This window comes from Pelobates fuscus, chromosome 3 (assembly GCF_036172605.1).
Source record: "Pelobates fuscus isolate aPelFus1 chromosome 3, aPelFus1.pri, whole genome shotgun sequence".
NCBI classification, from domain to species: Eukaryota; Metazoa; Chordata; class Amphibia; order Anura; family Pelobatidae; genus Pelobates; species Pelobates fuscus.
This window is the reverse complement of record NC_086319.1, coordinates 371,541,473-371,829,830: the sequence shown is the minus strand read 5'-3', so window position 1 is coordinate 371,829,830 and position 288,358 is coordinate 371,541,473. Positions and strand designations below refer to the sequence as shown.

The 288,358-nt window shown below is 42.2% G+C and overlaps 2 protein-coding genes across 3 annotated transcripts; one reads left to right on the top strand and one right to left on the bottom strand.

The window, feature by feature from the left end:
* Positions 1-58,205: 58,205 nt before the first annotated feature.
* ALPK3 (alpha kinase 3) lies at positions 58,206-179,940 on the top strand. 2 transcript variants are annotated; one of them, XM_063449426.1, is made up of 16 exons: positions 58,206-58,325; positions 74,066-74,312; positions 92,607-92,651; positions 96,259-96,380; positions 104,691-104,808; positions 111,185-112,676; positions 151,579-151,704; positions 153,758-155,897; positions 162,224-162,371; positions 164,271-164,398; positions 165,542-165,577; positions 166,540-166,814; positions 168,752-168,840; positions 170,834-171,051; positions 172,682-172,730; positions 177,379-179,940. In XM_063449426.1, the coding sequence occupies exons 2-16, from the start codon at positions 74,140-74,142 to the stop codon at positions 177,731-177,733; spliced, it is 5,514 nt and encodes a 1,837-aa protein (XP_063305496.1). In that variant the 5' UTR covers positions 58,206-58,325; positions 74,066-74,139; the 3' UTR covers positions 177,734-179,940. The 2 variants fall into 2 exon arrangements, with proteins under 2 accessions (XP_063305496.1, XP_063305497.1); XM_063449427.1 differs by lacking the exon at positions 92,607-92,651.
* Positions 179,941-192,700: 12,760 nt separating this feature from the next.
* On the bottom strand, positions 192,701-287,225 carry LOC134601427 (sodium/nucleoside cotransporter 2-like). The gene is made up of 19 exons (XM_063445912.1): positions 287,149-287,225; positions 282,448-282,525; positions 227,854-227,927; positions 220,873-220,955; positions 220,017-220,108; positions 218,527-218,716; positions 217,527-217,668; positions 215,403-215,516; positions 214,405-214,482; positions 208,847-208,927; positions 208,337-208,417; positions 207,537-207,662; positions 205,945-206,075; positions 203,962-204,130; positions 203,511-203,708; positions 202,127-202,208; positions 197,988-198,086; positions 196,605-196,713; positions 192,701-193,537 (listed from the first exon to the last, which is right to left on the bottom strand). The coding sequence occupies exons 2-19, from the start codon at positions 282,473-282,475 to the stop codon at positions 193,417-193,419; spliced, it is 1,998 nt and encodes a 665-aa protein (XP_063301982.1). The 5' UTR covers positions 282,476-282,525; positions 287,149-287,225; the 3' UTR covers positions 192,701-193,416.
* Positions 287,226-288,358: the final 1,133 nt, after the last annotated feature.

The window sequence follows — 288,358 nt, the reverse complement described above, 5'->3', positions numbered from 1 at the left end:
ATCTGTGTGTGCCAGTGTGTGTGTATGTGTGTCTCTCTGTATGTGCCAGTGTATGTGTCTGTGAAGCTATATGTTTGTATCTGTGTGTATGTGTCGGATTAGGTATATGTTTGTATCTGTGTGTGTCAGTCTTGGTACTTGTGTGTATCTGTGTGTTAGTGTGTTTCTGTGTCACTGTGTGATGAGCTAGAGTGGCGAAAGGAACGTCAAGGGATCTGACAGGAACATACTATAGCCACTGTATCAGGAGTGAGCTTGTATTCAGACTGTAACGGCTTTATTACATGTGTGTCAGTATCCTTCCTTCCATCTTGGAGGAAGGATAACGGTACAGATTATTTTGGTTAAGACTATTACCATCTCTAGATCCAGCGTTTTTAGCGATTGTATATTAGGATATACAGGGGGGAGGCATCCCCCTACCTTTATTTAGGAGCTCAGTTTTTTTGGGTTAAGGGGTTCCCTCGAAGGCACAGATTCAGTATAGACTATTACCTTTCCCTACCCATACCCTTTCTATTTCTCCCTGCTCCTATACCTATCTCTACATATTATGTACTGGATACTTTGTCTAGCTGTGATTAGAAGCTAAGCTACTGTATCCCTTTCTTTCTTTTCTTCACACTGCTGGAGTTAGGGGTTTACCATTTTTAGGGTAATATTTATAGAGTTCACTATTCTGCCCAGAAATTGTAGGCATCAATGACTATCCTACCAAGACCCATAGAGATGGCCCACTTTCTCCCGAATTTACGTGATAGATGAGACACTTCCACACTGCCTCAACCCTCTAGGTTTCTACTGCATCTCTTTTTGTAAAAGCGGAGTTATCTGATCACTGCTCCCTAGCATGCAATCACGCCCTCCACCCCAACACACACAAAAAGCCAACACACGCACCGCGACACTCAGATACACTGAAAGATACACACACTGACACTCAGATACACACAGTGACACATACACACAGATACACAAACTGGCACACACACTGACACATAGATACATACACACCTTAACACACAGATACACACACTGACACTAAGATACACACAGTGACACATACACACAGATACACAGTGGCACATACACACACTCAGATACACACACTGGCACATACACATTGACACACAGATACACACATACACTCACACACACTGAAATATACACACACTGACCCTCAGATACACACACTGGCGCATACACTCAGATACACACTGACACAGATACTTACTGTGACACATACACACAGATACACAATGGCACATACACGCACTCAGATACACACAGTGACACATACACAGACTGACACACAGATACACACACACTACTAGATACGCACGCACACTGTCAAATTCAAACACACATCCTTTTTAATATTTGCAGTCATATCCTATTAGCATACCTGTTGTCTGCAAGAGGGTGACTTGCTGGCTGAGGCTGGTGTGTGGGGGGAGCTGCTCACTCCCGGGTGCAGCCTCTCTCCCTCTATAGCGTGGCGTTTTCTATATGCAGCCAGGAGGAAGTGACCATCCGTCATTTCCTTTCAGTATCCCATACTACGGGGGCCCAGTCACGCTACTAATTGGCAGCGCCGCTGACTGGGTCCCTGTGCACAATGCCCACCAGGTGGTCCTACGTGCATGGGTCACCCGATGGGCAAATCACCACGGAACCCCAATTTTGTTCTCGCTGTAACTCCCGCGGAACACCAATTGGAAAACCCTGCTATAGTCACCAGAACTACTACGTTAAATTGTGGTGGTTCTGGCAACTATAGTGTCCCTTGAATATTCCTGCGTACATAAGTTAAACAGTAGATTTTATTAGCAGGGATCAGTATTTCTAAATCTACATGGCTCACTTCTTAACCCCTTCAGGACCGCTGACGGTTAAGGACCGTCAGCGGTAAAACGTGCGTTTGTCCCGCTAACGGTCCTGAACCGTCATAGCAAAAAACGGGCTGTGGGAAGCGATCAAAGATTGCTCCCGCCGGTATAACACTGTAACTATCTGCCAGAGATCCCAGGCAGATAGTAACAGCCAATTGCGGCGTGTGAGCGATTCACGATCGCTCACAATTGGCTGCTGTCAAAGTGGGTGTTACAAACTCACTTTGACAGTGATCTCTGCCCCTCTCTCCTCTGTAGCGTTTTGTGAGGCGAGAGAGACAGAGATCGTGATAGTTTGTTGCAGCAGTGTTCAGTGACCATCAGAAAGTATCAGTATTTTATTAAAAAAAAATAATCACCTTTTAACCGCTTCCCTGCCAGATCTGTTACAGCAGTGCATTTGTTTTAAAAATCTGTGTCTTGGTCTGTTTTGGTCTGTCTTGGTCTGTTTTTGGTCTGTTTTGGTCTGTCTTGGTCTGTCTTAGTCAGTCAGTTTCCTTCCCCCAAATCTCCATTAGATTTTTGTGACAGGAGTTAGTTTAGGGATTGCTGTTTAGTCTGTTTTAGTAAAAAAAAGAAAAGAAAAAAAAAAGTATCATTATTTTTTTGTGTGTTTGTAATTCGTTTTAGTCGTGTGTAAAACATGCAGCGTATATATAACTTGCAGGAGGCATATGCCTTCTTGGCGTCAGACTCTGACGCCATTAACACTGCGTCAGATTTTGACCCAGGTCAGTTTTCTGACACGTCTAGTCAAGACGACATGTCCTCTGTGTGTGACCCGGCTGAAGAAAGAAGCTGTGCTTCCTCTGCTACGCCAAATGTGGAGGAGGACTGGGTACCTCCACAGTTAGCCGAGCCCAACGTCCCCCTTTCAGTGCCAACGCAGGCATTAATGTTAATGTGGATGGCTTCTCCCCAATGCAGTATGTAGAACTATTTTTAGGGGATACCATCTGGGAGGAGATTGCTTCCCAGACTAACTTGTATGCTACCCAATTTATGGATAACAATCCAGGTAGCTATACAGTCAGGGAGCATGACTGGCATCCCACAGATGTCCCAGAGCTTAAAAAATTCTGGGCTCTTACAATGCTCCAGGCGGTTATAAAGAAGTCATCGATTCGCTCATACTGGAGCACCAACCCAATAATGTCTAGTCCAGTATTCTCCCAAACCATGCCTAGAGCCAGATACGAGTTACTGCTGAGATTTTTACATTTCAGTGACAATACCCTCTGTCACCCTAGAGAACACCCCCAATACGATAGGCTTCATAAAATACGCCCACTGCTAGACCATTTTCAGGACAAATTTTCAGATGTTTATACCCCCCAACAAAATGTATCCATAGATGAATCTCTAATGAAATACAAAGGGAGATTAGGGTTCAGACAATACATCCCCTCAAAGCGCTCTAGGTATGGCATTAAACTGTACAAACTGTGCGAGAGCGAAAGTGGATACACGTTTGCCTTTCGTGTATATGAGGGGAAAGATGGTCAACTGGACCCTCCTGGCTGTCCTGACTCCCTGGGGACAAGTGGGAAACTTGTATGGGACCTACTAAACCCCTTGTTTAATGAAGGTTACCACCTTTATGTGGATAATTTTTATAGTAGTGTCCGTCTGTTTAAAACACTTTATGGTTTACAGACACTGGCCTGCGGCACTGCCAGAAAAAATTCCAAAGACTTTCCATGATCTCTCATAGATGCAAAATTAAAAAAAGGCGAATGTAAAGCATTTCGCAAAGCTGAAGTGCTTGCACTTAAATTTAGGGACAGGAAGGATGTCAACATGCTAACCACCATCCATGACGAACGCATGTCAGACGTCTCTGTCCGGGGCAGAGTAGAGTCCAAACCGGTTTGCATCAGGGCGTATAATAAGTACATGGGGGGTGTTGATTTGGCTGATCAGCTGATGCAGCCATATCTTATTTTACGAAAAACCAAAGCATGGTATAAAAAGGTGGCTATCTATCTGATGCAAATAGCAACCCACAACTCATTTTTGCTTTTTAAAAAAAATAATCCAGGGAAAACCACCTTTCTCCAATTTCAGTTGAAAATAATTTCTTTAACAATTTATGGAGATGGACAAGTTCCAACAAGGGTGCTAACTGAGTCCAGGCATTTTATTTTTAAGTTACCGCCAACTGCTAGAAAAAACAACAACCCAGAAACGTTGCCGGGTCTGTTTTAAAAACGGGAAAAGGACAGACACCCCTTTTCACTGTCCTGATTGCCCTTCGAAACCGGGACTGTGTGTAGGAACATGTTTCAAGCTGTACCACACAGAACAGTTGTAAGAAGTGTTCCTGAATTTTTATTTTATTTTCTGTTTCTTTGGAAAGCAGCCATTTTTCTTCCCCCCAAATCTCCAGTTAGATTCTATTTGCAGGAGTCAGTTTAAAGATTGCTGCTAAATGTACATTTGCTACCTGCACATTTGGCCTAACAAGTTTTCTGGCAGTAACACATAACCAGCTGGCCAAAACCAGATGACGTGTGCATAAAAAACAGAATTTAAAAATGACCACTACACTTTCTCTGTTTTTCGGGGGGGCAAAATTGTTGGGGGAAAGAAGTCAAAACACCCCATCTTCTATAACCTTTGATGCCTACTTTATAAAAATATATACTATATATACTTTCATGATGGTAACATTAACTGGGGGGGTACAAAAATATGTCAAACTGAAGATAGACCAAGCATACCTATATATCAAGTTGAAAAACTGACATGTACAAGTTCTGACTGTTGCCTTTTGGCCCCCAAACAACCCAGCAACCCTATACATGGGGGGTATCACTGTACTCGGGAGATGTTGCTGAACATATTGGGGTGTTGTTTGGCAGTGACACATAACAGGATCTGTTAATTCATGCCTAAAGTACAATGTGTGTGACAAAAAAACAAAAAAAAGATTACTTCCCAAAAGTTTGACAAAGGCTGGTGGTAGAATTCAGTGCATGAAAAGTGTTAAAATACCACCATTTAAAATACCCTGGGTTGTCAACTTTTCAAAAATATATGGTTTGATGGGGGTAAAATACATTGGCCGGCTTCAAAAATGTCCCAAATAGGACATGCATGCAGGTTGACTACAAGTCAAAATTCCAAGCTGGGAATCTGATATGCGCACCTGCAAAATGTGGCCTTTTAGCCCCCAAACAACCCAACACACCTATACATGGGGGTATCCCTGTACTCGGGAGATGTTGCTGAACACATATTGGGGTGTTGTTTGGCAGTGAAACATAACAGGATCTGTTAATTCATGCCTAAAGTACAATGTGTGTGGAAAAAAACTGAAAAGATTTGACTAACTCAATGTTTGGCAAAGCCTGGTGGTAGAATTAGTGTATGGAAAGTGTTAAAATACCACCATGTGAAATACCCTAGGGTGTCTACTTTTCAAAAATATATGGTGTGATGGGGGTAAAATACATTGTCCGGCTTCAAAAATGTCCCAAATAGGACATGCATGCAGGTTGACTACATGTCAAAATTCCAAGCTGGGAAACTGATATGCGCACCTGCAAAATGTGGCCTTTTAGCCCCCCGACAACCCGACACTCCTATACATGGGGGGTATCCCTGTACTCGGGAGATGTTGCTGAACACATATTGGGGTGTTGTTTGGCAGTGACACCTAACAGAATCTGTGAATTTATACCTGAATTGCAATGTATGTGAAAAAAATAAAAATAAATAAACGACCTATGCAAAGTTTGGCAAAGGTTTGTGGTAAAATGGCTGCATCTAAAGTATCAAAATATTCTTAGATGAATACCCTGGGTTATCTAGTTTAAGAAAAATATATACATGTGGGGTGTTTTTTGGAGATTTATGACATAACAGTGTTACAATGTCACTATTGATACATTTGAAAAATGTACATTTTGAAACAGCAATTTCCTACTTGTACTTATAGCCCTATAACTTGCAAATAAAAGCAAAAAAAAAAAAAAAACATAAACATTGGGTGTTTTTAAACTCAGGCCAAAATTTTGAATCTATTTAGCAGTTTATTTCATTCGATTTTGTAGATTAGTAAAAGATTTTTTAAGTAGAAGTAAAAAAATGTGTTTGTTTTTTAAAATTTTTCACCATATTTTATTATTTTTTTAAAAATTAAATTATTTGACATGATAAAAATAATAGTATGTAAAGAAAGCCCTTTTTGTCCTGAAAAAAAACAATTTATGATTTGTATCGGAACAGTAAATGAGAGAGCGGAAAATTACAGCTAAACACAAACACCACAAAAGTGTTAAAATAGCTCTGGTCCTTAACGTACAAACATCGCAAAAACAGTCCGGTCCTGAAGGGGTTAAACAAAAAAGAAAAAGCTGCTAAACAAATGTCACGTGAGAAAATCCTTAAAATGATGGTGCTTAGGGGGGAAAAAAAGCAGCACAAATGTATGAAATAAAATGGCTGTATTCTAGAAATAAAAAAAATTCAAAAAATAAGCACATGTATTTTGCAGATTACTTTTTATAAATATATATATTTTTTTAAAAAAGCACAGATTGTACTGTACTAAACCCCCACCCCCTCCAACCAGCACAAAAATGAGCACAGATGTATTAAATAAAATGGCTGTATCATCAAAATGAAAAATAAAACTAAGCACATTCCTAGCTTGATATTTATCACAACTTCTGACATTAAAATGTTGTATTTTCCAGTTTACATTTTTTTTAATGTGCAGATTGTACTGTACTAACCCTCCAGCCCTACCCCTCTCCAACCACCCACTCACTCAAACAAGTAATAGCTCCCCTTATTCCAGTTAATAGGACATTAATACTTACAGTTTTGAAGACACCAGCAGGCTCAGGTATCAGGGCAGGAGGCGAGTGAGGTGATGCTCTGCTGTTCTGCCGTTCTGCTCTATGAGCCCAGAGCAGCTGCCCCTTTTGCCCCGCGTTAAAAACGGCCCTGCCACCCAAACAGGAGGCTAATGATTTACTTACCTTTCTCGCTCTGTTATTGCCTGTGTGTGCTATATGTTTGTATCTGTGTGTGCTATTGTATGTATGTAGGTATGTGTATGTGCAGGGCCGGTGCAATGGTTTTTGCCGCTCTAGGCAAACAAAAACTTGCTGCCCTCCCCCCCATCACAATGGCCCCACACATATGATCTGCCATATGAGCCAATGCCAGTGCCTCCCACAGTGTCTTTTCTCTGAAAAGGCAGTGTGTTTACATTAAAAAGCCTGCAGGGACACCAGAACCACTACAGTTTAAGGTGCTATAGTGTCCCTTTAATGTGAGGTAAATTAGAGATTAGTGCCACTAATAATATACTTTATTGCCTACTTACCACCAGATGAGGACAAGAAGATGATAATGGGCTCAAGCTGCAGTCTGGCTCCACTGGTCTGGTGTTAAAACAGGTTCTCTGGAGGCAGTAAAAAAGGGGGAAGAATGGAACAGCGCTATGATACTGATCAACAGCACGGGGGGAAAGGCTGCACACCTGAGGGGAAGGGTAACCCTCAAACCCTTCAGAGGACTGAACAGACAGAAAACAACAAATACAGTGTGCACCAAGAACCAAATAATAAAATAAATAAATAAATTAAAAAAGAGGTAAAACTACCAGAAAAACAAGCAAACAAAGTCTCTAGTTCACAGGTATTTTCTTCAACAATTCGCAAGACGTCTTGGGTAAAATCCTCATCCGTATATGAAAGAGAAGAGACACAGAGGGGTCCAATGGTTCAATAACTATGGAAATGTGGCCACAAACAACACTGAGGATAAAAATTGCCAACTCGGATATAGAGGAGCTATAACCAGCTCAGGTTAAAACAGCATACAGTGGTATTTAAACTCCCCACATGTAGGATATTCCTCTGACGATATGTTCAGTGCAGATCATATGAAATAAACACACAAAAGAAGGGCCATAGAGCTCTCTATAAATAACTGGATAAAAGGAAATGTACTTACAATTTACAGAGCAGACAAACCGCTCCGTGTAATGCGCCTGGGTGGGACAATCCCGACTTGGGATTCCTTGGAGCTTCAGAAGTTGAAATATGCCAGGTAAAAATATATAAAAGTATATCAAATCAAAAGGACTAACTGGATGTATTGGTAGTTACAAATAATGCTTTTATTAAAGGGAAACTCCAGTGCCAGGAAAACGATCCGTTTTCCTGGCACTGGAGGGTCCCTCTCCCTCCCACGCCCCAATACCCAGTTGCTGAAGGGGTGAAAACCCCTTCAGTGACTTACCAGAGGCAGCGACAGGTCCCACGTCGCTGCTTCCTCCTCCCCCGCCGCTCCTCCTTCTGCTTACGTCGGCCGGTGGGCGAGACTGATCTGCGCATGCGCTTTAGCGCACCCCATAGGAAAGCATTGGAAATGAATTTCAATGCTTCCCTATGGGGAATAGAGTGACGCTGGAGGTCCTCACACAGCGTGAGGACGTCCAGCGACGCTCTAGCACAGAAAACCTGTGCTATAGAGCAGGAAGTGTCCTCTAGTGGCTGTCTAATAGACAGCCACTAGGGGAGGACTTAACCCTGCAAAGTAATTATTGCAGTTTAAAAAAAACTGCAATAATTACACTTGCAGGGTTAAGGGTAGTGGGAGTTGGCACCCAGACCACTCCAATGAGCAGTGGTCTGGGTGCCTGGAGTGTCCCTTTAAATAGTAGATTAAAACACAAGGCGTTTCGCCCCAAAATAGGCTTTTTCAAGTCTACACTTGAATGCATTGGAATTTGTATATGTAAGGGATGCAAGGTGTGTTTCTGTGTATGTAATGTAATGCAGTGTGTGTGCCTGTAAGGGGTACATTGAGTGTGTGTAAGAGATGCATTAAGAGAAGCAGTGTGTGTTTGTGTGTGTGTGTGTGTGTGTGTGTGTGTGTGTGTGTGTGTAAGGGATGCATTGTGTGCTTCTGTGTATGTGTGCAAGGGCTGCATTGTGTGTGTTTGTGTTTGTGAGGTTTGCATTGTGTGTGTGTAAGGGATGCATTGTGTGTGTAATTGATGCATTGTGTGTTTCTGTGTGTGTAAGGGAAGAATGGTGTGTTTCTGTGTGAGTGTAGGATGCATTGTATGGTTCAGTGTGTGTGTGAGTATGGATGCATTCTGTGCATGTGTGTTTCTATGTATGTGTAAGGATGCATTGTGTATTTGTGTAGTGTGAATGAGAGGGTTTGTGGGGTAGGATAGGAGCTGAGAGGGGAGCAGCTCTTTATTTTTATTATTATTATTTATTTTGTTAATATATATTGTTTTGTATATTTTTGTCTTTAAGTTTTGTGTCTTACACTCCCCTTTAGTGTATCTCTTACAAACCCCTTGTGTGTCTCTTATCCCCCTCTTTGAATGTCTCCTACATCCTCCCAACCCCTTTGTGTGTCTTACTTCCCCAAGCCCCTTTGTGTTTTACTCTTCCCAGCTCCTTGGTGTTTCTCATCCCCCCCCAGGCCCCTCTGTGTGTCTCCCTCACAAGCAACTCTGTGTGTCTCTCATCTGAGCCCCTCTGTGTGTCTCTGTCTCCTATACCATCCTTTATCTTTCACCCCTTCCTCAGCCTTTCTGTGTGTCTTACACTCCGCCCGTCCCTTAATGATCTCGTCCCTTAGAACTAACCCCTCCCCTCCTGTCCCTTAGGGTTCTCCCATACCCTCCTGTCCCTTAGTGCTCTCCCATCCCCTCCTGTCCCTTAGTGATCTCCCATCCCCTCCTGTCCCTTAGTGATCTCCCATCCCCTCCTATCCCTTAATGATCTCCCCTTCCCACCTGTCCCTTAGTGATCTCACCTGCCCCCCTGACCCTTAGTGCTCTTCCCTCCCCTCCTGTCCCTTAGTGATCTCCCCTCCCCTCCTATCCCTTAGTGCTCTCCCCTGCCCCCCTTCCCATAGTGCTTTCCCTTAGAGTTCTCCCCCAACCCCATCTTTCACTTAGTGGTCTCTACCCCCCCCCCATCTTCCCCTTAGTAGTCTCTACCCCCCCCCCCCCATCTTTCCCTTAGTGGTCTCTCTCCCCCCCTCCCCCCAGTGTCCCTTAGTGGGTGTCCCTTAGTGTATGTATGTGCCTGTGTAGGTATGTGTGTATCTGTGTGTGTGCCAGTGTATGTGAAGGTGTATGTTTGTATCTGTGTGTATGTGTCTGATTAGATATATGTTTGTATATGTGTGTTTCAGTCTTGATACATGTGTGTATCTGTGTGTTAGTGTGTTTCTGTGTAACTATGTGAAGCCACATATGTGTATATGTGCATACATCCCAGCATTAAATCATCAAAACTACATACAAACAGCATACACTATGCACAAATAGACCACTTCATTTCACACACACATACTTGCGAGGCATCTCGTGTCTGACCCTGGACCTCTAGCAGTCATCTGCGGAGTGGCCAGTGGAGGTATCACTATGCAAAAAGCCTGAAGGTAATGATTTTACTCACCAGAACAAGTACTATAAGCTGTAGTTGTTCTGGTGACTATAGTGTCACTTTAACCTTCACAGATGGTTAACAACTCCAAAATATGTCATGCAAACATGGCGTCTTTGGAGGGATCTTATCTGTTATTTACTGACACATGTAACTTTTCAAGGAATGCAGTGTGGTTATTATACTGGGAGTATTGCCAAACATGTCCAGTCTACATAGCACGGAATAAGTGAGCTATTGATAAGCCTTAAAGGAATGCAGGATGTTTAGTGGTTTGAAAAGTCTGTATTCCTGAATTGTTATCAGACTAATGTCGACAAACAATGAGCAGCAGATCACAAGGCCTTATACATGGAAAGAAAAGCTACAATGAATGGAATTATACTCAGTGCCAGAGGACAGAAAAAAATGTCCTCTCCCGTCTTTTACATATCACGATTTTGCCAATTCATTTCCCCATTTCTTTATTAATATACACTGCAGGCACTATAACCACTGCAGCCCTCTGTAGTAATTATGGTGCCAGGCGTGCTAAGCAACACTCCTAATGTAAGTAATTAAACTGTCTAATAACAGTTTGACAACTTTCCTAGTATCCACTGTGCACCCGGCACCTCCGAATAACTAGCCAGAAACTCCTGCAAGGAACTTTCATTAGCTCCTCTGTACTAATTCCTGCCGTTCAGGGTTGCACCCTAAGTTGACTGCAAACTAATCTCAAATGGTTTCACTACTTATTCTATGAGAGCGCTAGGGCACTCCTGGTACCATAATCACTACAGTAGGCCGTAATAGTTATGGTGGTTACAGTATCCCAAAAAGTGGAACTGTTACGGGGGCGCGTCTGAGCACAGATCCTAAAGCGACTTCCGAAGCCACTATCGATTCTAGTAGAAAGGACAAGAGAGGATTACTCTCAGGGAACATCTCTATGTCCCCGTCAAAATTAAAAGTGGAACCATCACTTCTATGGAAGTGCAATCCAATGAAATGGAAAAGGCACCGCAGTGTCAAGATAGTAAAATTACGGTTTATTATTTAACCGTGCATACACCGCACAGCTGTCACAATACAGCTTTAATAGACAATTACAGTTGTCATGGGTATTGGTTATGTGATGGGAATTAGGAAACTCCTTGCTTATGAAGATTGCTAAGCAACTGTATACAAAACAACTACAAATATAATAGAGGGGGAATTGTAGAAGTCATATAGTATCCACCATACTCTATTATTCCTAGTACCTGTTTTTGGATATTTGCCTGAATAGCTTAGTTATGCCTGGTGTAACATTCTCTTCCTGGTATCATATCTGTCAAATATAGTTTGCGTGTTTCGTGAAATACCTGCAATATCCAATCTGTTTCTAACTTGGAAAATTAATAAAACATTAAATATTGAAAGAAATAAGAAAAAAAAAAACTACAAATATATTGCTTAAAGGGACACTCCAGGCACCCAGACCACTTCTGCCCATTGGAGACTCCCACTACTCTTAACCCTCCAAGTGTAATTATTGCAGTTTTTCATAAACTGCAATAATTACATTGCAGGGTTAACTCCACCTCTAGTGGCTGTCTTGTAGACAGCCACTAGAGGTCACTTCCTGCTCTATAGCACAGGAAACCTGTGCTAGAGCGTCGCTGGACGTCCTCACGCTGTGTGAGGACCTCCAGCGTCGCTCAAATCCCCATAGGAAAGCATTGAAATGATTTTTCAATGCTTTCCTATGGGGAGCGATAATGCGCATTAGGTCTCCTTGGCCGGTGGGCGGGATCAGTCTCGCCCACCGGCCGACACAATGGAGAGGAGGAGCGTTGCGGAGGAGGAGGCAGCGACGAGGGACATCGCCGCTGCCTCAGGTAAGTGACTGAAGGGGTTTTCACCCATTCAGTACCTGGGGATTGGTGGGTGGGAGGGAGAGGGACCCTCCAGTGCCAGGAAAACTGATCGTTTTCCTGGCACTGGAGATTCCCTTTAACAAGTGCAGAATGAGTTCAATGAATTTCCCATGCTTACCTTTTTACAAAGCAAAGGTCAGTGCTGTTAAAAAAAATATTTAAAATTAAATAAAAGATTATTAAGCCCCATCCACTGTCTGAAAAGTAAGGCACAATTAAAACTGTAGAATAACATGCAAAAAATAATAATATTATTAGACCGTTCCCTAAAAAAGCAACAAAACAAAAAGACCAAAACTGAGACAATTTTATAAATTTTCTTCATTTTCTACCCCTATCCCATGCATTAAAGTAATACTTTAGTTATATACATACATACACTTGTTTTTCCTTTTAGTTTGATGTGTTCCTGTAATTTGTTTCAAAATAAGAACAAGAACTCTTTAAAACACCATTAAACCTCTAACTAAAATAAACAACATATTTATAAAACATGAATGAAGGAATTTTTTTTTTAAAAAAATAGGTCTAATCAAATGCTTCTTCTAGGACAGGCATAGGCAACCTTCGGCACTTCAGGTGTTTTGGACTACACCCCCCATGATGCTTTGCCAGCATTATGGGTGTAAGAGCATTATGGGCGATGTAGTCCACAACATCTGAAGAGCCAAAGGTTGCCTATCCCTGTTCTAGGACACGGCCTAGCTGCAGCAGTATCGTCAGCATACTTGGCATGTTGTTGATGGATGTGAATTCAATTTAGCCATTAAACTAATTTAGTCGGAAGCCCCTTAGTGGCTATCTTTCTGAATGACAGTCACTACAAGTGTGAGAATTTCTAAATTCTAAGCAGCTTTTGTTTCTCAGAAGTAGCCCTGTTTTCGTGTGCAAAGATGCAGGGACAGTACCTATGTCCCCCAATCACTTCGCTGAGATGAGGTGACATTGGTGCATCTCACCTTGTATTTAGGACCTTCAGCCACAAACAGTCTAATTTCTTAATCCACAACATTTGATACTTTTTTTTTTTATTAATGTTTGTCTCCCTCTGTTCTATTTTATTTTTTTTTCTTCTACACACAGTCAATAACGTGCAAACCTTTTCCATGAAATCAGTCTTTCGACCAAAAAGACTGACTAGGTAAGTCAGTCTTTTTGGCCATATAGTCAGCCTATGCTTGGAAACATTCCGTATTTTTTGAATGGTTCTTTAAAAAAAAAAAAAAAAAAGTGTCAAAAAGCTCACATGGATATTTAATTAGATAAACTTTATAAGGGGACTTGCAAGTAAAATACCACATTAATTTTTAAGATTTAGTTGTTGGCCATCTCTAAATTTCCCCTTTGATAACTGAATTACATTAAAAGTAAAAATGCCCCAATTTGGCGATTGTAGACATTTTTTTTTATTATTTTTTTTTATTCTTTCATTTATTGAGGCAAATAAGTACACATTACAGAAAAAAGAAAGGGAGATATTGTGTACAAATAAAGCACAATGTCATCACATAGAAAATCCTAAATCTCCAGGGTGTATCTGCCTCTTTTATATTATTTGAAAGTAAAGATAACGTAACAACGATAAAAGAAACACAAGGAAGCCATTGATCAACAGATTAACCTCGGTATGCCTTTGAACTGACTTGTTGTAGTTATTATTTTTTTTATTTTTTTTTTAATATTTCCTATCTCTGCTCCTTCTAATTTACCTGAAGGTTTAATTACATCAAAATGCAGGTTATGTCAGTTTAATGAAACAACGGGGGGGAAGGGCTGCGCTAAAAAGTAGTAAAATACAGTGTAAACCAGACCGGATGGTCACAATCTGATAATAATGGAAAACGTAAGTCTCTTACACCAGGTAAAGAAATTGTCTTATGGAAAAATATATATATCTTTGAGGAGAGTCTTTGCAGATAAAAAAAGAGTATACAATGAAAAAGTAGTAGTAAAAATGGTAAAAATGAATAAAAAATTGATGAATAAAAAATAGTCTCACTGATATAGCTTGGTGGGATATCTGTACAGTCCTCAGGAGTTGATCCGTCCGGGGAGTAGGATGATCCGTATATGTGGAGACAAAATAGGAGACACGACAAACTGCCAATAGTGAAGAATTGCGGCTCCAAGGGTAAAATGAGAAAATAATATGATAATACACTCACATTTATATGAGCTTTGGACCAGCTCTGGACTTATAGGCGTTGCAGCGGTATGATCCCCGCTACCAGGATATACTGGAGAAGACGTCTGGCGATCCAACCTTGGTACTCCGGAATGTATAGAAAACAACAATAGTGCTCTCAGTAGGTAGGGTATGTGAAGTAACAGTAAATGAAATATACTTACAAATATAGAGCAGGAAATACTGCTCTATTAATAGGGCGCTGGTGGAATAATCCCCACCTGGGATTTCTTTGGATCAGGATCCGAGTATGAGAGGTAAAAATAGTAGTGATAGAATAATATAATAATATTAAATAATAATATATATATAAAAAAATATATAGAAAATATATATATATATATAAAAAGAAAGAAAAAAATAAAAAATAAAATAAATAAAATATAAAACTGCCAGGAATAATAAAATAGTATATCAAATAAAGTAGGAGTTGGTCCTATAAAGAAGGTAACCAAAATCACTTTAATATTAAAATACACAATTTAAAACCATTAACGCGTTTCACCTAAACAGGCTTTTTCAAAATGGTAATATAGCATTAAACCTGGCAAGATACAGTATATATAAGACAATGTAAATTGTTAAAATTTGCGCCAAAAAATGATTGGCCAATCAGAAAAACACTTAGATTAAAACACTGTTATCAATACTAGATTCTGAAATCAATAATCTCAGGGACAAGCTTATGCCATTCACAGAAACCAAAGCATACAACCAAAATTGCATATTAATTCAGAGCAAAATTGAAAAGGTTGAAACAGACACCAAACACATTAAAATCAAGAAGTACATTAGAGATAAGACAGATTATTCAAACAAGTAAGTACGAACATATCATCTAAACAAAAGGCATACCACATACAATCATGTCCAAAAAGACCATTTCCAAACAAACAACCACTATGTAGGGACAGAGAAACCTTCACAAACAACAATCAACAAACACAGTACCACCACTCGTCACTATGATCACCATCCACGACAATACCAAAATTATGCCACCAGACAATCTTCACATTCACCTTATAAACAGCGACCACAGAAATACAAATATTCAGGCCCTTCAACACTACCCTACACACAAGCTAAAACGCTTCATTCTCATAGACAATCCTACCCTTCACCATCCAGACCACATCACCACACCACCTACTCCCATAGAAGACCACTCTCACCAAAACCCCAAAGATCCAGATATATAAATGAACTCAACGAACATCCCATATCACCCACTATCCCCCACCATCACAACCGATACCAATTATTGTCCATCGATTCCGAATTTGAAAATGAGGATCATTTTTTAGAAATCCGTACCCACCCCAGCACATTCGTTCCAACACCTCACCAGTCAAGATCTCAAAAACGAACACTAAGCCTAGAGGACGAAGAAGTGGCAGACGTGAACAAGAGAGAAAGATTAGAAAGACAGTAATTCCCCTAAGTGAGGAATCCAATGGGATTTTTAACCTCTCTCAAAAAACTCTCACTATTGCCCAATTATCGGTTTTAAGAAAAGGACTCAAATTTGCCCCTACCAATCCTTTTAAACCCTTTGAAGCTTTTATTGATGTCAACAAATTTGTTAGGAAGGCCACCCTAAAACGATTTTTTATTGATAAGACTGCATATACTCCTACCTCATGCCCTTCCCCCCCTCAAGACAATCATATCATCAATACACATTTTAAAGAAAAATCAAAATTTTATCCTGCTTTTATGAAATCAGCACCACTCACAGTATTTGAAAAAATGGTCACTAAAGATCTCGATAAAATACAAACAAACAAATTTGACACACACAATTTGACAAATGCAGAAAAAAAAGCACTTAAAGAATTACAAGACGACAATGACATTGTAATAAAACCAGCAGACAAAGGAGGTGGCCTGGTTATTTTATCAAGCACTATGTATATTGAGGAAGCACATAGACAACTCAATGACACTGCTGTTTATGAAAAACTCACATCAGACCCCACTACAACTATTAAAAATATTTTATGTGATTTTTTAAATAAAGGACAGGCTCAAGACATCATAACTAAACAAGAGTACAACTTTTTAAACAAAAAATTTCCAATCATTCCAGTTATTTATTTTCTCCCCAAGATACATAAAGACATGAATAAACCCCCAGGGAGACCAATAGTATCGGGTATAGGTTCTGTCCTTTGCAATCTTTCTCAATACTTAGACACTCTTCTTCAACCTGCTGTCAAACAAATGAAATCCTATTTACAAGATTCTATGTCTCTTTTAAACTTTTTAAGTCATTTTAAATGGGACCCAAATTTTATTCTAGTAACTTGTGATGTGCAATCATTATATACAATCATACCACACAATATAGGTTGTCAAGCGATAAAAAACATTTTAACAAAAGAAAAAAGGATCTCTGAAATACAAATTGATTTTATATTAGATGGTATTAATATTATTTTAAAAAACAACTATTTTTGGTTCCTCGACTCGTTTTATCTCCAAAAAAGAGGAACCGCTATGGGTACCAGGTTTGCCCCTAGCTATGCCAATTTATTTATGGCAGACTGGGAGTCCTCAGCTATATACGATGGAGACAAGCTAAGGGCAAACCTGGTCTCATATTTTAGATATATTGATGACCTGTTTTTTATCTGGAATGGATCCGAAGATAGTCTTATTTCTTTTATTCATGATCTTAACAAAAATGATAGAGGCATAATTTTAACCCATGAATTTAGTAAAGCAAAAATTAACTTTTTAGATTTAAATATATTTGTCAAAAACGGGCAGATCCACACGAAAACTTTCTTCAAAAAAGTCTGCGTAAATACAGCAATTGACAGAAACAGCTGCCATTACAAACCCTGGCTCGACAGTGCTCCTAGAAGCCAATTTTTAAGGCTACGCAGAAACTGTACCGAATTAGATGATTTTAATGAGCAAGCAAATATTTTAAAAGATAAATTCATCGAAAAAAATTACTCAGAGACCGACTTATTAGAAAATATTAATTTGATCAAACACAAAAATAGGAGTGAACTTCTAACATATAAAACAAAAAATACAAACGAATCTATATCCCTCCCTATAACTTTTAACTACAATAACAAAAGCAGTGTAATTAAAAAAATTATTAAAAAACACTGGCATATTTTAAAACAAGACGATAAACTTAACAAAATTATTCCCGAAAAACCAAATATAGTTTTTAGAGGAGCTCCCAATTTTAGATCGATTTTAACCACGAATTTTACCAAAACTATTGCACAGAAAAACCCTGTATCCTTCTTTCCGCAAACTAAAGGGTTCTACAAATGTAAAACATGCATTGTATGCAAAACCACAGATCCCACATTTGCATCTAAGGTGACTCAGTTTGTTTCAAATAAGACTAACACTGTGTATAATATCAAAGAGTTTATTACCTGTAACACCAAAAATGTAATTTATTTGCTCGAATGCCCTTGTGGCTTCCAGTACGTTGGAATGACCACAAGGTGCCTGAAAATCAGGTTGAGCGAACATTGTAGAAACATCAAAAATGGATACTTAAATCATACAGTATCCAAACATTTTATTAACCATAATAAAGACCCTAAATTGTTAAAATGTATGGGGATAAAAAAATGCACTTTACCCTGGAGAGGGGGAGATATTAAAAATGTCTTAGGAAAAACAGAAATGGAGTGGGTCTATAAGTTACAGACCCTCTCACCTCAAGGTTTAAATGCAGACTTTGATCTGCACAATTTTTTATGATTATACAATTTTTTATGACTATACTGTTTTACTTTATATTTCATTTTTATATTTTAGACACCAGTTGGTTATACTTTTATCATTCTTCTATTTTTTCATTGTTACTAATTTTACCCATAGTTTTTTAACTATGGTATTCATTTTCATTTTTATTTTATTTAATGCCCACTCCCTCTCCCCTCCTCTTTGACGGCTATTTTCGCCGTCTAGTATTTTGATCCATATAGGCACCCGTACTGTGCCCTTCAGGAAGCAGCTCGTTGCTAATTTACTCAGCGAGCTGCCTCCCGGTCTCCGCCCCCCCGTGCGTGCGCACATCTGACCGGCACTACTACAAGCCCCATGAGGCTTAGCTCCATAGTAGTGCCGGCGGGTAAAAGTTTCACGGGGAGGGGCGCATACCTCACGCGCATAGCGCTCTGAAACTACATTTCCCATACACCCCAAGTCAGGTCATGTGACACAAGTCCAATAATCTCAATTTTAAGTTATAAGCTTCGTTTTTTATATTTCTGTGTTTCTTTATGTATATATTACCTATGACCATTTGTATGCATATTCGTTTTTAACTTATTTAAGGTTTAACAGTGTTTTAATCTAAGTGTTTTTCTGATTGGCCAATCATTTTTTGGCGCAAATTTTAACAATTTACATTGTCTTATATATACTGTATCTTGCCAGGTTTAATGCTATATTACCATTTTGAAAAAGCCTGTTTAGGTGAAACGCGTTAATGGTTTTAAATTGTGTATTTTAATATTAAAGTGATTTTGGTTACCTTCTTTATAGGACCAACTCCTACTTTATTTGATATACTATTTTATTATTCCTGGCAGTTTTATATTTTATTTATTTTATTTTTTATTTTTTTCTTTCTTTTTATATATATATATATATTTTCTATATATTTTTTTATATATATATTATTATTTAATATTATTATATTATTCTATCACTACTATTTTTACCTCTCATACTCGGATCCTGATCCAAAGAAATCCCAGGTGGGGATTATTCCACCAGCGCCCTATTAATAGAGCAGTATTTCCTGCTCTATATTTGTAAGTATATTTCATTTACTGTTACTTCACATACCCTACCTACTGAGAGCACTATTGTTGTTTTCTATACATTCCGGAGTACCAAGGTTGGATCGCCAGACGTCTTCTCCAGTATATCCTGGTAGCGGGGATCATACCGCTGCAACGCCTATAAGTCCAGAGCTGGTCCAAAGCTCATATAAATGTGAGTGTATTATCATATTATTTTCTCATTTTACCCTTGGAGCCGCAATTCTTCACTATTGGCAGTTTGTCGTGTCTCCTATTTTGTCTCCACATATACGGATCATCCTACTCCCCGGACGGATCAACTCCTGAGGACTGTACAGATATCCCACCAAGCTATATCAGTGAGACTATTTTTTATTCATCAATTTTTTATTCATTTTTACCATTTTTACTACTACTTTTTCATTGTATACTCTTTTTTTATCTGCAAAGACTCTCCTCAAAGATATATATATTTTTCCATAAGACAATTTCTTTACCTGGTGTAAGAGACTTACGTTTTCCATTATTATCAGATTGTGACCATCCGGTCTGGTTTACACTGTATTTTACTACTTTTTAGCGCAGCCCTTCCCCCCCGTTGTTTCATTTCCAGTTTGTTTTTAGGGTTTTGTGGGATTCCCTAATTAGGGTTGCAGCTTTTACTGTTATTGAGCGCAGACTCTTCTCTTTGTTTTTCTATGTCAGTTTAATAATAAAAAAAAAGTTGATATTTTAAGAAAAAACCCCAGCACATAATTAACTTTTATGTTTGAAGATTTTTATTTTTCAGAAGGTCAAAAGGGGGGCGGTGGGTACAGAAGAAAGAAAAGAGGGGGGGGGGGGGACATGGGAGAGAATACATATCCAAAGCGGTGAGGCAAAACACAGTTACAATGTCTATACAACACAGTCTATACAGTTTAATATACCAATGTTTGTTTATAATGCGTCCGGGTTGTTTGTTCTAATTATTACAATCTATAAGGAGAGATCCTGATTTTCATGACATTTAAATGCAATCCAGTGTATTAACATTTATGGAATAAGAGCAATTACAAGTTCTTACCATGAACTCTCCAGGTGGGTATAATTTGTTTAAAAGAGGAAGGGTACAGAAAAGAGAAAGGGATGTGGGGAACAACATTCCAGAATTGTGAATTCAACCTCTTTGGTCACGTGTGGGTCCGTCCCTTTGTTTCAGTCCGCCAATGTATTTTTTTTTATTATTATTATTATTATTATTGTGATATAAAAACTTTTATTGTCAACAAGTAACTTGAAAGAGGGAGAGCTCAGCTTTCAATGAAGGGTGTCAGTTATGTGTGTGAAAGTCCAACCGGGTTCAATAGTGGCATTGTGTTGACAACATCTCCAGTGTAAAACATACGTTGACAACCATCGAACGGGAGGATAGTGTATGTTCTTTGTGGCGTACCCGTAGTGTTGTGCCGTATAAATATTAGGTTGTGTCGGTGGCTTTGCCTTGGCGTTGGGAGGTAAGGCAGCGGTACATGTGTCGGTGTGCGAGTATATGTGTCAACCAGCTAGGCTGCCGTGGTATGATGTGAGTCCCGGATGGTCTGTTGAAGGGCTGATTGTGAGCGTTAGTGAGAGTTTGCGTGTCCTAACGTTGGGGTTTGTTCTGTTGCCATTGGTAGTCTCCCAGGTCTGTGGGGGCCGTTAGGTGTGTAACATCTTACCCTGTAGCGTATCCAGATGTTGTCAAGTCACTTTGGGTTGGTATTGTAGCGTTAGACACTAAAGAGTTGGGATGAGGCTCGGTATATGTGAGGGTTGTGTTATATTGGGTGGGCATGTGGGCTATGGGAAGTTGGGGGCTGCTAGAGTATGAGTGTGAGGTGGCGAACATAATTAACTTTTAGTTACTAATGATGTTCTGCATACATCTTATATGTGACAGGAACACTTTCAGTTTTCTGACAAGTAACAATTCTTTCATTCTTCATACCTATGTTTATTTTCACATGAAATCAACATCATCATCCCACAAAGCACCTGATGCTGTCATGTTAGAAAGGTATGTGTAAGGAAACCAAGTTTAGCCAAACCGCGTTCGGTAGTTTCCTCCCGAAAGGTCAGAGCCTAAGGTAGTGAGAGTTCTGTTCGGTAGTTACAGGAAACGAAATCCATACGAAATATAACAGCTGCATAAGATAATTCCCTTGTTACAGCATACGAATTCCAAATAACAGTCAGAGTCCAGGTTCAGGATACAAGTAGAACTAACGTTTATTCACATACATGGCTTTTTATGCAGGTCCCCATGCAAGGGGACATACCACAGGGAGGAGTAACATTTATCCAATCCTGAACAGTAAAAATATAAAACACACCCAATACAAACAGGCAGTTCCCTCCCCTAGTCCTGGAGATAATCAGGTCTGATATAGTAACAACCTAATTATCTCCAGGCTGAAAATTCACTGTTTTTCCCCATTTCTGGAACACCCCTTTATACCTGGGGTATCCCCACAAATCTTATGTCCCCTGATAGCCCCGATCTGGGTGACCAACATATCCAAATTTCACCCAGATCGGTTCAGGGGTTCGCAAAAACTATGGAAGTCCTTTGTGACCGGTTCACTGTGGGTGGGCTGCCCAAAATAGTTCCAGAGATTCGTGGGGTTTTGCCGGTCACTTTAGAAAAAGGGAAAAAACGAATAAAAGTACCGAATGAATTCCCCTGGCTCCTAGCAGCGATTGTTCCCCTCATTCGTGTGCATATTTGTACCGAATAGCGCTCTTCTAGCTAATCGGTATCACTAGTTCCAGCGTTCGTATGATTGAGACCGGTGTTCGGGAAGTCGAGTGTCCGATTTTAGTTCCAGACACTCGACGACCAAGTCCCGCTGCCTTTGTTTGACGAAAAAAAGATGGCCGCGGTTTTCTCTGCCACGTGGCGTTCGGCAGTACGAACGCTGACCGCACACATAGAGGGTGAAAGTGATGCCGGCTTTGAAGTTAAGTGAGCCAGGGGTGGTCTTTGTTCGGCAGTCCCATCTGCCGAATGAAAATACACAGAAAAAGCAAGAACTATGCAAAAAAAATACCGAACAATATAGTCATTTCTTCACACTGCTCCCCTATAAGTCCATAAGTCGGCATACCCGCCTAGACCCTGTCGGGTTGGCTTGGGGATGTCCGAGAAAAGTAGAGGTTTAGGAGTCCAGTTCGGTCTGGCGTGACAGGCCATCCGCATTACCGTTTTGTTTGCCGGGCCGGTACTGCATAGTAAAATTATAAGGTTGAAGAGCTAGGCTCCACCGTAATAGCCTGGGATTGTCTCCAGCTACCCGGTTAAGCCATACCAGGGGGTTGTGGTCAGTCATAAGTGTAAATGCCCGCCCATACAAATAGGGCTGTAGCTTCTTGAGTGCCCACACGAGGGCCAAGCATTCTTTTTCTACGGTGGCATAGCTGACTTCTCGGGGTAACAGTTTACGGCTGAGGTATGCCACCGGGTGTTCCATGCCGTCTGTTCCCACTTGGCTTAGCACGGCTCCCAGTCCGAACATGGAGGCATCTGTGTGTACAAGAAATTGTTTAGTGTAGTCGGGTGCTGCCAACACAGGAGCCTCACTCAATGCCGCTTTAAGCTTCTGGAAAGCGTCCGTGCACTCTGGGGTCCAGGAAACCTGTTTGGGAAGGGCCTTTTTGGTAAGGTCGGTGAGGGGTTTGGCCAGGGCGCTGTACTCTGGGACAAACTTTCTATAATAACCGGCCGTCCCTAAGAAGGCTAGTACCTGGGTTTTGGTCCGAGGTTGGGGCCAGTTCGCTATGGCCTCTACCTTAGCTGGTTCTGGACGCTGTCTACCGGAGCCCACCCGGTGGCCGAGATACTGTACCTCGGCCAGTCCTACATGACATTTGTCGGGTTTTAACGTGAGCCCTATGAAGTGGATTCGTTTGAGTACCCTGGACACATGACCCAGATGGTCTCCCCATGTGCGGCTGTAGACGGCAATATCATCTAGATACGCGCATGCGAAGTCCTGAAACCCCTCCAGGAGCCTATCGGCCATCCTCTGAAATGTAGCCGGGGCATTCTTCATCCCAAAGGGCATAACCTTGAATTGGTATAGCCCGAAAGGGGTGACGAATGCCGACTTGGGGATGGCCGCAGGCTCCAAGGGGATCTGCCAATAACCTTTGCACAGGTCCAGGGTAGTCAAGTAGTTCCCCCCCGCCATACGGTCTAAGAGCTCATCTATTCTGGGCATGGGGTAGGCGTCTGTTATGGTACGATCGTTAAGCCTCCGATAGTCTACACAGAAGCGCGTGGTGCCGTCACGCTTCGGTACTAGTACTACCGGGGAGGCCCAAGGACTTTGCGAGGGTTCTATTACCCCTAACCGTAACATATCCCTTAACTCGGTGAGCATACTCTCACGCACTGCTTCCGGGATCCGATATGGTTGTTGCCGCAGTGGCGTCTCTCCCTGGGTTTCCACGCGGTGTACCGCAGCGGAGGTATAGCCTGGGGTGGCTGAAAACATCTCTCGGTATCTCTGCAGCAGTTGCGTGGCCTCACCCTTCTCTAGGGGGTTTAAATTTTGACCCAAGCTTACTTGGTCAATAGTACAGGGAGCGGTGTCTAGCAAATCTGGGAGGGGTAGTCCCTCACTATCTTCCGTGGCGGGGGCACACACGGCGCCCACATCCTCTGTTCTCTCAAAATATGGTTTGAGCATATTCACATGGAAGGCTTTGGTCAGCCTTTCATCTGAGCATTTGCTCACGATGTAGGTAGTCTCGCTAATCCGTTCTACTACCTTAAATGGTCCCTGCCATGCTGCTTGCAGCTTATCTTTTTTAACTGGCCTCAAGGCTAATACCTTCTGCCCTAAGTCCAGTACTCTATCTTGGGCTCCCCTATCGTACCATTTCCTCTGGTCCTCCTGGGCCATCTGCAGGTTCTCCCGAACCGATGCGGTGAGCGCCCGCAGACGGTCCCAGAACTCCAGGACATACTGGACGATAGGGACTCCCCCCTCATCTGTATTGCCCTCCCAGTGTTCCCGTACGAGCTCCAGTGGGCCCCGAACTTTTCTCCCGTACAGGAGTTCGAAGGGGGAAAACCCAGTGGAGGCCTGGGGCACCTCACGGTAGGCAAACAGAAGGTGGGGAAGGAATTTTTCCCAATTCTTGTGGGACTCTGTAAAGGTTTTTAGCATCTGTTTTAGAGTGCCATTGAAACGTTCACAGAGCCCGTTAGTCTGGGGATGATACGGGGCGCTGAACAGGGGTTTCACTCCACAGCTCTGCCACAATTGTTGTGTCAGGGTAGCCGTGAACTGAGTTCCCCGATCGGAAAGGATCTCCTGTGGGAAACCTACTCGGGTGAATATTTGAATAAGGGCCTCTGCCACGGTCTCTGCCTCTATATTGGGGAGGGCGACTGCCTCCGGGTATCTAGTGGCGTAGTCGACCACGGTTAGTATGAATTTTTTGCCCGACTGGCTGGGTCGGCTGAGGGGTCCTATTAAATCTACCGCTACTCGGTGAAAGGGCTGTTCTATAATGGGCAATGGGTGAAGTTTGGCCTTCCGAAGGTCTCCCCTTTTCCCTACCCTTTGGCAGACGTCGCACGTCCTGCAATAATACTTGAGGTCCTGGGTGACCCTGGGCCAGAAGAATGTTTGGGTTAACCTGTCCCTTGTCTTTTTAACCCCTAAATGTCCTGCTAGGGTAATGTCATGACTGAGTTTTAACAACTCAGCCCGGAATTTACGGGGTACAATTAACTGTCTTTTGATGACCTGGGTGGCCCCCTGTCCCACCCCCTCGGTCACTCTATACAGCAACCCCTTATACCACTCAAACTTTTCGTGCGGGTTGTTCCCTGGGGTAACGGACGCTGCCTTCCTATAACCCTCTAATGTGGGGTCGGTACGCTGCTCTTGTTCAAACCCCTGGGGGGTATCCCAGAAAGGAAAGGGAGGATCGGGTAAGGGGGGTATTTCGACTCTTACCTGGTTTTCCTCAGAGTGCAGCGGAGCTTCCAGTCTGGCTTGAGCTCGGGTAACCGGGTATGCCTCGGCAGGGGGGTCTCGGGCTAGTTGGGAGGTCAAGCATCCCACATCATTTCCCAACAAAACCTCGGCGGGTAGTTCTTGCATAATCCCAACCTCCAGCTGTTTGGACCCAGAACCCCAATCAACAAGGATATTAGTGGTGGGCAGTTTGTGGATAGCGCCCCCAGCCACCCTCACAGCGACTGTGCGTCCGGTGCGAGCTTGCGCTCTGATCGTGTGAGGTTGCACCACAGTCAAAGTAGCCCCAGAGTCTCTCAAAGCCCGGGCCCCCACGCCATCTACGGTAATCCATTGGCGGTGGTGGTCCCGGTTGTCACCCCCAGCTTGAACTGGGTTGACCTCGTGTAACACACTCCACTGTTCTTCTTGGTTAGGGACACCGGTTGTGCTTTCTTGTTGCACACAATGAGCAGCTGCCCTGGGTTGTTGTGGGGGTTGCCTTTCCCAGCTTCCCCGGTTTAAGCGAGGGCACTGATTCTTATAATGTCCTGGTTGCTTGCAATAATGGCACACTGCAGGGGGTCGAGGTGTGTTTGCTGGGTTCGGTGAGGGGTTACTCATGGAGGGTCTAGGAGGGGTAGGGGTTGTTGGAGCCGTGTAGTTAGGCTTAAAAGGTGGTCTGCTCACCCCTTGCTCCTTCCTCCTGTTATCCTGGTACTCATCCGCTAGCCTGGCGGCTTCCTCCACAGTTTTTGGTTTTCTATCTTTAACCCAGTCTTTTATGTCCTCTGCAGAGTGATTAAAAAATTGCTCCAGTAACATTAGTTGCAAAGCATCCTCCAGAGTGGTTGCTTGGCAGCCCTTCATCCAATTGCGGGCCGCCCGTTGTAGCCGAAAAGCCCATTCCGTATGGGAATCTCTCCCAGTCTTCCTCAGATCTCTAAACTTTTTCCGGTATGCCTCCGGAGTTACAGCATATCTGGCCAACAAAATGTCTTTTATTTTTTCATAATTATGTATGTCCCCCTCAGGTACTGCTCGCAGCGCCTCGGCTGCTCTACCTGACAATTTACTGCTAATGACTGCAGCCCATTTCGTGGAGTCTAATCCCTCCAGTGCACATTGACGTTCAAAGTCTTGCAAGTAACTGTCAATTTCCATCTCATTGTCATTAAACGATTTAAAGGCTGCATAATTTACCTTCTTTGGTATCTCCCCAGTACTTCCCGGGGAGTGCAGTAAATCTCCTTGTGACGGCCTGTCCCGGTCCTCTCGCTCTGTTTGCGCTTGTCTGGCTTGTGCCATGACCTGCAAAAGCGCCTCTGCAGTTGGGCTGGGTCCCAATAGACTGATCATCCATCGGATGTCCTTTTGCATCACGGTTTCTTCCTCTTGATCCATCTCTGTATTACTGGTATTATCGCTCTGTATTAATTCTGCAATTAACGTGGCTTTTGTCTTGTTACTTGCCACTCTGCCTCGAGCTTCCAGTAAATCCTTTAGTGTGGTTCTTTTAAGTAGCTGGTACTGCTGAGCCATTCATTCCCTTGCTTGGTTTGCAATGTCCATTCGGGATTCGAATCCCTCCGCTTGCCACCAGTTGTAAGGAAACCAAGTTTAGCCAAACCGCGTTCGGTAGTTTCCTCCCGAAAGGTCAGAGCCTAAGGTAGTGATAGTTCTGTTCGGTAGTTACAGGAAACGAAATCCATACGAAATATAACAGCTGCATAAGATAATTCCCTTGTTACAGCATACGAATTCCAAATAACAGTCAGAGTCCAGGTTCAGGATACAAGTAGAACTAACGTTTATTCATATACATGGCTTTTTATGCAGGTCCCCATGCAAGGGGACATCCCACAGGGAGGAGTAACATTTATCCAATCCTGAACAGTAAAAATATAAAACACACCCAATACAAACAGGCAGTTCCCTCCCCTAGTCCTGGAGATAATCAGGTCTGATATAGTAACAACCTAATTATCTCCAGGCTGAAAATTCACTGTTTTTCCCCATTTCTGGAACACCCCTTTATACCTGGGGTATCCCCACAAATCTTATGTCCCCTGATAGCCCCGATCTGGGTGACCAACATATCCAAATTTCACCCAGATCGGTTCAGGGGTTCGCAAAAACTATGGAAGTCCTTTGTGACCGGTTCACTGTGGGTGGGCTGCCCAAAATAGTTCCAGAGATTCGTGGGGTTTTGCCGGTCACTTTAGAAAAAGGGAAAAAACGAATAAAAGTACCGAATGAATTCCCCTGGCTCCTAGCAGCGATTGTTCCCCTCATTCGTGTGCATATTTGTACCGAATAGCGCTCTTCTAGCTAATCGGTATCACTAGTTCCAGCGTTCGTATGATTGAGACCAGTGTTCGGGAAGTCGAGTGTCCGATTTTAGTTCCAGACACTCGACGACCAAGTCCCGCTGCCTTTGTTTGACGAAAAAAAGATGGCCGCGGTTTTCTCTGCCACGTGCCGTTCGGCAGTACGAACGCTGACCGCACACATAGAGGGTGAAAGTGATGCCGGCTTTGAAGTTAAGTGAGCCAGGGGTGGTCTTTGTTCGGCAGTCCCATCTGCCGAATGAAAATACACAGAAAAAGCAAGAACTATGCAAAAAAAATACCGAACAATATAGTCATTTCTTCACAGTATGTACGAGGGCATGTCGACTTAGGTATTCATTCCATATCTTTGTATAGGTGCGTGAGCCCTCAACATGGGCCTTACATTAATTTACGTTCTACGGCGTCGGTGTAAACCACAAAATTAGAAAAATGAGAGACAAGTGCTGCTGCTGCCCCAATATCATTGAATGGTTATATAAATTGAATTACTCGCTTAAAGATAACAAAGCAAACAGTTCATATGCTCCATGATGTTTTTCAGAATAGAGAAAACACTAAGTGAAAAATCCTAAATAAAAGGCAAAAAGGTCACATATGTGTGGACTACAAAAGACAAAATAGTCAACATCATATTAAAAAAGGGTAAAAAAAAACCAACCAAACAAAAGGAATCCAGCAGAAAAAAATTAAAATAATTCTAAAACAGTCCTGTATGAGCTCGCTTTGCTCTAAAGAGTCATCCAAATTCTCCTTATAGGCAAGGCCTGTGGCAGGAGATGTGGCCCAGGTGCCTGGTGGAACCCTGACAAAAGTGGTCATATCATGCTAAAATGATTTGGCCTCAGCTATATGAAACATATTTAATATCACACAAACTACCTGGGACTAAATAAGTATAGTGTCCCTGTGGCTAACACATTAAACATACCTCAATAATGCAGAAACCCACAAAGGGGCACTACGTCATTCATATACATAGTGTAACAATATCTACAAATATAAATTTCTGCTGACTATCAGTTAAAAAATTTTTTTTAGGAGGGACGGAGCCTGCTTGCAGACCTAACCAGATGCCATTTCCATAAGCTCCTCAAGAGAAAACTACAATCTGCTTACAAACCCTCGATTGATGCCTTTCTTCCAGACCCAAAAACATCCCAAACGGCAACGCAGGTCTGGGGCTTACCACATACTGCCAATCCCCGGCCTCGAGGCCCTCCTTAGCGGATGACCCTGCTAACAGTGGGATTGCTGCCTCGCCTCTGACACTGCTCCCTGTACAAGCCTGTATGCCAGCTATGGGTAGCAGATCGCAAAAATCTACCCCCAGATGAGATAATAGAGACATCAGGGCAATGCTGCAAAGGCCTGCAAAGCCCAGACGTACTCTGGCGGAAGATCGGCATGAGGTGGACCCCGTATTGGCTACCAGGGAACTGGAAGTTCCACTGAACTCTCCACACCCTACCCTCGGAACACTCCGACAACTCGGCTCTGACCACAAAACAAGACCTGAAGATCCTTCTAGCCGACATCTACAAGCTGTGTGTGGACCACCAGGGATTGAAAACTCCCCACCCTCCTCCCTGGCCAAAGGTAAGAAGAAGGCAGGGGGGAGTGTAATATAAATTAGTTATATTAGTTCACATTTAAAAAAAAATATAGATATATAAATTTGCTCCATTATCCCCCCACACACACACTGAACCCCTACACACACACTGAACCCCTCCACACACTATAACCCCCCTTATGCAACACCCTGCACACACACTACACCCCCTCAATCACAGCAACCCCTCCACACACACAGCAAACCCACATACACACAGCACCCCAACACACACTGAATCCCTACACACACTACACCCTCCACACACAGGATCGGGTAAGGGGGGTATTTTGACTCTTACCTGGTTTTCCTCAGAGTGCAGCGGAGCTTCCAGTCTGGCTTGAGCTCGGGTGGTAACCGGGTATGCCTCGGCAGGGGGGTCTCGGGCTAGTTGGGAGGTCAAGCATCCCACATCATTTCCCAACAAAACCTCGGCGGGTAGTTCTTGCATAATCCCAACCTCCAGCTGTTTGGACCCAGAACCCCAATCAACAAGGATATTAGTGGTGGGCAGTTTGTGGATAGCGCCCCCAGCCACCCTCACAGCGACTGTGCGTCCGGTGCGAGCTTGCGCTCTGATCGTGTGAGGTTGCACCACAGTCAAAGTAGCCCCAGAGTCTCTCAAAGCCCGGGCCCCCACGCCATCTACGGTAATCCATTGGCGGTGGTGGTCCCGGTTGTCACCCCCAGCTTGAACTGGGTTGACCTCGTGTAACACACTCCACTGTTCTTCTTGGTTAGGGACACCGGTTGTGCTTTCTTGTTGCACACAATGAGCAGCTGCCCTGGGTTGTTGTGGGGGTTGCCTTTCCCAGCTTCCCCGGTTTAAGCGAGGGCACTGATTCTTATAATGTCCTGGTTGCTTGCAATAATGGCACACTGCAGGGGGTCGAGGTGTGTTTGCTGGGTTCGGTGAGGGGTTACTCATGGAGGGTCTAGGAGGGGTAGGGGTTGTTGGAGCCGTGTAGTTAGGCTTAAAAGGTGGTCTGCTCACCCCTTGCTCCTTCCTCCTGTTATCCTGGTACTCATCCGCTAGCCTGGCGGCTTCCTCCACAGTTTTTGGTTTTCTATCTTTAACCCAGTCTTTTATGTCCTCTGCAGAGTGATTAAAAAATTGCTCCAGTAACATTAGTTGCAAAGCATCCTCCAGAGTGGTTGCTTGGCAGCCCTTCATCCAATTGCGGGCCGCCCGTTGTAGCCGAAAAGCCCATTCCGTATGGGAATCTCTCCCAGTCTTCCTCAGATCTCTAAACTTTTTCCGGTATGCCTCCGGAATTACAGCATATCTGGCCAACAAAATGTCTTTTATTTTTTCATAATTATGTATGTCCCCCTCAGGTACTGCTCGCAGCGCCTCGGCTGCTCTACCTGACAATTTACTGCTAATGACTGCAGCCCATTTCGTGGAGTCTAATCCCTCCAGTGCACATTGACGTTCAAAGTCTTGCAAGTAACTGTCAATTTCCATCTCATTGTCATTAAACGATTTAAAGGCTGCATAATTTACCTTCTTTGGTATCTCCCCAGTACTTCCCGGGGAGTGCAGTAAATCTCCTTGTGACGGCCTGTCCCGGTCCTCTCGCTCTTTTTGCGCTTGTCTGGCTTGTGCCATGACCTGCAAAAGCGCCTCTGCAGTTGGGCTGGGTCCCAATAGACTGATCATCCATCGGATGTCCTTTTGCATCACGGTTTCTTCCTCTTGATCCATCTCTGTATTACTGGTATTATCGCTCTGTATTAATTCTGCAATTAACGTGGCTTTTGTCTTGTTACTTGCCACTCTGCCTCGAGCTTCCAGTAAATCCTTTAGTGTGGTTCTTTTAAGTAGCTGGTACTGCTGAGCCATTCATTCCCTTGCTTGGTTTGCAATGTCCATTCGGGATTCGAATCCCTCCGCTTGCCACCAGTTGTAAGGAAACCAAGTTTAGCCAAACCGCGTTCGGTAGTTTCCTCCCGAAAGGTCAGAGCCTAAGGTAGTGATAGTTCTGTTCGGTAGTTACAGGAAACGAAATCCATACGAAATATAACAGCTGCATAAGATAATTCCCTTGTTACAGCATACGAATTCCAAATAACAGTCAGAGTCCAGGTTCAGGATACAAGTAGAACTAACGTTTATTCATATACATGGCTTTTTATGCAGGTCCCCATGCAAGGGGACATCCCACAGGGAGGAGTAACATTTATCCAATCCTGAACAGTAAAAATATAAAACACACCCAATACAAACAGGCAGTTCCCTCCCCTAGTCCTGGAGATAATCAGGTCTGATATAGTAACAACCTAATTATCTCCAGGCTGAAAATTCACTGTTTTTCCCCATTTCTGGAACACCCCTTTATACCTGGGGTATCCCCACAAATCTTATGTCCCCTGATAGCCCCGATCTGGGTGACCAACATATCCAAATTTCACCCAGATCGGTTCAGGGGTTCGCAAAAACTATGGAAGTCCTTTGTGACCGGTTCACTGTGGGTGGGCTGCCCAAAATAGTTCCAGAGATTCGTGGGGTTTTGCCGGTCACTTTAGAAAAAGGGAAAAAACGAATAAAAGTACCGAATGAATTCCCCTGGCTCCTAGCAGCGATTGTTCCCCTCATTCGTGTGCATATTTGTACCGAATAGCGCTCTTCTAGCTAATCGGTATCACTAGTTCCAGCGTTCGTATGATTGAGACCAGTGTTCGGGAAGTCGAGTGTCCGATTTTAGTTCCAGACACTCGACGACCAAGTCCCGCTGCCTTTGTTTGACGAAAAAAAGATGGCCGCGGTTTTCTCTGCCACGTGCCGTTCAGCAGTACGAACGCTGACCGCACACATAGAGGGTGAAAGTGATGCCGGCTTTGAAGTTAAGTGAGCCAGGGGTGGTCTTTGTTCGGCAGTCCCATCTGCCGAATGAAAATACACAGAAAAAGCAAGAACTATGCAAAAAAAATACCGAACAATATAGTCATTTCTTCACAGTATGTACGAGGGCATGTCGACTTAGGTATTCATTCCATATCTTTGTATAGGTGCGTGAGCCCTCAACATGGGCCTTACATTAATTTACGTTCTACGGCGTCGGTGTAAACCACAAAATTAGAAAAATGAGAGACAAGTGCTGCTGCTGCCCCAATATCATTGAATGGTTATATAAATTGAATTACTCGCTTAAAGATAACAAAGCAAACAGTTCATATGCTCCATGATGTTTTTCAGAATAGAGAAAACACTAAGTGAAAAATCCTAAATAAAAGGCAAAAAGGTCACATATGTGTGGACTACAAAAGACAAAATAGTCAACATCATATTAAAAAAGGGTAAAAAAAAAACAACCAAACAAAAGGAATCCAGCAGAAAAAAATTAAAATAATTCTAAAACAGTCCTGTATGAGCTCACTTTGCTCTAAAGAGTCATCCAAATTCTCCTTATAGGCAAGGCCTGTGGCAGGAGATGTGGCCCAGGTGCCTGGTGAAACCCTGACAAAAGTGGTCATATCGGGGGCGGGGCCTGACCGCCATGCAGACGAGTCGCACGTGAAGGGAGCTCCTGCAAAGGGAAAGCAAACTAATTGAAAAATACGACTTCTCACCCGAGAAACAGGGCTCTTTCCCGACTAGAACCACTCTGCAACTCTAAGAGACACCTTGTAAGACGTCCCGTCACTCGACAGGTGGTCACAACCCGAAGCTTCCCTTGGGACCTGCATGCGGGCACAGCGGAGGAGATACGGCCGGTCTCCCTGCAACCAGCAGCGCGGCACTAGGGAGGTGGAAGGGGCTCCGTTACCCCCCCCTTTTTTGCCAGTGAGGGAAATCACGGCACCCGCACACAGACCAAAGCTTCCCACCAAGAGGGTCTTTAACACCCCACAAGCGACCTGGATTTCGAGGCCTAGCTGGCTGCACCGATCAAAATGGCGGACGCCAAAAACGACTCCCCACGAGACCCGCTGGACACTGACGGGGGCCATCCTAGTCCCCACATGCAAAGCAGATTGCGGCAGCAGACGACACACTCACCAGCGTCTCCACCCGCGGGAAAACCGCGCCTTCAAGGCCCGGCCAAGATGGCGGCTCAACAGCATCCCGACTCAAAAGCCAAACACACCAGGTCAAGAGCCGGGTCCCAGGACACTTTTGAGCAGCTCTGTGAGAGCTTCTGGGCACTACTCTGTCAACGGGGGCTAACCCACGACCAAGCAGTGAGAACGGTGGCCACCTGGATCCGCCCCACAACCCGGCGCAGCCACTATAGGCCCCTGCCACGAGCCCACAAAGCCGCCACCCGGCAGGGCAAAAGGCAGCAACCAAGCACCCGCTCCCACGTCTTTGCAAGCGGGAACACCGGGCAGCCACAAAGCCCCTGCAATGCACCGAAACACAGCATCTTTGGCCAGCAAGCCAACACTCTGCAATCCAGAGCTAATGAATCCTACCAAGACAAGGTACAGCAGACTACCAGGAGAACCTACGCCGGAGAGGGGCCCATAACCTCGCCAGTCACAGAGACTATCCATCCCAAGTGGCCCATGTGTGGGGTCGGCTGATCGGGGACAGGAGCTGATACCACCGTAAGGGGCTAGGCGGACATTCCAGTTCAAAGAGTGGACTCAAACTGTTACAAATTTGCTTTTTCTGTCCGCACTAATTGCCTATCAATACCCCATTGCTGGATGGCCCATCACCACGCCACCACGTCCCTGCCACTGTAAGGGATTTTGCCCCACATTGGTATAACACCGCAAGATTAACTCATAACAACATTATTTTCAACAGCATAAATGTGTTCAAGCACACCTCTCTAGGTCTCACTAATTGCAAGCTCTCACACTGTAAGCGTATAATTTCTGCTCTAACGCCTAGCTCATAATCCAGACGGAGTCACTCACATAAGGCTTACTTAAACTAGTATGACATGTAGGCACTAAGATATAGCTAGGGGTACGAGTCAACTGTCTGTTAAGTAACTCTGTTAGCCTATCGACCCCTGCATTACTTTAGCTGAGTAAAATTCCGTGGCTAGCATCTCGTTTAACTGTTAGTCGGCTCTATTTAGCCTGTACATGGTTACTAGCCATCTCCTACATTGTTGAAAGCATGCTTATCTTTTATTCTTGTTCTTCTATCGCTCTATGTGCATATTCTGCCTAAGCATACCTCATACATCTCATAGCTATGACCCATCCAAAGTACGATTTCACGTAAACTGACATACTCAACATCAGCATGTGAACCATTTAAAATGAAGAATGCTTAGTCTAACTTGTCTATATTAACTATAAAATGTGCAGTCTTGTTTAAAACAGCCATGAAAATGTATAATGCTTATCCTTGTTCGTGCTATCGTGGCCCACCATGCATGATTGTAATTCCCTGCACGCTATAAATAAAGAATTAAAAAAAAAAAAAAAAAAAAAAAAGTGGTCATATCATGCTAAAATGATTTGGCCTCAGCTATATGAAACATATTTAATATCACACAAACTACCTGGGACTAAATAAGTATAGTGTCCCTGTGGCTAACACATTAAACATACCTCAATAATGCAGAAACCCACAAAGGGGCACTACGTCATTCATATACATAGTGTAACAATATCTACAAATATAAATTTCTGCTGACTATCAGTTAAAAAAAATTTTTTATGAGGGACGGAGCCTGCTTGCAGACCTAACCAGATGCCATTTCCATAAGCTCCTCAAGAGAAAACTACAATCTGCTTACAAACCCTCGATTGATGCCTTTCTTCCAGACCCAAAAACATCCCAAACGGCAACGCAGGTCTGGGGCTTACCACATACTGCCAATCCCCGGCCTCGAGGCCCTCCTTAGCGGATGACCCTGCTAACAGTGGGATTGCTGCCTCGCCTCTGACACTGCTCCCTGTACAAGCCTGTATGCCAGCTATGGGTAGCAGATCGCAAAAATCTACCCCCAGATGAGATAATAGAGACATCAGGGCAATGCTGCAAAGGCCTGCAAAGCCCAGACGTACTCTGGCGGAAGATCGGCATGAGGTGGACCCCGTATTGGCTACCAGGGAACTGGAAGTTCCACTGAACTCTCCACACCCTACCCTCGGAACACTCCGACAACTCGGCCCTGACCACAAAACAAGACCTGAAGATCCTTCTAGCCGACATCTACAAGCTGTGTGTGGACCACCAGGGATTGAAAACTCCCCACCCTCCTCCCTGGCCAAAGGTAAGAAGAAGGCAGGGGGGAGTGTAATATAAATTAGTTATATTAGTTCACATTTAAAAAAAAATATAGATATATAAATTTGCTCCATTATCCCCCCACACACACACTGAACCCCTACACACACACTGAACCCCTCCACACACTATAACCCCCCTTATGCAACACCCTGCACACACACTACACCCCCTCAATCACAGCAACCCCTCCACACACACAGCAAACCCACATACACACAGCACCCCAACACACACTGAATCCCTACACACACTACACCCTCCACACACACACACGCAGAACCCCCTCCACACATGCAGCCCTCCCTCCCCACATACAGCACCCCCTCCCCACACACAGGCAGCACCGCCTCCACACACATATGCAGCACCCCATCCACACACACACAGCACCCCCTCCACACACACACCACCTCTACACACACAGCAACCACTACACACATGCAGAGCACCCCCTCCACACACTCACTCTCCCCACACACACAAACTGCACCCCTCACTTCTGTTTGTCTGTGTGTGTGTGTGTGTGTATTCAACAGTCTGTGTGTGCGTTCACAAATCTGTATTCATTTAACTGTCTATGTGTGTGTATTCAGCAGTGTATGTGTGTGTATTCAGCAGTGTATGTGTGTATATTCAGCAGTCTGTGTGTGTGTATTCAGGAGTCTGTGTGTGTGTATTCAGGAGTCTGTGTGTGTGTATTCAGGAGTCTGTGTGTGTGTATTCAGCAGTCTCTGTGTGTGTATTCAGCAGCCTGTGTGTATTTATTCAGCAGTGTGTACTCTGCAGGCTGTGTGTGTGTATTCAGCAGTCTGTGTGTATTCGGCAGTCTGTGTGTATGTTTTTAGAAGTCTCTGTGTAACAGTCCGTGTATTCATCAGTCTGTGTTTGTGTAGTCAGCAGTCTGTGTGTATTCAGCAATTTGTCTGTGTGTATTCAGCAGCATTTCTGTGTGTATTCAGCAGTTTGTCTGTGTGTATTCAGCAGCATTTCTGTGTGTATTCAGCAGCCTCTGTGTGAGTATTCAGTAGCCTGTGTGTGTATTCAGCAGTTTGTGTGTGTGTGTGTATTTAGCAGTCTGTGTTTGTGTATTCAGCAGTCTGTGTGTGTGTGTGTGTGTGTGTGTGTGTGTATTTAGCAGTCTGTGTTTGTGTATTCAGTAGTCTGTGAGTGTGTGTGTGTATTTAGCAGTCTGTGTTTGTGTATTCAGCAGTCTGTGTGTGTGTTAGTGTATTTAGCAGTCTGTGTTTGTGTATTCAGCAGTCTGTGAGTGTGTGTGTGTATTTAGCAGTCTGTGTTTGTGTATTCAGCAGTCTGTGAGTGTGTGTGTGTATTTTGCAGTCTGTGTGTATGTTTTCAGCAGTCTGTGTTTGTGTATTCAGCAGTCTGTGTGTATGTATTGTATTTGTTGGAGGTACCAATAAATATAAGCTTTCCCCAGGGGCCTATAATGCTGTTAAGATGGCCCTGGTCTAGGATGTGTGTGTTCTGATCATGCTGATCATTCTGATTCTAATATGTATGTATTTCTCTGGGGTTTATTATTTTTTTTTTTTTTGCGATTTTTGTATCTGGTGAGAGGTTGACTTGTTCAGGATGGTATGTTATTCGATTTTACTGATATTGCAAACATATACTTTAATCGTATAAACTGTACTTTAAATTATTATAATGGATTATTAAATTATTATATATGCATATTTTTATCAGGGGGTACCAAGTCATCTGCATCACTGGCTAGTGGCTACACTAGGGAAATCATGTCTTTTTTACTGTGGACACTGCAGAATCAGGCAAAAATGAATTGCCACATTCATCTGCGTCAAAATTCTGAGGAACTGTCTGCACTGAACTTCATAAGCACTTTGATTTTTTTTTTACACCAGAACTTTAACTAAATAATGTTAGAAACTATCTTTTTTTTTTCTTAACATTTTTATTTAACTTAACATTAAACGCCCCAATTTTAACTCCCACACAATTAAATAAAAATAAAAATAATTGAGTCAGCAGTCAGAACTAGAGATGTCCCGAATAGTTCGCTGGCGAATAGTTCCTGGCGAACATAGCTTGTTCGCGTTCACCACGGGTAGCGAACATATGCGATGTGCGGTCCGCCCCCTATTCGTTATCATTGAGTAAACTTTGACCCTGTACCTCACAGTCAGCAGACACATTCCAGCCAATCAGCAGCAGACCCTCCCTCCCAGACCCTCCCACCTCCTGGACAGCATCCATTTTAGATTCATTCGGAAGCTGCATTCTTTTTTTTTCCAATTCTTTTTATCTTTTATCTTTTTTTTTTCAATTCTTTATTTTTATTTTGGTTGTGCATAAAATAACATTGGGCTTGCACAGCTCCAACAGCTGTTGCAAGCATTTCTTTGACAGGCATTACAAACATAACATGGTATAGTGGGTACTCACAGCATTTATATCTATATTTGCTTTATCTGGTGTCGCACTCTAGCAGCCCATGAGGGCGTAAGATTAACCAGCTAGTGTCCCGTACGGGCATAAGACAGACAGTACAGTACAGCTCGCTAGTTGCCCATGCGGCTGTAGGGAACAAACAGTAAGATATATCACTCTGGTAACTCATGTGACGTTAAAGGTAAGGCACAGTGATAATGCTCCTCTGCTAACTAATGTGATGTTAAAGGGACACTCCAGGCACCCAGACCACTTCTGCTCAGTGGAGTGGTCTGGGTGCCAACTCCCACTACTCCTAACCCTGTAAGTGTAATTATAGCAGTTTTTTAAAAACTGCAATAATTACCTTGCAGGGTTAACTCCACCTCTAGTGGCTGTCTACTAGACAGCCACTAGAGGTCTCTTCCTGGTCCATAGCACAGGAAACCTTTGCTAGAGCGTCGCTGGACGTCCTCACGCTGTGTGAGGACCTCCAGCGTCGCTCAAATCCCCATAGGAAAGCATTGAAATTCGTTTTCAATGCTTTCCTATGAGGAGACCTAATGCACATGCGCGGAATTGCCGTGCATGCACATTAGGTCTCCTCGGCCAGTGGGCGGGATCAGTCTCGCCTGCCGGCCGACGGAGCCAGTAGGAGAAGCGGCGCGGAGGAGGAGACAGCGGCGAGGGACATCGCCGCTGCCTCAGGTAAGTGACTGAAGGGGTTTTCTCCCCTTCACTAACTGGGGATTGGTGGGTGGGAGGGAGAGGGACCCTCCAGTGCCAGGAAAACAGATCGTTTTCCTGGCACTGGAGTTTCCCTTTAATGATAAAGCACAGTGATAATGCTCTGTGGTAACTCGTGAAGTTAAAGGTAAAGCACAGTGATAATGCTCTCTGGTAACTCATGTGAAGTTAAAGGGGAAGCACAGTGATAATGCTCTCTGGTAACTCATGTGAAGTTAAAGGTGAAGCACAGTAATAATGCTCTCTGGTAACTCATGTGAAGTTAAAGGTGAAGCACAGTAATAATGCTCTCTGGTAACTCATGTGGGGTTAAAAGTAAAGCACAGTGATAATGTTCTCTGGTAACTCATGTGAGGTTAAAGGTGAAGCACAGTAATAATGCTCTCTGGTAACTCATGTGAAGCTAAAGGTGAAGCACAGTAATAATGCTCTCTGGTAACTCATGTGAAGTTAAAGGTAAAGCACAGTAATAATGCTCTCTGGTAACTCATGTGGGGTTAAAAGTAAAGCACAGTGATAATGCTCTCTGGTAACTCATGTGAAGTTAAAGGTGAAGCACAGTAATAATGCTCTCTGGTAACTCATGTGGGGTTAAAAGTAAAGCACAGTGATAATGTTCTCTGGTAACTCATGTGAGGTTAAAGGTGAAGCACAGTAATATTGCTCTCTGGTAACTCATGTGAAGCTAAAGGTGAAGCACAGTAATAATGCTCTCTGGTAACTCATGTGAAGTTAAAGGTAAAGCACAGTAATAATGCTCTCTGGTAACTCATGTGGGGTTAAAAGTAAAGCACAGTGATAATGCTCTCTGGTAACTCATGTGAAGTTAAAGGTGAAGCACAGTAATAATGCTCTCTGGTAACTCATGTGAAGTTAAAGGTAAAGCACAGTAATAATGCTCTCTGGTAACTCATGTGAAGTTAAAGGTGAAGCACAGTAATAATGCTCTCTGGTAACTTATGTGAAGTTAAAGGTGAAGCACAGTAATAATGCTCTCTGGTAACTCATGTGAAGTTAAAGGTGAAGCACAGTAATAATGCTCTCTGGTAACTCATGTGGGGTTAAAAGTAAAGCACAGTGATAATGTTCTCTGGTAACTCATGTGAGGTTAAAGGTGAAGCACAGTAATAATGCTCTCTGGTAACTTATGTGAAGTTAAAGGTGAAGCACAGTAATAATGCTCTCTGGTAACTCATGTGAAGTTAAAGGTGAAGCACAGTAATAATGCTCTCTGGTAACTCATGTGGGGTTAAAAGTAAAGCACAGTGATAATGTTCTCTGGTAACTTATGTGAAGTTAAAGGTGAAGCACAGTAATAATGCTCTCTGGTAACTCATGTGAAGTTAAAGGTAAAGCACAGTAATAATGCTCTCTGGTAACTCATGTGAAGTTAAAGGTGAAGCACAGTAATAATGCTCTCTGGTAACTCATGTGAAGTTAAAGGTGAAGCACAGTAATAATGCTCTCTGGTAACTCATGTGGGGTTAAAAGTAAAGCACAGTAATAATGCTCTCTGGTAACTCATGTGAAGTTAAAGGTGAAGCACAGTAATAATGCTCTCTGGTAACTCATGTGAAGTTAAAGGTGAAGCACAGTAATAATGCTCTCTGGTAACTCATGTGAAGTTAAAGGTGAAGCACAGTAATAATGCTCTCTGGTAACTCATGTGAAGTTAAAGGTAAAGCACAGTAATAATGCTCTCTGGTAACTCATGTGAAGTTAAAGGTGAAGCACAGTGATAATGTTCTCTGGTAACTCATGTGAAGTTAAAGGGGAAGCACAGTGATAATGCTCTCTGGTAACTCATGTGAAGTTAAAGGTAAAGCACAGTAATAATGCTCTCTGGTAACTCATGTGAAGTTAAAGGTGAAGCACAGTAATAATGCTCTCTGGTAACTCATGTGAGGTTAAAGGTGAAGCACAGTAATAATGCTCTCTGGTAACTCATGTGAAGTTAAAGGTGAAGCACAGTAATAATGCTCTCTGGTAACTCATGTGGGGTTAAAAGTAAAGCACAGTGATAATGTTCTCTGGTAACTCATGTGAGGTTAAAGGTGAAGCACAGTAATAATGTTCTCTGGTAACTCATGTGAGGTTAAAGGTGAAGCACAGTAATAATGCTCTCTGGTAACTTATGTGAAGTTAAAGGTGAAGCACAGTAATAATGCTCTCTGGTAACTCATGTGAGGTTAAAGGTGAAGCACAGTAATAATGCTCTCTGGTAACTCATGTGAGGTTAAAGGTGAAGCACAGTAATAATGCTCTCTGGTAACTCATGTGGGGTTAAAAGTAAAGCACAGTGATAATGTTCTCTGGTAACTCATGTGAAGTTAAAGGTGAAGCACAGTAATAATGCTCTCTGGTAACTCATGTGAAGTTAAAGGTGAAGCACAGTAATAATGCTCTCTGGTAACTCATGTGAAGTTAAAGGTGAAGCACAGTAATAATGCTCTCTGGTAACTCATGTGAGGTTAAAAGTAAAGCACAGTGATAATGCTCTCTGGTAACTCATGTGAAGTTAAAGGTGAAGCACAGTAATAATGCTCTCTGGTAACTCATGTGAAGTTAAAGGTGAAGCACAGTGATAATGCTCTCTGGTAACTCATGTGAGGTTAAAGGTGAAGCACAGTAATAATGCTCTCTGGTAACTCATGTGAGGTTAAAGGTGAAGCACAGTAATAATGCTCTCTGGTAACTCATGTGAGGTTAAAGGTGAAGCACAGTAATAATGCTCTCTGGTAACTCATGTGGGGTTAAAAGTAAAGCACAGTGATAATGTTCTCTGGTAACTCATGTGAGGTTAAAGGTGAAGCACAGTAATAATGCTCTCTGGTAACTTATGTGAAGTTAAAGGTGAAGCACAGTAATAATGCTCTCTGGTAACTCATGTGAAGTTAAAGGTGAAGCACAGTAATAATGCTCTCTGGTAACTCATGTGGGGTTAAAAGTAAAGCACAGTGATAATGTTCTCTGGTAACTCATGTGAGGTTAAAGGTGAAGCACAGTAATAATGCTCTCTGGTAACTTATGTGAAGTTAAAGGTGAAGCACAGTAATAATGCTCTCTGGTAACTCATGTGAAGTTAAAGGTGAAGCACAGTAATAATGCTCTCTGGTAACTCATGTGAAGTTAAAGGTGAAGCACAGTAATAATGTTCTCTGGTAACTCATGTGAAGTTAAAGGTGAAGCACAGTAATAATGCTCTCTGGTAACTCATGTGGGGTTAAAAGTAAAGCACAGTGATAATGCTCTCTGGTAACTCATGTGAGGTTAAAGGTGAAGCACAGTAATAATGCTCTCTGGTAACTCATGTGAGGTTAAAGGTGAAGCACAGTAATAATGCTCTCTGGTAACTCATGTGAGGTTAAAGGTGAAGCACAGTAATAATGCTCTCTGGTAACTCATGTGGGGTTAAAAGTAAAGCACAGTGATAATGCTCTCTGGTAACTCATGTGGGGTTAAAAGTAAAGCACAGTAATAATGCTCTCTGGTAACTCATGTGAAGTTAAAGGTGAAGCACAGTAATAATGCTCTCTGGTAACTCATGTGAAGTTAAAGGTGAAGCACAGTAATAATGCTCTCTGGTAACTCATGTGAGGTTAAAGGTGAAGCACAGTAATAATGCTCTCTGGTAACTCATGTGAAGTTAAAGGTGAAGCACAGTAATAATGTTCTCTGGTAACTCATGTGAAGTTAAAGGCGAAGCACAGTAATAATGCTCTCTTGTAACTCATGTGAAGTTAAAGGTGAAGCACAGTAATAATGCTCTCTGGTAACTCGTGTGAAGTTAAAGGTGAAGCACAGTAATAATGCTCTCTGGTAACTCATGTGGGGTGAAAAGTAAAGCACAATGATAATGCTCTCTGGTAACTCATGTGGAGTTAAAAGTAGAGCACAGTGGGAATGCTCCCTGGTAACCCCTCTGGTGATAGGATATACACATTGTTAGTAACTCTTGTGAGTTTAGGTTAGCGGTTGATACATGGTTCCAGTAAACACATCTATAGTACATATTAGCGACTCAATTAAAATTAGTGTAGGCACTCTGGGGAGACATGTAGGCAGTTCTTGTTGAGATGTATTAAACACTTTGGTAGCACACTGTAGCGTCTCATGGAAAGTCAAAACAACGAAAGCACTTTAGTGGTGTGCGTTAGCCCCTCAAGTGAGTTGTTTATATGCGCAGTGCTCGCGGGCTGCACTCATGGGGTAGTGGCTGGCTGCTCATTGGAACATGTGAGCAGTTTATACGAATATAATATTATATATTATAATTATATATTATAGGAATAGTAGTACTTAACACACCTTATAATAACGCAGAGAGAGGCAACGCAGAGAGAGGAGTCTGAAGAAGAGGAGTCAGAGGAGGAAGGTGGCTTTGAGGAGGTGGAAGACCAAACACAGCAGGCGTCCCAGGGGGCTTGTTGTCACCTTTCGGGGACCCTTGGTGTTGTACGTTGCTGGGTGGAGGAAGAGACCTTCAATGACATCAGTGAGGACAAGGAACGGGACATGGCTAGCTTGGTATCCAACCTTGTGCAAATGGGGAGTTTGCGGTTGTGCAAATGGACTGTTTGCGGTTGTTTGCGGTGCGTTAAACGGGGAGTTTGGTCTGTCACTATGAAGCGGGCGTATCCCTTACACTACCTGATCGATACAACATCATACCTGATATTTTAAAGCAAGTTATTCCAAACTATTTAGGAATGTTAGGTGATTTATGCCCTTTATGGATTAATACCAGACTCTGCATCAACTGTGTAATTTTCCATGGGAGTTTTGCCATGGATTCCCCTCCGGCATGCCACAGTCCTGGTGTTAGTCCCCTTGAAACAACTTTTCCATCACTATTGTGGCCAGAAAGAGTCCCTGTGGGTTTTAACATTCGCCTGCCTATTGAAGTCTATGGCGGTTCGCCCGGTTCGCGAACATTTGCGGAAATTCACGTTCGCCATTCGCAAACGGAAAATTTTATGTTCGCGACATCTCTAGTCAGAACTTTAGAAGTCTCCTTGGCCCTAAAATTCCTCAGCATGTTTAAAGCGGCACTGTCATGCCGAACTTACCTTTCCTCAAACTCTTCCTCTTCTCCCCCTATCTCAGGATCTGTTCTTCTTTTCTTCCTGTCTTCTTTAGTTTTCTTTAAAATCATAAGACAAAGTAGGGACTCTTTGTCTTATGGAGGATTCCTTTGCTTGACCAGCTCTGACCAGAGGAGGAGCAAAGTGTGCTTCATTTCCGCTGGTCAGAGCAATTTTCCCATGATCCCTAGCTTTCCTCCCTGTTCCCACGATGCTTCCTGTCAGTATTGCCGAACGTCCTGTCACTTAGACAGAACGCCGGCAAAACTGCCGAATTGCATCCTAACAGAATGAGCACTGTTTCTCCATTCATGTTAGGATGCAATTCGGTACTTTGTTCGGATCGCAATTTCATTTGAATGAATGAAACTCCGATCCTATTCGTGCTGTGGCTGCATCTTGCAGCCGCTTAGTAGATAACTCCCTAATTCCCACGGTATTAGGGAGCTATCTACTAAAAGGCTGAAAGACCTAAATTGGTCTTTCAGACACATTTACTAATACTAAGTAAAGATTACTTAGTATTAGTAAATTATGCCCCTACTCGCTATACCACGAGTAGGGGCATGTCTATTAAACAGTGAGCAGCCTGTTTAAAAAAAACAAAAACTACTAACCGCACCCCCTCCCCCCCGTGCGGGTGGGTGGGGGCCCCCTAAATAACAATTAGGGGGGAACCTATTGTCCTTCCCCCCGGCCCCCACCCATGGGCGATGGGTGGGGGCCCTAAATGACAATGGGGGGGGCTACTGTCCTCCCCTCCCCCGGCCCCCACCCCTGAGCGGTGGGTGGGGGCCCTAGAAAAACAATAAAGGGGGGGACCTACTGTCCTCCCCCGCCGGCCCCCACCCCTGAGCGGTGGGTGGGGGCCCTAACAAAAAACAATTAGGGGGAGGACCTACTGTCCCCCCCCCCGGCCCCCACCCCTGAGCGGTGGGTGAGGGCCTAATCAACAATAAGGGGGGGGACCAACTGTCCTCCCCCCCGGCCCCACCCCTGAGTGGTGGGTGGGGGCCCTATAAAAACAATAAGGGGGGGACCTACTGTCCTCCCCCCCGGCCCCCACCCCTGAGCGGTGGGTGGGGGCCCTCGAAAAACAATAAGGGGGGGAACCTACTGTCCTCCCCCCCTGGCCCCCACCCCTGAGCGGTGGGTGGGGGCCCTAAATAAAAATCCCCCCCAATCAAGGTGACTAGGGGTCCCAAGCCCCTAGTCACCACCCCCCACCCAAATAAAACTATCCCCTACCTACCCCCCTCACCCTAAAAATAATGAGGGAGGGGATAAAATAATTAACCTGTAAACAAAATTTAAACTTACCATTTGGCGTCTTCTTTTTTCTAAAATCTGCATTTTTCAGCCCCAAAAAAGGCCAAATAAAAAGCCATAGTGGACATGCCCCTACTCGCAGTATAGCGAGTAGGGGCATTCGGGAGATTTTTATCTCCCTTTTGCTATTATGGGCGTCATATTGACCCCCATAGAGTGAGAGGGGGACCTGGGGGGCTTAGGAAGTGGCGGGGAGCACTGCTCCCTGCCGCTTCTATCTGTACATATTACAAGGAGGGAGCTGCAAGCCGGTAGCTCCCTCCTTGTAATAAACTGAATGAACAAACAAACAGTGATACTCAGTGTTCGTTTGTTCGTCTGATTTTTCTATTCATTCATTCGTCTGTCTGACTAATGAATGAATAGATGAAATTCCCGTTCGCATGTCCAGGTGTTTCACTGGGCATGTGCGGTAATCTCAGCGCTATCTGGTGTGGGCAGATGATGTGTCCCACAGGGTCTTCCTCTACCCACACAAAGATGGCGGCGCCCTGAATAAAGATCGGGGCAGAAAATAAAGTTTAATAAATAGGTCATATGGGGGGCTTAGGGGCATTTGGGGGTGACTAGGGGTTCAGTTAGATGTAGTGGAGGCGGGAGGGGGGTTAAAAAAAACGGGATTCGGCCATGACAGTGCCGCTTTAACTTTTAAACAGAAGAACTTTAACAACCAAAAACAAAAACTGCAGTTGAATACAACCCCCCACATAATTACTACAATTATCTGTACATTGTGTTAGCAGGATGGCAGGCAAAATTTATTTAATAAGAGGTCTTCCTCTCACCTGTCAATCAACTCTTCGGCATAGACTCCTGTGCTGAAGAATTACATTACGGGGAAAGCAGGAGAGACGTCCTGCTCTCCAAGTATAACAAACACAGCGATTGAGCTGTACTTGCTATGGATTGTTCGCAGCTAATGCTTCTAGCACTGGTTACAAAGTACAGGTTCGGATGACAGCATGCTGACAATGAAGCCAGTGTGTTGGCGTCATAGAGGACAAATGAAAGCAGCGGGTGGACGGAGGGTAGATGCTAAAGCTATGCTAAGGTGAGTTTGTATCTAAATAGTTTAAATAAATTTTCTCTGTGATAAATGGTGTGTTCAATGCATGCAAGGGAGAGGGGATTTATAAAGGTCACCTTACACTCTGACTGACATACACACACGTCAGCACACATTCAATCTCTGACACACTCAACATTCACAGACACACACAATATCACTTACATAAACATTCAGCGCAGACACACTCGCATGACACACACTGTCACTTACACACACATTCAATCTCTGACACACTCAACATTTACAGACACACACACTCAATGTCACTTACACACACATTCAATCTCTGACACACTCAACATTCACAGACACACACACTCAATGTCACTTACATAAACATTCAGCACAGACAAACACTCTCATGACACACACTGTCATTTACACACTCACTGTTACCTACATACTGTCACACCATTTATGATAAAAGTCACCTCACACTCTTACTGACACACACACAATGTTACTCACATAAACATTCAGCACAGACACACACTCTCATGACACACACTGTCCCTTACATACACACTGTTACTTACACACTGTCACACCATCATGACATATATGCTTACATGTTCACAAATGCACATAAAACGATTTACACACAAAATAAATATCTAACTGTAGCATACCTGTATAATTATGAGGAGAAGGGGACGCAGTGTGCTTTCATATCCCTGGTGGTGTTTGGTGATGCCTGCTCTGCTTATAGAATTTACAGGTAACAGGCAGATGGCAACATGGATACCAGCCCCGACATCCCCTGCCTGCTGCCAACTTTGGTTAATGCTCGGTTGCTAGGGTTACATGGCAGTAACCTCGCAAACTATCGGCTGACACCAGGCAGTGTATTATATTTGTTTTCTGCTCGGAGCTGAATAAGAGGGACCCGGTAGAGATAGTCCTGCGCTGAGGGGTGGCTGAGTAGGCACTCACTTAGCGCAGTAAAATGCCCGCCAGCACTCCTCTCTGGCTCCTCAAACTTCTCAGATTTCTGTTTTTGTTTTTTCAGCTGAAGCAAATGCCTGCAGCCTCAAGGTATGCTGGACCATCAGGAAATTCAATGGCATCCAGGTGGGCCAGTCTGACTGTCACAGTGATCACATGGGCTGACACATCGCCATTTGCTGCTGCTGCTGGTCATCCTCAGACACCAACGCACCCAGCAACAGAATGAACCCCACCATTGCCAGGACCACAGCAATTTGCCATTATTTTAGTGCAGGGCAGACATTTCCCACCATGGGTATGGCACAATAATGGAAAATGGCTGTCTTCCATTGCAAAGTAAAAAGAAAAAAAAAAGCTGTCTACTAATAATAATGATTCATGTTTGTTTTGTGAATAAAGTTAATGCTGACCAAGTCTACAGAAGTGTTTATACAATTCTGCTGACAGACATCATTGGGAAGCTCTATGAGCTGTAGGGCTGTACTGTAAAAACATGCATTGCCTTAGTTTAGAAGAGAGAGACAGAAGAGGTGGGAGATGAGAAAAAAAATACACATTTAACAACTAACTATACAATACACATGCTTATATACATGACGTCATATCATGCGTTACAAAGCATAATGCACAGTATGACTGACACTGCATTGCGGGACCTCTATTATAAGGTTAGTCTGGTGGCACACATTTAACTAAAATTTAGACCCTCAAGGCTCCTACAACCCAGTGCCTTTCTTGCCACTTACCAAGCATATGCACACCTCCTAACATTTCAAATGGACAAAGAGGGACACTTTAATAACAAGGTTTGTAACTCAAATGTAATCAAGACCAGAACAATGTATCTTATTCACACAGACAGATTTCTAAACACATTTATTGTGGTTTCAAGACACATTACTGGGAGTATTATTGCTGTGGAGTTCTGTTGTACACTCAGACATACCAAGAATACTGAAGACATTGGTATAGAAAAGAGAGACAAAGGGATTTGGGCCCAAAATAGGGACTGTCCCTCCTAAATAGGGACACTTGGGAGGTATGTATTAGTGCACGCGAAAGGACAACTGGCACCCAATAGAGACAAATAGGTATCGAACCGTCTTAAATAGTGTTACAGTTTACTGTGGACAGTGTCATATATATAACTGGCTCTATTTGAGTTTTGTTATTTACAAAAAGACATTGTTGGATTGTGGCTTTATAAGTTACAATTATTTCACTGTCTGAATTTTTGTATTTTTTTAATTGGGCTGTTTCTGTGCATAATGCCAGGAAGCAGTGACATTGTGGTTCAGTAAACAGTGATCTGTGGTAAATTAAAAAAAAATGCCATGTAAACTGTAGGCCTAAATAGCCACGTTAGAAATTTAGAAAGTTTTTAACAAAGCAGCTATTTTGGTCTAATTTTTACAAATCAAGTCTCAGTTTTAGTTCATTACCAACAGGGCCAGTGCAAGGACTTTTAGCTGCACATTGTCATGTGTGTAGGTAGCGGTTACGTGTGGTGCGACACAATACATCACCCCCATTCAAACCCTTAACCCAATCAAAACCAGGAAACATATATGTGTGGTATAAAAAGGCCACAGCTTTTATTTATATTTCGTTTATAATTTATCAAACATATTTATAAAACCAACCATAAATAAAACAAGGTATAAACATTATTTAACTTGAACTAGTCCTTGCCAACCGTACCACCAACCCTCTAGGGTACACGCCCTACCGAGGCATCAGCCCTCCCCCCTCGTCCATGATACCTGGCCTTCACCTTGGCCTTCCAATACCACATGCCAACCCCTGGCCACCATTCCTGGCACAGAGGGCACGCGCAAATACCCAAACCTTTCCCGAGGTTAGGGGAGGGGACCCGACCCAGCATCCTTCTTTTTCTTGTACTCCTCTTCCCAATTGGTTCGGCAAGGACCATACCCGCCAGCTGTGACAAGATATTGAACACCTACAGAGGAAGGAAACAAAAACAGCAAAAAAGGGGAGGGAGGGAGGGAGATTGTCACCTTGCCGTTATTTTAAGATGGCTGAGGTGAAGGGGACAAAATGTCCGTTATTTATACAACCCCACCCAAACCCTTAACCTAAATGCCACACCCATTTTACACCCACACCCACCACACCCACACATGCCTCCTATCCGGCTAGCTTTCAGCCCGCCTCCTCTGGGCCTTGTGTGTAGGTAGCGGTTACGTGTGGTGCGACACAATACATCACCCCCATTCAAACCCTTAACCCAATCAAAACCAGGAAACATATATGTGTGGTATAAAAAGGCCACAGCTTTTATTTATATTTCGTTTATAATTTATCAAACATATTTATAAAACCAACCATAAATAAAACAAGGTATAAACATTATTTAACTTGAACTAGTCCTTGCCAACCGTACCACCAACCCTCTAGGGTACACGCCCTACCGAGGCATCAGCCCTCCCCCCTCGTCCATGATACCTGGCCTTCACCTTGGCCTTCCAATACCACATGCCAACCCCTGGCCACCATTCCTGGCACAGAGGGCACGCGCAAATACCCAAACCTTTCCCGAGGTTAGGGGAGGGGACCCGACCCAGCATCCTTCTTTTTCTTGTACTCCTCTTCCCAATTGGTTCGGCAAGGACCATACCCGCCACTAGCCCCGCTGCATTTACGCCTAAATCAGCGGGCGCGACCCCCAAGCAACGCCATGGCCTGTTCCAACGCATCCTGCAGCTCTAGGTTAAACAAGTCCAAACCGACATCAGTGAGATGGACCCCATCCGGGCGGAAAAAGATAGCCGCCTCCCGCTCAAAAGTACGGTGTCGAACTGCCAAGCCCCCGATACCTAGCACAAACTTGGAAACCCGCTTATTAATCTTTGTGCGACAGCGCTCCATAGCACCCTGATCGCGTGCGCACTTCCAATAGTTCCTGGAAACTATTCCTGACCATATTAAGCAAATTTTTGGAAAAAGTACTCGCAAGCGCGCCAAGTCTCGCCTGATCAGCTCCCCTAAGCCCCACGCGGGCAGCGAACCTAAATCGTTCCCTCCCAGATGCACCACCAAGATATCCGGGATTCCTAATAACGTGGATAACTGCACGACCTCCGGCAACAGCTGACCCCATTTCATGCCCCGGAACCCGAACCACCGGACCTCCGCCAGCTCCCGAGGTATTCCAAGCCTTGTCCCACCCGGGCGAACCCCAGCCCGCAGGTGGGCCCAGTAGATGTAGGAATGACCGATTATCCAGATCCGTCGGCCGGGCCCTGTGGAGAAAACACAAGGGGAATACCGATCAGCCGAGTGGGCCGAACATAGGACCGAAACCTCCCCGATTCCCATCTACCAATCCTTTGAATGGCCTGGTCCGAGAAACCTAAACGAGAGGCTTCCGTAGCGGCCCCAATCCGAAAAGAGTGACCCCCAAAGTCTGTGCTCGAAATACCCAGATGATCGAGTGTCAGACGGAAAACCCGGAGAAATTGGAAGCGGGAAAGAAAAGACCCATCCCCATGGATTAACAATGGGCCTACAACATCCGGGCGACACAGAAGGTAAGATTGAAAAGCTGCGACGGGACAGACAGCCGAGCCGGGAATGGCGCGAAGGGACACCCATGCCCCCCTACCAAAAATGTCAGTTTTCGACTTTCGCACCAGAAAACGCACCGTATCATCCACGACCGACACATCATGGAACAACAAGCCGCCTGGAATCCGCTTGCTAGGGCTCACAAGTTCCCCAATCCGCAGAGCACCAAAGAAGGCGAAAGAGAAAGCCACCCGAAACAAACGCGCTTCGAAATCGGACAAACAGACCCTGGATAAGACCGACGCAATACCAAGTAGCAGCGCGCCAGAAACCGGTCTCCTGGAATCCCGAGGCTGCGGACCTCTACGCCAGCCACGCATAGCGAGCCGGACCATGAAATCTTTGGTCACATCCGGCACGCGAGTCAGGTTGAACCAGAAGCTCAGACCTGATAGCTTCCCTGATACCGTGGCTGGGGAACAACCACTAGCCTCCCAAAACCAGAGCAACCGTAAAACCCCCTGAACCCTCTCCGCAGATGAAGAAAACCCACCTTGGTCCTGCTCTAGAGCGACCCAGTCACCCCATGCCTTACCGTACCGGGCCCAAGTAGCATCCGACACTGAAGACCGAATCCATTCCCTTATTCGCTCAGGCCAAGGGACCATAGCTCTCTGGGACAGGGAAGGCCCATCGTATCTGCTTCGGGCGCGATCTGACGAAACACCTGCCATTGGAAACGAGAAAGGGCGTCAGCCGTGGTATTCTCTACACCGGGAATATGCACAGCGCGACATGTAACGTTCAAAGACAGGCAACGCAGTACCAAGCTCCGCAGGAGCCTGACCACCGGAGGAGAGGAGGCTGTCAACCGATTAATGGCCTGGACAACGCCCAAATTGTCACAGTGGAACACGACACGCCTGTTCTTGATCTCCGGTCCCCAAAGATGGAGAGCCACCACAATGGGAAAAAGCTCCAAGAACGCCATGTTCTTGGTCAGGCCCGAGTCGAACCACGATCTTGGCCAAGGTTCTGCGCACCATTGTTTTCCCATGATAGCCCCAAAACCCGACGAACCCGCGGCATCCGTAAACAGGTGCAGCACTGAGTTTGCCACCTCGGGCTGCTGCCAGTAAGACCTACCATTGTACTCTTCCAGAAAAACCGCCCAAACCGCTAAATCCTCCCTGAGCGGTTTGGTCAGGCGGACGAAGTGGAACGGCTTCAGTATCCCCGACGTGGCAGCCGCCAGGCGTCGGTTAAATACTCTACCCATGGGCATAATCCGGCAGGCAAAGTTTAATTTGCCCAACAAGGACTGAAGTCGTTGCAGCGTGATCTTCCGCAAGGAGCTCGCCTCCTGGACCACCCCACGTAGATCAGCCAACTTGTCCAACGGAAGCCGACATTCCCCGATGACCGAATCAATCTCGATCCCGAGGAAGCTCAAGCACGTGGAAGGGCCAATTGTTTTGTCAGGTGCCAGCGGCACGCCGAACATACAGGCCACATCCGACACTGCTTGTAAGATCTGGGAGCATATCGGGGAATGCGCGGGGCCCACACACAGAAAGTCATCTAAGTAGTGAAGAAGGGAATCGTAACCGGACTCCATTCTCACTACCCATTCTAGAAAAGAGCTGAAGCATTCAAAATAAAAACAGGATATTGCGCAACCCATGGGGAGACACATATCCACGTAATAATGACCTTCAAATGCACATCCCAAGAGATGATGACACTCTGGGTGAACTGGTAGGAGGCGAAAGGCAGACTCGATATCAGTTTTTGCCATAAGTGCCCCGGGGCCAGCGGCCCTGACTATGCCCACAGCAGCATCAAAGGACGCATAGGAAACGCGGCATAATTCAGCTGCAATGTCATCGTTTACCGAGCACCCATGAGGGTGCGACAGGTGATGAATCAGCCGGAACTTTCCCGGTTCCCGTTTGGGCACTACGCCCAACGGTGACACCCTTAGATCGGGGAGTGGCGAATCCCGAAATGGGCCCGCCATTCGGCCCAGCGCCACTTCCTTCGCCAGTTTTTCCCTGACCACCCCTGGATATTCAGAAACAGATCTCAGGTTTCTGCAAAAACCGGAGACCTGCCGAGGCCGGTGAGGGATCCAAAACCCCTGCCCAAAACCCTCTAGCAATAAGGCAGCCGCCTTCTTATTCCTATAACGATTTAGCCATGGGCGCATCGCGTCGACGTCCACCGGCGTCTTCGCTCTTAGCGCCCACGGAGTCCCCTTTGTCGCCAGTTTTGGCTCGTTTGAAGCATTTTGAAGCGGGGTGAGACCCACCGCACCCCGAACACTCATGCTTGAAGCGGCAACTAGACCCGAATTTGCATTGGCCATCGTTATATTGCCAACAGCAGCCTGTTTTACGTTGCCCGGCCGACGCTGCGGTTGAAGAACCCGCGCCGGCCCCCCCAAGAAAGGACGACAGGCCCCCTTGATGTGAGGCTGGGCGGGTCATGATAGCTAACCACAAGCCAATGTCCATTTGATCCCAGCCCATGGAAGGCCGAACCGCTAAACGTTGGCGGAACTGCTCATCATACCGCCACCAACCTAAACCGCCGTACACCCGGCAAGCGGTCCATATGACGTCCTGGTAGCAGAATAGGGAAGAACATTTGGCGGGAGTCTTCTCACCTATCACGCTGGCTAAGATCGAAAAGGCTCGGATCCAGTTTCCGAAAGTTTTCGGAATCTTCCGGTACCGAAACTTTTCTTTGTCCTTTTCGGACTCTTTAGCGTCAGCGTCAACCCGGGGAAGATCTTCCATAGGGAGGAGAGAAAAAATTTCAACAAATTCCCCCTTGTCTATTTTGGCGCGCAATTCCGGCGTGAGATGGAGGCCCAGAGGGCCTGACCAGCACATGTACGCCGCACCGTGCGCAGCCGGAGCAACCCCCAAACCCGAGAGAGCAGCGGCGTCCCCGGCCGTGCCCACTGCAGATTCCGGCGTCACCGGCAGTAACGCCGAGGTTGAGGGGATGGGGGCCTGTGTTATATTAGCGGGCATTGGCGCCGCGACTGCAGAAGGATCAGACCCTGCGGAACCTGCCCAACCCGCCCGAAGTTGGTTATCTAACGCCACCGGGGGGGAAGCCCCGGGGCGATAACCCCGCTCAAGGGTTAGCAAAACCTGCTTCATAGCCTGGAGTACAGAACCCAATTCTTGCACCTCCCCTGCGCCAGCGCCCCCCAAACCCGACCCCGTTATACCAGAGTACTCACCTGCAGGAGCTGAATTGGCAGGTAGTAGCGGGACTTCAACATGCCCACCAGGCTGCAACGGCCCCAAGGGAACTGCGACCGCAGGAAGCACTGCACCAGTCACAGCATCGGGGGACCGACTTGTCAGCCGACCAGGGGTGACCTGTGAAGACAGGACAGGTGAAAAAGAACCCTGCCCACCCAACCCAGGTAACTGGGGACCCGCAGAAGTGGTAAAGACTGTGTGTAAAACTGGCATGGCAGAAGGAGCCCCAGAGGGGGCAGCATGGACCATGGGTAATGGCGGGGCAGATGCAGAGGGCATCAGACCCATAGGGAGGGGGCCAAGGGGGGTAGGATGGGCAGGAGATAGTGTTGGAAGAGCTTGATGGGCGGCTGAGGATGATGAGAATGCAGGATGAACGGATGAGGTTGATGGGAGTGCATGCTGTCCGGCTGAGGATGATGGGAGTGCATGCTGGCCGGATGAAGCTGATGGAAGTGCCTGTTGAACGGATGAGGCTGATGGGAGTGTGGTAGTGGCCGGGCCAGGGGAGACAGAGCGGGGAGGATGATAAGGGGGGGGGCTGTGCCCACGAGTAGCCGGACCTGGCTCCATACCCCGACCCCCCGAACCCCCCAACCCCCTACTGGTTGCCCTGCCGCCTCGCGGCCTACTCACCACTCCTGAAGAAGAGCCGGCCGCCGACCTCACTTGCTCGCGCTCCGCCTGGGATCCACCATGAGCCGAGCGCCTGTCAGGTGCTCGGGTTGTCGCCATCGTTGTGCTGGAGAGTGATCTCGCGGACGACCTCCTGGAGGCCCGCGAGATCACAGGAGCAGGAACCGGCGCGGGATGGCCATCACCTCCCCGAGAAGCGGCAGCCGCACGGGTAGCTCTAGACCGCCTCGGGGAGGAGGCGACAGGCTGCACTGACACGTTGCCGCCCGCGGCCGCGGGGGACCTGGCGCGCGGGCCGGCAACGGGGCTCCTGCTCCTACCCCTCACCCGACCCTCCCGCGAGGGGCTATAACGGGTAGGGGGACGCGCCCGGCGGCGCGGAGTACCCTGGCTGCCGACAGAGGGAGCAGCAACCAGGGAGGCACCCTGCAGCCTTACCAGCTGGGCCTGCAGGTGCCGGCCACCGTCCTGGAGGGCCTCAGCCCGAAGAGCAGCAAGGATTCCGTCAATATCCATGCTTCTGGCCGTGGGGTAAGCAAAAGCAACACAATGATAGGAAAGAGATTGTCACCTTGCCGTTATTTTAAGATGGCTGAGGTGAAGGGGACAAAATGTCCGTTATTTATACAACCCCACCCAAACCCTTAACCTAAATGCCACACCCATTTTACACCCACACCCACCACACCCACACATGCCTCCTATCCGGCTAGCTTTCAGCCCGCCTCCTCTGGGCCTCGGTTGATGTTACCCTTACACACAGGAAAAAGGATAACCACAAAGTGAGGGTCCAAAAGCCGTATTACAAGGCCTTATAGTGGCCTGATTACAAGAGAGAATCAAAGTCAGAATTAGCCAGGGCCAGGAACACTGAGATACGGATACACAAAAAAACAAGCCAGGTCAGGATAATAGACATGCACAGATCAATATACAAGCCGGGTCAGGATACGAGAAATACACAGGCCAAAATACCAACCGGGTCAGGATACCCAAAAAACACAGGTCAATATACAAGCCTGGTCAGGATACCAGAAATACACAGGATAATATACAAACCGGGTCAGGATACGAGAAATACACAGGTCAATATACAAGCCGGGTCAGGATACCAGAATTACACAGGCTAATATTCCATTACCAGACGTTGAGAGAAATGAACACAAGGTCAAAAACAGGGAATCACAAGAGAGTCGCAGAAGCACTAAACGTGTTACTAAACAGAAACCACGATAGGGCAACGAGTAAGGCTTTAAATAGATTAACATGCATTTTAATTGGTCCACGTCATCTCTGCAACTCCTAATAGCATGGGGCTTCCTTGACGACAAAGTCCCTTTACAATTTATTTTAAGATGCTACAGTTTGCCCCGCGAACCAGCAGAGAGAGACATTTGTAGGACCGAAGGTGCATTTTGCGGCCCGCCCTCCCGCAAAAAAAAGAAAATGCATCTTTACCTGTATTTCTCTTACCTCCCTTTTGAATTTTGTACCCATTATTGTGTTTCTTATGCATGCTTTTTATTGTCTTACTCACTTTAGTGTATCCATTTCCCCATTTTTTTCCCTTTGTGTTTCTTATAACCCTCTTGTGTGTCTCTTACCATTGTAAGGGGGAATAAGAGACACACCTCCTTGTGTGTCTCTTATTCCCCCTTGTGTATTTAGTACTTCCTCCCAGCCCCTTTGTGTGTCTCTCCCCCCAGCCCCTTTGTGTGTCTCTTTTCCCCCTTCTCCAGCCCCTCTGTATGTCTCAACCTGGCCCCTTTTGAGTGTCTCCTATTATCAGCTCCTTTGTTTGTCTATTTCTTCTCCCCGAGCCCCTTTATGTCTCTTTCTTCTGCCCCAGCACCTCTGAGTGTCTTTCTCCACAGTCCCCCTGTGTGTCTCTTTCTCCCCAGTTCCTCTGTGTGTATCTTTTTCTCATTCTCCAGCCCTCTGTGTGTCTCTTTCTTACCCCCACATTCCCTCTGTGTGACTCATTCTCCCCCAGTCCTTTTTGTATGTTTCTACCCCCACCTTTGTGGTTTCCCTTTGGTCCTGCTTACCTTCATTTAGCATTGCCAAGCAGACCGCGGTAGAGGATCTTCAGTATCCTTTATCCAGTCTGACAGGAAGCTGCTTGTTGCTCCCAGTCAGCACTTCCTGTAGAGCAGGGGTTCACAGTCCAGTCCTCAAGTACCCCCTAACAGTCCAGGATTTAGGGATTACCCTGTTAGGTCCAAAGTGTTTTTTTTTTCTTTCTACAAACACCTTAGACTCAACTGGGTAGTCCCTAAATCCTGGACTGTTAATGGGTATTTGAGGACTGGGTTGGGAACCCATGCTGTAGAGGATAAGGAAGATCCTCTACCGTAGTCCACTCGGCCACACTACATGTCGTGTCTGTCAGGAGCGCCCTGGGCCTGTGTCCCTTGGGTGGCAGTCTGTGTTGCTTTATGGATGAGCTGGCCCTAACTACTAAACACTATTGTTGAGTTTATTCACTAAATTGATATTTGAGGGAAAATGACAAGCAATTCCATATTAACAAAACATAAGGTTTGGAGACATTGTTTGCATAATTAGACAAAATGATACCAAAGGAAATGAGTACCTTGCCTGTGAGCCTAGAATCTACTATATAGAACTCTTTTATACAACTGCATCGCATTGTGGCTCATGAGCTTACAATCTAACGGAGATAACATGGAGTGAGTCAAATTGTTTTTATTCACTGAACAAACGGCACTGAATTTTAGACCAAACTGCTAAATTAAAGAAAAAAATAACCCAGCTGTGGCTATAGCAGACTTACATAAGGTTTGCAATTCATCCCTTCTTGCCTAAATGTTGCAATTCGTTTTTACACTTCACTCCAATTCAATGTTTAGTGCATAACCCCCAAAAGGTAGTATAGATTGCTTCAAAGTCAAAGCTCCGTGTTGTTTGAATGAGCCCCTATGGCATTACCTGCCTCATACATCCCAAGTGTCCCCATTTAGGAGGGAATCCCTCTGTCCCTCTTTTCTATCCCAATGTCCCTCTTAAGGAGCTCTACCTTGTTGGTGTGACTGAGTGTATAACAGAACTCCACAGCAATAATACTCCCAGTAATGTGTCTGAGTGTATAACAGAACTCCACAGCAATAATACTCCCAGTAATGTGACTGAGTGTATAACAGAACTCCACAGCAATAATACTCCCAGTAATGTGACTGAGTTTCTAGCAGAGCTCCACAGCAATAATACTCCCAGTAACGTGTCTTTAAACTACAATAAATGTGTTTAGAAATCAGTCTGTGTAAATAAGATACATAATTTTTTTTCTGAATTACATTTTAGTTGCATCAATTATTAGTAAGTCACCTAAAATTTCTCAGAACAGCCCAACCTCTGATAAGAGCCCTACTCACACCCCTAAAATGAAAGTATCCCTATTTGTCCATTTGGAATGTTGGGAGTTATGCAGTCTGCAGATAGAGTACCAGTACTGGAATTGGACAGGCTATAATGAGGTTTTGGTAATATAGGTGCTGCAGGGCCCCCTGTAGCTAATTTGCCATCTATGCAGGGATTCTTTGGGTGTGATGCAGCAGCCCACTAAGTGCTATATTAATATTTCAGTAAACAAAAGGTAGCTACCAAAACACATTACGTGTGACTGTCTGTCCTAACACCCCCTCCCCCTGCAGCACCCAGTCACTTCCCTGTGTAAAGAAGCCCTCTGGAAAATGTGACCATCCCCATGCTGGGAGACCTATAAATAGCTGGTGGGCAGCTCATGCTGTGATTGACAGCTGCTCCTGGGGACAGGGCCGGGGGTAGAGAAGAATCAGTCTAGGCAGAGAATAGGCAAACACACAATATTTACCTGCTTCCTCTGGAATACCTCTCCTTCCTTGTCCCAGGAACTGATGATCTATTTTGTACAAGGTAAGCTTTGGGGGCACTTGTCTTCCTCTGGCTGTAACCCATAGAACTTGCTGTGGGTGGGTGCTATAGTCGGGGTATTGCTCTATAAGGCTGAGGTCCCAATTTAGATGCTAAAAATTGGAAACCAATTTCCCATTTGGTTAGATCCTATGCACTGCCCCCTAAAATAAATAAATATATTGATTCACACATTAAAAAGTCATTAAACCCCCAAAACAGCTAAAAAATAAACACTTTAAGAAACTTCTCAAAAGCAAAATCCTGGCTGAAATTGATGGGAATTGCAGTCTACTGCTGCAAGGAATGCCAACCTTTTGCTGTATGAGCTAGATTTGAGCATGCTGAGAATAGTAGTTTTTGGCAATAGGCATGACAAAGATTCTCTTTAGTTTTGAGACACTAAAGAGGTGCTGATAACCCTAGTATTGATAATTCTGTCTTCTTGTTTACTCATAATGGGGTGTTTATGCCCAAATTAACAACTACTTTGCAGAGTGCACAATTCACACAATTATATATATTTCTATCTAGGAAAAGATTGTGGAATGTTAATCAGTATGGTGGAATTTTAACCGTGACTACTTTTATTTCTCAATCTCAATAGTGCAGTGTATATATAGATTATTATGTCCTCTGTGTGGTTTGGTCTGTCTCTGTCCCTTTAAGGAAACTGTCCCTCTATCTTTACTGAAGGGAGTTGCAAGGGGGAGAGGTTCTGGAGTGGTACATACACTTGCAATCCCAAAATAGCTCAATATCAATCTTAGAAATCTTTCCAATCCATCACAAAGCAATGCCAGATATATATATATATATATATATATATATATACAAATAAAACAAACATATAGAGATGATAGGAGTGGGGTTCTTGGAAAATGTTCATTAATTAATTTTTTAATCAAAATAAATAAAATGATATCCCAGTGTATCTTTTAACGTTGTATTTGTGGAAAACTAACAATATGACATTGATTATATTGTTGGGCCGTGTTTGGCAATATTGAAGTATAAAAATGGGGCTTGCCGAAAATTCTGTATATTGAATTCCGGAATAATATTTAACATGTTGTGCATGTTGTGCGGGGTAAATACAATGCTCTGAAACCAGAATGGGATATGTGTTTTTAGGAGGAGCATCATTATACAGACAGAGCTAAAGGAAACAATGTGTCAAATGTTGGCTGAGGATTATTGGACATGCAATAATTCATAATTATTACAATCCACCGTTTTTATTTAAATAGCTTTATATTCATCGTACTGTTGATTTTTTTTTTTGTTTGTTTTTTTGTGAGGTTAACTATTAAATCACATTCAAAGCAATTAAATGGTTTGAAAGTGTAATGATTGGCAGAAGGGTTCAAATCCAAACACTTATATCCTTCCCCAGAATGGTGAGATGTATAGTAAAGCTGTATAGGGTCTGCCTAGGAGGTGTACCTTGTACAATGAAGTACACGTTTATGGTAGTTATTCTGTTAATAAAAAAGACAAACACCTATTAGTTGAGCCATCCAAAGAAACTAATCTTTGCATGGATCCTGGCCTGATTCCAGCCACATATATCCTTCTTACCGAGATGGAGAGATTGTTGTTTAGATTTAATCATGACAGAAATGTAGTTAATATGGGGGTCACGGCCCCCTTGATTAGAACAAGCCATCCCATCACTGAGTCTGGTGGCATTTCTTCTGGGAAGAATTAGTACACACGTTACCAGTGAAAGGCAACTGCATTTTCAAGGGAATTAGGCAAGCGCTGCGTGACTGGAACTATTTTAGCACTATTAGCACACAGTGAATTTAAAGTGAATTTAAAATGTAAGGCCAAAGAAGCCGAATTGGAAGGATAGCTGAGTTTGAGAATTTTCCCAATTCGGCTATTTTTACCTTAAATATGAAATTTGACGTTTTATTTGTCTGTCATTTTCAGTTTTGCAAGTATGCTTTGTACAAAGAGAAACAAATGAATGTTGGGGAAAAAATGCTGGATATTTTCTTTCGAAAATACATAAAACCACATTTTTTTTAATCCAAAGAACTGTGTTTTCTTTAGTGTATTCAAGTTGTCTTGCTTGTACCTGCCCTATACCAGAATTAAAAAAGAAATAAACAATGTTTGATGTATACATTTCCTTACACAATGACATGGCCCATGCATTTTGTCCACAAAACAGTTCACACTATGAAGCTTACAGCCCTGGGTTTGCCTGACTTTGCGATAGTACATATGTGCATTTTTAACAATTTCTGGTTTAACCCCTTAAGGACACATGACATGTGTGACATGTCATGATTCCCTTATATTCCAGAAGTTTGGTCCTTAAGGGGTTAAATAAATCCCAGGTCAGAGCTTGGCGTGAATATGCTTTAGGTGACTTTGTAACCACAATAATTCTGAAAGGTATCAAATGCCGAATATCAGTAAGAGAACGTATTAATGTAACTGTACCAATTTTTTAAGCCTGTTAATTTCTTCATTATTTTTTTGTTCTCTGGTAATTTAGTAGAAATATTGTCACGAGACTCGTTTGAGCGTTGTTGCAAAGGTTATAATGCTGAAAGTGCACGTGGCTTACAAGGGCAGCGATTAGTAAAAATACATCATTGTAATCAGATAACTGGCACTCACACTACATGCGCACTCCAATCAAATCAGACTTATCTGCTTGCAGTATATTATATTCCCGCATTATGAACAAGTGTTTGGGAAACACTGGCAGAATTCTTTACCGTGTGTAAGTCACAGGGTTAATTTTATGATCTGTCAGTAACTAAACACTTTATAAGCAGTGTGCAAGTTTCTGTAATGCCATTGCAGTTGCTTAGAGAAGTGGTCCCCAACCCAGTCCTCAAGTCCAGGATTTAAGGATTACCCAATTGAGTCAAAGGTGTTTTTAGAAAAAAAATAAAAACACTTTAGCCACGACAGGGTAATCCCTAAATCCTGGACTGGTAGGGGGTACTTGAGGACTGGTTCCGGAACCCCTGGCTTAGAGGAATGGAGTTATTAATGAATAACTGTTTCATTTGAGAAGTATGGGGTGAGGAGGTAGGAGAGCCAACACCTAAATCTAAACCTAAACCTAAACCACTTGGCTTTGCATGTTCCTATTCTCTACATGCACCGGAGGCTCGTCCATAGGGGCAGATAGGGCAGCTAGCCAGTTTTTTGTTGAAATAAATTAATTAGTTAAAAAATAAAAACAAATTCTAAAATACTGAATTTTTTTATGGGAGAAAATAGCAAACTTCATTTGAAATAAGTGTTTAAAAAATGTGTTGTATGTTACATAGTTACATAGCTGTAAAGTGACTTGCGTCAAGTTCAGCCTTCCTCACATTTGTTTTTTGCTGTTGATCCAAAAGAAGGCAAAAAAAAAACCCAGTTTGAAGCACTTCCAATTTTGAAACAAATTAGGGGGAAAAAATCCTTCTTGACCCCAGAATGGCAGTCAGATTTATCCTTGGATCAAGAAGCTATTACCCTACATTGAAAAATTATATCCTTGAATATTCTGTCTTTGCAAGTATGCATCTAGTAGCTGTTTGAACATCTGTATGGACTCAGATAAAACCACTTCTTCAGGCAGAAAATTCCACATTCTTATTGTTCTTTCAGTAAAAAAACAAAAACTTTTTTTGCCTTAGACGAAATCTTCTTTCTTCCAGTCTAAACGCATGACCTCGTGTCCTATGTAAAGTCCGGTTTGTGAATAGATTTCCACACAATGGTTTGTATTGGCCCCGGTTATAATTTGTATAATTTTATCATATCCCCTCTGAGGCAATGTTTTTCCTAAACTAAAGAGGTTTAAATTTGTTAAACGTTCTTCATAGCTGATATGTTCCATTCCATTTATTAATTTTGTAACCCGCCTCTGCACTTTTTCTAGTGCCATAATATCCTTCTTTAGAATAAATGCCCAAAATTGCACAGCATATACAATATGTGGTATTACCAGTGATTTATAAAGAGGCAATATGATATTCTCTTCCCGAGAATGAATGCCCTTTTTCATGCATGACAATACCTTACTGGCCTTAGCCACTGCTTATTGACATTGCACATTGTTGCATAGTTTGTTGTCTATAGCAATTCCCAAGTCCTTTTCATGTGTTGTTATCTATATTTCGCTTCCATTAAGGGTATACGTTGCTTCGCATTCTTTACGCCGAAGTGCATAACTTTGCATTTTTCAACATTAAATTTCATCTGCCATTTGAAGGCCCAGTCCTCCAGTCTATCTAAATCCCTCTGCAGCAAAGTAATTTCTTGCTTACATTGTATTACTTTACAGAGTTTGTGTCATCTGCAAACACTGAAGCATGACTTTCAATTATTTTTTCAAGATCATTTATAAATACGAAGGGGTCCCAGAACAGAACCTTGAGGGACACCACTTGCCACCTCTGTCCAGCTTTAACATTTACCATTAATGACAACTCTTTGTACTCTATATTTAAGCCAATGTTCTACACAAGAATTTTCATCTAGACCGATTTCTTTGAGTTTGAACAAAAAATCCAAATAGATCACATCCACTGCAACACCCTGATCTATACTTCTACTTACTTCTTCGTAGAATGCAATCAAGTTAGTTTGACATGACCTGTGCTTCATAAAACCATGCAGATTTTTGCTGATAACCATGTTCTTCTCAAGGAATTCTTGAATATCATCCCTTAATAACCTTTAAAATACTTTTTCATCCACAGAAGTTAAGCTCACAGGTCTAAAATTTCCAGGCAAGGATTTTTAAAACCCTTTTTGAATATAGACACCACATCTGCCTTCCTGAAAGAAAAGAATCTTGAAAGATTAAAAACAGGTTCACTTATTCTACACTTAGTTCCTTAAGTACTCCTGGATGAATACCGTCAGGCCCGTGAGCTTTGTTTATATTAACTTTCTTTAGTTGCTGTAGCACCTTGTCTTGAGTTAACCAATTACATTTTTTTTCTGTAAGTTTTTAGCTGCAATCATTTTCATATCTATTGCCATAGGTTCTTCCTTAGTATGTACAGAGGAGAAATAGTTATTTCAAATTTATGCCTAATATTTAGTTTATTAATTCCCCTCTATCCTTTTTACTGATTGATCTCTGCTGGCTTTTGAGGAAGCAGTATAGAGCACAAATATGGCGAGGTTTTGAGCCGTTTTTATAAAACATCCAAAGATTTTGGAAAGAACATGCTTATGGTACTCTGATTAACTGTCTGCTAATCACCAAAATGTCAACCAGTCAACCAGTGCCTCCCTTTTTGGTCATGGTTTTAGTGCATAGGGTGATGAGATTAACAGGTTTTAAGTACAGTCAAAGTCAAGGGTTGGGACTCAAGTACTCCACCATCCTAAGACTTTGCAGCCACCGTGGACTATATGCAGGAGTGCACCTAGAGCATTTGACACCCAGAGCGGATCCTGTATTTGGCCCCCCCATTGCCCTCTTTCCTCCTGTACTCTTCTCCCCCCCCCCCCTACAATTCCTGTACCTTTCTTTTATCCTCCTCTTTCTTATTTTTTTCTTTTGTCCGCCTTCCCCTGTACCCGGCCAGACAGGAAGCTGTCAATTGCTCTCAATGAACACTTCTTGTCAGACTGGAGTTATGCCACTGGCTACATGTCAGTTGTTTTTGTTTTTCCATTGAACCATGGCCCTTGTGATGGTCTTGTCCTAGAACCTTGATTAAAATATTTATGGATGGAAATGATTCTGTTATGTTATGTTAGGCAGAATCCTTTGAATACCTTCTTGAATTTCCCATGTAACAGAGATGATACAGCTTAATGTTATAGACACGACAAGCAACTGTGTGACTCTTGGCATAATCCATAGGAAAAACTTTGTAAGTCCCCTCTCCGTCATACATCAAAGTGAAACTAGTCATTCTACAGGAAATATCCTTCCCAGCAAACAAAACAAAACAAAAATAACCTTAAAACAATGATAATTATTTTTGTTGTAATGAATAGAGTACAAATAGTATTTGCACACACAGTATGGCAAACTACATCATAAAGTAAAACTAAAACAATAGCTGTTCTTAGATTATTCTCAGATATACTAAACTGCAGATCATGGTGAATTGAAAACTGAAATGTGTACTAAAATAGCTGTATTGGAATAATTCCTACATTGTTGGCTTACACAGCCCAGTTTGTTTTTTTATAGTTCACCCACTCGTCCTAATAAATGTGCTGCGTACAATGGTTCTAAATACCTGTAAATATACCCCCCAAAAAAGGCAATGGCACAATTCATCTAATTTCCCCAATGAAAGGCTTGTGTAGACTGACGATTCATGACAGGAGAGATCTTTATAAAGGCTTTATAATGCTTTGAATTCTCAGTAAATATATCCCACTGAATTATTCATAACCCTCTGAGGTGTAGTGAATTGAAATCTGAAATGCACTCAATTTGTATCTCTTGTGAGTATATCCATTCATCTCCTACCCCTTGTCCTTCTTTACATCTCTCTTTTACCCTGTGTGTGTGTCTCCAGCTCTGGCCTGTCCGATGTGTGTCTCTCCACACATCTTCTACTACTTGTATGTTTCTGCTGCCCCCTTTTACCCCTTTGTATGTCTCTCCTGCCCCCTTCCACCCCTTGTGTGTCTCTGCTGCCCCCTTCTTCACATTGTGTGTCTCTCCTGCCCCCTTCTACTCCTTGTATGTCTCTCCTACCCCCTTCTACCCCTTTGTATGTCTCTCCTGCCCCCTTCCACCCCTTGTGTGTCTTTCCTGCCCCCTTCTACTCCTTGTATGTTTCTCCTGCCCCCTTCTACTCCTTGTATGTTTCTCCTGCCCCCTTCTGCCCCTTGTGTGTCTCTCCTGCCCCCTTCTACTCATTGTATGTTTCTCCTGCCCCTTCTACCCCTTGTTTGTCTCTCCTGCCCCCTTCCAGTTCCACTCCTAAAGTTCAGCTGATTTTATATAACATGCTGCTATATGGGCTACAATTTGTAGCAGTTCAGAGTTTTGTGAATAAGCCTGCTAGGAATGTGTCTGCTCTTTGATATATTCTTACAAATATTCATTTCACCAATGAGGCACATGGCTACTGGGAGAAAAGCATAGGCAATGGTTATCTATTGAAGTGAGAATTCAAAGGTAATTTCAAATTTAGAGCACAAGTACCATAGTTGAACTAGAAGTATAACTGTAATTCCTGCTAGCAGAATATTTTCCAGTTTGAATACTTTAGCCTCAAATTTGAAACTGATTTTGAATTCACTTTAAAGGGACACTATAGTCACCAGAACAACTACAGCTTATTGAATTTGTCCTGGTAAGTAGAATCATTACCTTTAGGCCTTTTGCTGTAAACACTGTCTGTGCTGCACAGTGTGACTGACATTCAGTGTCTCCACCCTCTGCATGGAAACACTGAATTTACCTCATAGAGATGCATTGTTTCAATGAATCTCTATGAGTATATGCTGAGTGGCCAGGGCTGTGTTTGACTTGTGCTGGCTCTACGACTGATATGCCTCCTTGACAGTCTCAGCCAGTCCTATGGGAATGCATTGTGATTGGCTCACAGAATAACTTCTCATGATGTCAGCAGACAGCAGGTAGGTAAGAAGCAGTTCAGGGGCAGAGACAGCAGCTGCAGACTTGAATGCAAGTCAGATTTTACTATATTTAGGGAGGCAAGGCAGGCAGATAGTGGTTTTAACACAATAGGGTTAGGAATACATGCTTGTGTTCCTGACCCTATAGTGTTCCTTTAAATTCCCAGCAATTCTCTCTGTAGTGTAGTAGCCATGGCATAGACATTGAGTCTATGCCATGGCTATCTGAACATGGTTTGTCAATCAAGCATCAGTTAATTGCCAGACACTTACAAATTTTGGGATTATATCCCTTCTGCATTACTGCATTGTAAGGAGACATTGCAAACGTATTGTTAAGGTAAAAATACCACATTTTTCTCTATTCTGTTACAACAATAAACCACACTTAGAATAGTGATATGACCAAGAACACTAAAGTGTGAGTATTGAGTAGTGATGGGTTAGGAGCCAAATCAGTGGTTGATCAACAGACAGCAAAATGATGCACAGCATGATGCTGCTGAATGTGGCTAGTACTTGCCATAAAGAAGCACTGGATTTAGTGCTTCTGTATGGGAAGCATTGGATTGGCAGAACATGGCAATTGCCACACGTGCATTCTATGTCCCAATGCTTCTTTATGAGAAGAATTGGATGGGACCAAGAATCATTAAACATGATGATCTCATTGTGCATTGTGTGTAAACGTTCACGGCACTGGGTTACAGGTTCATTTTTATTTTTTTCTTAACTTTTTTTTAAGGGGAAAAAAAAAAAAGTATTTTAACTTAAAGATAAATATATATGGGTGCCTTCTTACCTTAAAGGATAAACCATTTGCAAGTGGTTTAACCCCAAAGTTGTGAAGATGATGTCTATTGGCTTGTCCTCCTGGCTCCTTCTCTGAGGCTTCAAGGAAAAGCCTCGTGGCCTCATACTCTTAGCATATCACTAACTTTCCATTCACAAAACTGGGACGAACGTTAGTTTTTGGGGAAAATTGAGTATTTCTCCAATTTTGCTACTTAACCTATCTTTTTAAAATATCTAATTAAATTGTCCAATTTGTCACAATTCACTGTTTAGAATGAACAATCACCACGATAATGTCATAGAGCTATAGAACTAGTATCACCATTAGGTGAGTCAAGCATCTCTATCGAATGCCGCTTTACTGCTTTCCATCATATTTTCCATTTGCTTTTAGATCACAGTTACTATGAACACAAGGTTACTATACCACTAGAGCGACATGTGATTCAGAGAGTCGGTGTATAGTTCCCCTTTTGTATTTTTATCCAACGTGTAGAGAAAGCATATGGAGAGCTCAGCCTGGTGTCACAATTTCCTAACTGTGGTTGTGCCTCTGAATGGAAACAAGCTGCAAAAATGAATTAAAAGAGAAAGCAGACTGGTAATTTAAAAATCTCAGATTATTCTTTGAAACAGATGAGCTAACTGATTCTTACAAATTAATTTCTGTGTCTGTGTACAGCCGAGATAACCATTAATTATCGGTATCAGGGTTGCAAATGCACTATTATGTACAGGGTGGGGCAAAATTCAGAGTAGGATCTGACAGGTAAATAACTCATTTGCTAGTAGTTCTAGTAATTTTTTTGTTGCAGGTACATATTATAACTGAGTCTTGGGAGATTTATCATGGGGAATGTCATGAAGGAACAATCGCGTACATGTGAGCAGCTCAAGGAGAATATCTGTGTAGTAATTCAAATGCTAGAGCTTTAAACATTAAAGGGTCACCAGAACAGATTAAGCTACAGATTAATGTAGTTGTTCTGGTGAGTATAATAGCTCCCTTCAGGCATTTTCATGTAAACACTGCCTTTTCAGAGAAAATGGATTATTTTGTGAGACAATTGAACACTCACACTTTTATGAGCTAAAACACTTAGCTCAGGTGGTAATGGCTTGGGGGTCCGTAAAGGCGACCCTTCCCTTCTTAATGTTAAAATTCCTCTTAATGGATCCTAGACAGTGGCTCAAAAGAGACACGGACATAGGGTAATAAACTAGTACATATATATACCTCCAAAGAAGCAGTAAACAGATGGGTACTCACAATGGTAGAGCCGATACTAGGCTCTATATGCAGTGCAGTGTGTGGCTTAAGGACCACACTCCCTTCTTTTGTAAAAGCAGGAACGAAGTGCCAATAATATTAAAAGGGTATTATAATATAAATCAATATAAATCTCACTATTGCCAGGGCGCGTTTCGCCTTTCACATGTCGGGCTTCATCAGCTGGGCAATTCGTGGTAAGAGTCTGAAAGTGTTTCGTCCTACTGATATACCCCCTTAATAGGGGATAATGGTAATCAGGTTTGGAAATACGCGCCTTCTCCCACTGCGCCGGGAGTGTGTTGCGCTCCTAGTATTCTTTGGACACCAGAAATGACGAAACAGAGATATACACGGAAGTAATCGCGACGTCAAAGAATCCCAGATGAGAATGAGTCTAGGAATTCAACACACTCAAGTTCTAGGTGATTTTAATTTGTTTATTTCGAGAGATGTGACGATTTCCCTTTAAGCTTTTTTTATATGAAAGAAATCTTAACTGCAATGGGCAGCAACCATTACCATATTACTCATTCATTACTTAATTGCATTAGTGTGTCACACCCAAATCGTATTACTTCTTCAGCTGTTGAAGTTTGCATCATACAGCTCCCGTCAGGGCTGTGATTTGTCTCTCCTTAAAATCTTAGTGTGAACACTTGAAGCATATTACACATAAGAAGCAATGTGCAGAATATTATTTCTTCTTGGACATTTGAAAGACTGTGGTCTAGATGTGTTCTACAAGGTTTTTTTTGTGTGTGTGTGTGTGTGTGTGTGTTTTTTGAAAATTCTAGAAGGTATATTATGGGGTTTGTTCACTTAATTAAAGCCAAGCTGCAAAATCTAGTTGGAAAATAATAGTGGATTTGTAAACATTCTCCAACTCAACCATAATCACGGCTTGATTACATTTAGCCTGGGTTTTGCAGTTTAGATCTCAGTTCTCTACAACTCGCTGCTGAATCGTAACTTATCAGGATTGCTCACGGTGAATTGTAGGAAATTCAGAGTGAATTTAAACTTAATTTAAAATTTTAGGCCAAATTTCTCACTTCACTATGAATTCCCAATTATTCATACTATATTTAATATCCTTTGTGAGTTTTTTTTACTTCATTGATGATGATTTTTATCCTCGAAGCCTTAAAGTGACTGTCAGCTCGGTGGTCCAGGATCACAATTTTGGGTAGTCTTACAATCCAGTGTCAGTAACTTATTGATAATATTGTGTTAGAAAGCGTGGCCTGATCCTCGATGTGGATGGATGTGTGGTGAGGTGCTCCTCCAGCTAAGGCCCTCTATCAGCTAGTTTAAAGTGATTTCCACTCTCTTTTAGCTTTCAAAAAACACAGAAGGCATAAGAAAAGCATAAAAAAGTCCCAAATTGAGATATAAAATGGAATTCTTTATAATATGGGCTACCGCCGTGAAATAAGTAACGGTGCTTGAAGCTGATTAAGATTGTGATAGGGAGCGAAATAGTGACTCAGAGAGTATAGCTATAATGTACATGCAGCAATTAGAATCTACTAAACAAAACCGAGCGACCTAGGGGACAAGTCAAGGTGAAATAATATACTGTTCAGGAGGATCCCTGAATCGATCTGGCCCAAAACACTACATACTTACCTGTATGGCCTTTTCAAGCACTTGCATCTGACATCTCACAGGACAAGTGGTCAAATGACAAAGCCCACTGGATTAGCAAACCCCAAGCACTTACCCAATATCGTGCCCAGAAATGTGGTGGTAAAATGGCATCATCTCCACATTAAGGACCAACTTCTCAAAGTGACCCGAAATTCAAAAGATATCCAGCCAGAAATGTTACCTCTGACATTGAGAAAGAGAAAAGCCTCCAGTGAAATAACCGAAACACACCAAAAGCAGAACATACTATACAGATTTGGGAACCCAACCAAATGCTCAGTACACAGGAACGGCAATATGACAGTGATAGGATCGGTGGAGGAAGAAATTCACCATCTACCTAGGGCCTACAAACATCACCATCCAAGAAATGTTCGCCAAATCGGCAAACCGTCTTGCAAGAGTAGAAAAAGGGCTTGAATGGGAAAACCCACAGCAAGCAACTTCCATGTGGAAAGGATCACTGGAAGAGAAACTATATTACAACTTTAAACTGAACTCTATCACTCCTCACTGGCCTTGGGAAGAAATACCGTCAATATGCGAGTATTATGATAACATTATATTGTTTAGTTGTTAACTCTCTCATTTTATTCAGTGTGTGTTCACATCTAGATCCAAACTTTTAGATACTTGGTTGGCAAGATGCATGAATCTGGCCCTGGGTGGGTCTCCGCACTCCCTGGGCCCTACACTTGGATGAAGTTTTGCCCTAGTGTTGATCCATAAGGGGTCTGGGGGCTGCGTAAGAGTTGTAGGGGCAGTCATAAGGGACAGATAAAAAAAAAATGTATAAAAACATTAATCACAGCGCCGCAAGAAAACAAAAACTCCAGAAAATAACTTTAAACCCTATAATACACACTAAAATAAGTAGCATCCCCAGTATCCCTGTATCCCCCCCATACCATTTTAGTTTAAGTTATCATATCCTTTCATTTGTGTTTGTTAAAATAACACAAGTGTTTTGTGATGTGGCATATATAACATTTTTGTTGAAAAAAGTCACAATTTTGTAAAAAAAATACTAATTTTAAAAATAGTTTTTATGATATCTATTTGTATCTAGTTTTAACAGGGTGAAACTAGATACAAATAGATATTCCAAGAATTGTGCACATGTATGTGTACGTATGTTATCGTTGTTATTAGGAGATATTGTCGTAATATTGTAACCAGTTTTTATTTGAAGATAAAATCTAACAGAATAGATGTGAAGCTCAAAAATACAGTTTGTAAAATTGATTAACGAGGAATCGTGATATTGTATGAGCACATCACCAAGTCGTGGACGGTGTTGGTGGTGTTAGTTCTGATCATGCACAACATAAATATTTTGGATCAATTGTTAGGGATGTGTTTTCAGTGACCTTTCAAGTCATTTTAAGTGTTGAATTCGCTACGTGTTTATTAATATATATATATATTTCAGAATGCTGATGATAGTTTAAGCTTGCATATTTAACGCAAGGTATAAGGTCCTTTTCCTACTATCCGACATTTGTAGAAATGCTGTCAAAAAGGATGCATATGGTGGGATTATGATCGTATCAACTCAACTGCTCACTGTCAGATGTTAACGCTTTGATAAATATTAAATATCAAATGACAAGCTAAATGTTTACTATTGGTAAGAAATCATTTCCCCTATAAATTGTGCTTTCCACATAGTATAAAATATTTAAAAGGATGTCTAGCTTATGGCAAACTCTTGCCGATGGGCTATAACTGGATATCATGCAATGTGCTATTTTTGTAATATTTACAAATCTATGCATTTGCTGCCCATTTCTGAGAGAAGACTACGTTAGGTAATAATGTGTCTTAGAAACGCATGATGACCTTTCCCCATCATCCACCCACCACACATTTCCTGTTATTTTAAGTTTTCAAGTTAAACTTATGCACATGGATTGAAGGAAGGGGACGGAGTCAGCTCTTGGCCCTTCATGCATTTTATAGGGTTGCCCACTGAGGGTGACAGCCCACTATTGTTTACATTTTGTATTTTTGCAGACTACGCAGCTAAGATGTCCGTTTAGGCTTAATTTGTGGGTTTCTCAATGAAAATATTGTGAAAAGGTATTGAGCAACTAACTTTTTAAAATGAATTTCTTTTTATCTCCGCAGTGCAGCGATAAAAGCACAGACAGGTACAGACATGTCACCTTAAAACAAAGTAGGGGTATCAGTAAAAAGATAATGTACATGTCAGCATATCTGCACAATTTTGTAAATGATAAAAGATAAATGAAGTTTAGGCAGTAAAAAACAAAATAGCTTGTCTCAGATATATTCATACTTCTAGCTGTTAACCACCAAGTTAGCAAGTTAAACATGCACAGTGTCATGCACACCCATGGCATATGGACTGTAACATTGTCAAGATGGCTGGGCTAGAAAGCTTAATATCATCTGACCCCAAATCTTATTAAGCCAGGCGCCCCTGCTGACTGCCACACTTTTCTCAGGCTCCTGGCCTCTCCAGGAATTATCTTAATTTTAACCTCCTTACACTCATAATTCATCACAAATATTTTAAGGACCAATATCGACTCCACATATCACACAACTGAATTTACCAAAATTATTTTCTGCCTTTCCCTGAGGCCCGTTACATGGTTGGTTTGTCCTCGATAATCTCATCTCTGTCTCCGAGTTATAAACGCCTGCCCCTGCGTCTCCGGTCTCAGCTACTGAGGAAGCTCATACAAGAGTGAAACGCGTTTAGCTGGAGTTTGGACTTTTATACTTGGACTTTCTTTCATTTTGCTTATATGCTTTTGAGAAGTCTAGTATTGTTTTTATTATTATTTTTTATCTCTACAATAAATTGTTATTTTTTTGTATTAGTCCATATAGTCCTTTCTAGCCTCCAGGAACACTATGTGGGGAATGCTATCCCAATAAATTAGCATATTGCCAACAAACCTCAGAGCCAGGAATTCAAGGCTCTGTCTAAGGTGAGCATAATCATTACTATCTCACTATATTGTACACACTATCTGTACAATACCACCTATGAGGTTTTTTCTCTCTGCTTGTTCCATATCTTCGGGAGAACATTGTTTGGGATAAAGGGGTGTGTTGCTGCCTCAAGAGCAAAAATTAGTTACTTACGGGGCCAATAGCTTATAGGCTCCAACCCACGTGAGTGGTTTCAACCAATTGCTACTATTATTCATTTTTTATTTTTGTAAACCATCTGCACTATATTCTCTTTTTTTGTTGTTTTACTTTGTATGTACATTTGGACACATTGTATCACTATGTTGGAGGGGTGAGTATACCCCCTCATTATTTATATCTATGTTCATTATAGCGCTCCACTCGCTGGTATATTGTTTATACCTTTCTTTTTCTTGTACAAGCTTATCTTTGTCTTTAAATGTATAATCGGGGACAATATTATTTTAGGTGGGTGGTAGCAAACTTGTAATAAGTGAATGGGAAAGGGTAATAGTTGCCTGATATCTAGTTTATGTACGTTATATATTCTGCAGTGTACAGTCCAGGAGAGAGTGACAGAGGGAGAAAGTAACTTTGGGTCAAGAAGAGAGTGACAAACAGAGGAAGAGTGTGACACAGAGCAGACTAAGAGAGTGACAGAGGAGAGTGTGACACAGAGCAGACTAAAGAGTGACAGAGGAGAGAGTGTGAGACAAAGCAGACTAAGAGAGTGACAGAGGAGAGAGTGTGACACAGAGCAGAGTAAGAGAGCGACACAAGCTGAGTGTGACACAGAGCAGACTAAGAGACTGACAAAAGCTAGGAGTAACATGGAGTTAGAGAAAGAGACACTGATGAAGAGAGATAATGACACAGATTGTGTGATGTGGAGATTGAAAAAATGACAATACATTTCAGAGACTGCAGTCTGAGACTGACAGTGAGAATAGGAGAGACTGACACTGAGATTGAGAGACTGACACTGAGAATAAGAGAGACTGACACTGAGAATAGGAGAGAATAATTAGCTATTTTGCTATTTGCTACATTTGCTATTTTTTTGAGCATTGGCACAAATAAATATTGTTGGCGTTATTCACTAAACTGTAAACTGTAGAGAATTCTTATGGATATAGTAAATTTTCAGCTAAAATACATTTTAAACCAAAATAGTGAAATTCAAAACATTCTCTAACTTTGCTATTTCTTCATTGGGAATATTTAGGCCTAAAAAAAATGTGATTGTCAATTCTCTATGAAAAGAGAATGCAAGCCATCAATGCCAGGGGTGGGGGGACACAAAAAGAAGAAGCAAATAAATAAAGGAAATTAAAAAAACTACATCACACGTTATGAGGTTCTGATGAGATTTTGCTGTTGAATACATAGTTCCTTCTTTGTTCTGCTCAAAGTGTTTAGCTCGTGTGGATGAATGCTGAACATAACATCCCAGATCTCTTACAGTTGTCAATGCCTTCTCTACTTCCAGATTTCTCGCCTCAGAGGTAGAATTGCGATTATTGCTCCAAGGTTGCTGGAGGTTTAATAAGACTCGCAGGACAAATGATGGGCACGAGGAGGCCTATGAGCCGCAATCCCCCTGGAAATGGACGGTACTACGATTCCCTCGGGAGTAGCAATGGGAGCGCAAGTGAAAGCGACGACAGTAATGGCTCCGTGTACAGTCCACGGGCAGACAGCCGCAATTACCTGCTGAATGTGAGGCCTGAAAACAGGTGGGTCAATCCCAAGTCCTTTATAATTGCTTATCCTACAGGAAATGTCCAACATATCATTAAAGTTTAAAAACTAAGCAATATCTGAAAAATGTTGTATATCGCTTTTTCTATGTATAAGACTATATTTTTTTCAAAAAATAATTTGGTCTAAAATTGGGGGTTGTTTTATACACTGAATGTTACTGCAGGGGTTAAAAAAAAGACACTTGTGCATGGGGCCTAAGCCAAGATGGCGCCTGCTGCATTTCGGTGTTCCACGGCCCACACACATACCTGGCCTCCCTCCTGCCGATCCACTTCTGAATGCTGTGGCAAGGAGGAAGAGGTCCCTATATGTGTGAGAGCTGTAGCAGATATCAGCACTTACCACCAATGGAGTTTCAGAGACATGCTACACTATAATAGGAGCAGCCATATTAAGGTTTGCTCCACCTAGGTCGTGCTTTCTGATTTATATTTATGGGGGAGGAAATGGGGATCAGGGAGCAGAGAGAATACTGCTGTGATGTCCCAGCATGCCCTCACACCACATTCTGAATTGTGGGAGCTGTAGTCTCCCAGAATGCACTATAGGGCCATTACTTCACAGAGTACCGTAGCACAGGGGAGGCATGAGAATCAGAAGTGTGTTCTACTCAGAAGTCACCTCTAAAATATCAAAGTTGTTCTATTTGATGTTTAAAATATGGATTTAATAATTTTGGGCTCGAAAAATAGGGGTCGTCTTATATATGGGGGTGTCTTATACACGGAAAAATACGATGACAATAATAATAATAATAATTGGTTCATACAACATAGTGTAATTTAGAATTTTAGATTGTTATAAAAAGTACTTTGTTTTTTAGTCTCATTAGAATCCTGTTCATGTGATGTTCATGTTGTGAATCTCTAATAAACTGTATTCTTGCTATTTCAAGATGAGATATGGAAGAGCTATGTTAAAAATCTCTAACCTTAATAGTCGATGCAGCAGTTGTTAAAAATATGAACTTAAACTCCAGTTTAAGTCACTTTTTCAGACTCTGCCTAAACTTAGTAGGATTTTACCCTGATTGGCTATGTGAGAAGGCCCATATTTTTGGGGTTAAAACGCAAACTTGTGATGAATCCAAATCATGAATGCAAAATTAAGTGGACAACACCTAACTGTGAAAAAAAAAATCTCCATTTTAGCTATAGGCACTGGCCTAGCTTGTCTATATTACAAAGCAAAGTTGGGTAGGCACACGTTTAGAGATAATGACTCCCGTCCAGAGATGATCACACTCCAATAGTAGACTAGTAGAAAAGAGACAGGTCTAAAGTGCAAGCCGGTGTACTCAATGAAGAGTAGCAACATTTTGGCTACTAGCAGAGCTTTTATTGTGTACAATCTTATCAATATAATACCTTAATTTTACTGTTACATATTTACTACAATTTATCTTTTACAAACATTGTATTTCAATTTACGAGAATTCAGATGTTAGTGAATAAGCCTCTTTGCGTGTTGTCGTGTGCAATCAACTCACAGCAAGTCTCTGTCCAATAAATAGACTCTCTGCTTTATGGTGTCATAAAGAACCCACAGACTCATTTGAGAGAATGATATTATTAGAAAGAGGTTGGAGATGATGTATTTATGAGTAAGGTGTTAAAACTATATGACTCATCTAAGAGCAATGTGGTCTAACTATAAATGTGCCACTGTTGCTAACTGGTAAATTATATACTCGAATGCCACCAGAAGCCGAAATTGAAATCCCAGGCTGCGAGTGAAATCTCTCCTTTAACTATTTTCTGTAATCCTATTTTATTTATTTTTTATAAGAAAATATAGCCATGAAAGGCCGTGTAGAATAAGATGCTAACAGTTCTTGAAGCATTGGAAATCTAAAATAACTCAATTGATTTTGTATTGTAAGGACTATTTAGAGCCTCTCTATGTACGCACGTGTGGGACTTTCCATTGTTTGCAATGAACAAATCAAACAAAAGCAATTGAAATAGCTCATCAAAATTAATGCTTTAAGTGGTTACCCCAAATTAAACTAAAAATGCAACTTATAATGACTTATGCAGTCTCCAGTTCATTAGTTGGACCAGGTATGCTTGAGCTGGAACACTTGAAATATCTGAACTGGCTAAGGGTTTGTTGAGTGTCACATTTGACTGCATAATAGAAATATGGCTAAGTCAAAAGAATGGTCTTCAAAGTTAAGAAAAGAGATCATAACCCTTCACAAACAAGGAATAGGATACAAAAAGATAGCGAAGGCACTAGAGTTCCTAGAGACACCGTTGAAAGCATAGTTTGCTAGTTCAAAGTTGAAGGAACAGTGGTTACACTAGCCAGAAGGAGCAGAAAAAGGAAGCTATCCATGCCTGCAACCTTATTTCTAAGAAGGAAGGTTTTGATAAATCCTCCCGTGACTGCAGAAGATCTGCAGCAAGACTTTGTGGCAATGTGTACAGCAAGGCATGTACCAAACGCAGAAGGTTTCCATGCCAGAACTCAAAGATGCACACCACTACCGACGCCAAAGCACAAGAAAAGTCATTTCCAATATGCTCAATATCATAAAGATAAGCCACAGAAGTTTTGGGATTCTGTTCTGTTGAGCGATAAAACAAAACTGAAACTTTTTGGCCCAATGCAGCAGTATGTATGGAGGAAGAAGAATGAAGCATATGCTGAAAAGACCACTCTGTCTACAGTTAAGCATGGTGGTGGCTCGGTGATACTCTCAGCCTACTTTGCATCCTCTAACACTGGAAACCTTCAGAGTGTGGAAGGCAAGACAAATTCATTGAAGTATCAGGAAATCCTGGGAGAAATCATCATGCCTTCTGAGAAAGCAAAAACTTTGCCATCATTGGACCTTCCAACAAGACAAGCAGACCTCAAATCCCTACATGGCTAGGTTGCAGAAGAAGTCCTGGGAAATTATACAGTGTCCATCATAGTCACCTGACATGAACCCCATATAAAATCTGTGATGGGATTTGAAAAAGGTGGTTTTGCTCTTGAGCAGTGGCCTAAGATTCCTCAGGAATGCTGCTAGAAGCTGGTGTCTGACTATACATCTCATTTGCAGCAGGTCATAACTGCGAAAGGGTGCTCTACTAAGTCCTAAATATGCTCGCCATGAAGGGGTTGAATAATTTTGAGACTGGAGAAGTTATTAAAAGTTTAATTTAGTTACATTTGGGGAAACCACTTAAAACATTCGTGTTGAGCTACTTCATTTGCTTATTTAAAAAAAAACAAACATATAATTTTATCTTATTTCAAGAATATATGTATAACATCAAACATGTATACACTTCTCTTCAGAAAATATGTATTTACACATCTCTATGACAAAATACTTTTAGGGCATCGAGATATACATAGTCTAATTAAATTTTCTTGTGCAAGGAGTTGACAATCTTGCATACAATGCCACAACAGCTCGCGTATGCATTACTTCAGTAACAATGATATGACATGAGTTAGTAGTGCACATTTTTAAATTATAAAACAATGGACATTACGTTAGTAAGCAAAACAATACACGTGTTAAATGTGTCAGGTTGGAGTGTACTGGCAGCTTAGTAAGACACACAAATAAAATTTTAAGAAAATACATGTTAGGTCTACATACAAGCTGACGATGCTACAACAGCATAATACAAGCCTATTAAAACAAGGTATTTCACATAAATGGCATTTAGTTTTGGCACATTTTGTTTTTATATGAGAATAAACAAGATTGGTATGTACGTCTAGTTGTAAGTCACCAGGGTGGCAAACAGCAACATTAGCATGCATAACATGGTGGGTCTCATGTGAGTAACTATGTTGTAACTTAATGTGGTGTGTGTTCTGACAGCATGGCTAGCCTGGGTAACTCTATACCGGGAAGTAGAGCAGTAAATACAAGCTGAAAACTTGTGAAAACCTTTAAGCCTAGAGGGTCTAATAACAGGCAAGTATCATTGCTAAGGGATGGTAGCATGCGTGGAAGCTGGACACCGGCATGTCGGTTTATACTGAGTAAGTGCTAGCCCTACTAAGCATATCAAGCAGTGATACATATATGGTAACAGGCTTATCTGGCAGATAAAACAGATTAGCTAAATCATTCGTGTCGCTGGGTATTTATCGGTTAATAATATTGCTAACTGTTGACCCGTGATAGTCTCTCAGGGTATAGTGATGCTGTCGGCGTAGGGAGGTTTGCTCCAGTGACTCTCTGCGTGGGTTGTAAGTCCCAGGGTAGGTCGCTTGGCTTAGAGTCTCTGGATGTGCCAGGTGGGTCAGCCGATGCCCCTTCTGGAGGCTAGGTTGCCAGGTGCTGCAGGTGAGTACCTCTTTCCTGTGTCTTGAAGCAGCTGCCTGTTCGGCCTCTGCGGTGATTCGGACCCGTCCTGCTCCTGTTGTGGCCCCTTTCCTGCTCGGCAGTCAGTACGAGGCGGTAGTTGGCTCCAGCGGCTCTCACCGGCATTTCTCTTTATCGCCCTCCTCTGCCGGTTGTTTGTGCGGCGCCTGGAGGGTGCTAATGGTAGTTTTCGCCACCCCAATCGGCGCCGCCTCTTTTGCCCCCTCAGTAGCTTCAGTGGGGGATGAGGAAGCTTGTGAGTGCTCTTTCGTGCGGGATTCATGCCTGTGGGCTTGTGGAGTTGGTCGAGCCTCAGCCGCTCCCAGAAGGCTTCACATATTTTGTTGAATGTTGCCAAAAAGGTCAGAGCAGGGCTCGCATGCTTCTCGGTGCTGTGTTCCAGCGCCATTTTGGTCCGCGGATTTTGGTGAGGTGCACTCAGGACAGTCCCAGACGCAGGTAAGTGGTTGCCGGGATAACCCTCACCGGCAGGGGGGGGAAAGAAGGGCAGTCCGCTTTGAGTCCAGCTGGGGCTGAGGGATCGGCCGTTTCTCCCAGACCCGCGCAGCCAGGTCGCTGTTAGGCTGCGTTAATATCTCTGTGAGTCGTCCTGCGGGATTTACCTCGCGGACCGTCAGATGGATGAGCATTAGAGGTTTTAAAGCCGGCAAAATGGTCTGTTTCGTCAGGATTACTCCCGGAGCTCTGATATTGTGCGACCGTCGCCATGTTGGGCAAGCCCCGCCCCCCGGGGCTTATTAATTTTGATGAGATAATATGGGTTTTAGGTAAAGGCACAGTGATCGTGTCGTAGAGATAAGAAGTAATAGGGACTCAGGTCAGTTGGGGGTTTAAACTATTATAATACACTCAATAACCCCTGAGCGATCAGGAGGTGGTGGTGGGTTGGCGGTTACAATGCCCTATTATCAGGACATATCAAGAGGTATGCAGGCAACTAGAGTCAACAGTGTTAAAGTAAAAACCTAAGCGATACTCTAAAATAAACCTGAGCGATACTCTAAAATAATAAAAAAAAAAAACTAACATAATTAACAAATGGGACTAGTTAAGGAGTCAGTCCGTCACAGCGTGGCACTGAAGGGGTGCTCTGGTTTGATTGCTTCTTGCAGGGCCAGCTTGTCACGAAGAAGTGGGAAGCGCACCAGAACATCTCGGGAAACACCAGCCGATGACGTGTTTGACTTGACAAGTCGGAAGCAGCTTTCTACCTGAATACCCTTTCCACAGCGTTGTGGCAGTACAGTAGCCAATAGTCGTAGTAGAAACTGAGGCAGTTCATATTTGGTAACGGATTCAGCGATGCTCCTGATTTTGAGGTCATTGCGTGCGTCATCCAGGGTATCCAGTCTAACCTGCATGGTTTTGTGGGATCCCTAGAGTTCTTGTAATAACTCGTTGGTGTCTGTTTGCGTTTGTGCAATGGAGGAGATGTTGTCCTTGTTAGCCTATACTCTGGCTGTCACTCCTGTTATAACCTTTACGGATTATATCCAGATCAGCATTGAAGAAGGCTCTTATGTTTGTCATCAGAGCTTTGATATCCCCCTTTGTAGCTGGGGCTGTTAGGTCTTCCCCTTGTTGTGGGGTGAGTATGCTCTCAGCACGAGGTATGTCATCAGGTGCATCGAGGAGTTCTTCCTCTGAGGAGGAATAATGTGGGTCCGGTTGCGACGCCATTTTGAGTCTAGGCTGCAGCTTTAGCAGGTCAGCGATATCGGGGGAGTCGTCCCCTGTGAGGGTTTTAAGCTTTTTAGCCTTCTTCCCCATTGAGAGCCGAGGTGCTGATCCCGATCTCGGGAGGAATCAGGGTAGGTAAATGCCACAAATTTGCTGTATACAGTGCCAACCGCGGGAGCTTTGCCAACATGCGTCTGCACCCTTCAACGTTGAAGCCACGCCCCCACAGCATTTGCTTTTGTTTGATTTGTTCATGGCAAACAGCTGAAAGTCTGTACATTTTGACAATAAACTTGTTTATATACAAGCAGGGAAGAGTGTATTAAGAATGGCATATCTGGGTATATAATACCCCTGCGCCATCTCTGATATTTTCTTTGATGTTTTCCAATTCCCCTTACCACTTGTGTCATTTCACCCCACTCCCCTTAGTATGTAAGCTCGTCCGAGCAGGGCCCTCAGCACCTTCTATAACTGCAAGTCCAACTTCTCTTGTTGCAACTATTTCTTTATGAGTTCACCTAATGTACAGCGCTGCAGAACTTGTTGACGATTGATAAATAATAATAAAAGTCCCTCGAAAGTGTAGTCCAAGTGTATTGTTAAATGTTCCTGTGTGAAGCAAGTGGAAGGCCTTTTTGCCCGTGCTTTCTATGGATGTCCACTTGGGTAGTTCTCTTTGGCCAGCTTCCAAAGTCTTCCAAGACTTCCAAGCCCAACCAGATTTCTTGTATGTCAAGCAAACATGCCTTTCTTCCAGACGCATGTGATCAGTGAAATACATTATGCAACTTAAGGGAGCAGGTGTTCAAACAGGTAAGTATAAGGAGTATTTTAATGCATTATGCAATAAGTGACGACGTTTCAATTTCTCTGAACCTTTGTCAAACTATGTCGTAAGTTGGTGTTGCAAGTATCATTTCTCTTTTATTTGTGACCAGCTTGATACTACTAACTGATGAGGTGCCAATGAGTTGCAAAACTTTTAATGAACTGATGTAAAGCAATTAGAAACAACACTGCAAGGTTTTGTGTTTCATACTATGTTAAATTCAAGTCAAATTTCAAATCATACTCGTTTTATTTCTTCGAGAAAAATCTGATTATGTATCCATGTGTGTTTTGATTTATTATGCATTTTTTTTTCTTTTGCTTACCTGTTGATGAAATATTGGATGGGTTTAAAAGAAACTGTAAAATAGGGCAAAGCTTAAAACCTGAGTAGAAATGTATTTAACTTATACAAGGATAAAAAGAACCATTCTAGTCCAATACCTAGAAACATAGACACATAGAAACCTAGAATGTGATGGCAGATGAGAACCATTCGGCCCATCTAGTCTGCCCAGTTTTCTAAATACTTTCATTAGTCCCTGGCCTTATCTTATAGTTAGGATAGCCTTATGCCTATCCCACACATGCTTAAACCTAACCCATTCAAGAGTGATAAAAATAGTTTGTGGTCAGGGACTAAGGTTGTGCTTGCCCTACCTACCTAAGGCTTATTTCCTCATGGGAAATCCGGCCGTGGATACATTTCTGGATTGTTTACAGTCTCAGTCACCTCCATAGAATATTAGAAAAGAGAAAAATTGTATGTGTTCCTTTACACATGTTTAGATGTGATTTATTGATTTGGTGGTCACTATAGAGAAAGAGGCATTATTAGGTGTTTTTAGGCCTTTGGAGTTTCTGTGGTTGTGTTAGGGCTATCGATATCTGCTCAGCTTTTATGGCTATTTGAGATGACTGAAATAAAAATAGCAAATGTTGTGTATAATCCCACAGCAAATCATGCATTGAGCAGCATTGCAACCGGGCCAAACTGAAGGGCCAGATTACACCACACTGAGAGAAGAGCTTAGTAAGCGAAACAAACTTCTCGTATTATTAAATATATATATATATATATAAAAAAACATGTTGAAAAGCAGCTGTGTCCGAGACTCCGGAAATTTTAAAATGCAAAAAAATGTATCCAGACCATTAACACCATACCAGCACAGCTGGGAATAAATCATTTTATCACACCAAAACAGGTGCTAAATTGCTACATATTTTGAGCTGTTCTTTATCCATGGTTTCCATGGTGATTGCTACATGCTCCTGTAATACTTTGCTTTACAACTGCACCTGTTGTTGCCTTTATCAACCTCCCCGTTTACTCTCACTGATATCCATAAAAAAAATATTAATTTCCTCCTATATGCACGTCTGAATTTACATTTTCTCTCCGTTGCTCTTTTGAGAAGATTTCTAAACAAATGTTGTTATACTAGAAGAACTTAATCTGTTCTATATCTCTATACCTTATTTATATACATATGTTTTATAGGTGAAAAGATCCACAGAATGTATTCACATATTTGCAGAATTGGCTTTGTGACAGACTTTCTCATGCTCGGATGATTCGCCATACCTTCATGTGAATCAGAGCAGGATTAATCATAAAAAGAGTATAGGCAACCGCGTAAGGACCAGGGGTAGTTAGTCGGGATCCCAGAACCATGAATTTGCTTGGCCGTATTAACCATCATACGTGAATAAAGAATGGGGGGAGCGGAACTGGTAACCCCCCTAGTGCCACATGGGGGTCGTAATCCTTCTTTGATGTGAATCCTTGAGAAGCTCGTCTGCACCTACTCCATGAGGTGGCACAGCTGCTGGGGCATGACATGGTTGCTATGCCTAACAAAAGAGAGATGAATGAATAAATTAATAATCTAACGAATAAGTATCATATCGATACAAAATATATAAAGCAGATTACTATGTTGCTATAATTTGCCATTGTTTATGGGGGTCACTGGCAATAAGTTTCTTTTTTATCTCTACTGGTAATTGTATGTTTCCAATCATCTGAATAAACCGTGTATTTTTTTATTTTTTATTATTTTTTTATATTGAGTCTCTGGAGCAGCCACATTTTTGTACATAACTGCTGTGCTTCCTAAAAAACAAAAAAAACACATTTTTAAATAAATATATTTGTTTTAATTTTTTCAAAGAAGACAGTTAATTTTGGATCAACGTTTTCAATAAAGACATGAACAAAACGATTTAATCAGTTTAATCAGGTTCTCCTGGTTTATTATAAGTTTATATTATAAGTCAATGTGATATGCAAAGATATAGATTCTTAAGGACTTACAAATCTCCCACCATTAAGATTTTTTTTAAAGGAAATTTAATGAGATAGAAAACTTATTGAAAAACTAGTACTTTTTCTAAATAGTGAAAATTAGGCAAGTCCCATAAAAGTCCCCTGCCTTTTGGTTTCATATTATGATCATTTTCTACTTATATTTAAAAGAAGAAAAACGACCACAACAAGAGGACATAGTCTTAAATTAGAAGGGCAAAGGTTTAAAAATAATATCAGGAAGTTTGACTTTACTGAGAGGGTAGTGGATGCATGGAATAGCCTTCCAGCTGAAGTGGTAGAGGTTAACACAGTAAAGGAGTTTAAGCATGCGTAGAATAGGCATAAGGCTATCCTAACTATAAGATAAGGCCAGGGACTAATGAAAGTATTTAGAAAATTGGGCAGACTAGATGGGCCGAATGGTTCTTATCTGCCGTCACATTCTATGTTTCTTTGTTTCTACTTGGATACATGTGTGAACCGAGGTTTCTTTCTTCCCAAAACTTGATTATTATTCTTTTTACTTTTTTTTTTGCCTTGGAAAGGTACTGGCTAGTTATTCCCAATGGACAGGCTGATGACGAATAATAATTGTGTTAAACAACTTTCTCATCAAATGATCGTTTTAATCTATGACATGAAAACATTATCCCCTGTAGAAATCTACTCATACTACTTTAGATATCAATGTTTTTGTTGTTATTGACACCTTTTCTATCTTGTTCATATTGTTGAAAAGAAGAGAAAAAGTAATTTTTATCTGAAGGATCGTGTGCGACGCTATGACATCAAACCAGAACAAAACATCGATCGTGTATATAGTTTTCAGTTCAGAGATGTTTAAAAAAACAATTACGGCAATTTACAGATTTTTTTCGACATTCTTCACTCAGTCATTTGTTTGTTTATAGCTAAGAACAAGCACAAAAGAGGAATATGGACAAAAATAAAAAAGTCCACATATAAACAATCAGGAACCAAAGAAAGAAAGGGAAAGGGGTGCTTGTGGGGGGGGGGGGGGGGGGGGGTAGAGGTTAAAAAAATAAAGGATTGTAAAAGAGAAGAAAAGGATAACGGTGCTAAAAAGAATAAGAGGGTCAATGCCCCATGTGACACAACCAAGGTCACCAACTGAGCTACAAGGAAAGCCTCTAATCGTTAGGCCTCTCAAGTATGAAAACACCTCCCCAGAATCAGTTAGTTTAGCTTGTCTAGCAAGGGGTGCCAAGTCTCCAGGCACTTAGCAGATCAGTCCAATAAAGCAGCAGTAAGCTCCTCCATAACTCTAATTTCTTCAACCCGCTCTAACTATTGCTGTAATGTTGCCGCAATTCTCTGAGATGAGAGATTTTTAATAGACAATATCTTTAAACTATTAGAAATCATGTGAAATGTGTTGTCGTGGAATTCTTTGAACAGTTTACAAAATGTGAACTTAGAAGCACGTGTTGTTTTGTGACGAGAAGTGACTCGTAAAATCCTGAAGTGGGATTTTGTAAGTTAAATTGTATTTTGTGTTGTTACGATGTCATATAGGTTCATATGCTTTGCTCCTCTCATTGCCCTTCCTGCCTTATTGTGAACCAGAGAGGAGATGTGACACATTAGTGCAATACATTCTAAAATATCAATGTAATATCTGTATGATGTCCATTTCACAGCTCTAAAAAGTCACACGTTCACCACAAGAATGTTTACGTTCACACAGAAACCATTGCAGTCTGTCACATCGTCTTCAGAATTTACATTGAGTAACTGCACATTCACACTGAGAATCGTCTGTTAATTACCCAGACTTACCCATTCACACTAAGAATACTCTATTATTGTCCCTGACTTGCCCATTCACACTGAGAATCCTCTGTTAATTACCCTGACTTACTCATTCACACTAAGAATACTCTATTATTGTCCCTGACTTGCCCCGTCACTCTGAGAATCTGCTGTTAATTACCCTGACTTACCCATTCACACTGGGAATCCTCTGTCGTGCTCTCTGACTTGCCCATTCACACTATGAATACTCTGTCATGCTCCCTGGTTTGCCCATTCACACTGAGAATATGCTTATCATGCTCCCTGGTTTGCCCATTCACACTGAGAATATGCTTATCATGCTCCCTGGTTTGCCCATTCACACCGGGAATCCTCTGTTAATTTCCCTGATTTACCCATTCACGCTAAGAATACTTTGTCATTCTCTCCGGCTTGCCAATTCACACTGAGAACATAAGAATCTTCATCTGAACTGGCAAATCTATAAATTTTGCCCTAATAAAGGTAGTCTCTCCTTGTTTGCCATGATAAATGTCCCATTCACCCTTGGTATGTGCTCCTGTCACCCGAAGAATCTGTCTATTCGGCTTACTAACCTCCAAGTCACCACAATAACCTGAGAAACAACCCATTATCCTTTATGCGCAGGTAGCGTGGCCGAGCAGTCTAAGGCGCTGGATTAAGGCTCCAGTCTCTTTGGGGGCGTGGGTGTGAATCCCACTCCTGCCATAGGCATAAGGCTTTCCTAATTATAAGATAAGGCTAGGGACTAATGAAAGTATTTAGAAAATTGGGCAGACTAGATGGGCCGAATGGTTCTTATCTGCCGTTACATTCTATGTTATTATTTGACATTTTACCTTCGTAGAACATGTCCAAGCAGCCTGAGATCCTGAATACAGGTTTATGTTCTATGTCCTTTTGGACACTGAGTTGGTATACAATAAGACCTTAGATTACCGTGCCCTTATTCCAGTGTATGCTCCCCATAGAGAAGTAGACTTAGTTTGTACAATGCCCACCAGATCATGTCCTGCTAAGAGCAACAGGTTGGCTTTATGGCCTTCTTCTTCTTTTTAGTTTTTAGCAAACATTTGGCTGTACACTAATGTGGTGCCCCCTGAATGCACTCTGTCAGATCATCTTCAGGTGACTCCAGTAGGCTGTGAGGAAATGCAGTCGCAGGCTACCAGATATAGCAAAAAAAAAACTACATGAGCTACACATGAGCATACGGACAGCTGCCTGCTAAAAAAGAAAAGTTGGTCATAAGCCACCTGCTCCTTTAGCTGTGACAGAAGGACATGATGTGACCTGGGCCACAGTAGATAATAAACCAGAAACTTGTAATTAGGGAAGAAGGTGGGAGTGAATGGACATCCAGTGGCAAGCTCCCATTGCATATTTCTTCTCTGAATGCAAAGTTAATATAAGATTGTAGATTGCTGCAACGTTCCATGCATTTACTATGCACTTTGCGAGTGATCATGTGATCTGCTTCTGCAGAATTACAGTATGTGTCCATGTCAAGACACAGTTATATAATCAAAAAAGGTAAAGGGTATTCAGCGCCAAGTAATAACTGGAACAGTCCAAATGGCAGCTAAATCACCGGAGCTGGGGTCCCTCGTCCCGTCCACAAACCGATGAAAGAGTGGTGCAGTGCCTAAAGTGTCCTTAAAAATATATATATAAAAGCAGGAAAAAAAAGGGAAAATGTATAGTGTAGATATCACTGTCCAAATAAATAGAACAAAACAAAAGAAATACCCTCACAATTTCCTGGAGCTAAAATTGTAACTCCAACTTGAACGCCTGGGCGGAACAATCCCCGCCTATGGATATAGTGTTGTTCTTGGTGGTTGCAGTCACTCAAATGGTGGAAACATCAGCAGCTCTGAGGATATGGGCTTAGGATATTATAGTGCCCACTTGTAAGTATAGATGATGGTCTTTTCCCTCCAGAAATATAGGAGAAAAGGGAAAAAGAAAAAACAAAATAGTGTGTATCGTAAGGAACAGAATACAATAAAAGTGGTGAGAAATGTACTCTCATTTGATGGGGCAGATGTGGACTGCTCTATCCCTCAGGCTTGGGTGGTACAATCCCCACCATGGATACGGTAGTTCAAGCAAAATAGCAGCAAAGGTTGGTCCAATAAAAAAGTACTTTTATTTAAAAGTAATTAATATAAAAATATATAAAACAAGAAAGAATACACTCAAAGGGAGGTAGATAATAATAAATACACTTAACACATTTCACCTGGCAAGAGGCTTTCTCAAAAGTGTTTCTTTGTATTTATTTATTATTATTATCTACCTCTCTTTGAGTTTAGTTTGAGTTTGAGTTTATCAGTTGTCTTTCATTATGTCAGAATTAAAGTTAGCCTTTTGCTTTCTCACGGTGGAATTACCAGAGCCTTAAAACGAGTCTAGCATTCCTTGATGAGTAAAGTTCTAGACCCAAATTATTGATGAAATGTGGTAAATTGTTCAGTTTTCCCTCTGTATGTCCGTGTTATGCGATGTCTTTGTGAATTTTGGAACTCGATTTTATAAGATTTCCAAATGATTCACTATTGTTAGAAAAAAAATCAAACTGTGGCGGGGCATAATTGTCAACATGGACGCTCACACTTTGCCGTAGCTTCATCGTTATTGGCTTATATCGACGCTTTCTCAAGTCTACTTACTTTGACAGTGCCTCTCTGATTGCAGGAGCATCACTATTCAAGTGCCTGGTACACCTAGGTACACTCTATTGTCCAGTAACATGGTTGATTGAGAAGTAGCCATGGAGAGCAGCCTAGTCCGACTGGCTCTATGGTCTGTAGAGGTGGCTGATCTCCTGGCTTTAAGCGGGTTGGACACTAAGATGCTCTACTGGGACGGCGTGGGATATCTCGGCCTCTACTGGGAAAGCCTCATGTGAAGCTGAAGCATCTACACAGCCACTCTTCTGTATGGACAGTCCATGTGGCTGACCTAAGATGGTGTTGCAGAGTCCCGCAGTGGTGGAGTTGCAATGCAGCTTGGAAGCAGAATTCAATGCAGCTTTTAAAGCCATATGCAAGATCTTTTGGCTCAGGATTATACAGCGAAACCATTAACACAGGTAGTATCTCTGACATCTGCTTTCCCTCTGGGTTGGGAACCCAGATAGGTGTTATCCCTGTCTGTCGTCCACATCCTCGAAGCAGGACTCTCTCGAGAACTTGACCCTTTTTACTCTCTAGAGGCCTAAAATTCCCAAACTGCAGTATTGGCTGATGGAGTCGAATTTTACCTGTTATTTTATTTTAGTGGTTTCCTGGGGGAATAATCTTGCATGATTCGTTGCTGTCTCTTATTTTTACCTGTTTTTTTTTCATTTTATTTTTCTTGCTTAGCATTAGAATCTTACTCTAACATCATATCAAAGTACCATGTATCACTCATGTTTAATCTAATGTCAAGCTAATAGACCATGTTCCCCAATTTAAACAATATTTTTTGCACTCATTTACTCGTAATTTAGTAGCATGCATGGTTTATGAGCCTAACTCACCCTGACCATTCCTACTCAGCTTTTAATAGCCCAGGAAACCTACAGTCACTCTTAGTTAAGCTATCAATCTCTACTATTAAGGCACCGTTAATGTTTTCTCTTGAATACCAATGTTACAGCTTTCTCTTTTGATATACCAAACAATATGTCTGTATGGAACAAGCTATCTCGTGCTCATATCACTTGCTTGAATTAATAACATGCTATCTCAATTTTACTGATTTATCTTGTTACCATTAACCCTAAAATAAGGTTTTATTATCTCGTGTACTGACAATCTATATGCTACCAACTGCATTTAAACTTACCTTCTCTTTAAAGTTCAACTTGCATATCTGCTTGTTTGTTTTTTTTCACACTTTCTCGCACAATATTCTGTCTCGCATATAGAGCTTTGTAGACTATTTGCTCTTTGCCTGTATCAGATGACAACGTTTAATCCTACTGTTTTCTAGATTGTTAATCTTGAGAAATTATTGTAAAAAGTGCAGTATTCCCTACATATCCCATCTCTCCCTATTGCTACTCTGTATTCAATGTTGTTTTATCTGCCCTACTCTGCACAAATAATGTCCAAAAAAATAGAAAAAATAAAATCCAAATGATTTATCTACTACATTCACCCTTATAGTCTGGGATTTTTATTTTTTTTAGATAATCCATTTGGAAAACTTTTGTTTTTCTAACAGTATCGAATAATTTGGAAATCTTTTCAAATCAAATCCCAAAGCCTCAATTTAACATTGTTGGATCACCTTTTCAAACGATTTAATGCATTCATTTGTTTTTAATTAATTCTTCAAAATTGTAGATTATGCTAGCTTTAGTGTGCCTATAATCTTAATTTTATTAATGACAGGAGGCGAGTATTTGCTTAAGTCTCTCTTTACTAGAACTCCACAGCAGCACAGAAAAACAACCAATCAGAAAAAAGTTAGGTACTATAAAACTCCCATCCCCATGCATCATTTCCTCTTTCAAGCTGCGACAAAATAGAATAAAAGGCAGAGAACATCATGGGGAAGAAACGAAGTCCTAGATACGATGTATATAACGATGTCCACCATCCAAGTGTAACCGTCGAACTAGATCGTGTAGATGGACTGTAAACTGAAACGAGATAAAAAACAGAATCGAACAGGTTGATTATCCAATGAAATGTACTCAGAATAAACATGTAGGTACCCAATGTAGCAACCAAAATTAACCTAATATGTAAATATCCCAACCCTATTATGGAAAAAAACACAGACATAAGGAACAAGCGACAGGTAGCGGAGACAACAAACAGAGTTGCATACTTACCTGATAATCTAAACTATAACATTAAACAAGGGAGGGACAAGAATGGGTGGGAAATACTCGCCTCCTGTCATTAATAAAATTAAGATTATAGGTACACTAAAGCTAGCATAATCTACAATTTTATAACATGACAGGAGGCTTCGTATTTGCTGTTTCAAAGCTCAGTTCACCAATCCAACGCTGTTTGTATCGCTGGTATTTATTCCAGGAAGTATAAGAGTAATCCTAGTTGGACATTCCAAATACGATAAAGGACAGCCGACGGGTCCAAGAAGATGCCAACCGACGAAGTATCTCAAATACGGAAAAAGGCACCCTCCGTCGGTAAACCCATTGTACGTGGTGTAGCAACCTGTTTCCTAGAAGTCGGTCCATGAGCTGGCAAGCTGACCTATTAGCCACATTCCTGTAGTTGTATAACTTCAAAATCCGATCTATGACTTAGGGTCGCGAGAAGAAAACTGACACCAAGTCTCAACTCATGACCCGTAAGGCGGCTCCACCGATCGTGCCAGGGCCATTCGGCGATGCGGCCTTGCAGGGAGATCTCCAATCTCAAGGAATGCACCGAAGACCACCACCAAATCGCAATAGAAACCGAGGGGGATCTTTCGTACCTTCCTGTCCTACCCGGTGGGATGTCTCATCCGAGCATAAATTCATAACGCGCACAATGAGAGTGTGTCCAAACCAGCCGTATACTAAGTGATTCCAATAGTCCAAACGGACTGCGTAAACTTCGGACGCCGTAGAGAAAAAGGCTCCAAAAGACGTCCGTTCAGGGTTCCGAACTGAACTTGAGTGGAGGAACGGTGGTCGACTATTCTGGGAATAGGGAATCCCAGAAATCTTCAAAGGAATGGGAAGTGCAAACAGGAACGCAGATTTCCATCCTGAAATGCCCTCGTCGAAGAGTGAAAGATGTCTGTGTAGGAGTCGGGGTATACCAGGTACCACCATAAGGTCTCGTAGGTCTCCTCGACGATAGTTGAAAAGTAGGGTAGCGCAAATCCAACAAAATGGCTCCCCTGAGGAATAACTAGAGTATAGACGGCGGGTCCTCCATCTCCGAACCCCGATCACCAGGTATCCGTTTCGAGGAGGCGGGGCAGTCCTGCCATCTTATCCCCAGATCTGAGGACCGGGGAGCTCAAGACAAAACGGGGTTTTCCGGTCCTACCATGTGAACCATACGTACGGCTTTTTACCTTCCGGGCGGGTAATAGGCCCTCCTTAGTCCTGGTACCCGAGCAAGGTAGAGCCCGTTTGCTCCATGAAGGTCCCCGTATCTCCTGTCACCTAAATATGGGAGAAACTGTCTGAGCAGTTGTTCACAATGGTCTGGATATCCAAAAACAGAAAGCAATCCTCTGTTTTTTATGGTGTAGAATATACCCAAATCTGCATTCACATAAAACCTGAGTTCCATCCGATAGCCGTACCATCTCCAGGAATGTGTATAAATAAGTGGGAGTCACCCCTCGTTATACCACTGTGAGAATATCCCTCCATCACAGGAGATAGACTAGAGGGATCCAGTCTACCTATGGATATCTTGCATGACCAGGCAGTCCACTATATCGAAATCAGTAGCACGGACGTCAGAACTACTTGAATGCAGGAGGGACGCCCCTCCATGTAGTCATCGATGTCTTGCACAGGTACAAGTCTGTGTGATGAACAAATGGATGGCACCGTAGAGCGTTGAGTGTATGAGAGAGCCGCGCTCCCTACTAATGTGATCAAATATCGTGCTAACGTCCGGCTGATAGCCTGAGCGGGCCGCACCCGTAAATAACCAAACAGTAGAGTCTGCATCCGTGACCGTTCCTCTCTATGAGAATGCTTCCTCCAAACATGACCCCTGTATCCAGCTCAGTCTCTGGCTGAGGTTGAGGGCGGGCTGCGCCCACTAATAACAAATCAGTGTCCGGTAACGTATCTGAGAGGGGCGTAAATACACTAAGATACCAAATATAAATCCCAATAAATCCAAATAAAACCCAAAGCCACCAACTAGAAGCAGGAGGCAGTGGTACTCTGACCTGTACTAATGCGGAGCAGCAAAGAAAGAGGAAATGATGCATGGGGAGGGGAGTTTTATAGTACCTAACTTTTTTCTGATTGGTTGTTTTTCTGTGCTGCTGTGGAGTTCTAGTAAAGAGAGACTTAAGCAAATACGAAGCCTCCTGTCATGTTATAAAATTCTAAATAATTATATATATATATATATTTATTATATATATAAATGTATCAATATATATATATATAAAAAAAATATTACAAAATGAAAGTATTTTCAGTGATATAAAATCATTTTAAAAGTTTATCCAAAAATATTAAATAATTTGGAAAGCTTATGCAACAATATTAAATTGAGGCCATAATTAGCTAAACAGCATTTATTTATCCATTTGTACTAACGCTTATCTGCTTATCTCCTGTACATGTTGCTTATCCGCTTCTAGCAGCCGCTACAGCTCCAGCCGTTACTCTCATTATACATCTGGAAGGTAATGCTTTATACACTGTGTTCTCCATCGACACCGAGTATAACACAGTATTTTACATTCTATAAAACCTATTCGTCTGTCCAGCTAAGCTAACTATATACAGGCTTTTCACAGAACCTTAACTTCTCAGTAAGCCTCCACTAACCCATTCTAAAGCAGTGAATCATGGGAAATTAATAAACAACTAAGGTTTCGAGGTTTACCATCACAGCCCAAGAGGTAGCTTCAAACTTGGATCGTTTTTAGAGCATTTGTGTCTGTCTACCTCACAGTTCAGTCACAATACTTGACATCTCCACATATAGTGTTTGGATTCTGTAGCGGGACCCCTGGGAACCCGGCTGGTTACCCCCGCTATAGAATAATTAAGTGACCCATCTCCCCAGTAACCGGACGACACACAGTTCCAGGGGTACAACAACAACTTTATTGGCCACACTCGACTTTATACTTTTCCCCATGCAAGGGGTGGATGACACACAAAGACAATTTCCCCTCCTAGAGTCTCCCAGGGCACAAACCACAAATGGTCGCCATCGAGGGTTGTCGCGCACAGAGGCTTCCCTTGCGGTTTGTGGTTTTCACACCTCGTTAGCTAGGTGCAAAAATTCTAACGAGGTGTGAACGTTCAAAACAAACATTCTAAATGGGGATAGGTATCGAGGTGGTCCCCGTTCGGGAGGCAAACAGAACTCGTATGGGTACTCCCAAATGGGCAGGCAAAACATCCGAATACACAAAGTTATATGGGGAAAACACGGGGTATCACACAGCAATTCACTGACAGTTAGTAGTCCTGCCACACATTCTTTCTCATATTCCTATATAGCTGTGCTTGCTGTTATATCACTTTTGGAATAGAATTGGTTTTTTTTATCTTTTCTTATCTGTGTGGAAGGGTGGGGAGATAAAGGCAGAGGCAATATAGTGTTAGGAATGCAGTTTTGTATTCTTAACACTACCGTGTTTTTTTTAAACTACTTTAAACTCAGCAAGACCATTGGTATTTATGACAACACACCAGTATGGATTTTAGAAGTGTATGGGTTTTATAAAGTAAGATTCTAAATCCATCACAAACTATCTAACATTGTATCACTGAGCAACTTTTTGAGACCTATCACGTTTGTATTTAATATGCACTGATCACTACTTTTCACGATTCACCATTAATGAATTGTCATGCATGTTTCCACATATTGTACTATATTATAGAGTCATTTTTATTACATTTGTTTTAGTGTGTGTGTTTAATTCATTCTGCAAATTTATGAATTGTTATTGATTTTCAATATATTGATTTTAAATATTGTTGTTTTTTTTTCACCATGGAAAAATATCTAAACATATGTAGAATAAAATTAAAATGAACCAGACCGTTTTAGAAATTAATTAATTTTATAATTATATATCCATTGGTCTGTCGTAGATTTAAATTAGTTAACACAACCAAAAGTAGCAACCAAACTAAAGAAAATTGCGACTGAAGTAAATATTTGGGATAAAATAACCAGAGTGGTCTGAGTAACTATTAGAGGAAATTTGGGTGAAATGTTGGCTATCAATTATGGACAATTTGGGTCAGATGAGAAACAAAGATTTTTAAGTAAAACTGTAAAAAAAAGAACCAGAACCATTTTAATTTGAATTGTGATAATAGTTTAAGAGACAAATAATAGTAACATAATATCACCAAAAACTATTTAAAATTATTTGTCTCTTTACCATTTCTGATAGTCCTATGCTATATTCACATATATTGTAACTAGGCTTGTGTACAGTGAAAAAATATGGTTCAACCAAAACAACTCCTCCTAAAAATGTTTGCGTCAGTCGGTTTGGAATACCTCCATCTGGCTTTTCAGTTCAGACAGATTTTGTCTGTGTGATCATTTTAGGAAAAACTACAGCCCAGGTGCTCAGTAAATAGGTGGGGTGCGCGGTGCTAGGACCTGCTCCTTCATGTTAGGCCCGCCCCTCATAAGTGGTGCTAGTGGCAGATAAGGCATGGCCTAATGGAAGGGGAAGGAGCTACCTGAGGCGCAGAACCTAGCACTGCACATCACACCGACCCACAGAGCAACTGGGAGGTCTGCACTTTGGGAGAAACAATTCAGATGAAACAAAAGGGAGCAGAATTTTGTCAAACACTGTACTGCAAAATGTATGCAAATTATAAATATGATTTTTATAGTCACATTTTCCCTGCCATTTAATAGAAAACTATGTATTTATCTATTTTATTTTTATTAAATATATAATAAATATATAAAGGAAATGGACACAGAGAAACTTTTTATTTGGGTCATGATTCAGAGTTTATGGCGCACCCCCAAAAAAAGAGATAATTGATGGGAAAAAAGATAATTTGTGGCTGAGGGCCAACCAATAAATGTTGATTTGGATTCGTCCATGTGGTGAATATAGATTTTTTTAAATGTTCCTCTTTTTTCCCTCTACTGGGCACTTCTCACATAATCTGTGAAGAAAATCAACATTTAGTGACTGTCCCCTTAACATCAATTATCTCTGTATTTGGCGTCAAAAACTCAGAATCACGAAACAAATGAAACTGTTCATCCATTGTCTGTTTTGTTTATGCTGTTAATCCCTGTTTGTGTTACTATCCCTTAATATATAGTAGTATAAATTGTGGAGCCACTGGCAGGGGTAATGAGAGGGATTTGTTTCACACACTATATGACTCGTATCATTTGAACATTCTGCTAATTAAAATGTGAATATACCGTGTACTCACATATTTTAATGTAAATCATGGATTCATTGATTGGCTGTCCTTTCATTTCCGTGATCTGAATTGAAGTAAGAATATTGTAAACTGTTGCACATATTTTATATGAAATGGGAGCTGGTCCCTGGCTTGTGATCCAGACATCTCCTCCATTCTCCCCTGCAACAGGGATCATCTAGGACTTTCCTGGAATTTTTTAATGTAAGGTCTTCTTCCCACTGGACTGGTAGGTGTCATCCTCTCTGCCAGTCCTTCTGCCGGACGGGAATTTTCACCTCTGCCTACTCCTACTTCTCTGCAAGTATTGAAGTAGTGACCCCCCTGCCAAGGCATCTCCGAAAGCCACCCAGATGCTTTTGGCTCACAGGCCAAGCTAATTAAAATCTCTAGTTAAAAAGTCTGCAGACTCTGTTGCAACTCCTTGTCCCAGCAAGTTGTAGACCCTAACTCAATGTCCTGCAAACAAGTCCATAGAAACCTAAACTGGGGACATGGAGGACAATTTGGCTGTACACAAAGCATGATTCAATACATGCCTGCTTTGGTATTTATACTGCTCTTCATACTGTGTTGCTGTCAAAGTAAATAAAGAGATTGTACATTGTGGTAACATTCTGACAGTGGAGTGATGTATGTTGGCTAACCCTGCTCCGAGCTAATGTATTGTGCTTGGCAGATACAAGATAACTCGAATAACAAAATAATTTCCAAACAAAATATTTAATAACTGTTAGATAATGCCAGACACATTAGAGTAACAGTTGTTAATTGGTGGGTCTAAGCTTCACATTGCTGCACTCTGTGTTCGTTGCCTTAGAAACCACACTTACCAGGTTAATTATCCTGTTTTTCCAGGACCACATTCTGCAGCATCATCTCTCAGCTGACTGAGGAGACCCAGCCATGTTTTGAGACAACCTTGAAAGCCAGGGCTGTGTCTGAGGGATGTGACGCTAAGTTTATCTGCTTGGTTACAGGTAAGGGAAGAGAGATAACGGACAACTTGTTGTTATGGAGCTTAGAGTTTTATCACTGTAGTTTAATTGATCAAAAATAGCATATACTATAGAGATGTATAATAGATTAGCTGATCATTGTGTGCTTTTTTTCTCTCATTGCAGATGCTCAACGTTTCTTCACATTGTGTTAATTCAGAATATTATGTGCACCCATTTGCCCCAAAATTCTATTTATATAGCATATTCACAAATTAACTTCTTATTTAGTCAGATGTAAGATAATTACTTAATTCATCAAGGAAAAGCATTTTAACAGAGAACTTAAACTGGGTTGTAAGATCGTAGACTTGATATTCTTTACAGATGTAGATATTTTACTAGAGTATTAAAATTATCAGTCACCTCTGGCCTTGATTTAATATTTTTGGATATTATTTAATATTATGATGTTTTTTTTTTTTAAATGTGTTGAAATAGTTGTTTATATATATTTTGATATTTTAATATTTTGAAAAATACATTTTAAAAGTTGATCCAAAAATATCAATGCTTTGGTCTGTAGGTTGGGTCTTTCAATAATAGCAACTTTGGGTCCTTGGTAGGTATCCAACATTGCAAGAAAGTGATACAAAGCTGAGCTGTTAAATAGATACTTAGAGCTGGAGGTTTAAACATGGAATGACATGGTTGGGTTGAACGGACACTAGGAATCATTTAACATTATCAACTGGTGTGTTTTGAAGAATGGTGAAATTGATCAATTGGTACATTCTGGAAATAGCTCTTGACTAACAGTACTTCATTAAGATTTATGAAAATGTTGGTGGACACTCCACATCACATTTGGAGAATGATTTATAAAATAGAATGGGAAAATACCATGCACTGCTCCAAAGAGAAGAAATTGTGTGGTCCTCAACCCAGGAAAACATTTAATGGACTTGAATTCTAGGAATGGAAGAGAACTTGAAAAAGACTTGGTATGACATCCTTGAATAATACTCTAAATATTATAGAGTCTTGGCATGACAAGGACTTAAACAAAGACTTTGTCATGTGAATGCCGTGTTATATACATTCGCAGTATTACGGCAAGGACAACCCAGGGCGAAAAGGACAACATTTGTTACTTGGAGAAGGATGATTTTACCTTGGAAATGCTAAAGAACAAGGACTTGGGCACAGACTTTACAAACATGTAGTCAGGACTCTTCAGTTCAAAATAGCACTAGACAGATTTCGCAGTAGAAGTAGCAGTCAAGATATATATAAAAGATTAATTCCGTATCACCCACTGGTTTGGTGTCTTTAGTCAACAAGTATTTGACAAGATATTTTCCAAGGCTTCACAATGGGTCATACGTTTGGAACAAGAAAAGAACTGGATGTGAATGAATCATCGCTAAATTGGATCAGGAAATTGGTAACCAAGGTAATCAAGGTTGTTTCAGGAAATTAGGAATGTTTTTGTACGTGGCAATGACGGTAAACCACAACATCACGGATCATGGACCTTATTCAGCAATCTGGAACTTCAAGATCATATATTTCAAAGACATTCTGTAAAGAGCACTCTGACGTTTTATAGCGAGGGCTTTTGATATTGTTAGACCTTTCTCTTATGCCAAGTGCTAACAATAAATTCCAGAAAACAATGATAGTCAAGCCTCGATCTCTAAAGTGTCATCTAGATAATATGCTTACACATATGGTTTAAAAATAAAAAAAACTCAATTTCATTTTCATTCAGCACACCAGCTAGTGGATTGAATTACTATTCACAGCTTAATTACTGACCTTCTAAGTGGGTGGTATCCAAATTAATTGTACATATGCATCTTACTCTTTGAATAATCCATGCAGTGGATCCTTAAAAGCCTGGAGGCTGGATGATAGCTTTTCTTCGTGCGTCTTAGCCATATATAAATACAGCGATAAACCTCATTTCCAGCCAGTGCTGTTATGGAAGGGGAGATCACACAACACTGATAATATTTGGCACTGGTGTAATTATCCTGCATAACGTGCAGCTGTTTCTTGTAACAGAAAACTGATCCTCCAGTGAGAAGTCCAAGAGATAAGCTCTTTCTGATGTAGGAGAACACATCCCTGATGCACTTGTTCTTCGTGACTATACAAAGTTAATACATGGGCAAATGTATGCTGTGTTCTGTGTGTTCATTATTTTATAGGGAAATATATATGCATATGTTCCCAGTTGTGACATTATCATGAACATACTGGACACAGATTTAACATGAAGTAATTCAATTAGGACTCTAAGGACAGAGATACTCAGACATAGAATGAGATTCAACGATGGGTTGCTGTAGATGAGATACATATAAAGCTGTTGTTTGAACAGTTTAGATTTGTTTAATAAAATGTGCTCAATGAATGTAGCCATGGAGCTAGGTATGCCAATTCTATAGATAAAGAATAATTAATCTGCAAGAAATTCTAGTTCCCAACAACATTTAATTTTCCAAAACCATTCAGCTCTCTTTTGGAATCTTTGGATGAACATTTTGCTTTTGTCTAAGTCAGATCTATGTAATGTATGTAACCTTCCAGGTAATTTTACATACATGCAGGTGGATTTTTTTTTTTTTTTTAATTGTGTAAAAATACCGGGTAATGTTGTGCATAACAGTGTAATTCTTTAACAGGTCACTGTATGTTTGTCTTCGTTGTGAATGTTAGTGAGTGCACATTGCTGTTAAGGGTTTGATTTGTACTTTAATATTGGTTTATTGTGCTATGTTTGTCTACTCAGGTTAGGGATATAGTTATATTTCAGCATGATGGGTAAACACTAAGTTTGAGTAACAGGGTTTTTGTAAGGGTTAGGATTTAGACCAGGGATATATATTTGTTTTTTTTTTAGAAGTGACATGGCATGGAAGCTCTTAGTCACTGATGGAGTCTATTCTTAGTCCTCATGTACAAGGGGTTAGAAGGCTTTCTTGATCTCTTTTCTTGTGTCTTGGCCTGGCATACCAGCAGTCCTTTACTTCTACACTATGATCAATTTAAATTCTGGTGTTTCTAACTGAGTGTTCGGCTTAAATAGTGTGTCCGCCAATTAATGCTCTTTCCTAGGGCATTGATGAATGTTTTGTTGTATTTACCCAAATATTTGAAAACAGGCTGACTTTTTTTCCTAGCATGTGCAAACATTCACGTGTTAATAATACTGCTTTGTGGTCAGAGAATCTGATGAAACAGCCTCCAATGCCTAAAACCCACACTCTATGAGCAGACAAGGCTAATATAACAAGGAGAGGGAAGGTAATACTCACTGCACTTTCCTTTAATCCCTTTGTGATTATGGGAATGAAAGGTCAATAGGAATATGTAAAATACTCATCTAGGGGGTTCCTGACCATTTATTTTCATATAATTATAGTAAAAAAGAGGACCAAGAGATTTCCAGTCATTGGCCCTCAAGTAACATCCCAAATCCCATATTTTACCTCTAAATAGAATGTGTCCAAACTCCATGCTCAAACAGATCCTTACATAGCAAATGCAATGCATAAATATCCTTCCAGGAACATGTCACACATGGCGTGGCCCTCTTCTTTTTATATCATATTATATTTAAAACCCTCTCCAATGAAAAATGGAATGGTCCTTTACCAGTTGTAGACAGGTGGTGGATAGATTAAGGAGTTTCTCAGTTCTGAACATGCAGAGTTCTAGAATCACCAGAGCCCATGTTGAGGCCTGTTAATATACTATGCATACACATTCTTGGGTTTACAACAAATTTAATACATTTTCAAAATTAATTAAGGTGGGTGAATGCTCCTTTGGTCATTTGTTTACACAAACAAATGCAATTTTCTGATATCTACTCTCTTGTCACATTTGAAACATATTCTAGATGAACTTTGGGTCCAATATTTTTGAGTCCTTCGTCGGGCTAGACGACTTAAGTATGTTTTATATGTATGCTGAGGCATGGGTCTACTTTCTATAACTAGGGGACACCTCACTGAGTAAAGGACACCTAATAAACTAATAGCATTCTTTGTGTAACCTTTCATACCACGCTCCACCTTTGCTGACCTCGCGTACTCACGCTGTTTCCTAACTCTTGCTAGTTAAACTAAGTCATGCTTGCTATACACATTGTCACCCCATGGTATTAATTACTTCACGGGTTACCAAAATAATGCTAAGTGGTTACACATACTAGTTGTTTGAATCTGTAAATACAAGTATTAACGTATTGAACTTTTAAATGGGAGAGTCAAGAAAGTGTTGCACAATGGATTCTTTATAATTAATAAAGGTATTTATATGTTTTATATATGCAAATGTGTGTTTATGTGAACCTTTGTCAGAGGTTTTAATAAAAAGGAAAACAATATAAGAAATTAAATATATAGGTTCAGTAAATTGTGCAATAAATTATCAATAAATTGTGCAATAAATTAAATAACAAACCATGGATTTTTGTGTACACATGTCACTAAACGCCATTCTCAGCACTATAAGCACTATAGCGCCCTCAACTCATCAGTGCAGTTCATGTTAGATGGAATTGCATTTGATAACTTTGGAAGTGCAGTTTCTGCATTACCGGTGAGGCTGGGACATGTGCCAGGACAAAACAACTGGGCAGGACACCCTAGACTCACAAAAACAATAATAATGAGTTGTTATGGTACTTAGCATGCCCCTTTAACGTGTGCAGCCATTGGTGATCATTTATTAATTGTTCATTTATAAAAACAAAAAAAAAATATTCTTTTCAGTAATCAAAGTTATCATTAGTCATTAAAGGGACATTATAATCACAAGAATAATTACAGCTTAATGTGGTGGTTCTGGTGTCTATTGCATGTCCCTGCTGTCTTTTCAATGTAAATGCTACCTTTTCAGAGAAAGCCAGTATTTACATTGCTGCCTAGTAACACCTCTAGTGGCAGTCACTCAGACGGCCACTAGAGGTGCTTCATGGGGCACAATTGCAATAGCCTCCCAATGCTTTCCCATGGGAAAGCATTGCTTTGGCTGAGATCATCAAGTTTGATGGAGGCGGTGCCAGGCAGAGCTCATCACTGAGAGACCCGCGTGGCGTGTGAAAAAAGGTGAGTTTAAACACCTTTGCCATTCGATCTAAGGTGGGCCTGGAAACCGAATAGGTCGTTTAACTCTATAGTGTGAGGAATACATATTTGTGTCTTCCTTTAAAAATTATACCAGCTAAACAACAAATAAAACATTAAAAAAGGATTCACAAAATACCAATCTTCTATTTAAAACCAATGTATAGTGAGTTTTCCAGTCCTGTATCTTCAACTGCAAACTTAGCAATTAAAAATGATTTACGTGGGAAACAAACTGAACCTGCATCGGGATGTAGATATTTATTAAAGGAACATTTTTTCCTAAAGCTATTGTGTTATACTAACTGTTCAAATACCCAAAAGTCCCTTACTCAATCCTGATGATCTTAGCCAATCCAATGCTTCTCTAGAGGGATGTTTTAGGGGGCTAGTGTGCATGCCCTGCGCCAATCAGGAACCCCTCATAGAGATGCATTGACTCAATGTATATCTATGGGACTGTTTAGTGTCTCCGTGCAGAGCATGAAGATTCTGAACATCTGCCCTTCCATTTTTTACAGGACTGCATCTAGAACATCCCACTAATTGCTGTCCAAGTGGCAGTCACCAGAGGTGGAGTTAGACAGCAATGTAAACCCTGCTATTCTCAGAGGTAGTGTTTACATTGCTGAACATGCATGGACTATCTCTTTGTCCCAGAACTCCTACATTATGCTGTAGCAGTGGTGCCTAAAAGTAGATCCCCAGATGTTTTAAAACTGCAACTTCTATGATGCTTTGCCATACTAAAGGCATGCAGAGCATCATGGGAGTTATAGTTCTGTAACATCTGGGAATCTACCTTTTGGGCACCCCTGCTGTAAAGGTTCTGTGCCTAGAGTGCCCCTTTAAATATCGGGGATACATGAATAAATAAATACAATATTATAAAAACATGCGAAGTGATGATTTTTCATATAGCAATGTTTTCGTAGTTTGCAATTTTTATTTTTTAAAATGTATTTTATTTTTATTGTGGTTTTTCGAAATGAAAAAGAAACGATATAGACAGTGTCATTAGAAACATTCCGTGGGTAATAAGTCACGATACATGGTTTCTTCAATATATCAGAAAACTTTTATGGATAACAATCATACAATCACAATTACATAGCGAGGGGACGATCCATCGTGCATTGTTTTATTGGCATTGTTACTCGGCCGACCGGAATACTCGGTTGACCCAACGATACATATTATTTTAACATTACTTTACCCAAAGCAAAAAACATCAATCTGCCTTATCTACAGACTTCTAGAAATCTACAAACAGAATCTTTAACTCTGCAGAAATCATTTTCAGTGTAGCACTTTTATAGGAAATAAGAGGCACAGAGACTTGCTTAGGAGTCATTTTCCTTTAGACGAACCTAATCAACAAGTTCATGGGACACATTTCATTACGTCTCGCTAAACATAATGGAAATATCTTCATAAGAGGTCTAGTGCTGGCGAGATTTTTTTTTTTTTGGCAGACAGACTAGTGATGCAATTTCTTGAGCTCTTGTGCTTTAGGAGAGAGGAGGAGGTTTGGACTTGTGTGAAGTGGGAGAATATCAGCTTTCAAATGCTGACGTCCAAAGATCAGCACTCCAGTGGCGCAACTTGGCAGCTGTCTCCTGCTCTGACAAGCAGAGGGATCTTATTGGGTCAGTCATGCACGGCACAAGTTTGAACGCACTTAAGCAGAGATTTAGATACCACTAACAGAGACACTCTCCACTAGGGAGCATATCTCCCAAAAATTACCACAGTTCACTTTTATTAGTAATATTAGAAATCTTTTTTTTTTAGATATAAACTAGACTTTAGAAAAAGGTATAATAACTAAAATCACCCTATAGTGTTGAGTGATAAGTGCTAAAAGTGCATTGGATGTTAGTGAACCAGGGGGGGGGGGGGGGGGGGAGGGTCCACGGTCTATATTTAAATCTGACATAATATTGTTTGGACATGCAAGCTTTGTTATTCAATTCACAAGCTTCACTTGTAGCAAGAATGCATAAATGGAAAAAAAGAATGTACAACTGGGTGCCACAGTGTTATATAAATATATAATTACAAAGTTACACACTGCAAACATTTTAAACCATAGATCAAATAATCTAACATTTTATCTTTCATGAAGAAAAAATAAGGTACAGAAAAATAGGTCACGGCTAGATAGAACAATGTATTTTCAAAATGACTTACATAGGGTAATATATAATCATTGTCAGAGGAGAACAAAATGGCTGCTCCCAAATATTGAGATCCGGTTCAAGTAATGAAAGAGAATAACTATAAGCTTTTCCTGTTCACATGTTTATTAAAAGTTCAGGGGATGAAGAGCAAAAAGGATAAAAAAAAAGGTGACAGGGCCCCTTTTATGCAAACAATTTCATAGCATCCATGGATCTACATACATTTGATCTGGTTACCTTTGTTTTCTAGCACCAGAATTATAAATTATTCCATTGACAAGTCATTGTGCACTGCGTGAAAAGAACAGTTATCTCTCTCCTTCAATTTGAATCATGCTCCTCGTAGCCAGATTAAGAGCCCAGTGGACCTGGTGCTGACAATTATGATGGGCCTAATTACGGAATCTTATCGACCAAAAACACTAAAACAGTCATACCTCCCAAGCGTGATGTATCTGATGGAGATGGTGTTGGAGGGAAACTCATAGGATACGGCTATAAGAAAACACATGCTCTATGCTAATCTCTCTCTAATTTAAGCTTTCATCTTTCAAGTAAATCCATACCCCCTAACAGCCGTGTCCAGTGAAGCAGGAAGTCAATGGGCGGGGTGGTGGGTCACTGACGCTCACTAATCCTCCTTAATCAAGCACTATCCTTTCTCCATCATGTATGTTCTACATGACCTTTTCCATGCAACCTCTTCCTTACAGATCCCCTCGTTCATCTTTCCTCTACACCACATCTACTGTTACCTCTCTCCTGCATAGAATCTTTTTAATTTGTTCTACATGACCTTAATATGATTTTTTTTTTACTTCGGCTAAAGCAAAAGTAAATGGACATTGATAATGAAGTGGAAATACTTACAATATATGTTTCTTATCTCTTTTGCGTAGAACAGTTATTCTAGGATTTGTGTTTAGAGCTGCAGTTTATACAATGTACAGAATGCAAGGAGTCGTGTGTTTTTACTGGAGACAATGGATCGCTTTAGGTGCAATTGACTCAATTTCTGTTTTTAGGATATCCAGAGCCTGAGATTACCTGGTATAAAGACGATGAAGAGATGGATCGATACTGTGGTTTGCCAAAATATGAAATAATGCGTACCGGAAAGCGGCACACGTTACAAATCTACAAGTGAGTTCAGAACTTATGTTAATGGCAGTGCAAGAGGTTTGTGTAACCTTTCATCTTTGTATTCAAACCTTATTTATAGTTTTTTTTGTCACCATCTCACCTGATACAAAACAAAATATACCAGCTCTGTTCAGCTGCACTTTATAGCATGTAAATGGTATATACAAGTACATGTGACGAGTCGAATAATATAAAACATTATTTTTTTTTAAATCTATTTGTTAATATTTTAGAACAGCTCCCAGGAACCACCATGATATACTATACACCTATCTACCTATCATGTGTCAAAACTGGCAAGCCTGAACTGGTCATTGAGCAAGCTGGGACAATTCCCCTGGGCTACTGGCCAGAGCATATTTTGGACGATAACAGACTAAGCCCCTCGGTAGAATTAGACCCTGTGCATTTTGAGGTCAACATTCAATGTACATGCTGTTAAGACCTGCAGTGGTGATGGTGCTGCGGTCTCCTTTCCCAGCTGCTGAGTATTAGTGATTATAGCTCCTGCAGGGGTAGAGATGAATACAGCTTTCCAGACAATCCTTCCCAGTGGATAGAATATTCCTTCCCCAAACATGAGCCAAGACTTCATGAAGGGTGTAACAGAACTAAAGCTTTATTGAAACAGGCTGGCTTTTATGGGGGATCCTCATGCAAGAGGACCTCCCAAAACAAACAAACATATCACCAATCACTGTACAGTATTTTCTTAATACACGCCCTCCCTCTGCCTGGGAGATAGTGAGATAAGTTAAGGAGTAAATCAATTATCTCCAGGCAGAGGGCACACATTTTACCCAAACGTTGGAACACCCCTTTCCCCACAAGGTATCCCCACAAAATACATATCCCCTGATAGCCCCGATCTGGGAGGTAAACATATCCAAATTTCACCCAGATCGGTTCAGGGGTTCTTAAAAAGTGTGGAAGTCTTGTTTTACCGACCACACACGAGGCTCCTGCCCAAAACAGTTCCACGAATTCAGTGTGTGTGGTCGGTCAATTGGGAAAAAAGGCGAAAGCGGTCAAAATACCGAAGATACCCTCCTGGCTCATAGTAGCAATTGTTCCCCTGGTCCATACGAACATAACTACCGAATGCCGCTCTTCTGGCTGTTCGGTAAGTAGGAGAAGCGGGCGTTCGGTAGTTCTCAGCGGTACTTCGTACGGTCGAGTGTCCGATTTTAGTTCCAGACACTCGACGACCAAGTCCCGCTGACTCGCCTCATGCGAACAAGATGGCCGCCGTTTTCTTTTCCATGTGGCGTTCGGCTATACGAACAGTGGCCACCCAGGGAACACTTAATTGCCGGTGCTTTAGATCACAACAAGCCAGGAGGGAGGTCGGGGTTCAGTAGTTGCAAACTGCCGAACGAATAATCCACTATAGGCAGAAAAAGGAAACAAAATACACAGAAATAGAAGAAAAGGTCGGATGAGGTCCCTTTTTCTTCACACATGCATTAAGCAAATGTTACCGCTATTTATGTAACTGCGTGTATTTGTATGGTTGTATAGTGTAAAACATATATGTGAATTGCATGTTTGCAATTCTATGTGCGCTTAATCAGTCTGATTGCATGTGTCTGCATGTGTTTATCGTACTAATGTGCATACATGTGTGTGGAAACATATACTAGAGTAGCAAAAATGTGATTAGTCCTAGTGGAGGTAGGAGTGTGGAGGATGGATTGGGTTATGGATTGTATGAATGTAGTAGTGTGACGTTTGTATATATGAATGCAAATTTTGTTTGTAATGCTAGTGTGTGAATATGGGGATTTATTTGAAAGTGTGTGAATTAAGGAGTGTACAAGTTGTTGTATGTATTTGTGTGAAGTGTGTGAATGCATGGGTGTATTTGTATGTCGTGTCTATGTGTGTGAATGCAGGAGTGTGTGTGGTGGCCTACTCGCAGGGGACCCGAGTGTTGACTCCAAGGACTCCCTTTCCTTCAGTGATAATAGCTCAGATAGCATAGTATAGTGTTTATAGCAGTTATAGCAGATTCAGATCAGAGGTGCCTGGCCCGAGTTAGCTTGAAGCAACATTTTGACCAGGCTGTGAACTTCCTCCGATCCGGCGCAGAGTTCCACAACGCTGGGTGGGAAATCCCGGCCACCTAAAATGATAGCGCTTTCTGTTGGTATGTGGAGATCCCTCAAGTGCTGGATACTGTTCAATGCCTCACCACCTCCTCTAGGTGACTTTGGAACCGAGAGCACCGTCAGTGGCGGCTCTAGACTTTGTGAGGCCTTAGGCGAAACTCAAACATGAGGCCCCCACTAACACCTAAAGTAAAAAATAGGGGTTGCATTGTGTGTATAAGGTGCTGTTGTAGGACGAGCTTGCAGCGCTGGATACAGAGAGTTAGTCTCTGTATTCATCGTACAGAGGCTTGCAGTGTAGCGGCTCCCTGTGCCACCGCATTATGATCTCTCTGACTGTAGTTATGGCATAATATGCAAACTAACTTAATTTGCAATAAACAAATTTAATTAGCAATTATGCCAATCGTTTATACATGACTGAGGGGTATGGTTACATAGCCTTGCAGTCGTGTATACATAAGTGCCGGTGTATGTATATATGAGTGTATCTGGCATTGTCTACCTATGTGTGACAGGGTTTGGGGTGAGTGTTGCACAGTTGGAGTACAGGATTGTAAGGGTTTATGTAGTAGGGTGAGTGTGGCAGGGTGAAGGGGGTGAGTGGGACAGACTGATAGAGGATGAGTGACAGGGTCGGGGGTGTAGGGGGCATAGGATGGTAGGAGGGCAGAGGGTGGGAGGAGTACAGTGACAGGGTAGTGGGGTGCTAGGAGGGCAGAGGGTGGCTGGGGCAGAGGGCGGTAGGAGGACAGTGACAGGGTAGTGGGGTGTTAGGAGGGCAGAGAAAGGCTGAGGCAGAGGGTGGTAGGGTGGCTTGGGCAGGGGGTGGTAGGAGGGCAGTGACAGGGTACAGGTAGAAGGGAGCAGAGGGTGGTAGGGTGGCTGTGACAGGGCAGGGGATGGTAGGAGGGCAGAGGGTGGCTGGGGCAGGGGGTGGTAAGAGGGCAGAGTGTGGCTGGGCCAGGGGGTGGTAGGAGGGCAGAGGGTGGCTGGGGTGGTAGGGGGGCTATGACAGGGCAAGGGGTGGTAGGAGGACAGTGACATGGTAGTAGGAGGGCAGAGGGTGGCTGGGGCAGAAGGTGGCTGGGGTGGCTGGGGCAGAGGGTGGCTGGGGCAGAGGGTGGTGGGGTGGCTGGGGCAGAGGGTGGCTGGGGCAGATTGTTTTGGGTTTGCCTGGGGCAGTGGTGGTAGGGTGGCTGGGGCAGAGGGTGGTGGGGTGGCTGGGGCAGTGGTGGTATGGTGGCTGGGGCAGTGGGTGGCTGGGGCAGAGGGTGGCTGGGGCAGGCAGAGGGTGATGGGGTGTTTGGGGCAGAGGGTGGCTGGGGCAGTGGTGGTGGGGTGGCTGGGGCATTGGGTGGCTGGGGCATTGGGTGGCTGGGGCAGAGGGTGACTGGGGCAGAGGGAGGCTGGGGCAGAGGGTGGTGGGGTGGCTGGGGCAGAGGGTGGTAGGGTGCCTGGGGCAGAGAGTGGCAGGGTGGCTGGGGCAGTGGTGGTAAGAGGGCAAAGGGTGGCTGGGCCAGGGGTGGTAGGAGGGCAGAGGGTGGCTGGGGCGGTAGGGGGGGGGGCTATGATAGGGCAGGGGGTGGTAGGAGGACAGTGACAGGGTAGTAGGAGGGCAGAGGGTTGCTGGGGCAGAGGGTGGTGGGGTGGCTGGGGCAGAGGGTGGCTGTGGCAGAGGGTGGTGGGGTGGCTGGGGCAGTGGTGGTAGGGTGGCTGGGGCAGAGGGTGGCTGGGGCAGAGGGTGGTGGGGTGGCTGGGGCAGTGGTGGTAGGGTGGCTGGGGCAGTGGGTGGCTGGGGCAGAGGGTGGCTGGGGCAGGCAGAGGATGGTGGGGTGTCTGGGGCAGAGGGTGGCTGGGACAGTGGTGGTGGGGTGGCTGGGGCAGAGGGTGGCTGGTGCAGGCAGAGGGTGGTGGGGTGTCTGGGGCAGAGGGTGGCTGGGGCAGTGGTAGTGGGGTGGCTGGGGCAGTGGGTGGCTGTGGCAGTGGTGGTGGGGTGGCTGTGGCAGTGGTGGTGGGGTGGCTGGGGCAGTGGGTGACTGGGGCAGTGGGTGGCTGCGGCAGTGGGTGGCTGGGGCAGTGGTGGTGGGGTGGCTGGGGCAGTGGGTGACTGGGGCAGTGGTGGTGGGGTGGCTGGGGCAGAGGGTGGTAGGAGGGCAGGGTGGGGAGCGGAGGCCTAAATACCTTAGGATCAACTGTATCCCTGGTGGTCCAGTGGGCGGCCAGGCTTTTTCCTTGGTGGTCCGGTGGGCTCCCTTTACGGTCTGCAGCTCCGCCGGGTGCAGAGCTGCAGACCACGTGGTAAGTTTAGTCTCGCAATCTCAGCCAGTCAGAGCATTGACGCGGGTTGGGTGAGATCGAGAGACCCCCTCAGTCTGCATCTCTGCACTCGGCGGTGCTGCAGACAGGCTGGCTCTCTACCGGGCAATCATAGGAGGGGCCTCGCACCCGGCGGCATTAAGGGCAAGCCGCCGGGCCCCCTCCTGTGTCGGGTCCTCGGTCTCTGACCAAGATCCCGATCTGTCACACTGCCCTAAGGCGATTTAGGCAGCCGCGAGGCCCCACACAGCGTGAGGCCTTAGGCAGACGCCTCAATTGCCTAATTAGAGAGCCGCCTCTGAGCACCCTTGACAATTTTTCACTGGACCACGACAATTCCGCAATCCGAACAGTTCCAGAAGATCCTAGTCAGGTGCGCCGTGCCTCTATGAGCTTCCCGTGGATCTACGATGATTCTTGGGCCACTGGGAGGGGCACTGATCTGGGAGGCACGGGCTGGAGAGGCAAATGGAGGTGAATATAGTCCTTTTTAGCTCAGAGGTAGTTAAGGTAGTGGTTGGGAGACATGTACCATGCCTGGGCGACCGGGTGGTTTGTCACAGTGTGTTCAGAGTGTCTATGTGTTTGCATGCAAACAGTAGTGTCAGGCTTGCCATTCCCTGGTCCCCATGGTCATTAGGCACAGGGATGTCCACTGCACGCTGGCCAGATTCAATTTGGGATCTGGGGTCTGCGTCACACTGGTTGCCAAATGTCAGGACAAGCGTGCAGGAAGTTAATAGCATGAAACATAGTGAGTCAGATCTAAATCAGGAGCTGGTTGACATAAGGGCCAAATTTGTGTACATTATTCACCTTTTGGTGTGTGTGTGTTGAGCATGTGGGTTTGTTTGAATGTCTTCTTATATGATGGATAGTAGTGTTTTGATGGGCAGATATTCTTGCCAATATGGTTAAAGGCACACTCCAAGACCCACATCCAGTACAGCTTATTGTTGCAGTTATGGTGTTAGGAAGCTATTCTTAATAAGTAATTTTTTACATCTTTTCTGATCTCAGGGATTTTTATTCTTATTTCCAGTTTCTTCCCCCTTCCCATGGCCGTTATGTGGAAAAGTCGCACTTCCCCATTGAGCCTTCCAATTATTTGTACAGCATTTTACTGATCACAAAGCTGTACATTGCATACATCACCAACATTCTGACAAACATGCTACTCTGATCAGTAACAGGACATGAACAGAGTTCTATTTTACATTCTACTGAGGACAGTAATTGAATACCCACATTGCAGTACAGCTTTCAAATCACCACTGTTTTATGTACTTTTTGAAAAAGCATTCCAAATTAAAGATCGATCACCTTGCAATGTAACGGTATGCCTTCTTTACTTTGAAGCAGGGCTTGCTCTTTTGATGTGCTTCATAAATTGATAAATGGCTGGATAGATACATGGATGGAGAGATGAATGGATGGATTCAGAAATAGATAGATAGCTGAATAGATAGAGTTTCATGAAATAAGTAAAATAGTCTAAAACAAACCCAAACCAGTCCTCAAGACCCACCAACAGTCCAGGCTTTCTTAGTATCTCCATTGGAATAAAACAGGGAAATACATAAATTCTGGACTGTTGGTGGGCCATGAGAATTGGTTTGGGAACCACTGGTCTAAAATATTATTAAAAAAACAAGGTCACAAAGGATAAGAAACACAAAACAAAATCAGTAACTGGAAGTTTAATTAGATTATATTCACAAATTAGTTCCATATGATTTAAAAAATAAGTAGCAGGGCATAGTAGAAACTTTTCCAGAGCAGATATTCATTAATCATCAGACTTTCTTGCCAGCATCCCCTATATCCCTACCACAACCGTAGAAATCATTACTCCAGATATTATTGCTAATTAATGTAGAATTGTTTACAGAAGCAGAGATATATTCAGGCAGACATAATAAGGACATGTTCTTTATTTCTCATAGATGTTGTGAAGAAGATGCTGCAATTTATCAAGCATCCGCTAGAAACAACAAGGGTATAGTATCCTGTTCTGGTGTGCTTGAGGTTGGAACGATGAGTGAGTATAAAATCCACCAAAGGTGGTTTGCAAAACTCAAGAGAAAGGCAGAAGCTAAAATGCGTGAAATTGAGCAAAGCAGGAGGATTGTTAAGGAAAACTTAGAGGAAGGAGAAAGGCTACGGGCACTGAGTCCTGAAAGAATTCAGAGGAAGAGGAGGTTTTCATCAGAGAATAAAGAAGACACATCATCTTTGTCATTGGACAAAGAAGATTTAATAAAGGTCCACATTCCAGATCCAAACTTGAGGCTGCAGGAGGGGACAACAAATGCCATGGAGCAACCACACAATGTGGTCAATGGCTTTACAGTCTTGGATACACCACAAACGGCAGAGGTAACTACCAATGGCTATGCACTGCCCCAGGATATTGATGACCAAGGTAAAGACTTCCTTGCGTATGTCTACGAAACAGTGGAAGTCATAAGCAAGAAGCCAACCTCAAAAGAGGTTTATGCAAAAAAGAAGAAAAAAGAGGATGAGCCTTCTTCTATAACAACTGCTAATGCAAAGAAAGAGGAAAGTCCAGTTGGAAGCAGCCCTAAGAAAGGTGAGGGAATCAGTCCTGCTCCAAGAAGATCACGCTTTGGCAAAGATGCTGTCAAGGCACCAGGAGATGACAAAATAGAAGTACAGCCAGCACCTGTAATATCAAACCGAAGGTTTGCAAATTCAAATATAGCTAATAGGTTTGGCAAAACTATAGGTAAAGATTCAAAGAAGCCCAAAGAGGTTGTGGTGTCACCAAGCAAAACAGAAGATTCTTCTACCTCTAAACAAGGCAACTTACACCCGAAAGAGGAAGTCAACTTTTCTCTGAAAGATATGTATTTTGGTGATGGCAATTCACAGCCAATTTGTGAAGAAAAGGTATCTGCAACCCATGAAAGGAATAGGAATACTAAGGAAAATGCCAAGGTTAATACCCAAGTTTCCAGTACACCTACACAGAAAGGGAGCCTTCCTTCAAAAGTTTCATCCCCGGTACAAGTAAAAGAACTCCCTAAAGTTGCCCCACGGCGTTCTAAAGAACAGAGAGATCAGTCTGCTGGGTTTAAACCTTTAACCACCAGTACAAACAAAAAGGCTAATGTCATCAGTGCTGCTACCTCCGCAGAAAGTCAGGCTAGACAGAATGTTGAACCATCTAGAGACAAGCAAAAAACAACTGTTGACAAAATGCCAGAATGCTCAGTTCCTCTAGAATCAGTTCCACCTCCTGACTTTATTGTCAAAACAGACCCATCAGAACTGCTTCCAATTATTAGTCCACCTCTTGAAACGCCCACTGTTGTTAAAGAAGAAAAAGCTGCAATCCTTGGAGATAATGAAAAAAATACTGATGAAGCAGTGGAGCAAAGTAAGACAACGACATCCTCAGAAGACCTTCCCGAAGTAAGTATTATTTTCTTGTTTACTTACCTCATACAGAAATGTTTTCCATCTTGATGTAAGCTCCTGCCTAAAACGCAATCCCCCTAAATATAGCTTGGGAATTCGTGTGTTTGGCCTGAGTCCTATGGCCACTATGACTTATTTAATGCCTGTTCCAAACAGGGTTTACCTCGTGTTTCTTTTTTGTGCAAATAGGTTGAGTCATAAATGTCATGTGAACAACTAATAAGCCATGCATCACATGGTTTCCAGACATTGCTATAATGTAAACAAGATGCCGGTTAGTCTGGAACCTTAGAACTGAATTTAAAAAAAAATAATGATATGGTGTTTATAGATTTAGAATCCTATAGCAGATGTCTCAACGTTGCGCCTTCAGGATAATGAGCAACGCAACTTTCAGAACTCCTATTGTGAGCACAGGTAGAGAGATTACTGTCTCTGTGTCTTATTTACACAGTCACCTGACCATCATGAAAACCTGCATTGTTTGGGGTATTTGATATTCAGTAATCCACAGTAAACAATAAAATGGAATGCAGGAACAATTGCATTTAGATAATCCCATCCACTTAGTTACTTCTTATCTAGACAAAGAGCTGATGACTGTCCTTATTATTAGTAAATGTCGACTGAATAAACTTAATTAAGAAGTTATGAGTGCGGAGTGCTACAAGATGGTTATTTACATTGCTTTCAAATAAGATTTGTGAATAGTCCTCAACTGAGCACCTGCTTCTAAATTCAAAGGAATTTGGGAAGGAGTGCCTGGCACAACTACATTTCCCCAAATATTTACAAGTTGCTTATTTTAATGGTTATTATACATGAATACATTTTATGCACTTTATACCATGCTTTGATGTATTGCACTATTGTTTGTGCGTGCGTGTGTGTGTGTGAGGAGGCTTGTTGTTTTTTTTTAATTACATGCAGATTTACAATTGTGAATGAAAGATATCTAAACAGATAGAAGTATATTTGTGGCACACAGCCAGTTTAATCCTAAATTAATCAGAATTGACCTGTAATTGTGCTACAGAATTCTGGAATTTTTTTAATTTTTTTTGTCAATCTTTCTTTTATTAAAGGCATATAAGATGGGGTACAGAAGAGATATTGGGGGAAATGTACGGTTGTTTCACAGTATAGGGTTGGTACATCGTTCAGCAAGAGTATATTAGCAAGAGTATATTACATTTCCAGGATTGCAATGCCTTATTTATTTTTTATTTTTTTAGTCGTTTGTTGTTAAGCTTTAGTTTGAAAATACATGCTAGGAATCTTAGGATCCGATTGGCAACATGCTAGAGTATTATAGTCAGACATTCGGTGGCACATGGGTAGACAATATGATGGTCAAGCTATTTACGGTTGTTATCAACTGAAGCTTGAGACAAGAGCAGTGTGGACGCATTAGCAGTATAAGTATGCATATAACTAATTATCATATATAAGCTCACGTTTGCTCATGGCGATATATGCAGGTCTCGTGTTGAGCTTATTAGGAAAAATGTGTAAAACACGCTAGGTTTACGCCAGGTATAGACTGAGGCTTAAAACATATTAGTAGCATTAGCAGTGTGGACAGTGGAGTCACGGGACTCAGCTGTGTAAGATGGACATTGCATGGCTTACGTGTCTGGCATTGATCATTAGGGATAGCTTACCAAAGGAAATGAAACATGTTTGCATTGAAATCAACAAGGTATTAAAACATCAACCTTGTTAGTCTTAGCAAAAACAGGCTTTGTTTGTTACACCCATGGAGCAACAGCATCAGTGATTTAGACATTTGAACAAGGTTCAATACTATCAGGTTAATAGCATGGGGGAAAGATTGGAGGATAGAGCTGAAGCTGTTTACAGAAATATAACTGATAGATTAGTGAGAGGAGAGTGCAGCAGGGTGTTAGTTAAGGGTGCGGAGACAGCCAGCAATAAACGTATAAAGCATGCTTTGCCCCAGCCAATACTATCCCTGCCTGCTGAGCCCATAGGTTTTGAGGCCAGTATAGTGATTAAAGTAATACAGGCAACTAGGGATGACCCAGCTGATAGCAGTTACAATTTTGAGGCCCAAGTCCAAGCCATGCTAAGTTATATGGCAATAGCTAGTGAGTCCGTTGCTGTCCAAGTCTGCATTCATCTTACTCTGCAGGGTGTTGCGCTGTATCTCGGGGTGAGTGCCGCTTGATGCTTAGCCGGGTTGTAGACCGGCACCATGCAACTGATCATCCCGGTGTCGTGGCGACTCTGCGTCCTGGGCCGCCGTTCTTCGGCCTGAGGCCTTGGTGGGGGCTCGTGTGCGTTCGCCATTGGTCCCTTCAACAGGACCGTGGGCCCAGGGTTCCGTCGGGTCCCGGCTTTCCCCCGGGGGGGTATGGCGCGCTCTGGAGGGGTACCTCCCGGTGAGCTCCCAGCTCAGAAGAAGGATGAGCGGTCTCTTCCGTGGCGCCATCCACGTGGGTGGTGCTTTGTGCCGGGTTACCAGCACCATGCCTCTGGAGTGTCTCCTTCTTCGGTTGTTGCTGCAAGGTATGGGTCGCTTGGTGCGTGTTGCCTTCGGGTTAGACGGTGTCCGGATACTGCCATGGCCTCTAAGGTGCGGTTCCCGCGCACCTGGCATCCGCCATCTTGGGTTTGGGCCCGATGGCCCGGCAGAGTCACCGGGTGTGGCTCTGGGGCATGGACCGGGATCACCCCCCCGGCCCAGAGGGGGGGGGGGGACCGGGGCCAGGTCCGCCGTGTTCCATGCTCGTGTCAGGCTCCGTTGGGCAGGATAGTGGAGCGGTGGCCATCCACTCCACTCACCGCCAGGTAGACCATCCGCCTGGTACAGCAGGGGCCTCTCCTCCGAGGGACTAGAACTCAAGGAGCAAGCCTCTCCTCAGCTCCGGTAGCCTGTGTGCATCGAGGGTCATGGATGGTGACCGTTTATTCCCCCAAGAAACTCTATTCATATGCTTAACGGGTCATATTGTGCGGGAGACCGCTCAGCTCGGCAGCCCGGCCCCGCGCCCCGGAATTCTGGAATTTCACGATGATTCATTCCCTAACAATATCAGGAGGGATCATCAGTACCGTCTCCGTTTGAGATGTGCACTGGCGAAAAATTTGTTTTGTCCACTTTTGTTTTAATTTGTTAGTTTTCTAATTTTGGTTTGTCTGAAATTCAGAAATTATAGATCCTGAATGAAATGAAATTCGGAATCAATTCAAAATCGAAACAAAACACCATTGTTCAAAAGGATGCCAAACTAGGGAGCTGTTTAACAGACAGCTCCCTAATTTTGCACACTTCCACATACTAATCCCACATACAGGTGTCAGCGTAAGAGTTATCTAGTAAACACAGCTCCCTTCCTAATTTGTTACCTTTAAATATAGCAATCATATATGTACATAAAATGTATGTACTGTGTGTGTGTATATGATGTATGTGCTACATGTATAGAATGTATGTGCTACTTGCATAGAATGTACACTTATCACTATGTACATTATTATATGAACATTAAAACCACTAACAGGTGAAGTGAATAGCATTGATTATATAGTTACAATGGCACCCCTCAAGGGGTGGGATATGTTAGGCAGCAAGAGAATAGTCAGTTCTTGAATTTTATGTGTTGGAAGCAGGAAAAATTGGCAAGCAAAAAGATCTGAGTGACATTGACAAGGGCCAATTAGTGATATGGCTAGAAAACCAAAACGGGTTGTTCCAGGTATGCAGTGATTTCTACCTAAACAAAAAGTGGTTCAAGGAAGGACAACCGGTAAACCGGCATCAGGCACATTGATGCACATGGGGTCCAATCACACAGAAGAACTACTGTAGCTCAAATTGCTTGAAAACCTAGTGCTAGTCATGACAGAAAGGTGTTAGAACTCAAAGCAGAAAAACTGTGGGGAATTTAATTAGCAAGAGTCCATACTATTTAGGATTCACACATGCCCTGTGCTGAGAGTAAATGTAACGGAAATGGTGACCTTTTGCTCTCCCATCTACTCCTACAAAATTGGGCTCAAAAACTCCTAAATACACCGTAATCTTGTCAATGCACCCTTTTAAATGTCCTTAACTCACTGCCAGTCACACGGGTCCCGATACCATGGTAACATGAATTGCATTGAAGGGAAGTATATAGACATGTCTGGGAAGGAACTGAATGATATTGCAATGACTCAGAGGAAATGGTTTGGTCATGACTGATTGATGAAAAGTGATATTAAATGGGCATTGTTAGGAATGCAGGAAGTACATTGGCATGATTGAGGATAGATGTATCTTGGCATGACTAACTAGAGAATGATACGTGGGCACAACTGATAAGAGAGAGGAAGGTATGTGCATGACTGTGGAAACAGAGATTTTGCTTTGTGACAAAGGCTTCAGCCCAAGCGTAAATTGTATAGCCCCTCCAACATATATTGATTAACAGACTCCTAAAACTCACCCAACACTCTGTGTTCTATAAATCACAGTGTGTCACCAATCCTTGATTGAATTCATATTGTTATATGAACTTATATTGATAAACTCCCCAAGCTATGCTCTATTAACCATTCACTCCACAGCTTTAAAATCCTGCAACCATGGTAATACCCTCACATTGTGCTTTATAATTAACTTCATAAATGGTACATTAAAGTGACACTGTAACAAATGATGTCACTGGATGTGTTTTGTGTCTCTCAGAATTACAAGGGACTCAGGGCTAAAAATATAATGATGCTAATATTAGACCCAGGTATTTGTGGACTCCACAAGGGGTTCCAGCCCATATCACTCCCTCCCTCCCCCCCCCCCCCCCCCCTCATAGCAATGTCCCGAGATGTATGAACTGGGGAGGGTACTATGAACATGGCTGAGGAGGACATCAATGGACATGATTAGTGATATTGCAGAAGGTCTAGATGGTAAGGTATGTCTTTTAGCTGATGATACTAAGATATGTAACAGGGTTGATGTTCCAGGAGGGATAAGCCATATGGCAAATGATTTAGGTAAACTAGAAAAATGGTCAGAGTTGTGGCAGCTGACATTTAATGTGGATAAGTGCAAGATAATGCATCTTGGACGTAAAAACCCAAGGGTAGAGGACAGAATATTTGATAGAGTCCTACCCTCAACATCCGAGGAAAGGGATTTAGGGGTGATTATTTCTTAAAGGTAGGCAGACAATGTAATAGAGCAGCAGGAAATGCTAGCAGAATACTTGGTTGTATAGGGAGAGGTATTAGCAGTAGAAAGAGGGAAGTGCTTATGCCATTTTACAGAACACTGGTGAGACCTCACTTGGAGTATTGTACACAGTACTGGGGACCGTATCTTCAGAAGGATATTAATACTTTGGAAAGAGCCAGGGAAGGGCTACTAAACTGGTTCATGGATTGCAGGATAAAACTTACAAGGAAAGGTTAAAGGATCTTAACTTTCTAGTTTGGAGGAAAGACGAGACAGGGGGATGGATATGATAGAAACATTTAAATACATAAAGGAGGAGACTATATTTAAAAGAAGAAAAACTACCACAACAAGAGGACACAGTCTTAAATTAGAGGGGAAAAGGTTTAAAAATAATATCAGGAAGTATTACTTTACTGAGAGGGTAGTGGATGCATGGAATAGCCTTCCAGATGAAGTGGTAGAGGTTAACACAGTAAAGGAGTTTAATCATGCGTGGGATAGGCATAAGGCTATCCTAACTATAAGATAAGGCCAGGGACTAATGAAAGTATTTAGAAAATTGGGCAGACTAGATGGGCCGAATGGTTCTTATCTGCCGTCACATTCTATGTTTCTATGTTTCTATGATGGGGAGGAAGTGGTCCATGACTTTGGATGTAGTTAATGATGCACATATGATAATATATACTAATACATTGTATCTCCTGTCTATATCCTTCTTAGTAGAACTTTCTATCAGCCTTGATCTCTGGCTTTTGTTCCTGATAATAGTAATATCTACCAGTATGATTTATCTGCTATATTTCCAAAGGTAGTATATTCTATCAAAGTTGATCTTGTCCACATGCTCTTGATTGCAGTACTTTCTATATGTTTCTTGCACTCCTGCTGATAATTTAAATGCCCTTTTACCATTTGGTGACACTTTAAACTGAATTTGGCTAATGTACTCTGCATCTTCAAATGACCAGACTGCTAGCCTACTTTAATCTTCTTTCAATTTACGTTAGTACTCAGTATAAATTAACATTATACAGAAACATGAGAATGGGAAAGTTCCAGTGAATTAATGTGCTTCATGCTCTTAACATTACTTACTATTAAGGTAGATCCTGCACTTGGAACATGAGGAGAGATACACTACATTACACCAGTTTTAGCTATTACCAAGCTTGGACCCTGAAATCTAGTCCGGCAGAGCCTCATACACGTATTTAGTGCCGAAGTTAGAAACTTTTGGTGGACTTCATTTAATCAATTGTCAATTGGTAAGGAACTGAATATATGTTATGAAAATATTCTCCTTAACTTATCACCTTAGCCATACACCTGAATCGTTGACACAAAGCAAGATAGATCCATGGAATGATGTTGTTTATGGCACATTGTGAACCCACCATCATCTTCCATTGCCTTACTAAATCCAGACTAGCTTCATGTTGCCAGGAGTGGAAAATAATGGGGTCTGCTTCTAGGTTTGATATGCTATGTGTTAATAGTAATCTTCAGAGATAATCTTCTGTATACTCTTCTGTAACACATATTTGTCTCAGTTATTGTCGCCTTCCTGTGATCTTTAACCAATCATGCAGTGGTATAAAAGTCAAGGGTGCCACATGCACAATAAAACACAGGCTTGGTGTGAGTCCCTTTTGTTTCTGTGGAAGAACTAATGGGTGGTCATCTACCCCCTGTTACTGTCAAGTGAGAATCAACAATAAGTTGTGGCAAAGTGGAATTTTGTACAATGATTGTTTTTGTTTGTTCACAGCTACAGTGGTACCTCGGTTTACGAAATTAATGTGTTCTCCGGGACGTTTTGTATTGCAAAAAATTTGTAAACCGAAACACGGTTTCCGATAGGAATGCATTAAACACCAATTAATCAATTCTTGAGGTCAGAAAAAAAGTCAAAATAAGCTGGCATGGAAACCAAACCACAATGCAGAACACACAGCAAAAGGCATGCAAACAACAAAGCTCAACTCCCTACCTTTCCACCGCTTGAGAAATGCACCCAAAATGTTCCAAAAAGTTCCAAAACTGCTGCAAAAAATTTCAAGAATAGCACCAAAACTTGATGCAAAAGCCGCTCCAACACCGCCACACTCGATGCCACGTGCTACCCACAGACTCTAACATGCATGGAGGTGGCACTATAAACCTCCCAGGCGCACTGCATCCTGGGGAAACTTGCTTTGTATTGCGCAAAAAATTAGTAAACGGAGGCAATATTTTCGATGGATTTTCATTTGTAAACCGAAAATTATGTTAACCGAGGCGTTTGTAAACCACTATATTTTACCACTGCATTTTAAAATATATTTTTACTGAATTTTGATTGATTTGATTGCTGTTTTATATTCATTTTAGTTTTCAATTATCTACATAGTTCAATACAAAAATAGGGGCTGGGTGGGGCATGGCCGACAGTCATCTGTATTGGATGCTTAACTCGGAGCTCCCTCCAGAGTGACACAAAAAGCGACATTAAAGCAGACTAAAAAAAACGTCAGGAATCTTAGTTCTTCTCCCACTGAGTGGCACTTATCCCTGCGGACAAATCGACCTTCTTTGAAACTTCAGAGATAGAGGTGCTCTCCTGACTTCAAACAAGAAGGTGCTGAGTCCAAAATCAGTGTACTGTCACTCAAGGGAGTCTCTCACTGTATGATCCATATGGAACTGCACAGGAAAAGTTTTCTCCTATGGTATATGGTCCCAACGAGAGTCGCAGACATATTCACGGGTTGCTTTCCAATGTGCTGGAGATGTCAGACTCAACCTGGGGCCATGTTTCACATTTGGAAAGGGGTGAACGAACTAATGCACAAGATCACAATTATCCAGGTCCCCTTTACTCCTCTTTGTATGGTGCTGCTGGGTATCCGAGATCATGACAGCAGGGTCCTTCTGATCCACATTCTTAGAGCAGCCCTATCTCTAATCTCTTTAAAATGCAAGTTGGGAAATCATACATATGTAGAAGATGTTATAACGAAAGCAATCAGGAATAACCAATACGAAATTAGCTTTGCTGACTCACACTGAAACAAGAACAAAATCATAAAACACTGGCATAGGTAGGATTGTTACATGAGAGAATCTACAAGTAACTTGAATCTGTTATGATGTATTTATGGGTTAATTTTCCAAGAGGTATATATGCCTCAGATCAGATGTACTACTACCCTCTGATATGTAGTTGAAAGGTCTTGAGTCCCAGGGATACAAGAGTTCATTCGGAGATCACTAGCATGTGGTGAGGTGGGTGGGTATCCGTGTTTGTGTGCAGTATACGCACTGCTCGAGACATTTTTGCATGTGTATTACCTTCCAATTTGTATTATTTTGTTTTATGTTATATTATTTTATTTTTATTATTTATTACTACTTTTAATTATCTTGTGCTATACCAAAACTATTTATGCTCTTTGGTATTTGGAACAAATGCCCCCTACTGTGAGCGTGTGCGTGACTTAGTTCAGTTGGCGAAAGTTAAAATTCACTGTTTGAGCCAAACCAGAAAAGTCTTGCTTTGTGTCATTGCAAAATAAAGAATTACAAAAAAAATAAAAAATCACTGTTTGTCTGCACTAGACCGGAAATAATGTTACCCACATATAATTATAGTAACATAAATAACATCATAATTTTGCCAACGTTGCTCTGGACCCCCGAGCAGATTAGACTAAAAACCTACAAAATACAATTTACCACAATATCTATTTGTTTTCAAATTACTAATAAATAGGTCTAATCAGGTGATGTGAGTCTTTACCAGATGAATGCAGAACTTACTAAACAAATATTTATTATCAGAAATAAAATAGTCCAAGTGCCTACAAAGACAGATGACATACAAATTATTTTAAAAAATTAAGGAGAAAGGAGTAGTTCCGGCAATAAAAAAATTTCGACTTATTCAAAATTGGCCCATAGTAAGCACACTGGCCGGACATTTGCACATCATTATATTTATACCGCTTGCATTCAACTCAAGATTCCAAGCAAGCCCAGAGGTAGAATAGGTGGAGGGAAGGGACCTATAGGAACAATAAGTTACCTCCCCCCTGTGTTTCAGACCATCACCAACCCAAATCGATTTTTTTTATTTTGCTTGCCAATGAAATCATTCTTGCATCTATTAATTTTTTCAATGACTTAACGGCTTAAGTTGTGCTTGCCGTATTTGTACTCTTTTTGTAGGGTGTGCTTTCCCCATTCTGAATTTGCATAAAAGGAGGCATGATTATTCATCTGGGAGTTAGTATTCATTTTTGAGGGGATATGACACTGGAAGACAATGGTCTCCTTATTGCTAATGGTCATTTAGCGTATCCAAAGAGTCCACTATCTATGAGGGAATACAGACATATGGTAGATTAGCCAGTTAGTTACATTGAAGCTAGACTTAGAGGCAACTCGTGTGTAACATTTTTACACCTTGCAGAGAAGCTCTGGTTGTAGTCACAGCTTCAAAAGAGGAAATCATGTTGTATATAGTGATGTCCCGAACGGTTCACTCGTGACTAGTTCCTGGCGAACATAGCTTGTTCGCGTTCGCCACGGATGGCGAACATAGCTTGTTCGCGTTCGCCACGGATGGCGAACATATGCGATGTTCGGTCCGCCCCCTATTCGTCATCATTGAGTAAACTTTGACCCTGTACCTCACAGTCAGCAGACACATTCCAGCAAATCAGCAGCACACCCTCCCTCCCAGACCCTCCCACCTCGTAGACAGCATACAATTTAAATTCTGAAGCTGCATTCTTTTTTTTATTTATTTTTTTGTATTATTTTTATTTTTTTTATCTTTTTTGTGTTTGTTTATTATACATTATCCTCCATAGCCAGTAACCTGTGTTTATTATACATTATCCCTCCCATAGCCAGTAACCTGTGTTTATTATACATTATCCCCCATAGCCAGTAACCTGTGTTTATTATACATTATCCCCCCATAGCCAGTAACCTGTGTATATTATACATTATCCCCCCATAGCCAGTAATCTGTGTTTATTATACATTATCCTCCCATAGCCAGTAATCTGTGTTTATTATACATTATCCTCCCATAGCCAGTAACCTGAGTGTGATATAGAGATACTGTGTGTAATACAGAGATACTGAGTGTAATACAGTGATACTGTGTGTAATACAGAGATACTGAGTGTAATACAGGGATACAGTGTGTAATATAGATATACTGAGTGTAATACAGGGATACAGTGTGTAATACAGGGATACAGTGTGTAATACAGAGATACTGAGTGTAATACAGGGATAATGTGTGTAATATAGAGATACTGTGTGTAATACAGAGATACTGAGTGTAATACAGGGATACAGTGCGTAATACAGAGATACTGAGTGTAATACAGGGATACTGTGTGTATCAGAGATACTGAGTGTAATACAGGGATACAGTGTGTAATACAGGGATACTGTGTGTAATACAGGGATACTGTGTGTAATACAGAGATACTGTGTGTAATACAGAGATACTGAGTGTAATACAGGGATACAGTGTGTAATATAGAGATACTGAGTGTAATACAGGGATACAGTGTGTAATACAGGGATACAGTGTGTAATACAGAGATACTGAGTGTAATACAGGGATAATGTGTGTAATATAGAGATACTGTGTGTAATACAGAGATACTGAGTGTAATACAGGGATACAGTGCGTAATACAGAGATACTGAGTGTAATACAGGGATACTGTGTGTAATACAGAGATACTGAGTGTAATACAGGGATACAGTGTGTAATACAGGGATACTGTGTGTAATACAGGGATACTGTGTGTAATACAGAGATACAGTGTGTAATACAGAGATAATGCGTGTAATAAAAGGACTATTGGAGAGGGGCAGTAAATGTAATATAATAGAATTAAGGGAGGAAGACATGGAGAGGGGCAGTAAATGTAATATAATAGAATTAAGGGAGGAAGACATGGAGAGGGGGGCAGTAAATGTAATATAATAGAATTAAGGGAGGAAGACATGAAGAGTGTACAGATATACTGAGTGTAATACAGGGATACTGTGTGTAATATAGAGATACAGTGTGTAATACAGAGATACTGAGTTTTATACAGAGATACTGAGTGTAATACAGGGATACAGTGTGTAATACAGACATACTGAGTGTAATACAGAGATACTGAGTGTAATACAGGGATACAGTGTGTAATACAGGGATATAGTGTGTAATACAGAGATACTGAGTGTAATACAGGGATACAGTGTGTAATACAGGGATATAGTGTGTAATACAGGGATACTGAGTGTAATACAGGGATACTGTGTGTAATACAGGGATACTGAGTGTAATACAGAGATACTGAGTGTAATACAGGGATACTGAGTGTAATACAGGGATACTGAGTGTAATACAGGGATACAGTGTGTAATATAGAGATACTGAGTGTAATACAGGGATAATGTGTGTAAAATAGAGATACTGTGTGTAATACAGAGATACTGAGTGTAATACAGGGATACAGTGTGTAATACAGAGATACTGAGTGTAATACAGGGATACTGTGTTTAATACAGGGATACTGAGTGTAATATAGAGATACTGTGTGTAATACAGAGATACTGTGTGTAATACAGGGATACAGTGTGTAATACAGGGATACTGTGTGTAATATAGAGATACTGAGTGTAATACAGGGATACAGTGTGTAATACAGGGATACAGTGTGTAATACAGAGATACTGAGTGTAATACAGGGATACTGTGTGTAATACAGGGATACAGTGTGTAATACAGGGATACAGTGTGTAATACAGAGATACTGAGTGTAATGCAGGGATACTGTGTGTAATACAGGGATACTGTGTGTAATACAGGGATACTGTGTGTAATATAGAGATACTGAGTGTAATACAGGGATACAGTGTGTAATACAGGGATACAGTGTGTAATACAGAGATACTGAGTGTAATACAGGGGTACAGTTTGTAATACAGGGATACAGTATGTAATACAGAGATACTGAGTATAATACAGGGATACTGTGTGTAATACAGAGATACTGAGTGTAATACAGGGATACTGTGTGTAATACAGGGATACTGTGTGTAATATAGAGATACTGTGTGTAATACAGAGATACTGAGTGTAATACAGGGATACCGTGTGTAATACAGGGATACAGTGTGTAATACAGAGATACTGAGTGTAATACAGGGATACTGTGTGTAATACAGGGATACAGTGTGTAATACAGGGATACTGTGTGTAATACAGAGATACTGAGTGTAATACAGGGATACCGTGTGTAATACAGGGATACCGTGTGTAATACAGGGATACAGTGTGTAATACAGAGATACTGAGTGTAATACAGGGATACTGTGTGTAATACAGGGATACAGTGTGTAATACAGGGATACAGTGTGTAATACAGAGATACTGAGTGTAATGCAGGGATACTGTGTGTAATACAGAGATACTGAGTGTAATACAGTGATACTGTGTGCAATACAGAGATACTGAGTGTAATACAGAGATACTGAGTGTAATACAGAGATACTGAGTGTAATACAGAGATACTGAGTGTAATACAGAGATACTGAGTGTAATACAGGGATACAGTGTGTAATACAGGGATACTGTGTGTAAGACAGAGATACTGAGTGTTATACAGGGATACAGTGTGTAATATAGAGATACTGAGTGTAATACAGGGATACAGTGTGTAATACAGGGATACAGTGTGTAATACAGAGATACTGAGTGTAATACAGGGATAATGTGTGTAAAATAGAGATACTGTGTGTAATACAGAGATACTTAGTGTAATACAGGGATACAGTGCGTAATACAGAGATACTGAGTGTAATACAGGGATACTGTGTGTAATACAGGGATACTGTGTATAATACAGAGATACTGAGTGTAATACAGGGATACAGTGTGTAATACGGGGATACAGTGTGTAATACAGGGATACTGTGTGTAATACAGAGATACTGCGTGTAATACAAGGACTATTGGAGAGGGGCAGTAAATGTAATATAATAGAATTAAGGGAGGAAGACATGGAGAGGGGGGCAGTAAATGTAATATAATAGAATTAAGGGAGGAAGACATGAAGAGGGCGGCAGTAAAGGTAATATAATAGAATTAATGGAGGAAGACATGGAGAGGGGCATGGCACTAAAAGACTGTGTCCACTCCGGGCAGCAGCCAGCTGACCCGTGTGAGTCAGGCTGGGGCTGCCGGGAGTGGACAAGGGGGAGATATGTGGCGGGACATCGCCACTAATTACCATGTCCCCTGAGTATTCAGAGGTTTGGTTTTATATTTTGTGTCTCCAATATGTAATGTGATAATTTTCCCTTGTGTATGTCTTGCTATTACTGCATTGTAGAACATGTAAAAGTTGACAGTTAACTCCTGGAGCCGTGAATAAAAATTGTCAGTTGACTCCCAGGCTATGTATCATGTGGTCCTTGGGAATGGGAATTATGCTGTGTGTCCTGCCTTCTTCTGTATGATGAATCCTGAGTACCAGCGGAGAGCCCTTGGATTAACCCCTGCCGCTCCGCTACAAGGCTCTCATTGGCCCACGTCATTCCAGCACCCCCACACACGAACCTTTTGGGGGCGTAGGCATGATGTGGGCCAATCACTGGTGTAACAGTAGTGTAGCGGAGTGCAATATTAGAATCCACGATCTCCGCTGGTATAACAGGTAAATCCACAGTCAGCGCTGAAAAGTAAGGCAATTTCCCCAATCCTCCCAATAACCGGACGAAACACAGTCTGGGAGTCAACTAGCAGCTTTATTTAGAACTTCCAGTATTTATGCAAGTCCCCATGCAAGGGGTTTCATTACTGACAAAGCAGGGGTGATACAGTAAGGGACTACATGGGGGACTGAACATTTGGTACATTTCTCCCATCAGGCACCGCTGCACGAGAGAGATACTCCCACTGAAATATACTGTTAAGTGGATTATCTCCTCGTGCAGCAGAACCGACATTTTACTTTAAAATCCATAACTTGAACAATATTCGTTTGTTTGGCACGAACAACCGTTCGGTAGATAGCTGGGGTCTGCGAGTATGTTTCGTGGAAATACCGCTCAGATCCCAGCTAAACTAACCGAAGCCATACGAAATACACTTATCTATTTAATTCGTATAAAAAGTACCGAACGTCAATGGGTCTCCTAATAGAAGGAGACCGGAGCTCCCGAACCGCCTGGAAGTACAGCGGTGTTCGTGCCATCGAGTAGCCGTTTTTGGTTCCATGCACTTGATGACCGAACACCGCTGGGGGAGACAAAGGATTCAAGATGGCCGACCGCCGCGTGGTCGGTAGCCGAACGACGGCCACCTAAGAATCCACTTAATTACCGATTGCAACAATGTTGCAACCGGGTAATTGGTGCCACACGCCTCTAAGTGTGTGGGCTTGCGTTCGGTACATAATTTGTTTCACGAACAGCCGGTAAAGTGGCGGTTCGTGAAACGACCATTCAAATGCTAGTGGCTTTCGGCTGCTAGCATGGGAATACCATAGACAACATGCAATCATACATTTACTGGCAGAATACACAATACATGTAATGACAATATACTAGCAGTTTGTAGGACAACCTTTAGGGAACTATTCCCGTAGTCTGAAGTTGCTAGGTTTACCACAAGTAGTGTACATTAAAAAAAACCCGAGAAATTTGACTGTGAAATAATAGCAGTCAGTTTCCTTCACACGTGTGCGTTTCAGGGCCTGCCAGGGCACAGTGTCACACCAGTGCAACTCATATCTGGTATAACAGTAGTGTACATTTAAAAAAAAAAATACAGGGGGCTTGTTGTCACCTTTCGGGGACCCTTGGTGTTGTACGTGGCTGGGTGGAGGAAGAGACCTTCAATGACATCAGTGAGGACAAGAAATGGGACATGGGTAGCTTGGTATCCAACCTTGTGCAAATGGGGAGTTTGCGGTTGTGCAAATGGACTGTCTGCGGTTGTTTGCGGTGCGTTAAACAGGGAGTTTGGTCTGTCACTGTGAAGCGGGCGTAACCCTTACACTACCTGATCGATACAACATCATACCTGATGTTTTAAAGCACGTTATTCCAAACAATTTAGGAATGTTAGGCGATTTATGCCCTTTATGGATTAAAAGCAGACTCTGCATCAACTATGTAATTTTCCATGGGAGTTTTGCCATGGATCCCCCTCCGGCATGCCACAGTCCAGGTGTTAGTCCCCTTGAAACAACTTTTCCATCACTATTGTGGACAGAAAGAGTCCCTGTGGGTTTTAAAATTCGCCTGCCTATTGAAGTCTATGGTGGTTCGCCCGGTTTGCCTGTTCGCGAACATTTGCGGAAATTTGCATTCGCCGAAAATGTTATATTCGTGACATCACTAGTTGTATACCTTCTGACATCTCTCACATTCCTATGCAATCAAATTAAACACTCTCATGCTGAAATTGGCCGTACCACCTCTACCACGTAGCCAAGTCATGTATGCACTACGCAAATCCCATTAATAGCAATATTCTATAGTGCAACAATAAATTATGCTCCATTGGCGTGATAGTGTGTATTGTTTTACCGTTCATATGAGCTCTATCTATTGCATTAATGTCAATGTAACTTGTCAATGAAAAAAAAAATAGGGGCTGAATTCACCTCCAGACCAGAGTGTTCTTTTAAATGTGTTCCTTAGTTGTAAACAAAGGGTTACGTGACCAAAATAATACGACATGCCAATAGAATTAAGTCATGTAAGCAAACTCTCTTTACCTCTTGGAGTGATTGCTCATCTCATACCAGTTCAAACATGCCAGATGTATTTGAAGTGGTTCCTCTATGAGCAGGTGGTACACTTCATCTCTTGCCTTCCACTGAATCACATTTTCCTTAAGTCCTTCAGCACTTACCATAAACATGTTCAAGGTCGAGAAGAAACCATATCCCATGTTCATATAGGGCTTTCTCATTCCAGAGGTGCCATAATTTATGTTTCGGGACCAATTTTGAAGGACTGACATTTGCAGTGTGGACTTAATGTTTCTGTCATGTACTGTCTTTTTGTTTTTAATAGAAGCAGTAGAGGTTTTTGTCCCGTTGCAGTCCACATATTAAAGCAGACTTTTCATCCATGAATCAACAGGCCATGATCCATCTAGTAAAGAGAACTGAAACCATTATACACTGTGGTAGACAAATCTTTAAAAATTACTTTTTTTTTTTTTTTAAATAACAGCAAATATAATTATACTTACTGGTAAGTACTATCAAGTGGTCGTAGGCTCTCCCAGTTGGGCGGTATGGTTGGATGGGGGCACATAATGCATTCAGGATTCATAAATAGTGTAATAACGTATTTTGGGTCCACATGTAACAATGGCAGTTTAAACTTTTAAATATAAAATATTTGATCAAAAGCAGCAAAATATTACATTGATATTACTTAGAAAAGTCTGGATGCTTATTCTAACCATTATTTGGTTATTGCGTTTATTTCTGCAATAATTTTCATTTAGAAAATATATAATTGGATCTACAGTGAGGGGAAAAAAGTATTTGATCCCACGCTGATTTTAAACGTTTGTCCACTGACAAAGAAATTATCAGTTTATAATTTTAATGTTAGGTATATTTCGACATTGTGAGAAAGAATAAAAAAATAAATAAAAAAAACGCATGTCAAAAAAGTTCTAAATTGATTTGCATGTCAATGAGTGAAATAAGTTTCATGTACTGTCATTTTGTTTTTAATTTTTATAGTAGCAGTAGAGGTTTTTGTCCCGTTGCAGTCCCTTCGACTTAGTACTTGTGGAAAATCCCTTGTTGGCAATCACAGAGGTCAGACGTTTCTTGTAGTTGGCCACCAGGTTTGCACACATCTCAGGAGGGATTTTGTCCCATTACTCTTTGCAAATCCTCTCCAAGTCATTAAGGTTTCGAGGGTGATGTTTGGCAACTTGAACCTTCAGCTCCCTCCACAGATTTTCTATAGAATTAAGGTCTGGAGACTGGCTAGGCCACTCCAAGACCTTAGTGTGCTTATTCTTGAGCTACTCCTTTGTTGCCTTTGCTGTATGTTTTGGGTCACTGTCATGCTGGAATACCCATCCATGACCTATTTTCAATGCCCTGGCTGAGGGAAGGAGGTTCTCACCCAAGATTTGACGGTACATGACCCTGTCCATCATCCTTTTGATGCGGTGCAGTTGTCCTGTCCCCCTAGCAGAAAAACACCCCCAAAGCATAATGTTTCCACCTCCATGTTTGACGGTGGGAATGGTGTTCTTGGGGTCAGAGGCAACATTCTTCCTCCTCCAAACACAGCGAGTTGAGTTAATGCCAAAAAGCTCGATTTTGGTCTCATCTGAACACTTTCACCTAGTTCTCCTCTGAATCATTCAGATGTTCATTGGCAAACTTCAGGCAGGCCTGTACATGTGCTTTCTATAGAAGGGGGACCTTGCGGGCGCTGCAGGATTTCAGTCCTTCACAGCATAGTGTGTTACCAATTGTTTTCTAGGTGACTATGGTCCCAGCTGCCATAAGATCATTAACAAAATCCTTCAATGTAGTTCTGGGCTGATTCCTCACCGTTCATTGAAACCCCACGAGGTGAGATCTTGCATTGAGCACCAGACCAAGGGAGACTGACAGTTTTTTTGTGTTTCTTCCATTTGCGAACAATCGCACCAATTGTTGTCACCTTCTTACCAAGCTGCTTGGCGATGGTCTTGTAGCCCATTCCAGCCTTATGTAGGTCTCCAATCTTGTCCCTGACATCCTTGGACAACTCTTTGGTCTTAGCCATGGTGGAGAGTTTGGAATCTGATTAATTGCTTCTGTGGACAGGTATCTTTTATAATGGTACCGAGCTGAGATTAGGAGCAGTCCCTTTAAGAGAGTGCTCCTAATCTTAGCTTGGTACCTGTATAAAAGACTTCTGGGAGTCAGAAATCTTGCTGATTGATAGGGGAACAAATACTTATTTCAATAATTGACATGCAAATCAATTTATAACTTTTTTTTTTATTCTGTCTCACATTGTTACAATACACCTACCATTAAAATTATAGACTGATCATTTCTTTGTCAGTGGACAATCGTCCAAAATCAACTTTTTTCTCTCACTGTATCATTTTCGAAATCAAAACATGTTCCAGGGAATACAATGGTAACGCTAAAGTAAAAAGTGACCTAAATCAATATTCTTTTCACTTGATGGTTCTCAACAAGTTCAGGGAGCACTGAGATCTAGCCCTTATATGGCACCGCTCTTTCTATCTCTGCCACCTGTTTTTTCCTTGGTAGTACAGATAAATAGTACCATGTTATGGCTTACCTCAGCACTCTCAGTCATTGCTATCATAGGGATCCTAAGAAAAGAGAGACATCTGCTCACTTTCTCCCCATCCATGACAGTAGCCATCTAAACATATTAAATGAAACCCAACTCTGAAAGAGGCATCACACTTCAAAACAACTAGCTGACAGATCTGTGGCTTCTAACGTTTAAGGTGAACTTGTCATCACCATAGACATGGTAACCCAAAAATATTTTGAAACTGTGCCAAGAAAGGATGCATAGATGAAGTAAAGGAATCAAAAATAGGTGGTAGAGAGAGACACATTCGGAAAAATAGACTAAAAGCTATGTTCAGCAGACAATCAACCTTGAGATTTATTTGCTGGGGCAAAATATTTTAGGATATTTTTTGAATTTGACAATTTTTATTTTGCAGTCAAGGGTAAGGGATACAGAAGGCAAAACGGGAACAAGGGTTAAGTATATATTCATACGCAATATTTCAGTAATGTTATACTTAAGGGTAGGAGGGTACAGAAGGCAAGAGGGAGACAAGGGGGTTATGCACATAACCATACTCAACATTTCCAATAATGTGAACTGCCTGCCCAGGTGTATACAGATACTGTCTAGTAGCTCGTTCGGGGGCTGCCATTGGTTGTAATCAGATTCTTATCAGAGTGAGCCCTCTCGTATTTCCGTGTGTTGTTTCTTTATGTGGATGCGGCTGGTGTGGATTGTGGGTGTAGGGCAGTCCCCATTATCGGTGGTGGGCATGTTGAGGTTTATAGGGTCGGGTTATGGGGGAGAGAATGTGTGAAGCACGTGGGGTCATGTAGTCGTAGATGCAGTATCCTGTTGTATCATGTAAATGTGTGTAGTCGCAGTGTAGGTGCTATGTGTGTGTGATGCGTGTATGTGGTGTGTGTGTGTGAGCCAGCATGTATATAGCTAGGTTGCCTCCTATCGTGGAGGCCTTTCATTTGAGAGGGTTCCGTTGTCAGTGTTTCAATGTGGGTCTGGTGGCTTGTTTCGGTCCCAAAGATTCCATGCTTCGGTCCAGTAGGGATTCGTCCTGCTGGATTTCCGTGCCATTATTTCATATGCCTTGGATGTTTCTACAGCTGTGATGCATTGAGTGATCGTTGGGGCTTTAGATTGTTTCCAATTTCTACTAATAGCTGCAAGGGCCGCTATACAGATGTGGTACAGTAGATATTTGGTGTGTATGTGCTGTGTTGGAGGTAATAGTAAGAGTAGGAACGTTTCTGGCATGGGGGAGATGCGCAGTTTGGTACATCTCGATATTAATTCTAGGACTTGTGTCCAATATTGTATCAATGACGGGCATTGCCACCATATATGCAGTAAGGTACCTCGGTCTTGTTGACATCGCCAGCATACGTCTGTTGTCTTCGGGTAGCTGTGTTTGAGTATGGTCGGGACTAGGTACCATCTATACAGTATTTTGCGGGAGAGTTCTATGTGTGTTGTGCAGAGGGTGAGTTTCTTGTTGGCTTGAAATATGGTTCGCCATTGATCTTGTGTGAGTTTATGACCAATGTCCTGTTCCCATGCCGTTTGAAAGGAGGTCAGTGTTACTGGAGCTTCTGAGTTTGCGGAAGCATAGATCTGTGAGATGAGTTTCGTTGGCGGTTTAGCTTTGGTGCATATTTGTATTAATTTAGACCATTGTGGGTCCGGCGGTGTTGTGGTTTGTTGTGGTCTGTGGAGAGTGATCCATGATTGCAGCTGGATGTAGGAGAAGGTCGCTGTGTTGGTTAACTTGTATTCTTCGCATAGATTCGAAAGGGACTTGAGGTGGTTTCCTTGTAGTATTTGTGATAGTGTGTATATGCCATGTCTCTGCCAGAGTTTGTGATTAAAGTCTGGAATAAGTTGTCTAATTGTTTCAATCGGGGTCGCTGGTGAAAAGGGCTTTGTTATCCCTCTCTTTCGGCAGTAGTCATCCCATACTGAGAGGGTTAGTTTGGTAGGAGGCAATAATTCTGATGTTTTAGGTCTGAGGCTGTTCGGCATCCATGCTAGCGCTGGAAGGGAGATCCCTTTGGCATGATTCTTCTCCAGTTCTTCCCAAGTCAAGGGGGTCTGTCGGTGTGATGCTGCAATAATTGGAGTTATGTTGGCTGCTCTGTAGTATTTCTCTATGTCTGGGAGACCCATTCCGCCCTGATCATGGGGCTTGTACATTGTGGTCATAGCCACTCTTGGCTTTTTGTAGTCCCATATAAACCGGTTTATACTACGTTGCAGGTCCATTAGGTAGGTTTTGGTAAGTTTGAGTGGGAGTGAGCGGAATAAGTATTGGATTTTTGGCATGATCACCATTTTTACTGAGGCTATCCTGCCTGTCCACGATATATACTTCCCCTTCCAGCTGTGTAACAGAACTTTAATTTCTGTGTGTAGTTTGGTATAGTTTGCTTTGAATAGGGCATTGGTCGAAGGGGTAAAGTAAATTCCAAGGAATTTAATATGGTCATGTCTCCAGTCGTATTTAAAGTTCTCCTGGAGAGCTGTCAATGCTGGTTTTGGGATGTGAATGCCTAGGGCTAGGGTTTTGGAGACATTTAGCTTGTAGTATGAACATGCACTGAAGCGGGATAGAATGTTGTGGAAGTTGGGCAGAGATATGTGCGGCTGCTCCAATGTGAGCAAGATATCATCCGCAAAAAGTGATAGTTTATATTCTTGGCCTTTGGATTTTATTCCATGTATATTCGGGTCGTTTCTTATTAGTTGTGTGAGGGGTTCAAGTGCCAATATATATAGTAGTGGGGAGAGTGGGCAGCCCTGTCTAGATCCGTTGGAAATATTAAACGGTTTTGATGCAAATCCACCATTGACCACCCTGGCTGTTGGTGAGGAGTATAGTGCTTGAATGATAGCTAGGAACTGTGGTGGGAATTCGAATTTTTGAAGTACCGCTTTCAGGAAGGGCCAGTGGAGCCTATCGAAGGCTTTTTCAGCGTCTAGGGACAGCAGGACACTGGGGTTTCTGCTCTCTTGTATCACATAAAGTAAGTCTAGGGTTTTCCTAGTACCGTCTGTTCCCTGTCTGCCCCCGACAAACCCCACCTGGTCCTCCTGAATTAGGGAGGGTATGATGTGCGCTAGCCTGTTGGAGAAGATTTTTGCTATGATTTTAATGTCCGTGTTTAGTAGGGAAATAGGGCGAAGGTTTTGGCTCCTGTTCGGGGGTTTCCCTGGTTTGGGAAGAGTGGCGACATGGGCCATCAGCATCTCTTGTGGTAGTTGCCCTGTTTGTATGGCATAGTGGTATACCTTTTGCAGGTAGGGTGCTAAGATTGGTGCGAATTGTTTGTAATAAGCATTGGTTAGTCCGTCTGGGCCAGGGGATTTTCCTGGAGGGAGTGAATTGATAGTATCTATGATTTCCTGTGTAGTGATCTGGTGTTGTATGTCATCCCTTTGGGCGGTGGAAAGTGTTGGGAGTTCTACCGTTTTGAGAAAGTCATCTATTTCCCTAGAGGTCGGTTGATGCAGGTTGGGGTCTATTTTGAGGTTATAGAGGGAATGGTAGTAATCTGCCATACAGTCATTAATGTCTTGCGGGTTATGTATTTTGTCACCTGCAGCTGTAATCAGATGTGGTATTTTAGAGTTAGTCTGTTGTTTTTTAAGTAGGTTGGCTAACAGCTTCCCTGCCCTGTTACCTTGGGTGTACGTTCTCAGTTTCAGTTTTGCTAAGATATGGGACGTTTTTTGGAATGTCAATGTGTTGATTTGATCGGTGATGTCTTCTATGTCTTTTGCTTGAGCCTCAGTGGGGTGCAATATGTGGGCAGAGGTGGTGTCTCTTAGTTTTCGTAGGAGATCCAAGTGTTCCTTTTCACGTTTGCGTTTTAGATACGATGCTCGACTGATGAGATAGCCCCTTATGACCGTTTTATGGGCCTGCCATATGGAGAATATTGAGGTCTCCGAGTTGTCATTAGTCTCGAAGTAGTTTTCTAATTCAGACGCCATTGATGCTGTGAAGTCTTTGTCGAGGAGGAGGGACTCGTTGAGGCGCCATGGTGGTTTACCTCGGTGCAGGTAATTGGAGTTTAGTGTCATTGTCAGTGGGGCATGGTCAGACCACACTATGTTGCCTATAGAGCAGTCTTCTATACGGGGAAGCATGTTACCAGAGGTTAGTATATGATCTATTCTTGAGTATGTTTTGTGTACTTGTGAGAAGAATGTGTAGTTTCTGTCCGAGGGGTGTTTCGTTCTCCAGACGTCATACAAGCTATTTTCGTGGATGAGTTTTGCAAATGCCTTATTGTTCGGGCCTAATTTAAGGTGTTTGTCTGAGGTGCTTGGGGTGGTTGAGTCCATGCGGGTATCCATCGTATGATTATAGTCCCCACATAGGATTTTGGGATCGTTTGTGTCGTTTGGTAGTTTATTAAGGACCTTATGGAGAAAGTTGCGTTGGTGGTCGTTGGGGCTATACAAGCATGCTAGGATGTATGGGTGGTCATTGATTCTACAGTGTAAGATAATGTATCTTCCTTGAGTGTCCTTTTTGACTCGTAGGGTTTCTACCGTTAGGGAGTTGTGGAGTAGTATAGAAACTCCTCTGTTTTGGAGGTGTGAGTTGCATGGTATTGCGTAGGGTATTCTCTGCGGGCGAAGTTAGGGACCCTATTGGTTACGAAGTGCGTTTCTTGGACGCAGACCACGTCTGCTTTGATTCTTTTAATATCATCTAGTAGCATGCGTCGTTTATGTGGCGTGTTAAGGCCTTTGGTGTTATGTGAATAGATTATCATGTTCGGTGGTGCTTGTTGTGGCGTGTGAGGGGTTTGTTTGTGAGTTCAGCAGTGTTGACTGGCTCTTTCGTGTGACTGTGGTGTCGGGGGAGTAGTAAAGGTGGTGTGAGCGGTGTTGGGGTGTTATAGTAACACGGGTGCTATGTACAGGGACCGTATGGTCTGGCGCGCTAGTCGCGCCGTGGGGTTGAGGAGCTAGAGCTTCCAAGTACGTGGCTAGCGGGCTCCAATTTGTGTTTTGATGCGGAGCTGAAACCATATGTCTTAAAGTGTTAAGATGAACCTAATAGTATAACATAACAACATTAGAATATAACAGTAAACAACTTTGCAAGGAGGTAAGTGAGCAACAGTATGTTCTTCAACATTATAGATTAAGTTAAATCTTGTATGTCCTATTCTTTCGGGTATCCTGACTATACCCGGCCTCCCAAGCCTTAGTGTAAGCCTGCTGGCCTGCGACATCTCTGGTCATCATAGATTACAGTGGACTTATGAGACATTGATCTTCTCGCGCCCAAGGGTTTAGCTTTGCAACTTAAGACGGGGTACGTGCCCTTAGCAGTGCATGGGCAGCCCCCATTTGGGATCTCTTTACTGAGCTCCTGGCTCTCGTTATCGTCATTAAGCAACAATTACCTCGGGCCTAGGGAATGGTTTAGAGCGGGCGGCTCGATCTATCGCAGGTGTGTCGTCTAGTCAGCCCCCCTGCGGCAACAGTCCCAACCTAGGAGGGTCGGACGGGTTTAGGTGCTCGCAGGGGCACTGGGGAGGCGGTAAATATATATTAGTAAGGAGGACATGCTATACACGTGGCATATAAACAGTATGCATATACATTTAAGTAGCAATCTATTTGCAGAGAACACATTTGTTTAGTCAATGATACTTGCGGTAAGCGCCTTCAGCGCTTCCAGAGAGGTATGTCAGTTCATGTTCGTTGGTCGGTGTAGACTGCGGTCGGTGGAGGAAGCGTCTTCAGGGGGCTCCCTCAGTAGGCCCCATTTTTCCAGGCATTGCTGACCTTCCTCTGGGGATGATATAACAAACGTTTTCCCTTGTCTGGACAGAATCAGCTTCGTGGGGAAGCCCCACCTGTAACGTATGCCTTTGTTGCGGAGTGTAGTGGTGATCTGGGTGTAGTCCTTCCTCCGGCGCAGGGTAGCCGATGAGATATCCGCCATGAGGCGCACCGATGGAAAGTCTTCGTGCGGGGCATCCCTACTGCGGTATGAGCGGAGGACCAGCTCCTTAACCCCTTAAGGACCAAACTTCTGGAATAAAAGGGAATCATGACGTGTCAGACATGTCATGTGTCCTTAAGGGGTTAATGTGGAAATAGTGAGCTCTGAGGAGGACGTCGCGTGGAATTGAGTCAGGTAGGTTTTTAGGCTTCGCCACCCTGTGGATCCTGTCTATCAGGAGCATGTCCGCAGGTATGTCCGGGGCATAGGCCTTCATGAGACCTCGTGCGTGCGCTTGCAGGTCGTCTTGGAGGATTGATTCCGGTATTCCTCGGAGTCGTAGATTGTTTCTTCGAGCTCTATCCTCGTGGTCCGCCATGCGTATTTCCATGATCTCCACTTTGCAGCTTAACGCCTGTAGGTGCTTTGAAACTGCGGATTGCGTGGAGGCTAGTTCTTGGCATTGATTTTCAACTGCGGAGGTTCTAGTTGTTAGGTCCCTCACCTCCTTCTTTATCTGGTCAGCCGTTGTCTGCCATGTGGAGATCAGTCTTGCTGCCATTGTTTCCATTGCCTGCTCGAAAGTGCTTTGAGTTAAATAGTCCATAGGTTTAGGAAACTCCGGCCTTGTTGGCGTCGGGCTTGGGGTGGTATCCTCCGCGCCCTCATGTTCCGCCGTCCGCATAGTCTCTGCTGTAGAGGAGGTTTTTTGGCCGAAAAAGTTCAATTTTTCTGCTTTGAGTGCAGCTTTCCTCGCTTTAGATGAAGCCATCAGGTTTTATGCAATATATAGGTTTCAGCTCATTGATTATCGCAATTCAGTGGAGCCCTCGTGCCGGAGCAGAGATTCAGACGTCCATCTTGCTCGGCGGTTAGCCACGCCCCCATTTTAGGATATTTTACTGAAGAAGAGTTAGCGTACTATGTTGTACAAGAATAGTTGTCATGGATGATGGTCACTCACCAATTATATTTGAGGGTAAGGAGAACTAAAATCATCATTGCACTAGGAATGGTTCAATATGTAATTCTACCCTGTGAACGTGTTTGGTTGTATGGTGTGATTTGTGTTTTTTGTTTGACCTTTATGACTTAAATAAAGATAAGTTAATTTTCAGGTGTGATTCAGAAATTAACATTGAGAATAGTTTACAAATTATATGACAATAAAAGTTGATTAATTGGACTATTTACAAATGAATTAGAGGACGGAAACCTGCAGCAATTCAAAATGTCAAAAGAGTCTTGTTTTAAAAATTATTCACTTTATAAAAACCAACATCAAAAAGTCCATCGACACTATAAATTCAGATATTAATATTGTGCTGGGTTAACAGTAGGGATGTAGAAATGGTTTAAAAATCTACTTGTCTAAAGCAGTAGCCCGATGTACTTGTCTGTCATGACAATCTACTTGTTCTGGCAAACAAAATTATTTAATATCAGGGTTCCTGCCTAGAGCCCTGGACATTGACAAAGTTAATTACTAAGCTAATACAAAAAACAAAAACAATATCTTGAAATATTCTTCCAAATCAGCTTTAGTCACAACTTTTTTTTTTCTGTTTTTAAATTTCCCACAGTGTGTTGGCTGTGTGTAATAGCCATCTTGCATGCCTGGTGTGTGCTGTCTGTGTACAATGTGGGTGTTATGTGTGTGTTGGCTATGTGTTATGTTTGTGATGTGTGTGCCGGCTGTGTTTAAAGTGTGTGGATATCGTGTGAAATGTGTTTGTGATCTTTTTTGCCCCCTTCTGCTTTGTCTTATATGGGAAGGTGGTTATAGTCCCTGCTGGTCAAGCGTGGGAGCCTGTGGTCTGGACATCCAGTGGGTGCAGACCACAGTAATTGTCCCTATAGTGAGTCAGAGTGCAGGCTGAGAATACTGGCAGTTGCGCTCTGACTTATTACTCAGTGCCGGATTGCGAGGGAGTGATAACTGTGTTTTACACCAACTGGATGTGCAGACCACAGGCTTGACTACTAAGCACTACCTCCTTCCTCCGCCAGCACTGATCCCACTATGCTGCCCTTTGAAAGCCACAGAACTGCCTGTTTGGCACCTGGAGTTACATGTCTCCTGATCAGTAAAGTGTAAGGTATTGATGTGGTTAAATATTAAATATTTGAATTTCAAAGTTACGTATTCAGCCAAACTGGACATTATTTTTCAGCTTTGCTCTTTTGTCCTACATATTGTAAATTGTTCCTCAGCTTACCACAACTCAATATTTAATGAACAGAAACACTGGGGACATTTGGGTACAGACCTTAAATAGGTTCCCAATTTTCTTACTGAGCCAACTCTTCAAGATTCCTCAAGCATACTCTTGGTCCTCAGGCAATAAATGAATCTATGTCACTTATGAATTTGATGGGCAGAGATTTTCAGGAAGATTGAAGGACCATTATACAAGTCAAAGTATCATCTATCTTAAAAGCTACAGTTTGACCCTAGGAGAGGAACTGTAGGCTAGCACTGTTTGCTGCAAAATATTGCTTAAAATAACACCTGCAATCAATTTAGCGTATTACTGTAGTCTTATGAAGAGCTCCAATTGGGTATCCAAGGGCTACTGCTCTACTATCCAGTGTGAAATCTCTACTGGGCAGGTTGAATAAGCTCCCATAGGATTTAGTTGGTTTAAATTCTGCTGGCCACTCTCCGATGTTCATGGTTGAAGTAATCTAGTTTAAAGACTCCAAATCTGTCTCCGGTTGAACTCTTGAGTCTAATCATATAACGCTACCCTCACCTCTGCCCTAGACGCTGCAGCCCCACTCCAAGCACACACCTCAAGGAGGGCACACCTCCAACCGTGGCACATTAAGTCAACGCACTACCTGCAGAGATGCTCCCGTTCAGCTGAATGCTACTGGAGGATATCTTGCACCTTGTCAGACTTTCTACACTATAAATTTGTCTTGTGTTCATACAGCACAGCCCTCATCCTTGCAATACAGTCCTACTTTTCTTCTTTCATTAGTTCTTGCTCCTGCAATCCTAGTAATCTCTTTAATACTTTGAACTCTCTTCTTCACCCTGCTTTGGCCACCCCACAAACTGATCTTTCAGCTGATAGCTTTGCATGTTATTTTACTGACAAGATTAAACAGTTAAGGAAGGAATTCTCTCCCCTTCTCCCCTCTCTATTTCAACTTCACTTGGACCATACCATCCCTACCCTCCAAGACTTCTCTCCAGCTACAAAACAGGAGGTGGCTGCGCTTCTCCTTTCATCCCACCACGTATCCGCTTGATCTCATCCCGTCCCAGCTCATCAGATCTCTTGCCCCTTATCTGGTGCAGTTTTTAACACACATCTTCAACTGCTCTCTTTCTTCTGGTGTTGTCCCTGCTCCCCTTAAACATGCTACTGTTGTACCTGTCCACAAAAAGCCATCTCTTGACCCTAACCCCCTTCCAACTATCGTCCCATATCTCTGCTCCCTTTCTCCTCAAAGCTTTTGGAAAGACTTGTCTTTACCCATCTGACTTGCTTCCTCAATTCCAACTCTGTCCTTGACCCTCTTCAATCTGGATTCTGCCCCCTCAATTCCACAGAGACTGTTCTGACTAGAGTTACAAATGAGCTAATTGCAGCTAAACCCAAAGGCCACTACTCCATACTAATTCTTCTTGACCTCCTTGCTGCCTTTGACACTGTTGATCATGGCCTCCTTCTCCTAACCCTTCAATATCTTGGTCTCTGTCTCAGTCGGAGTCCCTCAAGGTTCAGTTCTTGGTCCCCTTTTGTTCTCTCTCTATACTGCCTCTCTTGGCAAACTCATGAATTCATTTGAATTCCACTACCTGCTGTATGCCGATGACACCCAGATATACCTCTTCTCCCCTGACCTCTCCCCTGCTGTCCTACAGCGTATCACCAATTTCCTCTCTTCTATCTCTGGTTGGATGTCCTCCTGCTTTCTGAAACTCAATCTCTAAAACTAAGTTTCTTATTTTTCCTCCTCATAACACTGATCCTCCTCCTTCACTCTCCCTGCAGGTTGACGGTACAGGCCTCATCCCATCCTTTCAAGTTCGCTGTCTTGGTGTCATTTTTGATTCTGGCCTCACCTTTGCGCCTCATGTCCAATCAGTTGCTAAAACTTGTCGATTCCAAAAATATTACCAGCATACGCCCCTTTCTTACCCAAGATGCCAAGCAGCTTCTTCATGCTCTAGTAATCTCTTGCATGTATTACTGTAATTCTCTCCTAATTGGTCTCCCCAAAAGCCGTACTGCCCCCCTACAATCTGTGATGAATGCTGCTGCCAGGCTGATCTTTCTCTCCTGCTGCTCCTCTCACACCTCACCCCTCTGTTGATCCTTACACTGGCTTCCTGTACCCTACAGGTGTCAATTTAAAATATTAACCTTTACCTATAAAGCTCTAACCAACTCTAGCCCATTTACATTTCTTCACTAATTCATAGTTATGACCACTCTCGGTCTCTCCACTCTAATGGTGACTTTCTCCTGTCTGCTGCTCGCACCCTTACTTCAAATTCATGCCTGCAAGACCTCTCATTGGCAACTCCTTTCCCTTGGAACAGCCTGTCTCCCCATGTCAGACTCTCCCCTAGTCTTCAATCCTTTAAGAAGTCCCTCAAAACCCATCTTTTCAGGATTGCTTATGGCCTCCAAGAGTAACTTCTATCTCTCAAACCTTCCTCTTGCTCTCTCCTAAAGGGCCACACTCTACTCTTACCTCCAGTTCTGCTACTTTCCCACCATCTCTATTTGCTGTCTACCTCAATACCCTTCCTATTGGGTTTTTATACCCCACCTCCTCTAGACTGTAAGCTCGTTTGAGCAGGGTCCTCAATCACCTATTGTTCCTGTTACATTTTGTTATTGTCTGATTTGGTAAATTCCGCTCTTATTATAAGCTGGCGTTATATAAATACCAATAATAATGATGATGATGATAATAATAATAATAATCAAAGGAAGAAAGAAAACAGTTGTCAAACCATCAAATATATACATATTTGGCCTTTCATACCTGTCATACCTATATATCTTGTGAATCAATGACACAATGCTTGTGAAAAGGACAGGTATTGCTTTTTGGGTAAATGGACAGTTGAGTATATTTTATTGCTATGTGTAACTTGACATTTAGTATCATTTGTGAAGTTATATGGACGGTGCAACTGCCTATTAAATATACCTATCCATTTGCTGCTTTAATCAATGTGTTACCACCTAATATTCATAGTGAGTGTGAGTGGACATCTGAAGGGAATGAGTTAATTTGCTTCATACATGATGACAGAATCGAGCTATGTCTTCTGCATTCATTCTTCTTGGCTCTGAATCATTATGATCCGATGGCTTCTCATGTTCCTTCTATAGAGGAGAAACATCTAGTACAATCCTATATAACTCTAGCAGTATCCTCATTCTAAGCCGAGTGAAAAGCCAGGATTAGCTCGGCGCAAGACCATGGATTTACCCACCTTAAGCTAATTCACAAGACATAAATACACACTGCGACTCCCTTTCAATACATGCAAGCACATTACCACAATTGATGTTGTAGTGTAATGAAGCACTAGAGAATACTGTCATCCGGAGTGGTCTGAAGCTTTAAAGGACCACTATAGGTACCCAGACCACTTCAGCTCAATGAAGTGGTCTGGGTGCCAGGTCCCCCTAGTTTTAACCCTGCAGCTGAAAACATAGCAGTTTCAGAGAAACTCCCTGACAGCCTCTAGAGGTGCTTTCGCAATTTACACTTTGTAAATCACATTTATTTGACGCTGGATGTCCTCACAAACCTCTAGCATCGAAAAAGATTCCCATGGGGGATGGAGCTTAACCACATGGACACCATCTCTCAGAGCTCCTCCAGGTCAACTGTTAATCTAAAACCATCCAGGGTTAGTGGGCCTCACCTATCTTACCAATGGCTCTAGTCCGAGTCTTCCCCGCCCCGTGGCCCCCTTTGGTTGGGGGTCAGAAATAGTAGGCTGCACAGCACGTTTTATTCAACCCCACACACCCTGCCAGGAAGCCCCTGGGTGCTCTCTTTCCTTTAAGAGGTTAAATTGCTCTCAAATGGTTTAACCCCAAAGGCTTCCTCCAGCTCCAGATCTCAAGGTCGCTCAGTGGTATTCGGCTGATGAAACGGAGTGTCAGGAAAAACAGATTGACAACAGGCATGGGTGCTGCATATTGGCTAGAGTGGTCAATTGACGCTCTAAGCCAATCGCTAGTTCCCGGTTGTAACGAACCGTTTCAGCAGACAAGGGGTTATAATCCGTTTAGGCGATATGCCCCTTTCTGAGAGACAGGCACAGCTACTGCAGAACACCAAACTCCCGAACTGGATACAAAATAGCACTCCAAACTGGAACCTCTCGAATAGCTGCTAGCAGACGAACAGGAAAAGCATACATCAGCTTACACTCCTAGCAATCAGTCTCCAACAGCATACAGTGAATCCCCCCAAGAACGAGACAAGGCTCCGTGTTGAGGGCCAAGCAGTGGTCTGAGGTCTGGAACACCCAGCCTGCTTTTTATTACAGTTGTGCACATACAGGACACACCCAGGGGGAGGCATAAAACAACCAAGCAAGTGACAGTACAACCCACACATCCCCTCCCCTCAGATAAGCAATTAACATAATTATTACATACAGTAAAAATACAGTTTCCACACATACTCGGTAACTTTAAAACCATACATCACATTCACATAAAAATACATATCCACAATCAATCCATTCAGGGGAACAACATATTAAAAAAATGGCATGAATCAGACCAGGGGTTCAAAAGTTAGTAAAGTATCTTTTAAAACCCCTGTCAGCATGGCTTTCCAGTTTAGACCGGTTTTACAGAGTCTTCTCTCCTGGAGACACAATGGAGAAGTAATCCAATTACCTCCCAGTACAGAGACAGACTCCATTGAGCACATGGGGAAACAAAGACAGTAAAACACTTTAAAATACATAAAGTCCCCTTTTACACATAACACACAGACATTTCACATATCCCCAGATAGCTGGGATCTGGGCGCACAAAACTACCGAATAGCGCGCAGATCCTATTCACACAGTTCAATTGCCATGGAGCTAAAGTCTTTCCCATAGTCTTTCATTATATGAATAGGCTCCATGGCATAGCTATCTGGGGTATCACCGCTCACACAGTGCAAGTACCGAATGGCCCCACTGTATTTAAAGGGCCAGAATGAGTGACATGCACTCTGTTAGGGCCGAATACTGTTTTTAAAGTGCCCAATCTCCCAGGGACCATAATCACATGGCAAGAGGCTGGCAAGCAGTCCTCTCCAGGCCCAAGTGGTGAAGGGCACTTTGTCACACATCTTCCCTTTGGGGGGAAGACTAAACAGGTACCTGACCTTCTGCCGGTCAGTACCTAGGTTAGTCGGGCAGCCCACCCACAGTAAACAGTTCACAGCTACTGCAGAACACCAAACTCCCAAACTGGATACAAAATAGCACTCCGAACTGGAACCTCACGAATAGCTGCTAGCAGACGAACAGGAAAAGCAGACAATCAGCTTACACTCCTGGCAATCAGTCTCTATCAGCATACAGTGAATCCCCCCAAGAACGAGACAAGGCTCCATGTTGAGGGTCAAGCAGAGGTCTGAGGTGCTGGCACACCCAGTCTGGTTTTTATTACAGCTGTTGCAAATACAGGTCCGCCCACAGGGAGGTACAAAACAACCAATCACATCACAGTTACATCCCACATATTCCCTCCCCTTATCCTGAGAGGAAACTCAATTACACATACAGTTAAAACATACTTTCTACCCAACTTTCATAACTCTAAAACCATACATCACATTTACATAAAAATACATATCCACAATCAATCCATTCAGGGGAACAACATATTAAAAATTGGCATGAATCAGACCAGGGGTTCAAAAGTTAGTAAAAGTATCTTTTGGGCCCTGGCTGGCAGCATGGCAAAATCTGGCTCACACAGGTTTTACAGAGGCCTCTATCCTGGAGACAATGGGGGGAAGTAATTCAATTATCCAGGGATAGAGGCAGACTCCATTGAGCACATGGTTACACAAAGACAGTAAAACACTTTAAAATACATAAAGTTACTTTTTATACATTAAACACAGACATGTAATGTGAGATAGCTCAGGTCTGAGTGCACATTATTAGGTGAATGGCACGCAGACCACACAAATACAGTTTAATTGCCATGGAGCCAAAGTCTTTCCCATAGTCTTTCATTATATGAATAGGCTCCATGGCATAGCTATCTGGGGGTATCACCGCTCACACAGGGCAAGTACTGAATGACCCCACTGTATTCAAAGGGCCAGAATGAGTGACATACACTCTGGTATGGCCGAATACTGTTTTTAAAGGGCCCAATCTCCCAGGGACCATAATCACATGGCAAGAGGCTGGCAAGCAGTCCTCTCCAGGCCCAAGTGGCGAAGGGCACTTCGTCACACCGGTTCATAATTTTTTTTAACTTTTTTTATGAATGGGGAGCTACTGATTGGCTTAGAGTGCCAGCTGACCGCTCTAGCCAATCAGCGACACCCCTACCCAGCGGCACTCTGTGCTTCCTGACACTCAGTAAATAAAAGTGAACACATTAACACTGATATTTTTTTTAACCTGGGGAGATGAGGAGGTCCAAAGTTTCCCTGCCAGGTCCAGGTACCAAAGCCTTATGATGTGGTGTCAAGAATAAAGTGGAGGGTTCACTTCACTTGTCCTTCCTCCAATCTCCTTTTCTTCTCCTTCATTTGACACAGTCTTCTTTTTCTTCCGACACTGTCTTCTCTCCTCCTTTACCTTTCTACTACTTTCTGCTTATTTTGCTCCCCCTTCTGCTCCTTTTTCTTTCTGATCCATTTCTGCTCCTTGCAGACCCTTTCTGCTCCTTACTACCCTTTTCTGCTCCTTCTCCTACTTTACCTTTGTGCCCCTTCTGATTCTTTCTGCTCCTTTACCTTTGTGCTCCTTCTGTCCCTTTCTGCTCTTCGCAGACCCTTCCTTCTCCTTTCTGCCCCTTCCTGCTCCTTGCAGACCCTTCTTGCTCCTTTCAAACCCTTCCTGCTAATTTCTGCCTTATTTGAGTGCCAGATTAAAGAAAACATAATTTTCATATGCTTATTGCTGCTAGGTGTGGGATAGTATCTGTCTGTTGCACCAAAGATGTTAAGCATACCTCTCAAGTAAATTGCTCCCTAATGTATTTGTTCTATCCTAATGCCCCTCTTTTGTAGAAGGTTAGTACTCCGAGTGACTACTTGTTTGTCACTACCTGCATAACCTAGATTGTGGCTGGGACTGCTTATTGAAATCTTTAGCTGATATCTTATGCTGTTCCTTTTTTGATTATTAAAATAAAATAAATTACAAGGATGCTTGAAAAACATTGTTGAAATGAAGGATGCATTACGTGCACTTTCCAAACCCGGAACCTGTGTTAAGGAGGTAATGTCTTTCAGTGTAAACAGGTTGAATAAGATGAGAGCTGTTGTCTATATCAGATGTGATGCTGATGGATGCCTGTACCTACAGAGTGTGCCAGTTGTGTGAGAAATATCATATCATGTGTAGAGCCATGTCCACATCAGAGGATTTGCAGTCTGCTGGTTCTATAAAAAGTAGATTACATCATTCTGTGCTCATCGGAGCTTAGACACCAGTCAGCTTTTCCCATTTTGGGATTGCAAAAATTGCCCAGCCAAATACATATATACGAAAGCAGGGAATTATTTCATTATACTTTACATGTATTTTTGTACAGCAAAATAAAGTTAAAATAATGCCCAAAAATGGGATGCAATTGCTGAAGGGTGAACTTCCATGTTAGCATATCAGCAGACACCTGTAGTCACCACGGGCACCCACCAAAGCTAGATTCAGACCTGGGATACACCAGCTGGAGGCGCTTTCTCCAAGTGACCGTCAGTAGGGAAGCACACAGCACAGCGCTCCCCCTTCTGCTAGTCACTTCATGTAGAGTGGCCTAGCAGACCGTGGTAGAGGATCTTCTGTATCCTTTACCCAGTATGACAGGACATGCTCACTGAGAGCAACAAACAGCTTCCTGTCTCACCCGGTAGAGGAAACAGTAGATCTTCTACTGCAGTCTGAGTGGCCATGCTACATGAAGGTAAGGTGAGAGGGGGCGGGGGGGACTGTGACCACAAATGGACAGGGGGACAGACAAAGAGACATAACAAGGGGATAGGGGGGAAAAGGCACATAGAAGGGTGGGGGGGGAGACACACAGAAGGTTAGGAGGGCAATGAGACACACAGAAGGGCTGGGGGACAAAGAGAAACACAGAGGGGTTAGGGAGAAAGAAAATGGTTAGGAGGAGAAAAGACACACAAAGGGGCTGGGGGAGAAAGAGACCCACAAATGAGCTTGGGGAAGAGACACAGAGGGATGGGGGGGAGATGCACAAATGTGCTGGACTGAAGAGACACACAGTGGGCTTGGGAAGAGGAAAATGGCAATTTTTGTTTGGGGGGGGGTGCAAGTAGCTGGTCTTGCATAAGGCACAAAATAGTATAGCACTGGCTAATTTATTCCAGCCTTCCTTTCCTTATTTTGCTATTATCAAAAAAATATTACAGAAATCTTTTCATAGATCATGATGCCATAATTTGTCCTCCTTTGCCTTTTTCAGTAGCCATACATAAGGCAAATCCATCCTTTCTTTAATTTATGCATAATATCAGGGGTCAAGTCCTGGGTCAAAAAGTGCAGGAACTCACCCAAGATCCACTCCCCGCCCCCTCCCCCCCCTCACCCCCTCACCCCAAAAAAATGATACGCTTGTATGCAGGGGCTGAGTAAGGACACGGGGCTGAGGAGGGGGACAGGAGCTGAGGAAGAGGGACAGGAGATTGGGGGGGAGGGCATGGGCTGAGGAAGGGGACATGGGCTGAGGTAAGGGATAGGGGCTGAGGAAGGGGGTCAGGGGCTGAGGAAGGGGGTCAGGGGCTGAGGAAGGGGGTCAGGGGCTGAGGAAGAGGGGCAGGGGCTGAGGAAGAGGGGCAGGGGCTGAGGAAGAGGGACAGGGGCTGAGGAAGAGGGACAGGGGCTGAGGAAGAGGGACAGGGGCTGAGGAGGGGGACAGGGGCTGATGCTCGTATGCAGGGGCTGAGTAAGAGCACTGGGCTGAGTAAGGTGGTCAGGGGCTGAGTAAGGTGGACAGGGGCTGAGGAGGGGGACAGGGGCTAAGTAAGGTGACAGTGCTGTGGAAAAGGGACAGGAGCTTAGGAAGAGGGGGGGGGGGGGCATGGGCTGAGGAAGGGGCCATGGGCTGAGGAGGGGAGCAGGGGCTGAGGAGGGGGACAGGGCCTGAGTAAAAAGACAGGGACTGAGGAGGGAGACAGGGACTGAGGAGGGAGACAGGGACTGAGTAAGGGGACAGGGCTTGAGGAGGGGGACAGAGACTGAGGAAAGGGACAGGGACTGAGGAGGGAGATAGGGACTGAGGAGGGAGATAGGGACTGAGGAGGGAGACAGGGCTTGAGGAGGGAGACAGGGCTTGAGGAGGGAGACAGGGCTTGAGGAGTGGGGCAGGGACTGAGGAGGGGGGACAGTGCCTTAAATAGGGGGACAGGGACTGAGGAGGGGGGCAGGAACTGAGGAGGGGGGGCAGGGCCTTAAATAGGGGGACAGGGACTGAGGGAAGGGATAAAAACAAAAAACAAAAAAAACTAAAGTGCCTTCCCCCCTCCCTGAGGCTTACCTTGGGCCAGGAGGGGTGGGACAGGATCTGGAACCTGCAGCCTGCAGTCAGTGGAGTAAGCCTCCTGATGATGTCAGGAGGAGGGGGCGTGACTTCCTCTGCTCCCCAGCGGTCCTGTGAGAAGAGCAGAGAAAGTCACGCCCCCTCCTACTGACATCATCAACAGTGGCAGGATGACTCCACTGACTGCAGGGGGAGAGGTGAGTTTAAAAATCCGAGTCCCCAGTCAGAGGCAGGGGATTCGGATTTGTCCTCCCCCTGCTCTGGCAGCCGCTTGTGCCAGCCCTGGGTCCTGCAGGACTAGTAATGGGAACGGCGTTCCTGCTGTGGAAAAAGTGCAGGAACGCCGTTCCCACGCGTTCCTGCAGGACTCGAGCCCTGCATAATATATATTTTTAACACATGCCCCTCTCAGGCAAGTTTAATTCACATATATTTTGACATAGCTGTCACACTGGTGTCCTGCGATAAATGTCACTGTTCCAGTTGTATTTGACACTCTCATCTATTACCAAACCTGATCATTTAATTACATTTCCAAATGGACTACTTATGGCACTAGTGCCAGCAGATTGTCTGATCCGTGCCATGAATACTAGGTTTTCAACGTTATTGAGAATTCAGTCCGATGACAGATCCATGCCATGTGTGTTATTTAAGACCGAAACAGTGTGTTCTCCAGAGTCAAAGTAAAATTCACACATTGCAAACAACTCCCAGTCAAGCTCCTTGAGTATCCTCAACTCACAGTAGTCAGCAGTTAGGGACAATTATCAAGTTAAAGGGGCATTCTAAGCACCACAACCACTCAGTGTATTGGCTCCATTAATTTTTTTTGTTTATGTCCCACCCCTTTGTCTGTCCCCTCTCCAGCTACATTGATAATGCAGAATTTACACTTCTGTATTTTTAGTGTTAGTTCTTCCCAGGATGGACAGGGATGATTGGTTAAGAATGCGATGGGGCCTTTGCTTATTCAGACCCACCAAAAGAGACACACCAAAAAAACATACTCAGACATACCAAATAAACATACCTATTACAGTGTCACTGTTTAGGAGGGACAGTCCATATTTTGAACGCTAATACCTCTGTCCCTCTTTCCTATCTAAATGTTCCATATTGTTGGTGTGTCTGAGTGTATAACGGAGTGTATAACACACCAAGGTTTCATATGTCTGAGTGTATAACAGCAGTAATACTCCCTGTGATGTGTCTTTAAACTACAATAAATGTGTCTAGAATCAGTTTGTATTAATATGATATGTTAAATTTTTGTTGCATAAATTGGTTTTAGTACGACATCCAAAATTTCTCAGAACATCCCTGTCCCTGGCCACACCCCCACTGAAACCCCTAAAACCAAAATGTCGCTCTTTGTCCATTTGAAATGTTAGGAGGTATGATACCTGAACACTTGCTATGTTTCCCCAAAGACATTGCCATTGAGGTACAGTGTTTACTAATAGCAGCTCAGATTCACATTCAGCGATACTAATTGACTTTAGAGTATTTTACTAAAAATCCTTCTAAATTAAAAAGCCTGACAAACCTGTACAATATAATCTTTAATACTTAACTTTTCCAGCATTGCCCTTCAGCATCCACATCCAGAATTACATTCTGCTAATTGAACTAGACTTTAAAAGAGTAATAATAAATTGGTTTGCAGCAATGTTGTTGGTGTTAGCTGCCTTTATTAAAGTTCCTTATTCGTTTTACAGATGACTTGCTATAAAAAAAAAACTTTTTGGGCAATATTTTTTTTTTTTTGTAGATGTGGCATTTTCAGTGTTTTTTCCATTTTGCTTTGGGCCCACATTTACCTACCCTTTGCTATGCAAAATCCAATTTAGCCTTAAAAGGTCAAATTATATTCGATTGGCTCTTAGATATTACTTTCCATTCCAGGGCTTCACTCTATGCCTCTGCATTTGTGCAGATAGACAGAAAATGACACCTAAACCATCCTCCTATACTAACATAACCTTTTTGGTCAAACTTCACAACATCATTCTGGCAACTAGGTGGGGGAGTGATGGCTACAATATAGAGATATTTCATAGATTGCTATTGCATCTTGCAGTGCCCTGCGTAGTTCAAAGCACCGTTGTAACTGTGTAATGTTTATGGGCATTGTCCTGTCCACCTAAATATGAGGTTAGGGAAGAAGGGTGGGCTGGTTCTGACACCCTTCTGGTTAATTGGGGTTTAGGAACTGCACTTCGCCTTTAATTATTTTTTTGATAATCTTTATTCAATTTATTCCTTTATTTTGTAGAGCTTGGTGATTTTTCAGGACTTCACTCTTGATCTAACTGCAAACTAATCAATTCCATCCTGGGGATAATTAAGTAATTTTATCCCAATCCAGAGCCTGTTGGGATTTTTATGGATTGGTTGCAATTCACGGTTAATTTGTTTAAATTTGGAATTTTAGCTTTCTCCAGCCCTGTCTTATTTCAATCATAGGGTAAAAACCGGAAAGTGACCTTACATGTTTCTTAAACTGTTTATCAAGTTCAGACGTTAACTAGCAATATCGCATTTCAAAGAGTTTACAAACAATAACATTCTTCATAAAAGGCTATGTTTGGTTTGTTTTATTTGCAGGTGTTAACGAACTGCTCTTATATCTTTATTTTGTGCTGTTTTTCAGGACAAGGTCCGCACAGAGACTATGCAGAAGTTGCAGCATTTGGAAATGGAATATATGGCTTTACAGAAGGCCTATGCTCTCCTGCAGCAACAACTTGAACTGAGTCAGAAAGAGGAGGCACAAAAAGTAATTAACCAAATCTTACAAAAATAAACAATTTTACAGGGCAGGTTCAGAACGTAATCCAGAAACCTGGTTTGCAAGCCATTCCACCACATGTGGTCTCCATATTACACATAGCACAAACATTTGTCAACTCACATACAGTCCAACCATTAGTTCTATGTTCCAAACACTCATTTTACGAAATTATTTTTATGACTCTTTTTCACGATTCCATAAAATTGTTTACTGCTCCTAATTTTTTGTTTCTTACTTCAATCTGAATGTTTCTGTGCTCGTGAACTGATCCAGCATGACTTGCCCTTTGTACCCTATTTTTTCACTATTTCATCTTAAAATGATCAATACAAATTTACGTGGAAGCATTATAATATTAATAATGTAGATTTCAGAAGTTTGCTGGCATGTTTTCTGAGCAGAAAGGTGAGTCTTTAGGTGCTGAGAGAACTTCATGTTTTTATTTAAAAATAAAAAGGTACCTAAAAACTGTTTGCAATATAGCTTATAGCATGAGCTGTAGTGGTTATAGTTCTTAGTGTCCCTTTAAAATAAGCTAACTACAGTATATATTTTTTCTTTACTGTCCCTTTAATCATTGCCAAAACATATCGATAACACATGTACATAAAAATGCATTTCGTGGTATAAGCACTTCATTAGAGACCTCAGTCTTGGCTTGGACTGTGGCGTTAGACAGTGGTTCCAGTTTTCCCTCGTTTGTTATTCTTCATATAAGTGTTATCTGTCTCTTTCATTAATGATGAAATTAAGGTGCATTTTGATTTTAAGATCATGGTTAGCGGCTGTATCTTTTCTGGTATTCCCCAGTTAGTGTCCAATCAGTATATTGCAGTATATCATCGTCAGGTCGATCCTCACTCCACAGCCTCCTCTGTACCGTGTACTTTAAATATATATTTCTAATAAAGACCAAAAATTAGTTTTGTGCTTGAGCCTTCCAGCCTGTCTCCTTTTTTTCATTGTTATCAGAAGGTGTTACACATACGCCTGGGACATGTAGATTTCGGGAAGTGGATAGAAACGGTGAAAAAGCAGATACGTAGATAGAACTGATCGAATTGTGAAAGAACATGGTGGGGAGTGGGCACATCTTAATCCCACCCCATATAAATAAAAAAACAATGCCCCACCAATGGCCATCATAGCAAGCCCATTCCCAGATATAGTTATCTCTAGTTATGGTCTCTGTGCTGATCATGTCATTTGACCACCTATCTACACATTACAAGAAGCAGAGAAGTGTGTCTACCTTGGACAGTGATGTAACTATAGAAATCCCAGTGGGTGTAGTTAGGAGTCTACCCCTAATTTCCAGGGAGTGATACACTACTGTGACTTCTGCCGACTTTTCTATCCCTAGTGTCTTCCAAGGTAGCAATTTCCTAGTTAGTGTTAAACCTCTCCCAAGCTCAACTTTGGTGTACTATATCATTCTAGCAGGTGATGGGTTATGATGTCATATTTGGATGATGTCACCAGTAAACATGTAACACCCATAAGTATTTTTCATTTCACCTATTTGTCTATGCATCTAAATCTTTAAATTATATCTAAACAGAGCAGGCCCTGCTATTTAAAATGTTATGTATGTGGTTAATTTCAGCAGGTAGAGATGATGTCAAGGAAAACTGTGGCAATTTCACTTTCAAATTTCAATTTCAATTGTGGCAATTTTCAATTTCAAGATATACAGGGTTATTTACAAAAGTGAGAACTTCAGGAATTCAAAGTGAATTTCAAATTTAAGGCCGAAAAAGCCTTAAATGTGCCTATATTGGCCTAAAATTTGAATTTTACTTGGAATTCCCTGCAAGTCTCACTTAAGTGAATAACCCAAGTAGAGTCACGGGTAAGACAATCATTTGTTGTTCATTGAAGATGTTTTTGTTTTTTTGTCAAGAGCAAACTGTCCAGTCAACAATTATGGCAAAAAGAAGTGGGATTACCTCTTAAGACATTATTTAAACAATTTGATATACAATTTTTATATGCTACATACTGTTTAAAATCACATTCTGTGTTCTTGTTTGCTTAGATCAAAGAAAGGTCTTCAGAACCCACCATGCAGAATCAAAGCAGTAGCACTGAAACAAAGTTGGTGGATAGTCAAGGGAACGCCGATAATAAAGAGAATTCCATAGTATGTCCAAGTTCACCAGTGCCTGTATATATGGAGACAGAAGAGTCCATAAAATTAGAAGAAGAGCCTATAGGAGGTCCCCTTTTGCAGGATAATCATGAAGGAGGCACTGACATGTTTAAAAGTGAAGAACCTTCACTCAGATCTCCACACTCTCCGTTGATTTTCATGGAGTGTAGTCCAGAGGAAGAGTCGGATAGTAAAGATGGTCATGGAACTAATGTGAACCATATGCATTTAGGTGAAAAAGGTACACCACAGTCTATAGAGTCTCAAAAGGAAGTTGATATTGTAACCCAAGATGCCTTACAACCTGATGAACACTTAAACACAGTAAAATTGCAGGAGATATCATCAGGGAGTAATGAAACAGAAATAGTACCAGATTCATCTAAATTACCTATTGATGTTGAAATGATAGAGGATGTAAATCAAGCAGAACAGATGGTTGAAGTGAAGAAGGAAAAACCAGCAGACAGTGAGAGATGTGTTCAGTTAACCTTGGATGGGAAGTCAGTGGATTCATCCCCTGAAATATCTAATACATTGAAAATACTACATGTGGAACGTGAAGTGGTAGAACAGAGTTTAGTAAGCCCTAGTGAAGCACATCAAGAGTTTCAAGAATTAAGCTGCTCTGAAAATACCCTAGTTATTCCAGGTGAACCTAATCAATCTGTGGCTACCCTTCTAAGAGATGTTAAGAAAGCCCTGGAATCTGGAATAACCAGTGATACAGCATCTTCCTTAGAGACTAGTCCTTCTTCTCCTCTTTCTCCAGAGGTAACACCATCCACTAAGATGTGTTTTGAAGTGGAAACTAAGCTACCATTACCAGAAAAGAAAGAGAAAATTGATACTGAAGTTCCAATACCAGCAGAGGTGAAAGATTTCCCCAGAAAACCTAAGCTGTCTCCTCAAAGGGATCTCCCTGCCAATGAACTTGATTTTGGTTCACAGCCAGAAATACAACAAAAAGAAGATGTTCAATGTGATCCCATGCCAAAGCAGCCAAGCAAGCAGGACCACAGTTTGGTAACTTCTTTAAAGAACACTTTGTGGAAGTTGTTTACGAAAACAGAAGAAGACCACTCCCAGGATGCCAAAGATGTAAGCAAAGTTGGCGATTCTCTGCCAGGGTCTCCTGTAGAGATGTGTTCACCAGAAGGAAGTTTAAGCCCCCCAAGTTCAAGGAAAATCTATGATTCTACCAAAGATAATGACTCCCCTCAGAGTACAGAGAGCATGCAGTCAAGTTCAACATCAGGGAAACTGACACCAACTTCAGAAGAAGACATGATTCAAAATGTCGATTCTTTGCAAACAAGTCCTACTGTCCCCAGAAGGATTATTGAGCCCTTCAAAAAGCATGAAGTTACAGAGGTGGCCAGTGCCCCAATGAGTCCAATCATTCCTAAAAGGAGTTCAAAAGCAATACATGTAGAAACATTATTGAGCAAAGAAGAATTACAATTCAGCCCCTCCACCTCAAGAAAGATAGCAGCCAGAATAGCCTCTGATACTGATTATCCTTTGTCTTTATCTGTGCCCTCTATTGTGGTTGGTAGCCTACCTGAAGAAAAGACATTGGGAAGCATGTTTTTTGATTTAAACAAAGACAGTAGCCGTAAATGGAGGTCATCTGAAAACGTATCCCTGATCCCTTCGGCAACTCCGGAGGAACTGGCTTCTGGAGCCCGTCGCAAAATTTACCTTTCTATATCAAAGCTGGATGAAGCAGAGACAGGCAGTACTGGTTCACTTACTCCTCCTTCTAAAAGAAGTAGCCCAAATGTATCGCCTGGACTTTCTAGGAGAAGTAACACTCTACTTGCTTCTCAGTCTCCACCAGCTGAAAGACGGTCCCCAGGTATGCCACGAAAGATGGCCATGTTGGAAGTGCCAAAAATATATGAAGAAACTGAAGAAAAAGGGGAGGCACCTGATGACAGCTCCCAACAAACCAAATATTCAGAATCGATAACTAAAGAGGTACCCACCATAGAAACTAAGAAAGTAAATGATCCTTACAAAGGTAAGAAACTAAACTTTTTCAACAAACTATGAATGTTGGACATGTTGGACCAAGTTTTAAAATCTATATTGCAAATGTACCATACATGGATTCCCACAGTGTTCTTACATGGAATTGTAACAATTTTGTATGAGTTATTATGTAGAGTATAAGTAATTTTATGTAGGATAGCAACCTTGACTAGAATTCCAACTCAAACATGGTCTGTATGTCAGTTGTTAATTTTAAACTGCCAGCGAACTGGTCAATGTTTAAGCGAATGTTCGAATGTTCCTTTTGCCCTTTAGAAAGCATGCACTAAACCAGGATTTGCAGCCATAGATATCTCAGTATTTTTGAATTACATTTCCCATAGTTACCTGCTAGCCAATGACAGGTTGAGAATGATAGAAATTGTTTACTAGCAACCCGTGGAGAGCCATGTTTCAACACACTTGAAGTAAACCTTGCTGGAGTTTTATGCGTATGTCAACACATGGACCAAGACTGTTACATGTAACATAGAAATGGCATGATGCAATGTCTGCCAGGGTTATTCTCTTGACAAGTTTAGTAAAAATAGTAGAGGTTATTCTGCAGCATGATGGAGATTACACTTCAAATTACCATTTCTACTTTGTTAAACACATCCCAGTCCTTGTGGCCATACCGTAACATACTGTATAAGCGTTTTCTTTCTCAGGCATTTATTGAACACTAAATCACATATCACTGAAGGTTGCTTTGACGAACAAGTGAATTATTTATAACCGCTATTCCACACGTTCATGTTATATTTGGTCCAATAATATGGGAACTTAGATTCCTCCCCACAACCACTTCCCCTATTTTACGATCTTAGGATAGGTGAGCTGTCACGCAAGTATAATTATCTTTCAGTTATTCCTGATTTTTATTTCTCTTATTTTTCAGTAAGAGTGTGAATGAATTTGTGAATTATCATCTGACTTTTGAAACTATAGAAATGTTTGTTCCTGTTAAGAATAAAAAAGCAATCCCAAAAAAAGAAAAATATTTACAAAAAAAGATTTCTCACTTATGACATAGCAAGTATAATAGACAACTTACGAGCAATTACTGTAAATGAATGTTGAATGTGAAAACTGAAATTCTGGTCTTTCCTCCCTAAAGTGTTGCTACTCCTGTGTCTGTCTCCCTCCAAGTCAACTGTGCTACCATCAGCTCCACCACGCAGGCTCACTGCCTAGGTGTTCTCTTTGACTCCGACCTCTCCTTCACGTCTCATGTTCATGTGCCGCTTCCATCTCAAAAACATTGCGCGCATCCGACCCTACTTAATGCCAGATGCGACTAAGGTCCATTCCACTGTCCTTTCTCGCCTTGACTACTGTAATCCGCTTCAGTGGTCTTACGTGCTCCCAACTTGCACCGTTACAGTCTATAATGAATGCGGCAGCGAGGCTCATCTTCTTGTCCACCCGCACCGCCCACGCCTCACCCTACTGTCAGTCCTTACATTGGCTTCCTGTAAGATATAGGGCTCAATTTAAAATTCTAGTTCTTGCTTTCAAATCTCTACATAATGCTGCTCCCCCCTATCTATCCTCACTAATACACAAGTATGTCCCGGCTAGGCCCTTACGATCTGCTGAAGACTTACGTCTATCTTCTGTCTGTACTCCCACCTCTGATGCTCGCCTTCAAGACTTCTCAAGGGCTGCATTGTTCCTGTGAAACTCACTTCCCTCCTCTGTTAGATGCTCCCCCAGTCACCACTCCTTCAAAAAATCATTACAAACCCACTTCTTCATAAAAGCGTATCAATTAAACTGTAAATAGCTCCCGACTGATTCCTCTCTTGCAACTGTCATTAGTCTAATACTATCCTTACCTTTTGTGTCACTTTACCCCACTCCCTCTAGCATGTAAGCTCATTGAGCAGGGCCCTCAACCCCTCTGTTCCTGTGTGTCCAACTTGTCTGGTTACAACTACATGTTTGTTCGTCCACCCACTGTAAAGCGCTGCGGAATTTGTTGGCGCTATATAAATAATAACATAATAATAATAATAATACGTGATCCAGATTTTTTTATTACATGAAAAAAAATATGTAATCAAAAGGTTCCACAGCAACGATAGAAGTGATTATGAGATATCGTTATAACAGGAGTATTCAAATTTACTCAAGTATCCATTTATTCCATTATATTGACTATTCATTATATTGATTATATTCCATTATATTGAAGGCAAAAAAAATAAATCCTTCCAATGAACTGGAGCCACCTATGAATGGACATGCTTCGCTGAAAAAACACTTAGAACCCTCTTGGATGGATAGATGTTCTGCTGTAAAAATATTACTTTTACCAAACCAAATTTTGCTTTTACCAAAAAAAAAAAAGCAATTCTACTTCTACATACACTCTTATTCCCCTCTGTTCTTCAGCTATACTATCTGCAACACATAGTGCACAATCTAGTTACATATCTGATTGGTAGAAAGAGCTTACAGTACAGTGTAATGAGGATTGGTCTAAAGTGCTACAGAAAGGTAGATGTTTTACAAGATGTACAAACTATCTAGACTAGAGTTTATCAATAAATTACTATTTAGTTGGTATTTAATCCCACTCATATTATCTCATATGTATGTCTCTGTGTATCTTGTGTGCTGGAGTGTGTGTGGGCAGATGGACTTTTATCTCCACGTATGATGGTGTTCTCTAAAAATTCACCCCCTCATGGATTCCATTTTCTGGTTTATACACCAGCATTTTCATATTGAATTGCATGTTACTCCACAAATGACCCTTTACCAGAAAGATTCTACAAGATTGGACAAGATGTTTGAGATGGCTTTCCCTGATGTGCTAATTTAAACCGTTATTAAATTGTAATACATGCTCCATTGATCTTTACCTGTTCACGATACTAATACCTTTTGTACACCTTTTGCTGTTCCATTTTTATGGTCATCATGTGTTCCTTTAACCTCCCCCCCCGTTTTAGTTTCTAATTCCACTCTAGTATATTGTTACGTTTTAGATTTTTTAGTGAATAAAAATAAATACCTATTATGACAACATTTTCAATATAGCTTCTTGTTTAACAAAAAAATATGTGGGGCACACCCCACTGAAACGGGCTGCATACATCTAAGGTCAGGAGTGTGATACGAGATGGGTTGGCATGAGCTTCCTGATTTAACATCATAAGGACCAATGACAGAATAATGACAAAATAATTATGTCACAACAAACCAGCCTTCAAAATCCTTTATATCAAAATGGAATGTTCCACTCATTTAAATGTAGCAGGTCAGTAAATCTGCAAGCTGGAACGACTGTGGTAATGAGCATAACATAACATAAAATGCTTCTAAAATGAGTCAGATCATTCATGTTTACGTTAGAAAGAAAGGAATGGTAAGTCGTGATATCAGTTGTTGAACAGCTTATCAGTACATGTGTACTAGCTAACAATACCAATCAGGATAGACAGATAAACGAAAAACAAATGTGACATGGAAGTGAACACAAACTTCTGAATGAAGATGTCTTCGGTTATGGTGCTGGATATTACCAAGTATTATTCCCGAAGAGCAATATGAGAAGATTACTATATTAGGGCTTCTGTCTATCAGTGATGGATAGTATACGCAGAGGAGGGTTCTTACAAAAAAAAATGTGGGGGGTGAGCAGGGTAAGATCCCCCTCTGACCTTTTACAATAGAGTATTTTTTTAAATCATATGTTTTACTGTTTAAGAAAGATGAGTGAAAGAAAACATGTTTCAAAGGAGTTAATCTTCTCCACAAAAACATGTAAAACAATTATGTTTCAACATAGTCCAAGGGACTAAAGTGGTAGCCAAAAAACCTCTAAGGCCAAAATTGCTCATCATTAACAACATGCTATTTTCTTCTCGGATTTAATTTGCAAACATTTTGAGTTTGTTTCGCCCTCTGTCCTTCCCAATGTGTGTGTTGTGTTTGTTTTGGCTGTATGTGTGTGTCTGCTGTCTGTGTAATGTATGCTAGAAATGTGTATGTTTGCTGGCTGTATGTTGTCTGTGTGCATGTCTGGTGTGTGCTGGTTGTATGTTGTGGGCACGCATATGTCTAGTGTGCAGTATGTATGTTGTCTGTGCACATATGTCTGGTGTGTGCTGGCTGTATGCTTTGTGTGTGTCTTGTGTGTGTTTGCATGCTGTGTGTGTGCAGACTCAATGTTATGTGTGTGCCGGCTGTATTTTGTGTTAGTGTGCTGGTTGTATGTTGTATGAGTCTGTGTCTGGTGTGTGCTGGCTGTATGTCATTTTAGTACGCTGGCTGTATGTTGTGGGTGTGCTGGCTGTATGTTGTGTGTCCTGGCGGTATGCTGCATGTTCTGGCTGTATGCTGTGTGTGTGTTCTGGCTGTATGCTGTGTGTGTCCTGGCGGTATGCTGCATGTTCTGGCTGTATGCTGTGTGTGTGTTCTGGCTGTATGCTGTGTGTGTGTTCTGGCGGTATGCTGCATGTTCTGGCTGTGTGCTGCATGTTCTGGCTGTATGCTGTGTGTGTGTTCTGGCTGTGTGCTGCATGTTCTGGCTGTGTGCTGTGTGTGTGTTCTGGCTGTATGCTGTGTGTGTGTTCTGGCTGTATGCTGTGTGTTCTGGCTGTGTGCTGCATGTTCTGGCTGTATGCTGTGTGTGTGTTCTGGCTGCATGCTGTGTGCTCTGGTTTTATGTTGTGTATTTTTGTGTGCTCTGTATCTCCTACTCTCACCAATCCTTTAGCCAAATCAGGTTTCAGTACATGGAGACCATGCCTCAGAGCACGACCTCTGTAATTCTGTTCTTCACAGGTCCGGCACTTTTTGTCAATGGATATTTCACATCTACTGCAAGCACTAACAGTATAGTGATCATATACTTCGGCCCAAGCACTGTCCTACTTGTAGCAGCCCTGCCGCTTACCCACGACAGGGCTAAACAACAAAACAAACTGCCTGTCTGGCAACCGGGACTACATGTCCCGGGCATCGGATGATACAAGTTCCACGTCTCTGTATTTTACATATGCATGGTTTAATATAAGTGGATGTAGAAAAACTGAGTGGAAACCAGTTACCACCAATGATAGTAGTGGAGCGCTAAAAAACGTAACTTACGTAATTAATATGCAGACATTTTGGAATGAATATACAGCAATATAGTGTAGCATTTTAGATAAAAAGCCAATGTGAGTGTGAATATAATCGATATGCACTCACATGGGTTCGAGCCAGATAAGGACAGGCTCAGATCTCACAAGCAGATGTGTTGTAAGGGGACACAGTCCTGCTTCTGCCTTTGTCCGTAGTGGCTCAATGCGAGATATATAACAAATAACAAAAGCAGCTGATGGTTCAGTACAGTTTGAAAAGTGTGAATAATTTAAAGTGAGTACCTATTGGGCCTGGCCCTGAAATAAACAGCTTGTGTTTCTCTATAAGGGGGACACTTCCCTTCTTTGGTCCAGGAAGCAGCGGAAATGGAGTAGCACAGACTTAAAGCTAAAAAAATTACATTTATTAAACAAAAGTGCAACATATATAAAATAAAAGATAACAAGTCTAAAGTGCTCCAGTCCTGCCGAGACGCGTTTCACCACATTCTGTGGCTTTCTCAATCGGTGCCTGCTTCCTTCAAGTGTCTATCTTCCTTCAAGTGTTCCTTATTGGTCGTTTGGAAAATGTGTCCAATCACAGATGTTCTGTTTGGGAGGTGTGTATGTCACAGCTGACGTTCGTCTATACATGATGACTAAGGAAGTGATGCGGTAGTTATTCGTGTCACTTCCATTTTGGTTCTTTTCACCATTTTAGTTGGCAAAACCTTTTTCTACATCCACTTACTCTATAGCGTGTGTTGTGAAGGAGATACTCACACTTTGTGGTAGCTGCTAATCTCTAATATTTAAGTATATAAGCGCCTTTACACAGATCACTTTGTATTTCTTGTCCAGCATGGTTTAACATACCTTATGAAAATTATCCCCACTCACCCCCCAATTTTCTTTCGTTCACACTGATACTATAAATAATGCAGTCATCTTCCATACATTGCACTAGAGGAAGCCATTACAAAACTATAAAAAGCATAAAATAAATAGCCCATTGTACAGCGCTACGGAGTCTGATGGCGCTATATAAATAATAAAATAATAATAATAATAATAATAATGTGTGTAAATAGATTGAACTTGGTAAACAGAAAGAATTAAAAAAAAATTGACATAATCCTGACTTTCATAATGAATTTTAAAATAAGTATAAAGATTATAGATTCCTTTTTGCAGTTAAATATCCTGCTAACATTTTAATTTACCATTTATTTAGCTCCGCAGGTGATTCGGAAAATAAGAGCCGAACAATTCTCTGATGCATCTGGAAATCTAAAACTCTGGTGCCAGTTTTTTAACATTTTAAGTGACTCGTTCATAACGTGGAGCAAAGACGAAATTCCAATAACAAAAGTGAAAAGAAGGTAACAGTGATTAGTTTTCTTTTTTCTATTTTTTTTTCATGTAGACAATAGAATGACACGACCAAGGAAAGTGCGATAGGTTTCTTGAAACGATGAACGGAATTCCCCCCAAAAATAGTCATTTTGATAAACTAAATATAGAAACCAATCTATGCCTGAATGCTGAGCTGTAAAATGCTATAACTGCTTCGAGATTTGTGTCTGAGCACCTTTCTCTAGACACGTATCTCTTATAATGTATCCATTCTTTTTGGTGCATCTTAGTGTGTGTTCCTGTCTTACCCTTACTTTCCTGATTCCTCTCTGCATTTGTTAGAACCAGACAAACAAAAAAGGCTTCTATCTACACTTAGACAGGGCCATAATATTACACATACAACTCCGTATTAAGGCCACTGTCAAGTCTTGAAGCCTTTTTGTCCTTCTTCTGACTATGTCCAATCCCTTCTTCTGTTTTGAAAAGGGTTTTTCTAATCTGTAAACCGTATTCAAATCATATCCCTCTCTTCAGGCTCTTTACTTTCTTCCTTGAGAACACAGATAAGAAACTTGCGACATTACAGAAGCTGACATATTTTAATGGCAGGCCATCAGCTGCTAGAACTTAATCCCTTGGACAGCAGCCAATGCTGGGTCCCAGTTCTATTCTGGTTGGTCCCCACATGTATTTGGAATGGCCTTGTCAAGGTGTATTGCAGATTTTTTTTTATACATATTACATAACATGTGAAGAATTGGTCGGTGAGCTCATTTTAATTTCGAAGATTAGTTTGCCGAGCTGATGTAATGTATGTAATTTGGGTTCCTGTAAAAAAAAAAAAAAAAGTTGTAGAACGTCTTCTCGAAAGAGATAGAATGTTCAGTGTTCTCACAGTAAATGTACAGCTGTGCATTGCCAATTCAGGACTTCAAATTTTACAGTTAAATACTTCAAATTAAAGTGTTTCTACATAGGCTGGATTAATTGCCTTGCTAAAAATAATTTTCCCATTCACTAAAATAACAAGTTCCTTATTCTGTTGTATTGAAGTTAGAACTTCTCTTTTAACGTTTATTACCTTAACAATGAACGGAAGTAATTATAAAACTATAAAATTTAGTCAATGGTTGGCTAGCCTTAAAGGTAAACTGCCACTTCCTGTGATTTTCTATATTATGTTTACTTATATTTAACCATAATGTATTTGTGAGGTGTCAGTCATGGTTTATGCAGTCCTAGTCACACCTCCCTGCATGTGACTTACACAGCCTTACTAAACACTTCCTGTAAAGAAACATCTAATGTTTACACTTCCTTTATTGCAAATACTGTTTAATTTAGATTTCTAAAATAGTATGCTATTAAAGTTCAATTTACAGAGCAAGAAATTATAACGTCTAAAGTCGGTTAATATCTGGTTAATAATAAACCTTTTTTTTCATGCAGTCTATTTCAGTCACAGCCCAGGGAGGTGTGGCTAGAGCTGCATAAACAGAAACAAAAGTGATTCAGCTCCTAAATGGCAGTGAATTGAGCAATGAAACTTCAGAGGCATGATCTATACCAGGGGTCCTCAAACTGCGGCCCTCCAGATGTTGCAGAACTACAACTATGATTCTTTGAATTACATAGATAGCCAGAGAATCATGGGAGTTGTAGTTCAGCAACATCTGGGGGGCCGGAGTTTGAGGACCCCTGATCTATACACTAAAACTGTTCAGTCGGCTAAAGTTGTTTTGTTGACTATAGTGTTCATTTAAAATAAAATGGATCAAGATTATTTTTTATGTTTTGTTTAAGTGTGCATATTCCAGAAAAATAACAGTTACCCTTTAGTGATTTTTTTTTGTGCACATTTAGCAGCATTTAGTCTAAATCCTGCAATCTTTGAGTTTATTTTTTTTTTCTATACCTTTTAGTTCTGGTGAGGAAGGTCCTGCAGCTCTTGCCATAGTGCAGGCCTCTGCTAAGGACTGCGGTGTGTATCAATGCACTATCCAGAATGAGTATGGCACAGATTCAACAGATTGTCTACTAAGTGCTGAAAGTAAGTTTTATTTTTAATGCTTTTTAAAAAAAAAAAAAATCATATGGATTGTTGTAGTTATGTCTGTGTAAACATTAAAATGTGATGTGTTTTTTAAACTGTGAATTGTGGAGCACTGACAAGGGACTAGAAAATGCATACTTTACAACTAAGATAACTATGAATGCCTGGCCGTGGATCAGGAGCGCCCCCTCAGGCTGTGGATGGGATTGCCCTATCGCACACCATACTGTCAGACAGCTGCTTGTTGCCAGTCGTACTCAGTGCTGCTCATGCTGGGGGCCAGGGAGCCAATTATGTGACTGTATTGCTGAAATCAGGGCTGTTGAAGGTACAGTGAGGGAAAAAGTATTTGATCCCCTGCTGATTTTGAACATTTGCCCACTGCCAAACAAGTGATCAGTCTATAATTTTAATGGTAGGTGTATTTTAACAGTGCGAGACAGAATAACAAAAAACAAATAAATCCAGAATTAGAAATAGAAAGAGCCTCTATTACCTGGCTCTAGGTAACAAAACATGTGTGCCAATAAACGGGGCATTAATAAAAGTAAATTCTGATATATGTTGGCAATACGTAACATTTAGTCCCATTTGTACTGATGAAGAGATAGTTTTGTGTGTGTCCCTTTCACATTATAGAGTTATAGAGACATCTAGGGGTTAATCGTTGACATTGCACTAAAATTAAATTCTAAAACTAGCAAGATGAGTTTATTTGTAACACTGTAGTTGTAAAGGTAAATCTGTGTTCTACCAGCTGCCAACATGCTTCTATTAAAGGTGCACACCAGGCACCATAACCACTACAGCAGGGGTGCCCGAAAAGTAGATCCCCAGATGGTGTAGAACTACAACTCCCATGATGCGTTGCATGCTTTTAGAATGTGTTTAGAATAACAAAGCAGAAAGCTTCATAAAGACTGTAGTTTTAAAACATCTGATGATCTACCTTTTGGGCACCCCTGCACTACAGCATGCTGTAATGTTTTTTTTTGTGTGCCATGGATGCAACTGCTAGTGAATAGTGGAGATGACCTATTCATATATATTGCCTATATGGAAATATTGTGACATGTTTACTGGGGGTTTTCCTGCATTGTCAAGATGTTGTTGATAATAACACTTTTGTTTTCATTTTAGTTTTGTCTGGGTTCATTACCAAAGAGGACGTTGAAGGTAAACACATTTCCTTGTATGCTGGGTAGAATATTCTAAGCAAAGCATTTGTTTATTATATGAAATTGTAAGGGGGCTTCGTTTCTTGATGTATAATACATATTAGGCACACTATCTTCAATTAGCAATTTTTGTGTTACCTTTTTTTTAACAATGACATGCAATAAAATAACATAGACTGTTTTATATATACTATAAACGCTATATATATATATGAGCAAATCGAAAGGTTTTATAATATATTGTATATAATGAAGACATTTAATTGATTCATATTACAAGAAACCTACCACAGTCAGTAACCTGTTTTAGGAGATCTATATATTAGGATAAGTGAATTCTGAAATGAAATAGGTATTCTGGTTTTCTGCACCAACCTCCCTTTTTCTGCTCTGGATGGCTGAATAACATTTTCAAGTAGTTTTTGAGTGTGTTTTTTCATTTTTGGTTTGTCCTTTGTAGCCTGACTAGCAATTACTCTTGATAACAATAGCTACTACTTTATTTCTGTAGGTGTAGGTTTTGTTAACGTTCTGAAACTCAAGAGGACTTCAAGTGAATAGGTGGCTAATAGGTCAGCACCCAGCGAGATACTGTTTAAACAACTTGCCATTTATTTAATAATCTTGTATTACATTGTATTAAAAACAATTAGCATCAGGGTTCCCCCCCCCCCTCCCCCCCTCCCATGATAGACTTGCATTAATCATTGGATTGGAGTTTGGAGGGAATATTTTAATGATGAACCTGTGTGATTTTTCTGCCTTCATTCCTTTCATTTCTTGCATGTTCCTCTCAGTTTACTTTCCCCTTAGTTTGTCCTTTTCCACGTTCATTCTGACATTCTGTTGTGTTTGGAACTTCAACAGAATGTTCAGAGCTTCGACAATGTCACAAGGTTCAAACGTGGCATTTCAAATGTTTTGATAGTAGATCCATTGTTATTTCTATTGCTATTTCAGTTGGTGAAGAAATAGAGATGACCCCCATGGTATTTGCAAAAGGATTAGCTGATTCAGGCTACTGGGGAGACAAGTTTTTCGGAAGAATACTGATGGACGACGCGTATGTTGGAGAAGGATTTCTAAGGAAGGCTTGTCGAGTGAAGGTCATTTATGGACTTGAACCAATGTTTGAGTCAGGAAAAACCTGTATTATCAAAATCAGAAATCTGATCACCTTTGGGACCAAGAATGAAAGCACTTTAGTGGAGAAAAATTATGAAATCACCATTCAGGCAAGTGGCATAATATTTTTCATTTGTGGAAGCATGCAATTTTCATAAAATTGTAGGCTTGGTTCAGTGATGTTCCTTCATATGAGCTAATGACCTAATGCAAAGCACATATCATGAGTGAGGTCTATGATTTACAAACACTCCATACCACCATAAGATTTCCTCAAAGGGTCACCTATTCATAGTAGGTCAGTATACAGCATAATGTTGCTGTTAGCGAGGAGGACAAACTTCTAAAAGCAACGATAGTGGGATCTAACGGAATGTTTTTGCTGATTGATACACATTCACAACTTTGTCCTAGAAATACTCTTTATAAATAACCTCAATATGCCTTTCTGATTAGTATGCACAGGGAAAACAGGTGCTATCACTCATGCAAGCCGGAAATTAGCGAGCCATTCAACACTGTTGAAAAAGTACAACTCAAAGAGGAATTCCCTTGTACTTCAGTCGAGCAACTTTGAGAAGTTTCTCAGTCTATTTTCTGCTGTAGCCTTTAGGAATACGGATGCAATATCTGCCATGTTTTTACAAGACACACAAATATTACATAAATTGATGGTCAACATAGGGAAAGTGCTGCCCAATAGTATTTCCTACAAATTCTGCAGGTAGTAAATCTTATGAAAATGTTCAAGTGTAGCCGCAGCATTTTAATGCTACATACTACAGGTCAGCATTTGTATGCGTTGCCAATCAATACAATGAACCTATGTGTCCAGGAAAACATGACGAATATGGAATTAAAATCTTGCACCATATTCTTCTTCAATCTGACTTTTGTGAATATGTCCCAAATATACATTATTAGAGATGTCCCGAACGGTTCGCTGGCGAATAGTTCCCGGCGAACTTCGCGTTCGCCACGGATGGCGAACATATGCGATGTTCGGTCCGCCCCCTATTCTTCATCATTGAGTAAACTTTGACCATGTACCTCACAGTCAGCAGACACATTCCAGCCAATCAGCAGCAGACCCTCCCTCCCAGACCCTCCCACCTCCTAGACAGCATACAATTGAAATGAATTCTGAAGCTGCATTAATTTTTTTTTTCGTGGTCTTTCAGCCAAATTTACTAATACTAAGTAAAAATTACTTAGTATTAGTAAATTGTGCCCCTACTCGCAATACCGCGAATAGGGGCATGTCTATTAAACAGTGAGCAGCCTGTGGATGCTCACTGTTAAAAAAAAAAAAGGGTCCCCTCTCCCTAAAGTAAAAAAGGGGGGAGGACCTATTGTCCTCCCCACCGGCCCCCACCCCTGAGCGGCGGGGGGGGCCCTAAATAAAAATTGGGGGGGGGCGACCTAATGTCCTCCCCCCTGGCCCCCACCCCTGAGCGGTGGGTGGGGGCCCTAAATGCAAATTGGGGGGGGACCTAAACGCAAATTGGGCGGCGGGTGGGGGCCCTAAATACCAATGGGGGGGACCTATTGTCCTCCCCCCCAGCCCCCACCCCTGAGCAGCGGGTGGGGGCCCTAAAAAATGCCCCCCCAGGTGACTAGGGGTCCCCAAACCCCTAGTCACCCACCCCCCCTCCCCCCCCCAAAAAAAATCACACTAGTATGGGGAATTTTCTGCACACTTTTGGTTAAAATATTATTAAAAGCATATATTTTTTGCAATAATCTGCTTTACTGTAATGTTTTCATTGTAACTGTGTACACGGTCTATTTTGGCATCATTTAGTTTAGGGTTTCTTCCCAGCTGCTCTCCATAACCACTAAGCAGTACTAAGTCTGAAAAAAACTGAACTATTTGAGAGGGGAGTCATTTAAAGTATTAGAACAAATGTTTAGTACATCATTTTTTCTGTTGATGATGCTTTCATAAATCTTGCCAGTAGTCTCAGAATACTTACTTTGGCTCCCTTGTGGCATTTGTAGACAAATATATTCTTCTTTCTTATCTGTTATGTTATTTTATCTGCAGGATTGTAAAATCCAGAACACAACAAGAGAATACTGCAAGATATTTGCAGCTGAATGCCGAGCAGCCCCTAACTTTGGGCAGCTCCCCGAGTAAGTATATTGCCCAGGTTTCAGGACTATCTCAATCATAGGATATCTGGCTAGCACTGGTCCCAAAGAAGCAAAATGAATAGTAACTCTCTGCTTCTTTATTGTCCATGATTTATTTCTTTTCATAATTTTGAAGCATTGTGTTGCTTTATTTTAAAATCCTGCTCAGCCCTTTCCTGAAGCAACTTAGTTGGTGAATGAACCCAGTCAGTGTGGAGAATCAGGTAGGTGTGAAAGAATGTCCCACACACTGTACTGTAATTCCATGCGGTCCAAGAGACGTTAGAGCCTTTTACATATAATGCGGCGTGGGATTAAAAACCTGATCCTGTAGCTATTAGAATGAAAAGAGAAAGAAGGTGGAGAATGCACTATTATATAACAATGGAATACTAAAGAAATATATGTGGAGATAAAACTTAACTTTTAATAAAAATCTATATATCTAAAAGGTCCCAATGGACACAAGAGACCAACTACAACACCCAACTTATAGTTATATAAGTTATATACACCTAAACACAAACAGAAAAAAAAATAATTATAAAAGTACTAAAACAAAAAATAATGGAGGCTGGTCCACACTGCAGAAAAAAATTATAATAAATAATAGTAAAGTATCACCAGAAGACGGTATACATCTCTAGATTGTATGACAGTCAGTTAATATAGTATCAAAGTGTCAGCTGACATAAACAATTGGGTGAATACTAACTAAATAGTTGCAAAAAATGAAAAAGAAAATCTCTGACTATTCTATGATACCTATGTATCTGGAGAGCTGTAAGAGTGTAGCCAAAAATGTGGCAAACAATATCTGTCAGCTTCTATAATAAAACGATATACCTGACTGTTAGATGAAATATCTAGCAGTGGAGGGAAAAAGGGGGAAAACTCCTGAAATACTGACAACTATATCACAGGGTAGGATGAGGGGAGAGGGAAAAGATTGCTATCCCTATTGTACCTTCGAGGGCACCCCTTACCCCAATAAATCACCCTGCTCCGGAATCAAAATTCCTCCACCCCTGCTCCAAATAAATAAAATAAAAAAATATGTCAAAACGAAGTAAAATAAAAGAAATAATAGACTTCCCGGTGCAGCTTACTCTAGAGTTCATATGGTAAATAGAAAAATAAATTGAATTATCGTGATGGTAGATTCCTAAATGAAATCTCACTCAGATATCATTAATTTGACCGACATGTGGTTGTACAAGAGGCAGGTTTGTGACATCTCTGCCTTACTAATCAAATTGGATAGCGATTAGTCAAACAGTTTTGACTAATTTTGGCAGCTAATATTATTCATTTACATGAATGGGGTTGCACATTGCAGTAATACACGTATTAGTCTCCTCCTTATAATATATGATATGCAACACATTCTCTCTCTTTTTTTTCTAATAATCTCCCTCCCAGATAATACAGTAATCTGATTGGGCGGTTGAAATTTGAATGCTCCAGTCAGTACCGTAGCCCTTCCCTTTAAAAAACGGTAATACTTACCATCCGGTTCCCCTCTGATAAGCTGATTTAGCGAAACGTGCGTCAGGGGCTTTGGGGCTCAGGCTGTGTCCACTAGACTGCTTGCAGTTTTCTCTGACTTCCGAGAATCAAGAACACTTACAATACACAAACAAACATCCTAGCATTGACACTCTACACAAAATGCTTGCACTCACGCTGACACTCCACATAGACACGCCCTGTAATCACACACTTCCAAAATACACATATAAACCTTGAAGTTAGGAGGGATGGGAGAACCTTATGTTAAATGGGGATTTTTTTAAATTTATTTTGAGCCATTGCTAAAAAAAAAATAAAGTGTCTCCTAATAAAAACATCACAGGTAAATTATAATTAAAAATCATTTATTTTTTTCCTTTCGGAATGTTTCGTGGCTTGTTCCAGAATTGTTTAGATGTTGCTGATGGATCAAATCTGGTCATTTTCACTCTATTTACGTGTTCTTATGTTTTTAATCCAGGGTTTTACCTTTGAACTTAATTTATCGACCTGCCAACAATATCCCCTATGCTACCATAGAGGAGGACCTGGAGGGACGTTTTGAAAAGTACTGTATCAGAGATATTACTGGTAAACTACACGCTAAGAATATGTCGGAGATTGAGCAGAAATGCTGCGCCTTCCAACACTGGGTGTTCCAGTGGACCAATGGTAACTTCCTGGTGACTAACCTAGAAGGTGAGGATATCTTTCACTACATTCTAAACAGACTGGCACCAATATGCATACCAATGATTAAAATAAATAATAATTTGCTTTGCAAGATTGAGTTTAGCTTCCTCTCAACTGATACACTTGTTTACAGCAGAAGTGTGGAGATTAAAGGGATCAATTGATTCTTGTCTGTCATGAAGTCAAAGCAAATAATGGAACCGACTATGACAAGAGTGAGACTTTACTAGGGATTTACTTTTCTAGCTAACCCCGATCATGATGTACTGAATCCTCAAATTAAAAGGGGCATATGAAATGCGTTGCTGCTTCAAGACGTTTACTGATTCTATCTGTGAATGATTCATTCTGAAGAGTAGGAATTTTTTAAAGAATTTTCTTACATGGCAATAAAAAATCTATGGTAAATAAAATACAAAAAATTAGAAAGTAAACTGTAATTACATGATTTTTTAAAATTATTATTATTATTATCCATAAGTAAGGCCACACTGGGAAAAGCATTCGGCACTGACATTTCAAATGTCCTTGTTGTGTCATCACCAGTGACAAGCAGCACGTCCCCACAAAGTGATCATGTTAGTTCAGTGCTCTTCCATGGCAGCCAATGCACAGAGCCATACTGAAGAACTCACTCATGTGAAAAAGCCCTGTGCTCATTTTGTGCAATTCAAGAAAATGTAATGACACGTTTGCGCTGGATTCACTGGTAATTCATCACTGGTGTCTCCATAAGTCGGATACCAGAGGACAAAATGGTTAGGATTTACATACTGCTTTGTGGTGTGTCAGTAAATAGATCTATTTTTTTGTGTGTGGTATATGTGATGTAGTAAGTATGGCTAGGGGCTGTGTGTGTTTGTGTGTCTAGAGGCTGTAGAGAGAGAGAAAGTGTGTGTGTGTGTTTAGGGAATGTAGTGTGTGTACACCTGCTTTAGTGTGGACATTTGTGTGAATGTGTGGGGTGGAATAGACGCTATAACATGGGGGTTAGAACTCCGCCAGAAGCAGGCTGACATCATGCCTCACGCGTGAGGTACTGTGATAAACTATAAACATTTCTCTAAATTGCTAGATTAATTTATACTCAGAATTATACTCAGTCTGCACCTGGCAGAGGTGCAGACTAAAGTCTCCCAAAGCCCACTTTCAGCAGGCAGAGTACTGGACTGATGAGTGAGATCTTTGACACTGGGAACAATTAAACTTCCAGAGGGTTGACACTTTATGTTGCTGCATCTAAAGTATTTGGCATTGACTTAGTGACCCAGTGTTACCTAACTGTTACCTACTATATATACCGGTTTAATTCAGCAATACCCTTCTAGTAGACTCATTTCAGAGTCAACGTTGCACTAAGGAAGGAAGGGCTGCTACAAGAACTGGTGTATTATGGGCAGTTGTCTGGAATCTGATTAATATGTTCTTGCCCCAACTATTGGAAATCCACAAAAATAAAATGGGTGCCCAATTTTGAGAGTTAGCCCGACGTTAGAAATGACTCTTCAAGATGAGGGGAAGACAGATCACATATAGTTCTTTCTCTGGGAAAAATTATTGTTTAAGTGACCTATTATTTTGTTTGCGTATGTGTATATATTAACGTGTAATATTTATTTGTGTTTGTCTTTTATAGGTGTTGGCTGGAAACTAACCAATATCGGCATAGCCACGAAAACCAAAGGGTAAGCAAAGTATTCTTTTCTTAAACCTAAAGAAAGTCATTAAAACTGTATTATAAATTGGAAAACTGTTTTTTTGATGTGAAGATTCCCAAACTTTTTCTTGCAGAATTGAATGCACAGCTTGTGAAAGCAAATAATTAAGTAAACTAGTATTCTATGAGTACAGTATAGATAAAGAGGGAGAAAAAAATAAAAGAGGGCAACACATGCCAAATATAATTTTTTTTGCAGAAAAAGCGAATCATATACCATTCGGTTTGATGCACAGCCGCATTAAAATAATTTTTACATTTATAAAGAATGGGGTGGGTGGATGTCAACATAGTGGGATGAATGGATGAACAGACCGATGGACCGCGACTATAAACTGCGTATAGATTTAAGATTTATACACGTGATGGGCAGTAAAAAGTTACAGATTCATCCTAAAATCCAGATGAAAAGGTTTGGGCAAGAACCCCTTGACTGTTTTAGACGGATGCTATAGGCACCAAAACAACTTTAGCTTAATGAAATGGTTTTGGTGTATAGTTCCTACACTTGTCGTCTCACTGCTCAATTTTCTGCCATTTAGGAGTTTGTGACAAACTCGACCTTGTCATCTGTTTTTGGAAGGGCCTGCTTCCCAGCCGCTTACCAAAAGACTATGGGCCCTTTAAAGAAGCATGTAGGGGGGCGGGGCCCGACCGCCAAGCTGGACGGACGTGGAGCACCTCGGCTCCCTGATAAACCCTCCATAAAATCACCCCTCATCGACGGAAAAAACCCTCAGCTGTTGTGAGAGGGCAAAGGGGGCCCGACCAGCAATCCTCCGGGGAACTATCAACTCCCGATCTGCCGGCGACACGGTCAGGTGGGCGGACGGAATTGCGGCCTGCTGTGAGGCTCTGGCGGGAGAAGCGGCCGGTCTCCCGCGCTTAGTCCGGCGGGACCTCTTGCGCGCCGACCGAGGGCCCCGTTACCCCCCCTGTGGGCCGGGGGGGTTATCCCGGACCCCACCGGGGAAGCAGCGACCATTCAGAGCATCTAAGCGGTAGTAAAGCTGACCGGGGACCGTATGATTAAAATCGAGATGGCCGCCGCGCTAATACTGAGATGGAGAAGAGAGGAGGAAACACCAGAGCAACGGCTGGGCGCTGTCTGCCGATCGGAGCAACTCAGAACACCCCAAGCCGACAGCAGCCTGAAGACAGGCTTTACAAGGTGCATACTTCACAAGCCAGCCCAGCTCACTATCATGAGAACACTCACACCATCCGAGATATAACCTCACACTAACGTCGGCGGAGCTATGGGGACTCTAACTCAGCCTGAATCCAGGGGAACAAAGATCATGGGGAATAAGCCCTACTTCACTCCTGGCAGACAAGCCCCCGAACACTGAAGTAATCAGCTATAATCAAAAGGAACCTGAACATCGCAAAGGACACTTACCGACTTAGCACGGCTGCTAACCATTTATAACTAAAGTTATAGTAGGTTATAATGTATCTCTTAAATTAGCACCCCCACTTTTAAATTTATTGCGGGCCTCTTACAGCAGAATCTCCTCCTGCAGCTCCATACAGAAAGTATTTACCAGGTCGGCGCTTTCATGTATACCCGGCGCTCTGCTGTCCCCTGGTGGTCAAATTTTAACAAGCGGTTAGTAATTGTTACCATGCATAGCCTGAAACCCAACCACTACCTAACCAAGCAAGTATAGACTAGCTACAATAGTATTTCATATTTATGCATATCAGATACCTGTCAGTTCTAAGCAATGTCCTGATATATGCATCTTGTGATATGAACGTTAATTAACCTTGTTACTGTTTAAATATAATTGTTTTCTATACTACTAGCTAGCGACTAACAAACATAAGAAAATCCTACTGTAATTAATGCTGAAAAGTATTCCTCAGATTCTATAAAAATGTGCATTGACATAATAGCCATGTTTTAAATGTCTATTGAAAAATGTGAACGTGAGCTGTCGTGGCTAAGTTTACAACGATGTTAACTATATGTGTGGATATCTGTGAAGTAGGCGCTTATACAATTTAGAAACAACAGTAGTACAGTAGCAGCTACCACCAAAATAGGAACCCTTCGTCCTAATACAAAGTAACAAATAACAAAATAAACACCATAACCTCACACAGTGGGAAAATGGTGCTCAAAAGTGGAGCGCTAAAATCGCTATAACCTCGAGGGGTAAGTGCACGATTTTAGCGCTCCACTTTTGAGCACCATTTTCCCACTGTGTGAGGTTATGGTGTTTATGATGTTAACTATATGCACGCAAAAATAAAGAATTTAAAAAAAAAAAAGAAGCATGTAAACAGACTTGGTTCGTAGGATTTTATATTTGGTAGGAAACCGAACAGCCGCACGAACCGGAGACCACCCTGGAGCTTGTTAAACCTAATTGCTACTTTGTAGCAATTTCCACCGCTATGTGTTCGTCTGGGTGGCCGCAATTCCTATGGACGACCACAAGGTGGTGGCCATCTTGTTCACATGAACGCAGGCAGTGGTGTTTGGGCATGAATCTCAAAGAACTAAAAATGGACTCAGAAACTCCTGAACACCGCTGGACTTCCAGCATCGCCTGTGTTCGGTTCCACAACACTTAGAAAAGCGCTGTTTGGTGGAAAGTGGAGCGTTCCCACGAACAAAGGGATCAAGCTCCAGGGTAAGACTATTGACTCTGTTCGGTAGTTTGTTCGTTTTTAAACTACTGAACTAGACCGAACGCAAGCCTTGATTCTCTGGAACTGTTTTGGGCATGGGACCATGCGGCAGTCGGTCAAAATGAAGACTTCCAGGAAATTCCTAAACCCCTGAAATGATCTGGGTGATTTTTGGATATGTTGGTCACCCAGATCAGGGCTATCAGGGGATGAAACTTTTGTGGGGATTTTGTGTGTTTTAAGTTATTTTGGGGGTTTTGTAAAAATGTGTGTTTTTTGTGTTTGGCGATAATTGAGTTTAGTATAGTGCTTGACTCAATTATCTCCCAGGCATAGGGGAGGGATTGACCTTTGTATGGGAGTGTCCTGGACCTGAGAGCCAACGAGATTGTGTATTTAATTCTACTGTGGTGTTCTCTCAGGTCCAGGGGGGAGTGCCCCTTGCATGGGGACTGTCATAAAAGGCCAGTTGTGGCTACCATTAAACTGAGACTCGTTTTACCCTTCATGAAGTCTAGGCTCATGTTTGGGGGATTGGAGAGCTATATTCACTCTGGGGATTGCTATAATCACTATACTCCCCTGGATCACAACACTTGCTCTTGTAAGAGCAGCCTGCTTCGCTCTCTGGACTAGGAGAGGTCTACCCACTTGAAGCTTGATCCTGGTCTTGGGACCAGGGTGGGTGGAGGACAGCGAGACCCCAACCAAGCTGCGGTGGTTTCTGGGGGTTACGGTGGTTTTGGTGTTCCAGTGCAGTGATTATGGTATTCAAGGATTGCTAAAGTTGCTAAAGTTGCTAAAAGTTGTTTGGGTGCATATAGGATGCCTTTTACCTCATTTTTGTCATTCTGATTACAATTGAGTACACTTTTATGTTTAATAAATAAACCCTCTTAAATGTTTTTGGTACAAATGTGATAGTTTGTGAGTAGTGTCTGGGTTTTTCAAGACCGTGGCAGTGAGTCATACGATGAGACATTGAGAGGTATTTGGAAAGAAAAATAGGAAATGTAAGTAAGCACATCTAAGAAATATAATAAATGTGGAGTGTGCTATAAAGCCAGGGTGAAACCAGTGTCAGTAGTTATTAGCCTGAGGGAGACTTTAAAGTTAAATTGTGTTGAATTGAAAAATAAAATAGCCGAGCTGTGACTATAGGTGAGTTAAGAAAGTTTAGTAAATAAACTATTTTGGCCTAGGTTTTTCAGTTCACTACAATATTGTGTAGTTTAACAAATCCAGGCACCAACCTATTTTAATATATTCAGTTAATTACATCTTTTACATTCTTTCCGAAATCCCCCACAACTATTCAAGACATCCTGCAATTTCTCCCAACTCAACTCACAAATAGTAAAACATGTAATTTGGGGTGCACAGTGAATCTTCCTGGAAATATCCTTTATTTCAAGAACCATGATTTACAACAGACAACAGTAACGGGAACAGGATGCCTGGTCCCTGATTTTGAATCCAGACCTGAACATGTTAACGTGTTCGTCCCTTCTCCATGCCACCATGGACCTCCAGGAGCTTCAGCAGCAACCTGGTACCTTATGCCTACTCATCTAACAGCCTAAACTTCTTCAGTGATATCACCCAACCATAAGCCAGATACTGAAGAAGAGAGAAGCTCCCTCAATCTAAGGACACCACTGGAAAGAGTATACATTCAGCTACCTATGGTGTAAATGAGAAAGTTGAGTTGAGAAAATGGGTCAAGCTCTGAGTTAAAGAAAGTCTCGATATAAAATGCAGTTGGATAAAAAAAAAGAAAATTATTTAGGATAGGATTGGCAGTAGCATGTTGAAGAGATGTGGGGATGAAACCAGAGATAGAGAGCAAGTGAAAATGTGTTTTAAGTTCATAACTACTAGTCTCTCAAATTAACTAAGTTGTCTGGGGAGCGTGATGATGGTTTTACATTAACAACATTTAAATATTTGACAAGTATTCTTTTGTTTTATAGATTTCAAGGCCTAAAGGAGAGCTGTTGCCCTGAAGTGCTTGAGGAATTTCTGTCTTTCCATCAGTGCAGTAGTTATTGTGAGATGCTTGGTCTGAAGTCTCTGAAAGCAAATGAAGGCCTTCAACCACCAACCAAACCTAAGGGTTCCAAAAGTCCATCTATGGGAAGAAAATCTGGGTCAGCTCAATCCAGTCCCCAGATTCAGAAAAGGGGGGTGGCGACTTCAAGTCCACAAAGTACCAGAAAAGGTGGAGTCAGCCCTAAAGCCACGCGTAAATCAACAGAAATTAGAGACACACAGTCAGCTTCGAAAAATAAAGGCAGTGAAGGACTGACAACTCTGAAACCACAATAGCACCTTACCACCGATCATTTATTTTTGTTATAACTGCCATACAGAAGTCCAGACTGAACCTTGATTACTAATCCACTAAACAAACAACAGACTTTTCATGTCCTATATGCTGCACACGGAATTGAGACTTGCGTAGGTGAACACTAAGAAAAAATATAGGCTGTTGACGGCCTAATGTTCTAATGTTCAAAGAAGGTTCAGTGGAGGTTAATTTATTCTTGCTGACCACAGTACTATATATGGAAACTTTTGACTTGGATGATTTGGGTATGTTTTCTGGGAAAGAGGAGAAGTTCTAGATGTAAGGAAAACTAAGGCATAGCGTAATGAGAAGTGAACAAATATAGTTTTAGCTATATTCCAAGGGTTTAGACAGTGGACAAGTTGGTGATAACCTTGAGAAAACCACATTGTTGATAGTAGGGTAGATGCATTGGTTTTGATGCAATTCTCAGGTTTGTTTGTGGGAGTAGATGCACCTTTAAGATAATATGGATATCTGGCATGTTACAGATTATTCTTCTACAAATAGGAAAACATATTTTACAATTCACAAATGAGATTGATGGAAGGTCGTAAACTGAAACATAAACTCTTTGCTTCCAAGTAATGAAAAAAATATTTTGAAACCAAAGTTACAATGCTGACGAACTTAGGTTGAAAAAAGGAATCCGATTGCATCACCTTTGTTAATCATAGTAGTCCATAAAAGATTTTGTCAGAAGACCGTTAGATCTTTTTTTTTTTTTTTTTTTATATAGAACCATTGTTTTTCGTAAAGGAAAACAAATCACAAAATATTCTCTAACCTTATTCACTGAATGTAGCACACATCTAGTCATTACTTTTGTAAATAAGTTATTTACCAGGTAAGGACATGTTGTCTTCTGGGAAGTACTAGAAAATAATGACTTACATTGCCAGCGTACTTTCCCAGCAAGCTCAACTTGTATATTTTAGAGGCAATAGCTTTCAACTTTTTCAACACTTCTCAGGAGCATGTAGTCACCTGTGCACCAGCACTTAAGTCACTTTGGTTTTAGCTCGTAACCAGACTATTTACTGTGTGGACAAGCATTTTGGTTAATTTCAGGGTAAAGGTTCCACTAGGAATGTAGGTGTGTTGACCTTTCGGTCTGTTGGGTTGTTTTTTTATTGTTGCTTGTGAATTGTACTGTGATCTAGTGTGGGCAGCTGCGAAAATTTAATCATGATGACCAATTAGCTATGGTTTCTGCATAGTAGTTGGTCCAAGACTATCATGTATAAACTAATCTCTCCACGGATAAATGAAATGGCCAGAACTGCAGGTAGAATGTTACTGATTTAGTCATTATCATCATCATCATCATGCTATTATAGTTTTTACTTTGTTTCACAATGTGCATGCTATGGAAAGAATACACAAATTATGTTTTTGTGACCAAGATCTGACTTTCCATTCTGTGTAATGAAATACGTGTATACTAACATGCCCTTCGGAATCCAACTGATATCTCGATTTCCATGTTAATTACTAAATATACAGTGGTAACTTTCCCAAAGTTGGTCATTTGGGTTCTCAAGCTCCATCTTCCAAAAAAAACATAGGCAGGTCAGTTGATGGCTCCATAATTTTGAGAAATTCATGATTAGTAGAAAAATACCTGAGTAGATCTTGGAAACATACTTGGTTATGGCATAGGGACGAAACATTAAGGCATCGGGAGTCCTTTCTACATCTAACATGATGGAAGGACTAACCAACTAAATCTCTGAATCCCATAGAAGCAATCTAAGAACTAATATATGCAGTCATTGTAGTCGTTCACGCAACTTACAAAGAAAATAACACTGTCTATACTCTTTGAGAAAAAGGACTATTCACAGACATTGTCTATCAGAAAACACGTGAATATTGGTGAAATATCAGTCTAGTATATTATTATACTTTGTCAATAATGTGGAAAACTGCCTTACTTTTCCTTCTGTAGAATAAATGTGTTTAGAACCTATACATACAAAAATGCCTTTTTAATAGAGGCTTCTTTCCTGGTTAATGTCACCTAGCATTAAAATCTCAGAACAAACATCAACATGCAAAGGAAATATTTTAGAGACATTATAGACAATTTTCTTTTCAGCAATTTATTTGGCATGAAACAAACATTTGAGTTCTGTATGTTCAAACTTGAGATTTTGATTTATATACTCAGTGTTCCGATACATTTTAGCTTCCTGTAATTCTTTTGGAGAGGGCTCTTATAACTGCAAATGGTACTGTAATGCAAATTGTGTTTTATTTAGGGAGGAACACTTTAAAGAGCAGTGATTCTTAACCCCTTAAGGACAGACGACGGATATATTCCGTCATGATTCCCTTTTATTCCAGAAGTTGTGTCATTAAGGGGTTAATCTTGTCTTGGACTTACATGATGCTCAAGGAATTGTGAGCATGGTGGCCAATTCTTCAATCAAAATATTATCTCAGTGACAAATATATCAATTGCCATATATAACACAGTAAATTCTACATTAGTCCCTTTGTGGTGTGTCATAGAGGAAGGCATTGCTGTCTTAACAATATTTTGTGGGCAGTTGCCTGGAATCTGATGAATAGAAGGTGCCCCTTTCAACCACAGGGGACCCACTAAGGTCACCAGTTTTGAGTCCTGACCCAAGGGTTAAGAAACACTGTTATAGACATTAATGCATGGCTGTAAAGTATAATGTTTTGATACCTAATTTAATGCAAGCCGTGCTTGGTTCTATGACTGCAAATTGACTTTAAAATATTATAACAGTACATTTAGAAAGTAGAACATTCTCTAGTTATTCACACTACTCACCTCTACTGTACTCATTTCACATGAAAGTATACCAGATATAGTTTATTGTGTAGACAACATGTCAATACCAGAATGGAAAAATAATGTATACAGAGACTCTCATCAGAAAAAGAATGAGAATCACTGTATTACCTGGATATATCTGTAGTCTTAAGGGCAATGGCAGAATGCAGTAATAATGATACGATCAACAATCTTGGTAAGATAAATTACCCTGACGAAGGTGCACTTAGTATTGCACCGAAACGCGCGTCAGGGTTTTTTTTCTCTCCGTGGGTTATGGGCACTGGGTACTGCACTGTATACTTATAAGCATGTTTTGACTAATAATATGTAACACTTTCTTATTATTTATTCCTCCTATGCCTATCTAGCCAGTTTTACAGGGAGAGAGGCTTTGCAAGTTAACTATTTCCAGTTCAATTTTTGCCTGGCATAAGACTTTTCATTATTATCCTCCTCCATAATTTATACTTGGCTAGTACCGGTCTCCAAGGTTTATGTTAATTACATTGGTATACATATATGTACTTTCTATTGGAGAGCTCTGACTAATACCTCCAATTGTATTTATATATGTTTTTGGTAATTGGGCAGTATTTGGCTATCCTGCCTGCATCTAGGGACCGCAATCCTTTTTCTGTTCCCTCAGTTGGGGCAGAGACCATATCACCTATCATATAGCCTATATTTGTCTCTGGGATGATCTGGTGTTTTAATGTAGCTGACTGCAGTATATTGGGGGTCCATTAGAGTCTCTATTTTTTGAGCCAGTGTATTGAAGCTAATTTTATTATATTGATTTTTACTCTATTTAAACATAGTCCCCTTTCTCTGAGCTGATACCTATTTGTAGGCACAGGAGTTAATTTTATTAGGTGGTTATTCATTAGTTTTTTTGTTGGTGTACTTTATCTTACCAAGATTGTTGATCTTATCCTTATTACTGCATTACTACCATTACCCTTAAGACTACAGATATATCCAGGTAATACAGTGATTCTCATTCTTTTTTTGATGAGAGTCTCTGTATACACTCTTTTTCCATTCTTGTATAGTTTATTATAGGGTTACGCCCTGAGAGACCCCTGGAGTCTCATATAGGTGCTTAGGATAGCCGGCTTCACCTTAACACTACTGTTTTTAGTGTTGTGGTAGGAACCGCTTAGTTATCCTATACTTTCAACATGTCAGTACCATTTAATTTTATATATATTCAGACCAGATGAAATGTCATGGGTAAATACATGCAAAGTGTTTTATTTCATAACAAGACTTTAAAATTCATACAATATCATATGAAATGACAAATTTTAAATATTTGGTCATCCGTTATTAATCAAAATAGTTGTAACAACCTCAATAGTAAATACCGGACAAAATGATCATCTGAGGGGGGAGACCAAATAATATGCAAAATTATGTTTTGTGAATGACATATTTTACTATGTTGACAACATTTTTGTGTTTCTGCTAAAGAAAACCACTTGTCAAACTAGTAATTGTAAACTGCTTATAAAGTTGCCATGCTTTGAACAGTAACAGCTTTATTTATCAGTTTCCTGAAATGTTACGAAAAATAATAATTTTGCCTCAAGCTTAAATCCAAGCATTTCACAGATCATTTTGTTTTGTCTTCCAAGGTGACTTGTGATAAGAGAATGTTTTTGTGTGTTTGTGCGCATTTGTCATTAAATCTCATATTAGTGAAATTGATGCTTAAAGACCCCGTATGTTTAAAAAAAAATTCCTTCGTTTGATGGATGGAAAGATTAATTTTAAGCATGGGATTTCATTTTTAGAAAGAAGTTGTATATTTTAAATTCATACCATTTGATTGCTATTTTGGAATTTTCTGTCAAAATCAGATGAAATATTACTTTCTTTCATTTTCATTCAAAATTGGAAACTGTTATCAAATCAAACAAAATATATTATAACTAAACAGCACAAATCTGCAAAATGTGTAAATTATAGTCAGATTCAACGTTATTTCTAAAAAAAAAAATTGAGATTTCGAAATATAAAACTTCTTCTATTAAACAATTGAAATTGGTTATTTTTTTATTTTAATTTTAGTGGCATAATGATCAATGGAAGATGATAAATAGTATATGGTAAGAACGCCAGCATTAGTCAAACAGTTATAGAGGGTTGCATCCAATATAACCAAAGTAAAATAGTGTATAAAGAATGTTAAAGAATATAAGAATACAATGAATAATTATTTGAAGTGTAAACCATAGAGGTATATAGAACAGCAATGTCTTCCAAGTTGTCAAAAACTATATCCAAAAATTGTATACAAAAATATAAAATAGTTATGGAGGCCTGATGCATTGCTTTTCGTCACCACATTAATAAAATATTATTGTAAGTTTTATCAACAGGTGAAACACTTGTGTATCAATGAAAATATATATATATATATATACAATACAGAGACAAATCAAGAATTTGTCAATTCTCATCCCAGTATTCCAAAAAAGGAAATGGTCAAGCCTACTTAAAATGCAAACACAATATAATAAAGGAACACGCCAAGCACTGTAGCCATGACAGCTCGTTGTAGTGGTTATGATGTAGGGAATGCCCTAGATTTTTCCCAGTTTAATTTGTCAAATTGTTTTAGAATATTCAAACTGCTTATGTGGGTCCTACTGGCCACCCATGCCTCTAACCCATGCTTCTAGATTCTCCTGCAAGAGAATACGGTTAGCACTATGGAGCTTAGTAGGACTTCACTTATTGGCTGAGAATGTTGCTTAAGCACACTCAACCAATTAGGACATTCCTGTATCATCTGGGCTTAGGCTGAGCAGAGACATCTGGCTTCTCCTGCAGAAGAAGACCAGATGTGGTGTGGGCACTTTGGAAACCCATGGTAAGTTGTCAAATCATTCAAAAAAGGTCTGACAAATTATACTGAGAGAAGACCAGGGTACTCCTGTCATTATTACCAATACTATGAGCTGTTTTGGTTATGGTGCTTGGAATGATTATCTACATAGAGCAGTTTCACAGTGGTGTCAAAATAATGAACTAACATGGTATATTAAACCTACTATAGCAGTTGAAGCCAGTGGTGTGAAGATGGTTCACAATTTCAAAATACAGGGTATACTCTACATTCAGCTATGGAAAGAAAACTTTATAATTAGCTTATGTATCTTATTTAGTGATATTTTGCAATTTTTGCTTTCATTCGTAGTCATCTCCAAGTCCTTCAAGACACATGGCAAACCACATTCTTTATGTCTTTGTGCCTATACGTGTCTACTAGTCCTACAATGGGGAAATCCAGCCATTTGTCCAATTGGAGTGTTCAAACTCCTCATGCAGGCCAGATGAACAAGGTTTTTTATGTCGATCAAGTACATTAAACATTTAATGTAGGCTAGGAGAACAAGATTCTCTGTGTCAGCCAGATCAACTAAACTTCTGATGTAGGTCATATAGCCATAGATACCTGACCTTCATGGTAAATCTTGTTCACCTGGTCTACATGGAGAACTTTGCCCACCAGGACTTATCAAAGGCTAGGTGAAAACATTCCAGTATCTTAGACGTGTGTACCTTCAGAACATCACTGGCTCTAATAGGGCACATAGACCAAAATGTTGGAGATGTCTCCAGTGTTTGTGTCCTTTGAATATCACTGTCCCTAATGGCTATTTTGATAACCTTTTACATATAATTTTTATTTTTTTAGGTAGATAAAGTTTAGCATTGGGAATATGGTGGGCCCTCATTTCTATACCTGGATGCCTTTCAGGAATGCCAGTATTGTATTGGCCTATTAGAATTCATTGTGTATTTATGTTCACATATACATGGATACATATTCAGCAATATGCCACTGTCAAGTAAGAGGCAAAGAACCCGGTATATTATTACATTCTTCCAAACAGTATTTTTAATTAAGTTTCATTCCAATTTCAAAACGCATTGTTCATAATAAAGGAAAAGAAATATGTATGTGGGAAAAAAAGTTAAACTACCAATGCCTAAATGATCTTCTTTGGTGCTATGCCAGACTACCTATTCTGAATTGCACTAGCAAAAACAGCTAATTATCTAAATTGGATTTGGATAATTTGATAAAACACAAGCAAATATATCCCATAAAGACAGATATTCTAGGTTTATTTTGTGATAAATGTGACAGCCAAAGGGATATAAATACCGATTACATTTCAAGCCAAATTCCTTTGGTTCCATATTACTCCACAGGGAAAGTGATATATTATGGACATTTCAGAAACTACCAATAAAACACATTTCATAATGTGTTTGAAGACAATATAGCTGCACAGGCTATGAATTGTGCTGGCACTAAATAACTGTAATATTTACTCTCTTCTCATTTTATTTGAAGGGACACTATAGTCACCCAAACAACTTTAGCTTAATGAAGCAGTTTTGGTGTATAGAACATGCCCCTGCAGCCTCACTGCTCAATCCTCTGCCATTTAGGAGTTAAATCCCTTTGTTTATGAACCCTAGTCACACCTCCCTGCATGTGACTTACACAGCCTCCCATAAACACTTCCTGTAAAGAGTCATCTAAAGTTTATCCTTCCTTTATTGCAAGTTCTGTTTAATTAAGATTTTCTTATCCCCTGCTATGTTAATAGCTTGCTAGACCCTACAAGAGCCTCCTGTATGTGATTAAAGTTCAATTTAGAGATTGAGATACAATTATTTAAGGTAAATTACATCTGTTTGAAAGTGAAACCAGTTTTTTTTTTTCATGCAGGCTCTGTCAATCATAGCCAGGGGAGGTGTGGCTAGGGCTGCATAAACAGAAACAAAGTGATTTAACTCCTAAATGGCAGTGAATTGAGCAGTGAAACCTGAGAAGCATGATCTATACACTAAAACTTCATTAAACTAAAGTTGTTTAGGTGACTATAGTGTCCGTTTAATAATAATTTGCAGAAAATACTGTATTCAGTGAGTTCACAAGGCTGTAAACGCTTGGCCAAGGTGGAAACATTGAAAAGTGATTGAAATCAAGATGTATCTCAAAGTCTAAAGTAAAAAGGAGTGTGGACTCATTTGGTCAAAATTGAACATTAAATACATTAAATAAACATATTCGGGGTTATTCGCCAAACCACGAAATTTCAATAACTTACCAACCAAGATTCAAATGAGAACAAAACAGCTGAATTGGAAAAGTCATTTTTGTTTAATTTGCAATTCCTGACAATTCACTGGTTACTGAATAACTCGGTTTATAAATTGCTGCTAAAAATAGCACTTTGTTGTGTACGTAAGATTTCCAACTACAAATATGAATTTTAGCTAAATATTTGCTAATGACTGAAAGCATGCCTCATATGTTACACAAATTCTTTGCCCCTGGTTTCCTGCTAAGTAAAAAGGACTCAATAGGCACCCAAACCACTTCATCTCAATCTTCATCTTTTTAATACTGCTACTGAAAACACTGCTGTTTTTCAGAAACGTCAGTGTTTTCATTGCAGGATTAACATGCCGTGTTTGGCGCTTCCGACCCAACATCCGCGTTAAACTCTGCTAATGAAATCAGGTGGTCTCATAGCGCTACGTTTTGCCATGCGTGCGAACTAACCTTCCCTAGGGGGAAACATTCTCTTGACGGATCGATTACGATTAAATCAGTTTAGCAGCTGAAATGGAACTTTGCTTACGCTCTGCCCATTGCGACAATTTGCCAAAGGTCCCTACTAATTAATTCACAAAAATAAAACCAACGTGAAAAAAAAGGAACAGAGCCGTTTTAATTTTCTTTTTTTGTCTCTATTGGCTGTCAATCATACAGCCACATTAAGGGGTTCTATTTAAATAGATTCAATAATTGAATCTATTTATATGTCTGAATGTGTATAAAGTACAGAAAAGGGTGTGCTTCCCTGATAGGTGGAAGTAGTGGAGGTATTGGTGCTATAGAATGCTCAACTGGATCAGGATTCACCAATCCTGGGTAAGAGCACAATTATAAAAACTACTAGAAGTAAGTATCCAGGAGCTAATATTTAGAGTATAAAATTGATAAATTAATAGAAAGTGGTAGTGGTACAAAATGTAATAGATAAAAGAAAAGCAATATAGGAGTTTGTAGAATGTGAATTGTGAAATAATATGTTGAAATATTAGAATATCCTAAATACAATACTGTAATAAAAACTGACCTAAAATGAGTACGTAAAGATAAATCTAAATTTTAGAATAATTAAAATTTGTTGATTGATCCTATTTAAATTTATCTTTACATGTTATCTGAGTGTATCTATTCCATTTTATACCACTACCACTTTCTATTAATGTATATCTTTTATTCTCTAAATATTAGCTCCTGGATATTATGCAAGCATTTAGTCGTTTTTACGTTTGTTATTTCGATGTCTGACATCAAAACCAGTGGAATGGTCTGATCAAAGCAATAGCCGTGCATGTGCCAACCGAACGTTTCTAATTAAAGAATATTTGGTTGGCCACTTCCTGGCATGAACAAAGCCATTTGTGCTTGTCAGAAATACTTCAACCTCAGAATCAATTTCTGCAGCTAATGCGAGGTAAGTACTTTTAGAAGTTAGGATGAGATTTAAAAAAGAAATTAAAAAAATGCATCTTTTGTTTTGCGTTAAAACACCTTGTTAAATTTAATTAAAAACATGCATTTTTTTTAAGCATATTCCTTTAGCTGTTTTTAAATCTGTGGTGCTAATGTTTATTGATTATGGTGCTAGTGTTTATTGATTGTGGTGCAGTTTATTGATGGCATCAATAAATTGCGATCTTTAAGTTTGGATTCCAGTATTGTTGAATGCGTTAGACAGTGGCTGAGTGACAGGAAACAGAGGATTGTAGTCAACGGAGTATATTGGAACCAAGGTCTAGTTACCAGTGGGTTACCCCAGGGATCTGTACTTGGACCCATTCTCTTGAACGGTTTTATTAGTTATATTGTAGAAGGTCTTGATGGTAAGGTATGTATTTTTGCTGATGATACTAAGATATGTAACAGGGTTGATGTTCTAGGGATAAGCCAAATGGCAAATGATTTAGGTAAACTAGAAAAATGGTCAGAGTTGTGGCAACTGACATTTAATGTGGATAAGTGCAAGAAAATGCATCTTGGACGTAACAACCCAAGGGCAGAGTACAGGATATTTGATAGAGTCATAACCTCAACATATGAAGAAATGGATTTAGGGGTGATTATTTTAGATGACTTCAAGGTAGGCAGACAATGTAATAGAGCAGAAGGAAATGCTAGCAGAATGCTTGGTTGTATAGGGAGAGGTATTAGCAGTAGAAAGCGGGAAGTGCTCATGCCATTGTACAGAACACTGGTGAGACCTCACTTGGAGTACTGTACGCAGTACTGGAGACCGTATCTCTAGAAGGATATTAATACTTTCGAGAGAGTTCAGAGAAGGGCTACTAAACTGGTTCATGGATTGCAGGATAAAACTTACCAGGAAAGGTTAAAGGATCTTAACATGTATAGCTTGGAGGAAAGACGAGACAGGGGGGATATGATAGAAACATTTAAATACATAAAGGGAATCAACACAGTAAAGGAGGAGACTATATTTAAAAGAAGAAAAACTACCACAACAAGAGGACATAGTCTTAAATTAGACATTTATGTTTCTATGTAAATCCATTACATTCTCAAACTAGACAATCCTGAAAAAATTCTGGATTAATAGAAAAATGAAAAAGATATCTGTTTTTTGCAAATATATATATAAGTTTGTTACATATTTGTACCTTGTTTGCTATAGCCAAACTTAATTTCTAGAAATGTGTTACATGCTCTTGACAACTCTATGACAACCTGCTCATCCATAAAGCAACATTATATCACCTTGAGTTGGATCTGAATATATGGAAATTGGAATAAATATGAAAATTGGTTTAGCAGATTATTGCTGGTAACAGAATAAGGCCCCATGCCTTTATTCTACATAGGATAATTTATGCAGAACCGTAAATTTAAAGGGACATTATATTCACTATATTCATGCAGGGGCATGATCTATACACCAACACCTATATTCAACAATTTTAGCTGAATTAAGCAGTTTGGTGTATAGATCATGTCCCTGCAGTCTCACTATTCACATATCTGCTATTTAAAACGCTTTTTAAAAACTTCCTGTAAAGAGACATATAACGTATACACAAACTTTATTGCATGGTCTGTTTAATTTAGAATTTTTTTTATCTCCTGCTCTGTTACTAGTCTTCTAGAACCTGCAGGAGCCTCCTGTGTGTGATTAAAGTTAAATGTACAGAGCAAGCAATAAAAAAATATCTAAAGTGAGTTAACATCTGATTGAAAATGAAACCATCATTTCATGCAGGCTGTGTCAATCACAGCCTTGGGAGATGTAACTAGACCTGCATACACATAAACAAAAGTGATTGAACTCCTAAATGGCAGATAATTAAATAGTGAGACTGCAGGGGCACGATCTATACACCCAAACTTCTTCATTAAGCCAAAGCTGTTTTGATGCCCAAGGTATCCCTTTAAGCAGTGATTCAATGCATAGGGAACCTGAAGGATTTGACACAGACAAATGGGTATTTTGGTTTGGAGGATCCTGATCCCAATATTACAGTCAGGTAATAGAGATCCCCAGATGTTGTAGAACTACATCTAGAACCCATGATGCTTTGTCATTCTAAATGCATTCTAAAGGCATGCAAAGCATCACGGGAGTTGTAGTCTTACAACATCTGGGGATCTACCTGGTAAACTGAAATATGATGTATAGAGTGTCGCAGTTGTCCAGGAGAAGACACTGCAAGCTAAAAGGAAAAGATGTAACCTTTCATTGCAATTTTGTAAAAAAATATTTTTAAACAATATTCAAAACTCTTTAAATAATGGACAATCTACTTCCAAAACGAGAATGGATAGACTAACTTCAATCGCAATTTAACTGTAGTAGTACGAGTATGAACCAGTCAGTACACTATTTGGCAAGCTTTCAGGGCATGTAAACCGCTTTGGATAATTATACATTTAATGATCAAGAATTGGAACACTAAACAAATGGATCCACACCTCCTGACTGTGTATTGTGAAGTTGCACTTATGTGATATATTGCCGTGGTTATGCACAGTTTCATCTCCATTGTTAAATAGTGTACATTTTCTGTCTCTGTTTTGTTAAGATAAAATGTACATACCAGATTTTATTCACTGTGTGCTCAACTGGTATGTTCCAAATGCAATAAAAAAAAAATGCAATATTTAGGTTCTATTTGCTTTTCTGATTTCAACTGGTAACCAAATGTAACGAAAAGACAGTAGATCGTCGATAACCTATTGTGTTTTTTTTTTTTTCTTTTCTCTTTTGCTCCTGTGTTCTGTTGTCCCACTTTTTTCTCTTTTGTGGTCTCCCCATTTAAATATACTTTAATGGATAACAACTTGTAAACCAAAGAATGTTAGTATAAAGGAGGGACTCAATGCACCATATTATGGCAGCAATGACCGCACTGTAGAAGAGGTAAATATTAAAGGGACACTGTAGGCCCCCAGACCACTTCAGCTCATTGACTTCAGCCCTATTGCACTTAGTGTTGCAATGTAAAACATTGCAGTTCCAGAGAACTGCAATGTTTATTTTTTTTTTTTTTTTTTTTTTGGCAGCTTACATCTTTTTTTTGTTTGTTTTAATCATCTTTATTTAATAATTTTTGTTTTGTACAGTCAACCAATATATTGGATGGTAATCATTAAACATATCAAAAACATTTGTGTATTTTGGTTTTAGTTTACATCATATTCAAATCACAAGTGTATTGCTCTATTATAATAAAAATATCGAAAAAAAAAAAACATCATAGAGAGTAATTTATCTAACTTACCAAGAAATAAATACATCTTTCACACATTCATTCATACCTTCAGACTGAGAGATAGATCCATCCCAGCTAGTTATCATCAGTCAGGAGTAAAAAAGAAAAAAACATAGAAGATGTCCATATTGTTAATTCAATATGGGCAGGGATTTGTTAGGCGGGGAGGCCATGTTAGTTAGGGTAGACATCATTGAGTCTTGAATTGTTTTCCATTGAGATTGATAACTATCTCTAGTCATTCCTTTAAGCAAAAAAAACATTATAATCCTATCCAAAAAAACATCTTAATGATGCACAACTCGTGATCGTCCAGGACTATATCAATGTTTCTACGCATAGAAGGGGTAAGTAATAGTAAATCAAACCCCCAGTTTGCATTCATCTTAACATTAGGTCATAAAGATGTAATAGAGTTACCCATATTTTCACCACCTTTAGTACATTGCATTAGTATTACAGTTAACAAATAGTAGGAGTAGTTCCAGAGAACTGCAATGTAAAACATTGCAGCTATAAGTCTGCGGAATCGGAATGGACGTTTGGTTCGTTATCTGACGCTGGACGTACTCCAGGACGACCTCCAGCATCAGATTTTTCCTATAGGAAAGCATTGAATAATATGTGGAGGTCTAATGAGAGCGCAGCTATTGCCGCGCATGCGCATTAGGACTCTCCTGCTGGGTGAAGTTGGCGGGAGGTACGTGGGCAGAAGGGGTTTTAGACCTCAGCATCAGATTATTCCCATAGGAAAGCATTGAATAATATGGGGAGGTCTAATGTGAGGGCAGTTATTGCTACGCATGCGCATTAGGTCTCCCCCGCCGGGTGACGTTGGCAGGGGAGCGTGGACGGATTGGGGTTTGAATCGCGGGAGGGGGGAACCTTTTAAATCACATAGTGTCAGGAAATAGTATCTTAATATATATATATATATATAAATATAAGCTATGGCTGCCATTATGTAGTGTGTCGAGTCCTTCCTGCCTACTACTACACAACCGGCGCCAGCTTGAGAACAGTTGCTTTATTCCATTGACAAAGAAATATCACAACAACTATAGAGCAAGTGATGTTGCTGCTGTGACAGAGAGCATGAAAGCACCTATAGAAGACCATCTATTGATTTGTAGTCCTGTCACTGGTAGCAAAATTGCTGAATTTCACGGCCAACTTGTAATCTCCTACTCTCTCCTCGCAAACAATGAGGTAGCTAAATCTGCAAGTTTGATTGGATGATTGGTTAACATCAAACGAGTAGTATAAATACAAATACAAATGCATTAAAGATAATAAATTATATTTTAATTCATATTCACAAAATTATTTTAAACCCTATAAAATTGTAAAAAGTAGCTCAAGAAAATGATTGCACTTTTTTTTAATTATAGTTGCTGTTAAATAAACAAATTGATTTATTTACAATGACTTTGACTGCCATGGAGATGTGCAGTGTATTATTTCATAACCCCTTGTCTACGACCTGCCACTCGAGGGGATAACGCATGTTCATTGAATTTCTTTGATTCCTCAATATTGGTTCTAGATTATCGCTGTAATTCAGTTCATGAGGACGTCTTTTGAAAACCCCATGCTAAAAAAATAAATCTGTTCCAAACTTAAGGCATCACATCCTGTGAATTATGACTCCAGTGAATTAAGGGACACATTAAGGGACCGTGAATTGATTAAATTTTAAAGCTATAAGATTATCTGTTCCATGTTCAGTAATATGACATGTAGAAGAAGTAAACACAGCCTAATGGCTCCTTGGAAAGCACTATAGATGATTTGAGATTCACCGATTTTCTGCTTAATCTGCTAATGATAGGTTCGGGGCTAACTTGAAAACCTCGTCAAGCAGAGAAACGTGATGTGGGCATCTGTTTAATATTAGTAGTATTGTTATTTATATAGCGCCAAGATATACCGCAGTACTTTATAGTCATAAAATGGGGATAATTGGCAACATGTAGTTGACATATTAAATATTAACAGAGAAAAGAGGTAGGAAGGCCCTGCTCAAACAAGCTTACAATCTACGAGGAAGGGGTAGAGACACACAAGAGGAAGTAAAGCATGTCAGAGGGGAGGAGTAGGTCAAATATGCCGTTAGCACTGAGAAAGTTAGCTAGACAATAAACACAAGCCGCTCAAGAAGCTTAGCAGCAAAGAGGAGTAGGAATATGGATGGTAGTTAGAAGGAGAAATGGGGTCATATTTTGATTGCATATTTAGGGGAGTAGAGGAAGATGCCTCAGATCAGGGGAGGCAATGAAGAGGACAGAAGAAGTTTAGAGACCTCTTCTTCAGAGACTGGGGGGAAGGAGTTAAAAGTGGAAGAGGGGACAGCATGGAAGCTGTGTTGATTGGACAAGGAACACTGACCTGGCTTTCTTTGGTTGGCCTAAGTTTAAAAAAACATTTTATCTCAAATCACAAGTCAAATCGGTCCATCTAAATGTAAACCACATATTCAAGAGACAGTAGAGTATTTGCTGAGGGGTAATTTCATACTATGACAAAACAGTGACTACAGTGCAATAAATGGCTAAAGAATATCCTCAAACAGTTGGTTCCTAAAAAGCTAAAACAAATTTATCATAACCATAGTGAGCTGCAATAGTAAAGTCCTGAATATGAATTAAGCAATGAAAATTGACTTCTATTAATAAGTAGGATGGGTGAAGAAAGTTTGCTGCATGTCACCAAAGTAATGGAAATATTAAATAAAAAACGCATCTTCTGATATCGGGTACTGAATCCAAATACACTGTATGAAGTCCTGTTCATCCTTTGAATTATTGTAATACCAATAGTACATGGTCAGAGGAATTGATGAAGTGTTATCGTTCTTGCTTGTGGAGAGTAAAAAGTTTCTTATAATTCCCAATAATGTCATCGTGTGAGGCACGTCTGTCCGTCCAGTGCATAAAGAATCCAGCTTGTTTGTCCATTAGCTAAAAATTTGGCAGCTGCTGGTTACAAGCTAGTGCAGTCCGTGTTGTTGTAAAACATACAGCAGTTTTGTAGATACAGGGGAGAGGAAGTAACATTTTGCCATTTACCTCCAAATGAAAGTATTCCATTTTGAACTTCAGCACTGTATTGACAATACAAAAAAAAGACAAACAAGCAAACAAACAATTAACAACAAAGCATGATAACTAATTGATGATATTAGAGCTGTAGGAGTGGTTATATATCACGCATTACGAAAGCTTCCCCTGCTTCTCCTGCAAAGCATTTCCTGTGTGAGAGGCTGATAGTCGGCAGATGGGAAGTGATCCCTTCCACTTCCTGTCCAGCCTCACACACAGACACTGGAGGACCCGAGACAGAGCTGAGTTTTATGCCCTCAATAACTGTTCCTGCAACTCTGTTATTAAGGCTGACTTGACTACAGAGGATGCTGGCCCAGGCTTCTGTTACTTATCTCTCCCCACCAGCATATCCAAGCTCATAAGGGCACATTACAAGTGCTGCCAGGTGTCTACTCTGCCTAATGTGAAATACGGCCCTGCCCATAATTCATGACGATAGCTATAAGTGGGCTTACAGTTAATTTGTCAACATTATGTTTTGTAGTAGTAAATGGCGCTTCATTTCATGTAGTTAGGTTTTTTAAATCATGTAAATTATTCCCTTACTCTTCCTCTATACGTTTTGTTAACTGCCATTTTGAGTGTGTTTAGGGAGGAAGGTGCCATTTTCCAATCACTCTAACTTGCCTGGTGCTGTGTGTTTGTCAGGCCGCCCGCCGTGTCCGCTCCTGCCAGAGAGCGGTATGGGTCCAGGCGCGCATCGTTGCGGCAGCATTCCCACACGTCAAGGTGAATGACGCCGGATCCTTACCTGTGCTGCCGACACCCGCCGGGTCTGCTCATGCCCGGGAGCGGACTGGGACACGGCGGGCATATCTCGGTCTGGCGGCATTCCCACGTGGTGCCCATCACTCACCTAAGCTCCTGACGGTAGCTCCTCCCCCTCACACAGCGGCCGGGTGTGCAATCATTAGAGATCCCGGCCGCTGCAGATTAGATGCTTTTAAGGGTTTGTAATTAACCGTTAGAGTGCCATTCCATTTTGAACGTGTGGGTGTTCAAAATGGAATGGCACTCTAAGGGTTAATTACAAACCCTTAAAAGCATCTAATCTACAGCGGCCGGAATCTCTAGTGATTGCACACACGTCCACTATCACATGCTTCAGGGGGCACCTTAGGCTATATATACCTTTTTGTCCATTTCTCTTTGCCCTGTCGTGGTTTCCATTGTGGTTATCCGAGAACGCGTTCGTTGTATTGAATCTAGTGTATTTGGCTTTCCTTCTGACTATCCGATCTCTGTATTCCTTGACCTTTGGCTTGGCTCCTGACTATTCTGACTTCTATATACCCTGACCCTTGGATTTTCATTGTTTCCCTGATTTCTGCATTCTTGTCCATATCCTGTCTTGTGTTTTTTTCTTTTATATGTTAAATCCGTCCATTCTAAGGCCTGGTAATACGTCTTAGGGTTTTCATTAATTTTTACTTAAGTTCTGCGTGTTGGGCATCAGCTATTCCTGACAGCGTTTATAGACAGATGACATACTATTTCATCGCCCTGTGCCCAGTTCAAAGCATGTTTGCTCTGTGTTCTGTATCCCTGTCACTCTCCTAATTCTCCCTTTGGCTCTGTCATATGAATGACTTTAGTGAACTGGGCTGGTTTGCCTTCTCTGCCTTATCACACATGCAAACCTGTCTTTTAGGGCATCCAGGATCTTATTCCAATGCAAAGTCAATTGGTGACATTAGAAACTCTGTTAGAGCAGACTAAGCATATCTGGGTGGTAATACCAGGGTCTTTTTGAAGCTGGACAGGAAGTGGAAGAGATCACTTCACATCTGCTCACTAACAGCCTCAACATAGGAGATGCCTTGCAGAAGCAGGGACAGCACTGAGTGGTGCACACTGTATAACAGCTACTGCAGACCAACAACCAATCATATGAGAGTGACTGGATTACACAAGACATAGCAGGGTGAGCAATTTGCAAATAACCCTTCAGACTCCACATGCCCTAAATATCCTTTACCCTAATCCTAAATTTAACCCTAAACTAACTCTAATGTTAAATGCTCTCAAAACCTCCTTTAACCTAACATTCTTTAAAGGGACACTATAGTCACCTGAACAGCTTCAGCTTAAAGAGGTTGTTCAGGTGAGAACTATAGCTCCCTGCAGTCTGAGAAAATACATTGTTTACATTGAAAGCTAGGAACACCTCCAGTTGCAGTCACTCAGAGTGAACCAGAGGCACTTCGGAGTTGATGGAGGCATAATATGCCTCCATCCACTCAGATATGCTGTCAGCAAAGCACAGGGCAGCACTGTGCACAGCATCCTGTGATTCAGTATCTCCTCCCTCTGCATGCAGACACTGAACTTTCCTCATAGAGATTAATTGATTCAATTCATCTCTATGAGGAGATGCTGATTGGCCAGGGCTGTGTTTGAATCAGTGCCCTGATCTGCCTCCTTGTCAGTCTCAGCCAATCCTATGGGGAAGCACTGTGATTGGATCAGGCTACCACATGTCAGCAGACTGCTTGTTTTTCTGAGTCTAACAGCATGCAGATTTACAGCTTCAAGCTTGAAAACAGTAAGATTTTTACTATATTTATGGAGGCATGAGGGTTCCAGGGGGGCTAGATGGTGGTGTTAACACTATAGGGTCAGGAATAAAATTTTGTGTTCCTGACCCTATAGTGATCCTTTAACTTTAACTTTACACAGCTGCATACACTCACTATCTATAGAGTTGTTAACACAACACATTCAAAGCAGGAATATGGGCATACATAGTGACATATGCAGTTGTCAAATATCAATATATGGTTTTTTTAGATGTTTTTTATGCCTGCAGTGACTAGTTAATAAAGTCAATAAACTCAGTGTATCTGTTCTATAATTTATTTATTTTTTAATTTTTTTTTTGGGGGGGGGAGGGGGAGCAGCAGGGGGCACCTTAGAATGATGTGCCTAGAGGCACCTGATGTGTAAATCCAGCCTAGGGAGCACTGCCCCATCTGGCAGTGTCCAGTGATCAGGAAGACAGACAGACAGAGTAAAGGTGAATGACCCATTTCTAATGCATACTAATTAATAGAAAACATCACTCACCTTCCAAAAATGTCCTCACAGCAGGCATAGAGACTGTAGCTCTGATTCAAAGCACCCCCTTGGCTAAAGAAACCCAAGCAATCCAATTGAGGCGGGTAGTACAAAATTCCTAAAATAAATAAATATGTAAGTTACCCAATCTCTCAGTATTTTTGGATAGAAACATTTTCTGCAGCTAAGATTTATTTTATTAAAAAGACACTCCAGACACCTACGGCACTTCAGCATAGATAGGGTTAAAGGAACACTCCAAACTGTTAAACTGAATGTTGGTTTTTATATTTATGCAGTTCTCCTAATCACAAATATATTACATGTTCAGTGCGAGAAGTGCTCCCCAAAAGCAATCAAGTCAAAATGTAAAAAGCAGACACACACAGGAGTATTGCACAAAATCCACCACTTTTCTATCCTTCATTCACCCCAAAAGGTTTAAAATGTACTCCAATGTCTAGAAGTGGAATCTATCCTATTAAGGGCCAATTTTCGGCTGTGATTCAAATCTGGCGTTGGAGGTCCAAATTATTTTCGGGGCACCTTACAGTTACTGCTGGAAGATACATGGCATATTTCATGCAGATGTTAGGGTTTTTGGGATCCTTTTGTCGCAAAATGTCATCAGCCGTTTTGGATTACAGATTCCCTGAGTTACCAATGACAAACAGACTGATTCATACGTTTAAATCACACCTAATGATCTAGCAATTGTAGGACAGATACTGTCCCACCATATTTTTAAAAAACTAATTTATAATAAACTCAATTTTAATACTTATCTTGAGGTCCCACTGAGCAAATGCGACATTATGGTGATTTTGTCCAATCCTAATAAGCCTAACACACCAAAGAGACCCAATATAACGATCTCAGATTATGTTTTGGCTAGTTCTCTAGAGAGAACTAGCTTGGCATTTCAGACCTGACGGCCTTCGTTGTTTGGACCAGCCTCATATGCAAATTGTTCCCACAGTAATAGCACATGAGATCTAAAACTTTCTTGAACGGTATCTAACAACTAATCAAGCTGTTTTTGTAGATCCCTAGAATAGCCCAGATAGTCATTAGTCAATTAGTCATGAAGTCACTAGTCATATTGTCTATGATACATCAATGATATATCAGAATCCTGTCTTTCAGCCTAAGATTTGGAACAATATTTGAGTTTCTAAATTAAAAGATGAGTTAACACTGGACTAAGATAAATAAGTTGGCATATATCACCCCATTATACTCGTGCTTAGTGTTGGAGTTTATTTACAAAAACATTTGTATTTGTGTGCTTTGAAGTGGTCACAATATTGCTTTCATACATTTGTATTTAAAACAGTCACCTATACCAGAATATTCAACATCATTAACTTGTAATTTAATCATTCTAATTACCAGCTATGGCAGCATTGACGAAAGAGACACATGCGCCAGTCATCAATGCTCGAAGCACCACCTTGGCAAGGTCACTTTTTCTGTCCATAGCGATGGTGGCTGAAATATAAGTAAACAATCAACACACATATAGAACAGAGTCAAACAGTCATATATTATATTCAAGCATTTATGTGATAATTTAAAGAGAGGCACATGCTTTATGAGGCTTGGGTACCTGTGATGTAAAACAATTTGGGGTATTATTGCTATTCGGAAAATTAAATCATGCATGTGACCAGAGACATAACTAGAAACCAACGGGCCTGGTGCCCTGGGGTCCCCTCATGTGTCTTATCCCAAGCCCCAAGCCCCTCCCCGTGTCTTATCCCCCTGCCAGCCCCTGCACGTGTCTTATCCAAACGCCAGCCCCTCCACGTGTCTCATTTCCCCCCGCCAGTCCCTCAACGTGTATCTCATTCCCTCCCCCACGTCCTCCACATGTCTCATTTCTCCCCAATAGCTCCTCCACCTGTTTCATTGTCTCCCCCAGCCCCTCCACACGTTTCATTGCCTCCCCCAGTTCCTCCAGGTGTCTCACTCTACCCCAAGTTTCTCCACATGTTTCTCCCACGCCCCAGGTATCTCTCCCACCCCCAGCCCCTCCATGTGTTTCTCACAACCCCTCCATGTGTCTCACCCACCCATATCCACATCAAGCAATAACCTCCACTTTCACTAAGCACTAACCCACCATTCCTCCCCTCCTACCACCCACCCATTCTCTGCTTTCTGTTAAAGCATGTCTTTCCAGTTATAACCTATTCCCTAATTACCTCCTCAATCACATTGCATCTTAGCAATCTGTGTCAATGCTCTCAAAGGCTCCCTGTCCATTACCTCCAAATCTCCCCCTGCTCCTTACTGTTGCAAGTCTCCATCATTCCATTGTTAAATTGTAAGCTCATGAGTTATCTAGCTCAGTACTTTGCATGAGAGGACTGTAAATACTAGATTTAAACTCACTGGTAAGGTCCGCTATTCTTTTTGTATTGGTTTGTCTATACTGTAGTGTCCATTTTTCCCGATTGCACTGCGCTAGATAATATTTTGGCACTTTAGAAATATCAATAATCATAATTCCAAAGGGAGTTACAAGTACTGTATTTTCTTCAAACAAAAGTCTTTATAAAGTAACTGTCGTTTATAGTTTAAATACCTAAAATGAAAGCTAAAACACACATAGTGAATTTAACTTGCCAAACCCACTAAGTTAAGCCACAAGCTGACATTACTTAAAACCACATATCTACTGTCATCTTTTTACAGCCACATGCTGCCTTGTTTATTAATGTGTTCTCACAATAAATATATCCCTGTAACAACCCTTTACAAGGAGTATAAAAATATACTGTTGTCAGCTTTTGGAGGCTTAAATGTAACAGAGGATGGAAGCTCCTGGCAAAAGTGATCTTATAAATCGTCTTCATTTGTACCAATCCAAGGTCGCCTCAGTCAGAGCCATCTTAATGCATGGGCACGCTAGGCTGTTGCCCAGGGGCACCATAAACATAGGGGCCCCGTACGCTTGCCAACCTCTTAGTATGTTATTATGAAAGATTTATTCAGAACCTTTAAACCCTCTTTATTAGGTGGTTTAATCACCTGGGTATCAGCTGTTATCTGTTCTGTACATGTGGTCTTTCTTTTGCGAATACATATCTTGTCCTTGGCGAAAACAATGCGCATGTACTAATTGTACATAATTTGATTTGATCAATGTATGATTTAGCAAATGAGTACCATTTTTTTATTTTTTTTAATTCTTTATTTTTCTTGTGCGTAGAATAACAGATAAGCTTGTAACGCCACAACAGCGATGACAAGCAGTTCAACAGCAAACAATGTCATGACAGATAAAACAGCACATTTTATATTTATGAGAGGTGGCAGGCTATAATAACAGATGCATATTAGCAACATTCAATCAGACTGCGTGTAGTGTATGGTTAATGGCCATTTAGCCGCAAGCAGTTACCGCCATATTTTCTAAGTTTCTCGAACATTTGATGGCGGCTGGGGTAAGTAGTGTAGCTGGTCTAGCCGATATTGCTTCAAAAGTTTGAGCAGCTAAACTTTTGTGTAACTAAGCGTGGAGTACAACAAGGCCCCGTAGGTTAGGTCTATTTGTACATAGCATAGTATTGAATAACTCAGAGGGTTAATCTGTGTAACTTGCGTGAGGATGAGCAGGGTTATACCCAGATATGCTTAGTGAGTAATTATAAGGTACACCAGGGGTCACCTGTGAAGCAAGGTTCGATACATGCATTAATAGTGTGGGCGTAGCGTATTGACTTTGTAATACCTATTCTCACTTGAGGGGGAACATGTTGAGAACCTTGTTGTATTTGTGAGTTGGCTTTAAGAATATGCATACAATAAAGGCTAAGCTTATTAGTTATACGGTCATACTTGGCTTTAAAATAATAAAATGAAAGCAAACTAAACAAACTTAACATGCTAAGTCTCGAAAGTGAGGGTTAGTACGGGAGTCCCGCATTATGTGAGTGTGGGTAATTCTTATGTTGGTGATTTCACCACGATGCGCACCATAGCGTCCGTGATCTCTCTGCGCCCTCATCCGATTCCCAGCTTGGGGAGAGGCTGCAAAGCTCTCGGTAGGTGATTCCCCGCTGGTGGAGTTTCGCCGGTGCGGAGTGCTGCTTGTGTGTATTCGCCACACTGCGACGTGGGCTGCCGCTGCAGGGAGTCATCATCCTGAGATGCTGTGGGAGTCAGTGCCCCGGCACCATGGGCCTTGTTCCGGTTTCCCGCTGCAGCATGTCCCGTGCGCCCTAAACGGCCAGTGCTCCGGTACCTTCTTGATGTCTGCCTCGTTTGTACAGAGTCTCGTAGAGCGGGCACATTGCGTGTAAGCCCTGAAGTTGCGGCAGCATCTTGTGAACAGCTTTAGATTTAGGCTGGTGTAGGCTGGTGCAGATGTTTGGTTGCCATCAGCGGTGTTCCCCCCCTCTGCCTTCTGCTGCAGTGAGCGGGTTTGGTGCTGGCTTAGCGGAGTGCACAGGAGTTTCGCCTGTAAGGCGGTCTGGTGCTTGTCAGGCTGCTGGGTCGGAGACCTGGCTGTGGTCGGATCACACGTTTGCTGAGGCTGTTGCTTAGCCTCCAGATTAGCCCAAAAGTTGGCGAAGTGATAGTCCAGTCGGGCTAAGAATAAGTCGATGTAGGCGTCGGCTGGGGGAGCTCCTGCAGCCATCGCCATATCTCTCGCTTGGCGCTCGTCAATGCTAGGTACAGGAGGTATTGGTGTGTGTTTTCCTGGGACCGGGATGACCCCCGCCGGTCCAAAAGGGGGGGGGCAGGTGCAAAAGTCCGCTTGACTAGTCTTATTTAGCGCCCTGAGAGCGGCCGTCCCTCTGGCACCAGAAGTGCTGGTAGGCCGCACCGAGTGTCAGCGCGGCGGCACCTACCAAACCGGCATCAGTTTTGGTGTCAATCGGTTTGTCATGCTCTCTGCTGTGATGTGTGCTATATTTTGTGGTGTAAACTGCTGGCTGGCTTAATTTATGAGGAGTTTTGTCGTGTGGAGCCCAGGAGCTCTTGAAGCATGCTTCCTTTCAGCCTGCCAGTCAGCATGAGTGCCATTTTAATGTTTAATTTCTTGTTTTCAATGGTTTATGTTATATTGTCCAAACGTTTGTGTGGATTAATTTCTGCAGTACAGCATGTTTCTTAATGTTTAAACGCTGATTTTGTTGGAGATACCAGCAAACATAAGCTTAATGCTATCGATAATTTACATTTTTATTCCTGTGAGTGGTTGTGTAGGCCGGGCCCCAGTGCACTGCTTTGCCCCGGGGGCCAATAATGCTGTTAAGACGCCTTGACCTTAGTCTGTATTTCTCTGCACTAATTGCTAGAAACTATAATTAAAAAAACGTATTTGTTCAATTGGCAAAGACGTAGGGTGGGACAAAATAAACACAAACCACTTACAGAGTACAGCTATAGTAACGCATATCACTTATTTGGCCTATTTGTAGTAAGAAAACACAAAGCGCTAATGCAGCCCATCGATAGAAGCACAATATACAGCTACTACATAGTCCATCTATACATGCACAACACAGAGTACTTACACAGTCCCCCCAACATGATTCCAATGGAGCTGACATTAGCAAACCCACAAAGGGCAAACGTGGAGATGACTTCAGCTCGTTCCTGCAAATAACAGAAGAAAGAAAAAAAAATGAGAGACATAGAAAGTCGATATTTCAAACCACAATTTATAGCTTTCTCAGCCGCACTGAGCGCTTGATTATTAAATATTTATTTTTTCATGGATATTAGAAAATGTAAAATAGATATTTTATGATATTCTTACATAAGTTGTGTTTCATTCAGTGAGTCGTAAGGATAATTTTTCTAATGGAAAAAAGGCAGCTGTGTTTTTTGTTGCCTAGGCATTGATTTAATTGAAGACGATATGTTTTATCGGCAGTTAATAGAATCCAAATAAGCATTTCATTGGTTTAGATAGATCTAGCTGTTAAAGATGTTAAAGGCTTTTCAGAAGCCGATAAATATTGGTTAGCATATCGAGTCTAATATCTATATTTAACATAGAAAATATCAGATTGGCGATTAATTTATTATAATTATCAGAGCCCCACCAGTCGCCAATTGCTGTGGACTGGGGGAGATGACAATAGATCTCCAGGTTAATAATTACATTAGAGTACCAATGGGGAGCTGAGGGGGACACTATGTTCCCCCCGCTTTATTATAATTGGAACCCCCATCCAATGCCCACAGGTAAGGGCATGGGGGACCTGGCACAGTATGTTAACAACGGTTTACCATTAACAGTTGCTCAGTCGCTAGTCATTTATTACAGTTATCAGCCACTGGCTGCTCGCCTTTTAGTGGACATGCCCTCACCAACGACATGGCATGTTTCAAAACCTCAATTTTACTAATATGGGGGTCATACTGATGAAGTAATGATTGGCTTTTCTTTCATTTATTTTTTTAATGACTAGCATGGTAAGTGATTAAAACTCAGAAAATGTATCTTCATAACCTCATTTATTAGAGGATTTTTGCCCCACATTAAATCCAGTAAAAATTCCATAAATTATCAGTCGATAGAATAAAATCGAGGCCTTATTTTGATATGGTGCTTCTTTGGGGATGCAACATAAATTCTGTGTATTTGGCAGGGGCTTCCTTGTTAGTCATAGGCACCAAAAAGACTATAAAAATATAACTTCTGGGCAAGGTGTACATTAAGTAACTTTTTTCTTCAGATTTATTACCAAAGATCTCCCTTATTTTAACCTTTGTAGACTTCTGCAAGGATTCTTTTGTTCTTTAGATTCTTGATATTGTTACATGTTTTATGTTACCAAGGTACTTGTTTTCTGTTTTCGTAGAGGATGGTGGAGATATCCAAGACTGGGCGGGAAAGATAAAGTAAAGAGAACATGCAGTTTGTTTGTTTTTTAAATACAGTCTACTTGCCGATATCCACTGCTTTTGTCCATCAATAAATTCTTCAACACCTTTCAGTCGGAGGCTCTTATACTCCGCCAGTCTTTGGTAAGCCACAAATTCATTTAGAATGATCTTGGTTCCCAGCAACTCCCCAACCATGTCGGCTTCATTCCAATCCACACCCATCATGAATGCGATGGGCATGAAGATGTAGGAGAGGATCAGCTAGCGATGGAGAATTAATCAAACAACAACTATTAATAGAGAGATACTGTGAAGACCTTGTATTTAATTATACATAGAACGTATTTGGGCTGTATATATGCACTAAGAAAAGGAAAATCCTTAAAGGGAACACGATAAATGACACTTTTTGTTGCTAGGTCACATATATATATATATATAGTATATCTCTTAGTTAATTAATTTTCAAGTTCCATGTTGCCATTTTTAAAGTTAACGACTTCCGTTTTCTCACCTGTAAAGTGAGCTCATGGTAATTGACCATTCCTCCCAGCCACGAGAAGGCAGCATTAACAAACTGAAGCAAAGCAATAAATGCGATCAGGTTGGCTGCGATGTTGGCTACTAGCCCCACAGAGGCAGATGCTCCATTACTGGCAGCTTCTAACAAGTTCCTCTCTTCTCTGAAATAATACCAGTGCGTGTCATGTTAGAAATAGTTTCTGTTCGTGGCGGAAGGTAACATTATATTTACAATCAATGTCACTAGAACTGAAAAGTAGCAAGACGTGATCGCAGCAATTTGCTAAATATGTATTTATTGAATGCATCTTACCGGAGGTAGCTACACAATATCAACCTACACACACAAACAAAATGAAGTTAAAGGGAAACTATAGTGCTAGGAATACAAACTTATATTTTGTCACTTACTTCAATCCAGAACTGATTTCCCTCAGCACTGGGTCCAGCTCTGCCTCCGTCAGCCGACATTGGGGACCTAATGTGCATGTGCGGAGATCGTTGCGATTGCATTCGGACTAACCAATAGGAAAGCATTGAATCAATGCTTTCCTATGGGGTTTTAGCTGACACTGAATGCCCTCATGCATAGCGTGAGGACGTCCAGTGTCATTTAGGCGACCAAAAGTGGCCTAAAGACCCAGAAGCACCTCTAGTGGCTGTCTAATAGACAGCCACTGAAGGTGGAGTTAACCCTCAAACGTAATTATTGCAGTTTATCAATAACTGCAATAATTACAAATGCAGGGTTCAACTGACAGGGTCATTGCACCCAGACCACTTCAATGAGCTGAAGTGGTCTGGCTGCCTATAGTGTCCCTCCAAATGCATTGGGATTAAAAATCAGCAATTAGGATAATGCTAATACTAACGGCCAATAAATGTTTGCAGATAAAAAAAAATCCCAGCAGTTTTCCTTTCCTTTGTTTAAATTCTAATCCCGACTACCAGTTACCATTACCCATTTTACAATCATCAATAAAAAGGTGCACTTACCAAATTATATGACCATAGTAACTCCACTATGACACTATAAAAGTTGGCTCAGCACATGTGCACGTCACCTGCGATGACCTGAGTGAACTGCACTTAGTGTTTCGGTACACGTCACTTGTCAAATTTCAAAAGTATTTATTGAAAACTACACATGTCATGCTAAGTGCTTATTGTACTTAAATTTAGAATAAATATACCGTATGTATATATTTTTTAATATGGGATGTAATGAGAGTTTGCACTCATTAACTTAACTTTTTACACCTACATGAAGCAAATGAAATTTGTAGTTCGATTGCGACAGGTGGTAATTTTGATCCATCTAACATGGAAACCAGCAAGTACTTAGTGTTTTATCATCTACTATTAATCTCGGTGGGAGAGATTAAAGGATTTTGCGGTCATAAATTACCAGCCACTAAATGATAAGTTTTGTAGCATAGAAACTGCTGGTAACAACAGTAACTGCTATTTTAGAGATTAACGACTTACTATATGATTGTGACAAGCATGGAAAGAAACCCAGTTCCCCAAGTTCCTAGGACCACAAAATAACCATAAGGGGTCAGGATGTCCCCCCAGACAAGCAGAAAGCTAGCAAGGATTCTCATTGATCCCCTAATAACAAATCACCCTCTGTCTAAATATGATGGACATGTATCACATAAATCACTGGAACTTAATTATAGTCTCTTCTCGTTCTACAGCTTGTTCACAGTTATATAGATGATCATAAACCGAGTTTGCCCAGTAAATGTAAAAGTGAGCTGCAGTATGTGAGGGTAATAAGATGCATCAGATAGTTTTTAAAAGAATTATAAAATAGAAAACATGTAATAATAAAAAGATTGTACATGAAACAAAAGTAAAACCTGTGTATAAAAAAAAATAGATACAATTCTTCAGCCCAGTGCTTGTGATTAGCCGTATTGTGATAGGAGTTTTTGAGGCCGAATTAGCTGGCTTCACAACCAATTACCCTTTTTCAAGGATGACTCCTTCTTCACTTTTGAACTTTGATTCCTCAGTCTCGGGATAGACCAGCTTGGATAGGGCAAGAGCACAGGGGGCAGCCATGACAGAGGCTGCAATCAGCGAAGACGGATCAATCTGTAATGATAGCATGTCTCTTTATGAGCAATATACAACTTATAAATAACTATAGATTAGTAAATTAATGGAAAGCCACAAAAAAAAACAGAGTTGTAAACATGGACCCAGGAGTAATGAAATAAACAGTGCAAGAGAGATAGTAAGGAGTCTATTGAATGTTATGGCTCTCATTTCTCTCCATTCAGATATGAAAATGTGTTTAATTAATTTAACATGTTATGGATGCCCAAAACCAGACTAAAGATAGCATTACTGGCACAGTATCACTTAGATGATCTAACAATGTATCATGTTTTATTTTGTAACACTATTCTTAAAGGGACACTGTATTCACCAGAACCACTACAGCTTAATGTAGTCATTGTGGTATCTATAGCCTGTGCCTGCAGGCTTTTCAATGTATAAACTGCCTTTTCAGAGAAAAGCCCATGTTTACATTACTGCCTAGGAACATCTCTAGTGGCAGTCACTCAGACAATGCAGTGTTTTGTTGCCTATGTGCAATAGCCTCCCAATACTTTCCTATAAGAAAGGATTTAATTGGCTGGGATTATCAAGTTTGCTGATCTCAGCCAAGGAGGCAGGAACAGGCAGAGCCAGACGCAGCAAGACCAGAGTGGCGTGGGAAAATAGGTGAATTTTAAACCTTTTTACTGAGATTTAACAGGGGCCAGTGACCTAAATAGTTAGTTTAACACTATAGTGCCAGGAATACAGGTTTGTGTTCCTGACACTATAGTCTTCCTTTAAGAACACATGCATACCTGTTAATAGTGCTAGCTTGCGTATTCCCTTTTGTGCAACAAAATACAACATATTAATGAGGCCAAAACCTATCAAATGCATTAAAGTTGTATTGGCACCCAGAGTGTCCCTTTAATGAATCTAAATCTATATTATTATATTATTTATATTATTAACATCTGGAACCAAGACAAAGACACAGTAATAGGTGAATCAAACACACATAGGATGTAGCATCAGTGTCGTCTAACTCCAAACTAATATTACTAGATAGCACAGAGGGCATTGCTGTAGGTTTCAGGGTTCACAAAAAACAGAACGTGTATAATCTATGCTCTAATATATTCCCCTTTTGTTAGAAAAGGTTAACTGCTGTAGGGTGATATATGAAGACTATGGTGGTATAGTCACTAAACAGCGGGCAAAAAAAATGATAATTTTTTTTCATCTGAAATAGAATTGAAAAATTCTCCATATCTGCTATGGTCATGGCTTGGCTGTTTTTGCCTACATTTTTCAATTCAGTTTTAAGTCACTTAAACATTACAATATGTGTCATATTGTAGTTTTTAATCAGCAATGCTAACTCCCACTTCTCATTTCATACTTACAATAGAATTGAGTGCCAATTAATTGCCATGACTAAGGATCCTAATAAAACTAAAAAAATAACAGTAACGGAATGTTTAGAAAATCGCTTAGAGAGCATTGTACCCCAAAGGAGATGTAGGCTCCCATCACACTTCCAGCAATGGTTGCAAAGCCCCCTGTCATCACAGCATGGATTTCAGATTTAGTCATTTGTGGCAGATAAGGACGGATAAGGAGAGGAGCTTCAGTCTGGGAAAAAAAGGAACAATTTCTTTGTAACACATGACGTGTACACACATGTACATACATACATACATGCACGACATACATACAGATAAACAGAAAGCTGGGATTCTAACGTCACTAATAATTCCCTGATAATTCACAGAGTATACTGTCAGGTGAAGCTGGATGAAAGGGGACTATTAACCCCTTAAGGACCAAACTTCTGGAATAAAAGGGAATCATGACGTGTCACACATGTCATGTGTCCTTAAGGGGTTAAAGGAAATTATTTGGATCCTCCAAATGTTTCTATTTTGTAAAATTGATCACACCTTCTAGGAGCTCAAAATCTTTGTATGTGTTAGAATTTAAAACCAGGTTCCAAAGAAATATCATCAGTGATGTGAGTTTAAACTTTGTCTGTAACAATTGATGTTCTGCAAATGCAATATTGTTCTAGATCACATGTCCATAGCATGCTGCCCTCCTGCATATCCATAGGAAAACACCTACATACCTACATATAATCCTTTAGATTGTAAGCTTGTTGGGCCAGGGCACTTGTCACCTGCTGCTCCACTATATCATTGTGTTTTGTTAGAATCCAATGGTTTTCTTTTTCATTGGGTTAATTACAATGATTTATATAGTGCCAACATGTACAGCAGAGCTGTGCAATAGGGTCATGCCCCAATTACCTGTCCCACGAAAATATTCCCAGCAACACTCAATGTTTCTGTAGCAGTGGTACCCATCGTAACCTGCATCAGCCAGGAAATCTGGAAGATCAAAGAAAGATAATTTACCTTAATACAAGTATAACTCATCAAGGTAGGAGGCACAAATGGCTGATACTCGAAATAAACCGAAACAAAATTATTAACGTGAAAAAATGAATGCATAGCAAGATACCGACAAGGACCAAAATATTGGAGTTGGAAAAATGGCCTTTTTAGCAAACTGAAGGTTGTTTTTCCATCACGAGATGTTGGTCTAAATTTGGCAGCTTACTCTAACACCTTATTCGTAACAATAAGAGAGAAACTTGCTGGTGGCAAATAATAATTTTTCTCTTTGAGTTCTAAACGTAATCATTTTTCATTTGCTAGATAACATTACTATGCATGTCTAGTTTGTGAAACATATAACAGAAGCATGTAGCAGATTAAAAGATGATATATCAATTTGCTGATAAAGCCATAGCATACCTTAACAATGACATACTGCATGATCCCTATGTAGTAGAGAACGGACATCACACAGCTGAAGAAGACCACAATGGGAAGAGCCTGAGAAAGAAGAGATACTAAAAATGTAATGGATCATTCAATATTACAAAGATGTTTAATTATACTAAAGTGATGTCGCGAATATAAAATTTTCTGTTCGCGAACGGCGAACGCGAACTTCCGCAAATGTTCGCGAACGGGCGAACTGCCATAGACTTCAATAGGCAGGCGAATTTTAAAACCCACAGGGACTCTTTCTGGCCACAATAGTGATGGAAAAGTTGTTTCAAGGGGACTAACACCTGGACTGTGGCATGCCGGAGAGGGATCCATGGCAAAACTCCCATGGAAAATTACATAGTTGATGCAGAGTCTGGTTTTAATCCATAAAGGGCATAAATCACCTAACATTCCTAAATTGTTTGGAATAACGTGCTTTAAAACATCAGGTATGATGTTGTATCGATCAGGTAGTGTAAGGGTTACGCCCGCTTCACAGTGACAGACCAAACTCCCCGTTTAACGCACCGCAAACAACCGCAAACAGTCCATTTGCACAACTGCAAACTCCCCATTTGCACAAGGTTGGATACCAAGCTAGCCATGTCCCGTTCCTTGTCCTCACTGATGTCATTGAAGGTCTCTTCCTCCACCCAGCCACGTACAACACCAAGGGTCCCCGAAAGGTGACAACAAGCCCCCTGTATTATTTTTTTAAATGTACACTACTGTTACACCAGATATGAGTTGCACTGTGTGCCCTGGCAGGCCCTGAAACGCACACGTGTGAAGGAAACTGACTGCTATTATTTCACAGTCAAATTTCTAGTTTTTTTTTCATGTACACTACTGTTACACCAGTGATTGGCCCACGTCATGCCTACGCCCCCAAAACGTTCGTGTGTGGGGGTGCTGGAATGACGTGGGCCAATGGGAGCCTGAATCAACTTTTGGCTCCCACTGCCCCTTTATGAGCGAGCTTGTGTGCTCCTAGTGCCAGATGGGCCATGTGACCAATCACTGCGGTCAGTGCACGCGGCTAAGTCAGAAGAGGAGATCAAGCCACATGCGGCTCGTGTGGAGGCAGGAGTGATCCAGCAACGTGCGGCTCAAGCTTAGGAGCCAGTTCGGTCCCAGGATAAGGTAAATACAGCCACAACCACTTATTCCAATCACACACCTTTCCTAACGTCCTATCCCATTAAAAGCATATTACCGCGTATTTAATAAAACAGATAGGCCCCCTACTTCATCCAGGTTACCGATCGATGGTTCGATATTCTGAGCCCTCTCTGATTTACTGTACACGGTTATTCGATATTCCCACAAATTTTATCTAGCATTTTATGTTTGTTTGAGACCACCTTAAAAATATTGGATATCGCTAAAAATCATGATCACTATATACTTTCTCCACAAACCTCTAAAACGAACCAAACTACTCATACATCCGCTATACCACTTTAACCCACCTAGAACTAGTGCCCAGTTAAAATATACTTTTTACCCACACTCAGTAAGTAAATATACTTACTTACCCACACTCAGTCATGCCACACACATTTCACCACTGCTCTCACTGAATCCCTCTGACTACGGCTAAATTCATCTTCTACATCAGAACACTACTCCTAAGATTGGGTTGTATCCATGTCTCGGGTCTTTCATTTAGAATAGGGGCAGCTTCGGTCTCCTTCAACACTGACACTCCAGTGCATATTATTAAAAGATTGGTCAGATGGAAATCCTCAGTCTACAACCGATACATTCCTCATCCCGAGAAAGAAATGTGGAAAGCTTTTAAAAGTTTGGCTTTGTAAATTTGATGCAATAAGTGTGTTTTTCTTTAATACCTTTTCACCCTCTTTGCATGAACCCGATTTACATATATTACTAATATGTTTCTGAACATATATATTATATTATTCACTCACTCACTCACTCTCTGGGCTGGCCTAAGACATCATGCTGCTTAGGTCCAACGATAAATGACTATGGGGGATAATGTATAATAAACACAGGTTACTGGCTATGGGGGATAATGTATAATAAACACAGGTTACTGGCTATGGGGGGGGATAATGTATAATAAACACAGGTTACTGGCTATGGGAGGGATAATGTATAATAAACACAGGTTACTGGCTATGGGAGGATAATGTATAATAAGCACAGCAGTGGCGTACACACAACCCATGGGGCCCCGGTGCGAAAACTGATCCGTGGCCCCCCCCCCGCGCTTACTCTGCGCGGGCTGGGGCCGCAACACATGGCGGCGGGCACCTGGTAGCAGGGCTGCGACCCGTGCGACCGCGGTATGTACGCCAGTGCATGCATAAACACATACACTTAAAGGACCACTACAGACACCCAGATCAAATCAGCTCAATGAAGTGGTCTGGGTGCCAGGTCTCTCTAGTTTTAACCCTGCAGCTGAAAACATAGCAGTTCAGAGAAACTGCTATGTTTCACTGAGGGTTAATCCAGCCTCTAGTGGCTGTCTCATTGACAGCCGCTAGAGGATTTTCTGCGATTCTCACTGTGAAAATCACAGTGAGAAGACGCTGAACGTCCATAGGAAAGCATTGAGTAATGCTTTCCTATGGGCGGTTTGAATGCGCGCGTGGCTCTTGCCACACATGTGCATTCGGAGCTGAGAGGCGGATCGGGACGGAGAGATCCCCAGCGCCAAGGGAGCCCGGCTCTGGAGAAAGGTAAGTGCTTTAGACACACACACACACACTCTCATGAACAGACTCACACATTTACTGACAGACAGACGCACACAAACATACTCAGTAACAGACACACTCACTAACACACACTCACTAACACACTCACACTAACACACTCACACACACACTCACTAACACTAACACACTCACACTAACACACAATCACTCACACTAACACAATCACTCACACTAACACAATCACTCACACTAACACACTCACTCACACTAACACAATCACTCACACTAACACACTCACTCACACTAACACAATCACACGTTTTGTTTTTTTTTGTTTTAAATTTAATCCCCCCAGCCTCCTTACCTGTGTGAGAGCTGGGGGGATTCCCTGGGGTCCAGTGGTGTTGCTGGCCCTGCTGTCACCCAGCTGGCTGGCTGGCGGGCGCGCGAGGGAGCACTCTCCTCTGAGTGCTTCCTCTTCAGCTCCCTCGCGCGCCGCGTACTGATGCCGGAGCCGGAAGATGACGTCATCTTCCGGCTCCGGTTTCAGTGCGGTGCGCGAGGGAGCTGAAGAGGAAGCACTCAGAGGAGAGTGCTCCCTCGCGCGCCCGCCAGCCAGCTGGGTGACAGCAGGGCCAGCCTCGGGGGGCCCGGAGGTGGCCGGCTCCTGGGCCCCCCAGCAGAAGAGGCTGGCCCTGTGGGTACATACCTGGGTCGCAGGGCGGCCGGGCCCCCTGGTGGGCCGGGCCCGGTCGCAGCCGCGACCCCTGCGACCCCGGTATGTACGCCACTGAAGCACAGGTTACTGGCTATGGGAGGATAATGTATAATAAACACAGGTTACTGGCTATGGGGGGGGATAATGTATAATAAACACAGGTTACTGGCTATGGGAGGGATAATGTATAATAAACACAGGTTACTGACTATGGGGGATAATGTATAATAAACACAGGTTACTGGCTATGGGAGGATAATGTATAATAAACACAGGTTACTGGCTATGGGGGGGATAATGTATAATAAACACAGGTTACTGGCTATGGGAGGGATAATGTATAATAAACACAGGTTACTGGCTATGGGAGGATAATGTATAATAAGCACAGGTTACTGGCTATGGGGGGTATAATGTATAATAGCACAGGTTACTGGCTATGGGGGGGATAATGTATAATAAGCACAGGTTACTGGCTATGGGAGGGATAATGTATAATAAACACAGGTTACTGGCTATGGGAGGATAATGTATAATAAGCACAGGTTACTGGCTATGGGGGGATAATGTATAATAGCACAGGTTACTGGCTATGGGGGGATAATGTATAATAAGCACAGGTTACTGGCTATGGGGGGATAATGTATAATAAACACAGGTTACTAGCTATGGGAGGATAATGTATAATAAACACAGGTTACTGGCTATGGGGGGATAATGTATAATAAACACAGGTTACTGGCTAAGGAAGGATCATGTATAATAAACACAGGTTACTGGCTATGGGAGGATAATGTATAATAAACACAGGTTACTGGCTATGGGGGGATAATGTATAATAAACACAGGTTACTGGCTATGGGGAGGATAATGTATAATAAACACAGGTTACTGGCTATGGGGGGATAATGTATAATAAACACAGGTTACTGGCTATGGGAGGATAATGTATAATAAACACAGGTTACTGGCTATGGGAGGATAATGTACAATAAACACAGGTTACTGGCTATGGTGAGGATAATGTATAATAAACACAGGTTACTGGCTATGGGAGGATAATGTATAATAAACACAGGTTACTGGCTATGGGGGTATAATGTATAATAAACACAGGTTACTGGCTATGGGGGATACTGTATAATAAACACAGGTTACTGGCTATGGAGGATAATGTATAATAAACACAAACACACAAAAAAAGAATGCAGCTTCAGAATTAATCTAAATTGTATGCTGTCTAGGAGGTGGGAGGGTCTGGGAGAAAGGTTCTGCTGCTGATTGGCTGGAATGTGTCTGCTGACTGTGAGATACAGGGTCAAAGTTTACTCAATGATGACGAATAGGGGGCGGACCGAACATCGCATATGTTTGCCGTCCGTGGCGAACGCGAACAAGCTATGTTCGCCAGGAACTATTCGCCAGCGAACCGTTCGGGACATCACTAATATGGAAATATTAGATTATATTACAAACAAGCTCAGGTATATAACCTATGTTTCAGGACCCAAGATTGGGTTCCCATGCTACGTCAGTGGGTCCTTAACCCCTTAAGGACCAAACTTCTGGAATAAAAGGGAATCATGACATGTCACAGTCATGTGTCCTTAAGGGGTTAAAGGAACACTAAAGCGTTAAGAATACAAGTGCGCAAAGATACAAAAAGCCAGTCGTTTATGGACTGTTGTAGTCTTCTCTCCTGGAAATGCACCGAGCTCCTTGTTGGGAGAAAATACCCTAAACCAGAAGAGAAACGGAAGCCCCTCTTTGCTACAAATAGTCCACAGTCATAGTTTGAAACACTTCCCATGAATAAAGCATATATTGAACAAAAGAAGATCCATAAAACAATATCAGTTTGTTTTTTTTATCCAAGAGGAAAATGACTGACATTATAGAGTCAATGATATTTTTTGGAGACAATTTCAAATTCTTCACCATCTTTGACAGACAGCTGAACAGATGCATGAAAGGTAATCTTTGAAGGACTTGAGCTGCTATGTAACTGTAACAATACACTGTTGGCATAAAGTAGAACCCGGTAAAACACCACAACTAGTAAGCACTTGAGAAGAATTGTCACCTCATATCCCAGTATTTATTGATTTATATATATTTATACCGACCTGGAAAGCAAACACATTCTTAATAAGCTCTTCTCCAAATACAAACTGTGAGCCAGCAGTGGTGTAGTTCAGGAAAATCTGTAGACACGGGAGGGTTATAAGTTACTATTTTTCCATCCAAACTTTTGACTTTGTTTTTATCAGAAATGTGTGGATCAACAGCTTCTAACACGGCGTTCAATGCTTGTGATCAACCTCTGAACGATAAGCTACACAAACTAACAATCACTCAAAGATCAATGGAAAATAACCAGCATTTTGGATTTAATTCATCTTGTTTCAGTAAATTTAGAATCCGGATCCATTCCCATGGACCTAACCAATAAGTTAACCTTAGCGAATACCTAGGTTGATCACTGTTGGATTTTCTTCTGGTATTTAGAAACTAAGATTTTTGTTAACGATTCCTGATTTCTTTCTTTCTTGCACTCACTTTGCTGAAAAAATAACAAAAAGACCTGTACGTTTACAGCTGATGGCTCTAGTATAATTTATGTGATGTATTTGCTTCTAACTGGAGTTAAATCATGAATCATTCCTTAAGTCATTATTTGACCAAAGATATAATCCATCATTCTTTTTTCAACAATCACCACTATCTACAATGAGATAAGAATCTAAACACATTTACCAATAACCATGCAGAGCCTATAACCTGTTTGAGCTAGATCATTAGGTGATATTAGGCACATTATCCCTGCCTCATGGACTAAGACAGGGATAGGCAACCTTGGGCACTCAAGATGCTCTTACACCCATAATGCTAGCAAAGCATCATGGGAGGTGTAGTCCAAAACATCTGTAGTGCCGAAGGTTGCCTATCCCTGGACTAAGATAATGTCCACTGCATTATATAATATCTTCAAACAGATTGTGTTCAATTGGTTATTCATATACTTTCATATACTACAAGTTTAAATATGAGTTGTATGAGTGCCCTTAAAGATTGAGATATGTCAGAAAAATTGCAACACTGCTAAATTCTACTGGGATTCTACCTGAATTTGTTCTCCAAGGAACTTGAAGGCTTGGTACCCTGGTTCAGTACGTATGATGAAAAGACCCAAAGCAAATTCAAGTCCAATACCCCAGAACACTGCCCGCCAGGATACCTAGAAAGAAAATTAACAAATCTCACCTTTCTGGATTAAAATATGTCATAAATGGCAAATAAAGGCAAATACACAAAAAACTGTGAAATTATGTTTGCTCTGTCAGATCTGTAACCTGAGCACTGTGGTTCATTTTAGATTGCATAGGCTGATCTGATATATCAGTTGCCTCACAGACACCATAAGATCTCCAGTAAATGAAAGCCTGTCTCAGGCAGAGAATGGAGCCATGGTACAGTAGAATTGGAGCTATTAACCGAGACCCATCTGTAGAGACACACACCTGCTGTGTTGATAAATTAGAATGGGAAGGCCATGCGTACTGATAAATGATTGTCATAATGTATTAACTGAGCGTCGTTAAATTCTGCAGGGCTACATACAAAAAGTTAAATGTATAATGATACTCTAACGAAAGTATAACAAAAAAAAACAGACAGAGCAGGTTTTCAGAGTACAGACGGCAACCTTGGATTTTAACACCTTATGTATTTGTTAGTTTCTATGATACCAAGGAGTGATGGTTGATGCCTGCTGACTTTGCAAGCTCCTCGCCCTTCTAACCCCGCCCAGACTTTCTGTATCTGTCCAATAACAGACTTCTGAATGCTACTCAATAAGAAATCTCTGCATGGCAGGTGCTCCGGGCAATTGCTGCCTCTTGAGTTTAGCTCCACTGAGCTAAGCAAACCAGGAAGTAACAAGACCTGTTGTCTGATTGACAACCAGGAGGGTGTAACCAGGTTAATTTCTAAAAGCGTAAAATTCTATTCAAATCTTGTACCGATAACAGTAATATGGGTAAATGTGTTTCTAAAAAGTGTGTTCAATCATGGTGACTAGCCTAGTGCAATCGGTTTCAGTCGAATTGCAATTTGTGGGAATTTAGGCTCATCTTTGAAAAAACATCAGGACGAGCATGTGTTCTTCAAGATTCAGAGTTGAAAAAAAAAAAGATGAAGAATAGCTAGGGGTCAGGACAGCCAATAAATCTTGATTTTATTCACAAATCAAGTTAGAAGTGACCAATAGAGGGGAAAAAAAGTAACAATATGTATATATTTATCTCTTATATATTTAATAAATGTATCTATTGTATAAATATAGGTTATTTTACGGCTCCTCCTCATTTTTCCCTCTTACTTTTTCTCACTTTATCAGTGAACCAAAAGACAATAGTAACATTATGTACGGTATATATTTTGCAGTATACTGATTGGCCAATCCAAATAATTTTCCCCGATATTTTTCATGAACCATATTCAGACGAGCCAAAACGTTGAATGAACGAGTGTTGAAGGTTTGAGAAAAAATGGATCGACCGAAATGAATCAGATGCTACTGAAACAAAATGAGAATGTGAATAATGTAAATAGAAGGGAATAAAATTAATGAGTGGGGTGAAATTTGGATGCCCAAATTGCTCTTTTGGTTATTGTTTGAAGAAGACATGTCTTGTTAACAATTGTGAATTAACTATAATTAAGGAGGAATCCACTAGATAGGTTGACTCAATAAATTCCAAAGAGAAATTAGCAAACCAAAATTCCACAATTCTTGGACTATAGGACTTCCTATATTCAGTCTTGCAAAGATTGCAAAGCATGGAGATGATGGGCGCTCCCAATAGAGATGCATTGAATGTATGTATATCCATGGGGAGAAGCTGATTGGTACAGAGCAGCGATTTGCAGTGCATGCGCAATAGCCTCCCAGTACTTCCCTATGGAGGAGCATTGGATTGGCTGAGATCAGAGCACAGAGACAGGTGCAGCAAGGGCTATAAAGGTAAGTAGAACATCCTTTAGCACACATGGGGGTAGTCATCTAATGTGTTAGTTGAACAGTATCTTTAAGCTGTACTCTTTCCCGTAGTGAAAGATCTTTTTAAAAAAACAACACCTTCAGGACACAATAACATTAATATTATACAGTGGGATGTAGCAAGTTATTTTGCAATAAAACATCCATAGCTTCTTATTCATTTTATATTTACATATATTCACTCACTGCGCGGTGGTGTTTGGATACAATAAACAGGAGGATGACGAACATGCAGACTCCAGCAAATGATATCAGTTGTTCTGGTCGTTTGGAAGTGTCCAACACCAACCAAACGATGAGTCCAGCAAGAACTAACAACGAGAAAATCCTGGAAGGATAAGAAAGAAAACAATGAAAAAGAAACATACAAACGACCGCTATTATCTAACGCTATTCCTGTTACACTAACAGATATTTCTGAACATTACTGACAAAGCAGTTTAAAACGATCAACAATAATAAAAACTACAAGCAACACCCAGAGATGATACCGCAAGATGTATATCGATAAGATTCTAGATTCGAAATACTAAAACTGTGACTTTAGTACAAAGTCCCGATATATTTATTAAAGTGAAAAATAAAGTAAAATAATATATGTATGCATGATGTTCCACTGAGTTCCTCCTGGTAGGAGCTATGCTGGAGCCTTTTAACCATATATGCATTTAGCCATCATTGGTTTCTGGTCCTCTCTATACATTGATGTTGGTGTAGGGATCTTGTAAAATACGTCTTGGAATATGAAAAGGCTGGGTATTGGGTAATGTATGTATGGATATTTTATTGACTTGTCACACAATTTGGTTGAGCTATTTTAGTTGAATGAGCTATGAAAAGAGTGTAGGCGAAACTAAAAAGGCAGTAGCCTACAAAGGCAGTAAGCATGAATAACATCTCATACTATAAAACAAAGTGTGGGGATGCAGTTTGATATCCAAATTGGTTGGGTTTTTGGCTGCTGGCCCTACCCTACTTCCTAAGCGCGTGTTGGGATTGCTGGTCCTGTTCCGGAGCACCTGTGGCCGCTGGGAGTGAGTGCGGTTCCTGTGATCAATTTTGCTACCCTACTTTCTAAGCTCAACAAGCATTGTGTAAACTAAAATTCACATGCTCAACAACAGACAAACTTTACGACGAATGTTAAATACATCTAAAACTAGAACCAAATGTAAGCTGCACTTACCACTTTATCCATCTTCTATACTTTTTAAAAAATTTTGCGAGTGGACTTAGAAATTTCGCAATCTTCTCTCCAATGAGTTTCTTAAGCAGGTCATAACAGACAAAGAAAAACACCACACACGTAATAACAAGCAGGGCCAAAGCTCGCTGGAAATTCAATATACAGGCGGCGATCAAGTAGGCCAGAAAACCTGTGAAAATCGGAATGTGTCGGAGTAACTGTGGATTATTGGTCATGAATTACACGTTTAGATTATAACTGCTGAAAATAATATTTTAAAAACTGTTTTCTAACTATTTAAACTGGAAAAGGGGCATTAAGACTAAACCTAAAGGGGATTTAAAATGTAAATATGCCATTGGAGATGGAATTGCGTTGTGTGTTGCAAGCTGACTTTGTTGAGGAGGAGAGATGTTAAAGTAAGGAGATGAACTGTGAATTTGTTGTTGTAGATAGTAACTTTGACCACAAGGGGCCAATTAAGAATGGTGGCCATTTGAGAGAAATGGTAACAAAATGTACTTAGGAAGCAGAAAGCATACAAAAAACACAATCATGGGCATAGCCAAGAAAGGCCAAAGGAGGTCTGTTAAGCTCACCTGAACAACTTTAGCTTAATGAAGCAGTTTTGGTGTATAGAACATGCCCCTGCAGCCTCACTGCTCAATCCTCTGCCATTTAGGAGTTAAATCCCTTTGTTTATGAACCCTAGTCACACCTCCCTGCATGTGACTTGCACAGCCTTCCATAAACACTTCCTGTAAAGAGAGCCCTATTTAGGTTTTCTTTATTGCAAGTTCTGTTTAATTAAGAATTTCTTTTCCCCTGCTATGTTAATAGCTTGCTAGACCCTGCAAGAGCCTCCTGTATGTGATTAAAGTTCAATTTAGAGATTGAGATACAATTATTTAAGGTAAATTACATCTGTTTGAAAGTGAAACCAGTTTTTTTTTTCCCATGCAGGCTCTGACAATCATAGCCAGGGGAGGTGTGGCTAGGGCTGCATAAACAGAAACAAAGTGACAGTGAATTGAGCAGTGAAATTGCAGGGGAATGATCTATACACTAAAACTGCTTTATTAAGCTAAAGTAATTTAGGTGACTATAGTGTTCATTTAACTACATTATCTGTTTTAAATCATCTATTCCAGAGCACCATTCCCACAATTTTCTTTTTCTTTAATCTTAAGCTTTGCTGTATCATTGTTGCACAGTATAATAGCGTTTTTTCAGAAGTACTGTTTGGGACAATTACACATAATCTATGGCTAGAACCACTAGGCATGTCCTATGTTACATTGCGCGGTGACAAAGGACATTTGTGAGAAGCGTGTTGCAATTTATAACGGCTTTACATTTATATCAGGGTAAATGTGAAAAAAAATTAAATAAAAAATACTACAATAAAAAGTTCAGTCTAAGAATGTGAAATAAGTGTGTTTTTTTTGTTCTGTTTATAGGTGGATATTGAGAAAATTCTATTATGTTACCTGCACCAAGGATTGAGAAAAGAATTAGTTTCAAGACCGTTCGGTGACGTTTGCCAAACTGAGTAGCTTTATCGATTTGCTTAGACATTTTACTGAGAAAGAAAAGGACAAAAAAAACGTACAATAAAAAAATATATATGTTTATATACATAGATACAATTATATATATATATATATATACCGGTATATATAGTCAATTTTCAAACATCCAAATTGAAGGCGTCCGGGAATTATGGGAACCCCTGTTTTTCGGTTTATACTTATAGGACCTCCTGCAATGCTCTGTTTAGCACAGTAGCCTGGTGTAACTGTGCTTACTCTATGTGCCATAATGCCCAATTTAGATACAGGAACATTATTTTTAAATCTCGGAGGTATTTTTAAGAAGATGCATTCCAACAAATGTTATCACATATCCATATATACCCAAATGGATATTGAACCAGTTTTCTGATATCACATCTTCTGCACGTTGCAATCTCTAGAAACCTGGTCTGACATCTTTTTTTTTTGTAAAGAATGAATGAATAAATAAAAAATACAAACTGCCAATCTCTAGCAAAACTGCTGACATAGAAGGTGATGGTAGATAAGAACCATTCGTCCCAGTTTTCTAAATACTTTCATTAGTCCCTGGCCTTATCTTATAGTTAGGATAACCTTATGCCTATCCCACGCATGCTTAAACTCCTTCATTAACGTTTTGGACTAGCTTTATACCCTATGCTTTCCACAGCAAAATTGTGACTCCCATTTTACACCTTGAAACACCTTGTTATGTCATATACATTTTTAAAACTCTAACCATTTTTTTAAAAGCTCCCTAGGCATTGCATTTATTGTAATCATCGCTCACCTTTGAATTCCGGATTTGTTTTTATTTTCGGGTGCATCGATGACAGAATCAAATTCAAGTTCTTTTCTCCCATCTTCTTCTCCCTTAAAGAGTAATTAATTAATGATACACTGATGGTCCAAGACAGGGCTGTCCAACCTGCGGCCCCCCAGATGTTGCTGAACTACAACTCCCATGATTCCCTGTCTATCTGTTTCATTGAAAGAATCATGGGAGTTGTAGTTTGGCAACATCTGGGGTGCCGCAGGTTGGACAGGCCTGGTCTAAGATATCATGCACACAGCTTAATCTGTGAATTGTTTGTTACTAATTGGTCAAAAAAACTTCTAATAATTTATTAATTGCAAGTACTGTGGTGGTGAAATACACGGGAAAGGATATATATATATGTAATCTTTCATTTCTCATTCCTGGCACACATATACAAAGTTACTGCTTTACTAACAGAGTTATTCACCAAAGTGAGAATTGAAAGCGAATTTCAATTGTAATGTTAAAATAGTTTAACTGTAAAAAGTTGATATTTTGCCTTCACTTGGAAATCTCACTTTACCGAATAACCCTGCTAACCCTGCTATCAAAAATGAGCCAATATATTAAAATAGAAAAAAGATATTTCAGGGTCTGTGAGCACAATTCCAGGACATTTTAAGTAATGTGATCAAACACTGAAAACCATTTATGTTAACGTTATATTATTGTCCGTTAAATTGCTCTGAAGCTCTGTGTGTCATGTGAAAATGGATAATGCAGATTAAAGGCTTGTATATTGTCATATGACAAATGTGGATCCATTATTCTTATTACTCTCCTGTAAATAACGAGTATATATATAATAAAGTCATATTGTCATATGTCATATGACAAATGTGGATCCAATATTCTTATTACTCTCCTGTAAATAAAGAGCATATATTTTACGGTAAACTTATTTTTTCAATCTACCACTAATTTCAATGTACCACTGATGTAGCAAAATAATATGTACATTAGTTTGGCCACATTGTCATTGACACTTATGCCTCGTTTCCACTGAGCAGTATTCAGGTTCGGCATGGTATGGTTTGGAAGGGTTAAAATGGTCCAGCCTATTCAGGTGAGCATTTCCACTGCAAGTCGGACCACCAGGGGGCATGCGGGGTTTAGACCAAATGCCTAGCGTGTCATTTGTCGTGAGCATTGACGTTTTCCTGTCCACCAATCAATGGATTGTATAGTGTGACGCCAGTAGCTGCACCCTAACCGTACCGTACCTTTTCCTATGGACCTACATCTGAAGGTGGCCCAGGAATGGTGCAGTTTGGTTCAATTGTATAGCCCACTTTCATAATGGAAACACTCAAAATAGCGTACCAGACCATACCGACCCGAACCGTACCACTCAGTGGAAACGGGGCATTATTAATTCATTCTGTTATACGGGACTTAAAAGTGCTGCCTAGCAGTATGTGGAATTCATGTGCTCCCGATAAGAAATCAGATAATTAATAATGACCAGCGTACTGTTGGGCAACACTTTAAGGCCCTGCCTGGTAGAAGGAAGGATTTATAAAAGTACAGAAAAAATACTGAAAGTTAAGTTAAAACCCTTTCTTTCTCTTATGCAAGCAGAGTGCTCATCTATGGTCATTTACAGTCAACTGCTAAAATCCTGTTTTTATCTTTATTTCTTTGACAACAAGTTTTTGGAATATTTATTACTTCTAGAATATTTATCTAAATATCTCTCTGTTCATAAACATTTTTTTTATTGAAGTATGCGAACCATTAAATATGTTACAGTATCTTATTTGAGCACTGGTACACAGAGGACAACAGTGTTATAACGTTATATATATTTAATTCTAATGTTTACAAAAATACCAACATATGAGTGATAATTGCAGTAATTATTTAACTGTAGATACAAATATGGATTTAGCATTAAAAGATGCAAAATAAATAGTGTAAAGATAAACATACTCACATGTAAATTGTGTTAAATTGCTGCACAGGACTCATATAAGGCTAAATGTTATTGTATGAGATACGTATATTGGAAAGTTTAATGACAGGTCAGAGTCTAACTACATACCAAGATAACTTAATGAATTTTTATTAGCATATATAGATATATCATAAACTAAGACACACCACAGATTTCCCTTCAGTGACACTGACAAACAAAAGATATTAATTTAAAAAAAGATTTAAAGGGATACAATAGTCACCAGAACAACTACAGCTCGATATAAAAGAAAAGGCAGTGTCCAAAATTTGCAGCACTGATGTTCAGCGTTTTTGTGCTCTGAAAGGAGGCAATGAACGTTCCCCATAGAGATGTCTTGACACAATGGATCTCTATGAAAAGAGGCTGATTGGCTAGAATGGCGGGTTGCTGTGCATGCGCAGTAGCCTCCCAGTGCTTTCCTAAGGGAAAGCATTGGATTGGCTGAGATTGTCCATTTTGATGCTCTCAGCCAAGGAGGTGGAGCCAGCCACGATCAGATCCACATGGCACCGGAATAAAGTTAAGTTTGTAGCCTTTTACCTTTCTAACACTGGTGCAAGAGACTTAAACTTTGTATTCCTGATACTATAGTGTTCCTTTAACTGGACGCGCCTATGTTTTTTTTAACCATCATCCACACAGAAAGTACTTAATAAAGTCTGTATTATAACTTTAATTGCATGACAAAGGAGGCGTGTTTTTGTTTAATGGGTCCTCCTTCAATGTACTTAAGTTTTCTCAATAGATTTCGAATAATTGTGGAACTTAGTCATCAATATTCCCTTCTTCCAGATTGCAATTTCTAGAGTAATACTCAGAATCTCATTGTCTATTGTTTGACTATTTTTTTCAAGAGAGCTTTTCACTTATAGAAGACCAGAATTAATACAACTGACTTCACCCAGACACTCACAGAGTTGTTCTCTGAAGTGCAAAATCACCCAGACTGGATTAGATAACTTAATTCGATGCGATTAGATGACATAATCCGGACATTGTTTTCAAATGTAATCAATGTTTGTATTTTGCAATACAGCCTTCGATTTTCAGAGAATGTAAACCCGACTTCATCCTGTCTGGATGAAACGGAAAGACCAGAATGACGGAAATACACAACTGAATGATTAAATGCATTGATAGTTTGATAGAAACCTGAATATTCGACCCAACCAAATTTTAAAAATGCAGTTGGACAAAATCTGCCAACTATGATAAGATGTTTTTCTATAAAGCTGTAATTAGCTCCACATTTGACAGCCTACTTCATGGCAGAAAGGTTTAGCTCCATGGAGGGGTACAATGTACCCCAATAATGAAAACATATTTAACCCCTTAACGACCGCTGACGGTTCAGGACCGTCAGCGGTAAAACGTGCGTTTGGACCGCTGACGGTCCTGAACCGTCATAACGGTTTTGGGCTACTTACCTGATCGCCGTCGGTCCCACGGCGGCGATCAGTGCTCCACCCGGTCCAGGGGGGTTGCCTGTCTGCCCAGGCAGTCCCCCTTCGGCAGATCAGGACCCCACGGCCATGTGATCACTCGATCACATGACCGCAATAGGTGTCCATGTGTCTGCCTGCAGGGGGACTGTCTGTGCTGACAGGCAGTCTCCCTGCAAGTGAAAAATCCAAAATAAAGTGTAAAAAAAAAATCTGTGTAAAAAAAAAAAAATAATATGTGTATATATATGCTATATATACATGTATTATATCTATATATACCTATATATAATATATGTATATATATCATATATATAATGTCACACTAAGTGTATTTTTATATTTATATATACGTATATAATTATAAAAATACACTTATATTTAAATTACACACGAATATATACAATATATATAATAACTATATATATGGTATATATATATTATTATAAAATACAAATAATATGTTAATAAAAATAAATAACAAAAAATAAAAATAATTTTTAATAATTAAAAAAAAATTATATATATATATTCAGTTTTATTCTAACAGTATTTTGATATTGATATATATATATTTATATCAAAATATACTTAGAATGTAATGATATATATATCTATGTATAAATAAATAAATAAAAATAATACGAAATATACATATGTCCACATACATAATTACATAAATAATTTCATAAATATACACGTAGACGTCAAATATATAAATATGTATATATATTAAAATTCTACGTGCATATTTATGTAATATTTTTACCTAATTAAGTAATTTTAATGATTGCAATTTGAGGGACCTGCCTGCCAACCCAGGCCAAAAGTCCAGATAATTTAATTTGCTAGCACTGTGTTTAACCCTGTAACTTTCTATGACACCCTAAATCCTGTACATGGGGGTACTGTTTTACTCGGGAGACTTCGCTGAACACAAATATTAGTGTTTCAAAACAGTAAAACATATCACAGCGATGATATTGTCAGTGAAAGTGAAGTTTTTTGCATTTTTCACACACAAACAGCTCTTTCACTGAGGATATTATTGCTGTGATATATTTTACTGTTCTGATACACTAATATTTGTGTTCAGCGAAGTCTCCTGAGTATAACAGTACCCCACATGTAGAGGTTTTATAGTGTTTGTGAAAGTTACAGGGTCAAATATAAGGCTTGATTTAACTTTTTTTTTTTTTATTGAAATTTGTCAGATTGGTTAGGTTGCCTTTGAGAGCGTATGGTAGCCAAGGAATGAGAATTAGCCCCATGATGGCATACCATTTGCGAAAGAAGACAACCCAAGGTATTGCAAATGGGGTATGTTCAGCTTTTTTTAGTAGCCACTTAGTCACAAACACCGGCCAAAGTTAGCGTTTTTTGCATTTTTAACACACAAACAAATATAAATGCTAACTTTGGCCAGTGTTTGTGACTAGGTGGCTACTAAAAAAAACTGGACATACCCCATTTTGAATACCCTGGGTTGTCTACTTTAAAAAATATGTACATGTTAGGTGTGTTTCGGGGATTTATGACAGATAACGGTGTAACAATGTCACTATTGATACATTTAAAATATATATATATTGAAACAGCAATTTCCTACTTGTATTTATAGGCCTATAACTTGCAAAAAAAAGCAATAAAGCATGTAAACACTGGGTGTTTTTAAACTCGGGACAAAATTTTGAATCTATTTAGCAGTTTTTTTCATTAGCTTTTGTAGATAAGTAAAAGATTTTTCAAGTAAAAGTCCAAAAACATGTTTTTTTTTTTATTTTTCACCATATTTTATTATTTTTTTTAAATACAATATATGACATAATATATATACTGGTATGTAAAGAAAGCCCTTCTTGTCGTGAAAAAAACAGTATATAACTTGTATGGGAACCGTAAATGAGAGAGCGGAAAATTACAGCTAAACACAAACACCACAAAAGTGTTAAAACTGCTCTGGTCCTTAACGTACAAACATCGCAAAAACAGGCCGGTCCTGAAGGGGTTAAGTTATTAAATTTCTATGATTGTTTATATTATGTATTAAAATAATATTTTAACCTGTTCAAATCTTAGAACTATCCTGACAACAAATACACCATCACTGGTGTCGGCTAATGTATACCATGATTCTCTTTCTTAACGGTCATCACAAATATATCTACAGCACCCTCAAACCCTGCCTACCCAATAGCAGTAAGTTGAGTGGAATGTATGCAATAACTTCATCGACGGCTAGGGTCAGGCATTATTGCCCACGAAGGAACCCTGGTTGTGGAACTGAACAGCACTCCTTTTTCAAGAGTCATTGCCAAATACCAATCCAATTCATGTGATAATTGCTATATCTAATGCTAACCAAGAATCCAATGTTTTTGAATTCTATATCAATGGTTTCTCATTGTATTGACTTCATGAGTCTCTGTATTTCAATGTTAGACCCATCAGACTGAAAATTCTAAAATAAAGAATCTTTAAAAAAATATACAAATACAAATATTACAGATTTCTGTAGTTTTAGAAAAAGTACGTAAATTTATTTGACATTAGCCTTCTATCGGATTTGTTCAGAGTGAATCCAGTTCAAATTGGGTGTTTAATAAATATGTGAATTATGCATGTATTTTCATGTGAGAATTCCTGATTGTAAAGCTGACACAGGGTGGTACTGATGTGTTAATTCAGTTGAAGTAACTGAATTTCTACCAGGCTGGCCTTTAGCAAATACTAGATTTGCTAATTTGGTTATAAAGTGATAGTTTAGAGCTTTGCTGATCCAGATTACTTTTGGATTTTTGTGAATAACCTGCAAATTAGGAACTGACATGAATAAACCGGGGAAATACAGGAATTGCAGGTTATATTAGAACATGGGTCCTCAAACTATGCCCCTCCCCCCCCCAGATGTTGCTGAACTACAACTTCCATGATTCTTTGAATGACATAGATAGCCAGAGAATCATGGGAGTTGTAGTTCAGCAACATCTGGGGGGCCGGAGTTTGAGGACCCATGTATTAGAAGAATGGAAATGAATCTACAATTTAGCTGTTTATTTCAGTAGCTACTTTAGCCATTGCCTATTGGAATGGATACAAGAGTTGACCTGAACTACACAGGGGTACTTGAACTTCAGTTCAAGCTCAACGCTACCAGGTTTTCTATCACTATACGAAAGTTTATAGACACCTGCAATAAACCTGTAAACTATATAAAGACAGCAGCACTTATGCATGGTTTATTGACGGCACTCAACAAGGTCAGTATTAAAGGGACATCCTCTTCAATATAGCGTCAGCTTATTTTGCTTATCGCCCGAATAAATTGCTATTCCATGGAATAAATGGCTATTTGGCCTATTATAGGGTTAGATAGTAAGTAAAACATGAGTGGCCTACAGAAATGTTATTATTTGAAACTTCTGCTCTGGCAGCCGATTACATTAGCTGTGAAAATGGTAAATAGACCACTTAGTCAAAATACAACTTTCTTCTTTCAATAATGATGTGAATATGAATTGCAAAAGCTAGATATGACTAGGATCTTACCGAAGGAGAAAATGCTATGTTTACAACTCCGTCTGTTTTTCCGTTAACCTCTGGCATCTCCATTTCAACGCCAACTGCAAAACAGTAAAAAAAAATTATGTTATTCAGGAAGAGTCACTCTGAAACATACATCACACAATAGGTTAGTCTTCAAACTAAAAAAAATTGGTCTAGATGAATATTCTTGTTCTTGGGTACAACATTGGCTTAAGGATAGAGTACAATGAGTTGTCATTAATGGTAAATTTTCAGGCTGGACAAAAGTGGTAAGTGGTGTCCCCCAGGATTCTGTTTTGGAACCGCTTCTATTTAACATATTTAGAAATTATTCTGAAATAGGCTTTGAAAGCCATGTATCAGTGTTTGCAGATGACACAAAACTTTGTAAAGTAATAAAATGTGAGCAGGATATTGCTTTGCTACAGATGGACTTGGATAGATTGGGGGACTGGGCACTAAAATGGCAGATTAAATTTAACGTAGAGAAATGCAAAGTTATGTACTTCGGGGTCAAGAATGCACAAGCAACTTACACCCTAAATGGTAGTGAATTTAGGGTACCCCACACGAGAAGGATTTGGGAATTACTATAGACAACAAATTAGGCAGCAATATGCAATGTCAATCTGCAGTTGCTAAGGCCAGTAAGGTTTTGTCATATATAAATAGGGGCATAAATTCTCAGGATGAAAATATAATTTTGCCTTTTTATAAATCGCTGGTAAGATCACACCTTGAATATGCTGTGCAATTTTGGGCACCTGTTCTAAAGAAAGATATCATAGCACTAGAAAAAGTGCAAAGGCGAGCTACAAAATTGATAAAAAGGAATGGAGCATTTTAATTACGAAGAAAGGTAAAAAAATTTAAATCTCTTCAGTTTGGAAAAACAGCGCCTGAGAGGGTATATGATAACATTGTACAAATATATTTGGGGCCAGTACAAACCATTATCTGGAAATTTATTCATAAACAGGTCTATACATAGAACATTAGGCTGGAAGAAAGGAGATTTCATCTAAGGCAAAGGAAAGTTTTTTTTACAGTAAGAGCAATAAGGATATGGAATTATCTGCCTGAAGAGGTGGTTTTATCTGAGTCCATACATCTGTTTAAACTTCAATTGGATAAATACTTGCAAAAACATAGCATACAGGAATATCATTTCTAATTAGTGGGGTAATAGCTGCTTGATCCAAGGAGACATCTGACTGCTATTTTGGGGTCAAGAAGGAATTCTTTCCTAGTTTGTTGCAAAATTGGACGCGCTACAGACTAGGTTTTTTGCCTTCTTTTGGATCAACAGCAAAAACATATGTGAGGAAGGCTGAACTTGGTGGACACAAGTCTCTTTTCAGCTATGTAACTATGTAATATGTAACTATGTAATCTTGAACCTGATAGAAACTCGACAAATGATATGACTAAGACAGAACAGTCCATCTTTAAATGTATTTCACTAAATCTCTGCTTTACCTGTTAAACATTAAACAAATATCAAAAGATAAGAAAGTGGAAAAAGAGATCCCCTAGCAAATAGCAAGTGGGAGCTCAAATCCACTGAGTAATACCTCCTAAGTAAAGTGTCACATAAATTAGGGTAAATAAACCTTTATTAGAAATAGTGAATAACACCAGAGTATAGTGTAGAACAGGTGAAAACTTGCACCTAATAAAAAGCTTGGGCAGAGCCTAAAGGTCACCTGAAATTATAATATATATATATAGTGGGAGCACAAAAAATAGTGGAGTATATAGTATACAATTAGAGATAATCATTAAATGGCATCCCTTGGAGAGATAATATATAGTATATATTGGTAGCCTAAAATAAGGTCTCAAAGAAGAACAGGATTGAGGGAATAATGGAAGTGTGACAGTGGTGGTGGTACCATAAGTAGATATGGCAGTAAATCACAAGGTTAGGGGTAGGTAGAGAATGCTAGGTCCTGATGAGCCACAACAGACAACATAGAGGCTATCCTGTAGTATAACCAACACCCCAATAAAGAATAGTAGGTAGTAAGGGAGCTGTATCCCTTGCAATTCAAAAATTAGAACCCAAATTGGAGTGCAGGGAGGTAGCAATGCGTCTAGGAAATCCAGGACCTAGTTAACCCTAAATTTGCTATCTAAGGAGAGCCACCACTATCTGCTGCTTCAAGGCAGCCTAGCAAAATCCCTCCAAACTAAAGAGAAAGGACGCATGGATAGCGTCAAGACAGGCCAAGTATCAAATAAAATTAATGCACAGAGTAAAGTTTAGTAAAGGATCATAGCGTCGGCTAAAAACTGCTCATCAACATCAACTGCTCGAGCTGTTTTTAGCCGACGCTATGATCCTTTACTAAACTTTCCTCTGTGCATTAATTTTATTTGATACTTGGGCTGTCTTGACGCTATCCATGCGTCCTTTCTCTTTAGTTTGGAGGGATTTTGCTAGGCTGCCTTGAAGCAGCAGTTAGTGGTGGCTCTCCTTAGATAGCAAGTTTAGGGTTAACTAGGTCCTGGATTTCCTAGACGCATTGCTACCTCCCTGCACTCTAATTTGGGTTCTAATTTTTGAATTGCAAGGGATACAGCTCCCTTACTACCTACTATTCTTTATTGGGGTGTTGGTTATACTACAGGATAGCCTCTATTTTGTCTGTTGTGGCTCATCAGGACCGACCTAGCATTCTCTACCTACCCCTAACCTTGTGATTTACTGCCATAGCTACTTATGGTACCACCACCACTGTCACACTTCCATTATTCCCTCAATCCTGTTCTTCTTTGAGACCTTATTTTAGGCTACCAATATATACTATATATTATCTCTCCAAGGGATGCCATTTAGTGATTATCTCTAATTGCATATTATATACTCCACTATTTTTTGTGCTCCCACTTTATATATATATATTATAATTTCAGGTGACCTTTAGGCTCTGCCCAAGCTTTTTATTAGGTGCAAGTTTTCACCTGTTCTACACTATACTCTGGTGTTATTCACTATTTCTAATAAAGGTTTATTTACCCTAATTTATGTGACACTTTACTTAGGAGGTATTACTCAGTGGATTTGAGCTCCCACTTGCTATTTGCTAGGGGATCTCTTTTTCCACTTTCTTATCTTTTGATTATTGTTCCTGGGGTCAAGCCCCCTATACCTCCTGTAACCCCCCTTTTTGGGTATTAGTGGTGCATTTTTTCCACCTCCTATTCCCTTTCTCTTTTTCTAATTAAACAAATATCTGTTAGAGCAGCAAAATGTTTTTGGCCATGGGGTTGAACTTTTGGCCATGGGAAGTCAGGGTCAGAAGAGTTCCTTTCATCTTAAAGAGACACTATAGTCCCCTGAACAACTACAGCTCAATGTAGTAGTTCTAGTGATTATACTATATCCCTGCAGGCTTTTTAATGTAAACACTGCTTTTTCCGAGATAAAGCATTGTGATTGGCTGAGATCATCAATTCTGATGATGTCAGCCAAAAAGGCTGATCGAGGGCAGAACCAGCGCTCAGAGGATATAAGGATATAAGGTGAGTTTTCTAGTTTTTTAAATGGAGCAAGGGGAGCTAGTTTTTTTAACACTATAGGTTCAGGAATACACATTTGTGTTCCTGACCCTATAGTGCTCCTTTAACCTATGCAAGGAATATCGGTTGTTACAACCAAGGCCTAAATCCCAATCATTAGATACTTATCAAAATGTTAATGACTTCCAATAAAACAAATGTTTGAATATTGTAAAATTGCATCACGCAAACCTTATCCAATGTTTTATAACATAGCAGCTTGTTAAAGGGAAATCAGGCAGTAAATAACCTAAACACCATGACAGTGGGTTTTCCAGTAGGTGTGACAAAATAAGCAATTTACAAAGACTGAGCCAAACTTAGAAATAGAATGGTGCCATATACTAGGGACCCATAGAAATATCTAATGGAACACAGTTTAGCATAAAAGACCATGGCATTCTATTATACATTAACCCAATACAACGCCTGATGTAAATGATCTCAGAGTATAAATAAAAGAGAACAAGTGTATTTCTCATAAAAGAAATAAAGGAAGCTAATTAAATATGTAAGCGGAAAAAAAAATTCACATAGTTACAATTCCATTTCAAACTTGACACAATTTTAAATGTCTGAATATCACAAAAAAAAATTTTTTAATCACAAAATTATACATCACTATGCATGAATCATCCATGGTTTCAGTAATATACTCTGAAAAGTACAGTATATCCCATATTATTGGAAATATTGACAATTATATATATATATACTAATCATTCAATAGATACAGGGCAGTGATAGCCTGCAAGAACTCAGCTAACACTCTCCGCCAAGCATTGCCAGGCTGCCAGCTATCTCTGATGTGATTTGTATGGCATAAGGCAAGGGAGACAGGGGTGAATTGCCCCCTGGGCCACTAGCATGGGAGGTTGTAGCAGGGGGGTTAAGGGTTGTAGCGTTAAACCATCCTTCTGAAAGTCAAAATAGCAAAGCTCTATAGTAATGTGTGTTACCACAGTACAGTACTTCCCGGGTTTATGCTGGGACTGGTAGTGCCATCACAATGCCCTCCAGGCCAGGACTGGCCCACTGATATATATGCTGGGTTGACCATGTTGCCAGACTAGGATGAGTGTGTAATTTGTCTCTGGAGGTGTTTACAAGTCAGCACAGTGTGAGATAAGACAGTGATCATGCCATTCAAAGCACGCAGTTGTCATTGTTGGCAGTGGAGCCATGGGAAACATAATCTGTGTCTCCCAGACCAGCGCAGATCTCTGTCAATGTTCCATCATACTTCGCAAACCATAATAAATGATAGAGTTTGCCACAATATATAATGTCACACCTCCACACTCCAGCAGCCTCCACTGCCAATTCCAAACATTACATGCTCTGTGAGAGTAGCACCATTCACACTGAGATCTGTAGGTTTCGTGAGGGGAAAAAGGCCATTTATAATGTTGGCAGCCCTCACTTTTTTTTTGTTTTTGTTTTTGTTTTTTTTACAAAAGTTCACATTTAGGACTGAAATGTTGACTTAGTGCTTGTAATGGCCTGTGAATGAAGGCAGCATTTACACCTCAAGATTTTGAGCACATTTATTATTGTGGTTATACATTAAGACTGTGGAATGTGAAATTAAGAGAGACAGTGAGTGCAAAGCTTTGTGGGATTGCGTCCTGCCTGGTTAGACATTCCGAGCATGATAACTGGTTGGGATTTTTTCTCAGCAGTTTGATATTAATTACTAGGAGATGCTGATGTTAAATTCCTTCTTTTCTTTTCCTGCTTGTGATAAACTTTGGACTTTGTGTATAAACAGTAATTGGTTCAATTAAATGTAAACTACCATGGGCGGCATATTCTAAATGAGAATTTAGTTTACATCACCACTCGCTTGTTTTAGCGTTTTGTTTTTTATATTATATTATGTTGCACATGATTTTTTTTCTTTTAATGGAAGGGTAATATGTGAAGGAAGCATTTTATTTATGGTGACTGAATATATGTGTGACAGATACTAAGAATACTCACAGCACTTTCATTAAGGGGGTATTTTTTTAAGTAATATAACTCATTTATAAAGAACGTTTCATTTTATTTATCAACTAAACCAAAATATAATTACGTCTTAAAAAAAAAAAAATACAAATGTAAAAAATGGCAGAGAAAACAAAAATTGATGATAACGTGACCAAGCTGGGGGACAGAAAGGAGAGTACACACTAGCACAGTTGAACACCCCTATGTTTTAAAGGGACTATCATGAAACACTTTAATAAAAAGACTGGGCAGCTACTGTTACCCAGTCACTTTTAACATGCAGGAAGGCCCTGATACAGGTCCCTCCGTACTCCCACTTGTGGGCATCAATTGGGGGCTTGGAATTAAAGAACAGGTTGTCAGCGGGTGGAGACTCCATTATAAAAAAAGGGAGATCATACTATTCCCCCTGCCCCCACCCATGGTCAACAGGTGGGGCTATAATTAAAATACACAGGTAGGGTAGATACCCTGTGGCAGCATGTGGGGGCTTTAATTATCATAATTAATCTGGGGGGGACCTAAAGTCGTCCTCCAGCACCCACCCATGGTATGCAATTTTGTCAGTCAAAAAAATTCAAGAAATTCCCCTGCTAGCTATGAGGGAGGTGAGTCTTATCTCTGACTGAGCTATCTGGTTGACATTGCATAGTATGGGAAAGCCCTTATAAGGGCGCTTATCCTGCTATTCAAGCTTGATCTGCAATTGTGATCTGTTTTTTCTTTTTTATTTAAAAGTAGCGTTGTGACTTTATGGATTTTGTATTGGCCATTTTTGGGGTCTGAAGAATATAAAAGTTTTAAGAAGATATATATATTTTTCCAGATATTTACTCACTGGCCGTCCCCTCACTATAAAGATGAGGCAGGTAGGTGGGGCTTTTTCCTGTCCCCCTAGGCCCCTACTTTCTCTATGTTGAAGCACCCCTTTACATTGTGAATGGATGGGGACATGAAGGGGACCTGTATGTTCAAAGCTAGTATTTTGTTACAGCGAGTAGCCATTGGTGGCATGGCAAGTGGGGGTATAGGGGCTGTATAACACATATCATATTGACCCCCATAGGGCTGCTAGTGCAAATAGTTAAATAAAGCATATATGGGTCAATATCACCCCCATATAAGTACATAGGAAGTTATACACCCACCCATGCCCCCACTTGTGGGCAAATAATAAAACAAAAAGCTTGTTAACAACTTTTAGCTAACCCTTTCAACAGGCGCTATGCTCCCAAAAAACATTAAACTGCTGGAATAAAATCGATACACATCGTTAAATGGCTTATCAGGAGCAGAAAAACAGCTGAGACACGCGATATAAATAAAGGTCTACCTAATTATAATTAGAGGGAATGTGGACATCTACTGGCACTTGATTATGTGAGGTTTCAATATGTACATCAGGCTGCGTTTAGAGACAATATATGGGCACTCCACATTTATTTGTTACAGAGGAAGGAATGTCAAATCTGGCCCCAAAGGAATGACATGGGTTCCTGGCATGGAGAGGATATAAAGGTCCCTGGAACGCAAAACATTTTTATTTAGAAAGGATAATGCTTCTTGGTAAATCGGGCAATAAACACACGTTAATGTTGATTAGCTTTGACCTTGCTCTATCATTTACTGTGTAGCAAGTGACAGATCGCCTATAACGGCAAACAATCATTATTTTGACTTCTAGAGTAAAAAGACTTTCATACTGTGACATCAGAGCAAACAAAAATATAGTTACCAGCTGGTTTAAAAGAACACGCCACTGATAATGGTTATATATATATATATATATTTGTGTTAGGGGCACATAGCCTTATAAGGAGTGAGGACTAAGTATAAGCATAGGATCGTATAAAAGAGCAAGTCGGTTGTGGTGTGCCGGAACCGACGATGTGGTAGGCCTGTAAATAAAGAGGGCCCACCAAGGAGTAAAGAAAAAGAAAAGGAAAAGAGAGAAAGAAAGGAAGAAAAGTGTTGAGTATGTGGAGTGGTGGGAGGGTCATTGAAAACGCTGACCTCGGACCGTATGGAGTACGGTAAGGGGTCTCCCTTAAGTAGGTAAGTAAAATAATAAGCCCTTAATAATAAGCGGCCTTAATGCTTATGTTAGGGACATATAGCCGTATAAGGAGTAAGGACTAAGTATAAGCATAGGATAATATAAAAGAGCAAGTCGGTTGTGGTGTACTGGAACCGACGATGCGGTAGACCTGTAAATAAAGAGGGCAAAAGTGATCAATCAGAGATTTAATACAGTCAACAACACATACAAATTATACCGACATTTCCTTAAATGTATTGCGTATCTCTTGTACTGGTTTGGGTATGTACCGTGAATAGGCAGAGGATTTCCACCGTCCCAGTGTTTTGATAATGTGCACTGGTATGTTGGCACTGGAGGCTGTGGCGGCCGCCTCTATTCGGAAGGAGTGACCCGAATAGTTAGAAGGATTGTGGCCTAGCTGGGTTAACAGAGACCTAACATGTTTCATGAACGTAAAGGTAGTAAGTATTGAGCCATGTAAGAAGAAGAATGGCTGTGAAGGTTGTACGTTGGGGTTCTGAAGGTAGGAGTCTAGAACCGCAACCGGGCACCATTTATTGTGGGTAGGATAGCATGCTATCTCCACTGGTGGTGCGTGTTGACTTGTTTTTGAATGTGGTAGAGCCAGTAGGTAGTGATCCATATGTTTTTGTAGGTGAGATCGTTTTAGACAATGAGTTGTCTGAGTTGTGGTGATAGTGGTAAATTCTCGTGGCCTGAGAAAACTGTAGAAAGCTACGTACATGGCTGTTTTGATTACTTCGTTTGTACTGGAATTAAACGGTCTTAAATCTAATAGGTCGGATAACGGTTGGAAAAGGTGATTGTCTATTGGTAATTTTTTTTTAACAATTCTTTGCGGGTTATATGAAAAAACAGCTTACAAAGCGACAGGCCTGCTGTCTGAAGACTTTTCAAGTTCTCCCCTCTTTTCCCAGCGCATTAGTCTGTGCCGGGGGAACACACCAATCAAAGTGCGGCTTTCCTATGCCGCTTATTTGAAAGGGGGGAAGGCAGGCGCGATCTAGCACAGTGCACCTACTGCTTCCATTAGCTCTGTATCGTAAAAGGAATACAAATGGCACTTTTAAACCTTGGAGTCAGAAACACCTTCCTAGCTGTCAATCAGAAAGCCAGAGAGGTGTTTCTGACCCCAGTTATAAAGTTCAGACTCCTATTGAAATCTGCACTTTTATAAACTGTCAGACTTAAAGCACTTAGCAAGCAAGAAAGAAATAAGAGTTAGTCTTTTGGGAGGACATCTCAAAATATAAACAGCTTGATTTAATAGGGCCCATGTTGTTAAAAAAATAGTCAGAGAAAGGGACGTGTGCTGGAGCTACTTTGAGCAAGCTGCAAGAGAGGAGAGATTTGAGAGCAAAACAGGCCATAAGCGAGTAAAAAGTGCATAACTGAGCACCGAGAAAGAGCAGAGTGATCCTCAACCGGCAGTGGGACGCATCTTGAGTCCACCCATGGCACTGTGACGTCCCATAAAGGGCCACGGAACCCCCGGCACAGCAAACACCGCTAAACGTGGGGAACCCTAAAGCACACAAGATGGTTGCTATGCAGAGGACCTGCCTACTGAGTCACCATCACTGGGAGAAGAAGATTCCTGAATTGTTCTTATGTTTTAGTCACCCTGTGCCCATTATAGGTCCAGGGTGTGTATAATGTAGTGATGTCGCGAACACGAAATTTTCGGTTGGCGAACGGCGAACGGGAACTTCCGCAAACGTTTGCGAACCGGCGAACCGGGCGAACCGCCATTGACTTCAATGGGCAGGCGAATTTTAAAACCCACAGGGACTCTTTCTGGCCACAAAAGTGATGGAAAAGTTGTTTCAAGTGGACTAACACCTTGACTGTGGCATGCCGGAGGGGGATCCATGGCAAAACTCCCATGGAAAATTACACAGTTGATGCAGAGTCTGGTTTTAATCCATAAAGGGCAGAAATCACCTAACATTCCTAAATCGCAATGGATATGGATTGACACCTGACATATGACATATTGACACCTTGACATATGGATTGACACCTTGACATATGGATTGACACCTGTCCTCAGAGACCCTGATACACACTGACACAGAGCAGAATAGGGACTGTTCCCCTTACATAGGGTCTCTTGGCAGGTATGGATTGACACCTGTCCTCAAAGCCCCTGATACACACTGACACAGAGCAGAATAGAGACTGTTCCCCCTACATAGGGTCACTTGGCAGGTATGGATTGACACCTCTCCTCAAAGCCCCTGATACACACTGACACAGAGCAAAATAGAGACTGTTCCCCGTCCTCAGAGACCATGATACACACTGACACAGAGCAGAATAGAGACTGTTCCACCTACATAGGGTCACTTGGCAGATATGGATTGACACCTGTCCTCAAAGCCCCTGATACACACTGACAAAGAGCAGAATAGAGACTGTTCCCCGTCCTCAGAGACCATGATACACACTGACACAGAGCAGAAAAGAGACTGTTCCCCCTACATAGAGTCACTTGGAAGATATGGATTGACACCTGTCCTCAGAGACCATGATACACACTGACACAGAGCAGAATAGAGACTGTTACCCCTACATAGGGTCACTTGGCAGATATGGATTCACACCTGTCCTCAGAGACCATGATACACACTGACACACAGCAGAATAGGGATGTGGGGGGGTGCCGTTGATGTGGAGCAAGACGCAGCAGCAGAAGATGACTCAGCCGAGGAGGTTATGGAAAAGGATGGAGTAGGAGGAGTAGAGGAGGTGGCAGCAGGCCTGCCTGCAAGTCGTGGCGGTGTCACCAACTCCTCTGCAGAGCCACGCATTTCATGCTTGGCAGCCGTCAGCAGGTTTACCCAATGCGCAGTGTAGGTGATATACCTGCCCTGACCATGCTTTGCAGACCAGGTATCAGTGGTCAGATGGACCCTTACCCCAACACTGTGTGCCAGACATGCCATTACTTCCTTTTGCACAATCGAGTACAGGTTGGGGATTGCCTTTTGTGAAAATAAATTTCGGCCGGGTACCTTCCACTGCGGTGTCCCAATAGCTACAAATTTTTTGAACGCTTCAGACTCCACCAGCTTGTATGGTAAAAGCTGGCGGGCTAATAGTACAGACAAGCCAGCTGTCAGACAAGGGGGTGACTTTCTGACATTGGCTTCTTACGCTCAAACATGTCCTTGACAGACACCTGACTGTGGGCAGATGCGCAGGCCTGAGACACAGACGCTTGGAGACAACTAACTGCTATTCAATCTATAACAGGGAAAAATGCTTTTTTGGTTTTTAAATGCAAGCTATTGGGACACCAGATATGAGTGGCAAAGTACACTGGCAGAGGTCTGCAGAGCACACGCTGAAGGCCTGACACACCAGCTTGAAGACAACTAACTGCTATTCAATCTATAACAGTGAAAACATTTTTTGGGTTTTAAATGCACGCTATTGTGACACCAGATATGAGTGGCACTGTGAACTGGCAAAGGTTGGCAGAGTACACGTTGTAGGCCTGACACACAGACGCTTGGAGACAACTAACTGCAATTCAATCTATAACAGTGAAATTTTTTGGGGGGTTTTAAATGCATGCTATTGTGACACCAGATATGAGTGGCAATGTGCAATTGCAGAGGTCTGCAGAGCACACGCTGAAGGCCTGACACCCTCTTTAAGGACACTGACTGCTATTAGCTTACACTGAAAAACTTTTTTTCTTTGCAAAAGCACGCTATACAGACACCAGATATTAGTGGCAAATTACACTTGCTGAGGTTGGCAGAGCATACGCTGAAGGCCTGACACCCAGACGCTTTCAGACAACTAACTGCTATTAGCTTACAGTGAAAAAATTTTTTGTTTTTAAAGGCACGCTATAGTCACACCAGATATGAGTGGTGGCACTGGGCAAATGGGCACAGTATCCACTGAGCCTGACACAGACGCTGGCAGACAACTAACTGCTCTTCAATCTATTACAGTGAAAACAGTTTTTTTCTTTTTAAATGTCAAGCTTAAGCTATTGTGACACCAGATATGAGTGGCAATGTGCAATTGCAGAGGTCTGCAGAGCACACGCTGAAGGCCTGACACCCTCTTTAAGGACACTGACTGCTATTAGCTTACACTGAAAAACTTTTTTTCTTTGCAAAAGCACGCTATTGTCAGGGTACCTGCGGTCTCTACCTCCGAAAGAGGTAGAGACTTAGCTGTTCCTCCATCCAGACGGCCTGATGGCTCCCTTCCCCAAGGTCTATCCGGTCATGCAAGGCCGGCCGCGAGGGAGTGACTGCCTTTTACAGCGTCTAGGCAGGAAGTTGTCATCAGGACACTCCTCCGGAACGACCTGTCACTCAATTGCTGCAGGACCAATCAGGACGCCTCGGAGGCGTGGTTACTGCTCTGAACAGGGTATTTAACAGAGCTTCGTTCATTAGCTCATTGCCCTGTCGTGGTTCTAGCTTGTTCTAGTCACTCAGTGCTTGTGTATTCTATTATCTCTTTTGGTTTTGACCCGGCTTGTTTACCTTTCTCTGCTTATCTCTGTTACCCTTGATTCGGCTTGTCTCTCGCTTACCTGTCTTCTGTTACCCTCGACCTCGGCTTGTCTTTGACCATTCTATACTGTACTACTTACGTTAGTCCGGCCATTCTAAGGTCCGGTATACGTATCTGGCTACTGTTTGTACTCTGCGTGTTGGATCCCTGTCCCGATCCTGACATTACGACAGGGCCTTTGCTAGTAAAAACAATTTCCCATCCCAGCTAAGGGAGACACCCTTGGCCGTTGAGGCCATAGATGGTAGACCACTACTAGACCCTGTTATCTTTCGTGAGACCATACCCATTGAGTTAAATGTTGGTATCCTACACGTGGAGAATTTATCTCTTCTGCTCATTTCGTCTCCTTCCGTTCCCATAGTTCTGGGGTACCCATGGTTGAAAGAACATAACCCTATTATTGATTGGGAGTTAGGGGAGATACTCTCGTGGGGCCAGGGCTGCCAGGAACGGTGTTTGTGCAAGGTTTCTCCATTAGCTAATATTAACATACAGGAGAATCCTACTCAGTCCACAGAAAGACAAATACCAGACCTTTACCTAGACTTAAGGGCAGTGTTTGACAAGAAGAATGCTGATTCTTTGCCGCCACACAGGTCATTTGACTGTAAAATTAAGCTTCTACCCGGGACTATGCCTCCGAGGGGCCATCAGGGCCGGCGCGTCCATAAGGCGGCACAGGCGGCCGCCTTAGGGCGCACCGGCTCTGGGGGCGCAAGATTTCGGTGACCGGCAGGAGGGAAGCGCTCCCTCCTGCCAGGTCACCTTCTGGACCCCCGGCGGGCGGCAGCAGTTCTAATGAGAGGCGGCGAGGGAGCTCTAACCTGTCTGCTCTGCTCCCTCGCGCGCTGTGTGCTGATTCTGTGTGAGCCGGAATATGACGTCATATTCCGGCTCCCGGCATCAGCAGACAGCCCGCGAGGGAGCAGAGCAGACAGGTTAGAGCTCCCTCGCCGCCTCTCATTAGAACACTGCCGCCCGCCACACTGAAGCCCCACTGGACCCCAGGGACACATCCACACCAGCTCTCTCCAGGTAGGGAGGCTGGGTGGATATTTATTATTAATTTGTGTGTGTCTGAAAGTGTATGTGTGAGTGTGTGTGTGTGTGTGTGTGTCTGAAAGTGTATGTGTGAGTGTGTGTTTGTGAGTGTGTGTCTGAAAGTGTATGTGTGAGTGTGTGTGTGTGTGTGTGTGTGTGGCTGTGTATGTGTGTGTCTGTGAGTGTGTGTGTATGTGTCTGAGTGTGTGTGTCTGTGAGTGTGTGTCTGAAAGTGTATGTGTGAGTGTGTGTTTGTCTGTGAGTGTGTGTGTATGTGTCTGTGAGTGTGTGTGTGTGTTTGTGTGTGTGTGTGTGTCTGTGAGTGTGTGTCTGAAAGTGTATGTGTGAGTGTGTGTGTGTGTGTGTGTGTGTGGCTGTGTATGTGTGTGTCTGTGAGTGTGTGTGTATGTGTCTGAGTGTGTGTGTCTGTGAGTGTGTGTCTGAAAGTGTATGTGTGAGTGTGTGTTTGTCTGTGAGTGTGTGTGTTTGTCTGTGAGTGTGTGTGTATGTGTCTGTGAGTGTGTGTGTGTATGTGTTTGTCAGTGTGTGTGTGTGTGTGTGTATGTGTTTGTCTTTGTGTGTGTATGTGTTTGTCTGTGAGTGTGTGTCTGTATATGTGTGTCTGTATGTGTTTGTGAGTGTGTGTGTCTGTGTATGTGTGAGTGTGTGTATGTGTCTGTGTGTGTATGTGTTTGTCTGTGAGTGTGTGTCTGTATATGTGTGTCTGTATATGTGTGTCTGTATATGTGTGTCTGTATGTGTTTGTCTGTGAGTGTGTGTCTGTGTATGTGTGAGTGTGTGTATGTGTCTGTGTGTGTATGTGTGTGTCTGTGTATGTGTTTGTCTGTGAGTGTTTCTGTGTGTGTGTGTGTGTGTATGTGTTTGTCTGTGAGTGTGTGTGTATGTGTGTGTCTGTGAATGATTGTATGAATGTGTGTGTCTGTCAGTGTATGAGTGTGTGTTTGTGAGTGTCTGTCAAATCAGTGAGATTATGTTTGTGATTGAGTGTGTGCCTGTCAATGAATGAGTGTGTGTCAGATCAGTGAGTCTGTGTCTGTCAGTGACGTCTGTGTGTTTGTCATTGAGTGTGTGTGGCTGTTAGTGAGTGTAGCGTGGCGGAGCGGAGCGCAGTACAGGAGCTTCTGTTTCCTGTACCTGGTCACTGAGAGAGCACTTCCTGTCAGTCCAGCCAGCTACAGAAAACTGAAGCTCCTGTAGAGGGTCTGCTCCGCAACGCTACAAGACAGGTAGGAGGCATACCAGGAAGGGGAGTGTGACCGCTAAGAGTGTGGGGGGTGCACCAAGGGACAGAGAGGGGAGGGGAGAGAAAAACCAAGGGACAGGGAAAGGAGGGGGGAGGGGAGAGGAACACTAAGGGACGGGGAAGAGGGAGGGGCTGGTTTGGAGGCACATAGGTGAAGATGTTAATTTTAGAGGGGGGCGGAAAAATGCATCTTCGCCTATGTACCCAAAAATCCTGGCACCGGCCCTGGGGGCCATGTATATCCTTTGTCTGTTCAGGAAAACTCGGTTCTAGAGGAGTATATTCAGGAGAATTTAGAAAAGGGATTCATCAGGAGGTCTTCTTCTCCGGCTGGGGCGGGGTTCTTTTTCAATAAAAAGAAAGATGGCACGCTGAGACCTTGTATCGATTACCGAGGCTTGAATAAAATAACTGTCAGAAATGCCTATCCCATCCCACTGATTACCGAGTTATTTGATCGTCTTAAGGGCTCCAAAATCTTCACCAAGTTAGATCTCAGAGGGGCTTACAATTTGGTGAGAATCCAGCAAGGTCACGAGTGGATGACGGCATTCAATACCTGGTATGGCCATTACGAGTACACTGTTATGCCATTTGGACTATGCAATGCTCCTGCAGTATTTCAAGAGTTGATTAATGAGTTACTTAGGGAGTTTCAGCATGATTGTGTTATTGTTTACCTGGACGACATACTAATACACTCTAAGGAGATTGAGACTCACCATAGACAGGTCAGAAAGGTGTTACACAAACTTCTGCAACATGGTCTATACTGCAAATTGGAGAAGTGCAGTTTTGATCAGTCTCAGGTAGACTTTCTTGGGTACGTGATTTCTGGGGAAGGTTTTAAAATGGATCCTGGTAAACTCCAATCTATTTTAGACTGGCCTTTGCCCAAAGGACTCAAGGCTATCCAAAGGTTTATTGGTTTTTCCAACTACTATAGGCGCTTCATTAAGGGTTACTCCTCTATCATTGCGCCTATTACCAATATGACGAAACAAGGGGCTGATACTAAGTTCTGGTCTGAGGAAGCTCTTGGTGCTTTTAAGACTCTCAAGGAACTTTTTGCCTCAGCTCCCATTCTAGTTCATCCTGATACGACTCTGCCTTTCTTGCTCGAGGTCGATGCTTCTGAGACAGGAGTTGGGGCTGTTCTGTCTCAAAGGTTAGGGGTGGATAAACCGTTACACCCTTGTGGTTTCTTCTCTAAAAAATTTTCTGGGCCTGAGAGCAGATATGACATCGGGGAGAGGGAACTGTTAGCGGTCATTAAGGCTTTAAAGGAGTGGAGACATTTACTGGAAGGGACACTACACCCTGTTACTATCCTAACGGATCATAAGAACTTGTCTTATATTGGGGAGGCTAAGCGCTTGTCCGCCAGGCAGGCTCGCTGGGCTTTGTTCCTCACTCACTTTAATTATGTACTTACGTATAGACCTGGTTCTAAGAACTCTAAAGCCGATGCTTTGTCTCGTCAATATGAACCATCCACTATAACTGAACCACTTCTGTCCTCCATAGTTCCTAAGGGGAATATCATCGCGAACACGAATCTCAGGATTCACTCTCCATTGCTTTCTGAGATCATGAAGTTTCAGCATTTGGCACCCAAACAGACTCCTGGGGATCGACACTTCGTTCCTGCCGCTCTCCAACTGGAGGTGCTACGCTGTCTCCATAACAGCAAGGTGGCTGGGCATCCTGGTATCCGCAAGACTTATGCGCTGGTCTCTAAAGATTTTTGGTGGCCTGACTTACGCAAGGATATTAATATCGGGGCATGTGAAGTTTGTACCAAGACCAAGCTACCCCATTCGCTTCCATGCGGATTTCTGCACCCTTTAGAGGTTCCTGAAAAGCCTTGGTCCTGTCTGGCAATGGACTTCATTGTTGATTTGCCTATCTCTAAAGAGCAGACTGTCATCCTCACTGTGGTAGACAGATTTACTAAAATGGCTCACTTCATTCCCTTACCTAAACTCCCATCTTCGCCCGAATTAGCGGAGATATTCGCCAGGGAGATTTTCCGGTTGCATGGGATACCTTCCCAAATTGTCTCTGACAGAGGCTCCCAATTTGTTTCCCGTTTTTGGAGATCATTCTGCTCCCAACTAGGCATCAAATTGAATTTCTCCTCTGCCTATCATCCTCAGTCCAATGGAGCTGCTGAACGCACTAACCAAAAAGTTGAACAATATTTACGTTGTTTCGTTTCAGAACACAAGGACGATTGGGTCGGTTTGATTCCTTGGGCGGAGTTTGCACATAACAATCTCATTTGTGATTCTACGCATTCTAGCCCTTTTTTCTTGAATTATGGCTTTCATCCTTCCATCCTTCCTTCGGAGTCTTCTTCTCAAGGGATACCGTCGGTGGATGTTCATGTTGCCAATTTAAGAGAGTTGTGGGATCAAACTCGACAAATCCTTCTGCACAATTCTACGCTGGTTAAAAAACACGCTGACAAACGTAGAAGGGCAGCACCGGTGTTTGTTCCAGGCGATAGAGTATGGTTAAGTACTAGAAACATTCGGTTAAAAGTGCCGCCCATTAAGTTTGCTCCTCGATATATTGGACCTTACAGGGTACTGTCTCAAATTAACCCAGTTGCGTATCGTTTAGCGTTGCCTAATGCCTTACGCATTCCTAATTCATTTCATGTTTCCTTGCTAAAACCATTAATATGTAATAGGTTCTCCTCCACGATCGCCCCTCCCCGCTCAGTTCAGGTGGAGGGTCAGGAGGAGTATGAGGTCAATTCCATCGTTGATTCTCGAATCTCCCGGGGGAAACTGCAATATCTGGTCGATTGGAAGGGTTATGGTCCTGAGGAGAGAAGTTGGGTACCTCAGGAGGAGGTGCATGCTCCCCGTCTCTGCAGGGCGTTTCACTCTCGATTCCCTTCTCACCCTGGTGTATTCCGCCCGGTGGGCGTATCTGAGAGGGGGGGTACTGTCAGGGTACCTGCGGTCTCTACCTCCGAAAGAGGTAGAGACTTAGCTGTTCCTCCATCCAGACGGCCTGATGGCTCCCTTTCCCAAGGTCTATCCGGTCATGCAAGGCCGGCCGCGAGGGAGTGACTGCCTTTTACAGCGTCTAGGCAGGATGTTGTCATCAGGACACTCCTCCGGAACGACCTGTCACTCAATTGCTGCAGGACCAATCAGGACGCCTCGGAGGCGTGGTTACTGCTCTGAACAGGGTATTTAACAGAGCTTCGTTCATTAGCTCATTGCCCTGTCGTGGTTCTAGCTTGTTCTAGTCACTCAGTGCTTGTGTATTCTATTATCTCTTTTGGTTTTGACCCGGCTTGTTTACCTTTCTCTGCTTATCTCTGTTACCCTTGATTCGGCTTGTCTCTCGCTTACCTGTCTTCTGTTACCGTCGACCTCGGCTTGTCTTTGACCATTCTATACTGTACTACTTACGTTAGTCCGGCCATTCTAAGGTCCGGTATACGTATCTGGCTACTGTTTGTACTCTGCGTGTTGGATCCCTGTCCCGATCCTGACAGCTATACAGACACCAGATATTAGTGGCAAATTACACTTGCTGAGGTTGGCAGAGCATACGCTGAAGGCCTGACACCCAGACGCTTTCAGACAACTAACTGCTATTAGCTTACAGTGAAACATTTTTTTGTTTTTAAAGGCACGCTATAGTCACACCAGATATGAGTGGTGGCACTGGGCAAATGGGCACAGTATCCACTGAGCCTGACACAGACGCTGGCAGACAACTAACTGCTCTTCAATCTATTACAGTGAAAAAAGTTTTTTGGTTTTAAATGCACGCTATAGAGACACCAGATATGAGTGGCAAATTACACTTGCTGAGGTTGGCAGAGCACACGCTGAAGGCCTGACACCCAGACGCTTGCAGACAACTAACTGCTATTAGCTTACAGTGAAACACTTTTTTTGTTTTTAAAGGCACGCTATAGTCACACCAGATATGAGTGGTGGCACTGGGCAAATGGGCACAGTATCCACTGAGCCTGACACAGACGCTGGCAGACAACTAACTGCTCTTCAATCTATTACAGTGAAAAAAGTTTTTTTCTTTTTAAATGTCAAGCTTAAGCTATTGTGACACCAGATATGAGTGGTGGCACTGGGCAAATGGGCACAGTATCCACTGAGCCTGACACAGAAGCTGGCAGACAACTAACTGCTCTTCAATCTATTACAGTGAAAAAAAATTCTTTCTTTTTAAATGTCAAGCTTCAGCTATTGTGACACCAGTGAGTGAGTGGTGGCACTGGGCAAATAGGCACAGTATGCACTGTGAGCCTGACACAGAAGCTGGCAGGCAGGCAACTGCAATTACATTACACAGAAAAAAAAAAAAGCAGACTGATGTTCTAGCCCTAAAAAGGGCTTTTTGGGGTGCTGTCCTTACAGCAGAGATCAGATGAGTCCTTCAGGATTGTAGTGGACACTGAATACCCTAGCCTAGCTATCAATTTCCCTATCTAATGAACAGCAGCTACACTTTCCCTCCTCTCACTAAGCATGCAGCTTCAGAATGAATCGAAAATGGATGCTGGGAGGGAGGTGGGAGGGTGTGGAAGGGAGGGTCTGCTGCTAATTTTCTGGAATGTGTCTGCTGACCGTGAGGCACAGGGTCAAAGTTTGCTCAATGATGACGAATAGGGGGCGGATCGAACCACCCACGTGTTCGCCCGTGGTGGCGAACGCGAACACGCTATTTTCGCCAGGAACTATTCGCCAGCGAACAGTTCGGTACATCACTAGTATAATGTAACTGTTTATTAATAAATGTTTTGTGTGCTCTCCTGTCCTGCTGATTCTCTCAACCAACTAGGTGGATTTGGATATGGAGCTTGTACAGCACCATCTGTTGGTTATAGGGATCCTGAAATAGTTATATGATCTATCTGAATAGGAAGGCTTGCTATTTTGCATATTCAAGTAGATTTGCATATTATGAATCCTGCAGGAAGGGGGGATATTTTGTATTCTGGGGGACAGAACAGACCAGCTGAAAACCACAGTGGATGAGCTCTGTGTGACAAGGAGGTGGTGGAGAAGTTGGAGGCTATTAGTGGAACAGAGAAACACATGCTAGAATGCATGGCTGACTCCAAAAACCGCTTGGGTGAGAGGTATACCTAAACAGTAACAATGGAGGCTTTACCACATGACATATGCATAGTCGCCTTTTTCGGCATATGCTTAACGAACCCCCCCCCCCCTCAAAATCCACCAATCAGAGTGTTATGAGTCAAATTACACAGCGTGGGAAAATTCCAAAGAACTTTCCAATGCTGTGTAAAATGACACAGAGCACTCTGATTGGTGGATTTCAAACCAACCAATAAGAGTGCTATGACAGGTAAATGTAGAGACTTACTTGTCAGTCTCTTCATTTACCTGTCAGAGCACTCTGATTGGATGGCTTAAACCCAACAATCAGAGTGCTCTGAGCCTAATTGCAGGGCGGGGCAAGGCTTTAATTGCAGAGCTCAGTCTGCGCGGAGCCTTCGCCGGGTGAAGATGGATTTTTTTTTTGGGCGCTCAGGTTTTGTTTTTTTTGTTTTTTATTGCGTCGGTTATTATGGATTTTTATTTGGCCTTTGTAAAAAAATAAGATTTTAGAAGAAAGAAAACATCAAATGGTAAGTTTATTTTTATTTTTACAGGTACTTAGTTAAAGGTCCCCTCCTCATTATTTTTACGGTGAGTGGGGTAGGTAGGGGTTTATTTTTGGGGGGAGGGGGTGACTAGGTGTTTGGGGACCCCTAGTCACCTGGGGGAGGGGAGTTAAATTTGTATTTAGGGCCCCCACCCGCCGCTCAGGGGTGGGGGCCAGGGGGGAGGACATTAGGCCCCCCCCAATTTGTATTTAGGGCCCCCATGCACCGCTCAGGGGTGGGGGCCAGGGGGGAGGACATTAGGTGTCCTCTCCCTTATTCTAGTTTAGGGCCCCACCCACTGCTCAGGGGTGGCGGCCAGGGGAGAGGACATTAGGTCCTCCCCAATTTGTATTTAGGCCCCCCACCCACCGCTCAGGGGTGGGGGCCATGGGGGAGGACATTAGGCCCCCCCAATTTGTATTTAGGGCCCCCATGCACCGCTCAGGGGTGGGGGCCAGGAGGGAGGACATTAGGTGTCCTCCCCCTTATTCTAGTTTAGGTCCCCCACCCACTGCTCAGGGGTGGCGGCCAGGGGAGAGGACATTAGGTCCTCCCCAATTTGTATTTAGGGCCCCCACCCAACGCTCAGGGGTGAGGACATTAGGACCTTTTTTTTTTTTTTTTTTTTTTTTTTACAGTGAGCAGCCACAGGCTGGTCACTGTTTAATAGACATGCCTCTACTCGCGATATAGCGAGTAGGGGCATAATTTACTAATACTAATTAATCTTTACTTAGTATTAGTAAATTTGGCTTAAAGACCAATGCAGGTCTTTCAGCCTTTTAGTAGATAGCTCCCTAATACTGTGGGAATTAGGGAGTTATCTACTTATTCATTCCTGTCATTACATTGACTGGCCAAGTAACTTACATTTTATATGAATGTGTGTTACTTGATTGTTGTAAGTGTTGCAAATGCTTACAGCTGAATCCTGCTATGTTTGTATACTTTTTATTTGAAATTGTACACAATGTAACATTCTACTTCTTTCACTGGGTAAGTATATTAGTACTTAGGCAATACTGTGCTTCAGAACTTCGGCACTTTGACACCTCGGAACTTCGGCAACTTCTGAACTTTGGCACTACAGCAATTCGGCACTTCGGCACCACTACACTTCGGAAATTCGGTAGTTTCGACACTTCGGGACTTCGGCAATTCAGCTATTCGGAGATTCCGAAGCACCCGAATGTCCGAATTACACATGTCTAATAATTGTGCCTCTTTATAAATCGCTGGTAAGACCACACCTTGAATATGCTGTGCAATTTTGGGCACCTAAGGCTAAGAATATATTATGGCACTAGAAAAAGTGCAAAGACAGGCTACAAAATTAATAAAAGGAATGGAGCATTTTAGTTATGAAGAAAGGTTAAAAAATGTAAATCTCTTTAGTTTGGAAAAACGGCGCCTGAGAGGGGATGTGATAACATTATACAAATATATTTGGGGCCAGTACAAACCATTGCCTGGAAATCTATTCATAAACAGGGCTATACATAGGACACAAGGTCATGCATTTAGGCTGGAGGAAAGGAGATTTAGTCTAAGGCAAAGACAATTTTTTTTAACCGTAAGAAATATAAGGATATGGAATTCTCTGTCTGAAGAAGTCGTTTTATCACTCAGAGTCCATGCAGATGTTTAAACAGCAATTGGATAAATATTTGCTAAAACATAACATACAGAAATATAATTTATAATTAATGGGGTAATAGCTTCTTGATCCAAGGAGATATCTGACTGCCGTTTTGGGGTCAAGAAGAATTTTTTTCCTAGTTCGTTGCGAAATTGGAAGCGCTTCAGACTGAGTTGTTTGTCTTCTTTTGGATCAACAGCAAAAACGTATGTGAAAAAGGCTGAACTTGATGGACGCCAGTCTATTTTCAGCGATGTAACTATGTAACAAAATAATTAGCATCCAATAAAACACAGGTCCTCCCAATAGGCATTCCCCAGACCATGGTCGAAACACTTCAGGCAGAATTCTCTTTTGAGTGGCGAACAACCACGCTAAAATATTTAGGGGTCATCCTTACCAAAACCCGAACCTCACTCATCTGGGAAAACCAGTCAAAACTACTCATCTGGGCAGCAATTGAAACATCATAGCAAAAGACAGGAGAGCCCAACTACACCACAACGCCTTCTCCTTGTCATAATCCCAAGTGCCATCCCTCAAGACACGCAGCAGTTAATCTTTCATATCCTTACAACTACAAAACAATCCATAGCTAAACACTGGAAAATGAGCAGACAAAATGCGAGCAAAGTGGAAAATGTGGAACACTATTGCTATTAGTAATTTAGATACATTCTTGTGTCTTATTACACAGAAATACTTGTTCTTATGTTCTATTTAGGATGCTAGTGAGAAATATTCAATATTCAAAGCAAGTACAATTAAACAATATCACAAATTTATATCCCACTGCTTTGCTCTCAAACTATCAAATCAAAAACGTATAACCTGAACCAATGTGGAAAACTGAAAAGGCATTGGTCATCGGCATCTCAAGTAATAAAAAAATGAATAAAAAAATTATATTGTTGTAGAGGTTTGTGAATTCTTTTAAAATAGCTATCAATAAGTAGAAGAAAAGTGTAATATAGGTGTAAACACAGATAAAAAATAAAACCACACAACCAGTAAAATGATAATTATTCCTATGGAATTTCTTCATGTAATCAGTAATGAGGAGAAGAATTTATGGTTAGTGAAGGTTAATAACTGCAAAATTGAAGTAAACAACAAGGAAGAGACGATGACAAAAACCTTAAATGACTTCATGTCAGATGACACGCCAAGACCCATGTTATATACAGATTTCTTTAACCCCACATTCTAAATTTCCTTACAGATTTTCCATAAATCAGAGGTAGGCAACCTTCGGCACTCCATATGTTGTGGACTACAGTACAGAGAATTGTGGGAGATGAAGTGTTGGAGGTTGGGGTAGACAATAATAGATAATTCATACTCAGGAGCATATAAATTAGCAGATGTGACAATAGTGCTGGTATATACATATACACCGAAATTAGGTCCCAGTGCAGCTCAATGACAAGTTTTTACAAGGCAGATGGTTTTGGCAATTGCTGCCTCTTGAGTTTAACTGAGGGGTGGGGTAAAGAGGTCGGGGGTTGTAACAAATTGAATTTATAAAAGTGACAATTTCTATTGAAATCTGCACCTTTGTAAAATTAAAGTGCTTTGGGGGTGTGGGGCGTTACTGTAAGAAAAAAAAAATTGTGAGATTTAGATTGTGTTTGCTTTAAAACTGTCTAAAAACAACTACGGATCCGTTAACGATGCCAGATTGTAATTTAAGCTAGTGTGTTAACTTCTTAAAATACGACTAGAAAATTAAATACAAATCAGAAAACTTGGTAGAACAATAAAGAAACAGAATTATTATTGCTTTAATACACAGTTTATAATATTGCTTAGCTTGCCATCTCTATCCTGTATGCAGCAGACCACTAAAAAAACTTACTTATTTCTATGACTGAAATATTGAATAATCGCTTAAAAAGTGGTGTCCACGTGTTCGATGCTTCCGTTTTCATACAGATTTCAATCTCTATGGTAACGTGTTAAAGTCCTGTCAACATTCTGACCAGATGTTTACGTAGACACTCTACAGTGATTTTGCATTACAATTGTCCTAATTCATTGGCTCCTTGCTCAATGTGTGCAACAGAGAGCCCTTTAAGATTACAAAGTATCTAAAATCTCAGGTTTTTAAATCAACATGCACTCAAGAAACGCATTAATCACAACCCTAACCTACCTATTAAACGCAGCTTCAGGACTTCTGCAAGAACATACACATGAAACTAATTCAAATTTTCTTAAATTTCGCATTATGTTATCATTCATTGATAAGGGAAGGTCTTACTTGCTTTCCTCCTGGTGGAACTCATGAAGACGTGGGGTTATCGGTGGCCAAATAGAAGTCCCACTATTTTGCTTTCCTTTTCAGTCAGTTACAAAAGGAGCTAAGACATGTTATCAAGCAGCAAAGTCCAAGCTGTGTCAGCGAGTGAGGAGATCCAAGTGAGATTCAAGCTCCCTTGGAAAGGAAGGTTATTGTGGAAAATAAGATTAGTCGCTCTTTCAGTAACCATCATTTTAGTTCAAAGGGTCAGTGACGTGCGATGAATAATCCTGCCCAGTGTAAAAGGTGTATCTTAGAGCTTGCAGATTATTTACAGCGAAAATCTCAAATACAATACGTGATCTGTTACAACGAGAATACCTGTCCTGCACTTATTTTACTGGCAATGCATAACACGAACACTTCATAAACATGCAAATAGATTAATTCCACTGCATTGTTAAAAACATATAAAGTATCTTAAATCAGTGACGTACATATGTTTTTAGTCTACCGTAGACCCATCTCAAGCAATCTACTGCTCCTAAATAACCACAATATAACTCGTACAATATCATCCTCTCACACACAACTGTCTAGCTATAGACATACATCAATAACAAACACACACATGCATACTTACACACGTCAGTCAAACCTTCAGTTTGTTGCCCTTTTACTTTATTTATTTATTTTTTAAAATTCTTTATTTTTGCATGCATAAAGAAAAAAGCAGTTACATGCGTTTGTCATGCCCCAAGATCATGTACTCACAATCTAACAATAAACAACGATTCAGTAAGGCATGACATGTGAACACAAAGCACATTTTTTATGTATGATGACATGAAGATTAGTTTTCGTCATAAGTAGATATGAGAAGACTGAAACAAGGAAGAAAAACGTACAAGAAGTCCATAGAAGGGGGAAAAAGATAGAGAGATATCTAACAAGAAACCCCCCTGGAAATTCTTGTACTAGAACAGCAACCCAGGTGTTCTTCTCATAATGAGAAATAAAATGTAACTTTTAATTCTAATAGTTAAAATAACTGAAAGTGAAAAGCAAATAAATAAAAAACTGAGAGGAGAAAATGATAGTTAGCCCGTGCTGCCCCTGTCTGATTGGCAAGCACTAGTGGCACAGGGGAAAAAAGAGATATAGACAAAAAGACACTATATGATATATAGTATCTATATTACAATTAACTACCCCCCCAAACTCCCATTATTCTTTGCCACATTAGCAGCAAAATCTAATTGCCCTCTGTAGCGGAGTAGAGGTACGATCCAAGGTAGCTCCGCTGGTAGACAGGAACAGCAATCCAATACAGGTATCAAACGGGTAGCGTGGTTACAATCCCTTCCCTCCAAGAACTAGACGACACATAGCTTGGAGGTCAACTGTCAGCTTTATTCACACAATTTCTTTTATGTCTTTTTCCCATGCAAGGGAGGTAACTCAAAACAACCAATCACCTCACAATCACCTCCCCTCCCTCTCCTCCCCTTAGATTAACAGGTAAATTAATTAGAGGGAACCGAGTTTTCCCCAGTTTCTGAATGACCCCTAAATACGGGGGGTACGGGGATACACGAGGGGTCCCCTGGTAGGTCTGCTCTGGGTGAGTAACATATTCAAATTTCACCCAGATCAGACCAGGGGTTCGGGAGTTACAGGTATTTAAAGATTTGACCGACTGCAGGGACACAGTAGCCGAAAACGGCTCCATAGATTCTGGCCCTGTAGTCGGTCTACTTCTCTGCCTAGAAAGTGCCGAATAGCTCAGCCATCCGACCCCAATCTTTGGTTCGGATGAATCCCCTAAACTGGGGAATGCAAACTACCGAACGGCGGGCCGTTCGGCAGTTTGGATCATACGATTTGGGGATCCTGGAGGTTTGAGCGGTGTCTGGGTAGTCGAGCGTCCGATTTTAGTTCCAGACGCTCGACGACCAAACACCGCTGTTCGGCAGTTAAGATGGCCGCCGCCACGTGGAGATTAGGCGAACGGCGGCCACCCACGGACCCAATAACGGTATGTACACACGGATTCTTCTTTAACATGCTGGTATAATATGCAAGATACATTGACAGGGACAATTAACATTGTAAATGCGGGTTTCTGGTGGCTGCTTCTGCCACAATGCTCCCCCAGAACCAAGCCAGCATACACAGTCTGATCCCAACGGATCGGCTTGGGGATGTCTGGAGGAGTACCCACAGATCACTGGTCTAGTTCCGTCTGTCGGGATAACCCGTCAGCATTTCCATTGAGCTTCCCCGGGCGATATTGGATATTGAAATCAAAGGGCTGAAGCGCTAAGCTCCAGCGCAGCAGTCTGGCATTGTCTCCGGACACCCGGTTCAGCCAGACCAACGGGTTGTGATCTGTGAGCAGGGAAAATGTTTGTCCATACAAATAGGGCTGTAGTTTCTTGAGGGCCCACACCACGGCAAGGCATTCCTTTTCGATGGCGGCGTAGCTTACTTCTCTGGGTAAAAGTTTTCGGCTGAGGTAAGCTACGGGGTGTTCACCGCCATCGGCTCCGATCTGGCTCAGTACTGCTCCCAATCCGAACATTGAAGCGTCTGTATGGACGAGAAAGCGTTTAGTCGGATCGGGAGCAGCCAACACAGGGGCATTAACAAGGGCATTTTTTAGGAGTTGGAAGGCCTGTTCACACTCTGGGGCCCATACTACTAATTTGGGAAGGTTTTTGCGGGTTAAGTCGGTAAGGGGCTTGGCTAGGGCGCTGTAGTTAGGTACAAACTTTCGGTAATATCCTGCCGTCCCCAAAAAGGCTAGTACCTGGGTTTTAGTGCGGGGGGTTGGCCATTTAGCTACGGCCTCTATTTTGGCTGGTTCGGGTTTTTGGTGGCCGCTGCCTACTCGGTGTCCGAGGTATTGGACCTCGGCCATCCCTATATGGCATTTACTGGGCTTGAGGGTCAGTCCGGCTTCCCGGATGCGGTCTAGTACTGCTCCGATATGGTCTAAATGATCGGCCCAGGAGTAACTAAAGATGGCTATGTCGTCTAGATAGGCGCAAGCGTACTCCTGAAACCCGTCCAATAGTCGGTCCACCATCCTCTGGAAGGTGGCCGGGGCGTTCTTCATCCCAAATGGCATGACCCGGAATTGGTACAGGCCAAATGGGGTGACGAAGGCCGACTTGGGAATGGCGTCCTCGGCTAGAGGAATTTGCCAATATCCTTTACAAAGATCAATGGTGGTTAAGTATTTCCCCCTAGCCATTTTGTCTAATAGCTCGTCTATCCGGGGCATGGGATAGGCATCGGATATGGTTTTATCATTGAGCCTCCGGTAATCTACACAGAAGCGGGTAGTTCCATCCCGCTTTGGCACGAGTACTACGGGGGATGCCCAGGGGCTATCTGAATGCTCAATTACCCCTAACTGCAACATTTCCTTCAGTTCCTTGTACATGTTCCCCCTCACTGCTTCGGGAATGCGGTAGGGCGGTTGACGGAGTGGGACCGGATCTAGGGTTTCTACCCGATGGGTAGCTAACGGGGTATATCCCGGGAGGTTGGAAAAAGTGGCTCCTTTTTCCCTAATTAAACTTTGGGCCTGAGCTTTTTCCTGGGGATTCAAGCGGTCTCCTAGCTGTACGGCTGCGAGATCCTCTTGTAGCGTTTCTCGGGCCAGCATGTCAGGGAGGGGTAGGTTATCTGTGTCCTCTGCAGCCGAGGCGCAGATGGCGGATACTTCCTCTGTGCGCTCGTGGTAGGGCTTCAGCATGTTCACATGGAACATGCGTCGGTCCCCGGTCCCGGCGCAGGGGCCGATTATATAGGTGGTATCGCAGACCTGCTCTACCACCTTGAATGGGCCCCGCCAGGAAGCCTGCAGCTTGTCAGTAGGGACGGGGCGTAAGACTAGTACTTTCTGGCCGACCTGAAAGCTGCGGTCCCTAGCTCCCTTATCATACCAGTGGCGCTGGCGTGTCTGGGCCGCCTGGAGGTTGTTGCGCACAGCTCGGGTCAATTCCTCCAGGCGGTTCCGAAACTCCAACACATAGGGTACGATAGGGGTGCCGTCAATGGTCGTCCCCCCCTCCCAGTGTTCCCTTATTAGGTCTAGGGGTCCCCTTACCCTCCTTCCGAACAACAGTTCGAAGGGAGAGAACCCAGTGGACTCTTGGGGCACCTCTCGGTAGGCGAACAGGAGATGGGGTAAGAACCGCTCCCAGTTCTTCTGAGTGGCTACGAACGTGCGGATCATTTGTTTTAAGGTCCCATTAAACCGTTCGCAGAGGCCATTGGACTGGGGGTGGTATGGGGAATTAAGGATAGGTCGGACCCCGCATACTTTCCAAAGCTGTTGCGTGACCTCGGCCGTGAATTGGGTACCCTGATCTGAAATGATCTCCCGGGGGATCCCCATACGGGTAAAGATACGCATGAGGGCGTCTACTATGGTCTCTGCGTGTACATTCGTTAGGGCTACTGCTTCGGGGTATCTAGTGGCATAATCTACCACGGTCAATATGTATTTCTTACCAGACGGGCTTTTTTGTCTCAGTGGTCCGATAATGTCTACCGCTACTCGGCTAAAGGGTTCTTCAATAATGGGCAGGGTGTGTAGTTTGGCCTTGTATCGGTCCCCCCGCTTTCCCACTCTCTGACAGGTATCGCAAGTATTACAGTATTGCTTAATATCCTGTGATATCCCTGGCCAGAAGAAGTTCTGTAGCAGCCGATGTTTGGTTCGGCTGATCCCTAGGTGTCCAGACAGGGGAATGTCGTGGGCGATTCGCATTAACTCTTGTCGATACTTTCGAGGCACAATTAACTGTTTAATGGGTACAGGAATTGACCCGGCTACTACCTTTTCTGCATACCGGTATAATAACCCCTTATCCCAAGCATATCTCTCCCCCTCTCTGCCAGTCTGGTCTTTATCTATTCTGTCCTTGTAAACCTGTAGGGACGGGTCCAGGGCGACCTCGCTACCAAATTCTAATGGGGCAGCCCAGGGTAATACAGTGTGATCAGGGGGGTTTGTGCTTACCTGAGCCTCAGAGTCAAGGTGGGGTGCCGTGGTGCGAGCCTGTTGGCGGGTGACGACCGGGTAAGCTTCCTGTGGAGGAGGCCGGGTAACAAACGCGGAAGTTAGCTCCCCCAAATCGTTCCCCAAAATCACATCGGCAGGTAGGTCCTGCATCATCCCCACTTCAATTTGTCCTGCCCCCGCTCCCCAGTCCAAATGTAGTTTAGCAGTGGGTACCTTGTATATAGCTCCCCCTGCCACTCGAACTGCAATGCACTCCCCAGTGAGATGGTTCGGGGCCACTAAATGGTTCCGTACCAGAGTGATGGTGGCCCCAGAATCTCTTAACCCCTCCAGCCGCTTGCCCTCCACATGGACCACTTGTCGGTGGCCCTGGCGGTTGTCTGAGGCCGCCTGGACCGGGTTTACCTCATGGAGGGTGCCCAAGGGTTCTGCTATTTGGGTAGAGGTGAAAGGTTGAGCCCAGGGCCTGCCCTGATAGCAGTGTACCGCGGCTCGGGGGGTGGTTGGTGGTCGTTGAGGGGTCCAGGCTGGTCTGGCCCGGTTTTGGGGACAGTCTCGTTGCATGTGACCCAGCTGGTTACATGCATGGCACCGGACAGATGCCCGGTTGTTGTACCGGGGGGTTTGAGACTGGTAGGTCCCCCCTGGTCGGGGCGGATTTACTGGGGTAAGCTGGGGAACAGCTGGCGTAGATTGCACTCTACTGGATACATGCTGTTCCCGTCGGGAGTCCTGATGCTCATCTGCTAGTTGAGCGGCCTCATGCAGAGTACGGGGCTTACGTTCTCTTACCCAGATCTGTAACTGTGGAGACAAACGTCGGTAGAACTGCTCCAGCATCATCAATTGCTTGATCTCTTGGGCCGTGACGGCTTTGGCTGCCTCAAGCCACCCGTCAGCTGCCCGTTGTAGGCGGTGTGCAAATTCTGCATGTGAGTCTTTTTCTGATTTGGGTAATTCCCGGAACTGTGTTCGGTATGCTTCAGGTGTAAGGGCATACCGTGCGAGCAAGGTTTGTTTTACCTTTTGATAGTCCCTGATATCCTCTGCCGGCATAGCTCGGTAGGCATCTGCTGCGCGGCCGGATAGGTTACCCGCTAGCACTCGTACTTGTTCTTCAGTGCTAATGGCATGTAGCTGGCACAAAAGTTCAAAGTTCTGTAAATAGCCATCAATGTCCCCCTCGGTATCATTAAATGCTTTGAATACCTGGTACGGTATTTTAGCTTTCGCTGGCGGGGTGGGGGCCGCTGTTGCGCTTCCCTGCGCTGATCGCTGCATAAAGAGAGCCTGTACATCGTTGTACACCTGGTCTGCTTTCTGTGCTGCCATGGCTGGTGAGAATAGAGCCATCCTGGCCCTATATTCTCTGGTAAACTCAGTTTCTTCCCCCTCCCTTGGAGGTGCTGCAGCAGCTGCGGCTCTGTCTCCTTCCATGAGTTCTGCGATTAGGATAGCCTTTGTTTTGTTGCTTGCTATCCTCCCTCTCGCTTCCAGTAACTCTTTTAGCGTGTCCCGTTTCAAGAGGGTATAATCTGTTTCCATTCAGTCCTTTTTAATTCCTGCTGAATGCCTCTTGCTGTGTAGTACGATCCCGTCGCTTGCCACCAATTGTAGCGGAGTAGAGGTACGATCCAAGGTAGCTCCGCTGGTAGACAGGAACAGCAATCCAATACAGGTATCAAACGGGTAGCGTGGTTACAATCCCTTCCCTCCAAGAACTAGACGACACATAGCTTGGAGGTCAACTGTCAGCTTTATTCACACAATTTCTTTTATGGCTTTTTCCCATGCAAGGGAGGTAACTCAAAACAACCAATCACCTCACAATCACCTCCCCTCCCTCTCCTCCCCTTAGATTAACAGGTAAATTAATTAGAGGGAACCGAGTTTTCCCCAGTTTCTGAATGACCCCTAAATACGGGGGGTACGGGGATACACGAGGGGTCCCCTGGTAGGTCTGCTCTGGGTGAGTAACATATTCAAATTTCACCCAGATCAGACCAGGGGTTCGGGAGTTACAGGTATTTAAAGATTTGACCGACTGCAGGGACACAGTAGCCGAAAACGGCTCCATAGATTCTGGCCCTGTAGTCGGTCTACTTCTCTGCCTAGAAAGTGCCGAATAGCTCAGCCATCCGACCCCAATCTTTGGTTCGGATGAATCCCCTAAACTGGGGAATGCAAACTACCGAACGGCGGGCCGTTCGGCAGTTTGGATCATACGATTTGGGGATCCTGGAGGTTTGAGCGGTGTCTGGGTAGTCGAGCGTCCGATTTTAGTTCCAGACGCTCGACGACCAAACACCGCTGTTCGGCAGTTAAGATGGCCGCCGCCACGTGGAGATTAGGCGAACGGCGGCCACCCACGGACCCAATAACGGTATGTACACACGGATTCTTCTTTAACATGCTGGTATAATATGCAAGATACATTGACAGGGACAATTAACATTGTAAATGCGGGTTTCTGGTGGCTGCTTCTGCCACAATGCTCCCCCAGAACCAAGCCAGCATACACAGTCTGATCCCAACGGATCGGCTTGGGGATGTCTGGAGGAGTACCCACAGATCACTGGTCTAGTTCCGTCTGTCGGGATAACCCGTCAGCATTTCCATTGAGCTTCCCCGGGCGATATTGGATATTGAAATCAAAGGGCTGAAGCGCTAAGCTCCAGCGCAGCAGTCTGGCATTGTCTCCGGACACCCGGTTCAGCCAGACCAACGGGTTGTGATCTGTGAGCAGGGAAAATGTTTGTCCATACAAATAGGGCTGTAGTTTCTTGAGGGCCCACACCACGGCAAGGCATTCCTTTTCGATGGCGGCGTAGCTTACTTCTCTGGGTAAAAGTTTTCGGCTGAGGTAAGCTACGGGGTGTTCACCGCCATCGGCTCCGATCTGGCTCAGTACTGCTCCCAATCCGAACATTGAAGCGTCTGTATGGACGAGAAAGCGTTTAGTCGGATCGGGAGCAGCCAACACAGGGGCATTAACAAGGGCATTTTTTAGGAGTTGGAAGGCCTGTTCACACTCTGGGGCCCATACTACTAATTTGGGAAGGTTTTTGCGGGTTAAGTCGGTAAGGGGCTTGGCTAGGGCGCTGTAGTTAGGTACAAACTTTCGGTAATATCCTGCCGTCCCCAAAAAGGCTAGTACCTGGGTTTTAGTGCGGGGGGTTGGCCATTTAGCTACGGCCTCTATTTTGGCTGGTTCGGGTTTTTGGTGGCCGCTGCCTACTCGGTGTCCGAGGTATTGGACCTCGGCCATCCCTATATGGCATTTACTGGGCTTGAGGGTCAGTCCGGCTTCCCGGATGCGGTCTAGTACTGCTCCGATATGGTCTAAATGATCGGCCCAGGAGTAACTAAAGATGGCTATGTCGTCTAGATAGGCGCAAGCGTACTCCTGAAACCCGTCCAATAGTCGGTCCACCATCCTCTGGAAGGTGGCCGGGGCGTTCTTCATCCCAAATGGCATGACCCGGAATTGGTACAGGCCAAATGGGGTGACGAAGGCCGACTTGGGAATGGCGTCCTCGGCTAGAGGAATTTGCCAATATCCTTTACAAAGATCAATGGTGGTTAAGTATTTCCCCCTAGCCATTTTGTCTAATAGCTCGTCTATCCGGGGCATGGGATAGGCATCGGATATGGTTTTATCATTGAGCCTCCGGTAATCTACACAGAAGCGGGTAGTTCCATCCCGCTTTGGCACGAGTACTACGGGGGATGCCCAGGGGCTATCTGAATGCTCAATTACCCCTAACTGCAACATTTCCTTCAGTTCCTTGTACATGTTCCCCCTCACTGCTTCGGGAATGCGGTAGGGCGGTTGACGGAGTGGGACCGGATCTAGGGTTTCTACCCGATGGGTAGCTAACGGGGTATATCCCGGGAGGTTGGAAAAAGTGGCTCCTTTTTCCCTAATTAAACTTTGGGCCTGAGCTTTTTCCTGGGGATTCAAGCGGTCTCCTAGCTGTACGGCTGCGAGATCCTCTTGTAGCGTTTCTCGGGCCAGCATGTCAGGGAGGGGTAGGTTATCTGTGTCCTCTGCAGCCGAGGCGCAGATGGCGGATACTTCCTCTGTGCGCTCGTGGTAGGGCTTCAGCATGTTCACATGGAACATGCGTCGGTCCCCGGTCCCGGCGCAGGGGCCGATTATATAGGTGGTATCGCAGACCTGCTCTACCACCTTGAATGGGCCCCGCCAGGAAGCCTGCAGCTTGTCAGTAGGGACGGGGCGTAAGACTAGTACTTTCTGGCCGACCTGAAAGCTGCGGTCCCTAGCTCCCTTATCATACCAGTGGCGCTGGCGTGTCTGGGCCGCCTGGAGGTTGTTGCGCACAGCTCGGGTCAATTCCTCCAGGCGGTTCCGAAACTCCAACACATAGGGTACGATAGGGGTGCCGTCAATGGTCGTCCCCCCCTCCCAGTGTTCCCTTATTAGGTCTAGGGGTCCCCTTACCCTCCTTCCGAACAACAGTTCGAAGGGAGAGAACCCAGTGGACTCTTGGGGCACCTCTCGGTAGGCGAACAGGAGATGGGGTAAGAACCGCTCCCAGTTCTTCTGAGTGGCTACGAACGTGCGGATCATTTGTTTTAAGGTCCCATTAAACCGTTCGCAGAGGCCATTGGACTGGGGGTGGTATGGGGAATTAAGGATAGGTCGGACCCCGCATACTTTCCAAAGCTGTTGCGTGACCTCGGCCGTGAATTGGGTACCCTGATCTGAAATGATCTCCCGGGGGATCCCCATACGGGTAAAGATACGCATGAGGGCGTCTACTATGGTCTCTGCGTGTACATTCGTTAGGGCTACTGCTTCGGGGTATCTAGTGGCATAATCTACCACGGTCAATATGTATTTCTTACCAGACGGGCTTTTTTGTCTCAGTGGTCCGATAATGTCTACCGCTACTCGGCTAAAGGGTTCTTCAATAATGGGCAGGGTGTGTAGTTTGGCCTTGTATCGGTCCCCCCGCTTTCCCACTCTCTGACAGGTATCGCAAGTATTACAGTATTGCTTAATATCCTGTGATATCCCTGGCCAGAAGAAGTTCTGTAGCAGCCGATGTTTGGTTCGGCTGATCCCTAGGTGTCCAGACAGGGGAATGTCGTGGGCGATTCGCATTAACTCTTGTCGATACTTTCGAGGCACAATTAACTGTTTAATGGGTACAGGAATTGACCCGGCTACTACCTTTTCTGCATACCGGTATAATAACCCCTTATCCCAAGCATATCTCTCCCCCTCTCTGCCAGTCTGGTCTTTATCTATTCTGTCCTTGTAAACCTGTAGGGACGGGTCCAGGGCGACCTCGCTACCAAATTCTAATGGGGCAGCCCAGGGTAATACAGTGTGATCAGGGGGGTTTGTGCTTACCTGAGCCTCAGAGTCAAGGTGGGGTGCCGTGGTGCGAGCCTGTTGGCGGGTGACGACCGGGTAAGCTTCCTGTGGAGGAGGCCGGGTAACAAACGCGGAAGTTAGCTCCCCCAAATCGTTCCCCAAAATCACATCGGCAGGTAGGTCCTGCATCATCCCCACTTCAATTTGTCCTGCCCCCGCTCCCCAGTCCAAATGTAGTTTAGCAGTGGGTACCTTGTATATAGCTCCCCCTGCCACTCGAACTGCAATGCACTCCCCAGTGAGATGGTTCGGGGCCACTAAATGGTTCCGTACCAGAGTGATGGTGGCCCCAGAATCTCTTAACCCCTCCAGCCGCTTGCCCTCCACATGGACCACTTGTCGGTGGCCCTGGCGGTTGTCTGAGGCCGCCTGGACCGGGTTTACCTCATGGAGGGTGCCCAAGGGTTCTGCTATTTGGGTAGAGGTGAAAGGTTGAGCCCAGGGCCTGCCCTGATAGCAGTGTACCGCGGCTCGGGGGGTGGTTGGTGGTCGTTGAGGGGTCCAGGCTGGTCTGGCCCGGTTTTGGGGACAGTCTCGTTGCATGTGACCCAGCTGGTTACATGCATGGCACCGGACAGATGCCCGGTTGTTGTACCGGGGGGTTTGAGACTGGTAGGTCCCCCCTGGTCGGGGCGGATTTACTGGGGTAAGCTGGGGAACAGCTGGCGTAGATTGCACTCTACTGGATACATGCTGTTCCCGTCGGGAGTCCTGATGCTCATCTGCTAGTTGAGCGGCCTCATGCAGAGTACGGGGCTTACGTTCTCTTACCCAGATCTGTAACTGTGGAGACAAACGTCGGTAGAACTGCTCCAGCATCATCAATTGCTTGATCTCTTGGGCCGTGACGGCTTTGGCTGCCTCAAGCCACCCGTCAGCTGCCCGTTGTAGGCGGTGTGCAAATTCTGCATGTGAGTCTTTTTCTGATTTGGGTAATTCCCGGAACTGTGTTCGGTATGCTTCAGGTGTAAGGGCATACCGTGCGAGCAAGGTTTGTTTTACCTTTTGATAGTCCCTGATATCCTCTGCCGGCATAGCTCGGTAGGCATCTGCTGCGCGGCCGGATAGGTTACCCGCTAGCACTCGTACTTGTTCTTCAGTGCTAATGGCATGTAGCTGGCACAAAAGTTCAAAGTTCTGTAAATAGCCATCAATGTCCCCCTCGGTATCATTAAATGCTTTGAATACCTGGTACGGTATTTTAGCTTTCGCTGGCGGGGTGGGGGCCGCTGTTGCGCTTCCCTGCGCTGATCGCTGCATAAAGAGAGCCTGTACATCGTTGTACACCTGGTCTGCTTTCTGTGCTGCCATGGCTGGTGAGAATAGAGCCATCCTGGCCCTATATTCTCTGGTAAACTCAGTTTCTTCCCCCTCCCTTGGAGGTGCTGCAGCAGCTGCGGCTCTGTCTCCTTCCATGAGTTCTGCGATTAGGATAGCCTTTGTTTTGTTGCTTGCTATCCTCCCTCTCGCTTCCAGTAACTCTTTTAGCGTGTCCCGTTTCAAGAGGGTATAATCTGTTTCCATTCAGTCCTTTTTAATTCCTGCTGAATGCCTCTTGCTGTGTAGTACGATCCCGTCGCTTGCCACCAATTGTAGCGGAGTAGAGGTACGATCCAAGGTAGCTCCGCTGGTAGACAGGAACAGCAATCCAATACAGGTATCAAACGGGTAGCGTGGTTACAATCCCTTCCCTCCAAGAACTAGACGACACATAGCTTGGAGGTCAACTGTCAGCTTTATTCACACAATTTCTTTTATGGCTTTTTCCCATGCAAGGGAGGTAACTCAAAACAACCAATCACCTCACAATCACCTCCCCTCCCTCTCCTCCCCTTAGATTAACAGGTAAATTAATTAGAGGGAACCGAGTTTTCCCCAGTTTCTGAATGACCCCTAAATACGGGGGGTACGGGGATACACGAGGGGTCCCCTGGTAGGTCTGCTCTGGGTGAGTAACATATTCAAATTTCACCCAGATCAGACCAGGGGTTCGGGAGTTACAGGTATTTAAAGATTTGACCGACTGCAGGGACACAGTAGCCGAAAACGGCTCCATAGATTCTGGCCCTGTAGTCGGTCTACTTCTCTGCCTAGAAAGTGCCGAATAGCTCAGCCATCCGACCCCAATCTTTGGTTCGGATGAATCCCCTAAACTGGGGAATGCAAACTACCGAACGGCGGGCCGTTCGGCAGTTTGGATCATACGATTTGGGGATCCTGGAGGTTTGAGCGGTGTCTGGGTAGTCGAGCGTCCGATTTTAGTTCCAGACGCTCGACGACCAAACACCGCTGTTCGGCAGTTAAGATGGCCGCCGCCACGTGGAGATTAGGCGAACGGCGGCCACCCACGGACCCAATAACGGTATGTACACACGGATTCTTCTTTAACATGCTGGTATAATATGCAAGATACATTGACAGGGACAATTAACATTGTAAATGCGGGTTTCTGGTGGCTGCTTCTGCCACACCCTCTGCAGTAGAACGGCAGCCGAGCCCCTTTGAAGAGTCGATACTCGTCGAAACGCGCGTCGGGACTGCTTATTAACAAGAGGGTGGAGGGGGTTGACAGGGGACCATGTTGCAGCCAATATATTTTATTATTTTCCTCCGGTTTAGCCACCTTACTTGATGATCTTATTATGTTTAGTTAGGTAGCCGTGTTGACAGCTCGGCTGCCGTTCTACTGCAAAGGGCGATTAGATTTTGCCGCTAAGGTGGCACAGAATGATGGGAGTTTATTTTTTATTTTTTTTATTTGTGTTTTTATTAGATTTTGGATACTCAGAATACAACTTTGCCGTGGTATTAAAGTGATAACACAGTTATAACAATGGTAATCATCTGGTTTAACAATAGTAATCATCTGCTAGGGCTGCAATGTTGGCTGTTGCGCAGTCAAATTAAAGTGGTGACTAAGAGCATATGGTATCAAGAGACATTATACATTAGCCTAATCTATATGCAATAAACCGTAACATGAACATTGTGGAGCTAGGAGAGTTAACGTTTGTAACAAGTGCTCCTTGTTTGGATCATCTTGCGCTGCAGTGAGATGGCTTTGAGGGGTCTAAAGGAAGAGTACTACAGCTACATAACAAAGCTTAGGAGTGTCTCTTTGACATTGTCGGTATATATAGGCTTTTCTTCGGTCCTTGATTGCTTTTTGGGCATACGCTGCAACGCATTGTCTTTTTCCCTGGATTCCCTCTTGTCTGCCTCTGGTAAGTGCAACTGACGGAGGAACCCCATTTGGTCGTCCATGGAGGACAGAGTAAGCATCTGGTTTCCCTGTGTTACCGCCAGGGATCCATATGCTCCCCATCGGTATCTGACTCCTGAGGCCCGTAGTTGTTTGACAATTGGTGCCAGCTGTCTCCGTCCCATACAAGGCCAAAGTTCTACCCTCCATTTGCACAGTGCCCAGGTCTCTGGACCGGGACATGATAGCGGAGCGGGTCGCCACGTCCTTCGTGACTGTTATAGTGTCTCTGGGTGCGTCTCCTGGAGCTGTTGCAGCTTTTCGGATTCTGAACACTGAAAGTATTGTGTTGGGATCAGTGCCTCCTTTAAGGCCCATTGTAGACAATAGGCGGTGAATGTAGGGTAGTAAGGCGTCTTCTTCCACGCTTTCAGGTATTCCTCGGAGGCGTATGTTCCGCTTTCTATGTCGAGCTTCCATAGTTGTAATAGTCCGAATAAGTTTCTGGACTTGTGAGGAGAAATTCTGCATTGAGTCATGGGAATGCTGTATTTGATGCTCCCTTGCACTTTCTCATGTTTCCATTGCTTTGAGCCTCTGTTGGAGGTTCCCCACCTCCTTCTGTGTGCTTCGTAGGTCAGCTTTCCACACCTCCCTCATTTCTGTTAAGAGGTCTCTTATGTCCCTTTTTGTTGCAGGGGTGACTCTGCCTCTGATTCTGAGTCAGGACACTAGGCTTCAGTGTCTGCTGGAGGCAAGGTAAGACTTTCCCTGTCATCCTGGGAGTCTCCTGAGGCCTCCTCCTCACTGCTAGCTGCGGACGCCATCTTGGCGGTAGCCAGTAGAGTAGGCCTCGCAAACGAGAGGTGAATATCGGTCAGTTTGGGTGTCTCTGGGAGGCGACATTTTTTATTTTTGCTCAATGAATGAATTAGATTGCTACCCCTGGAGTACCATGGCAATTCTCTGCCTCTTCACTTAGTGTCAGATGGGAAAGGAGCTATTACAATGGTTTGGTGTGGGGATGTGGGCAAGAGAAAGAAAGTAATGTTGTATTTTGTACCCCAGTGCAAAGGTGTCTGGTCGCTAATTACATTACCAGCTCAGGTACACACACCAAGGTGCTGGGGATCTCGCAATGTTATTGTTTTCCCTGGGGATCTTCTGTTGAGTCCCCAGGTATGAAAGGTGACATGTTTTCCCAATAAACCAGTTCCTATTCACCCTACACCAACTCGACTAGTGCTTGGGTGAGATGACTAAACACTTTGCAGAGGAAAGCTTAATCACTCTTGGGGCTGTAAACACACGAGAAACGATGACCTCGGCGGTGACAACCCGACTAGTCATATATACTGGGTATACTGCCACAGTGGTTAATGCTGTTTCAGGATTAAGGATAATGCAAAGTTAAAGGTATGGGTAAGGTTAGGGTACATGTGTGTTTAGAGCCAGTGTTTAGGATGGGTATAGGGCTAGCGTTAACTACCAAAAATGTATTTAAATCCCAAACATATGAGTCATTTAACAATCAGAACTGATATGTGAATCTATGTTGAGCTTTATCAGCAAAAATTATTTTTTTAACATTTTATTCATATTTAATGATGTGTTAGGTATACATTTAGGGTAGTAAAAGAAATGCCTTTCTGTCTTTTAAAAACAATATATAATATGTATGGGGGCTCTTAAACAGAAACCCTTAAATTATGGTTGAACAAAAACACAGCACAAAATCCAGGTTTTGTTTTGATTGAGAGATGGACAATTACCTCCGTCCTTAAGGGGTTAACAGCACATATTTTTAAGTGCTCTGCCATCCATGAAAAGATACACAAGTTAATGTCTGAACAAAATACATTGAAGGTTATCAGATAGTGTTTCCTTTTCACACCTGTTAACACAGATCTTCTTTACACATGTGGTCGTTTGTGTGCTTTGCGGATGATTTAATAATGATTGTGGAAAAATAGACGCAATCACTGGCACATAAGTCTAATATCTCACAGGGAGACATTATGTCCAAAAATGCTACTTATCTATAAAACTATAAATAAAAAATATGAAACTGATATTGCCAGCCAGGAAGAGAGCTGTAAAGCTCCAGGACATTTACCTCTGTGTGCCAGAGGCTCTGCCAGGAAATATGCCCTGGCGGTGGTACACACTGACCAGGATCACCCCATCAGAGAACCACGAGATGAAGAACTGCATTTTAAATCGTTAAAACAAGCACGCAATTAACTCTTTCAGTCCCGCCACATGAGATACAGTACTGCTTTCTAAACTGCACCGGTCCCACACAATATTAACCATTTATGTCAGGAGATTTTAACCCTCAACGTCCCAATGTCCAGTTGGTGGGTTTTACGCTGTCCTTGGGGATTAACCGCTTAAATACACATGCCCAGATGTTAGTTCAACTTGGGATTCTTTTCTCTTGTCCGTAGTCTCTGGGTATAAGGCTAACTCTCGAGTCTCTCTGCCACGTGCTGCTACAACATTTAAAATAAATAAATAATAGACTACAGGAATAAGGTATTTGTGCCATAAAATCTTCAGTAATATTAAGTGGTTATAGCGCATTAAGTGACCTTTAATTGCATTTGGTTAGGACTCCTTGATATCCATGCTGGTAATCAGTAGAACGTGATAATTACACAGCTGTGATCATTTATGACCTAACCTTCGAGGTTACTGTCCTGTATTTTGAGTTATGTTGATATGCTAGTCCAGAATAGAACGAGGCTTAGATTTATCAACCCTAAAAAGTTTTTAACTGAACTCGTATTCTCCCTCCTTACAATTTTTCTTTTTATATCTTCCCCTCCTACTCATCCTTCTTACTGATTTGTTCATAAGTACTGCAGAATATTGCTAACACTGACGGTTTAACAGTAACTGATTATAGTGCGTGCTGTAGTATGTCAATTAAACATTATCTTTGTATGTTATCTACAAGCTCCGGCACATACGGAGCTTTGTATGTTATCTACAAGCTCCGATAAAGACTGACAAAAACAAACTCTTCTGAATAAAACACATGACAGTGAGTTAAGAAGAACTTAGCCCATATACAAATCTTTGAGGAATTGTCATTTGATCTGACACAACGGAGGAACTACCGTCAATTCAGCTGGTTCAGCTCCCGAACACTAAGGGGGCTATTGGGCGGCCCATACACTTAGGGCTACCCGGTGCACATGTGTCAGCAGAGGTCCTGGGAGGAAGTGAGAGTCAGTCAATTCCTCCCAGCTAACTGAAGCCCATGGAACAGCGCAGTCAGTGGGCCTTGACAGAGCCAGGAGTAGGCAGGGGAGTAACCAGTTAAAGGGGTGTGGTTATTTGTAAATGGGGGTTGGAAGATAGGAGTATATTAAGCAGCCATTTTATGAGTAAGGGACATTTTAACTAAACTGACACTTACCTGGTAATTGTTTTGGCGGGTCTGTGTTGTTTTTTCTTTTGTCTTTCAGATCATGGCATCGATGGAAGAAATCCTGGAGGGAGTGAGAGCTGCTGTGCGGGATAGAGGACTGGCCTGGCTTCATGAGCAACTGGGGGCTCAGGGTCCCCCCCCTACAACCCCTGCGGCGGCTGCACGGCGTTCCTTGAGGAGGGCGAGACCGCCCCAGCGGCTGAGCCCAGGCGTGGAGCCCGAAGTCGGCAGACGGAGGAGCCCGTCAGCGGAGTCTGTTGGGGCCCTGGATGAGGTAGCGGGCCCCAGCGGAGTGGAGGTACCGCGGCCGGCACCGGCTGTTCGACGCGGTGCTGGCCGGGCGCGGGCATCAGCTAGGCCGCGGCCTGCCACGCGGTGCGCGCCCCGCCAGGAGGCGGCAGGCGGGACGGTTGCGGCTGGAGCCAGGACCCAGAGCGGATCGGATGGAGGGAGCAGTGAGCAGATGCGGCCCGGTGAGTCAGGGAATGGCGCTGGGGCTGGGCAGCGGGCGGGGGGCAGAGCGGAGGCCTCTAGAGACCAGGCGGTCCCCCTGATGGCAGGGGGAGCCCCTGTACAAGGGGACACAGCGGGGGCGGCCTATAGTGGGGCCAGGTGCAGCACTGGGGACACAGACGGCGGGTCCGCCCAGCCAGGTACCTTGGGGCAGGCAGGGCCCACGGCTTTGGTGGACCGGGGACGCCAGGAAAGGCAGGTGGAATCCCCATTTCACAAGGTGGCCCAAAGGGGGCCAGGTACAGCGTGTCGGGATTGCTCCCCAGAATCAGCCCAAGGCATGGAGGCAGGACGGGCTGGGAGAGAGCGGGAGGGCCACAGGGGCGGTTCCCAGGGGCGGCGGGGTCTCACACACAGCCCTAGGCCGCATCGCAGCAGGGAACAGCGCGGCATCAGTGCCAGGCGCGACAGGAGGCGGGCGGACGGGTGGAGGGGCAGAGAGAGGAGCAGGTCAACAAGCAGGCATAGTAGGAGGAGATCAGTTTCAGGGGAACGGAGGAGGAGGCAGCAGCGCAGTGCGTCTGGGTCATCAGGCAGGAGCTCGCCAGGTCAGCTGCGCAGCGCTTACGGCCGGGAGGGCCAGGCAGGGGGACGGGACAAGGTGCGGAACTACAGGCAGGAGCGTAAGGAGGTTGGGCGGGTATGTGATCATGTGGACACACTACCCAGGTGTCGTTCTCCTTGCAGGTCACGCAGCCCTACACCCGCGGTCCTGAGGCAGGGCCAGGCTGACAGGAGTCGGCGCCAATTGGATGCTCCGGAGCCAAGCATGGCGGACGGAAGGGAAACAAACCCACGGCCTTCTGCGGCTTCGGGCTCAGGCGGTGAGTCAACTGTTGCACCACACGCAGGAACACTGTTGAATTGCTTAAAATCTTTCTTAGACTCATGGGCGGGTGGGGAAGTAGCTTCACCTCAGTTTGGGAGAGTGTGGACGTGTGAGAAGGGCCAAGGGTCGTCGGGTAGGGCCGAGGGTCCGGCACAGGATAGCGAGGTGGGTTTATCTGTGTCTGAAGCTAGTAAGGAGTCAGGGGAGAAGGTTGGTATAGGGGGCGAAATTACCGATGCTGCGCGGCAAAACGTGCACGTGTCTTTCTCGGGCCCATTAGGATGTCATCTGAAATTGGACGTAAAGGAAAAGATTTGGAAGGGTGAGTTTGTGGAGGTTTTTTCCCTCCTCCCGTTGGAGGAGTTTTTAGACATGAAGGAGGAGGACAAGAAGGACGCGAAGAAGGAAGAGGAGGAGAAAAAGCGTAGGTATCGGAAGATTCCCAAAACATTTGGGAACTGGCTAAGGGCCTTTTGTATCCTGGCCAGTGTAATAGGGGAAAAGTCCCCGGATAAATGCTCCCAACTGTTTTGCTATCTAGACGGGATTGGGGAAGTGTACCGGACTTACGGTGGGGTCGCCTGGTGGCGGTACGACGAACAATTTCGCCAGAGGTTAGCGGCGAATCCCAGCATGCGGTGGGATCAAATGGACCTCCCCCTCTGGATGCGGCTCATGATGGCGCAGAAGGCTGCGCCCTTTCACGGGACGGCCGGTGCGGCCCCTGGGGGACCTGCATCGGCCGGACAAAAGAAAGTCTTCTGTTGGCTCTTTAATGAGGGCCAATGCAAGTGGGGAACGTCGTGCAGGTTTAAGCACGAGTGCTCCGGTTGTGGGGGGGCCCATGGAGCCAGTCGGTGTTTTAAGCGAGGTAAGTCTGCACCAGGAGTGGGAGCCAATGGAGCATCGGCCCCCTCCGCTGCCGCAGGGGGCAACCCCGGTGAAAATAGGCGAGATGCTACCGTGGCTAAAACAGTACGGTAACCACCAGGACGCCGAATTCTTATGGCAGGGTTTTACGGAGGATTTTACAATACCGTTTCAGAGTAGGGATGTGGGCAGGTTATGCAGTAACCTCAAGTCGGTGGGGGAACACCCGGGGGTTGTGCGGGACAAGTTGCTGAGGGAGGTGCAGCTGGGTAGGATGGCAGGGCCGTACGCGGTTCCGCCGTTGCCTGACTTGAGGGTGTCCCCGCTGGGGGTAGTCCCCAAGAAGGAGGCGGGCAAGTTTAGGTTGATCCATCATTTATCGTACCCGAAAGGGGCGTCAGTAAATGATGACATTGATGAGGCCCTGTGCTCCGTATCGTATGCATCATTCGACCATGCTGTCGAGTTGGTTCGGAGAGCAGGGCGAGGGGCTTTGATGGCGAAAGTGGATGTGGAAGCAGCATTCTGGCTCCTTCCTATCCACCCAGACTGTCACCATTTGTTGGGGTGTTTTTTCGAGGGTAAATTTTTCGTGGACCTATGCCTACCCATGAGTTGCTCCATTTCATGTGCGTATTTCGAAAAGTTTAGCACGTTCTTGGAGTGGGTAGTGCGTAAGGAAACGGGCGGGGGTACAGTGGTCCATTACCTGGACGACTTCCTGTGTGTGGGCCCGGCGGGGTCCGACAGATGCGCCCAGATATTACGGGTTTTTCAGAGGGTAGCGCAACAGTTTAGGATTCCTCTTGCTGAGGACAAGACAGTGGGCCCGACCAAGTGCCTGAGTTTTCTAGGGCTGGAAATTGACTCGGTCATGGGGGAATGTAGGCTGCCGGAGGAGAAGTTGAGGGTGCTCCACCAGCAAGTGAACGCGGTAAAGGGCGCTAGGAAAGTTACGCTCCGGGGACTGCAGTCCTTGCTCGGAAGCCTTAACTTCGCTTGTAAGGTGATCCCTATGGGTAGGGTTTTTTGTAGATTGCTGGCCAGGGCTACCTGTGGTGTTCGGCTGCCGAGTCACTACATCAGGGTGTCTGTGGGCATGAGAGAGGACTTGGACATATGGGACCGTTTCCTCACTAAATTTAACGGGCGGGTGTTTTTCAGGGATGCGACAAAGGCATCTGGTGATGCTGGGCTGTTTACGGACGCCTCGGGGAGCGTTGGCTTCGGGGCTTACCTTGGGGGCAAGTGGTGTGCCGAGGTTTGGCCTAAGGCTTGGTTCGAGAGCCCCTTGATTAGGAACCTTGCCTTCTTAGAGCTTTTTCCAGTAGTGGTAGCGGTATCGCTCTGGGGCAGGGAGCTCAAGGACAAGAAAGTTATCTTCCACTCTGATAATATGGCAGTGGTACAAGTAATTAATAGTCTATCGGCGTCGTCCCTTCCTGTGGTAAGGTTGTTGCGGCAGCTGGTGCTCTTGTGTATGTCTTGGAACATTGTCTTCAGGGCGCGGCACGTGCCAGGTCTGCTGAATGTGGTCGCTGACGCTCTGTCTCGTTCGCAGTGGGAGCGGTTTCGGGAAGCGGCGCCGGACGCGCAGGCGAAAGGGCAGGCGTGCCCAGAGGAGATGTGGCGGCTCGGGACGTCGTGCTTGGGCGATACATAAGGAGCTCGCTGGCACCGGGGACTTGGGCCGCTTATACAAAGGTTTGGAGTGAATGGGAGGAGATGATGTCGCAGGCGGGAGCGGGCGATTCCGCAGCCGGTAGGTTGGATACGCTGTTGTGGCTTCTTTGCAGGTTGGTGGCAGGTGGGTCGTCCCCTTCTAGGGTGGAGCGCTACATGTCTGCTCTGGCTTTCCTGTTCAAGTTTAACGGGTGGGAGGACTTGACAAAACATTTTTTGGTGAAACAAACATTGAGGGGATTCAAGAAAGGCAGGAGGTCGGTGGATGCGAGGAGGCCCGTGTCCTTTGCCACCCTTCAAGGGTTGGTGTTGAACGACGTGTGCATATCGGCATTTGAGGTAACTTTGTTTTCTGTGGCTTTCGTATGGGCTTTCTTTGGGGCTTTTCGAATTGGGGAATTGGTGAGCGCCAATAGGTCGGGGACAACGGGTCTCCGGTTCGAGGATGTGGTGGTCGAACAGGACAAGGTCGTGATCTGGCTCCGGCGCTCGAAGACGGACGTCTTCGGAAAGGGTAAGAAAATTGTCCTGTCCTCGCTACCAGGGTCTACGGTGTGCCCGGTGGTATGTGGGGACATGTTTTTGCAGATTCGCCCGAAGGTTGGTGGTTGCTTCTTGATCCACGAGGACAGGAGAGCTCTGTCGCGCTTTCAGTTCTTGCGGGTCTTTTGCATGGGTTTAACGAAATTGGGCTTGCAGCCCGGACAATTTGGTACACACTCCTTCCGTATCGGGGCTGCGACTGAGGCGGCGCGTCTCGGGCTAGGAGAGGAGCGGATAAAGCGGATTGGGAGATGGGAATCCATCAGGTTCCGCGCATATGTAAGGCCGGATAGGTTGGTGTGAATGGAATGTTGTGGCTGTGGGAAACGGGTGCTCTGCCGGATAACTGAATTTGTTTCTTTTCAGGCTTGGTCACTTGGCTGGTGGGTCACTCGTTTGTCTACTGGGCGGAGAAGAGGGCCGCAGTTCGGAGACAAGGCACACAACTGGGTTTTCTTCTGGACACAGTGGACCTTCGGTGGTTTGGTTTTCGGGGTTTCAGCTGGCAGAGCATAAGTGGGGAGATTTTCGGGATGTTATCAAGGGGGTTTGCCCCGGATATACTTTTAATTCACGGTGGGGGCAATGATTTGGGTTTGGTCCCCCAAAAGGTGTTGGTCAGGAGAATGAAGAGGGACCTGGATAGGGTACGGGAACTGGTCCCTGGCGTGGTAATAGTGTGGTCTGAGATGGTGCCGCGGTTGAACTGGAGGCATGCCAGGGACCCGTTGCCGAGGTAAAGTGAATAAGGCCATGTCTGTCTTTATTAGGAGGATAGGGGGGGTCCCGGTGAGGCACTTAGAACTGGAGGGTATGTTGCCCGGTTATTTTTGGCGGGATGGTGTGCACCTGTCTGAGGTTGGGTGTGATCTCTTAAATTTAGGTTTCCAAGAAGGTATCGCTAAAGCCCTATTTATGTGCGGTGGGGGTCGCTCGAGACATTAAGGGATCAAGTCTCTTGCTATGGCGGGATAGGGCTTGGGTAATTGGAAGGTAGGAGGAGTATCAAGTGGTTAGGCTAAAGTTAGGTTGGATTAGACCGGAGTGTTAAATGGTTTGTGGGTTCGAGCTCATCGGTGGCTCCGAACCAGGTGGTGTAGGGGGGTCTCGGTACACCCCTACAGTTAAAAAAGTTATGGATATGGGGCCTCTTTGGTAGGCCATGTGTTATGTGTTATTTGTTATTTATAATGTTATTTATTGTTATTGGTCGGGGTCATTGCTGGGGGTAATTTATGTACGGTTGGGGATGGGGGTAAATTTATATTATGTGGCAATGACCCCAATTTGTTACCTTGTTTATAATAATAAATAAAGCTGTGGACTTTTATATTCCAACAGAAATACGGTGTCTGTAAGTTATTGGGGGTTGGGGTAAACAGCGCACCTGCCGAATAATCGACTGTGCGCATGTCAAGATATGTGCAACTGTGTGTATGTGTATGCATGTCAGTGTGTGCATCTGTGTATCTGTATGTTTTATATGTTTTAGTATGTGTATCTGTATGTATGTTAGTGTGTGTATCTATGTATCCGTATATTGTCTGTATGTGTATCTGTGTATCTGTGTATCTGCATGTGTGTCAGTGTTTGTATCAGTGGGTCTGTATCTGCTTCTGAATCACTGTGTGTTTCTGTGTGTCTGTCTATCTGTATGTGTGTCACTGTGTGTATCCGTGTGTCTGCCTATCTGTATGTGTGTCGGCGTGTGTGTCTGTCTATCTGAATGTGTGTCAGTGTTTGTATCAGTGTGTCTGTATCTGCTTCTGTATCAGTGTGTGTTTCCGTGTGTCTGTCGATCTGTATGTGTGTCACTGTGTGTATCCTTGTGTCTGTCTATCTGTATGTGTGTCGGTGTGTGTGTCTGTCTATCTGTATGTGTGCGTGTATCTGTGTGTCTGTCTATCTGTATGTATTACAAAGATGATTGTAGGAACCGCATTCAATCCCAGCAGCCACCGGTGCTCTGGAACAGGACCAGCAATCCCACGTCAAGGCAAAAAATAGATTTCCAGGCACTCAAAGTGTCGCAGGCAGATTTTAATGGAACAAAAAAACCAGCAACGTTTCGACCTTCACAGAGGTCTTTTTCAAGCTTGCATTCAACTGCCAACACTACATACAAACACACCCCTACATTCACACAAACGTACTCCATAGAAAAAAATGCTTACATTCAAACACACAAACACCGCTCAGTGCTGAATACACCATTGCAAGGATGGGAAAATGGTAGAGCCCCAGCTGTACTTTAAATCATATGGCATGGAGGGGAGCAGAAAGGGTTGCAAAACGAAAACATTTTACATAACAATTACAGGGTTATTAACTAAAGTGAGAATTCTAAGTGAATATCAAATCTAAGATAAAATAGCAAAAATGAAAATTTCCTCTTAGCAAACTATTCTTTTAGTTTGGCTTCTCTGACCTTAATTCACTTCTAAATCAATCTGAAATCTCACTTTAGCAAATAATCCTGTTAGTATGTCAGGGGAGTTTTGTTTTGGAATATGGGAATAACCTGCCCATCTCATTCTCTCGGTATGAAAGTAAATCCTATGAGGATACTCCTTGATTAGCTGTCTCTTCTAACACATCTTCTTCACTATACTTCATGATGACAACTTCCTCCGTGGGGTATGTCCAGGGCCGAATTTTCATGCCAGGTAGGCACAGAATTCAAAGGCGCCCCGTGACCACCCCTCTTCTAACAAAAAAAACAAAAAAACTATAGATAAATCGAGTTTGGTGAATTTATGAACTGGAAGTTGCAGGCATAAAAATACCTAAAAAACATACATTAATATTAGATAACTAAATTTGTATCTATGTATGTGTGTGCATGTGTGTGAGCATAGTGAGTGTATGTAGCAATGCAAATGAATGCAGAGTGAAAATAATGTTAGAATTGATGAAGGCAAAGAGAGAGTTTAGGGTCAGAGAGGGATTAATATCAAAATTAGATTACACAGGGTCTTAAGAGGGGTTATATTTCTTATTAGGGTACATTGGGTGTATAGGGACTCGCAGAGAGGTTTGGGGTAAATGTGGAATGACGGGTAAGGTGGATTAGCCTGGCAGAGGCATTCGAGATGGACTACAGGTGGGAGAGGGAAGAGGAAGAAGGCCAATTAGTAGGCTATTGCAGTAGACGAGAAGAGATATAAAAAGGGAGTGGATGAGTTGCTTAGTGGTGTCAGTGCTCAGAAACACACACACATTTTGGAAATTGTGCCCCGCATGCTTGCAGCTGAATGAAGAAAGAGATTGGATGTGGAGGATGATGGACAGATTGTTGTGAAGTGTAGTTCCCAGGCAATGGATTTTGGGGTAATGGGGAGATAGTGATGCCATCCACTGTAATAGAGAAGCTAAAAATCGAAGTAGAGCCAGACGGGGGATGATGGTAGTGCCAATAATCTCAATTACAGAGAACGTATACATGTTTTAATGCCACTGCACACTTCAGTCCAGCAGATAAGGAATGCTAATAGCTAATATATCCAACAGCAATAGTGCTATGGGATATATGTCAATTTAGTTCTACAATTCACACGGTTTGATCTTAATCGGACCAGCACTTTGTACAAGCAGCCAAACAATACAAACACACCAAAGCTATATGTAGATAATGACTTGAAAAGGTAGTGCCAAGAATATTAAGGAGGAAAAAATAAATCTTTCTTAGATGCCAATGAGATGAACAGGAAAGACTAAATGTCAAAAGACCAAAGCCACAGGCCATCTCCAAATGTCAAGCTAGAGACAACTTGAGGTGAGTAGATCCTTAAGTCCTGAACACAACTTTTTAGCCCTTGGAACTTCCTTAAAGGGACACTATAGTCACCCAGACCACTTCAGCTCAATGAAGTGGTCTGGGTGCCAGGACAGCCACTAGAGGCGCATTTGCCTCCATCGCGCAGAGCATCCATAGGAAAGCGCGCGCGGATGGCTCCACTGACGCCGGCGGGGGAGGAGAGGTCACCAGCGCCGAGGGAGCCCGGCGCTGGATTAAGGTAAGTAACTGAAGGGGTTTTAAGCCCTTCAGCGCCACGGGAGGAGGACCCTGAGGGTGGGGGCACCCTCAGGGCACTATAGTGTCAGGAAAACCGCTTTGTTTTCCTGACACTATAGTGATCCTTTAATGTCTAATAGCACTGTAGTGTTCTATGTGGACACAGCATAAGAATAATTGTATATGTCTGAACTTCACTAAACAAACATGCCTTATATGTACAACCAACTCCTCAGATGGGATCCAATGTTGTCCATTGAGTTTGAAAACTGTTACTGGAAGCAGTGGCGTACACATGACCCATGGGGCCCCGGTGCGAAAATTGATCCGTGGGCCCCCCCCAACCCCCCGCGCTTACTCTGGCGGACCGGGGCCGCAACACATTGCGGCGGGCACCTGGTCGCAGGGGTTGCAGGGCTGCGAACCCTGCGACCGCGGTATGTACGCCAGTGCATACAGATGCACACACTTAAAGGACCACTACAGACACCCAGATCACATCAGCTCAATGAAGTGGTCTGGGTGTCAGGTCCCTCTGGTTTTAACCCTGCAGCTGAAAACATAGCAGTTTCAGAGAAACTGCTATGTTTCACTGAGGGTTAATCCAGCCTCTAGTGGCTGTCTCACTGACAGCCGCTAGAGGCGCTTCCGCGATTCCAAGACACTGAACGTCCATAGAAAAGCATTGAGTAATGCTTTCCTATGGGCGGTTTGAATGCGTGCGCGGCTCTTGCCGCGCATGCGCATTCGGAGCTGAGAGGCGGAGGGTTCCCCTGCGCCAAGGGAGTCCGGCGCTGGAGAAAGGTAAGTGCTGAAGACACACACACACTCTCACGAACAGACGCATACACACTAGCTAACAGACACACACATTTACTGACAGAGACACACTCAGCGACAGACATACATACACACTCACTTACAAAACATACACTCTCACTGACAAACACACACTCACTAACAGACATCAAACAGACTCACTAACACACACACAAACACACTCAGTAACAGACACACACAGTAACACAATCACTGACACTCACTAGCAGACACACACTCACTCACTGACACTAGCAGACACACACACTCTAACACACACACAAACACACACAGTAACAGACACACACAGTAACACACTCACTGACACTCACTAGCAGACACAAACACTAACACTAACACACACTAACACTCACACACACACACACACACACACACACACACACACACTAACACTAACACTCACACTCACACTCACACTAACACACACTAACACTCACACTAACACTTACACACACTAACACACACTAACACACACTAACGTTTTTTTGTATTTAATCCCCCCAGCCTCCTTACCTTTTGGAGTGCTGAGGGGATTCCCTGGGGTCCAGTGGTGCTGCTGGGCTCCTGGGGGTCCGGTCACCCGGCGGGCAGTCAGGCTGGCGGGCGCGCGAGGGAGCACTCTCCCCTGAGTGCTTCCTCTTCAGCTCCCTCGCGCGCCGCGTACTGATACCGGCGCCGGAAGATGACGTCATCTTCCGGCGCCGGCATCCCTACGCGGTGCGCGAGGGAGCTGAAGAGGAAGCACTCAGGGGAGAGTGCTCCCTCGCGCGCCCGCAGGACCGGCCAGCCGGGTGGCAGCAGGGCCAGCCTCGGGGGGGCCCGGAGGTGGCCGGCTCTAGGGCCCCCCAGGAGAAGAGGCTGGCCCAGTGGCTACATACCGGGTCGCAGGGGCGGCCGGGCCCCCTGGTGGGCCGGGCCCGGTCGCAGCCGCGACCCCTGCGACCCTGGTATGTACGCCACTGACTGGAAGTCTGTGCTAGAGAAGCTCACAAGGTAGCCCACCTTGAGCTGTAATTTGCTTGGGGCCATCTGCCAGTGACAGCTCGCTGCTATACGTAGCCTTACCACTTCCACAGGTGAATATAAATTAGCTCCCTACACAGATGGCCTATTACTATTATATATTTTAAATATGAACAACTCACTGTTCGCATTGTAAGCTAGGAAAGTTGTCTTATCTAAACCTTAATAGGCCTTTGAGTTAATAGGCCTTTGGTACAAATCTGAAAAACTGGAAAGATTATTTACTTGATGAGTTATTTTGAAGGAGATATTTAATGTCATCAGTCTGTCCTATCTGGCATGAGGTTATTTCTCTTGTGTGTCTTTCCCCCCTCCTCATAGATTGTAAGCTTATTTAAGCAGGTCCTTCTTCAACTCTTGTCTCTGCTATATTTTGTATGTCAAATATCCTCATTTTATCATTGCAAAGCACTGCAGAATGTGTTGGGGTTATAGAAATGCTAATGTAGCCCCATGTAGCCAAAGCACAGGGGTTAGGAGGCGGGCTTAGGAGGAAGCGGCTAGGACTGGTGGGTTGTGGGAAAAGGGGGTTTGTCTATTTAAATAGGTAGCCATTTTGGAATGAGCACTTTTAATCTCCTACCTGGTCGAGTTTGTGTGCACTCCGGTGCTCGCAGATTTGCTGGGTAGGGTTTTTTTTTGTGGTCACTAGTGGTTGGTAGGTTTCGAGTCCTGGAGGTGGCTCAAAACCTGGTGGGGTAGGGGTATCCAGGTATAACCCTGCCGTGGATACTTATGGCTGGCACTTAAATTTGTTAATGTTGGAGTAAGGTTGAAAATTGTTATATATTTCTATATGTGTTAGCTATGTTGGGGTCATTGCCTTTTATTAAAAGAAGGATACGGATGCGAGGGCGGAGTATTTGGGCAATGACCCATGTTTATATGTTAATTTATTATCATTATTATGATTGCTATTATTAATTATTATTATCGTTATTATTATATTTGTTTAATAAAAGCTGTGGACAATTTGACCCATATACCCTAGTGTCAGCGTGTTATTGGGATAGGTATGTGGGGTTTTTTTGTCCAAGGTTCCGACTGCCCATATGGCGACTATACACCACCAGTCATAATAATGATAAAATTATTTCTATGAAAAATATCTTGAAACTTGTACTCTAAATTTGCTTATTTAACTATCCAAGTCCAGGTATGTATTAGTGATATATTCAGCCCTGATATGTATAACCCTGAACTATAGTGATGACATTTGATAATGCTGCATGGTAATGACCTTTAAACATTCCATTGTTAATTCTATTGATTCAAGACAATCGTGGCAGGAGTCCACAGTGTCTCAAGTCTCATCCAGCAGTTTATCGGATTGCAAAGCTAGTGCTAATAACAGTCCAAACTTCATCCTGTGTGCTTAATCTTGTATAGGTGTGGTAATTAAATGGAAAATAACACTTCTAATTAACTGTGTATTGAGACTATGCTGAGTGTTTACAGTTTCCCTATTTGGAATTTTGCCATCGTATTAGGCAGCAAACTGGGATTTTCATTAAGCATTCATTTAAAGAGACACTTCGCTGCCAAATAAAAAAACTGTTTTTTAAAAATCTCAATTTTGTAGATATACCCCAAATGAAAACATTCATGTATTTAATCATACATTGTTTCATAGATTATATATGTAAAAACAGTTTGCAAAATTTACAGTTCTCTTGTCTGTTGCCTTTAGAAGCCCTCCCCTTCTAACCCCGCCCAGACTTTCTGTGGCTGTCCAATCACAGACTTCCCAATGTAGCTCAACGAGAAGTCTTTACAAGGCTCTGGGCCATTGTCTGTTTGTTAAATGAATCTCCAGTCAATGAAAAATGTGTCTTAGGCAGTGACTGGGGGCATTGTACAAGCCACAGTAGAATTGGAGGTATAAACTGAGACCCATCTGTGGAGAAAGGCCCACACATGCTGTGTTGATACATTATATTAGGGAGGCCTACTTACTGATAAATGAACGTCATAATGTATTAACAAAACGTCTTTAAATTTCGTATGGCTAGATACAAAATGTAAAATGTGTAAAGACACATAACGGAAAAAAAGAGCCAGAACAAGTTTTTAGGGTAGCGAGGGCAACCTTGGATTTTAAAAACGTATGTATTTTTTCCAAGGAAGTAATGGTTGATGCCTGCTGCCTTTGCTAGCTCTTTGCCCTTCTAACCCGCTCAGACTGTCTATGTTTGTCCAATAATAGACTTCCCAATGCAGCTCAATGAGAAATCTTTGCAAGGCAGGTGCTCTGTGAAATTGCTGCCTCTAGAGGTTAGCTCCACTGAGCTAACCAAACCAGGAAGTAACAGGACCGATTGTCTGATTGACCGTCGGGGGGATGTAACAAAGTTAAGTTATACTAGTGCCAATTTCTATTGAAATCTGCTCTTTTTGTTAAAAATAAAAACACTATTTACTAAAAACCAACGCACACCTGGGTTTATTCACTAAATGATGAACTGTAGTTGAATGAAAACAAATTTGAAAATTTAGCTTAGAATAGCCATTTTATGGCAACATGAGATGGAGAATTATACTATAAATTACCTAAATACTGCGGTTTGCTTTTCAATACACTGTTTATTTTATAGTGAATAAGCACCTCACTTCTTTCAAGTTCACCATTTAAATAAAAAATACAGGCTCAACAAATGAGGTCAGGCTCAGACGTATTTCCGTTTGTACTGAAGGATCCAAATGTGTCCACATTTTTTATCACATTGATAGTGACCACAAGGTAGGATATAGAAGGAATCTGAAAGAATATTTCGCATTTGTTTTGACGGTTTATTACGCAATAGCTTTTTTTTTTTTCTTACACAAATTTTACACCTTATCTCTCTGTTATGAGATTTTTTATGATTTTACAGTATAACACCTCATTGTGCGTGGTTTCAGCTATAATAAGATCTTCCATTAAATCGTTCTTATCTAGTGAGTATACAAGTAAGGGTTACGCAAACCTCACGCGATTTCATCACTCATTGACATCATTAACGGGGCATAACTATGTCTTAATCAAATCAACTTTTTGAAAGACACAGCTCATCAAACTAACACTGCAATAAAGTCAAATACATAATAAAGCTATTTAATTTAAAATAAATATATTGTGACTCTTTTGTTGAGATCAAATACTTGAAAATGTGAATACAGATCCCAAGCATACCTCCATTCTGGGCTGCTGCACTGTCCATCCTACGACAGTCAAACAGGGACTGCGCACAGTAAGAGCTGGGCCGATATACTGCAAAATAATGAAGAATCAACAGAATTAAAAGAACCCGGTTTAAACTTCCCTTCAGATGATTAGCAAATGAACAATGTTATAGCTTGCTAAAAGGCTTATTAAATATTTGTGAACTTTTCCCTGAATGCATTTCATATTGCATTCATTCATATATTATATATAATATGTATTTTATTTTTATTTTTTAGCATTAAAAATGTACCTGTGCCACTGGGAGACCCGGCGAGTCCGGGTGCATTATATGCATAGGGGTTGTACCTCCCCTATTGGCGACCCTGATTAGGAGTATATATAGTTTCCCTTTAACTACAATACGAAGCTTTTGGTACTATACATTTAATTGAAAACACAGTAACAGCTTGATACAGATCAGTGGTGTATGTTATTATTATTATTAATATTATTATTATTATTGATATTCTGTATTGCTTTACAATATTATAAGAGAGGAAGATTTAACACTAAATGAGACACTTACAAAATATTACAGGAACGATAGGTAGATGAGGACCCTGCTCAAACGAGCTTACAGTCTATAGGAAGTGGGGTATAAAATACAATAGGACAGGAGACAGCAATCAAATAAGGTGGGAATGAAGCAGAGATGAGGAGAGAGTAGAGTGCTGCCCACACACACACTGCCACACACACACACTTTAGGAGAGAGCAAGAGACAGGTATGTGAGGTAGAGGTTACTCTAGGAGGCCATAAGCTTTTCTAAAGAGATGGGTTTTAACCCCTTAAGGACCAAACTTCTGAAATAAAAGGGAATCATGACATGTCACACATGTCATGTGTCCTTAAGGGGTTAAGGCACTTCTTAAACGAAGGCTAGGGGAGAGTCTGATGGGGGTAGGCAGGTTGTTCCATAGGAAGGGAGCCGCCCGCCAGAAGTCCTGCAAGCGTGAGTTCCCAATACAGGTGTAGTGGACAGGAGAAGGACACGGGCAGAGCGGAGAGACCGAGAAGGAGCATAGCATACCTGTGAATCAGTGAAGAGATTTAACAGGGGCTAAAGTTGTTCAGTGCTTTATGGGTATGGATTACTACTTTGAAGTTAGGACTGACAGAGGGGTGAGGTTGAGAGGAGCGACAGGAGAGGAAAATCAGACTAGCGGCAGCACTCATTACAGACTGTAGCGGGGCAATATGGCTTCTGGGAAGCCCCATTAGGAGAGAGTTACAATAGTCAATGCAAGAGATTACTAGATTACTAGGGTCGGATTCCGGGCAATGTTTTTTTAGGAGGAATAGACAGGATTTGGCAACAGATTGGACTTGAGGCTCAAAGGTGAGGCCAGAATCAAATATAACAGCAAGACAGCGAGCTTGCAAGGACGGGCTGATCTGGTTGCCATCAACTTGAAGTTAGAACCAACGAGGAGGATCTATACTATGAGGAAAGACAAGAAGCTCAGTTTTAGAGAGATTATGTTTCAGAAAGCTGGAGAACACAAATCAGAGATAGAAGAAAGGCAAGCAGGAGAGATAGGAGGAAAACCTGAAGAGGACAGTGTCACAGAGACTGAGTGATTGAAGAGTATGGAGAAGGAGAACATGAGCAACAGTGTCAAAGAGAGGCAGCAGAGAGGTCAAGAAGAATTAGTATGGAGTAGTGGCCTTTGGAAATGGCTGCGACTAGGTTGTTAGTAACTTTAATAAGAGCAGGCTCTGTGGAGTGGAGGGGGCGGAATCCAGACTGAAGAGGGTCAAGGATAGAGTTGGAATTGAGGAAGTTAACCAGATGGGTAAAGACAAGTCTTTCCAGGAACTTTGAGGGAAAAATGAAGCAACGACGTGGGACAATAGTTAGAAGGGGAGGAAAGGGTGAAGAGATGGCTTTTTAAAGACGGGTACTACAGTAGCATTTTTAAGGCCAGCAGGGACAACGCCAGAAGAAAGAGAGCAGTTGAAGATGTGTGTTAAGGAAGACACAAGACAAGGGCAGAGATACCTGGTAAGTTGAGACGGGACAGGATCAAGTGGGCAAGTGGTGGGGCGAGAGGAAAGCAGAAGCACTGCCACCTCTTGTATAGTAGCCGGGAGAAAAACTTATGGGTAGGAAAGGCATGGTCTACTCTAGGTGTTAACTGAACTAATCAGACAATATTTGGATAGTCTATATATGGGAATTATTTTTGGCCTCTCCTGTCTTAAATGTAGGAGAACATTAGGAAAATAGGTCATATTTTTTTCCTTCTGCATGTATTTGGTGATGTACACATATGTGAAAGTGCTGCTTTCTGCGGACTGCGCACCGTTTCTGACCGGTTCCTTGATTTAATATTTTTTTTTTTTAATTCTTTATTTTTCTTGTGCATGCAGTTTCCAAACAGGCTTATAGCGCCACGACAGCGAGTACAAGCTACATATTGGTTTACAATATCATGGCAGAGTTATCAGCACATTTTAAGTTTTGTAAAATGACACGCTTAAGGTACATGAAGTGAGATAGCGGCACATTGTATACAGTTTAAAAGTCAAGAGTAATGCAGATGTGTACTTAGGTCTGCCCACCCATCTCAATTTAGTTGCTCATAGCTATGCTGCTTTAGAGTAGTAGGCTAAATAAAGCATCACTTTAACAACGCTGGTTACTTGTGTTACATATTATGCATCATTCAGGCGGTCATCACTTAGCGGAAGATATAACTTATTCTAACAACATGACTAGTCTGGATAATGCCACATCTATCTGGTCTAAGGCTGTATACCTTCATATGACTAGTTGGCATGAGTATGTCTAAACGTCCATTCTTAAGGCTGTAACTAAGAACGTTTTTGTTTATAGTGATATCTATTGCTATAGCTTAGAATAAGTGTACAGGTAATAATAAAGTACATGCTGGAGTGAGGTATGTTGCTTCTTTAAGAATATCACCCTGGTTGATCGAGGCTTCTGGCGTTGCCACGGCAGGTAGGGGCCGGCACCATGGTAGACTCGAGGCCGCACGGGAGGGAGCTGTCTGTTGCTGAGCCGATGCCCGATCTGCTGTATTGTTGTAGCAGGGGGTTGCCTGTGAAGGCTTGTCGCTTTTCTCCACGCTGGGTTACTCCGTGAGTGTAGCTGAGTGGAAGGTGGGTATGGGGTTAACTTTGGTGCAGCCGTGCCTTGTTTACCAACAGAAGCGGTGTAGTGTGATGGAAATGTCCTCCGTGTCATGCTCCTCGGTGTAGCAATTTTCGGCAGTGTGGATGGAGCACCCCCATAGTCCACTGCCGGTCAGATAGCTGTCAGGATAAGTGAGGTCGGGAGGTCGTGGGTCCACTGAGCTTAAGCCCGGGAGCTGTGCTGGTTACCGTTGCCGTGTGATGGGGGATGGCCGTCCCTCTACCTTTTGCGCACATGGCGGCCGCCATCTTAAGTGCTGAGCTCGGCCCACCATCCACAGTAATGTTGTCGCAGGGTTTTGGTTGCGGTGTTGTGGTTGGGGCCGTCGGGTGAGGACCGGGATTACCCCCACCGGTCCATAGGGGGGGGAACGGTGCCTGAGCCACTCAGAGCTGGGACCCTGATTGGGCTCCGTTTGGTAGGATAGGAGGGCAGCGGCCGTCTGCCCCACTCACCACCAGGGAAGGCCCCATCTGAGACATCCATGGTTTCTTCTCCAGGGGACTGTAGCTCGGTGAGCCAGCCTCTCCCTGGATCCAATGTGCCCCAAGCGTTAAGGTCCGTCGCTGCCATTCTGTTTCCAGGCTGTAGGCCATGATTCAATGCCTTAAATTATAAAGGTTTTGCAGGAGCTCAGCCTGCATGCGACTATCCAGCTCGGCGGTTCGGCCCCGCCCCCGATTTAATATTTTTAGATAAGCTGTTCAAGTAATCGCAATCTGTTAAAAAAAAAAAAAAAATTCTAATTATTTATCTACAAAAATTTCTGTAGACTTTAATGGTGATTTCTGTAGATAAATCATTTAAAAGGGTTTTTTTTTCCCAACAGATTGTAATAATTTAAAAAGCTTATTCAAAAATATGAAATTGAAGCTTATCAAAGCATGTTGGGTGCAGAGTAAAAATCCAAGGTACTTAAAAATTAGAAAAGATAACTAAAGATGATATGAAAATTCTTCTGCACGCTGTGTTAATAACTAGTTACCCATTAAGCAGTGATATGCTATAATAAAATAAGCAGATTACAAAAGGATAGCTTCATGTTAATTGGCCTCGCCAACTATACTTTTAGTACAAACACGTAGTCAGAGTTATTTACTAAACTGAGAATTCTGGTGAATTTCTAATTTACGGTGAAAGTAGTCTAAATGGAAAGATTCTCTAAGTCAGCTATGCTTCCAGTTTGGTGTTGTTTGTCTTAAAGAGTTTCTCCTATCCTTTTTTTAAAATACTGTTTTTTTATTCATACTTTAGGTCCCTCCTTCCCCCATAAACGCAAAATAAAATTAAAAAAAATCAAAGAATAACTTAACTCAAATCTAGTGCCAGGCAAAGCTCCCAGCGCAGCGTTGCACTCCCCCATCTGACGCCATCTGCGCTTCACATACACACTCATACTACCATAACTACTTCAAATCACTGAAGTGGTCATGGTGGTTGGTGTAACCCTTTAAATTTTAATTTCACTGTGATTTCCCACTTTAGTGTACAACCCTGTGTGACTTACCTTCAGAAACTGACGGCGAATGGGTATCCAAATTGTTCCCGTGGTTTCTTGATTACTTGTTATAGTCAATTATCAAGTCCTTCTGGTTGACAAATCCTTGACAAATGCGAGCAAGACGTTGAAAATAAAATATGATAGCACTATAGCTACCTGTCCATATGTTATTACTGAAACCACATATTACGTCAACTTTAACATCCGCTGTGCCGACAATCATTGAACTTATTTTATCGTAAATGTACGTGAAGGGGGATGGTTTTATTTATGCAATATTAAGTCTGTTTAAGAAATATTTCTCAATGTATGTGCTCAAACCATACAGGAAACAGCGAGTACTACGTGACTAGTAATTATAGTTGTCATTTCTGTGATGGCATGATATGGCATAATGTCTCTAAAAGGATATTTCTTCAGTAATTACAGACAGGAATCTGCACATGCAATGGATATCTGCAAATTGACAAAGTATACATCAGGGGTAGTCAACACAAGTGTGTGTGTGTGTGTGAAGGGTGCTGTGTGTGTTTGTGCATGTGTGTGCAGGGTGTTTTGTGTGTGTTAGTGTGAGAGGTGCAGTGTGTGAGAGGGCAGTGTATGTGAAGGGTGCTGTGCTTGTGTAATGGGTGCTGCGTGTGTGTGAGGGGTGCTGTACATGTGTGAAGGGTGTAGCATGTGAAGGGTACAGTGTATTATTATTATTATTATTTATATAGCGCCAACAAATTCCGTAGCGCTGTACAATGGGTGGACTAACAGACACATAATCAGACCACTGGGCGTACAGGAACAGAGGGGGTTGAGGGCCCTGCTCAATGAGCTTACATGCTAGAGGGAGTGGGGTATAGTGACACAAACGGGTTAAAGTAGGGGAATTAAATAGTTTGTTAGAGAAGGGTTTATTGAGTGCTTGGTAGGTCATTTTTGACAGTTGCAGGAAAGGAGTCATGGGGTGGGGGATGAGAAGCCTGCTGACAGTTTAATTGATACGCTTTAACGAAGAAGTGAGTTTTCAAAGGGATGAGGGCTGCTGTGTGTGTCTTTGTGTGTGAAGGATTTAGTGTGTGTGTGTGTGTGTGAGAGAGAGAGAGAGAGAGGGGGGGGTGCAGTGTGTGAGGGGGCATTGTGTGTGAAGGTTGCAGTGTGTGTGTGAGTGGTGCTGTGTGTGTGAGTGGTGCTATGTGTGAGGGGTGCAGTGTGTATGTGAGTGGTG

Coding starts and splice junctions, on each gene's coding strand:
- ALPK3 (XM_063449426.1), top strand. CDS start 74,140: ATGATGGGCACGAGGAGGCCTATGAGCCGCAATCCCCCTGGAAATGGA. Junction 162,372..164,270: donor ATAACAAAAGTGAAAAGAAG/GTAACAGTGATT, acceptor TATACCTTTTAG/TTCTGGTGAGGAAGGTCCTG. Junction 172,731..177,378: donor ATAGCCACGAAAACCAAAGG/GTAAGCAAAGTA, acceptor TTTGTTTTATAG/ATTTCAAGGCCTAAAGGAGA.
- LOC134601427 (XM_063445912.1), bottom strand. CDS start 282,475: ATGGACAGTGCAGCAGCCCAGAATGGAG. Junction 207,663..208,336: donor GGAATATTTTCGTGGGACAG/GTAATTGGGGCA, acceptor TTTTTTTCCCAG/ACTGAAGCTCCTCTCCTTAT. Junction 196,714..197,987: donor CGTCAATGCTGCCATAGCTG/GTAATTAGAATG, acceptor TATTTATTTTAG/GAATTTTGTACTACCCGCCT.